Source organism: Vulpes lagopus, chromosome 5, assembly GCF_018345385.1.
Source record: "Vulpes lagopus strain Blue_001 chromosome 5, ASM1834538v1, whole genome shotgun sequence".
In the NCBI taxonomy this organism is placed as follows: domain Eukaryota; kingdom Metazoa; phylum Chordata; class Mammalia; order Carnivora; family Canidae; genus Vulpes; species Vulpes lagopus.
This window is the reverse complement of record NC_054828.1, coordinates 81,420,767-81,666,294: the sequence shown is the minus strand read 5'-3', so window position 1 is coordinate 81,666,294 and position 245,528 is coordinate 81,420,767. Positions and strand designations below refer to the sequence as shown.

The 245,528-nt window shown below is 39.3% G+C and overlaps 7 protein-coding genes, 1 long non-coding RNA gene and 1 pseudogene across 17 annotated transcripts in view; 2 read left to right on the top strand and 7 right to left on the bottom strand.

Annotated features, from left to right (window-relative positions):
- Positions 1 to 38,829: 38,829 nt before the first annotated feature.
- LOC121492209 lies at positions 38,830 to 39,898 on the top strand (annotated as a pseudogene).
- A 4,310-nt stretch (positions 39,899 to 44,208) lies between these two features.
- BCAS2 (BCAS2 pre-mRNA processing factor) lies at positions 44,209 to 58,121 on the bottom strand. Its single transcript, XM_041755385.1, has 7 exons — positions 57,889 to 58,121; positions 57,691 to 57,783; positions 54,856 to 54,926; positions 52,003 to 52,164; positions 46,998 to 47,048; positions 46,063 to 46,143; positions 44,209 to 44,508 (listed from the first exon to the last, which is right to left on the bottom strand). Exons 1-7 carry the CDS (start codon positions 57,979 to 57,981, stop codon positions 44,382 to 44,384), a joined length of 678 nt encoding a protein of 225 aa, XP_041611319.1. The 5' UTR covers positions 57,982 to 58,121; the 3' UTR covers positions 44,209 to 44,381.
- Positions 58,122 to 58,933: 812 nt separating this feature from the next.
- DENND2C (DENN domain containing 2C) lies at positions 58,934 to 144,747 on the bottom strand. Of its 6 annotated transcripts, XM_041755379.1 has the most exons (21): positions 144,655 to 144,747; positions 126,700 to 126,817; positions 125,493 to 125,541; positions 98,425 to 99,447; positions 97,546 to 97,682; positions 97,040 to 97,152; positions 96,141 to 96,311; positions 91,484 to 91,580; positions 85,853 to 85,897; positions 83,589 to 83,776; positions 80,348 to 80,457; positions 78,255 to 78,324; positions 77,682 to 77,759; positions 77,007 to 77,147; positions 76,095 to 76,243; positions 75,211 to 75,388; positions 69,854 to 69,895; positions 68,823 to 68,928; positions 62,701 to 62,940; positions 62,362 to 62,448; positions 58,934 to 60,799 (listed from the first exon to the last, which is right to left on the bottom strand). In XM_041755379.1, the coding sequence occupies exons 4-21, from the start codon at positions 99,252 to 99,254 to the stop codon at positions 60,768 to 60,770; spliced, it is 2,814 nt and encodes a 937-aa protein (XP_041611313.1). In that variant the 5' UTR covers positions 99,255 to 99,447; positions 125,493 to 125,541; positions 126,700 to 126,817; positions 144,655 to 144,747; the 3' UTR covers positions 58,934 to 60,767. The 6 variants fall into 6 exon arrangements, with proteins under 6 accessions (XP_041611313.1, XP_041611312.1, XP_041611316.1 ...); XM_041755378.1 differs by lacking the exon at positions 125,493 to 125,541; XM_041755382.1 differs by lacking the exon at positions 125,493 to 125,541 and having other exon boundaries at positions 62,701 to 62,937.
- Positions 132,122 to 133,298, bottom strand: LOC121491036 (cyclin-dependent kinase 2-associated protein 1-like). Its single transcript, XM_041755386.1, has one exon. It carries the CDS (start codon positions 133,192 to 133,194, stop codon positions 132,847 to 132,849), a length of 348 nt encoding a protein of 115 aa, XP_041611320.1. The 5' UTR covers positions 133,195 to 133,298; the 3' UTR covers positions 132,122 to 132,846.
- Positions 144,748 to 144,881: 134 nt separating the features above from the next.
- LOC121491322 lies at positions 144,882 to 180,278 on the top strand. The gene is made up of 4 exons (XR_005987934.1): positions 144,882 to 145,286; positions 173,028 to 173,264; positions 174,008 to 174,101; positions 180,147 to 180,278. It is a non-coding gene; the product is annotated as an uncharacterized LOC121491322 (long non-coding RNA).
- Positions 147,281 to 168,461, bottom strand: AMPD1 (adenosine monophosphate deaminase 1). Of its 3 annotated transcripts, none has more exons than XM_041756115.1 (16): positions 168,310 to 168,434; positions 167,013 to 167,024; positions 163,306 to 163,486; positions 162,054 to 162,219; positions 159,106 to 159,271; positions 155,417 to 155,636; positions 154,615 to 154,744; positions 153,399 to 153,593; positions 152,983 to 153,114; positions 152,149 to 152,312; positions 150,308 to 150,434; positions 149,998 to 150,161; positions 149,215 to 149,335; positions 148,120 to 148,293; positions 147,799 to 147,909; positions 147,281 to 147,453 (listed from the first exon to the last, which is right to left on the bottom strand). In XM_041756115.1, the coding sequence occupies exons 1-16, from the start codon at positions 168,329 to 168,331 to the stop codon at positions 147,295 to 147,297; spliced, it is 2,244 nt and encodes a 747-aa protein (XP_041612049.1). In that variant the 5' UTR covers positions 168,332 to 168,434; the 3' UTR covers positions 147,281 to 147,294. The 3 variants fall into 3 exon arrangements, with proteins under 3 accessions (XP_041612049.1, XP_041612051.1, XP_041612050.1); XM_041756117.1 differs by having other exon boundaries at positions 167,009 to 167,024; positions 168,310 to 168,425; XM_041756116.1 differs by lacking the exon at positions 167,013 to 167,024 and having other exon boundaries at positions 168,310 to 168,461.
- NRAS (NRAS proto-oncogene, GTPase) lies at positions 178,018 to 188,088 on the bottom strand. The gene is made up of 7 exons (XM_041756119.1): positions 187,957 to 188,088; positions 187,326 to 187,453; positions 184,997 to 185,175; positions 182,658 to 182,817; positions 181,985 to 182,108; positions 181,602 to 181,643; positions 178,018 to 181,496 (listed from the first exon to the last, which is right to left on the bottom strand). The coding sequence occupies exons 2-5, from the start codon at positions 187,434 to 187,436 to the stop codon at positions 181,989 to 181,991; spliced, it is 570 nt and encodes a 189-aa protein (XP_041612053.1). The 5' UTR covers positions 187,437 to 187,453; positions 187,957 to 188,088; the 3' UTR covers positions 178,018 to 181,496; positions 181,602 to 181,643; positions 181,985 to 181,988.
- Positions 188,089 to 188,214: 126 nt separating this feature from the next.
- Positions 188,215 to 228,630, bottom strand: CSDE1 (cold shock domain containing E1). 3 transcript variants are annotated; one of them, XM_041756111.1, is made up of 21 exons: positions 228,498 to 228,630; positions 220,217 to 220,605; positions 213,823 to 213,969; positions 211,978 to 212,176; positions 210,802 to 210,911; positions 210,309 to 210,401; positions 209,592 to 209,689; positions 206,570 to 206,651; positions 205,719 to 205,847; positions 205,487 to 205,612; positions 204,633 to 204,845; positions 202,871 to 203,011; positions 202,622 to 202,786; positions 198,262 to 198,369; positions 197,286 to 197,461; positions 196,647 to 196,759; positions 194,856 to 194,975; positions 191,573 to 191,751; positions 190,758 to 190,921; positions 189,885 to 190,017; positions 188,215 to 189,527 (listed from the first exon to the last, which is right to left on the bottom strand). In XM_041756111.1, the coding sequence occupies exons 3-21, from the start codon at positions 213,958 to 213,960 to the stop codon at positions 189,480 to 189,482; spliced, it is 2,535 nt and encodes an 844-aa protein (XP_041612045.1). In that variant the 5' UTR covers positions 213,961 to 213,969; positions 220,217 to 220,605; positions 228,498 to 228,630; the 3' UTR covers positions 188,215 to 189,479. The 3 variants fall into 3 exon arrangements, with proteins under 3 accessions (XP_041612045.1, XP_041612046.1, XP_041612047.1); XM_041756112.1 differs by lacking the exon at positions 210,309 to 210,401; XM_041756113.1 differs by lacking the exon at positions 213,823 to 213,969.
- A 9,130-nt stretch (positions 228,631 to 237,760) lies between these two features.
- The window catches only part of SIKE1 (suppressor of IKBKE 1), an 8,714-nt gene continuing 946 nt past the window's right edge, over positions 237,761 to 245,528 (bottom strand). The window contains exons 3-5 of the mRNA XM_041756118.1: positions 244,866 to 245,008; positions 243,551 to 243,664; positions 237,761 to 241,312 (exon numbers count right to left, since the gene is read on the bottom strand). Of these exons, the coding sequence (XP_041612052.1) occupies positions 241,211 to 241,312; positions 243,551 to 243,664; positions 244,866 to 245,008 (359 nt within the window). The 3' untranslated portion in view covers positions 237,761 to 241,210. The remainder of the gene's footprint in view (positions 241,313 to 243,550; positions 243,665 to 244,865; positions 245,009 to 245,528) is intronic.

The following is a 245,528-nucleotide window of genomic DNA, read 5'->3' as shown; positions in this document are numbered from 1 at the left end:
ATATGACTGGTATTGGTATTTTTGTCACGTCATTAGATGGATTAAAGTAGAGGATATAACCATCAGCACAGATCTGTTAATTATGTACTCAGAAGGCTTAATATAATGAAAATCATAGATAATGAAAAAATGAAGTTCACCATCAGCATTTTATGATGTTGTTCAAAGTACACTTCAAATTCCAGGTTCTATGTTGTCTGAGTTGAGAAGTACTAGTACCAACTAAAAGGAAATGATGGCAGAGTTGAGCCTAATTGCTAACTCTTTGTTTTTTCTGTATTTCTAAGGCCTTCCAGGAGCACATTAGTAATCTTAGTAATAAACATGACATTGAAACAGGAGTTTACAATTTACAAAGTACTTTCATGTACATTATCTCTTTTTTTTTTTTTTTGAGATTTTATGAATTTATTCATGAGAGACACACACAGAGGCAGAGACATAGGCTGAGGGAGAAGCAGACTCCTCACAGGAAGCCTGATGTGGGACTCAATCCCAGGACTCCAGGATCATACCCTAAGCCAAAAGCAGATGCTCAACTCCTGAGCCACCCAGGTGTCCCACATTATCTCTAATTCTTTCATCCAGTAAGATACATCCCAAATTAGACAATAAAGAGACATCACTTGAGTTTACCATAATGTATTAGCTGTTGTTACACAATAAGGTTTTCATTTTTCTATTTTAACAATACTGTGATAAACATTATGATGAATAAATCTTTGCATGTCTATAATTATTTCTCTTGAATATACCTAAAAATAGAATCACTGATTCAACAAGTATACCCACTATAAAAGTTTTTTTTTTAACATTTTATTTATTCATGAGAGACACACACAGAGAGAGAGGCAGAGACATAGGCAGAGGCTGTGCAGAGACACAGGCAGGCTCCATGCAGGGATCCCGATGTGGGACTCGATCCCGAGTCTCCAGGATCACGCCCTGGGCCAAAGGTGGCGCTAAACCACTGAGCCACCTGGGCTGCCCCATAAAAGTTTTTAGTAAATAAATTTGAAGGCTTCCTTTTAGGTTATCAGATAACTAGATTGTTTTTAAATGTATTTTGCTACTATAAATAAGGTGGAATTAACATGCATTCTTTTCTTCAAATTTCAATTTGTTTCTCCAAAAATCTCTTCTTACAGAGCACTCATCCCTCAGTCCACCGTGGCCTGGCTTCCACTATCACAACCAAAACACCTCTTGGTAAAGTCATCAGTGACCTCCATGTTTTGAAATCCAGCAGACATAGTTTAGTGCCTAAGCTTATTCATCTTCCGTGGGGTTTAACACTGTTGGCCATTCACCATCTGGAATCACTTAACTTCCTTGGGTTTCATGACACTCCACTCTCTTGGTTTTCCTACTACCTCTTAGACTGCTGTTTCTCTTTCTTTTTTTTAAAGATTTTATTTATTCATGAAAGACACAGAGAGAGAGGGGCAGAGACACAGGTAGAGGGAGAAGCAGGCTCCATGCAGGGAGCCTGATATGGGACTCGATCTTGGGTCTCCAGGATCACGCCCTGGGCTGAAGGTGGCGCTAAACTGCTGAGCCACCCGGGCTCCCCTGCTGTTTCTCTTTTTGCAGACCTTGTCAGGGGTTCCCAAGACCAGACAAGAAGAATTCACAGGACTCAGAAAAGCTATTATACTCATGGTTATGGTTTATTACAGTGAAATGATACAGATTAAAATCACCAGAGGGAAAAGGTACATGGAGTAAAGTCCAGGAGGCAAAAGACATAGGGTTCTAGGTATCCCCTCCCAGTGGAATTACACAGGCATTAATTCTCCCAGCAGTGACGTGTGACAACACACAGGTTGCCAAACGGGGAAACTCACCCAAGCCTTGGTGTACAGGGTTTTTATTGGGAAGCTGCCATGTAAGCATGGAGCACCTGCCTAACTGATCCCAGCTACTTGGTCTCCAGCCTATAGAGGGGAAACTGGTACAACATGGCTTGGGCCTCAGGCATACAAAACACTCTCATTACACAGAGTATTCCAAGGACTCAGATACTATCTCCTAGGAGTCAGTGAAGCACCAGTTTGATTAAAGACAGGCATTTCTTTGGAATGTGTGGGGTTTAAGCCATCCAGGCCTACTAAGCTAGCCCTTTCCTGAACCCCTCACTCTTATTTAATGTTAGATTTTCTCAAATACTGACTCTAGACCCCCTTATCTTCTCAATCCATTTTCTTTGCCCCTAGGCAAACTCATCCGTGTTACAGCTTTACTTGCCATGAATGCAGTGATAGTTTCTAAGTGTGTAGTTTCAGCCCAGGTCTAACCTTTGAAGTCTAGATCCATCTTGACAACTGCCTATTTAATATCTCCATATGAATGTCTCAAAGGCACCTCAAATTGAGCATGCCCAAGACTCAATAATCTTCTCCCTCAACCTCTTCATCTTCTTCCACAGTCCCTACCTCAGTGAATGCTGTCACTGGGGTGTCTGGGTGGCTCAGTCAGTTGAGTATCTGACTCCTGGTTTTTGGCTCAGATCATGATCTCACAGTGATGAGATTGAACCCTGGGTCAGGCTCTGCGCTTTGCCCAGAGTCTGCTTCATATTCTCTCTCCCTTTTCCTCTCCCTCCTGCTCACACTCTCTCTCTCAAATAAATGAAAATTTTCAAAAAAATGCTATTATTCACTTAGTTGCACTAGAAAGAAAAACATTTAGGAGATAAGTTAACTGATTTTACTAATAGATTGGTTATAGGAAGGGGTCAACCTTAAAACCTACAACTTCTTGCCCCTCATATCCAACCTATTACCCAGTCCTGTCAATTTGACCCCTTTTTTTTTTAATATTTTAGTCATTTATTCATGAGAGACATACAGAGAGAGGCAGAGACATAGGCAGAGGGAGAAGCAGGATCCCCATGGGGAATCTGATATGGGACTAGATCCCAGGACTCAGGATCATGACCTGAGCCAAAGGCAGATGCTCAACCACTGAGCCACCCAGGTGCCCCTCAATTTGACTTTTTTTTTTTTTTTTTTTTTTTATGATAGTCACACAGAGAGAGAGGCAGAGAGACACAGGCAGAGGGAGAAGCAGGCTCCATGCACCGGGAGCCTGATGTGGGATTCGATCCCGGGTCTCCAGGATCACGCCCTGGGCCAAAGGCAGGCGCCAAACCGCTGCGCCACCCAGGGATCCCCTCAATTTGACTTTCTAACATTTCTTCAAATCCCTCCATTTGACTCTATTTCCATTGTCACATGGTAAATCAACTCACCACCCTCAAGATACCACCACCTTCACCTCCACATGCACTTGTGACTACTTTGCAATTCATTGTCTAAAGTACAGTAAGAGTAATTTTTTCAAAGGGAAACTGATCCCTGGTTTCTGAGCCCTCCTCTCCATGACTTTCTCTTGCTTTAGGGATGAAAAACAAAATCCTTAAGGGCCTAAAAGACCCTTTCATTTGGGCCTGGGCTACATTTTTAGCCACATAATACCCCACTTTCCCCATGATTCTTACAATGTAGCTACACTGGTCTTTCAGTTTCTTCACTGTGCCGTGTTCCATCTTGCCTCAGAGACTTTGCACATGATATCCTCAGGCTTGAATGATCATTTCTCCTATTACCACCATCCACTCTCCAGAGTTAATTCCTACTTAAACTTTCGGGTCTATGCTTAAGAAATACTTCCTCAGGCAGCCCCGGTGGTGCAGCGGTTTAGCGCCGCCTGCAGCTCAGGGCGTGATCCTGGAGACCCTGGATCGAGTCCCATGTCGGGCTCTCTGCGTGGAGCTTGCTTCTCCCTTTGCCTGTGTCTCTGCCTCTCTCTCTCTCTCTGCATCTCTATGAATAAATAAATAAAAAATCTTTAAAAAAAAAAAAGAAAGAAATACTTCCTCAGAAAGCTTCTGTCTAAATCAGTTTTCTTTATGGGGCCCCTGGCTGGCTCAGCTAAAAGAGAGTGTGGCTCTTGATCTTGGGTTGTGGGTTCGAGCCCAATGTTGGATGTAGAGATTACTTTAAAATAAATAAATAAATAAACATTAAATCAGTTTTTGTTCTTAGATGTTCTCACAGACACCTGTTTCTTTTCTTCAGAACTACTGTGAGAAGCACCTTAGTATAATGGTTAGAGACAGGAACCACACTATCTGAGTTTGAATTCCAGCTCTACTTATTAGCTGTGTGACCTTAAACAAGTTACTTAACCTGTCTCTGCCTAAATTTCATTATGTACAAATGGGTAAAATAGTGATGGACAAAATAAAACTATATACATATTATATTGCATATAATAAGTAATTTTATGTGATTAAATTAATACATAGAGTTTGGAATACAGACCAACAAATATAAAGTACACAACATTTCCTTTTATCATTAAGTTCTCAATTTGCAATAATGCATTCATTAGCATGATTATCTGATTGATATGTGTCTCTTTTGTTTAAATGTCTCTTTTTAAGATCTTTCTTTTTTTTTTTTTTAAGATTTTATTTATTCATGAGAGAGAGAGAGGCAGAGACACAGACAGAGGAAGAAGCAGGCTCCACACAGGGAACCTGATGTGGGACTCAATCCAGGTACTCCAGAATCACGCCCCGGGCCAAAGGCAGGTGCTCAACCGCAGCCAAGCCACCCAGGGATCTCTCTTCCTTTTCTTTCAGTTAAGCTCCACACCCAACATGGGGCTTGGACTCAGAACCCTGAGATCAAGAGCTGCATGCTTTAGTGATTGAGCCCAGGTACCCTGATATTTGTTTCTCTAAATAAGCTCCATGAAAACAGAGATTATATCTACTTCTGTTTATGATTTTATTAATATTGCCTGGCACATGGGTGCTCATAAATATTTAATAAATTAATAAGTGATTCTTAGAATTATTGGATCAAAAATTTTGCATGTGTTACATATTTTTTGATACTCATCATCCACATGCCCACAGGAGGGTTTATTTTGTTTCTAAGAAGGGAAAACTTGACCATGTTTCTGCTTAAAAGAAAGAACTAATGATAATCCAGAGTTGAAAATAAAAGAAAGACAAGAAGCTTCCAGCTCTCTTTCAAAGAATCTGGGAGAAAACAGGCTGTAGAACACAGATGGGTCATCAGCCTAGGATAAGAGAAAGGATATCACTACCTCAAAATTATAGGAAAGAAATTTGAGTACTATGAGAATGTGGATGAGGAAGGCATCTCTGTAGGAGGAAGGCCCAGTGTAAGGCATTGGATCCTAAGCAGGTTAAGGAAGACACTCAATGACAGGACAGCCTTGCATGTTTAGGGGTTAGGCCAGCACAGCATAGCTCAAGAAGGTTAAGAAGCATCAGTATAGGAATGGGACTGTCATAAAATGTCAGAGCCCCAGTAAGGTGAGAAGAAGAGCCTCTTCATTTACGAATATGGAAGGAAAAAACTAAAATAAACTCTGCAGTGCTGGGTTAGAATTGTGATATCTATTGGTCCTTGTGGGTGTCAATACACAGAGATAGTATGAAAATAAATATAGACAGGAGCACCTGGCTAGCTCAGTGGGAGAGATGTGACTGGATCTCAGGGTCATGAGTTCCAGCCCCATGTTAGGGGTAGTGATTACTCAAGAAAGAAAAGAAAGAGAGATGGGACTCCTGGGTGGCTTGGTGGTTAAGCGTCTCCCTTTGGCTTGGCATGATCCTGGGATCCAGAATCAAGTCCCACATCGGGCTCCCTGCAAGAAGCCCGCTTCTCCCTCTGCCTGTGTCTCTGCTTCTCTCTATGTCTCTCATGAATAAATAAATAAAATATTTAAAAAAAAGAGAGAGAGAGAGAGAAAGGGATAAAGAGAGGGGGAAAGGGAGAAAGAGGAAGGAAGGAAAGACAGAGAGACCTGTGTATTTGCATGCGCATGTATATGAAAGGGAGGCAAAAATGTTACCTCTTCACATCTCTGGCTGAGCCTGAGAATTAAATGGATTTAAGATAGATTAGCAGGAGAAAAGCAAAAAATTTATTTAATATAAGTTTTACATAACATGGGAGCCTTTAGCAGTAAATGAAGACCCAAAGAAGTAACAAAAATCTAAGTGCTTATATATTAATTTGAACAAAGAGAGGCAATTGTGGAAAAGAAACAAAAATATACAGGGAGCTTAAAGGAAGATAGGAGTTACTTTATTTTTTATTTTTTTAAAAGATTTTGTTTATTTGAGAAAGAAAAAGTGAGTGAGAGAGAGAAAGAAAGCACAAGCAGGGGGAGCAGCAGGCAGAGGAAGAAGGAGAAGTAGACTCCCTACTGAGCAGGGAGCCTGATGCAAGCCTGGATACCAGGACCCTGGAGTCATGACCTTGGCTGAAGGCAGACGCCCAACCAAGCCACCCCAGCGCCTCTATTTATGTATTTTTTTTAAGATTTTATTTATTTATTCATAGAGACACAGCTAGAGAGAGAGGCAGAGACACAGGCAGAGGGAGAAGCAGGCACCATGCAGGGAGCCTGATGTGGGACTGGATCCAGGGTCTCCAGGATCACGCCCTGGGCTGCAGGCGGTGCTAAACCACTGCGCCACCGGGGCTGCCCTATTTATGTGTTTTTTAAAGCTTATTTATTTATTTTTGGAATCTCTACATCCAACATGGGGTTCAAATTCACAACCCCCAGATCAAGAGTCATACCTTCCTCCCTCCTTCCTCCCACTCCACAGGTGCCCTGATAAGAATTATTTTATTTTAGCAAGGTCTGTTTTTTGTTTCTGTTTTTTACAATGAACTATGGCAACCTTTATTAATGGTAAGTTACCATATATGCCCTTTCCCACCTCCCACCTTCACTCTCCCCAGCCCTCCCAAATTAACAAGAAAAAGAGCAAATATTTGGTGACATACTGACAGCAGTTTCATTCTCTTCAACAATCTCATACACAAGTCATTTTAAAGGGCCACAAAACATCCAGATTTTGCTGACAAGTATTTCGGGATTGCATGATAAGTCTTTCCACTATTTGTAGGACCTGAATGGAATATTATCTTCCACTGTATGGCTCTGACTTCCAAGTACCAGTTAGGTGGTATTCTTACTTTTTTTTTAAGATTTTATTTATTTATCTGAGAGGGAGAGAGAGCACCAGAGCAGCAGAGGGCGAGGGAGAAGCAGGCTCCCCGCTGAGCAGAGACCTGACTTGGGGCTTGATCCCAGGACCCTGGGATCATGATCTGAGCTGAAGGCAGATACTCAATCAACTGAGCCACCCAGATGCCCGGATGGTATTCTTAGGTCACTTCTCTGGTCTCCAGAAAAATGGAAATGAACCATCCACAATGACGTACACTGAAGCAAATATCATTTTGCAAATGTCCACATCCAGGGAATGAGACTGCATGATATAATTTCTAAAGTTTATGAAAGCTTGGTGGAGGAGAGGAGCATTGAGTCCATAATCAGCACCTAGTTTCCGAATTTCTTTCCTCTTATAATACTTGTCTAAGATCTTCATTCATGTCCAGAGGGTAGGTTAGCTTGGCCCCTACGTCATCATCCCCACTGGGGCCCTGAGGTTCAATCAGCTGTAGGAACAAGGATCTGTTAGGACTTTGGTGCCTGAGAGAGAGGAGGAGGTGGAGGCAATGTCAGACACACACCCTAGTGCCCCAGAAAGGGGTTCAGTGTGGGCATGAAGGGTAAGCTGCTGCCTGGTCGCCAGCCAGGTGCCCCATTAGGAGCCAAGCCCACAACAGGGCACACAGGAGTTTAACAAGGCCCAAAGTCAGGCTCCCTGCTCAGCGAGGGAGTCTGCTTCTCCTCTTTTCATCCCTCCCCCCACTAATACTCCTGTGCACTCTTTCTCTCTGTCTCACAAATAAATAAAATCTTTTTTAAAAAAGCAAGGTGTGTTTGTATAGAATTCTCAAAGCCCTAGCTCCCCATCTCTGGTGATAAGAATGTTCCTTTTCTCCTGGTAGGGAGGGCACGTTTATGTTTCACATGGGAGTTTCATCTCCTGCTTTCAGGAAGAAAAGGAAGGTGGTGGTCACAACACCCTTTCTGCACCTGCCTTCGGCCCAGGGCCTGATCCTGGAGCCCCGGGATTGAGTCCCATGTCGGGCTCCCTGCATGGAGCCTGCTTCTCCCTCTGCCTGTGTCTCTCTCTGCCTGTGTCTCTCTCTCTGTGTCTCTCATGAATAAATAAATAAAATCTTAAAAAAAAAAAAAAAAAGGAATCCTTCTACCAAAGCATTGTATTTGGGGGTGGCAATTCAGCCAACTTTAATATATATATATGCATACGTATATGTATGTGATATAAATACATATATTCCTTAGGCCTACCCAAGAGAGGCTTGGGAACAACCATACTCCAAGAGCAAAAAATACCCCAAGTGCCTAAATCTTGGCTTTTAAATGCTCTTCTATTTTATTTTTAAAATTAAAAGAATTTATTTACCTATTTGAGAGAGGGAGAAAAAGAGAGAGCATAATCAGGGATAAGGGACAGAGGGACAGGGAGAAGCAGACTCCCCACCGATCAGGAAGCCCAAAGTGGGTCTCAATTCCAGGACCTTGAGATCATGACCTGAACCATAGGCAGATAGATGCCCAACTGACTGAGCCACCCAGGTGCCCCTAAATGCCCTTCCTCTTTTAAAAAGAACTAATGTCCCCTTGGTGAAGTTGCTGATTCTAAGGCTCAAGCAGAGAAAATACAAGATGAGCCTGAAATATCTTGTTGGTGTAGGAAGTAAGGAAGTCCTCACAGAATGAGGACAATACATTAAAAGATCAAAGAAAACAGCTTAAATGAACTTCCAGTTGCCAAATTTGGAATAATCTGAGTACCAAAATAAATTAATGTAGCAGATTATAACTTATAACTCACTGAATAAAATAGAAAACCATGAATCCAAACTAATGAAAATAAGGAAATAAATTGAAAGTTTGTTAAGGAAATTTTATTAACATACCCCATAGTTTACTACTTGCATAATTTCATATGGCACTTACATACTTACATAGTGTCAAAATATTACTCACAAAATATTTGTTAATATTTATTAGTAAATACATCTGAAACTAATATAACACTATATGAAAAAAAAGAAAGAAAAAATAAATTAAAAAACACTATATGCTAACTATATTAGAATTTTTTTAATATATATTAGAATTAAGATAAAAATTATAAAGTGAAAAAGAGTAACTTTATAGTGGAGAAGGCTAGCAGACACTGCCTTAATCAAGGAATTGAATTTAAGTCACCAATAATGAAACAAATGAAAATCATGTTAGGAAAGCATGAGAATACAGAATCATTTCTTTTACACTCCTGCTAAAATTCTATAATCTGCATCTAATCATGAGGAAACATCACAGAAACCCAAACCAAGTGATATTCTACAAAATAGCATATCTCTAATCTTCGTAAGTTTCACCGTCGTTTGGAGACCACATAAGAAGGTGACAAAGACAGGATGCCTGAGTGGCTCAGAGGTTGAGCATCTGCCTTTGGCTCAGGGTGTGATCCCAGGGTCTGGGATCAAGTCTTGCATCAGGCTCCTTGTGGGAAGCTTGCTTTTCCCTCTGCCTGTGTCTCTGCCTCTCTCTGTGTGTCTCTCATGAATAAATAAATACAAATCTTAAAAAAAAAAAAAAAAAGAAGAAGATGATGACAGAGACACAAGATGGAAGAAGCCTGGACTCTTGAATCACTACCTAGGTCCTACCTAGTAGGAACACTGGTTTTGGAATTTATGGGAGTGATAAGTAAACTTCTGTTTCAGCCACCATTCATTTGGGGGAAAAACAACAATAAAAATCATCAAGGTCATGAAAGTCAAGCGAGACTGGGGAATTATTCCAGATTGAAAGAGATTAAAAAGACATGACAAAATGCAAATGCAAACCACAATGAAAAACAAAAACAAAACTAAAAAACCATAAAGAGATACTGCTTCATACCTATTAGGATGGCTATTATAAAAAATATATATATAAACACAACAAGGGCGCCTGGGTCAGTCAGTTAAGCATCAGACTCTTGATTTCAGCTCAGGTCATGATCTCAGGGTAGTGAGATTGAGCCGTGTGAAGGGTCCATGCTCAGTGCAGAGTCTGCTTGGGATTCTCTCTCTCTTTCTTCCTCTGCGTCTTCCTCTGGCTCTCAATCTGCTTATGTGCACACTCACACTCTCTCTCTCAAAAAAGAAAACATCTTTTAAAAAAGATGTTATTGGGACGCCTGGGTAGCTCAGCGGTTTGAACGTCTGCCTTCGGCTCAGGTCATGATCCTGGGATCTGGGATCGAGTCCCACATGGGGCTCCCTGCATGGAGCCTGCTTCTCTCTCTCTGCCTGTGTCTCTGCCTCTCTCTGTGTGTCTCTCATGAATAAATAAATAAAATATTTTTTAAAAATAAAAATAAATAAAATAAAAAAGATGTTATTTATGTTATTTATTTACTTGACAGAGAGCAGGTACAAACAGGGGGAGTAGCAGCTAGAGGCAGAGGGAGAAGCAGACTCTCTGCTAAGCAGGGAGCATGATGTGGGGCTCAATCCTCCCAGGACCCTGGGATCATGACCTCAGCCAAAAACCTGAGCTTAACCAACTGAGCCACCGGGCGTCCCTAAATAAATAAAATCTTAAAGAAAAGAAACAGAAAGGAACAAGTGGTGGTTATGATGTAGAGAAATTGGGAAAAAAAGAGAGAGAGAAATTGGAACCTCTGTGTATTGCTGGTGGGAATGTAAAATGGTATAGGTACTCTTGAAAACATTCTGGCAGTTCCTCAAAAAATTAAACAGAATTATAATGTGATCCAACAATACTACTTCTGAGTATACACCCAAAGAATTGAAAGCAGGAACTTGAACAGATATTTGTACACGAGTGTTCATAGCAGCATTATTAACAATACTGAAACTGTGGGAAAAACTTAAGTGTTCGTTGATGGATGAATGTATAAACAAAATGTAGTAATACATTCAATAGAATAGTATTGAGCTTTAAGAAGAAAGGAAATCCTGACACATGCCACAACATGAATGAACATTGAAGACAGTATGCTAAGTGAAATAAGCCAGACACAAAAGGACAAACATTGTATGATCCTATTTATATGAGGCACCTAGTGTGGCCACATTTCTAAAGTCAAAAAGTAGAATGGTGGTTGCCAGGGGCCAGGGAAAGGAGAAACTGGAGAGTTATTGTTTAATGGGTATGGAGTTTTATTTGGAAAGATGAAAAAGTCAGGATAGTTGATGGTGATAGTTGCACAACAATATGAATATATTAATTCAATTGAACTAACTGTACATTTAAAAATGGTTAAGATGGTTGGGATGCCTGGGTGACTCAGCGGTTAAGCGGCTGCCTTTGGCTCAGGGTGTGATCCTGGAGTCCCTGGATCGAGTCCCACATTGGGCTTCCTGCCTGGAGCCTGCTTCTCCCTCTACCTGTGTCTCTGCCTCTCTCTCTCTGTCTCTCTCATGAGTAAATGAATAAAATCTTAAAAAAAAAAAAAAGTTTAAGATGGTAAATTTGTTTTTACACAAAGGACATTTCTGGAACAAGTAGTAAAACCTGAATGAAATCTGAAGTAATAGTAATGTATGGGTATTAATTTCCTGATTTTGATGGTTGTGCTATACCTATTTAGAATATTCTTGCTGGGCAGCCCTGGTGGTGCAGCGGTTTAGCGCCGCGGCAGCCTAGGGCGTGATCCTGGAGACCTTGAATCGAGTCCCACGACGGGCTCCCTGCATGGTGCCTGCTTCTCCCTCTGCCTATGTCTCTGCCTCTGTGTGTGTGTGTGTCTCTACGAATAAATAAATTTAAAAATCTTAAAAAAAATATTCTTGCTGGTGGGAAATACATGGAAGTGTTTGGGAATGACAAAGCATCATATATGCTGTTTGCTCTCAAGTGATCCAGGGGAAAAAAGTTTTTGTGCTGTACTTATACCTTTTCTGTATGCTTTAGATTATTTCCAAAAATTTTAAAGGTAAAATAAAAAATGAAAAATAGCAGTTATCAAACAGTTGAGAAAAATGAGTCCTGGGCTAGTGTTAGCATCAGAATTTGAGCACAGGTCTCCTGGAGCACTTTCCCATAAGGTCTATGCAATGTTACTATAACATACACTCCACTGGTAGTATGTATTTTGGATATATGAAGTTTTCTTTGTGAAAGATTGGATTTTTCTACCTACCTAGCACATTATTGTGTTATGAGTCACCATCCTCATGAGATACCATAAATTATTATTACGAGAGAGGATGGAGGGGATCCCTGGGTGGCTCATCGGTTTAGGGCCTGCCTTCGGCCTGCGGTGTGATCCTAGAGTCCCAGGATTGCGTCCCACATAGGCTCCCTGCATGGAGCCTGCTTCTGCCTCTGCCTCTCTCTTTGTGTCTCTCATGAATGAATAAATAAAATCTTTAAAAAAAGAAAGAGAGAGAGAGAGAGGATGGAAATAGAAGTCTGATGAACAAAAATTTTATCTGTATTCTGAAACTATAAATAATTTAAATATTTTTTGTATTATATTTGTCACAGAAATGTGTGGATTTACCAGAGGATGTGCTTTATAACTTCCTGTAGTTGTAAATATGCTGTGGCCAAACAGGATTTGCTGCCTACATATTTAAATTACTTTTATATTTTCTTTGACTTTACAAAGCTTCTTTTATTATGTAAATATACAAATTAATCATTGAAAAAAGGAGTTTAGAAAGCTGCTTTGGGATTGGAATAGAATTGCTAATTAGATTTATGGCTAATGTCACTGAAGAGTCCAGAAGAATTGAGTTCAGGAACTGACCTTGAGGGGGGTAGGAGGGACTCTCATAAAGCAGTTCTTCATTTAAAGACAGAGAGAAGATGTCAAAGGTCAGAGCCAAATCCATTTTTGCATGACCTTAAGAAGGAAAAAAAAATTTTTTTTTAAGATTTATTTATTTACTCAGAGAAAGAGAGAGGGAAAGGCAGAGACCCAGGCAGAGGGAGAAGCAGGCTCCATGCAGGAAGCCCGATGTGGGACTCGATTCCGGGTCTCCAAGATCACACCCCAGGCTGCAGGAGCCAAACCGCTGCGCCACTGGGGCTGCTTGGAAAAATGGTTTTAATGAATGAATATTTGCAATTGTTTTGAGTCCCAATTAAGAAAATGTTATTATTTTAAAAAAAATTTTTAATTAAAAAATTCCCTTCCTCTCATGGGCAGAAATACATATATAAATATACCTACGGGGACACCTGGGTGTCTCAGTGGTTGAGTGGTTACCTTTGGCTCAGGTCCTGATCCCAGGGTCCTGGCATCAAGTCCCTTATCAGGCTCCCCACAGGGAGAGTGCTTCTCCTTCTGCCTATGTCTCTGCCTTTCTCTGTCTCTCATGAATAAATAAATAAAATTTAAAAATATATATATATACCTACATATAAAAATATATGTTATAATATATGTAGGTATATTTTAAAGTCTATAAATACCTACATAATATCTTCGATTTCACCCTTGGCCTTCAAAATCTAAAATATTTACTGATAAACTTTAAAAAAAAATTTTAAAAACTGGGTGCCTGGCTGGCACAGTCAGAAGAGTGTATGACTCTCCATCTTGGGGTTGTGAGTCTGAGCCCCACGTTGGGTGTAGAGATTACTTAAATAAATAAATAAACTTAAAAAAATATTTACTCTCCCTTTACAGAAAATATTTACAGACCCTTGTTCTAAAAATAAACGATGGTCTGTGTTCACATGAAGAGTGGAGTTGTGGTAAAGTTGAAGGGGTTTTTGACAGACTTAATTATTTGCAAAAAGTTGTCTGCTGAGATTGTGAGAAAAGTGGCTGATTTAGGCTAAAACAGTCATCAAGTTTTGAAATAATTGCTGTGGGAACTTCCTGTATATGATAAAAGGACAATTCAAATCATGAGGAAGTATTAGATTCTTTTTTTTTTTTTTTAAGATTTTATTTATTTATTCATGAGAGACAGAGAAAGAGAGGCAGAGACACAGGCAGAGGGAGAAGCAGGCTCCATGCAGGGAGTCTGATGTGGGACTTGATCCCGGGTCTCCAGGATCAGGCCCTGGGCTGAAGACAGGCGCTAAACTGCTGAGCCACTGGGGCTGCCCACTTATAACTTTAAATGTGAGAAAATTAGACATTAAAGTACCAACAGAAAGTTTGGATAAGTATCTATCATAAATTTGGGATGAGAAAGGTCTTTTGAAACTTGAAGAATTAAGAAACAAATGTTGAGCCTGAATGGTTATTTTGCTTTTTTTTAAGTAGGCTCCACACCCAATGCAGAACCCAATGCAGGGCTTGAGGGCTTGAACTCTCGACCCTAAGATCAAGTGCCAGATGCTTAATGGACTGAGCCACCCAGGATTTTATGTTTGACTACATACAAAATTTAAAACAGATATAATCTCCTCCATTAAAAACAAGCAAAACAAACAAGGCTAAAAAGCACCCCACAGATGGAAACACATACATGTATGTATATATAGACACAACACACATACTAAAGGGTTAGGGTTGTATCTCTTAACAACATTTTTTATATTTTTACATTTTTTATCAGATGAAGTTGATATTCTTTGTTCTGTGAAGAGTCAATTGAAAGGACTGTCTCAGTTATGCAAATACAATTGGTAAAGGCACCAGTGACCTTAAGAAGGTTCTAACAAAACTTTTTGGTGTGTGTGTGTGTGTGTGTGTGTGTGTGTGTGTGTGTGTTTTCCTTTCCTAATTGGCACAAGCTCTCACCCTTTGTTTTGCTTAACCACTGGAAAGAGGTGGATCAGTTTGTCATAGGAATCCAGTATCTTTTGGAAAGAGGGGACCAATACCCAGTTTCTGCTCACCAAGTTCTGAATTTAAGGAGACTTATGTACATGTACAAAAAGACCCAGTGACTGGCCAGAAAGACTGAGTAGACACCGGTTTTAGCTCTCTTTGTATTTGGCATTTAGAAGAGAATTTGGGGGGGGCACCTGGGTGGCTCTAGGTGTTTAAGTGTCTGCCTTCAACTCAGGTCAAGTTCCCAGGGTTCTGAGATTCAGCCCTGCCTTGGGCCCTGGCTCCCTGTTCAGCAGGGAGCATGCTTCTCCCTTTCCCTCTACCCCTTCCCTGCTTGTGCACTTATGCGTGCCTGCTCTCTTTCTCTCTCTCTCTCAAATAAGTAGATAAAATCTAAATATAGGTATAGATATATATGAGAATTCTTTCAATCTTGGGCTAAGTAAACCCCCCTCTCAAAATTCTTGGACAATCAGTGGAGAGCAGGGGACACCACAATGGGAAAAACTGGACTTTCTTCTAATAGGGCATGGGAAAGGTCTTAACTATGATAGAGAAAATTAACCTATGTAAGTGACCACATTTGTACCTTGAATTTGTAGAACAGATCATACTGTTCTACTGTTACACTAGTATAGAAAAACTCTTTTTTAAACCAAGAGGAAAAAGACATTCAATAAAAAATAGACAAAAAGCATGACTAACCAATTTTGGAAGGATAAAAATAACAATTGGCTATTGAATGGATGAAAAATGTTTAATGTATACTGGTAATCAAAAAACCAAAGAAATAAAAAGTGGTAGTTGTCACAGATTAGATGGTCAAAGAAAATATTATTCAGTATTGTAGAAAATGTGAGAAAAATATATACTTCCATATACTATAAGAGGTACACCAGGTTGTCATTATATATTAAAATTTGAATATGTATATTTGTTTAATTTCTAAAAATAAATAGAAATGAGAATTTTCTTTTTTTTTAGAAGTGGGATTTCTAAGGAAATAATTGGGCAAGTGCCCAAAGGTGTAAAAATATTTATTATAGGATTTTTTTTAAGATGTGTTCATTTATTTGAAAGAGAGAGAGTGTGTGTATACTCAGAGGGAGAGAAATAGCCTCCCCACTGAGCATGGAGCCTGACTCAGGGCTTGATCCCAGGACCCTGAGATCATAACCTAAGCTGAAACCAAGAGTCAGACACTCACCAACTGAGCCACCCAGGTGCCCCTTGTTATAATATGCTAAGTAATATATATGATTCATGAGTACAGTGGATTTATCATGCTTTGGAGTGAGTCCAATAAAAGAGGTTTGTGCAACACCTTCCAAACTTATGAGTGTCCTAAGATTTCCCTTCTGTTTTAAAGTCTATATTATAGGAAGCTTAGTCACTGCCCTCCGTCACCAACTCCCATCCCCAACTATGCCTAAATTGCTGCAAATTCTCTCAGGTATTTTTTTTTAAAGTAAGCTCTAGGTCCAATGTGGGGATTGAACTCAAGACCCTGAAATCAAGAGTGGCATGTTCTACCCTGACCATGTCAGCCATTCTTATTCAGAACAAAGGAAACCATTGTATCAAAGTTGTATGAGAAGAAGGGGAAAAAAGGGGAGAAATTGGTATTTCCCAGTCTACAGGAATTTTGGCTTTTTTAATGGCTATATGGAATGCCCCAAACTGAAGGATGCCTCTGGATCTTCTATATTAGCACAAGGGAAATCCTGGTGGGATTCAAATAAAATGTAAATGTAATTTACTCATTTCCAGAAAGTAAATGCTTTCCTGACCCCTTCCAGGTCATTGCTAACAGTTCACTTGCACTTGTTCTTTAGATATAAGGGAAATCATATAATTTATCATCTAAACCAAAACACTTGAGAATGAAAGGGCATGCTATTAATAATTACTCTGTGATTGTCCTCGGAAAACCAAAGCATACAGTTACTCTATCTGCCATATGATTTTGCCATACTTGAGAAGAATAGATCTAATTGACTTCACATATTAGTATATATAAATTTAAGTACAAATCAGATAGTTACCTAGCTAGAGATATAGATATTGATTTGTGTAAGATGTAGACACACATGGCACAATTTTAATAGATGCCCATTTTATTTATATTTTATTTAAGTAAACTCCATACCCAACGTATGAACTCACAACCCCGCAGATCAAGAGTTGCACACTCTACCCACTGAGCCACCTGGGTGCCCCAATAGGTACCCATTTTATTTTATTTTATTTTTAAAGATTTTATTTATTTATTCGTGAGAAACAGAGAGAGAGAGGCAGAGACACAGGCAGAGGGAGAAGCAGGCTCCATTCAGGGAGCCCGACATGGGACTCGATCCCAGGTCTCCAGGATCATGCCCTGGACTGAAGGTGGCGCTAAACCGCTGAGACACCCCAGCTCAGCTGCCTAGTACCTATTTTATAGTATAATATAATCCACTAAATTTTCTCTTCATCTGCTTCAGCCTTACAGATTTTATTACAGCTACTTTAACAGCTTGGAAAATTCAATTGTTAGCTCTTTAGGTTCTTGTTTGTTTACTTATGTTAAAATCTAAAAAGGAAGTAATAGATACAGTAGGTTGGCTCACTCAGCCTTCATTCCAACATATTTTGCTTGCTTATTCTAATAAAAACCTATGCTCCCAGGCCATCTTGTTGCTAATTGTGATCATGTGACTCGATTCCGGTTAATGATATTTAAGTAGAAGTCTGCTGCTACTTCTTCCTTTTCCTCCTTCCTGCTTAGAATGTATAAAATATTTGTTGCTGAGCAACCATTAGCAAGAAAGCAGAATAGGAAGACAGAAGAAGACTGGTTCTTTGATGACATCTTTAAATTTCCAATACCAGCCCTGGTACTACCTACAAATAGACATGTAAAGCAAATCTTTTTCTTGTTTAAGAAAGCTCTCTGGTTGGGGGGGCCTCAGTGGCTCAGTAGTTGAGCTTCAGACTCTCGGTCTTGGCTCAGGTCAGGATCTCATGGATTGTGGGATCCCACGTGGGGCTCCACGTTCAGCAGGGAATCTGTCTGAAGATTCTCTCCCTCTGCCCTTCCCCCAACTTGCACATGTGCTTTCTCTCTCTCAAATAAATAAATAAATCTTTTTTAATAAAATGAAAGCTTTCTGGTAATGCTCAGCTAACTGTAGTTTTTTTTTCTTTCAAGTTTTTATTTAAATTTCAGTCTTATTTAAATTTCAGTTAGTTAGCAGTGTAGTATTAGTTTAAGGTGTAGAATTTAGTGATTAAAATGTACATAGAACACCTGGTGCTCATCACTCTCCTTAATGCCCATAACTGTACTTTTTAAAAAAGATTTTATTTATTTACTCATGAGAGACACAGAGAAAGGGGTAGAGACATAGGCAGAGGGAGAAGCAGGCTTCCTGCAGGGAGCCTGATGTGGGACTCGATCTCAGAACCCTGGGATCATGACCTGAGCCAAAGGCAGACATTCAACCACTGAGCCACCAAAGTGTCCTCCATAACTGTAGTTTTAACTAATGTAAAAATCATATGTCAAAGTTATATACACATATAGGTACAGATACGTATGTACATGTAGTATACTTTAAAAGATTTTTTTTTATTTTAAAATAATTTAACAAAATATTAGAATATACACTAGAGTAGGCTAACTGTTATAACAATCCCCAAAATTCCAGTAGCTCAACTCAAGAAAAATGTTTTCTCTTTCATATCTCAGTACAATGCAGGAGTAGGCAAGTAGGAGATGGGGTTACATTCAGGCTGATTTCTATTGGAGTGACCAACAGATGGTCTTTAAGACCACTGACAAGGGAGAGACAGATGAGTGGGCTTGTGCATGGAGGCCCAAATATCACCCCTGCCTGATTTCCATGGGGGCAGAACTGGTCACATCGCCCCATTTAACTGAAAGATCAACTGGGACCTGTAGCTTTTCTGTGTTCTCAAGAGGAAAATGAACTGATCTAGTAAATACATTGAATTGTCTTTGCTATGGGAAATTTTGGGGAGAAGAATGGAGAAGTCAGAACATCAAACCTAGGACACCCAAATCTAAACATAACGAAATAAAAATTAAGGAAGTGATTTTTTTTTAACATACAACTACACTTTCATTCTTAAATAGAATTCAGCAGAAATTTAATTTATTAGAGGGCTTGGGAAGGATGGTATTTTGGTAACTGAATTTTCTTAATAAGTTAGGAATAACCCCAAAATTCTTACTGTTTTGTGTTTAAGATCTTTTTTTTTTTCAAGATTTTATTTTTAAGTAATCTCTACATCCAATGTGGGGCTCAAACTCATAACACTGAGATCAAGATCGCATGCTCCAAGTGGGCCAGCCAGGCACCCCTATGTTTAAAAACCTTTTAAAATCTTAGTGTGATTTATATCTCAGTTAATATGGTATATAAATATTTACTACTTCCAGGAAATGCCTGTAACAGTTTCCAACTACTGTTGTGACAACCACAGACTTAGTGACTTAACACAGATGTGTTCTCTTACAATTGGGGAGGTGAGAAGTCTGAAATGGGTCTCCCTTGGCTACAGTCAAGGTATGAGCAGGGCTTTTTTTCTCTTGTAGCTCCTAAATGTTTTGTATAACATCAGAGGGGATATATCAGAGGGCAATGTCAGGTTGTCTAACTATGGGGGTGCTAAGTGTGATCACTGGTGCTGGGAACTGAATGGTATCTGACCAAAATTCGTAAGTTGAAGCCCTAATCTGCAATGTGATGGTATTTGGAAGTGGGGCTTTTGGGAGCTAATTAGGTTTAGATAAGTTCATGAAGTTGAAGTCATCATTGTGGGATTAGTGCCCTTCTAAAAAGAGATATCAGAAAGCTTGCTTCCTCTCTCTCTGTGCCAAGAGAGAACACAGCAAGAAGGTGGCCCTCTGTAAGCCAAGAGGAGAGCTCTCACCAGGAACTCAATTGGGTGGGATCTTGATCTTGACACCCTAGCCTCCAAAACTGTGAAAATAAATTCCCATCAAGCCACTCAGTCTATGGTATTACATTATAGCAGTGAGGGCTGACGTGCAAAGATATTTGCACCTCCATGTCAACTGCAGCACTATTTATATATATTTTTAAAGATTTTATTTATTTATTCATGAGAGATACACAGAGGAAGAGGCAGAGACATAGGCAGAGGGAGAAGCAGGCTGCCTGCAGGGAGCCTGATGTGGGACTTGATCCCAGGACTCCAGGATCATGCCCTGGGCTGAAGGCAGGGGCCAAACTGTTGAACCACCCAGGAATCCCCTGCAGCACTACTTATAATAGTCAAGATATGGAAACAACCTAAGTATCTGTCAGTGGGATGAAAGAATCGACAAAGAAAAGGTGGTAGATATGTAAAATGGAGTATTACTCAGCTATAAAAAAGAATGAAAGCTTGACATTTGCAAGAATGGACCTCAAGCACATTATGCTAAGTGAAATAAATCAGGGAAAGACAAATAATACATGATCTCACTTATATGTGCAATAAAAAATAGTCTAAGCTCACATATACAAAAGAAAAAATAGATCGTCCATTGCTGGATGCAGGAGTTTGGGCAAATGAGTGAAGGGAATCAAAAGGTACAAACTTCCAGTTATAAAATAAATAAGACATAGGGATATAATATAGAGCATAACAAGCTTGTGTTTTTAAAGTTTATTTATTTTTTTAGTAAACTCTTTGCCCAACATGGGGATTGAGTCCCACATTGGGTTTGGAAATTACCTCAAAATAAAATTTTTTTTTTAAGATTTTATTTATTTATTCATGAGAAACACAGAGAGGAGAGAGAGAGAGAGGCAGAGACACAGGCAGAGGGAGGAGCAGGCTCCATGCAGGGAGCCTGACATGGAACTCAATCCTTGATCTCCAGGATCACATCCTGGGCTGAAGGCAGCGCTAAACCCCTGAGCCACCCATGCTGTCCTCAAAATAAAATCTTTAAAGGGCACTTGGGTGGCTCAGTGGTTGAGCATCTGCCTTTGGCTCAGAGCCTGATCCTGGAGACCTGGGATCCAGTCCCATGTCGGGCTCCCTGCATGGAGCCTGCTTCTCCCTCTACCTGTGTCTCTGCCTCTCTCTCTCTCTCTCTCTCTCTCTCTCTCTCACATGAATAAATAAATTAAAAATCTAAAAAAAAAAAAAAAAAAGACACACTGGAGCACCTGGCTGACTCAGTAGGTAGAGCATGTGACTCTTGATCTTGGAGTCACAAGTTTGAGCTCCACTTGGGTGTGAAGGTCACTTAAGAAAAAACATTTTTTAAAATGCTCTGTTTTATTTTTCTCATGATTATAATTACACCTTTATATGATATTTTTTCCTTCTTTGTGTAAGCAATATCTATTACCTCCCTGCCTTGCACAACATGAGCTTGTATTCTCTTCCTCCTGTCTCACTTTTTTCTCTCTCGATCCAATTTCTTTTCTTTTTTTTTTTTTTTTTATTAGATTGTATTCATTTACTTGACAAAGAGAATGAAAGAGCACAAGCACAGGAGCAGCAGAGGGAGAGGAAGCAGCAGGCTTTCCACTGAGCAGGGAACCTGATGAAGGCTCCCTGCTCAGTGGGGAGTATGCTTCTCCATCTCCTTCTGACCCGTACTCCCACTTGTTCTCTCTCTCTCTCTCTCTCTGTCTTAAATAAATAAAATCTTTTAAAAAAAGAATTTAGAAAATACAGCTTATCACAATGATAAAAGAATCATCGGGATCCCTGGGTGGCGCAGCGGTTTGGCGCCTGCCTTTGGCCCAGGGCGCGATCCTGGAGACCCAGGATCGAGTCCCACATCGGGCTCCCGGTGCATGGAGCCTGCTTCTCCCTCTGCCTGTGTCTCTGCCTCTCTCTCTCTGTGTGACTATCATAAATAAATAAAAATTAAAAAAAATGTTTTAAAAAAAAAGAATCATCACATTCCCTTAAATTGTACAGAGACCCATATTTTTTTAATGTTGGTAAATGGTGCTGAAAGACATAGCTCATTAAAAACCATAGCACTTGTGGATTACAAATATTTAAGTTATAGTTTTATGTTCATATTAACATGAACATAATGTGTTCATATTAACATATATGTATTTTCTTATGTTTTTTTTAAGATTTTATTTATTCATTCATGAGAGATACACAGAGAGAGAGACAGAGAGAGAGAGAGAGAGAGAGAGGCAGAGACACAGGCAGAGGGAGAAGCAGGCTCCATGCAGGGAGCCCAACACGGGACTCGATCCCAGGTCTCCAGGATCAGGCCCCGGGCTGAAGGCGGCACTAAACCGCTGAGCCACCCAGGCTGCCCTGTATTTTCTTATGTATTTGTAACTAATTCCCAGGCATTTTTGGGAAATCTCTTCCCTAGAGATTTTTATCCTCTTATGAAACAAATACTTTATAGTAGAGAATACTAGTGGACACCAAGTGATCATGGTAAACATCACCAGTAAGATACAGTAAAATCATACTGTATCCCAGACGTGATACATTGAGAAGGGCACATTACCTTGTGGTATTCTTCCCAAAAATGCAGAATCTCAGTAATCATAAAACACATCAGACAGGGACGCCTGGGTGGCTTAGCAGTTGAGCGTCTGCCTTTGGCTCAGGGCATGATCCCAGAGTCCTGGGATCGAGTCCCACATCGGGCTCCCTACAAGGAGCCTGCCTCTCCCTCTGCCTATGTCTCTGCATCTCTGTGTGTGTGTCTTTCATGAATAAATAAATTAAATCTTAAAAAAAAATCAGACAACTGCGGGCTGATTGTCCCAACTGCAGGACAGTCTATAAAATAACTTTTCATTGTTCTTCAAATGTGTCAAAGGACTACTTTGTAGTTACTAAATATTTTGTGTGTTCATTATTTTTTAACAGTTGTATTTCACAGTATGGATGTTCTATAGTTTATTTAACCAGTTCTCCATTAACACTCATTTAGGATGTTGCCAGTTTTTCACTGTTACAAACAATACTATGAACATCAATGCACATGTATCATTGGGTTTTTGTGCAAATAAATCTATGGAGTCCACTCTTGGATCAAAGAGTATGGGAATTCAAAAAATGGTTATAGGTATTATCAAATTGCCTTCTTGGGGGTCTTTGGCTGGCTCAGTTGATAGAGGACACAACTCTCGATCTCAGGGTTGTGCTTTCGAGCCCCTGGTATGTAGAGATCATATTTAAAAAAAGAAATTAAAAAAATTGCTTTGTCAAAAGGCTGTAGCCACTTATAGCACCCTTTTTTCTCTATTCTTACCCTCAATATTCTGAAAGTTCCTTTTCCCCCCAATTTTCCGCAACACTGAGCATTATCAATTACTTTTGTATTGATCAATCTGATTGAATGAAAGTGATGCATTAGAAGGAGGTTTCTGGGAAGATGGCAGAGTACAAAGCACCAGGAATCTGTCCCTACGTCGACTGCACATGATCCTCCTTGACAGCCTCATTTAACCATTTCTTCTCTTTCTGAGAAAGAGGCAGGCAAAATCTGTCTGGTGTAGCTATTTTGGAACTCTGGAGTCTATCTCAAGCCTTGCAACTTCCAGGGGAAGTCTTGGAAGTAGATTGTGGTTAACTTTGGTCAATTTAAGCTTCAAGCTAAGCAGCAGCTCCCTATGCCCTACATCCCAGCCCCATTACAGGCAAGTGTACATACATTCCAGGAGCAGCTTGTATGCAGCCTGTGGAAACCAGGGGAGGCAATAGAGACCATGTCCCCTAATAATCTGTGGGGGATCTGTGCTCTGATCAATGATTATTGGTTCTAATCATCAAGGTGCAGGCACAGATTTAGGCAGACTTTACTGTACCCTCCCCACCGCAGTTATATGCTTTTCTAGCTCTAGCTGAAGGGACTTCCAAGGATCCCTAGGTGACTCAGTGGTTTAGTGCTTGCCTTTGGCCCAGGGCATATTCTTGGAGTCCTGGGATCAAGTACCACATTGGGCTCCCTGCATGGGGCCTGCTTCTCCCTCTGCCTGTGTCTCTGCCTCTGTGTGTCTCTCATGAATAAAAAATAAAATCTTAAAAAAAAAAAAAAGAAGAAGAAGAAGGGACTTCCAGAGGATTTAAAGGGCTGATGCCTTTTTCTTTCTTTTTAAACTCTATTTTTCCCCCTCTTTTAGGAGCCACACTAGGACACTTGAGGACATTTAAGGACTAGGACGTTCCAAAGCAAATACATACATGAGGGAATTTATAAAGTCATTATGAATGCCCAGGGAAAGGTACAGGACCAGAAAAGACTGGAGAAGACTCAGGGCACCTGGCTGGCTCAGTTGATAGGGGGTGATGAGTTTGAGCATCATGTTGGGTGTAGAGTTTACTTAAAAAAAAAAAATCTTAAAAAAAAAAAAATCTTAAGGAGATCCCTGGGTGGCTCAGCGGTTTGGCGCCTGCCTTTGGCCCAGGGCGCGATCCTGGAGTCCCAGGATCGAGTCCCACATCGGGCTTCCGGTATGGAGCCTGCTTCTCCCTCCTCCTGTGTCTCTGCCTCTCTCTCTCTCTCTCATAAATAAATAAATAAATCTTTAAAAAAAATCTTAAAGCCTGGAGAAGACTCCAGGTATAACCTTAGGTTTACCCCCAGACAGATACGGTTTACACAATCAAAGAGAAACATGGAAAGAAAAACAAAAAAATAACAAACCCTAGAGAAGAAGGAAAATCTGATTTCCAGAGTTACCACATTATTAAATTCAAGAGTCCAGTTTTCAACAAAAAATCCCAAAGCATATTAAAAAATGAAAGTATGGTCCATTGAAAGGAAATAAATCAACAAAGTGTCTCTGCAAAAGTCCAGATGGAGGACCTACCAGACAAAGACTATTTCTTTTAAATTTTTTTTCAAAGACTTTAAAATTACTATCTTAAAGATGATCAAAGAAGTAAAGAAAGAGGGCAACCCAGGTGGCTTATCGTTTTAGCTATGCCTTCAGCCCAGGGCCAGATCCTGGAGACCCGGGATTGAGTTCCATGTCAGGTTCCCTCCATGGAGCCTGCTTCTCCCTCTGCCTGTGTCTCTGTGCCTCTGTCTCTCTCTGTGTCTCTCATGAATAAATAAATAAAATCTTTAAAAAAAAGAAGTAAAGAAGACATGAATATAGGCAAGAAAATAATGTATAAACAAAATGAAAATATTAATAAAAATATAGAAAACATGAAATGAAAAAGAAATTCTAAAGGTGAAAATTAAAATAAATGAAATGGAAAATTCACTAGAAGAATTCAATAGCAGATTTGACTAGGCAGAGAAAAGTATCAGTGAACTTGAAGATAGGACAATGGAAATTATTATATCTGAGGAAAAGAAAAAAAGAAGAAGAAGAAGAAGAAAACAACAAAATCTAAAAGACCTGTAGAAGACCATAAAATGGACCACTATAAACTTTGTGGGAATCCCAGAATATGAAGAGAGAGAAAAGGGGGCAAAGATATTATTTGAAGAAAGAATGGTCCCAAACCTAATAATGGTCCCAAATTTGGAAGAGAGAAATATAAACATCCAAGAAGCTCAATGAATTCCAAGGAAAATTAACTCAAAGAGATCCATAGTGAAGTGCCTGGGTGGCTCAGTTGGTTAAGCATCTGCCTTCAGCTCAGACCATGATCTGGGGGTCCTGGGATGGAGCCCTGCATTGAGCTCCCTGCTCAGTGGGAGGTCTATTTTTCCCTTGCCCTCTGCTCCTCTCTCCCCACTTCCTCCACTGATGCACTCTCTCTCATTCTCAAATAAATAAATAAATAAATATTTAAACAAACAAACAAAAAAACAGAGAGACCCATATCAAGACATTATAATCAAACTATCAAAGATAAAGACAAAGGAAGAATGTTGAAAGCTGCAAGAGAGAAGTGATTTGTCACATACAAGAAAGCTCTACAATGCTAACAGGGGTGGCACCTGGCTCAGTTGGTAGAGTGTGAAACTCTTTTTTTTTTTTTTTTGAGTATGAAACTCTTGATCTCATGATCTCTTGTGAATTCAAGCCACATGTTGGGGGTAAAGATTACTTAAAATAAAAATAAAGAGGGGATCCCTGGGTGGCTCAGCAGTTTAGCACCTGCCTTCAGCCCAGGGCGTGTTCCTAGAGTCTCGGATGGAGTCCCACATTGGGCTTCCTGTGTGGAGCCTGCTTCTCCCTCTGCCTGTGTCTCTGCCTCCCTCTCTCTCTGTGTCTCTCATGAATAGATAAATAAAATCTTAAAAAAATAAAAATAAAGAAAATGTATGGTTATACAGGAACAAATAAAAGATTGAGGAATATATACTTTTTGCAAAATGGCTTTACAGTTTTCCCAACATCATTTTTTTGTTCTTTTTTTTTTTTTTTTTTTTTAAGTAAGCCCGACACCCAATGTGGGGCTTGTGTCAGCCAGGTGCCCCACCAACATCCCTGTTTTGAGAATCCATCTTTCCCCATTGATATGAAGAAGATTTTTAAATGCATACTAAATATTATGTATATTTAGCTCTGTTTTTCTACTTTAAGTTTTTTCCTTTGATCTGATTTTAGTCCATTTCTGCTCTAGGGCTGCTATGTGTGAATTACCATAGTTTTTTTTTTTTTTTTTAGATCTTTTAATTTTTTATTCATGAGAGATACAGAGAGAGAGGCAGAGACATAGACAGGGAAAAGCAGGCTCCCTGTGGGGAGCCTGATGCAGGATTCGATCCCAGGACCCCGGATTATACCCTGAGCCAAAGGCAGATGTTCAACCACTGAGCTACCCAGGTGCCCTACTATAGCTTTATAGTAAGATTTGTTATCTTGTTATTTGGAATGGTAAGCCACCTATTCCTATTACTCATCTTTGTTAGATGTTACCTGACTCTTCTCAAACATTTACTCTTCTAGATAAACAATAAAATAATTTCATGAAAATCCAACCAAATAAGCAAACAAACACAAGCTATGTTAAAATTATAGATTCATTTTGGGAAAAATTGTTATATTTAAAATCTATCTTAGTCTTCCCAGCCAAAAATGGTTTAAAACTTCATTCAATTCTTTTTTCTTTTCTTTTTTTTTTCTTCTTTTTTCTTTTTTTAAGATTTTTTAAAAGTAATCCCTACAGGGGAGCCCAGGTGGCTCAGTGGTTTAGCGCTGCCTTCAACCCGGGGCCTGATCCTGGAGACTCGGGATCGAGTCCCATGTTAGGCTCCCTGCATGGAGCCTGCTTCTCCCTCTGCGTCTCTGCCTCTCTCTCTCTCTCTCTGTGTGTGTGTGTGTGCGTGTCTCCCATGAAGAAATAAATAAAATCTTTAAAAAAAAAAATAGTTCACTTTATTTTTTATTTTTTTAACTTTTTTTTTTAAAGATTTTATTTATTTATTCATGAGAGACAGAGAGAGAGAGAGAGAGAAGCAGAGACACAGACAGAGGGAGAAGTAGGCTCCATGCAGGGAGCCCGACATGGGACTCCATCCTGGGTCTCAATCCTAGGTCTCCAGGATCACGTTCTAGGCTGCAGGAGACGCCAGACCGCTGAGCCACCCAGGCTGCCCCATAGTTCACTTTAATAAACAGTTCTTGAGTGCCCAATATATATTAGGAGCTGTACAAGGCATCAGTGACACAAAAATTAAGACATGGCCTCTGGAAACTCATATCCTGGTTCAGAGGACTAACAAAAAAGTAGCATTAATATAATATAATGTGTGATAAGTAAACATAAAAGTATGTTTACAACTTAGAGAACATTGATAAAGAAGACTATAAGTGCCTCACGGATAAGGGTAGCAAGGAAGACTATAAGGAGGCTATGACCCTTACCTGTTTCTTGAAGGACGAGCACTAAATTCATTAGGAGCAAAGTTGGGAAACTATTTTGAGGAAAAAGTATATAAAAAGGGATAAAATAATGAAAAGGAATGTCATAGTAGGTTTAAGTATGAAAATTTACTATGGCTTGAGAATTGGGTTCAAATAATGAACTGCCAGATAAGACTGAAAAGATACCTTGTCTTAGATTTAGAAATAATAGCAGAATTTAATACACACCCGGCACTGTTCTATGCACTTAATATTATCAATTTATGCATTCCTTACAACAATCTTATCAGATACTGCATATTTTTCACATGGGACATAGAGAGAAAGAATATGTAAACTTGCCTGAGGTCCCATAGCTCTAAGTCATAATCAAAATTTACTCCTGGATGTTTGCTCACTGCCTTTCTTTGAAAAGCTTTGTATGCTATGGTAAGAAGTTTAGCTTTTGGGCAGCCCCAGTGGCGCTGCAGTTTGGCGCCACCTGCAGCCTGGGATGTGATCCTGGAGACCCAGGATCGAGTCCCACATCGGGCTCCCTGTGTGGAGCCTGCTTCTCCCTCTGTCTGTGTCTCTGCCCCCTCTCTCTCTGTGTCTATGAATAAATAAATAAAATCTTTTTTTAAAAAAAATAAGTTTAGCTTTTAATTATAGGTTACAAAGAGCCAATGAACATTTTATTTTAGGGTGGGTATTGACAGAGGGAGAGGGAGAGAGAATCCCAAGCAGGCTCCAAAGCCCAGCACATAGCCCAATGTAGGGCTCCATCTTACCACCCTGAGATCATGACCTGAGCTGGTATCAAGAGTCAGAATCTTAACTGAATGAGCCACCCAGGCACCCCACCAATTAAGATTTTTAAAGGAAAATTTAAAGAAGATTTAGAAAGGAGTTACATATTAGGTCAAGTTTGGAGGGAGGATTACTTTGGTAGCAGCTTTGAGGGTGAAGTAGTAGGAAAAGAATGGTTATACAGAGAACAGGGAAAGGGATGCTCCTAGTATTCAGAGTTAAGGAAGACCTGAATTCATGACATGTGGCAGTGAATGCAGAGGGGGTTGGGATTTGTGTGACATTTCCAAAGTAAATGAATAGAATTTGGTGGTTAGTCGGATACAAGGATCAGGGAGGTACAGACGACAAGTTGGGTATGAGAATCTTGTAGAGCATCCAGTGGAGTTTTCTTTTCTTTTTTTTTTTTTTTTCCCAGTGGAGTTTTCTAAGGCTTACTGGGGTAGAGTCACACAGCTAAAGATTACGGATTAGTGAATCATTCAATTTATTGGTGGTAATTGATGCCTATGGGAATGGATGGCTCAGGTAAAAGAGCCCAACAGAGCCTTAGGGAACACCAGCATGTAAGTAAGGCAGGGAGAAAAAGCTCATAAAAATATAGATAAAGACTGGTAGAACAGGTAAGAAGATAATTAATGTAAAAAAATAGAAAGCAATAAATACCATTACAAAATACAAAGTAATGTGGGAGTTCAGAGGAGGATTGCAACTTAATCTTTCTGAGCTTCTGTTAAACCATCTGTAAAATTAGGCTGGACTAAGTGGTCCCTGAAGCCTCTTTCTTCTCTAACCTCTGAATCTATTCAATGTCTAATCATAGGCCTACTAACCTGGTAGATGATATGGGAAGATAACAAGGCACAAACCTTGCTGTGGAGAATCTTTCAATCTACTGTGGATCCTATGCCCGCCCCCACCTCCCCTCAACACACACCAAAAACTACTGGAGATAGAGATTATTTATTATTAAGGGGGGAAATTTGTGGCATAGGCTGTGGGCTGCAAACCCAGAGAGGGAAGAGACTACCATAATATGTATATGGAGGCTTACTGAATTTAGATAGGGGAGAGAAGAGTATGGGCAGAAACAAAGAAGTGAGTCCACTGACTTCACTGCACTTGAAGATCTCAGCTGGGAACACATGAGGAGTAGAAGTTTGGATAGTTAGGGTAAGGCGGATTGTGGTGGTTCTTATAAACCAGAGAATGGGGTTTAGAACTGAATGGAGGCGGTAGGGAGCTATCGTAGATTCTTGGGCAGGGTACAGGATGTAGGTAATTTGATCTCAGCTATTTTTACTACACAAAATGTCTGCCACTATTACACTTCTTCCCATCACCAATCTCACACTGTAGTGGATGCTGCGGTGTGCTGCCCAGATCACCCCCCTGTAGGTCTGAATCACTCCAGCCTCTGGGACAGTAGACAACTAGCAAGCAACTCTCAGCTAAGTTCCTCTCTGAAACTTGCCCTTGGCTGAGGAGAGTTACCTTCTCCAATGGCATGCCACTTCACCAGAAGCAGCCCACGTTCAATGAGATTTACAAAGGCCCATCTACCTCACCCCGGTGCAGAAAGACTCAAAAGTGTTATCTGAGCTCCAGAGCTTCCAGTAGGGATTAACTGAGGCTTTTGTTGCCACATCACAGTTCAACTCTTGCCTAATCCTCCTTCTTTCTTTCTTTCTCCTGCAGGTGCTGATGCCAAGAACACTTCCGGCTAAACTTTCTGCATGCTAATTTCCATCTCAGATTTTTTTTTCCTGGGGAACTGAACTGCAACACACAGGATAGGATAATTATATTTTCACACTTTTCATCTGTGCTGCTTAACAATTTAAGTGTAAAAAAATTATAAACCAGATTTTGGTTTGAGCAGTTTTCCTCAATAACTTTGACGTTTACAGTTACTACACTAAGATCTACCTTTTATAAAACTTGCAATATCTAAGATCACATACCTCTTTGGCAATATATGTCAGTGCAGTTTGTGAGGAGAGTACAGCCACAAACAGCTAAGCATAAATAATGAATACCAATCAAAATGAAATGAGTTAGTGGTAACCATGTCTTGGCAGGATATACTCTTGGCTAATGGAGCACATTGCAGGGTGCCTTGTATAGCAATACACCTGGAGGTCACAGGTGTTGTGCAGAAGTGGTCAGTCCATAGCTGGAAATTTTTAAAAGTGCTTTTTCAGGTCACAAAGAAATTGTGACACCATTTGATTTTTTATTGTTGCAATGTTCCAAAATATCTTGTGCTTAGCACCACTTTCTAAAAACTTACCAACCATTATACTACCAGATGTCTCTCAGCTGAGTGCATTACTCTCCCTGAGTTTAAAAGCACCATGAACAAAGTTCAGAAATTCAAAAGTTGGAATATGAATGGGCAACAAAACATGGTCATTCTATTTTTTTTAAAAGATTTTATTTATTTATTCATGAGAGATACAGAGAGAGGCAGAGACCCAGGCAGAAGGAGAAGCAGGCTCCCTGCAGGAGAGCCTGATGTGGGATTCGGATCCTGGGACTCCAGGATCAGGCCCTGGGCCGAAGGCGGCGCTTAACCGCTGAGCCACCAGGGCTGCCCCCTTTCTTATTTATTTATTTATTTATTTATTTAATCCCCCCCCCCTTTTTTCCCCTTTCTTTTTTTTAAGGTTTTAAGTACTATCTATACTCAAGAGGGGGCTCAAACTCACAGCCCTGAGATCAAGAGTTTCATGCTCCACAGACTGAGCCAGTCAGGCACCCTAGATTTCTTTTTATATTTGATTAAATTCAGCACATTTAGAAGAATACCAGGAATTTGTATTGTTGCCCATGATAAAAGTTTCTTTTAGTTATCCTACAATTTTCATCATTTTATGCTACTAGTTTCTAATTTTCTAATGTTTTTCCTGTGCTATTGTAATACTGCCACTGCATTTTTTGCATCTTTTTATAGAACAAAATAATGCAAAATCACTGTAATAAATGTAGTACATCAATATCTTCTATTATTTTTTGTTAGAAATTGAGATTAATGGTGGCAAAGTAATTGCTAATTTAGATTCAGTAGCACTGTTTCTTTGTTGATCTCCAGGGTGAATCTGACAGTCTAGGAGATCAAGTTGATCATTTTTTATTTTTCTGGTGAGTTGAGTATCCTTTATATTTTGAACAATGAAAGCAAAGTCTATGTGAAATTAAATTTAACCTCTGGGAAAAAACAGGATTTTCAGTATTTAAAACATCAGAGTAAATTATCTCCATTTTCTCACATCATGAAGTAGAGAGCCGACAGGTACTATGAATTGCTCCATGAGCAATTTATTTAACTTTTTAATGACTTTGTGCCCTCTATGGTCAAACAAGAATACTACAAGAAATTGGCAGTTTCCTTTTCAAAATTAGGAGGGACGCCTGGGTGGCTCAGTGGTTGAGTCTCTGCCTTTAGCTCAGGGTGTGATCCTGGGATCCTGGGATCAAGTCCCACATCAGGCTCCCTGCAGGGAGTCTGCTTCTCCCTCTGTCTGTGTCTCTGCCTCTCTCTGTGTTTCTCATGAATAAATAAATAAAATCTTAAAACAACAACAACAACAAAATTAGGAGAGAATACCAAAATCTGGATTGAAGGGAGAATCTTCAAACTTAGTGAAAAGCACAAGACATAAAATAAGGAAAAAGACATTTAAGTGTGGCCAAGTAGATGTTCTTAGGGCCATTTTAGTGAGTGGTTAAAATTTAATTATAATTATCAGCAAAAGCCTAACATACACGGTCATTAACAGAATTCAGTTTAAGAAAGCTATTTTCCAGGCTGGACAGACATCTTTCCTTTTTGCAAGAATTTGATTGTACAGTAGGAGTAGGGAACACTGAAGTATGGTGAAGCTGAGCTTTTAAGTGTCCTGATTCTGTAAGCTTAAACTCCATACTCACATTACTTGGCCAAAAATTTTCACAATCTGGAGAAAGAAAATTATAGTAGGATGTTAAAACCTCTCCTCCTCCTATTATATTTAAACATTTCACTTATTGACATACAATGGGACATTTGGGGTCCCTTCTAAGATCCGTTCTAAGTCACCTTAGAACTGAAATAAGATTATGTATTCACAGGAACAAAATTTCATTGTAACAAGATGTTAATATCCATTGTACTTTTTTTTTTTTTAATTTTTAAAGTAGGCGCCAAGCTCAATGTGGAGCCCAGTGCAGGGCTTGAACTCACAATCCTGAGATCAAGATCCAAGCTAAGATCAAGGGTCAGACGCTTGGGATCCCTGGGTGGCGCAGCGGTTTGGCGCCTGCCTTTGGCCCAGCGCGCGATCCTGGAGACCCGGGATCGAATCCCACGTCGGGCTCCCGGTGCATGGAGCCTGCTTCTCCCTCTGCCTGTGTCTCTGCCCCTCTCTCTCTCTCTCTGTGACTATCATAAATTAAAAAAAAAAAAAGGAGTCAGACTCTTTTTTTTTTTTTTTTTTTTATTTATGATAGTCACAGAGAGAGAGAGAGAGGCAGAGACACAGGCGGAGGGAGAAGCAGGCTCCATGCACCGGGAGCCTGATGTGGGATTCGATCCCGGGTCTCCAGGATCACGCCCCGGGCCAAAGGCAGGCGCCAAACCGCTGCGCCACCCAGGGATCCCAGGAGTCAGACTCTTAACCAAGAGTGGAATTCTTAACCAAGTGAGCCACCCAGGTGTCCCTGTTAATATCCATTTTAAGGGCATTTCTAATTGTAGCAAATTGTATATAAACTAGTATTACTAGTGTACTTTGTTCTATTCTCAATTGATTCGACATTCTCTTGTAATTAATATTTTTGTGATGGTGCAGAATCAGCGTTGTGAAACCAAAGTGTTTTTGTGTGTGTGTGTGTGTGTGTGTGTGTGTGTGTGTGTGTGTGTGTGTGTGTGTGAAACCAAAGTTTAACTGAAGTCAAAATGTTGCAATCGATATTAATGGTCTTTAATGTACAGTAAAATTTCATTGGAATGAATATAAAATGCTGTGTTATATCCAAATCTCATTAAAATGGAAATTTATAGCCACTGAACATAGGCTATTTAATCATTACATAAAATAAATACAAAGCATATGGTTCATATCGTTATCAGCCTAGTAACCTCCTTTTCCCTTTTCTATCTGCCACCCTTTCTTCCAATGTTGGCTTGACAGTAATTGATGTTGTGATGTTAGATAAGTCATCACTGTCCAGGTGTAAGGTTCCTGGTTGGTGAATGTGGAAATTAAGGGCACGATTTGCAAGTTGCATATATCACAACTGTCCCTATCTCACTGAACACAACCTAGTCACGTGGAGGTATGCACATGATTTGATGGGAAATGGGGAGATGAGTCTTTGGCTAAGCAGCTATGTGCCCAGCTAAAACTTCCATTATCATAGAAAGGGACAACATATGTTTGAGGGACAAGTAGTAGTTCCTGCTACAATGAGTCACTGAAACAGTATGCTCTGAGTTAATCCCCTTTTCCTTTCAGAAAACCTATGGGAATCCATCCAAGTAAGACAGACATTAGAGGAATAATCTTGAATCTGTAGAATATATTTATTTTTTAAATTTTTATTTTTTTAAAGATTTTATTTATTTATTCATGAGAGACACACAGAGAGAAGCAGAGACATAGGCAGAGGGAGAAGCAGACTGCTCGCAGGGAGCCTGATGCGAGACTCGATCCCCAGACCCGGGATCAGGACCTGAGCTGAAGACAAATGCTCAACCACTGAGCCACCCAGGAGCCCCATGTAGAATATATTTAAAAATCTCTAACATATATAGGAAATTTCAGATCTTGACCTACTGTTAATAACAAATTACTTATCTCTCATCTCTCAACTTTTATGGCTATTTCCCAGCCTAAACTATATAATAGATCTGTAAAAACATCCCCATTCTCCACTACTAAAATTATAGCATAATAAATATTACATGTCTATTATACTTTTCTCTATAAAGAAAACATGGGGAGTAGGTGGGTAGGTGGGTGAACTGTTTACCATACTGGGCCAGCTGAATCAAAGGGGTTATCTTTTAACCTAGGGAAGATCTAAAGTATAATAGATAACATTTTTATCTGCCTAACTTCTTTCTCTCTTTCTGCTGGTGGAAGAACCATCCCCATCCTGCTTTGGGAAAACTATCACTCCAGTTGGATCAACTGCCAACTACAGTATCTACCACCAAGACCACAGTCAGGTACACGCCCCAGGCCTGGCTAATCACATGACCCCAACCCCTGGCCATACCTCTGAGTCCAAGGACTGAACATGAAATCCCGACCAGATCAACCAAAACCCTTCTCTGGAATTGTATATACTGATACACTTGTTTCCTCCGAGATACTAAAGTGGGCTGATGTTAAGTCTGGAGCTGCCTTGGCCTTGGCTCCTGTTGTACAGAGGAAGGCTCTCCATAGCAGGAGAGAATAAGGCCAGAAAAGGAAAAAGAGAGATGAAAAACCATTAGGATGACCCAGGATCCCTGGATTTAGTTGACCCTGCACCCAGCTATACTCTGTCCTTACCAGTTAAATGAACCAATAAATACCCTTTTATTGCTTAAGATATTTTTAGTTAGCTTTCTGTCACTTGGAAATAGAATTCCAATATGCAACAATATATTCTAAAGATAGAAGAAGCACAGAGGATCTAATATAATAAACGTTAATCCTCACGGTAGGAAGCATGGTAAAATAGTTAAACATCCATTCATAAATAAGTTTATAGTGCCCCCGTAGTCTTTTTTTTTTTTTTTTTAAGATTTTATTTATTCATGAGAGACACACAGAGAGAGGCAGAGACAGAGGCAGAGGGAGAAGCAGGCTCCCTGCAGGGAGCTTGATGCGAGACCTGATCCCCAGACCCGGGATCACGACCTGAGTCAAAGGCAGATGCTCAACTGCTGAGCCACCCAGGCATCCCTATCTTTTTTCTTATTTTTTATCCCATTGGTATGCAACAAATTTGTATTGAAATTGAATAAAATGTTGAGTTTTTCTCTGTGACTTTATACTCCACTGGTATTAAAAACAGTACGCGGGATCCCTGGGTGGCACAGCGGTTTGGCGCCTGCCTTTGGCCCAGGGCGCGATCCTGTAGACCCGGGATCGAATCCCACATCGGGCTCCCGGTGCATGGAGCCTGCTTCTCCCTCTGCCTGTGTCTCTGCCTCTCTCTCACTCTCTCTGTGACTATCATAAGTAAATAAAAATTAAAAATATATATATATTAAAAAAAAAAAACAGTACACTCAGGATGCCTGGGTGGCTCAATTGGGTTAAGCCTATGCCTTTGGCTGAGGTCATGATCCCAGGGTCCTGGGATCGAGTCCCACATTGCCTCCCTGCTTCTCCCTCTCCTTCTTTTTTTTTTTTAATTTTTAATTTATTTATGATAGTCACACACACACACAGAGAGAGAGAGAGAGAGAGAGAGAGAGAGAGGCAGAGGGAGAAGCAGGCTCCATGCACCGGGAGCCCGACATGGGACTCAATCCCGGGTCTCCAGGATCACGCCCTGGGCCAAAGGCAGGCGCTAAACCGCTGCGCCACCCAGGGATCCCCTCTCCCTCTCCTTCTGCCTGATGCTCCCTCTGTTTGTGCTCTCTCTCTGTAAAATATAAAATTAAATGAAATGAAATAAAATATAATACAATGAAATAAAATATAATATCAAAGGGTATAGAAAGGCTATCCTGATGATGAGCTTCTGAATATTTTTTTTCTTCTTTTTTGCTGTATTTTCTAAATTGCCTACAATAAACACATTTTTAACCATATTAATCAAACAGTTATTATAATGTATTGTTATATTAGTTTTCTATTGGTGGTGTGGCAAATTAGCACAAACTTAGTGGCTTAAAGAAAAACAAATTTATATTTTATAGTTTTGGAGGTCAGAAGCCTAAAATGGGATTTATAAGGCTGAGTTTCTTCAGAACATTCTGGGAATGATTTGTTTCCTTGTCTTTTCCAGTTTCAGAAAGCTACCCATTCCTTGGCTCATGGTCTCCTTCCCTCATCTTCAGAGCCAGCCATTTAGCATTTTCTCCCCTCTCTAACGTCTAACTTCCCTCCTGTAAGGACTCTTGTGATTACATTGGGACCTAGATTAATCCAGGATAATTTCTCCTATCTTGTGAAATTTAATTAAAAAAAATTTTTTTTTTTTTAATTTTTATTTATTGAGGTGCCTGGGTGCCTCAGTCAGTTGGAAGTCTGCCTTCTGCTCAGGTCATGATCCCAGGGTCCTGAGATGGAGCTCTGCATCAGGCTCCTTGCTCAGTGGGGAGCCTGCTTCTCCCCCTGCCTCTGCCTGTTGCTCTCCCTGCTTGTGTTCTCTCAAATAATTAGCAATTAACTAATTAAGGCAATTAATATAAAAACTAAGAAACAAGCACAACCTAGCTATGTTCAGTGGAGGTGCCTTAGACTCCTCAGGTTACTATAACAAAAATACCAGTCTGGTTAGATTAAACAACAAATACTGATTCCTCAATGTTCTAGAGTTCTGGAGGCTGGCAATCCAAGACAATGGCATCAGCAGATTTGGTGTATAGTGAGAGCCCACTTCCCGGCTCATAGACAGCAGTCCTCTCACTGTGTCATATATGCAGAAGAGGGGAGGAAACTCTCTGGGGTCTCTTTCATAGGGGCACTAATCCTACTCCTGGGTGCTCCGCCCTCATGACCTAATCACCTCCCAAAGGTCTCACATCCAAAAACCATCACATTGGGGATTAGATTTCATTAAAAAATTTATTTATTTATTTATTTATTTATTTATTTATTTATTTATTTATTTATTTATTTAGAGAGAGGGAGAGAGAGAGAGAGAGAGGCAGAGGGAGAAGCAGGCTCCATGCAGGAAGCCCGACACCGGACTCGATTCCGGGTCTCCAGGATCACATCCCCGGCTGCAGGCTGCAGGCGGTGCTAAACTGCTGAGCCCCCTGGGCTGCAGGGGGATTAGATTTCAACATACAAATTTGCAGGGGGGCAGGGAGAGGACACCAATATTCAGTCTATAGCAGAAGGCAATATTTCAATGCTTGGACAAAGACCCATATGAGAAAATAAACAATCTCTGGGTCATGTTCTGGTTACAGCTTTCCTGACAGCTACAAAAGTCTATTCTGGGGAAATTAGGGGGAAAGGTTATAAACTAATCCTGGGAAACAAAGGGTTTGGCATTGTTGGGGTTTCTGATAAGGCTGGGATGCAGGCTACGTACAGCACATTTGGGAGGAATATGTTCAGATGAACTCATATGAAGTTTCTATTTCTAAACTCTCTGGGGGTAAGACAGAGCAGAACACTTCCAGCAGATCAAGGAGGGGAGACCAGGACCCTCATGAGGACACAGGGCAAGCCAACTGTAGGATAGAAACATGGGCCAGGCTCACCTGGGCATTCTGCTCCTGAGCATAAAAACATTGTACCATGATGGGGATCATCTTTGTGATGGGAGCTCTTAAAATGTTTGTTTCTGGAGTCACGCTGTTCTAATCTGGGACTGGTTGCTCTCCATTGAGTGTACAAATATGATCCTGGGATTCTCTTTCATTAATCTCGAAGTTTGCCAATACCTCTTCCCTTTGTTGGATCAGAAGAGCACATTCTCCAGCAGCTCCTTAAGATACTCAGGTAATAACTGTTTTAGAGATCTCACTTGACTGAAAATGTCTTTACTCCATCCTCAACTTAATAATTTGACTATACATAGAGTCCTAGGTTGGAAATTTTCATAAGAATTCCAAAGGCATGGGGATCCCTGGGTGGCTCAGTGGTTTAGTGCCTGCCTTTGGCCCAGGGTGTGATCCTGGAATCCTGGGATCAAGTCCCACATCGGGCTGCCTGCATGGAGCCTGCTTCTTCCTCTGCCTGTCTCTGCCTCTCTCTCTGTCTCATGAATAAATAAAATCTTTGAAAAAAAAAAAAAAAAAAGAATTCCGAAGGCACTGCTTGTCTTTCTAGCTTCCAGAGTTAATTTTGAGAATCCTTTAGATACATTGATTCTAGATTTTTTTTTCAAAGTTGTTTCTGTATTCTCTTCTTCTATAGGAAATGTCTTCACATTTTTTTTTTTTAAGATTTTATTCATGAGAGACAGAGAGAGAGAGAGAGAGAGAGAGGCAGGCAGAGGCACAGGCAGAGGGAGAAGCAGTCTCCACGCAGGGAGCCCGTTGTGGGACTCGATCCCAGGACTCCAGGATCACACCCTGGCCTAAAGGCAGGTGCCAAACCGCTGAGGCACCCAGGGATCCCCACATTCTTTGTTTATATAAACATTATTGAGAATAGGCCACTGGCATCATCTTGAGGATTTGAATTAAGATTATTACTGCTACAGTTGGCCACACTGATGCCTATACCCTGAGTGGGGCTGATCCTGAAGGGAGTTTTCCAGTGATCTTGGGACACGAAGGTGCTAGAATCATGGAAAGTATTGGCAAAGGACCAATACTATGCTATGCTGAAGCCAGTTGATACTGTCATCCCGTTTTACATCCCCCAGTGTGGAGAACATAAGTTTTATCTAAACCCTAAAACAAATCCTTGCCAGAAAATAAGAGTTACTCAGGAGAAAGGATTAATGCCAGATGGTACTAGCAGATTTACTTGCAAAGGAAAGACAACTCTACATTACATGGGAACCAGCACATTTTCTGAATATCCAGTCATGGCTGATATCTCTGTTGCTAAAATTGATCCTTTAGCACCTTTGGATAAAATTTTTTTTTAAATTTTATTTATTTATGATAGTCATACAGAGAGAGAGAGAGAGGCAGAGACACAGGCAGAGGGAGAAGCAGGCTCCATGCACCGGGAGCCTGATGTGGGACTCGATCCCGGGTCTCCAGGATCGCGCCCTGGGCCAAAGGCAGGCGCCAAACCGCTGCGCCACCCAGGGATCCCCAGCACCTTTGGATAAAGTCTGCCTTCTGGGTTGTGGCATTTCGACTGGTTACGGTGCTGGTGTGACTGCCAGGGCAGAGCCTGGCTTACCTCGTGCCACCTTTAGCCTAGGTGGAGTTGGGTTGGCAGCTATCATGGGCTGTAAGGTGGCTGGTGCATCCCAGATCATGGGTCTGGACACTGATAAATTCTCAAGGGTTAAGAAGTTTGGAGTCTCTGAATGTATTAACCCCAGGACTTCAGTAAACCCATAGAGGAAGTGCTCACTGGACGAGGAAGTAGACTAGTCCTCTGAGCGTACTGGTAACCAGATGGTCATGAGAGCAGCACCAGTGGCCTGCCACAAAGGCTGGGGCATCAGCGTGGTAGTTGGTGTAGCTGCTTCAGGTGAAGAAATCGCCACTCGCCCGTTTCAGCTGGTAAAACGCCACAGGCAGAAAGGCACTGCCTTTGGAGAATGCAAGAGTGTGGAAAGTGTCCAAAAGTTGGTGTCCAAATACATGTCCAAAAAGATTCAAGTTGATGAATTTGTGCCTCACAATCTGCCTTCTCATGTCCTCTCAAATGAAGCCTTTGAACTGATGCATGCAGGAAAGTGCAAGCAAACCATTTTAAAACTTTAAATTCAACAGAGAAAACATGTCCGTCCTTGTCCCTAAGTCTTGTGGTCCAACTGGACAGCCGGATAAGCAGGGATAAGCTCTCCCAAGTCCACAGCCTCTTAGACCTCATCTACTACCACTTCTAGAGTAACCTACTCTAGGGAATATTTTGTAGAAAATTAATAAATCTCCAAAGACATGGCTTATACAGTCATAAATCTGCTTTCTGAACTTCATGTGAATAATTGAGAGGTCATTAAGGAATACTTTAATGTAATAAAAATAATTTCTGCAAAAAAAAAGTGGGGAAATAAAACACGGATTAGAAGCTCTGTGTGCTGGAGTGCGAGGGTTTGGGGTCGTTGAGCCTCACTGCTAAGTGAGTTGGCTGGTCATTTGTTGAAAAACTGTCAATTTCAACAACCTCTATTTTTTTTTTCTCTTGGGGTCCAAAGACTTTCCAACTTCCAAAGTTTCTCCAAAGACTCCCTAATTTCCTGCTGAGAAAGGGCAGAGAGCAAGGGATGGAAGGATGGAGAACAGGCTCAATGTATAGCCATTCACATAATCCTTTTCAGAACTGTGGCTCTCAACTTTGTCATGATGTATCTGTTTTAGTTTCTTAGGGCTGCTCTAGCAACCTACATACCACACACAGCATGGTTTAAAACAACAGAAATTTCCTGTCTCCCAGTTCTGGAGCCTGAAGTCTGAAGTCAAGGCGTCAGCATGGCCATGTTCTTTCTGAAGGTTTTAGGAAGAATCCATTCCATGCTTCCCTCCCAGCTTCTCGTGGTTGCCAGCAATCCTTGGCATTCCTTGGCATGTAGACTTCTCATACAATCTGTCTTTATGTGGTCTTCTCTTGGTGTCTTCACAATGCCTTCCATGTGTGTATGTGTGTGTCTCTTCCTCTAAGGACAGCAGCCAGAATGGATTTAGGGCCCATCTTCTATGTGGATGCTTATTTTGTTCAGCCTCATCTAATGACTTTAGGGGTGAATCACTGGAAAGGGAGTGGGAGGGATATTAAAACCTAAGTTTATAAAAACCAAGTATGTCCACAAATTCTTAAACACTATCCCCAACTGACGTGGAATCTAATTCCTCTCCCTTGAATATGGGCTGGCCTCATGGACTGACTTGCTTCTAACAAATACAGGACATCAGAAGTTAAGTGTGACTTTTGGGGCCAAGTCATAGAAGGTAATACAGCTTATGCTGGACTCCCTGATACAGGCTTTTGGAGTCCTGGGCTGTCATGGAAGAAGTCTGGTTACCCTGAAGTCTCTATGCCAGAGAAACAACAGTAGAAAGAGGTAACCCAGAGATTTCCGGAGTTCTGGGTTTCTGATCATACACTCTACCTGAGCCAGGTAAATCCCAAGAACCGTGAAAGAGAACATAAATGCTTGTTATTGTTTTATACCCCTAAGTTTGGGGTGGCATCATACTGGATTGGAATAGAATAGTAAAAATGGAGAAGAGGGTGGAGGGGTAAAGGAAGAAAGTACGGGTTTTTTACAAAAATTTAAAACAATTTTTAAGACTAAAGGGTAATGAGATTAAAATATACCTTCTCAACATTTTATTTTTATTTTAAAAGATTTGGGGACACCTGGGTGGCTCAGTGGCTGAGTGTGTGCCTTTGGCTCAGATCATGATCCTGGGGTCCTAGGATCAAGTCCTCCATCAGGCTCCCTATGAAGGGCCTGCTTCTCAATCTGCCTGTGTCTCTGGCTCTGTGTCTCCCATGAATAAATTAATTAAATCTTAAAAATAAATAAATAAATGACTTATTTGACAGAGAGCAAGAGAGAGCACAAGCAGGGGGGACCTGCAGACAGAGGGAGAGGGAGAAGCAGAATTCCTACTGAGCAGAGCCTGAAATGGGGTTGGATCCCAGGACCCTGGAATCAGGACTCAAGCCGAAGGTAGGCGCCTTACTGAGCCACCCAGGCATCCCTAAAGATTTTATTTTTTTAAGTTCTCTCTACACCTAACATTGGGCACAATTGCAGAACCTTGAGATCAAGAGTCCCATGCCCTACTGACTAAGCCAGCCAGACACCCTGGAGATTAAAATATTTAAGAGAACTTACAAACACGCCAGTGAACTTGATGGTAGCTGAAAGATTTCTTTCATATGGGCTAGAAAGCTCAATTTCTCTTAAATTTGATAGAGAAGGGTAACTATTTCATGCTATCTCTGTTCAATATTTTCCCTTATAGGCTCACAACAGGAGACCGCAATCTACATTGTATGCTATGAGATAAACATTGCAAAAATCAGGTGTTTTGCTGCATATGTTATATATTTTCAGGAATAAAATACCTGGTTATTTATCTTGAGGGCCGTAAGTTAGGATGGTTTATGATGTGACAGAAAATCCAACTGAAATTGACTTGCAAAATAGGCAGTCTTGGCTCACAGGTCAACCTAGTGCTGGGGCTAGTTAGGTTGCTGCAGTTTATCCAATGTCCTGCAGACTTGTTTTCTTAGCTTTGTTGGCATCATCCTCAAGCTCTACATAGTTATTTATGAACAAGATAGGAATCTCAACTAATGGGACAAATTTTACGAGTACGATCAGTCTAAAGAATGAGCGCTCTCAATCTTAATTTAGTGATTTGCCATTGACGAGAGCTGCTGCTTTCTGTGGAGTAATGCACTCTGAACCAGGCACTCCAAGTTCACCTTGGCCAAGGACACATGCAAGCCCCGCAGCCTGGTCACTACACTAGACTGGGATTTACTAACAAAATGGCAAAAGGCGGAGGAGGATTTGAGGGAGTATCACTGGGAAGAGTAGTGTGGCAAGGCACAGCGATTACCTGAAGTCTCCTCTCTCAGGCAAGCAGGGAACAACAGAAGATACAATTTCTAGAGGCTGAGTAGAAGGTACAGCAAATTGATTAGGCAATAGTGGAATGAATGCTCCCATGGGGCAATACTACTATAAAAAAAAAGTTAAGGGACGCCTGGGTGGCTCAGCAGTTGAACATCTGCCTTTAGCCCAGGGCATGTTCCTGGGGTCCTGGGATCAAGTCCCACATCGGGCTCCCTGTAGGGAGCCTGCTTCTTCCTCTGCCTAGGTCTCTGCCTCTTTGTCTCATGAATAAATAAAATCTTTACCAAAAAAGAAAAGTTAAAAGATTGCAGGGGTGCCTGGCTGGCTCAGTGAGAAGAGCATGCGATTCTTGATCTTGGGGTTGTGAGTCTGAGCCTCATGTTGGATGTAGTTTACTTACATAAAATAAAGAATAAAAGACTGCAATATTTAGTGCTCACAGCAAGTTATGACTTTAAACCAGCAACCCTGTGCTCCCAAGGGGGTACTCTCCTCCATTAAGAAAAACTTGGAGTAACACTGTTTTAACACTCCATCTTCCTCCCTCCTACAATAATGGGCTTTACTGTTGTTTTTTATTTCATAATCATAAACTTAACTCTGCATGACAGCTAGACTTGGGATAAGGAAAACTTGGAACCCAAAGAACAGTGAGAGCACAAAGATTACAGGAGGCTGAAAATATTTTTTCTGAATCGGGCAGTAATCTTTTATCCTTGTTAATTCCTTATAGGCAGAGGGTTAAAACACAACTCTGGCGCTACACAACTAAACACCTGGATGACTTTCTAGCTATACAACTCCCAACAAGTTACTTCATCGGCACCCACTACAAGCCTGTGTATGGGAACAACAGGACCTACCTTCTTTTTGGGAGGATCAAATTATTTTTTTATTCCTAGTAGTTCATCCACCTAAAGTGTTTAGAAGAGAGCTCAGCACATAACAAGCAGCTCTTTCAAACTGTTACCTACAATGATGATGATGATGATGTCGATGATGATGATGGTGGAGCCATCATATTGTGGAAGACTTGCTTGGTAATCAAAATTTTGTTTAGAACTACCTCTTTATTTGAAAATATAAAAACCAAAAGTTTTTAACTTCTTTTACATGTTAAAAAGTTTCAATAAAGATCTCTTAGATACAAAATATGTTCCAGTGGTTCAAAATAAATTCTATGATATAATATTATTCTATCATACTTATTTTGAAAGCCTAGGTGTTTTATTTTATTTTATTTTATTTTTTAAAGATTTTATTTATTTATTCAGACACAGAGAGAGAGAGGCAGAGACACAGGCAGAGGGAGAAGGTGAAGCAGGCTCCATGCAGGGAGCCCGATATGGGACTCGATCGCCGGTCTCCAGGATCACACCCCAGGCCGCAGGCGGCGCCAAACCGCTGCGCCACCAGGGCTGCCCGCCTAGGTGTTTTTAAAACGGAAAAAAAAAACCCACACACACAAAACCCAACCCACCAAGCTTAAAGTTTTTATTTTGCTAAAATGCACAAATCTAACAGTCCACACTCTACAATAAACATTTAACCATAATGGTTCCCCTAAGATGCTGTTTTCCCTTACAGTTGAGATGCCTAATCTGTGAAAGCCCAGCTTGCCTTCCTTGCTTCCCACCGAATTCATCTGTCTGTTAGAAGTCTTGCCGGATGTTTTCCTTGTTTGCCTCGCCATGTTGCTGCTTCATTTGAAATATTTCATTTTCTAATTGCACAATAGTCCTTTCAATCTCATAATTCTTACTGACCAGGGATACCCAACTAGAAAAGTAAAAAAAAAAAAAAAGGAAAAATTACTCAATATAAAATTTCTTTTAGAAGATTTTACCATATATATGTTTTCACTCAGGGTCATAATGTGAAACTTCACTTCTAACTTTCCGTTTAAAGAAAAACAGGCAAAATTGGGGGAAAGTGGGTAAAGGGTACATAATATTTAAGCTGTACGGGGATGCCTGGGTGGCTCAATCAGTTAAGAGTCTGGTTTTGAGTCAGGTCATGATCTTGGGGTCATGAGATCGAGCCCCATGCCAGACCTCATGCTGAGTCAGCTTGAGATTCTCTCCCTTCCCCTCTGACCTTCTCCCCACTTGGACTTTCTCTCTCTAAAATAAATAAAATCTTTTTTTTTTTTTAAAGAAAAAAAATTATTTATTTATTATTATTATTTTTACTTTGTTACTTCCCTTCCTCTACCCCATGATTTTCCTTGTTCCACCTTCACCTCCATGATTCCATGTTATCATGGAATTTATTTATTATTTATTCATGATAGACATAGAGAGAGAGAGAGAGAGAGAGAGAGAGAGAGAGAGGCAGAGGCAGGCAGAAGGAGAAGCAGGCTCCATGCAGGGAGCCCGACGTGGGACTCAATCCCGGGACTCCAGGATTGCGCCCTGGGCCAAAGGCAGGTGCCAAACCGCTGAGCCACCCAGGGATCCCCTAAAATAAATAAAATCTTAAAAAAAATTCTAACTATATTATCTCTTACAACTGTGAATCTACAATTATTTCAAAACAACAAAAAAATCCTTTAAAAACCAAATTAGAAATAGTTGGATAGGACAAGGTGATAGAAGATATTTAATGGGATTAACACAAAAGGAGAAAAAATAGGGCAGAGTCAGTAGTTAAAAATGGTAGAGAAATTTCTAGAACAAGAGAAAATTCTACAGATCAAACAGCCTTCCCCTTCCCCAGAAAAAACCTTTAGTAGGACAAATGTAAAGAAACACACATGTATATTTGGGAGATTATAGTAGCTTGAAGAAAAATGTGAAAAGATGAATAGATTGATAACATGGAATCATGGAGGTGAAGGTGGAACAAGGAAAATCATGGGGTAGAGGAAGGGAAGTAACAAAGTAAAAAAGAGAAATGATATAAAATTCATGATTATAAGGATTTATATTAACTTATTTATGTATATGAAGAATATTTTAAAAGTAAAGATATATAAATAGGAAAAAACCTCAGAGACAAATTATCAAAGTATGAAATCTCCCTCCCTCATGAATTAAAAAAAAATAGATTAATTTTTTTTCCTTTTAAAAGGAGAGTATAAGTAGAATCCTATTCAGAGCAGAAATACTGAACTGAAACACTGAGACCAGAATCAAGGAACAGTGGTTCTGTCCCTCTCATTGCCTTCCAAGCCCACACATCAGAAATAGGCAGAGGCAGTAAAGAGCAGAATTCATAAAAGAGCATTTCTTTCACACTGGTGGCATCCCATTTGAATACTGTTGAATCATAGTTAAATCCTGATCTTAAAATGTGCTAAATGATTTAAAAGATGGATGTAAAGATACTCACGTGGACTCCATTTCCCTTAATTTAGATCCAGCTGTGAGCTGCATGTTCTTTCGCTGCCAGTTTAAATCTTGAATATGTTTCCTGTAAAACATTATTCATACAACCCCACCTACATTTTAACCTAAGACTAAAATCAACAGAAAAACCTATAATCAACGAAACACATCTTTAATCCCCTGAGAACAGATGTATACAGTAATGGATTATTAATTCCAGGAATTAACTTTTTTCTATTTTCAATTACAAATTTCATAAAACATGCTCACCATGAAAAATTAAACACACATAACATGCACACAGAGATTAAAAAGCAGAAGTCCCTCCTCCCATGTGCTTTTCCTTCTTACTATTCAGTTTTTGGTGGGTGTGTCCCCAAATTCTTTCCTTTATGTATATGTACAAGTAGATGTTAAATTTTTTTTAAGTAATCTCTACGCCCTGTGTAGGGCTCAAGCTCACAACCCGAGATCACGAGTTATGCTCTACTGAATGAATGAGTCAGTCAGGCAACTTAAGATGAAATTTTTTTTTAAACCTAAATCAGATTATACATGTTGTTCTGCAACATTTTCTCCTAAAAGTGGCTTTTCAATGCCTGCCGATTTGTAAATTGCAAATGACCTGCTAGAGATGCTTTCAGATGTTAAGTCTAGTTCTCTGCCATTCCAGTTTGGCAAACCCAAGAGCAGATAGATACTAGACACAGCGGATCATCAAGTATTACTCTCATATTACTACAGTTCTTTGGTTCCTTTTTCTCCTCATTCTGTTTATTGAGGGTTCACCTAAACTTTACTCTAAAATAAGAGGAATATAGGGGCACCTGGCTGGCTCAGTCAGAAGAACACATGACTCTTAATCTCAGGGTTGTGAGTTTGAGCCTGACACTGGGTGTATCAAATACTTAAAAAATAAGAGGAAAAAAACCAACTTACCTTAACTTCTGGAGCTCTTTCTGTGCATGTTCAATCATGTGAACTAGATTTCTAAGGAAGGAAAAGAAAATAAGATTAATATACATTAAAATTTAATAATACCAACTAGAAGCGAACCATCTAGTCGATTCAAGTTCAAGTTCTTCTGCTATTGAGCTCTGTGCCAAACACCATGTTGGACACTCTATAAATATTATCTAATTTAATTCTCCTAAGAATTCTTTGAGTAAGTATGATTATCCCTATTTCACATGTGAGGACATTACAAGCTTAGAAAGATTTAAGTAACTTGGTCAAGGTAACCTAGGTGAATGTCAGAACTGAATTCCAGTTTAGTTTTTTTTTTTTTTTTTTAAAGATTTATTTATTTATTTACTGAGAGAGAGAGAGAGAGAGAGAGAGAGAGAGGCAGAGACATGGGCAGGCAGCCCGATGCGGGACTCGATCCCGAGACTCCAGGATCACACCCGGGGCTGCAGGCAGTGCTAAACTGCTGCGCCACCAGGGCTGCCCCCCAGTTTAGCTCTTTTAACCTCTCGAGTCCAACCAGTTTACAGACACTGATTTCCTATACTTAGGTTACTTCTTAAATTGTCATTACTTCTTTTCATGGAGAACATGGAAAATAACTCATGAGTGTATTCATTCGAACCCTTATTTTCTCCATATTTCTGTACTTCCATTTATCCTGCCATTCTCCCCTGTCTATTGCTAACTAGAGAGAGAAGAGAAAAATGGAAGGGGAAATCGTGATTCCAGTACAAGTTGGCTCTTGCTGGCACAGGGGAAAAGCTGAGCAATACAGAGTGTCGTGTGATTACTGTCATGCAATTCAAGGGTAGAGGTCACCTCCCCTCCCTTAAATAACAGCTTTACTGAGATGTAATTCACACAACTATATCAATTTCCTCTTACGGCAGTACAGAATTGCCTTTAGGGTCCATTTCAACCACATAGACCCTATTATTCTCTTGCTCTAGATCCAATATTGTTTCCTGGCTTTTGTGACTCAAATATCCTGCTTTTCTCCTAAATTATTTGCCTGATTTTTTTCTAACTGCAATTCTCTCAAGATTCAGTCTTCAAACACCTGTGCTCTCCAGGCTTATCTATAGCTCATTCCCCTTTCCTTGATCTCAATGATCACTCTGTGCTCCTGAGGACAATTCAAGCTTGGCACTCTAAGTCCTGACCTCTGACCTTTAACAGAAAGCTTCCCCTTGAATGATCTCTTCCTGAAAGCTCAGTGTATTTGTTGTCTTCTCCTTTCTTTCATCCTCCATAAGTACAAGCATACCTCAGAGATATTGCAGGTTTAGTTCCAGACCACTGCAATAAAGTATAGCAATAAACCAAACTAAATGAATTTGTTCCCCTATGCATATAAAAGTTGTTTTAGTCTATTAAATGTGTAATAGCATTATGTGTAAAAAAGAAAAAAAATATATATATACTTGCCTTTTTTTTTTTTTTTTAAGATTTTATTTATTTATTCGTGAGAGACACAGAGAGAGAGAGACACGCAGAGACACAGGCAGAGGGAGAAAGAAGCAAGTTCCGTGCAGGGAGTCTGATGTGGGACTCGATCCTGGGACTCCAGGATCATGCCCTGGGCCGAAGGCAGGGACTAAACCACTAAGCCACCCAGGAATCCCCGTACTTGCCCTTATTAAAAAATACTTTATTACTAGAAATTGCTAACCACTATTCTGAGTTTTCAGTGAGTCGTAATCACCAACCACAGCTCAACTCAAGAAATATAATGGAGGTGATCCATGGGTCACCTTTTTTAACCTAAATCAGATTATACATGTTGTTCTGCATGGAACCTGCTTCTCCCTCTGCCTGTGTCTCTGCGTGTGTCTCTCTCTCTCATGAATAAACAAAATCTTTAAAAATATATATATAATGGAAAAGTTTGAAATACTGAGAGAATTACTAAACTGTGATACCAAGATAGGAAGTGGCCAAATGCTACTGGAAAACTGTGCCACAGACTTGCTGAGGCTTGAAGGTTGTCAGAAACTTTCAATTTGTAAAAAATGCAATACAGCAAAGTGTAATGAAATGAAGTATGCCCCATATACATATCTCTCCTCAAGTACTCTGAAATATTTCTGTTAAAACTTATGGCACTGTATCACAAGTCACAATGACTTGGGTTCTAGTCCCAGCCCTGTCCTTGAATGAGTCACTTGACATCAATGAGGCTAACCCTGCTGACTTCAAAGTTTTCCCTTTAATTTCAAGTACAGGGATCCCTGGGTGGCGCAGCGGTTTGGCGCCTGCCTTTGGCCCAGGGCGCGATCCTGGAGACCCGGGATCGAATCCCACGTCGGGCTCCCGGTGCATGGAGCCTGCTTCTCCCTCTGCCTGTGTCTCTGCCTCTCTCTCTCTCTCACACTGTGTGCCTATCATAAATAAATAAAAATTAAAAAAAGAAAATAATTTCAAGTACATAATTATCTCCTTGTTAATGAAATTTTTCTTTTTTAGCAGTCACGACCCAAGACCTACTTAGAGCTAAAAGCTTTCTGCCCAGCATGGTCTGTGCCTTAGAATCCTTTCATAAAGAAAGAAAACTTACTTTAATAGGATGGGAAAACAAAAAAGTGGATTGAGAGCCTTGAATAAACTGAATTTGGGTAGACCAGGTAAAGGCATTCCAGGAGGAAGTGAGACGAGTAAAGGCCCAGAGGCAAAGTTATGATAATTACGAGAGAGAGGATTCCTTTGGCTGGAGTGAAAATCTATCATTGAGATACACCCTTCTGACTTGAACAACATGTTAAATAGTCTGGACTGTACCTTGCAACAAATAGGAAATTATTAAAGGTTTCTAGGCAAGTTGAAAGCATGTTTTCTTCAATGCAATATTTTTTTTCCCTGCACCTATGTTCTCCTCCCTTCTTGCATTGTTCTCTTCTAAATGTCCAAATCTTATCATTTAAAAAAAATTATTTGAGAAAGAGAGAGAGAGAGAGAATGTACATGGGGGTGGGGGAGAAGGGCAGAGGAAGAGGGAGAGAAAGAATCTGAAGTAGACTCCCTGATGAGCAAGGAACCTGACAAAGGACTAGATTTCACAGCCCTGAGATCACGACCTGAGCTGAAATTAAGAGCTGGACATTTAACCAACTGAGCCACTCAGGCGCCTCCAAATCTCACCATTTTTAAGTGACCTTAACTCTTAATGTTTCTTCTGTGCATTTCTGTAATTTATAGAGCACAGTACACAATATACCTTGTACTTCCATACTGCTAAAAATGGACTACTGGTTATCTGGCATAGAATATCTTTTCTCTACTAGATAACGCTTCTTGAGGACAAAGATCACATTTTTCCTCTTTGTGAAATATACGCTTTTTTTTTTTTTTGATTGACCTGTTTCTTAATCATCCCAATCCCATTTTTCCTATATCTCCCCTGCAACATATTCACAAAAAAACAGAACTATTTGTTCTATAGGTTCCCAAATTCTGGATTTTGCCCACTGAATCCTTATATGGCCACAGAAATTTAAAACATAATTCTGAAAAATTGAGAAAAGGTACTTATCACTTTGTGATTTTGCTTTATTATTCCAGGAAACATACTCTAGCAAATAGTTTGATGCAGTATCATGAGGTTCAACGGCTTTTTCTCCTTAAATTGTTAAACTCCTTAAACTATTAAGTGTTAATAGAGACTCAGGGGATTTTAGGACTCAAAAGCATCACAGAGATCATCTAACCATCAAATTTTCCAAATAAGAAAATCGAGCCCTAGGTAGATAACAAAACCTAAAGCTAAAGCTAGTTACGTGGAGTAGAAAGAGCTCAGTGGCTTGTGTGGGCACTTTGCTTCCCATGTTAATTTTCTATTTATAGCTGATTCTCATTATTTGCAGATTCTGTACTTGTGAACTTACTTCCTTACTCAAATTTATTTGTAACCGCAGAATCAATACTCGGTGTTTTGGGATCATTAACAGCATGCTAAGAGCAGCACAAAATTTGAGTTGCTGGACGTGTAGATTCTCAACTGAAGTGGAGCAAGGAGGCACTCTGACTTACTGTTTCAGCTCCCATACAGAGATGACCAAAGGATGGAGTTTAATTTCCAACGTTGCCAAATTACTTAACACTTCTAAACTTTGCTTTATTTTTTATGAAAGAAAACAGAATCTGCCCGAATGAGTTGTTTTTAGGATTTAAGGCTGAAGTCTATATGAGATGTATATATATACACGCACATATATTATTTCTCCCAGGAAAAATGGTACAGTATTGGCTAATTCAGTATTCAAGGCTACTATAAAGTGGCCATAACATGTAATTAATGAGAATCGAATGTATGAGCAATCCCCCACGTTAAGGATTACATTACTCCATGTAGTAATTTGTCACTCAGACCTCAGAACTCATTTAATTACAATGTCATACAATAAATATAGCTAGGTTTAAGTCCCCTCCATACTCTTGGCAGTGGGTCTCAAAGCAATGGCTTTTCATATGGTTTTTTTTTTTAAATATATATATATTTTTAATTTTTATTTATTTATGATAGTCACACACAGAGAGAGAGAGAGGCAGAGACATAGGCAGAGGGAGAAGCAGGCTCCATGCACCGGGAGCCCGACTTGGGATTCAATCCCGGATCTCCAGGATCGCGCCCTGGGCCAAAGGCAGGTGCCAAACCACTGCGCCACCCAGGGTTCCCTCATATGGGTTTTAATAGTTCTAGGACATGATCCCACATTAAAGTTCACTATACTATTTTTATTCCACTTTCCGTTTTTTAAAAAAGATTTATTAATTTGGGAGAGAGAGTGAGCAGGGGGAGGGGCAGAGGGAAAGAGAGAGAATCTTTAAGCAGATACTCTGCTGAGCATGGAGCCTGACATGGAGTTTGATCCCATGACTCTGAGATCGTGACCTGAGCTGAAACCAAGAGTCAGACACTCAACTGACTGAGCCACCCAAGCCCCATTCCTGTACTTAAAAAAAGACCAAAGCTTCTTACTCATTATATACTTTCCAGGCATTGCATCCATGCTGTGACATTAGTTCCAGATTCTCAATTCGAACTGCCTGATGCTCTAACTGGGCCATAGAATTGTTTACACATTCTTGCCATGCAGTAATGTCATTTTTCTGACCCGAGGAAGGGGCTGGAAGTTCATATCTGAAATTAAACAAAAATAAAATGAAACCATATATTCCCCTAAATCTTTCCTTCCTTCCAACAGAAGGTCTCACAGGTCTATGCACAATGTAAAATCCATGGAAGATTAAAGATCAGATTGTGCAATAATAAGTACCTATTTATCCTCCTAAGAAACAACTCATTACAGGTAAGATTTTTTTTTTTTAAGATTTTATTTATTTATTCATGAGAGAGACACACACATACACACACACACAGAGAGAGAGAGAGAGAGAGAGAGAGAGAGGCAGAGACACAGGCAGAGGAAGAAGCAGGCTCCATGCAAGGAGCCCGATGTGGGACTCGATTCCGGGTCTCCAGGATCACACCCCGGGCTGCAGGCGGCACCAAACCGCTGCGCCACCAGGGCTGCCCTACAGGTAAGATTTAACGTCATTCTACACAGTACCAAAAAACTGTTTATTTCAATGTGAACACAATCAACTGGAGTATATTATAGGATACAAAAAAACCTATGCTATCATTTTTGTAAAACACACCTATATTCAGCCAGCTTCCCATCCATACACCCAGGCCACTCTAGACAAAACAACAGTAAGGAATATAGTAATTCTTTGCATTTGGACATCATTCTACTCTCTCTCTTCACACTACACAGTCCTTCAACAGCCAGTAAGTACACTCTTCATAAATCTCAGCTCATTACTGATGAGTTACTACAAACTTAGTTTTAATTTCCATTTTAATATTTTGACTAGTTAATTGTGAAAACTCCAAGTTATTCCTATGAAAAACTGAGGGGTATGCAACTGGGATCAAGAAGTGATAAACGGGGGTGCCTGGTGGCTCAGCTGGTTGAGTATCTGCATACAGCTCAGGTCATGATCCCAGGGTCCTGGGGTAGAGCCCCACACTGGGGTCCCTGCTCAGCTGGGAGCCTGCTTCTCCCTCTCCTACTGCTTGTGCTCTCTCACTCTGTCAAATATGAAAATAAAATCTTAAAAAAAAAAAAAGTGATAAACCAGGGGCACTTGGGTAGCTCAGTGGGTTAATTAAGCATTCTAACTCTTGATTTGTGCTCAAGTCAGTGTTGTGAGATCAATTCCTTGACCCCCTGTATCAGCTTCCATCCTGAGCATGGAGCCTACTTAAATTCTCTTGCCCCTTCTTTCTCTCAAAAAATAGAAGTGACAAACCATTTTGTTAAAAAAACAAAAAACTTTACACATATGCAATAAATGTGGCAGTTTTCAAACTTCTGATTATAACCCACAGTAAGAAATATTTGTGATCCAGTACACAAAATACATATACTTCAACAAAAGTTTCACAAAACAGTACTCACCTTTACATGCAGTATATTCTGGTATTTTCTATTCTATTTCCTTAGAAAAGTGCTGTGACAACCTGCTAAGTTTCCTTCATAATCCATTGCTTAGTGAGTCATTACTTCTGCTTTGAGACACAGTGCCATAAAGGAGGTACTGTCATGATTATCTATAGAGCAGAAGCGCCCAGAAATGGAAGAACTGAGGAATCCTGGATCTTCTCCTGCTTTTATTACTTAGGCTAGACAGGAAAAGGAGCCCAAGAGAAGAAATATGGTACTCTGGTTCTACAAACTCAAATCCCTCTTCTAACCATCTCATTTGCTGAGAGGACAGACCTGCTGTGCATGTGGCCCTCTCTCAAAGGACTCTGCTCTGACAGATTACTTAGTGCTTCTCATAATTCCACAGTTATCTTGAAATTGAAAGGATCTCAGTCATAAAGCAATCCAATTCTCCATTTTAGAGAAAATAAAGGATATTTGCATATTTGTTCCTCAGAGAGAAGCAGTTTTGTAGTAAAGTGGCACAGGACAGAAGACAGTGGAACCAACGTCAGACTATGAGAGCACTCCGTGTTCACTAATGTTGCTTTGGCAAGAGTGAAGCAGGGATCATTATAAACCATAACGTGGTTTCACCCAGACATGTGATCAGTGAAGAACTAGACATCTAATCAGGAACATTTCCTTAAAAATGTCTTTTTTTTTTTCTTTTTTAAAGATTTATTTTAGAGAGAGGGAGCAAGCAAGCACAGGTGGAGGGGTAGAGGGGTAGAGAATCCCAAGGCGACTCCATGCTGAGTGTGGAGTCCATTGCGGGACTTGATCTCATGACCTGAGCCAAAACCAAGATCTGGATGCTCACCAACTGTGCTACCCAGGCACTCCTCCTTGAAAATTCTTAAGAACATGCACTTCAACACAATTTACCATCCCTCTGTTGTTGGATTTTACATTTTGCGTTTTTTTTTTTTCTTAAGAAAGAGAGCACACCCACGTGCATGGGTTCATGAGAGTGGAGGTAGAGGGGCAGAGGGAGAATCTTAAGTAGGCTCCACACCCAGTGTGGAGTCCTACACAGGGAACTGATCTCACTGCCCCAAGATTATGACCTGAGCCAAAATCAAGAGTGGGATACTTAACCAACTGAGCCATCCAGGCACCCCTATTTTGCCTTTTTAAATGATGGTGCAAAGAATACATTTGAACATTAACAAAGGATTATAGGAACCACTATTACATGAAGAAACATAAACATAAAGCCAGACAAGATTTTTTTCTTTTCAACATTTTAAGAGCAATATAGCTGTGGCAGTTTTACTAGTAACTTAAAATTAAACAATGATTTGGGTCCAGGGGAAACCAGAAATACAACTTACCGTTTCATACTGAGTAATTCTATTGGTTGTCGAGCAGCCAGTCTTTCAAATTCATTTCTCATTATGTCAGTCTAATTTGGAGAAAGAATTATTTCCAAAATCATATCAACAAATTGCAACTGATACCCACCAAATAACAAATCTAACTTGCTTAAATATTTCTTTATGCTATCCATTAAAATGGATCATTTTCAAAAAATTCAAAAATAAAATAAAATAAATCATTTCCCTTCCCACCAAGTCTTCTCTGGGTTCAATGCTCCCAAGGATCAGAATACACATACTTCATATGTAAGGGGACCCACAGAGAAAAGGATTAATTCTAGATCAGTGGTTCTCAGTCCTAGCAGCAAATAAAAATCAGCTAGAAGCTTTGAGAACAATTTCAATCCTGACCACATCTTAACCCTCTCCCTCATTCCCATTTAATTGTTCTGAGGTGGAGACTGGACATGATCATAACTTGTTTTTTTTTTTTTTTTTTTTTTTTTTAAATTTTTATTTATTTATGATAGTCAGAGAGAGAGAGAGAGAGAGAGAGAGAGAGAGAGGCAGAGACACAGGCAGAGACACAGGCAGAGGGAGAAGCAGGCTCCATGCACCGGGAGCCCGACGTGGGATTCGATCCCGGGTCTCCAGGATCGCGCCCTGGGCCAAAGGCAGGCGCCAAACCACTGCGCCACCCAGGGATCCCCGATCATAACTTGTTTTTAACTCATCAGTTAACTGCAGAGTGAAGCCAGTGTTGAGGACCACGGATCCAACTATTCACTGGGGGTGGGGGGAAGGGAGGAGAGGATTTGGACATAAAGTAATTTGCTTTAGGGCTGTGGGCCTAAACCTATACTTTCTTTATGGTCCTGGCCGCTGTTTTCACACTTCACTCTGCAAAGAATGAGAAATGGGGAAGGGGTAAAAGAAACCAGTTCTTCTATCTACTCTAACAATTTTACGATTAAAAAAAATACATGGTGAACAAGATAAAAATTTAAAAATATACGGTAGCGCTCTACTTCTTGAGGTCCAATGTTTTGGTCAATATCCTATTCCATTTCTGTTTTGCACATTTCCTAGCCTGAGTACAAAGCACTGTTTAAGTATTCATCAGTTATTAGTATTTCAGTTATCCTGTGTAATTTCAATTTTTAATGAAGACATTAACAATTAGACTAAAAAGTTCAGATAGTCCCCCAATTTCTGGCTAGAACAGACCTTCATAAATAGTTGTTAAATGAATTAATGGAAGAGCTATTTCAGAAGCAATTTGAGGAGTGGTTAAGGTCTTGGGCAAAACAGCTTCTCTAAGCTGCAGTTTTCCCATTTAAAATATTAGGATAATAAATATGTAGTTATGTACTTCACAAGGCTATTTTCAGGACTGAGATGGTGAGCCCAATATACTATTAATGCCTATTATGAAAAAGTTAAATGATCAGCATACTAATTATAAAGATAGGAGGCATATGCTGTATTTAAAAGAGCTAAAAAGAAAACTAGTTTAAATATTTAAATGTTTGTGATTGAACGCAGTTATCTGAAATGTTTGGAAGCCGATCTAGTAAGAAAGCATTACTATACTTACTTCTTAACGTGGTACCATCTATAACAACAGGGTAACATTTAGAACATTTAGAAAACCAGGGAAAAACGACGTATCATTTCTTTTTTAATTTTGATGAGTGATTGGTGTTTTATGAAAAAGGGTTGTCCGATTTACAAAGTATTAGGTAGTGTATTTCCTTTTGCTTATGACTTTATTGAAGTGGCCTCATGATATCTTCCTGAGCACGGCTACAAATGCAAAGTGAAATATTTGCCAAATTCTTTAGACCTCTTCATTTGTTAATACTCGGCTACTATAGTGCTCAGGTTTTTGAGAAACATGCCACGTTCAAATCTGAATACGTTCTTCACGCTCTCAATGGAGCTTTCATCTAGTGAAAGAAAGAAGAAAGAAGAAAGAATTTCTTCTTTCATCTAGAAGAAATTTTTGAACTGTGGGAACGTAGCTGATTATGGCCCTGAATTCCTGTAGCAGAGGGAAGCCTTGCGAGGACACTGGGTTTGCACTCTTCAGCCATTAAGGACGACTTCAAGGAGCTGTGTATCTACCCAGCTCAGCCCATTGCCCATAAGAAAATCTTTCCCATGATCTCTTAGTGCCTATTTAAAACTTAACCGACTTTTCATGTTACTTCAATATAAATACTGTATTTTAATAACAGAATTCTTTCATTAGATATATAGTTACCTATAACTGGGGGGAAAAAATCCCAAACACGTTTATACTAAAAGCCCAACAGAATCTATTAACTCAGAGATGATATTTCACATTTCTTTAGCTGATTACACACCAAGTATCATCTTGGGTGCACTTCCAGGCTAAATATTTAAATAGCATCGTACCTGTCACTCCCGTCATTCACATACATTCGCTAAGTGTGTAGGCTGTGACACAAAGGCCGCCCTACAGTGGTTCTCAGGAACCTCGGCTTATATATATTAAAAATTCCTTATCACTTGTTTTAGAGTAGATCTTAGTAGAGGCGATGCCTCTGAGAATTAACGCAAGGAGCCTACCTCTGAAAAGCGTGCACACTCCTGTTTGCATTGTTAGTTCGCGAAGCCCCAGGGGCTTCCAGTGCGACCCAGAGTAAGAACGCCGGAGAAGGCTTACCCAGCTGTTTTCAATGCACCGATAACACAAATCTAGGGGAGTAACTATAAGCAAGCAATAGTTAAAGCCAGAACTTAAAATGCACTTTTACGTGGCTACGACTCTCAAAAGTTCGCAGGATCCTGGCTCACACGGTGGCCTCAAGACGCCACACTTACTTCGAAAGCTGAGTAATCCGGGGCTGTCAAGTAGCTCAGGTAGTTCTTAGTGGGTCGGTATCTGCGGGTTTCCTCCTCCACCAGCGCTGCAGCCTAGAAACGAGAACAGGGGCCGGGGTCGGGGCAGCGACTCGTTAAGTGCTTCTTCCAGCACTAAGGGCCCGAGAGCGCTGAGTCCGCTACACGGCCCGAACTCACCGCTTCCCGCACACCCGGCGCTTCATAACCTTGGTCAAAATACGGCAGCGCATCTACCACCACCTCTCCGGCGACTAAACCCGTGCCCGCCATTCTCAGCCTCGCCTGAGTTTTCTGTATCCGCGCAGACTCGGGCCCATTTCATTACGCTTGCGCCGCGCTGGCCACTGAGGTTCTGCACGTCGCCTGCGCAGCGCTCTGGCGCATGCTCAACTGTCACTTCCGAAGGCGCGCCCGCCCAACGGCTTCGCAGTGCCCGGCCATTTTGTTTTGGTCGGACGTGACGTCACGTCGCGAGTTCCCGGAATCAGCAGACCGTCTCTATTTCCTTTCCCTCCAGTGTGCTCCCACTTTTTGCCTCCGACTGGGAGCAATTTGGAGGGGAAGTGGGATTTTTCGTTCCCCGCAGGAGGCTGGTATCTGGGAGTGGAAAAGCTTTAAAAAACTTTTGGAGGAAACTGGCTGCAGGGACTTGGCGGGGAGAGGATGCTGGTTTCCCACTCCCCTGACCTACGACCTACAACCCTTATCTTTTCTGTTCGTGGCGGTTTTTCTCTTCTCCTTGCGCTACTTGCTGTCCCCTCCCCCCTAGTTGTCGGCTCCGCGGGAACCCTAGCTTTGGGCAAATGCAGTTACTTGACGGATTCTGCAAGTCGGCGCCAGTCGCCCGTTAAAACCGCGAAGCTTTAGGGTCTGCGCGCAACAGGAGCCTGTCTTTTCCTCTACGGTGAGCTGCCCACCGACTCAGCTCCGACAAACCGCGGCCCCTTCGCCGTCGGGGCGTACCAAGAGCCAGTCATTGCCTCCCGGCCTACCCCCCCCCCCCCCCCCCCGCCGCTGCGGCCCGAGACCAAGCCGGGGACCCGGGCTGCACACCCCGCCCGCAGAGCGGTCTACACCCGGCCGACGGCCTGGAAGCGCTGCCCACGGTTGGAGTCGGCTTAGTCTACCACTGAAACCGCTCATGGGACAAACGTGCTGTCGGTTTAAGCGAAGTATAAGACCTTTACATCTTAAGTAACTTTATTTAAAATTATCCAAGAGACCCATGGAATTTTTGCGTTTATTCATTAAAAGATCTGTAAACGACACTTTATACAAATCTTGAGCAACTCTTTTACAAGTATGTCCAGAACTCAATACTTTACAAAAAATAAAACAGACCTAAGAAAAGGAAGCAGCTTCAGGTCACGGGGATAAAATAAGACTCCCATCGCTGAAGCAAAGGTCTCCACAGAGGGGCGGTCAGGAATCGCCGCGGTAATACCTCCCACCCGCGTTGTATGAACAAGGCCCAGTTACTAATTCTTCCCTCAGGGTTGGAGTGGCACATGGAGAGAGATGTCTGGTAAGAGCCCTACTGGGGTAAGATGCTTAATAAACTTTTTTTTTTTTTTTTTTTTTTAAATAAGACATAGGCTCAGTTCCATTTTCTAGAGTCGTAAGAACTACATAGCACCGGTCTTAAATGGGGTATGCTTCAGATTCATTCATGCACACCTGAATGGGTGGTAATGAAAATACTGTACAAGTCAATAAACTGTATCATAATACAACTTGTAAGGTTTTAAGTCTAAATAAATATTTTTATGCCAGTTAAAACCATCAGCAGGAATTGAAGAGAACAAACTGACATCTGCTATAACATTTATCAGTGAAAATTATACCATCACTGATAAGTTCCTCCTTCTAGTCACTAGTATTTTAGATATTAAGGGTTGGGGTGATTATGTGGTGAGTGCCCAGGAATGTTCATAGTCTGCGTCCCATTTAATTAGGGCAAAAAGACCAACAATTCTAGGGGAACCAAAAAGAGTCTCACGTGGGCACCTATAGTTTGAAGTCCTTATCATCAGAGCTGAAAATTGGCTCTGGTACACTTCAGCTTAAAAGAAAACCTTTTCAATAGTTATAATCCCACAGCTCAAATTTCCATCTGCAGAACTACCCAATTTCCTCTGCGTTTTTGAATGAATAATCCTGGCTTCAGTTTCTGGCTCTGTTGTAGAACTTTGGGCAAGTTACTTAACCTCTTTGGAGTCCAGTCGCCTCATTCGTAAAACAGAGGTGCAAGTATTTCAGGTTGACTTAAAGACTGAATAATGAGACATACATGTACCCCATGTTTGGCACCTTGGGGACATTAAGAAAAGGGGGGGGGGTAGTTCTCATGCCCTTGAAAGGATATCTTCCTGCTAGCCATAATCCCACAAAGTTAATGTTGACAAGCTACTCAAGTGCCACATAATGTGGAGGAGGAGCTGCAAGGTGTCTACTTGTTTAAGATACTCAATAACTGTTAACAAATAAGGGCTTCCACATAAGTGAGATTCCCCCAGACAGAACATTAGACTAAAAAATAAAAACTGGAGATACATGATGTGTATATTCCTTAGCTCAGCTCAAAGAGCCTATAGGTTTAAAACTGCCATGGTATTTCGGTGATGAGAATTATGTGTGCAGGGCCTACTCTGCACTTCTATCATGCTTCCCCAGTACGTTTCTCTCATCGTGCTCATCTTTGAGCTGTTTTTTTTAAAAAATGGAACAACAAATCTTTCCCTAGTAAAAGACAAGTGCCTTCACAGACTAATAGGCACATAACACAAAAAATGAGCCCAAGAATCAAATAGAAAAGGCCACTGAAAAAAAAACTGGAGGCAGAGTAACGAGAACATTGGTTCTAGACTACTCGCAACAATCCTCTAGTGATTACTACAGCAGTAACAGGAGAATTCTCCTCCAAGAACCTGGCCCACTTTGTAACCATTTCAGCTTTCCAGGATTTTGTAGGCTACTTTAGGGCATCCTGACTCTTGGAAAAGTATTTCTTTGGCACTTTCTGTTCTATTTAGGATGGAGACAGTCAATCAAAGGTTTCATTTCTTCTGCAGGAATTTCATTTTACTTCCTAAAGGGAGAAAGAAGTAAAGTGAACTCTCATTAGTTTATTTTTTATTTATTGTACATTATTTGAGGCAAGGGATTAACAACTTAGTCATTCAGAATGGCCCAGGAGTAAGCTGCCATCTCAAGCTGGCATGTGATTTAACTACCAAACAAACAAACGCCAAGTGTCTAATTGTAGAGGTAGAAGAGAACTCAGACATCACCTAATCCAGTGGTTTTCAACCTTGACTATAGTTAAAAATTGCTTGCCCTGATCCCTAGAGATTTCTTGAGCCTGGGGTGGGGAAAATTTTCATTTACATTCCCAGATTAAATATTGTAGTCAGAGTTCAGCACCACTGATTTGATCTAACCTCATGGTATAAAGATGAAATAACAGCCCAAGGCATAATTTGTCCATGGTCTCTCAGCTAGCTAAGGACAAGGCCTAATTTTAATTAGTGGCATATTTTTCCTTTTGTATTGAAGTATAATTGGCAGACAATGTCCTATTAGATTCAGGTGTACATCATAGTGGTTTGGTATCTTTATACATTACAAAATGACCCTATGATAAGTCTGGTCACCAGGGGGTACATATTTTAATGACCAATATAAACACCATGGAATATAGGTCCTTCATTGTTTTGGCCTATCACATCACTGTTCTCCAATATCACAAAGGATAATAAAAAGTTAATAATAATCGAAAAATCATAAACATCTGTTTTGTTTTTTTTTAATTTTTTAAAAATATTTATTCATTTATTTATGATAGACATAGAAAGAGAGAGAGAGAGGCAGAGACAGGAGGAGGAAGAAGCAGGCTCCATGCAGGGAGCCCGATGTGGGACTCGATCCCGGGACTCCAGGATTGCGCCCTGGGCCAAAGGCAGGCGCCAAACTGCCGAGCCACCCAGGGATCCCCTGTGTTTCTTTCTGAAGTGTAAAATTAGTCTTGTAGGATATCCTCTTTTGCCTCAGATGCCCTCTAAATTAGGTGTTGTTTTTAAGATTTTATTTATTTATTTGACAGAGCTCACTTGCACAAGGAGGGGGAGCAGCAAGCAGAGGAAGAGGGAGAAACAGGGAGCCGGATGCAGAGCTTGATCCCAGGACCCTGGGATCATGACCTGAGGCGAAGGCAAATACTTAACCAGCTGAGGCACCCAGGTGCCCCCTAAACCAGGTGTTTTTAATCTGGAGTCCTTGGATGGGCTCAGGAGAGTCCCTGAATACTCTATAATTATGTGCAAAATTTGCATGTTCTAAGCATACTTTTCTGGGAAAAAAGTTTTTATGAGATTTTCCCTGTGATGTGACCTAGAAAAGATTAAAAATTATGATAAGCAAATTCTCATGTCATCCGAGGAAAACAGACCCAAGGACAACTCTGATGGAGAATCCTGACCTCTGAAAAATACTTTTTTTTTCTCCAAAACACTTTGGAACTACAGTCATGGTGTTTGGTCAGTCTGTCTGAGGTTACATTATTGATTTGATTACAAAGGTTTTGTGATGAGGCACACTTTTTGCAAAAGGCTTTTTAGTCACATTATCTATCAAGAAAATACAACAACTCACCAAGACTCCGCAAAATTCTATTCACCCCGCTGGGCTCAGACTCTGGAATTGTTTCCAAATACTGGAGGGCCCGGACCTCAAACAAACCTACAAGGAAAACTCATGTTGGTGAAATTGTCCAATACTTAACTAAAAATCACTTAAGTAAAACTCTGCTTAATGCCAATGTGCTTCCATAGCTAAAACAAAATTACAGAAAGAAGTATTTTCCATCATAAAACAACTCAGATTTTGAGCCCATGAAGCTTCATAACATTTCATACTGAAATCAGTATACCACTGATTTCAAACCTTCCAAGTGCTCACTAAATACTGAGGAAGACCTGATGATAAACTGACCTTTCACCCCAGTTTTCCGAAGCTCTCGGTCCTGGATGAAGCCTGCAAACATCTGCGTTTCCATGAAGAGATCCAGGAAGTGGCGTACACTTCGGGAGGTGTGGGATTTACGGAATGGTTCCCTTTGGAATACACGTTCCCCATGCTCAGTGACAGTCATGCTCAAGGAATAATGTCCCACCAGCTCCACAAAAAACCTCACAAATGTCTCAGATACCAGCGAGTTGAGTGTCACATCTGCTGCAAAATGAAAGAAAAATAAGGAAGAAAGAAAAGAAAAAACCCCAAGCTTTGTGTTTATGGGAAATTGTTATGAAAGTGATGCATAGGAAATGGATTGAAGGACTGAGACTCCTCATTCTTAGCTTCCTTGCACCATCCACAAAAAGCCAATGGCTAGTATCTTTATTTTCTTCCTACACATACTCGTGTTACATCTTTCAGCCTGACTTGCACATCCACTCTTTCAAAGGCCACCAGTGAGAGCCAGCCAAATTTATTTATTTTTTAAAAATATTTTATTTATTCATGAGACACACACACACACACAGAGGCAGAGACACAAGCAGAGGGAGAAGCAGGCTCCCTGAGGGAAGCCTGATACAGGACTCGATCCCAGGACCCTGGGATCATGACCTGAGCCAAAGGCAGATGCTCAACCACTGAGCCACCCAGGTGCCTGAGAGCCAGCCAAATTTAATCCACTTTTCTATTTGTCTCTCCTTTAAACTCTGTGCTGCATTTGTGCTAACCTACTCCTCATTCCTCTTCTCCCATAATTTTAGACTTTCCTGATTTCTGGATTCCTCTCCTGGTTTTATGACCAAACACATTTGTTCTTCTCTTGCCTCTTCTTCCTCTCCCTAAGGATGGTCCTCAGACCACTTTTCAGCATTCCCATCCTTAAATAGTTAACCAGCAGAGAGATAGAGCTGGCTTTCCATGTTGATAATATGCAACTCTATCTCTCCAGACCTGATGTCACCGGAACTGACCTTCGACATTTTTAGGCTACCTACAGGTAATCATCATTTGCTTGTCCTATCACTGCTTAAATGCTGTCTGTCTAAAAGTCAACTCAGGTCCTTAGGAAATGAGTAAAATATAAATCAAATACATAAAAAATATACATATGAAACCAAATTCATTCTATTTCTCCACCAAATCCGTTCTCTCTCAACTTTCTCATTTCATACTGCAACCATTATTCCATAATAATTTACTAAATGTTTAAGACAGGTCAGGCACTGTATTTAGAGCTTTTAAAAATATAATAATCCAGTGAAGTCAGTATTATTTCTTTTTTACAGCTGAGGAAACAGGCTCAAAACAAAGACATTCTCCAGGGTCAGCTCATCTGGTACAGGGTACAGAAGCTGCCAGACTCCCAAGTCAGTTGATTCTTAACCATTATGATATGAAATACTTTGCCTTTCAGGTTCTAGGATCAAACCTCAGAATCAACTTAGACTCCTCCTTTTTCTTCCACACCTAATAGCTTTTCTTTCCCTCTTCAAATTGTCGCTTGCTCTTTCTATAGGCTCCATACTGGACTGGGAATCAGGGACCTAGGTTTAGTCAGAGTTCTACCATGAAGCAACAGCATAATGGTGGGCAATTCGCTTTACCCCTTGTGACTTCTCTTCCCGTATCTGTATAATGAGGGGGCTGATTAGATGATCTCTAAGGCCTCTTCTGGCATTCCATTTGATATAAACTAGATTTTTGTTATATTTTGCTCAACAGATGTCCTTCTCATCACTTTCCTTCTGTAGCTGAGAATCCACGGTCCATCACTGCTTTTACGGTCAACACTTTTTCCCCAGCCTCCCAGTTACTGTCCCATTTCTCTCCCACTTTACAGCAAAATTTCTTTTTCTTTCTTTCTTTTTTTAAAGATTTTATTTATTCACACACACACACACACACACACACACAAAAAAAAAAAAAAAAAAACCCAGAGAGAGAGAGAGAGAGAGGCAGAGAAAGAAGTAGGCTCCCCACAGGGAGCCCAATGTGGGACTCGATCCCAGGAATCCAAGATCATGCCCTGAGCTGAAGGCTGATGCTCAACCACTGAGTCATCCAAATGTCCCTAGAGCAAAACTTCTTGGAAGAGTTGTTTATACCTGTTGTACCCTTTCTTAATCTAACTCCTTTTGTTTTTAAAATAATGCTTCTCTAGAACTTATCTTCAATTACTTGGTTCTGTTTTAACATATATGCCTTATGTACTCTTTTACATGTATAAATATTTCATAAGGTCATCAGTGAAATGAACACACCAGTACTCAACCCTCAAAGCTTGAAACACAGTATCAAGGTTATCTCCAAACCTCTCTGAGGTGTTCTTCTCCTACTCTCCAATAGAGGGCGACCACTATCAGCAATACTGTGTTTATCATTCCCTAGTTTTATTTATTTATTTTTTCATTCTCTAGTTTTAGGTTACACTTTCACTATATACATAGGCAACCCCAATAACATACTACTAGGTCTTGTACATCTTTCAACATTATGTAACACATATTCTTCTGTAATTTGTTTTCTTCAATGTATGTTTTACGATGCTTTTTTTAATGTTCTGTCAGTGTACGGTTAGGTTTTTAATTTTTGCTATCACATACACTGCTGCTACTTTGAAAACTATTTGCTTATTTCCTAATTATCATGTGGAAGAGTTTCTCTAGGGTATATATCCAAAAGTTGAATTGTCAGGCTGTAGGATATATACACCTTTAAGTTTACTAGATGATGCCTAATTGTTTTTCCAAAGCAGTTGAAGTAATTTGCACATTCTCACCAATGCCTGACCTTGTTAGACTTTTTAAGTTTTGCTAATATGGTGGGTATAAGATGGTGTCTCACTGTGGTTTAAATTTACATTTCCCAGATTCTGATGAGGTTGTACACCTCTTCATATATTTATTGGCCTTTCACTTTTCCTCTTCTGTGAAATGATTGTTCACATCTTTTCCTCATTTTTCTATTGGGTTGTTCATCTTTTTGTTATTCAATTGTATTGTAGGAATTTTTGAAAATAAATTCTGGATACTATTACTTTTTTTAAAAGTATTTTTAAAAAGATTATTTATTTTATTCATGAGAGACACAGAAAGAGAGAGGCAGAGACATAGGCAGAGGGAAAAACAAGCTCCATGCAGGTAGCCTGATGTGGGACTCAATCCTGGGACTCCAGGATCACACCCTGGGCCAAAGGCAGGCACTCAACCACTGAGCCACCCAGGCATCCCTCTGGATACTATTCCTTTGTTGGTTATATTTGTTGAAAGTATCTTCACCTAGTTTATAGCTTATCTTTTGTTTCTTTTCCATGGTGTCCCTTAATGATCAGAAATTTAAAAAATTTCACAGTGTCAGGGGCGCCTGGGTGGCTCAGTCAGTTAAGCATCTGCTTTCCGCTCAGATCATGATCCCAGAGTCCTGGGATCCAGCCCTGCATAGGGCTCGCTGCTTGACAGGGAGTCTGCTTCCACCCCCTTCATGGCTTGCACTCTCACATGCATTCTCTCTCTCTCTCAAATAAAGTCTTAAAAAAATTTAAAGTGTCAAATTAGTCTTTTTAAAAATTTCGTGCTGTTTGTGCCACATTTAAGAAATCCATTACTGTCCAAAACATGATATTCTCCTCTATTCTTCTCTAAACTTTTAATGTTTAACTTTAAAGTTTATTTATTTATTTATTTATTTTAAAGTAACCTCTACACCCAGGGTGGGGCTCAGAGTCATAACTCCCAGATCAAGAGTCGCCCACTACCCACTCTACCAACTGAGCAGACTGAGCAGGCCTGAGAGCCCCTACTTTTAGCATATATATCTTTAATTCATCAGAATTAGTTTTGTGATAGGGTGAGGTATAGATCCTGTTCATTTCTTTTCATATGGAAAACCAATTGCCCTCCTCTTGTTTACTGAATGGTTCATTCTTTTCCTGCTGATATGCAATGCTGGTACTGACACAAATTAGGTTTCCTTATGCTTGTGCACTCTCTATTCTTCCCTTTGCTCTATTCATTTTGGGACCAAAACCAAACAGTCTTAATTACTATGATTTTATGATTAATTGATATTTTTTAGGGCAGCCCCTTCAATGTTGTTCTTTTACAGAAGTGTCTTAACTATTTTTGTAATTCCATAAAAATTTTATAAAAAGCTGAGTGACATTCCAATTCTTTTTTTCCCTGTTTATTTATTTTTTATTTAAATCCAATTAACATATAATGTATTATTGGTTTCTGAAGTAGAGGTCAGTTATTCATCAGTTTCATATAACACCCAGTACTCATTATATCATGTGCCCTCAACTCCCCACCACCCAGTTACCCCATCCCTCCACCACCCTCCCTTCCAGCACCCCTCTTAGTTTCCTATGATTAAGTCTGTTATGATCTGTCTCCCTCTCCAATTTTCTCTTGAACCTTCCCCAATCTCACTTTCTTCCCATCATCTCACTGAATTTGCTTTTACCAAGGGCTTAGAAGCCCTTCTCATTGTCAAATCCACGAGTCAATCCTTGGTCTTCATCTCACTTGACCTCTTCATACATTAGACATAATAACTATTTACTTTCCTGGGTGAAATAAGCTCTTCTTTCAACTTCTCTAATATTACTCCTCTGTTTTTTTCTTCTCCTTCACTAGCTACTTTTGTAGTCACCTTTTGCTGGATCCTCTTCCTCCTCCCTACTACTGCCAAACATTGGAAATCTGACCCCACCATTACCAGCCAACCCAGGGGTCAACCCTTAAATCTATTATTTTCTATCTATATTCATTCTGTAGGGTTATCTCATCTGGTCCCACAGCTTTAAAACAGCAACTTCTTCTTCTCCTTTTTTTTTTTTTTTTAAGATTTTATTTATTTATTTGACAGAGAGAGAGAGAGCGCGCACAAGCAAGGGGAGAAGCAGGCTTCTAGGCCAAGCAGAGAGCCTGACTCAGGGCTCCATTCCTGGACTCTGGGATCATGACCTGAGCAGAAGGCAGATGCCTAACAGACTGAGCCTCCCAGGCACCCCAAAACAGCAACTTCTAAATGTATGTCTTTAGTTCAACTCTTTCCCCTGAATCCTAAATTCATGTATATAAATGCCTACTTGTTATCTTTAGTTGAATGTCTGCTACACGTTGAATGTCCAATAGGTATCTCAATATTCAAAATGAATCTTTTCATTATTTCTCTAAACCTGCTCCTCTCTTAATGGTCCCTATCAGTAAATAGCTTTAGTTTTCTCATCTGTAAAATGGAGATTAAATAAAGATACCTGCTTCATAAAGATACTACAAGAATGAAGGAGGATGTATGCTAAGTGCTGAGCACAATGCCTAGTACAGAGTAAGCTGGTCAGTAAATATTTTTCATCCTTCTTCAACAAATACTTATGGAGTACCTACTTATTTCCTGTTGTTTAAAGTACTGGAGATAAAGAAAAACAAATTGTTGCTGCTCTCATGGACCTTACATTTCTAACACATGTGATGAAAAAAGCCCTGGAGAAAAAAAACTAAGGTAGGGGAATAGGGTAGAGAGCACTAAGGGAATGGGTACAATTTTAAAGAGGATGGTCAGAAGGGCGCCTGGGTGGCTCAGTCGGTTAAGCATCTAACTTGGGCTCAGATCATGATCTCGGGGTCCTGGGATTGAGCCCTGCATATGTGTGTGTGTGTGGGGGCGGGGGGGTCCCTGTTTAGTAGAAAGCCTGCTTCTCCCTCTTTCCTTGCTCCTCCCCCTTGCTCGTGCCTTCTCAAATAAATAAATAAAATCTTAAAAATAAAATAAAATAAAAAGGACCATCAGGAAAGGCCTCACTGAGAAGGTGACATGTGTATGGACCTTTAGGAAAAAAAGAGCACGAGGCATGTTGGACGTCTCGGACGTCTCGGACGTCTAGGGGAATGGCATTCCATAAATAGAACCCAGCAAGTGTAAAAGTCCTGAAATAGAAGGGGACCAGGACATCTGAGGGTTGGCCAGGAAGCTGATTATAGGCTTTCCACATCATAGGTAATCTCATACTTCTGTACATCCTTTAGCTGGGTGCTGGGCATTCAGTCAATTATTTACTGCCTTGATTTTGAGTTCTCAGACCATTTATCTCATACCTTGTGAAAAATTCTGCTCCTGAGCCAAGATTTCATTTCGTTCTTCCAAAATCTGTATCAGGGCAGCCTGGAGTTTAGGAGGCAGAATTTCGTCCTCATCAGATACCTTAAGAGAAGAAATTGAGGTATTTCATGACCTGTGAGAGAAACAATCTCAAACACACTAATAAAAGTCCCCAACATTCTACAGGCGATTTTGTATAGATTATGGCTAAACATCTAATCTGAACCTTCCTTCCCTACACTGAGCAAAATTCATTATGTTTATGGTACACATATCTTAATTACATAAAAAATAATAATGTTTTATGACATTTTCTCATACCTTTCCACCAAATATCTCTCACCTACAAGTCTTACACTATATTACAAGGATCATCCACAAATAAGCAGTGTTTCAAATGTTATGAGCTAATTTATTATGACAAAGTCTTGGGAAACATTCTTTTCTCCCTGTGTTCAGTGCTCACCAACTTTATATACAGGTTCCATACAGGGCGCTTGTTCTAAAAAGGCTTTGCTAACTCTTCCTTCCACTTTCAATGCCCACAATAAATGACCACTTTTTTTTTTTTTTGCCTCTATTGTACCCTGTAGAAATTTCTATTATACCATTTCCAAAACCTTACAGATATGTCTGCTGTCCCTTCCCATTGTTAGATTATAAGGTCTGAGGGCTCAAACTGTGTCATACGCATTTTTAGATTCTGACTAACAGAGTATCTAGAAATAATCAATGCTGAATGCTTGTTAAATTTAATTAAATTAGAGGCTTATACATCAACCTATCTGGACATCAAAGGAGGGTTACCTTTCTTGAAAATGACATTTAATCTCTTTCCTCCTTCCTTCTTTGGGAGAGACAGCTATAAACCTAACCCAATTTTCAAGTCAATCTTGTATGATTGGCCACAATGTCAAGTATGTGTAGGAACTAAAAGTCTTGCCTGAGTCATCTTCTCTAAGAACTTTCACATATTTTCTGTCCAATTATCCCCAAACATTATGTAATCACCTCATTTGTTACTTACCTCCTGTAAGAACTTGTCTGCACAGAGATCAACTATCAGCACCTAGGGGATAAAGGAGCCAGCTAAGTCAAACCAGAGACATTCACAGAGACATACATTAGGCACTGCTAGTTTAGGAAGAGGGTGTTGATTCTTTCAAGCAATGGAAATAGTTTTAAACAAAATTAAGTTCAGGGATGCCTGGGCGGCTCAGTTGGTTAAGTGTCTGCCTTCAGCTCGGGTCATGATCTTAGGGTATTGGGATCAAGCCCCACATTGGCCTCCCTGATCAGTGGGGAGTCTGCTTCTCCCTCTGACCCTTCGCCTGCTCGTGCTCTCTCTCATATAAATAAATAAAATCTTAAAAAAATTAAGTTCAAGTTACAGCCCATTTAAAAGTTAACTCTTCAACACATCAAGAAGTCAATTGCAAGTAAAAAAAAAAAAAAGATAACATCTATACATTAAAATTTACAAAGAGACCATGCCAACCAAATGCAATGTGTGCACTTTATTTGGAATTTGATTCAAACAAACCATTAAACATTTACAAAATGGAGGTTTGAACACTGGGTTGTGCTAATATTAAAGGAATTGTTATTAAATTTTTTAGGTGTGGGCACCTGGGTGGCTCAGTGGTTGAGCATCTGCCTTTGGCTCAGTCATGATCCGGATCGAGTCCTGTATCAGGCTCCCCACAGGAAGCCTGCTTCTTCTCTGCCTATTTCTCTGCCTCTCTCTTTGTGTGTCTCATGAATAAATAAATGTTTAAAAAGTCTTAAATTTTTTAGGTGTGATAATGGTATTGTGATTTTGTTAAAAATGCCTTTATGTTACAGAGATTTATAGTGTAATATTTAACAATGAAATTTCATCAGGATATGCTTCAAAATATGGGAGAGAGGAATGGGTAAGGGTAAAGATGGGCCATGAGTTGGTAAGTACTGAATGAAGTAGGGTAATTGGAGTTATTTTAACCTTTTGTTTACTTTATATATATATATTTGAAATTTTCCATAATAAAAAGTTTTAAAAAAGCTTAATACAAAAATCAGCTGTGTGCCTATACACTAATAATGAACTATCTGAAAAAGAAATTAAAAAAACAATCCCATTTTCAACTGCATTGAAACGAATAAAATACCTAGGAATAAATTTAACCAAGGAAGTGAAAGATTTGTACATTGAAAACAGTAAACATTGATAAAAGAAACTGAAGAATGCAAGTAAGTGGTAAGATATTCTGAGCTCAAAGATGAGAAAAACTGATATAGTTAAAATTTTCATACTACTCAAAGTAATTTACAGAGTCAACGTAATCCCTATCAAAACCATCAATAAAGTCATAAGGAAACCTACAAAATGGGAGAAAATACTTGCAAATTATATATCTGATAAAGGGCTAATATCTAAAATACATAAAGAATTCATAGGACAGCAAAAAAAAAAAAAACCCGCTAAATAATCCTATTAAAAAATGAACACAGGAGGGGCACGCCTAGCTGGCTCAGTTGGTACAGCATGTGACTCTTGATCTTGGGTGGGATCTTGAGCTCAAGCCCCACATTAGAAGTGAGATCACTTAAAAAAATGAGCAGAGGAACTGAATAGACATTTTTCCAAATACATACAAATTAGCCAAGGGCACATGAAAAGATGCTCAATGTCACTGATCATCATGGAAATACAAATCAAAACCACAATGAGATATCACCTCAGTCTGTCAGAATGGCTATTATCAAAAAGACAAGAAATAACAAGTGTTGGTGAGAATATGGAGGAAAAAGGAAGCTTTGTGTATTGTTTGTGGGAATGTAAACTGGTGCAACTACTATGGACAACAGTATGGAGGTCCTCAAGAAATCAAAAATAGAACTAACATGTGGATGTGATCCAGCAATCCCACTTCTGGGCATATATCCAAAAAAAAAAAAAAAAAGGAAGAAGAAGAAGAAAGAAGAAGAAAGAAGAAAGAAGAAATAAGAAAGAAGAAGAAGAAGAAGAAGAAGAAGAAAGAAACATTATCTTGAAAAGAGATGTGCACCCCCACGTTCAGTACAGCATTATTTACAAAAGCTAAGACATGGACATAACCTAAGTGTCCACTGGTAGATGAACAGATAAAGAAAATGTAACACAAACACACACTGGAATATTATTCAGCCATAAAACAGAAAAATCCTGCCATTTGTGACAACACTGATGGACCTAGAGGGCATTATGCTAAGTGAAGTAAGTCAGGCAGAGGGGTGCCTGGGTGGTTCGGTGGGTTCAGCAACTGTCTTTGACTCAGGTCATGATCCTGGGGTTCCTGGGATTGAGTCCCATTTCAGGTTCTCTGCTCAGCGGGGAGGCTGCTTCTCCCTCTCCCTCTGCCTGTCACTCCTCCTGCTTGTGCTCTCTGTCAAATAAATAAAATAAAATCTTTTTTTTTTTTAAAGAAATAAGGCAGAGAAAAAGAACGAACGTATGTGGAATCTAAAAACTGAATGCATAGATACAAAGAACAGATTGGTGGTTGTCAGAGGTGGGGGTGGATGATGGGTGAAATGAGTGAAGGTGGCCAAAAGCAAACTTTCAGTTATAAGATAAATAAGACCTGGGGTTGTAATGTATAACCTGGTGACTATAGTTAACAATACTGTATTGTATATCTGAAAGTTGCTAAGAGAACAGAGCTTAAAAGTTCTCAACAGGGACGCCTGGATGGCTCAGCGGTTAAGCCTCTGCCTTTGGCTCAGGGTGTGATCCTAGAGTCCCCAGATCGGGTCCCACGTGGGGCTCCCTGCATGGAGCCTGCTTCTCCCTCTGTCTGTGTCTCTGCCTCTCTCTCATGAATAAATAAATAAAATCTTAAAAAAAAAAGTTCTCAACACAAGAACAAAAAATTGTTAATTGCGTGAGTTGTAGTTTATTGTGGTAATCATTTCACAACATTTACACATATAAATTATTATGTTGTATACCTTAACCTTAATACAATGTTATATTTCAATTATAGCTCAATATAAAAAAGGTGAGGAAAAAGGTGGGTTAACATAACAGAGTATTGGGGAAGAACAATCTTTCCAATAAATGGTAGTAGGATAGTTGGCTATCCATATTTTAAAAAATGACCCCTACCTCCTATCATATACAAAAAAATCAAGTCCCAGGATTCAGAACCAAAAATTAAAGTCACTATAATAAAGCTACCAAAATTTCCAGGAGATGAAATAGGAGGATATCTCCATGAAGTTAATATAAAGAAAAACATAAACAGTTCACAAAAATAAAATAAAATAAAACCTCACACTAACCACAAAGGAAAAGAATGATAATTATACTATGTTAAAATGAAGAACTTCTGTACATTAAAAAACATCATTTTGGAGAATAAAAAGGTATGTCACAAAGAAGCTGATATCCAGAATATAAAAATACTTCTTACAAGTCAATGAGGGTAAATAATCCAGTAGAAATAGACAATGAATTTTTAACAAATGATATTCAAATGGCCAATAAACACAGAAAGATGCTCACCCCCAAAAGTAAACAGGAACAACAGGAACCCTGTGCTTTGGTGGTGGGGATTTAACTTGGCAGAAGTACTTTGGAAAAAGTTTTACTGTATTTCTGAAGTTGAAGATACACTTAACCTATAATCCAGGAATTCCAAGTATATACCCTAGAACTGCATGCACATATGTACCAAGGGACATACACAAGAATATTTAGAGCAGCATAATTTGTAATAATCCTAAACTGGAAACAACTCAAATGCCTATCAACTGCAGATTGGATAAAAAGTTATGGTACATTCACACAACAGAACACTATCCACAATTAAAATGATCGAATGACTATTACACTCACCAACATGGATGAATCTTAGAGACATAATGTTAAAGGAAGCCATACAAAATATATGTGAATCCATTTCTAACAAGCATAAAACCAGGCAAAGCTGAACTACACTGTTTAGTAATAAATGCCAAGGATGTAAAATTATAAAGAAAAACAAGTAAATGATCCCTATAAAGGTCAAGACAGTGGTCACCTTTCATGGGGTGTGGGGAAGGGAACAGTGATAGAAGGTGGCATGATGGAGACTTCTCAAGGTGCTAGCACTACTTCCAGGGCTGTGATGTTTTCCTTCTTTTCCAACATGAGTTACATAAGCATTCACTTTATGAATTCACCGAGCTATACATTTTGTTTTGACCACTAAATTGTGGGGGGTAAAGGAAGAGGGAGAGAGAGAATCTTAAGAGGCTCCATATCCAGCACGGAGCTCGACTCAGGACTCCATCTCACAACCCTCAGGATCATGATCTGAGCTTAAATCAAGAGTCACTTAACTGACTAAGCCACCCAGGCAACCCTGAAACAATTTTTTAAGTTAACCCAAAGTAGTTCTTGTGTTTGACTTAAACAAAAAGACCTACTTTCAGAACAACACAAGAATTAGCCCATGGCACACTATTGTAAACAAGATCCAACTTTGGATTCCTGTGTACTACAGAATTTTTCTCACTTTATTTTTTATTATTTTTTTATTTTTTTTTTAATTTTTTAAAAATTTATTTATGATAGTCACACAGAGAGAGAGAGAGAGAGAGGCAGAGACATAGGCAGAGGGAGAAGCAGGCTCCATGCACCGGGAGCCTGACGTGAGATTCGATCCCGGGTCTCCAGGATCGTGCCCAGGGCCAAAGGCAGGCACTAAACCGCTACGCCACCCAGGGATCCCTTTTTCTCACTTAAATAAAAAGATACAAAAATATGATAGCATAGTATATTAGTGATTATGCATTAATATTAATAATGACTATGTATTAATATTAATGACAGCTCCATCATTCTTTTTAAGGTTTTATTTATTTATTCCTGAGAGACAGAGAGAGAGAGAAAGAGGCACAGACACAGGCAGAGGGAGAAGCAGGCTCCATGAGGGAGCCCACTGTGGGACTTGATCCCAGGTCTCCAGGATCACGCCCTGGGCTGAAGGCGGCGCTAAACCGCTGAGCCACCAGGGCTGCCCCAGCTCCATCATTCTTTTTTTTTTTTTTTTTTAAATGCTTTTTCCAGTTGTTCAAGTCAAGAGTGTTTTATTTTATTTATTTTTTTAAATTTTTATTTATTTATTTATTTATGATAGTCACACAGAGAGACAGAGAGAGAGGCAGAGACACAGGCAGAGGGAGAAGCAGGCTCCATGCACCGGGAGCCCGACGTGGGATTCGATCCCGGGTCTCCAGGATCGCGCCCTGGGCCAAAGGCAGGCGCTAAACCGCTGCGCCACCCAGGGATCCCCCAGCTCCATCATTCTTAAAGGCGATTTGCTTTCATTTATCAGTGCCTTGTCTTTTCCATAGGTACTATTTCTCCCATCTCACCTCTTCAATGGGTAGGTCCTGGAGTTGCGGTAAGGAGCAAGACAGGATTCCAATAAGGAATGGAGTAGGTGAGCACACAATGTCAATCATAGATGCTGGTAGGACTGGAATGTAGGTATGCTGCCAGGTGAATGGATATAGTGTGGCAACTACAGCATGGCCACATTTTGACAGGGTGCTAGCCAGAGAAGAAAGCAAATGGTGTCACTTACTGAGCAACACAAGGAGAATGGTTCAGATATTATGTTACAGAATTACAAACTGACACTGCTTAATGATCAGTGATGACAGATTAATGATTCTGTGATTACCCATTAATTTTTAACATTTTATTTAAATTTTTAACTTAATTCACTGAAAAATTTTTGTCTTAACCAGCTTTTTCCCATAATTTATGTTGCTAAAAAGTAGTGTGTACTTAGAAAAGTAATACCAATTTTTTAAAAAATCTGAGTATAGTTGATGTACAATGTTACGTTATTTTCAGGTGTAAATGTAGTGATTCAAAGTCTCTATACATTCTGCTATGCTCACAAGTGTAGTTACCATCTGTCACCTTATAATGTCACACTATCACTGACTATATTTCCTATGCTGTACCTTTTATTCCCATGACTTCTTCATTCCAGCAATATGAATTTTTTTCACTAACATGAATTTTTAACAACAGTTTAAGTAAAACACATTTAGAAAGATATATAAACTGTAATCCCAAAGTCACTGCTATAGCCTAATGCAAATAGCTTTTGGATTATTTACCATTTGGAATTATCCATGTCATTAGGTAACTGAGATCTACAGTTTTTTTTAATATGCCCAAATCTTAAAATAGTGAGAACGAGTAAAATACCAGTAGGAAGTGACATATTTTACATATTTATCACCTTAGGCTGTTGGCAACAAAGATTACCCTCCGTTCCAACAGGAGGGAGGCACAGACCCGGATGAGATGGCACACACTCAAGCACTTAAAGAGACATTCAAAGTCAACATGTTCCAATCGGGAATCCAGCGGTCGGCAGAGTTCAATTGACTAAAATGAAAGCATCTGAATCAGGGGAGTTCAGATCGGAAAACAATCTCTAACAATATCATCAATGGATCCTGTCATTCTCTTACAGGTTAAATTCTAGACAGAGATTTTGCCACAGAGTTTGTGAAGCTGCGTATACTAATCCCAAGAGCCAACACCTTATTATTAATATGATTTTTAAAAGACTTTTTTTTTTTTAAGTAATCTCTACACCCAACATGGGGCCTGAACTCATAACCTCAAGATGGAGCAAAATTTATTTTGCCCTATAAATTTCTGCTAAAATCTTTAATCCCACCTGATAATGGCATATATAATCTTCATTTATCACAATGAAATTATTACGAAGGGGCTCAATCTATGAAAGACAGAAAAACTGTGGCTCCTGGGTCTGGAGGGTCAACTATCTCACAGATCACCCGGACATTTCTCCAGTGTTCTGTAAGACTAAAACATTCTGCACAGTTAGTTAATGGAAAAGAGAAAACTATGCCATGAGGCTTCTGGAAACTGTCTATTAGTGTTAGCCCTGCTATTTGGTGGCTATCAAATCTTTTGGGGATGCCTGGGTGGCTCAAGGGTTGAGTGTCTGCCTTTGGCTCAGTGTGTGATCCCAGGATCCAGAACGGAATCCCACATTGGGCTCCTTGCAAGAAGCCTGCTTCTTCCTCTGCCTGTATCTCTGCCTCTCTGTGTGTGTGTCTCTCATGAATAAATAAATAAAAATCCTAAAAAAAAATCTTTTCAAAGTGAGCTAACTTACCCCATCACCAGCCCCAGGGAGGTAACTCTTAACTGTGATGGTGCGTCCAGGAGCCGGGAAAGGAGCTTCCATGACACTTCGCATGAATGGGTAAACCAGGGCTGGAGACATTTCTCTTCTCTTCTCTACCTCATCCAAAATCTGCACATGCAACATAGGTTATTTTTTTAGGGATTTGAAAATGCAAGGAACTGCCAAACATGATGCACAAACTTGAAAATCACACCAAAAGATTTTAAGGCAAATTTCTCCACAAATAAATGTCAATTAAAGGCATCATCTCTCTTGGGGGTATCTTTACATCCACAAGAAAAATTACTCAAATAAATCAACTCATTTTTAGAAGAGAAGCCCCTTTCATCTCACTAAGGTAAGGGCAGAGAAAATAATCTTGCTGGGTGGGGTCTGGGAAAGACAGGAGACAAAATAAGCCTCAGGCCATGTTCTCCTTGAAGTTGGGAGGTTTGGCAAGCCAAAACGAGGATGACATGACAAGAGTATCTGGATTAGAGGCCTGAGAGTCTCTAGACTCGCAGCTCTACTCTCCTACTGAGAACCCTTTCTAGAGTAGTATGTTAGAGTCTCTGTCACTAAACATTGCCTAGTGACATCATCAGAAACAAAAACTTACTGAGAAAAGCACAGCACCTTCCCTAGGGTTCATGCTGCTCTCACCTTGGAAAAAAGGTTGAAGCAGCCGAGGCGACTAACCATGCAGTACACCTCAGGTAGTCGCTTCCCTTTGCCTTCTGGCTAAAAGAAAAAAACAAAGCAAATATGAAGCACATCTGTTCATTCTAACTATTAATGCTCTCTTAGTAACAGAGTAGTAACCAAGGCTCTCATCCCCACTGATGAATGGGGAAATGCTAAAATATGTTAGCATGATTTATTCCAGGTTTAGTGGAGGCATCTAAGCAAGAAGAAAGTAACTCAGGGCTCCCATGATTGGCTCATGGAGGTCCATCCCTTGAATAGACCCAGACTGATAATCAGCCACTCTGTCATGGTTTCTTCGTCTATTACAAACAAATAAAAAACAGGCAAACCAATAAATAAAATAAGTCCTACCCCTCTTATTCTGGAATACTGCAGCTAACTCCAAACTTGCTCTTACTATTTAAAGCTAACATAGTTTCTTTAATACATGGATCATTAAGCAGCCCTCAAAGTCACCTAGAAATCAGGTTTCTGAAGTTCTTAGTCTGACTTGACCAACCCTGCCTGTAGCACAAATCTGGTACTTACCAAGAGCTTCTTACAGTAACCAAACCAACGGCTCCCATCTTCACCAGTTAAGACAAAGGAGAATGTTTCACTGAAAAAAATAGTCAATAGTATGAGATCTACACACGGCTTATACCATTCTTCATGGAACAGATAACTGAAAATTAATGTCCAATAGCAGTCATTTTGTGATGTGAGAGGAGCCATTAATATTACATTTATTACAAGTCACCTTCCTCCTGAGAGGAAATGTCCAAGCCTAAGAACATCTTGCCTTGCACTGAAGTGAGAGCATATTTACAGGAGGAACTGCTGATGCCACTGTCTGCTTTTACTTTCTTATTCATCCAGTGTAGCTATTAATCAAGTCTACTTTCCTTTTGTAAATATCCAATTTAGTCTAACATTTAGATAAGCTGTGAAGGACTTGGATAAGTTATTTTTCCCTTCCGAATTCTTCTACTTAGTTCTGAGAGGTCCCTATGGAACAGTGATAGGCAAAGGATTATATTCTTTTTTTTTAAAAAAGATTTTATTTATTAATTAATTCATGAGAGACACAGAGAGAGGTGCAGAGACACAGGCAGAAGGAGAAGCAGGCTCCATGCAGGGAGCCTGACATGGGACTCCATCTCCAAACTGGGATCACGCCCTGGGCCCGAAGGCAGGCAATCAACCGCTGAGCCACCCAGGGATCCCAGGATTATATTCTTTTTTTTTTTTTTTAAGATTTTATTTATTTATTCGAGAAACAGAGAGAGAGAGAGGCAGAGACACAGGCAGAGGGAGAAACAGGCAGAGGGAGAAGCAGGCTCCATGCAGGGAGCCCGATGCAGGACTCGATCCAGGGTCTCCAGGATCATACCCTGAGCTGAAGGCGGTGCTAAACCGCTGAGCCACCCGGGCTGCCTCCCAGGATTATATTCTTGATGTAAAAAAGTTAATAGGAAAATTATCAACTCCTCACTGGAAACACAGGCAAAAGATCTACATAGGTAATTTTCAAAAAGAAGACCAAGAAAGAAATTCACTAATAATCAAAAAAGTCCAAATCTGAACAGCCAATATATATATGCCTATATATGGCCAAAAATAAAGATGGAAAATAAATATGTCAAAATATTTAATTATCATCTCTGAGTACCAGAATACCAGTGACTTGTAATTTCTGCTTTTTATTTACTCTTCTGTATTTTCCAAATGTTCCAGGAAAAAATCCCATAAAACTTGTTGGGTGGCAGAAGTGGGCACAGTTATAGAGCAGCCAGGTCAGTGTGAAAGAAGCTGTCTGTGCCGTGAGCAGTACACCTGTCACCCTGAGAGTGTCAGGACTGATGGCTCAGAAAGGAGAGTGGCCATCAGGCCAAACTGGTTAGGAGACACAGCAGCTCAGATGGGAGGCAATGTAGGTGGAAGGGCAAAGCAGCTACTCAGGCAATGGGTGAGATTGTCCGCCAGCAGGGTATCTACACGTGACATGGTTCCCAGAGTTATGTTTTTCAGCCTTAAGAGCATGGTCAGTAATTACGGTTCTGAACAAAGCAGTATGTACTAACAAGCAGGATTCAGAGATGCTGACTGTTTATTAATTGAACATGGTTCCCTTGAGATACCAGGAAGAAATTCTTTATCTTTCCTTCTCAATATACTCACACCTCCCAACCTGGAGCCTCCATTTGTACAAGACCCACAGCGGGAGGTACACCATGGGCTGTGGCTTCTGTCCACTTGAAAGACAAACAAGGTACAGACGCTGTTCTGTTTCATCTCCTTCTAAGGAGGGTTCCAAAGCTCAAGTCTTTTTTCCTTTTGTTCACTTGCTGGCATTTCTGAGTGTATGTAAAACGGAACTTTTTCCCCCTCCTGTAGAACTGGCACACTACAGAGATTCTCAAACTTGTTTTCCCTTTGACACTGAAACCATTCCATGTTTTTCTTTTTGTATGCACATAGGAAATGTTCTAATTCCGTTTGTTCCTGTTCTCCCACAGCATCCTTGACCTGCCACGGTGTCCACACAGCTGTATAACTGCTGGCTTTACCCTTTTCTCAAACATTCTGATTCTACTTTTGCAGTTCTAACAAACAGAAATCAGGTAAAGGAGCCTATTTACCTCTTGAGTTCTGAGGTTGGCACCCAGTCCTTTGAGTCGGGAAAACAAAATTTGGGGATGACTTTGAGCCTCTCTTCTGTGTCTTTGGACTGCTTAAAGCCATGATCACCCTGAAAAAGATAATGTGATAGGTGGCTAATAGTCTATGTAAGTGGAGACTAGAAATACAAAACGGCCTCGTCTCAGGAAAAGAGGTCTCTGATAAGCCTCAGTAGTCATCTCAGCATGGTTTTGTGTTGTTTAATACAACAGGAAGGCCAAGACCAATAATCACTGAAGACGCAACTGAGAACAGAGTTACTAAGAATAAAAAATCCTATTTTTACATAGAAATGGTTACTTGTGGAAATCCTATAATCTGATGTTGGAGAGGTGCCTGGAAATAGTTTCTAGTCTAGAAGTAGAATCTTATTTTAGGATTCACATACTAGAGGAAACACAACAAATAAAAATCAATTCTATAATATACTGATAGCAAAAACCCAGTTAGCACCAGATAGTCTGATCAATAATTAAAGATGTTTTGAAAAAGCAAATGAATGTTATTTAGAAAAGATATTACTTTTAGAGTCTATCCCATATATAATCATTTCCCTTAGCATATAATCTTTTCTAACTAATTATGGGTTTGCAACTTCCTGTAAAATTTTAGCATAGAAGACCTTTCCATGCAAGTCTGGTATTGTATGCCAAAGAACAATCTAAAATTAGTTAAACCAATAGATATTTAAAAATTAGTATAAAACAAGCAGATAATAAGTCTACTAACCATATTACCATCTTGTAACTAATACAATATATCCTTTAATTTAATTTCTAAACAGACCATGCAGCCATTCTGAGTCACTTGAATATTAAGCTCTTCAGAAACAGAAAAGCATTATAACAAAATTTTAGTTGTCTCATACTCTGTTATTTTAATATTATTAAATGACTCACAATCATCTTCATCTAAGGTTTTCCACAACACAATCAAGAGACTTGATCAGCTCTTTCCCACCTTAACTTTTAAGGAGCCTAAAGCACAAAGATGCTAAGTAACTTGTTTAGAAACATTTCTGGATCACTGCCAGAGTCAACTGCATCCTTATCTGGTTCTGAGTCCCTTAATTCAGGCTTTGTTGAAAACAGGTTCAACCTCAAGCTTGCTTTCTGCAAATGTAAGACTAATTGAAAATAGGGAAAAAATTAAGCTCCTCTTTATGGGAAATTTGATTCCTCAAGACTATCTGGATTGCATTATTTTATTTATTTATTTATTTATTTTTAAGATTTTATTTATTTATTCATGAAAGATACACAGAGAAAGAGAGAGAGAGGCAGAGACACAGGCAGAGGGAGAAGCAGGCTCCATGAGGGGAGCCCGATGTGGGACTCGATCCCGGGTCTCCAGGATCACGCCATGGGCCGAAGGCAGGCGCCAAAGCACTGAGCCACCCAGGGATCCCTGGATTGCATTATTTTAGACTTCTATGGCTCAGTGTTGTGACACTGTGCTCTCTCAGGCTACATTGAAGAATTTTATTTTTATTTTATTTTTTTTTAAGATTTATTTATTTATGATAGACACAGATAAGAGAGAGAGGCAGAGAGAGAAGCAGGCTCCATGCCGGGAGCCCGATGCGGGACTCGATCCCAGGACTCCAGGATCGCGCCCTGGGCCAAAGGCAGGCACCGAACCGCTGAGCCACCCAGGGATCCCCGTACATTGAAGAATTTTATAAGAAATTAACCACTGATTTATTTACAGTGGGAATGTTGTTGAGCACTTTTTTTTTAAATGAAAGGTTATACAGGAAATGTCTCTTATATTTCATTCCAGTACAGTCGTGGTGTACACTGACTTTTTTGGTGAAACATGTAACTCAGGGTTTAAACCCCAAATCCATGGGATCCCTGGGTGGCGCAGCGGTTTGGCGCCTGCCTTTGGCCCAGGGCGCGATCCCGGAGACCCGGGATCGAATCCCACATCAGGCTCCCGGTGCATGGAGCCTGCTTCTCCCTCTGCCTGTGTCTCTGCCTCTCTCCCTCTCTCTCTGTGTGACTCTCATAAATAAAGAAAAATTAAAAAAATAAAAATAAAAAATAAACCCCAAATCCTAAAGCAACTGAGCATATTAACTTAAACGAGAGAAGTGGTCCACACAGGAAGATGGAGTGTGAGTAAATGTCCCTATGTAAAGGGATCACTCCTTACCAAGGCCAGCTACATAATCTGCAGAGCATAGTGCGAGATCAAACTGTGGACCCCGTGTTCAAACAGCAGGAAAAAAGGGGCTGCCTGAGTGGCTCAGTCAGTTGAGCATCTGCCTTTGGCTCAGGCCCTGATCCAGGGTTCCAGGATCAAGCCCTGCATTGGGATCGCTGTTCAGTGGGGAGCCTGCTTCTCCCTCTCCTGCTCCCTCTGCTTGTGTTTTCTCTGTGTGTGTGTGTGTGTGTGTGTGTGTGTGTCAAATAATAAAATCTTTTTTAAAAAGCAGGAAAAATTAAATAGACAATAAAATATAAAACTTTGTCTTCTCTTCAAGGTGTCCCAACCTACAGTGGGATTTCTATTTGCTATTTAATATTATGCTCCCTCAGGCATAAGGTAGGAAAAAACCAAATAATATTATTAGTAACAGTACCACTTATCAAGTGCTTACAATATGCCAGGAATTGCATTAAGCACTTTACATATATTATCTCATTAAACCCTTACTAATAATGGGTAACATTCTATAGTGCTGACTATATGCTAGACACTATCCTAAGTGCCTTACATAGCTCATTTAATCCTCACTACAACTCAGTGGGATAGACACTATTATGATTACCTCTATTTTACAAATAAAGAAACCAAAGCACAGAGCAGTTAAATAACTGCTCAAAGTTAAGAGCTAGTAAGTGGCAGATGCAAGAGTTGGCTTAGAGTTCATGCTCTAAACTGCTACCCTTAGTGTACCGTATTTATCATTCTCCTCATTAAGAATGAGAAAACTGAGGCTTTGCAACTTGCTAAGGGGCACTTAGTAAACAGCAGAGCAAAAAATAAAAAAAACAACTTGGATAATGAGTTCTTTTTTTGCCCTTGTTTGAAGCTCAGGCCTGACAGGAGATGTCATCAGAACCATCTACCAGATCCTACAAGAGGTACAGTAGTAGCAAAAGCTGCTTGAAATCACAATAAAAAGAAGACAGGAAATAAAATACACACAGAGGCATTACATTCCCAAATGCCTCTTGGTCTCCTTGCACCTACCTTGCTAGGGAACTGCTGTATGACCTGGGGAATGTAGCTTATTTCTGATGGTTTCTTCTGTAGAGACACCACCACAAAAAGTTCAAAGAGCTGCTGCTCCTGTAACTCAATGAGATCCCTCTCCAAGGTCTGGTAGTGAGGGTTCCTCTTGGAAGACTGCTGCAATTGTGCTAAGCGTTTGTGGCGATCTGCAATGAAAGCAGGGAGCCTTGTCATTCCTTAGTCTTCCCTCCAGCACCCAGAGGTCATGAACCATAAGGACTAATTTCCACTCAGTCACTGATGACTGAGTACTGACTAACTAGTACCGGCCACACAGACCTGGGAGGGCTGTGACGTACTCAAGGAACAAGTGCGGATTCTCACGAGCACCTAGGGGCCCAGCGGTGAGATTCCATGTCCCAACCTATACTCTATGTATGTCCCAACACGTATTTCTACACTGTCCCATCTTTTATGGCATAACACATGGAAAAGGTCAGGTAAAGGCACTGGCCCAAAAAGAGACACCATTGTTGGGACCCTGAATTATCTCTCTCTCTCTCTCTCTCTCTCTCTCTCTCTCTCTCTCACACACACACACACACACACACACAAAACCCCCCACACACATGTGTATGTGTTTTGGGGGGGTGGGATTTGATAAAAGAACTGAGTCCTACAGAGGCTAAGTACATAAAGGGATAAGTCTTATAAAATTAAAACAATAACTATCCTCCCATTAAGGGAACTGTTCTTTTCCCTTCTCTCCTTGGCATATATTACTAATAATGGGCATTTGCTTATATATCAGTATATGGTGCTAAATGAAGAGGGAAAAAAATGAAGCAACAGAAGACATCTATCAACAGACTATTTCTCCAAAGAATGAAATTATGGAAGCATACTAAATATTTAAACAGAATGAGCAGTTTCATTCAAAACTGGATAGCATTTAGCCTTTATTCTCACTTATTTCTAAGTTGTGAATGATTTGGGGGCACCTGGGTAGTTCAGTGGTTGAATGTGTGTCTTTGGCTCAGGTGTGATCCTGGGGTCCTGGGATGGAGTCTAAGGGAGCCTGCTTCTCCCTCTTTGCCCCTCTCTCTCTGTCTCTCATAAATAAATAAATAAAATTTTTAAAAAAAATTCATCTTGCAATGGCTCCCTGGAATTATCCAGTACATTTAGTGCTCTAGGCAAAGCTTCACACTCCAAAGGGCCCAGTTCAAGTCAAGAAAGTTTTAGGTCCTGTTTCTCAGTAGCAACACTGTAAAATTCGTCATCTTTACATATCCAGGCTGAACCTGATGATGATTTAAGTTCACCTTCAGTCATGATGGCTACAGAATCAAACACCTGAAGCAATTCAGGCCAATGGAGAGAGCACATGACTATTAATCATAAGAGCAGGGCAGCCCCAGTGGCTCAGCGGTTTGGTGCCTACTTTCGGCCCAAGGCATGATCCTGGAGACCTGGGATCGAGTCCCACGTCGGGTTCCCTGCATGGAGCCTGCTTCTCCCTCTGCCTGTGTCTCTGCCTCTCTTTCTCTCTGTGTGTCTCATGAATAAATAAATAAAATCTTTTAAAAAAATCATAAGAGCAGAATATTGGACTTGGAAATGCCTGGTACTCAGCTTTGGTAATTCACATCTCTGACTTTTCTCATGCCTCAATATGTCAGTGAGTTCAATAGGAACTGTGTAATTTGCTGCAAAAATCCATTAGATGAAGGATACAGAGCACGAGAAAGGGCTTGAACAAATAGCCAAAAGTACGTGGCAGATTCTATATCCTAACAGAAAGTAAATGGCACAATAATTTGAAATATAAATAAATGCCTACGAATAAGAAATAGATCAATGTTTCCTGTCTCAGTGTTAAGAGATATCAAAGGTACTTAAATAAGTACACATGAGCGACTGTGAAAGATCAGATATTTAATGGTATGTACTTGTCTCAGAAGATGATTCACATACTATTTTGGCTGCTGGGAAACTAGTGCACATATGTCTGAACATGCACCCCTCCGCTCCCCTAAAAACATTCCATCTAAAGAACCAGACTGTTTGCCTTATGTCAACATGGGAGATTTTTAATGCTGTCAAACATCTGACGGCGTCCTGTTTAGTTCCCCAGATCTCAACAGGTCCTTATAACGAAGAAATCGCCTACAAAATAAAGTTTAATGTGGGAAAAACACGCTCAGTCACAAAGGAAGGTACCACTCCACCCATAACCAGGATCATCATGAGAAAGGGAGCAGCCCCATTGACTCACTCACTCTTTGGCAGATACTCGGCATCACTTTCGTTCCCACTGGTTTCGCCTGAAAAGAAAGAGAGAGAGAGAGTTCCTATTTGTATTGTCCAACAGTAGGAAGTCCCTGGGACTGGGAACGGTGGAAAGCCTCTATTGACCTGGAGACTTGGGAGTCAGGAGTATTAAGGAGGCTGAGCCTTTCTGCAGACCACTTACAACAGGGTAAGGAAGTCATGAAAGGGAACAGATAGCTCAGAGAAGCAACTAATCCACTCTAGATGCTTCCCACACCCTATTTCCCTCCCTCCTCAGCTCCCAGCTCATCCCTAATTCTCTGAAGTCTGGCTCAGAGTAGATTTTATTTCTACATTCATTGCCTTGTCTTTATTCCCAAATAAGATACCAAAGGTAGACACCAGCCTGGCTGAATAAAAATCTCAACAGAGAACCAACAATGAATTTAGAGTAATAGGAAAGTGTGGGGCTCAGAGGGATAACCACATAAATTTATAAAGAAACACCAACCTCTTTTACAATGCTTCTGAGCTACTGCTAGGCCAAACTCAGTGTTCCTTTACTCTGAATTCTTACAGTACTAAGACTGCTTTGAACTGCTCTGACTCCCCAATCGGATTTTAAGTACCTTGGTAATAAAGAGCTATGCTTTTACAAGGGAGTGTTTTGTACCACAATGCTAGGCACATGGCTAATTTACTTATACACACACACACACACACACACACACACACACACAGCTTTCTGAACAAGTAAATGAAAAATTTCTAGGTCTGAAAAGTTAAAGCAAAATTTAAAAACGTACAGAAGGGAAAATCTTTCTGTAACTTTCCTCCCTTTCCCCTTTCTTTTCTTTCTTTCCAGACACTTCCATAGTTTCCTAAGAAATGCCTGATGCTAAGGACACAAACAGGACTTCCTGTATCAAGAAAAACAAGGCTAGGAGTCATAAATGAAAAATGCATATAAGTTTAATTATATAAAGTATGAAATTTCTATCTAATAAAAAATTACTAAATTTGAAAAGGAAACAAACTGGGAAGATATTTGTAATATACATTGTAGACACAAGAATAAATTTCTTCATATTCAAATGACTGTTATGAATGAATACGAAAAATTACAGCACAATAGAAAAATGAATACAGGGCAGGAATAGGCAATCCATAGAAAAAGACATAACTATTGATAAGTGTGATAACTGTCCAAATGTATAATTAAAGAAATGTAAATTAAAATAATAAATAAGCTACAATATTAAACCATGCTATTGGCAAAAATAAAAAGCTTTATATAACAAAGTGTTAGTGAAAACAATGAGAAAAAAGTCATTTTTGAATGCTGTTCACAGAAATATAAGCAGTCACAGTCACAATCTGTGGGACAATTTGGCAAAAGTTAAAAAATTTTAAATGTTCATGTTCTTTGGTTAAGTCCACTGCTAGGAACTTATTCTACAGATGTATTCTTATCAATATAGAAAGACATATACAAAAAAGATGTAATGATGCAGCATTGTTTGAAGAGAAAAAACATATATAAATCCATAGGTTAAATAAAATGTGAAACGATTTTAATCTCTACCAGCTTAAATAAAATCCTCCTGCATCCATACAATGCACTACATACAGTACAGCTATGTGGATCTCTATGTGTTGATACTGAAAGAACTATGAAATAATTACTTTTTTTTTAAGCTTAAATGTTCATGTTCTTTGGTTAAGTCCACTGCTAGGAACTTATTCTACAGATGTATTCTTATCAATATAGAAAGACATATACAAAAAAGATGTAATGATGCAGCATTGTTTGAAGAGAAAAAACATATATAAATCCATAGGTTAAATAAAATGTGAAACGATTTTAATCTCTACCAGCTTAAATAAAATCCTCCTGCATCCATACAATGCACTACATACAGTACAGCTATGTGGATCTCTATGTGTTGATACTGAAAGAACTATGAAATAATTACTTTTTTTTTTAAGCAAGACATATAAAGTCTGTATAGTGTAAAAAATTATTTAGGTAGGGATGCCTGGGTGGCTCAGTGGTTGCATCTGCCTCTGGCTCAGGGTGTGACCCTGGAACCCATATCGGGCTCCCCACAGGGAGCCTACTTTTCCCTCTGCCTGTGTCTCTGCCCTCCCCCTCTATGTCTCTCATCTTATTCTATATTATTGTAATTTCTTGCTTCACTTATTTAAATTTAATGATAAAGAGTAAGAGAACATTAAAAAACGCTGCTTCTTCATAAGAGATGTAACAGAAAAAGTAGCTATTTAAATACTGTATACTGTATAGGTTTGAGTGGGGGGGGGGGTGTAGATTTTTTTTCTTTAAGTAGGCTCCATGCCCAAACATGGGGCGTGAACCCATAACCCTGAGATCAAGAGTTGATGCTCTACCGACTGAGCAAGCCAGGCGTCACTTTTTTTTTAATTAAAAAAAAATCTTTAATTTGTTTGTTTAGAGCAAGCTCCACACCCAACGTGGGGCTTGAACTCATGACCTGGAGATCAAGGATCACATACTCTACTGAGTGAGCCAGCCAGGCGCCCCCAATTTTTTTAAAATTTGGGTATAGTTGATGCACAATGTTACATTAGTTTCATGTACAATACAGTGATTTGACAAGTGCTCTGCTCACTGCAAGTGGTCACTATCATCTTATAGGCTTTATAACTTCAAATTAAGTACCCTGATAGAAAACATACTGGAGCTAGGAACTCAGTATGAAGGAACAAACACTGAACTCCTGCGTCCTGTTTGTGTCCTTAGGATCAGGTACTTCTTAGGGGCCTATTAAGCATCTGGAAAGAAAGGAAAGACAGGGAAAAGGAAGGGAAAGTAATACAACTGAAAAAAAAAAACCCCTATGGAAGCTCACTTAGGTAGCTTTAATATATTCACATCTGTAGATTTTGATGATCTCCATTCCAAGACACTGAATGAAGGTTAAGGGGTTGATAAGGCAATAGGAAAATCTGCTGACAATCTGTAGGGATCAGAAAAGAAACAGATTGTCCCTATTTTATATGTGATTTCAACACACTAAATTATAGTGACACAATTGAAGAAGGGCAAAGAATCATTTTGTAACAGCTGATAACTAAAAGTTAAGAAATGTTTATATTGGAACAGATTTAGTAAAACCTAGCATGTACTGACAGGGTAGGTAAATAGAATTACCTGGTTCTACTAGTCATTGTTGATCTATAGACAAAAAGCTTAAGGAAGAAAACAAAAATCTGAGAATGTGACCATCGCGCCAGAAATTCCTCAGGCAGGACAGAAATTCCTGGTGCCCACTAGAGGAGTTGGTGACAGAGACTGGATAATTGTATATTCTCTTTGAGCCATGCAAAAGAAAAACACAGTTGTGGGGAAGGGTTACAATTTAGGGACTGTTCTTTTCTTTGTTTTTTTTTTCCTTCGTTTTTGTTGTTAGAAGTTCACAGTCCATGCTGTTGAATTTTTTTTTCCAATAATGACACAGTGGGAAAAAAGGGCTTGGCTCTCCAAAAACTTATTTTAGAGCCAAATTTACTAAAATGTTGCTAATCCATTAGGCATAAATAAGGCATACAAATAAAATAAGAGATCAGTAAGAGCCTATTTCACAGCAGACCTTGACAGTGTAGTTGTCAGCAGATTGCTATTAATCTGGGAAAATGATAAAGTTTTGTAAGTATTTGTCCTGGCCCCAGGATCTTGAAATCTTACCTAATTTGCAATTCATAATGTATTTCCTTATCTAGAAACAGTGACAGGGATCCCTGGGTGGCGCAGCGGTTTGGCGCCTGCCTTTGGCCCAGGGCATGATCCTGGAGACCCGGGATCGAGTCCCACATCGGGCTCCCGGTGCATGGAGCCTACTTCTCCCTCTGCCTGTGTCTCTGCCTCTCTCTCTCTGTGACTATCATAAATAAATAAAAATTAAAAAAAAATTAAAAAAAAAAAAAGAAACAGTGACAATGTTGGCCACATAGGGTATCGAGAAAATGAAAGATATGAGTCTATAAGGGTCCAGCATATTTGACAACAGCTTTCATCTTCTGTATCTTGTTCTGAATTATACCAATAAAAGGCTTTTGACAATACCCTTGTTGAGGATAAGAAATACACATGGAGAAGAAATAAACTGCTAGGGGTGCCTGGGTGTCTCAGTCCGTTAAGGGTCTGCCTTCAGCTCAGGTCGTGATACCAAGGTCTTGGGAACAAGCCCCTCATTGGGCTCCCAGCTCAGCGGGAGTCCGCTTCTCCTTCTGTCCCTCACCCCTGCTCACACTCCGCTCTCATGCTCTATCTGAAATAAATAAAATCTTTTAAAAAATAAACTTAAAATCAAAGGTTATGAGAAATATTGAGAGTAAGTGATGATAGAAAGGATAAAATTTCCTGGTACTGACACTTCCTCCTCTATAAAATTAGGATAGTCTCTGCCTCTTAGTGCTATCGTATGTTGTCCATGGGATAAAGTACATACAAAAACGAATACTTCATTTGGTAAATGGTACCTGTTAGTAACATAACCAAAATGATTTCTTCTGCAGAAGTTTTCTTTTTCTTCTGCAGAAGATTATAACATGTTTTGATAACTGCTTCTGAAAATATGAAAATTTGAAAAAAATATGAAAACTTGTATCTAAAATGGTGACTAGTTGCTTTTAGAGTAAGGAAAGAGAGTCTTAAAAAAAAGGAAAGAGAGTCTTAAATTGTAGCACTGGAGAATTTTATTTTCAAATAGTAATTGTTGGAATGCAGAACAGATTTTCAAGGGAAATTAAGAAATTGCTGTTTTTGGACGTCTGTACAAATAGGAAACATTCTTCTCTGGTATGACTTGGCTGTTGTTTCCCACTTGACAAAGACTGCTAAATTCTACATATTCTTTGCCAGACAACCGAGTCAAGGATCTTGCATGAGTCTACATGAAATTCTAATAATGCACTATGGATGCTGAAAGTTTCTGTATTAAGACAATATAAGTTTTGGGGTGCCTGAGTGGCTCAGTTGGTTAAGTGTCCAAGTCTTTGTTTCAGCTCAGGTTGTGATCTCAGGGTTGTAAGATCAAGCTCCCCCCGCCCCCATCGCTGTCAGGCTCAGCACTCAGCTTGGAGTCTGCTTAGATTCTCCCTCCCTCTACCTCTGCCTCTCCCACACATGCTCTCTGAAAAAAAAAAAAAACAACAAACTTAAAAAGACAACATATGCTTTATCTAGACATCTGAAGGATAAAACTATTGAACTGAGTAGATGATTACCAGTTTAGCACCACATACGTGTGGTCTACGTATATATAATATGCTCATTTCTCCACTAAAAAAGTCTATACTGATGAATGACTATAAATCAAAGTATGATTATAAAATAATGATGCAATCTGCCTATGAAAATTAGTCTTATTGGTTTCTAATTATTTTTTAACTTATTTATTTTTTAACTTTGTTTTTACTTGGTGCCAAAATAAATAAAAGGGATTTGAGGAAGAATAAGAAATAATCTCTTATCCTAAAGAAGTTACATTTAAATGGAATAGGAAAGTAAACCCAAAATTGTAATTCACATAAACATTAAGTTATATGATTCCCTCCTCAAATGCTGATAGTCAATGGACAGCTGGAACAATTCTTACCTTTTGAAGGAGGTACTTCTTTTCCAGTATATGGGTGTAACTTTACCCTCTTTTTCCCTCTCTTAGATTCAAATATGTCAGCAATTTTCAATACAAGCTGAAAAAAGACCAACAAAGTACAAGTTAATATCAACACCAACTTGGTTTTTTTAAAGACTATTTTTATTTTTGTTATTATTTATTTTTATTTATTTACTTTTAAAAGATTTTATTTATTTATTCATGAGAGACACAGAGAGAGAGAGGCAGAGACACAGGCAGAGGGAGAAGCAGGTTCTATGCAGGGAGCCTGACGCAGGACTCAATCCCAGGTCTCCAGGATCAGGCCCTGGGCTGAAGGCAGTGCTAAACCGCTAAGCCAGCTGGGCTGCCCTAAAGACTATTTTTTAATCTCTATACCCACCTCGGGGTTCCAACTCACAACCCCTAGATCAAGAGTCGCACACTCTACTGCCTGTACTAGCCAGGTGCCCCTCACTTTTTTTTTTAAAGATTAAATACCAAGTTTTGATGGTATTAATTTATTAGTGATTCTCATTAGAGAAAGATCCACTTGATAAATAAAAGCCTTTACATTTTTTCATTTTGAATCTAAAATGAAATTTTATATTAAGATAAAATGTTGTTTCAATACAAAGTCCATACATCATGAGTAAGAAGAGGAGAAAAGGGTATCTCCTTTCCAGAAAAACCAAGCACAGGCTCTTAGGTTCCTTGTCACTCTACGTCACAACATGCAAGAAATCTGCCTACTGAGCTCTATTTGTTGACCAAACCTTTCCTGTTGCCCAGAGTAGGAAGAGGAATACTCATTCCACTTGGAAGGCAGGATAAGGCTCAGTTATTTCTGTTCCCAGGAATTCTCTGCAAAAAGAAAATAATCATGCTGACAAAGTTTTTGTCGAAGCAAAAAACTCTTTGCTGTCAGGAGCACTAATATCGTAATTTATTTTAGAAATGTCATAAAAATAGGAGCCTCTCAAATACGCTTCAGTATAAAAACCAGGCTTCAGGGAACCTGGGTGGCACAGTCAGTTCAGCATCTGCCTTCAGCTAGGGTCATGATCTCAGGGTCCTGGGATCAAGTCCTGCTTCGGGCTCCCTGCTCCAAGGGGAGCCTGCTTCTCCTTCATCCTCTGCCTCTTCCCTGGCTTGTGCATGTATGCACTCTACAGATAAATAATTAAAATCTTAAAGAACAAAAACAAAAACAAAAAAAACTAGGCTTCACTTAATAAGCGTGACTCAGAATGTTTTTCTTCGCTGCTGGGAGGTGTGCATGAAAGACACACACACACACACACACACACACACACAGAGAGTAGGGTTAAAAAAGAGGAAAGATGTGTCAACAAAACTCAAAAAGTCTTTTAAAAAGAGGAAAAAATAGGGACACCTGGGTGGCTTAGTGGTTGAGCATCTGCCTTTGGCTCAGGGTGTGATCCCTCAGGCCTGGGATCGAGTCCCACATCAGGCTCCCTGAATGGAGCATGCTTCTCCCTCTGCTCTGTCTCTGCCTGCCTCTCTCTCTGTGTGTCTCTCATGAATAAATAAATAAAATCTTAAAAAAAAAAGAGGAAAAAAATCAAGCTGATGAACAGCCATTTTTAAAAGGACGAATTTTAAAAGGACTGGTCAGCTCAGTCGCCAGAACATGCAGTTCTTGATCTTGCAGTTGTGAGTTTGAGCCCCACGGTGGGTGTAGAGACTGCTTAAATAAATAAACTTAAAAAATAAATAAAAGGAGGAATTCATTAGTTTTTCACACATATTTATCGTTTTTCTTAAAATTCCAAGCTTTGCATTAATCATTAATCCTGATTTAACATATTTAATACCAGAATTACAACTGTTAGGAACATAAGAACCAACAGTTGCTTGAGAAAAATGTTCCTCTTTTCTCTTTTGTCCTTGTTTCTCTAGCAATCTTGGCAATCCATAGGCAGCAAATCAGTCCAGACCAAGAAAAAATAACATGTGAGAAACATGTGCTTCCAATATGCAGATTATTCCCACATTTTTGGATGAGTTTATTCTTTTAAAGATTTGGTAGCTTCCATTCAAGTGAAAAATTACCAATATTCTTAAGTATTACCATTATGAAAAAAACCAAGAGAATCCAAAATAAAAAGGTATTGTTAGGGGCTATAGGAAAGACATAGAGAGTAAACATGTATTTTGAGACATAATGACCAAAAATAGTGTAATTATTATTTTGCCTTTAAGATTTATTTATTTATTTTAGAGAAAGAGAGTGTGAGCTCAAGGGGTGGTAGGGGCAGAGGGAGAGGGAGAGAGAATCTTAAGTAGACATGACGCTGAGTGCAGAGCCTTACATGGGGCTCGGTCTGATCACCCTGAGAGCATGACTGGAGCTGAAACCAAGAATTGTATGCTTAACTTAGCACCACCTGGGTGCCCTTAAAATTGTGTAATTATTAATGAGCATTTGAAAATTATACTCAAAAAGAGACTCAAATATTTTAAAGGAAAGGGAATTATCTGTTGTAGAAATAGAAGATAAAGTAATAAAATTGAAATTTTGCTTATGAGTCAGGAAGAGGAGCTTACATTTACCATCTGGTAAATACTGTAGGATACAGAAGGAAATACTGTACAGTATTCTTCCTAAGAAATTATAGAAACCATATTGCTATACACAGTTGCAACGAACAATGTGAGACATTAGGAAATCTACTCTTGCAAACAATCCCACACAGGCTCTCACAGTAGGGAAAGAAAAGAAGGGTGGGGAGAGGCATATGGACTACATCAGTGATCTTCAAACTATGAAACTAGTTTTCCTTCCAGGGATAGTTCTAGTCATCAAAGGGGAAGTAAAAGAAAACTGCTTTCCTCATGGAATGCTGTTGCTGAAGATACTCAACAGTCAAAATTTGTACTGTAAATAGACATCCTAATAGGATTTAATCCAAAGAGGGTCACTAACAGTTTATTCCTGCATGATCATCAAGAGTTCATCACCAGATTTTCCCACCTCACTTCTCAAAAGACCTTTGAAGCAATACTAGAAGAAGAAAAGTTGGATCATATCACCTATGGTTAGAAAGAGAACAAGCTTTGAGTACTTGGGGGATCCACAGTACCTAAAACACAGAAGCAGAAATTAAAAGGACAGCAAATTTCCTTGGGTCTCATTAAAATCTACAATTCATTATTCCCAAATATTGGTTAATGTCATTCCAAGAACGTCTTAAATGCAATCCCTTATGTGTTTGTACTTTCAACCCCTGTGAACACATGATCTGTCATCTCTGGGTCATGTAAGGAGGCTGCTTTGTTGTGTCAGCATGACTTACCAGAGGAGAGAACTACGTAGAATGCCTAGCAATTCTCTAAATATCTGATTCTTACATATTCCTCACCATACGCAGGACAGTAAACAGCTAAAGAGTTGTGTGTTTTGTTTTTATTTTTTCACTGAGAGATGTGTTTAGTGCTTTTTTAAAACCATGTGTCTTTAACTCTTCACATATTAAAGAGGGAGGGGCAGGAAACAGATCAGAAGAATTAAAGTATTGTGGAACAGAATATTTCCCAAGGAACCAATTAGCAGTTACTAAACCAAAAAACAGCTGGGACTTTCGTTTAATGTTAAAATCAGGCACAAAAATAGTGTGCCAAATGAATACATTAACTAATTCAGATGGGATTAAGGGAAGGAATACTACTTAAATGATTTGATTTTTTTTTTCATTTATGCAGAAAAAATACTATTTAAATTATTTTTTCATTTCTGAAAACATTCTAAATCAGAAGAATGGGATCCCTGGGTGGCGCAGCGGTTTGGCACCTGCCTTTGGCCCAGGGCGCGATCCTGGAGACCCTGGATCGAATCCCACATCAGGCTCCCGGTGCATGGAGCCTGCTTCTCCCTCTGCCTGTGTCTCTGCCTCTCTCTCTTTCTCTCTGTATGACTATCATAAATAAAAAATAAAAATAAATAAATAAATAAATAAATAAATAAATAAATCAGAAGAATGAAGTAACAAAGAATTTTAAAATATTTTCATGCAACTTAAGTGTCTCTCCTTAAAAAAATATATCTGTTTACAAATAATCTCATTTTGGTTCTAATAGTTCTGGTGGAGATGATTTAGATTTACTGCCTTTTCTCCCGTGAGAGAGAAATCATTTATTTAATGTAATTGCTGATAATTTCTATTTCCAAGTAAGAGTCAAATTTATTTTTTCTGCCAAATGGAAATTTTTGCCCCAAATTAAAGGCATATACTTTGTTATTACTGAAAATCTGTAAACTCAGGCACAAAACCTGTTTACTTTGGCATTTAAATAAATGAGTGAAAATAACACAGAAGCCAGTTTAATAGAATGTCCTCTTACATGAGAGTCTAGTGCTTCCTTCAAACAGGCAGCTGATTTTAATGAGAACTAAGATAACCAAAGTGAAACCTTCCATCTAAAATCAATTTTTCAAATCCATAAAGAAGCCCTGGCAAAAGCCACTCAGCATTTTTCGTGTATGAGCAAAAACCTAAAACTTAAGGTGGCCTTCCAAATCTTCTCATTCCAGTAGATCAGTTCTAACCTATTATTCATTTCGGTCTAAAGTTTATTTATTCTCATTTATGGAAATGAAGTAAGAGTCAAAGAATGAAAGTACTAGAGTCCTTACCCTTGGAAGATTTTTCTTTTTCCTGTTTGCAACTTCTCCAGCTCGGAAAAGCTTCCACTCAGTTAAAGTGACAGGCAAAGTGGTATCCTTTGTAAGCTTTGACCGTAAATAAGCTTGGGAGGTTTTCAGTTCCATAGTCTTCCGGTGGAGGAACTGAGGTTTGGGAGGAAGCTACAATAGGAGGAGATGAATTGGTAATGCAGATGTCTAGGTAACGCAGATGGCTCAAGATCAAGTTGTCTTAGAAAAAGATTTATCTTGTCTTTAAGTTTATGCTTGCATATCTTGTCTTGACAATTTATATTGTCTTTAAAGTCACCTCAATCAAGGACACCAGAATTTCCTTTTTACTATTTGTAAAGTCGTTTCTAAGGTTTCTAATCGAAGGGTCTACTACATTCATCGTACTTCATCATCACATTTCCAGAAAACAACAGCTCGGAATCCTCATTAATTCAAGGCAGCCTTTGCTTGCCGGGGTGACAAATGCTTTCAGGGGCAGTAATTTAGGCCACAGACTGTAATGGGACCAATAGGGAGCTGTGCTAACTACAGTGACATGAAAAGCTCATGGCTTGTCTAAAGGTGTTCATATTCTCATTTTTTTGTTGAAGTGTTAGTAAATGAACAAACAAAAAACCCCAAACCAAAGAAACAAAAAACTGTTGTGCTGCCCAAACCAACCCTCCCACTGCCAAAGAACACAAAAACCACCACAACCAACAAAACCCGTATTTCAGTGCCTCTTAATCTAGGTCCTAGTTAAATAAACCATATTAGCAAAAAAAAATAAAAAAATAAAAAATAAAATAAACCATATTAGCCTTCTTGTGGAGATCATAAACAAAATTATTGCTAATTATATATCATGTTTTCTTATATTAATTCTTTGGTTATACCTTTGGTGCTCTGAAAGCACTTTTGGGGGGTGGTAGCTTCCATGCCGAAGGGGATCTCCACATGGGCAAAGGCTGCACTGGAATATCTTCATATGGATTTTCTTTGGTGGGATCTTCAAAAATAATGGAAAAACAAAAGTTTAGAGAAATGTAGTTAAATGGAAACAAAGTGACTACAGCTAGGAAAAGAAATAAAGAACTATGTTCAGCTTCCTATTCTATAATACTGACACTTTAAGCTTGTAAACCACTCAGGTGTCCAACCAAGCTAAGAAAATTCTCAAAATACTATACTATAAACATCTACTTCTGAACTCAGCAGTCCACTAAACTAGCTATAAAAACCATTCAAGAATAAAAGAATTTATATGACAAAAGTTTCCCTGTTTAAAAGAAATATCCACAGCAAAAGATGCTTGATTATAAAAGAAAATGCCATCCTGTAGCAAAGGGCCCCATCAACTATATACTCATTAAATTTAATTGCAAAGTTTGCAGACACGCACATATGATGTCCTCATAGATATTGTCCTCCGACTGTGTGTAATAAAGTGCTGAGCCAGAATTTCTTCCAAGTTCTTCATGAATCTTCTGTGAGTTCCGATTTCGAAAGTGCTGAATATCCTCAAACTCAAAGGATTTCCTTAAGAAAGGAGATATGTTTTAAAGTTATATGTTTTAAAACTCTAGTCTTCTTTAAATTGGTATGATAAAGAGAAATCATTAAGTAAAGGACTTGTGGGGCACCTGGGTGGCTCAGTCAGTTAAGTATCTGCCTTTGGTTCAGGTCATGATCTCAGGGTCCTGGGATCGAGTCTTTCATCAGGCTTCTTGTTCAGCTGGAAGCCTGCTTCTGCCCCTCCCCACCACCACCCTGTTGGTGCTCTCTGTCAAATAAACAAATAAAACTTTTTTTTTTTTTTAAAGTAAAGGACTTGTATGCAAAATTACAGAGTTTTTTTCCTTTATCAGATACCTAATAATAACAGACTAGGCTGGTACCTTATACACACCAGGAGAAAATTGGAGACTTCTCTGGGCCAATGATATTCATGTTCTTTATTATGTACCTTTATTAAATTCCCTCTCTAATGAAAAGTGAAGCCAAGACCAGCATGCCCTAAATGAAGCAGAAGAATGTACGCCCTATACATTCTTACAGATTAAAAAACACAAGTTTTTCTGATGTTCTGATGTCAACAGATTGTCTTAGAAATTATCTCCTTTTGTAGGTACTTCTCCCTTGGGTTCATCAACATCTGTAAAATCAAACTAGGCCTGTAACCCAGACAGGGAAATGAAAATGGCTTTGAAAAGAAAAAAGCAGCTCAGTAGTTCTGGAAGGACAATACATAGAAATCATTACAAAGCAAATAAAAACATACCTTTTAGATCTCCCTCTGATTTTTCTGCCATATTTGTTTGGTTCAGGTTCCTGAGAAGAGGCCAAAGAAGACTCTGCACAAGAATTATTTTCACAGTATTTTCTGTCACAGTTTCTTTCTTTACATGGCATATCACCGGATTCAGACAAATATCTGAATGTCCTACGAGGTTTGGGCAAAGGATTTATAGAAGGTCCACATTCTTGTCCCTCGGGTTCAGAGTAAACATTTTCTAAGCTCTTGGTTATTCCATATGAGCCATCCAAAACTCTGAAATCCAGTTCTTTTTCTGAAGAATCACAATGTTCTAAAGACAAAGTGAAGACTTTATCTGGGGGGAGTGCTTCTATTTTCTTCCACAGTATCTGTGAGGTATAGAAATTTCCAGGAGGTAAGGAAGTCTCTGGATCCAAAGCAACTTCTTTCCCGTTTTCAATCTGTTTGACCCGAGAACATACCCAACTGGATTCCGATTCCTTTCTAAAGGGGTGAGCATCATCATCATTGCCATGTTTCTCGCTTTCATCCTCAGCTTGATAGTGCCTTGTAGCATCTTTGTTAGTATCCAGGCCAACATTATGAGAGTTGGTTACATCCAACTTTATGCTCTTTCCTTCAGCAACAGGAGTTTTCTTAAGAAGAATCTCTTGATGACAGTTATTGTATCTCACTCCAAAGTCCTTAGGCTGCCACTTCTCTGCATGAGATATACCATTAGTTCTTCCTTCCCACTGAGAAATTTTTTGTTTGATGTTTTTGCAGTGGCTTCTTGACAGTGTCTGAACAGCAGAACGAGAAAAACCAGCATCCATGTTCCCAGTTGGGTGCATGACAAAGCATGAATTTCACTGAGGCTCCATTACAAGGAACTGTGAAATACTGTATTCTTTTTATCCTGTCAGTTTGAATCCAAACAATTCCAGTATTTACCTTTCATCTTTAACTTGGAAATCTCTTTTTAAAAAGAAAAATCTTGATCATGGGCCCTTGCTGAAAATGGCTGTGATTTTATCTTGAATATTCCTATTAAAAAGGGACAATCCTGTGTTAACACAGTTTTATAATCTCCCAATTTAAAGTCCACTAAAACACTGCCTATCTATCCCGAAATAATCCATTTACATTGCCTAGGTAAAAATGTACCTGTCACCCATTAAGTAATTCAGCTCCACAGAGGCATTCCTAAGATGGTGATGTAACACAGAGAAAATATTACTTGTGATATTTTTCAGATTGTCAGCATCAATGTTCTGCCATATGTAATTTCCTAAAGTTACAGAGAATGAGGTTTTATAAGAGATTACACATAGTAGTATACAATATTACAACATTAATTCTTTATGAAATCTTCTCAGTGAAACAGACCAGCAAAGTATCATCTCAAATAACTAAAAAGTACATATATGCATCCAGAGCAAGAGCCCGTTAGTCTGGAAACACATCAATACCTAATATCTTCCTTCTACCCTATGTTGGGAGACAAATATTAGCTTTCATTTTAACATACCCTTATTTCAACTTTACTATTAGCAGCACAGGATTCCATAGGCGCAATGCTAATGACAATCCAATGTGTCATTATTTAACAGTTACTTTAAAATATTGTCATTGGGGCACCTGGGTGGCTCAGTGGTTGAGCATCTGCCTTTGACTCAGGGTGTGATCCTGGGGTCCCAGATCGAGTCCCACATCGGGCTTCTCGTGGGGGAAGCTGCTTCTCCCTCTGCCTGTGTCTCTGCCTCTCTCTCTGTGTCTCTCATGAATAAATAAAATCTTAAAAAAATAAAAATAAAAATAAATAAAATATCATCACTGACTGAATTTTGCACATCTCTGCCACCACACCTTGGACCCAAATCAGCAAAAATACTTACAGCCACTGTCACATTCCTTCCCTTCCCATACAGGCTTCACTCATTTAGGCTCATAAATGTTTCCTCAAATGTAAAACTTGGCATAGAACTATTCTTGTTAGCTGAGTAAAGACCTGATCTCACATTCTACTGTATACTGGTTATAAATAGCAACTGATTCAAAACTTCCTGAGGCAGGGGTCATCCTTCCTTGAGCTTTGTCTGTGGGACCCTGATTAACAGGCAGGAAAATATCTTGGCCGGGTTCTGTCAGAGCAGCTGACCAAAACTGCTACACAGTTCACACTCAAAATTTATTCTAGGCAGGGCAACTGCTAACCAGGACTTCTACCAACTTCTTTCTTTTTTTTTTATAATAAATTTATTTTTTATTGGTGTTCAATTTACCAACATACAGAATAACACCCAGTGCTCATTCCGTCAAGTGCCCCCCTCAGTGCCCATCACCCATTCACCCCCACCCCCCCCTCCTCCCCTTCCACCACCCCTGTTCCTTTCCCAGAGTTATACCAACTTTCTTTTAAACCATTCCTACAAGTCGGTAGGAAAACCAGCTTTGCTGGCAAATAAACTTCGATGAGGATCTAAGGCAAAAAAAAAAAAAACATAATAAAAACAAAAAACCATTCTAAATAATCATAAGAAATTAAACTAATGTGGGTGGAAAAAAAACCCAAGGCCCTGAAATATGAAAACTGTTGTTGCAGAACCCTGGTTTTTGTTTTTGTTTTTTGGCTGCTGCCACCATCACCACAGCTCCCAGCCCCTGCTCTGCATGACCTGCCTGCACTATCTGGCACCCAGGCCCAGAACTCTCAATAAAAGATTTTTTGTGGATTATCTATCTATCTATCAATCATCTATCATCTATTTATTCATGAGAATATGCAGAGACACAGGCAGAGGAGAAGTAGGCTTCCTGCGGGGAGCCCAATGTGGCACTTGATACCAGGACCCCGGGATCATGACCTCAGCCAAATGCAGACACTCAACCACTGGGCCACCCAGTGCCTTCGATAAAAGATTAATGCATACAGGGATCCCTGGGTGGCGCAGTGGTTTAGCGCCTGCCTTTGGCCCAGGGCGTGATCCTGGAGACCCGGGATTGAATCCCACATCGGGCTCCCGGTGCATGGAGCCTGCTTCTCCCTCTGCCTGTGTCTCTGCCTCTCTCTCTCTCTGTGTGTGACTATCATAAATAAATAAAAATTTTAAAAAATTAAAAAAAAGATTAATGCATACAGTTTGAAGGTACAATCAGCTACTGCTCATTATTAAAACTTTAAATCATTTTGTTGCTTCTGATGTTTATAGAGGATTCCTAAGGATTTTAGGCTGTCCTTGAGACTCACATTTTCCTCACTACAGACTACATGGGAGTACAGTTGACTCTTGAACAAGGCCAGGGTGAGCGGTGCTGACCTCCTTCCACAGTTGAAAATTTGTGTATAACTTTTGACTCCTTCAAATTTTAATTACCAACAGCCTATAGATGGTAGGAAGCCTCAGCAATAACATTAAAGGCTGATTAACACATATTTTGTATGTTTTATGTATTATATACTGTGTTTCTTAAAAATATACTGTATTCTCACATCAAACTAGAGAAAAGAAAATATTAAGAAATATCCTAAAGATGAGAAAATATATTTAGTGCTGTACTGTACTTATCGCAAAATATCCACCTATAAGTGAACCCAAACAATTCAAACCTGTGCCATTCAAGAGTCAACTGTATTTCTCTCTCTCCTAGGAGCCTAGTAGAGGTTTCTAGCCATCATTGTTAATGCTTTCTTTACTTTTCCTTTGTTAAAAGGAAAAATTAATATGTGAATGTAAGGTATGAACGTGTTGAACTGGGAAAAAAGATAAAATTTGCTAGGGCTAAAGAAATTTTTAACTTGAGGGCAGCCCCGGTGGCCCAGCGGTTCAGCGCCTCCTGCATGCAGCCCAGGGCGTGATCCTGGAGACCCGGGATCGAGTTCCATGTCTGGTTCCTTACATGGAGCCTGCTTCTCCCTCTGCCTGCGTCTCTGCCTCTCTGTGTGTGTCTCTCATGAATAAATAAATAAAATATTTTTAAAAAAATTTTTAACTTGAAAATCACTAGCCACAAATGCTAAATTTATGGACTTCACACACAAAGATGAATGATGTGTATTGATGGTGTTTCAGGGGCAATGGAGTAGCATAGCAACATAAGACACTCCTAACATAAGCAGGCATTATAAACAGAAATGCTACTTGCTCCTAAATGTATGTATTAATATACTGTAGCTTTCAAAACATGGACAAAGGATTCAGAAACAGGAAAGTTTTAATGCATCTAACTAGATAGATTACCTACATAGGTAGTACAGAGAATTTACCTTTTATCTGATTGCACAATTCCAATTTTTGACAGATTAAACTCTTCATAATGTGGCTTGCTTATTCTTATATACAAACCCTGATTCTGTTCCATCTAAAAAATCAGAATCACTCACCAAACCAAGATTTGCATCCATTGTTTTCTTATAGGTATCTCATGTCCGACTAGGGAGGTACCTTGCTCCCCAACACCACCTCCACAGGGCTCTCCTGGTCTGTGAGATAGTTTATATCCCACTTCCCACCTCCCCAGTTTCTTGGGTTGACCTCCACTACTAAGTTCTAAGTTGAACATGAACATTCTAAGCCCTAAGTTCTGGCCCAGTTTTCAAGTCCTAGCTCTCTCCTCAGCTGCATCTTTTGAAAACTCCTAAAGCCAACTCATACATTTGTTCCTAGAGACTGATTCAAGTTTGCTGCAACAGTTCAAACAAAAACATAGACTGAGAAAATATGACAACTTCAATAATTTTTAGAATTTTTTTCTCTAACTTAATACCACAAAATGAGTCAGACTTCCCTACCCATTAAAGATGACTAAGGCAGGCAGGACTCACAATTTAAAGGGGAAGGAGAGCACTCAATAACCACACTGGACATCTCAACAGACGAAATAACAGCAACAGTCATTCAGGTCCTTAAGTGAACAAAAGATGAACAAATTTGAAAAATCAAGCATGCTTTTAAAAGTATAATAAAACAGCATGACTGGAATAAAGAGCACTAACCAAACTTTTTTTTTCTATTCTTTGTTCCCAAAGAGGTGATCCTTCATCATGTATCCTGGTTTTTAATAATTTTTTTTCTTTCTTTATTTATGAGCGACACAGAGAGAGCATGACAGAGAGAGACACACACACACACACATAGACACAGGCCGAGGAAGAAGCAGGCTCTATGCAGGGAGCCCAACACAGGACTTGATTCTGGGTCTCCAGGATCACGCCCTGGGCTGAAGGCGGCGCTAAACCACTGAGCCACCTGGGCTGCCCTGTCTCCTGGTTTTTATTTTCTGAGTATTTACTTTCATCCAAGAAACACATCAGTGGGAGTTTTATCAGCTTAAAATATAATGCATCATATCATTTTTTTTTTCCTGCACTCCCTGCAATCTAGCCTCAACCCCATGGTCCTCTCACACCGGGGTTCTCCTCAGGTGGATGTGAAGGTGCCCCGACGTTCCTCAGGAGCACAGGTCTAAACTACCTGACAGCGCTTTCCATGTCGCATGACTCAGCTGCAGAAATCAGCAAGTCGTCAATTTTCACATGCCTGTTCTCTCAGAACAGCAAAAACCTCACCGAGACTACAAATGCCCCAGCCCCACACTGCAAACCCTGTTCCCTCCCCCTACCAAAGAGCCACCTGCAAATCTGCAGGGAGTCCTAAGACAGTCAGAAATCTGGTCCCCTCTGAAGCTCTCTTTCAACTGTTCACCGTGTAAGGGAGGGATCTCGGTAACGCAGCGTGGATCATAATCACGTAACGTATAATAAGGATTAATCACGTATATATAGGATTCTGTGTTTTTAGCATATGAAAAGAAATCAGTTTGAGTCCATCTGGGTAGGTGAAATTCTCTTTGGAAAAGAGAATGCTGATGCTCTATTTCACTAACTCAAGCCTTACATGGAAAGCTTCTCACTCCAAATCCTTTAAATATTTTATTTGATCAAACATTAAATATCTGACAAAACAGGAAGAATGTGTAATATTCTAAAAGTTGATTTAAAAACCGATGAAAGGATATGCTTTTAAAGATATATTTATTTGGGGGGGGGCATGCGTGAGAAATGGGGGGGGGAGAATCTTCAAGCAGACTCCTTACTGAGGAGAGACTAGACTCTCAGACTAGACTGAGGAGAGACTAGACTAGACTCCTTACTGAGTGTGGAGCCCAGACAGAGGGTCGGAGGGTGTGGGCTCAACTCACAACCCATGAGATCAAGACCTGAGCTGAAACCAAGTTGGACACTCAACTGACTGAGTCACCCCAGCGTCCCAAGGATATGCTATTAAATGATTAATATTTTTTTTAAATGATTAATATTTTTAATGTGAATTTTATACCTCAATTAGAATACTGATGAAAGGGATGAGGAAGACTCACTACTGGCTACAATAGAGTCACTGAACTAGACTTGTCTTCCCAATATAACTATAAAACTGTACTTATATAGTAAATAAAACAAATGCTTTCAGATATTGGATAACAGGTAATACAGGACTGTGATCTCTGAATAAAGGAAAACAAATGAGGCTGGCACTACGCTGGCTCAGTTTTCACGCTGGAGGCTCTTTCCAGAAAACAGCCCAAAACAAGATAACTTTGCTGAATTACAGATAAAGAGATCGGAGTTTGAAGAGGTTAGGAAAGATGGAATTTTCAGGGCAGCATATCATAAAGGAGGGAGCAACAGGGAAAAAACTCTAGAAATCTACATAGCCTTGAGTCTTGTTTGAATACTAAGTTTTTAATACTGCACAGGGTAATACTTCACAAGGGTAGAAACAAATTACTGGGAAAAGAACAACTTCCAGGGGGATCCCTGGGTGGCTCAGCGGTTTGGCGCCTGCCTTCGGCCCAGGGCATGGTCCCAGAGTCCTGGGATGGGGTCCCACATCGGGCTCCTTGCATGGGGCCTGCTTTTCCCACTGCCTGTGTCTCTTCCTCTCTCTCTCTGTGTCTCTCATGAATAAATAAATAAAATCTTAAAAAATGTAAAAAAAACAACTTCCAGGGACCTATAAGATGACTAATATCCAGAGTTGACAAATGCTTAGGAAATATTTAACTTCCAATGATCTACACAGAGGAGCAGACTTGCTGAATATCTAGGCAATTCAGTAGAGACTTTAGGAGGTCATGGCTTGTTAGTAGGACTAAACTAGCCCTAGAACGAAAACTACTTTAGAACCACCCTAACAAAGCCTTTAAAAAATGCCTTAAAAGCGGGCGCCCGGGTGGCTCAGTCAGTTAAGCGTCTGCCTTCGGCTCAGGTCATGATCTCAGACTCTTGGAATCGAACTCTGCATTGGGTGATCTGCTCAGCAGAGTCTGCTTCTCCCTCTCCCTCTGCCCCTCTCCTGCCTGTTCATGCTTGTTTGCTCACACTCTCTTTCAAATAAATAAAAATTTTTAAAAGTCTTAAAACAATCAAGCTGATTCACAAGGAACTAAAGTACCCACCAAAATAAAACTCAGTAGTTTTTACAAAAAACTAATCTAGACACTCAGCAATGTAACATTCACAATGTGCAGCATCCATTCAAAATTACAAAACATGTAAAGAAGACTAAAAGTGAGAAAAATCAGGAGAAAAATCAGTCAAGAGAAACAGAACCAAAAATGACAGACACTATAGAGTTGGCAGACAAAAATCTCAGGTCAGATACTTTAAATACATTCATCAACTTAAAGACAGGCAGAGGGAGAAGCAAGCTCCACGCAGGGAGCCCGATGTGGGACTCAATCCTGGGACCTCAGGATCACGCTCTGAGCCGAAGGCAGAGGCTTAACCGCTGAGCCACCCAGGCATCCCAGATTTTATTTATTTATTCATGAGAGACACACAGAGAGAGGCAGAGACACAGGCAGAGGGAGAAACAGATTCCTTGAGGGAAGCCTGATGTGGGACTCGATCCCAGGACCCAGGGATCACGCCCTGAGCCAAAGGCAGACGCTCAACCACTGAACCACCCAGGTGCCTTGAATAGCAGATTTTAGATACTGAAGAAGGATGATCAATGAAGTAAAATAAGGACCAATAGAAATTGTTAAAAACAAAAGTGAAGCACAGAGAGAAGAAAAGCTAATGCTAAAACAAAACCCCAAACCAGATTCTTCCTAAAACAGTATCAAGCAGTTTACCTTACATACATTTGGAATCCCACCCATGAAGGGGGAAGGGAGACAGAACAATATTTCAAAAAATAATAGCTGGGCAGCCCAGGTGGCTCAGCAGTTTAGCACCACTTTCAGCCCAGGGCATGATCCTGGAGACCAGGGATCGAGTCCCACATCGGGCTCCCTGAATGGAGTCTGCTTCTCCCTCTGCCTATGTCTCTGCCTCTCTCTCTCTCTCTCTGTCTCTCATGAATAAATAAATAAAAATCTTTAAAAAAAATAATAGCTGAAATTTTTCTAAATCTCATGAAAATTCTAAATCTGTAGATTTAAGAGAGTCAACATATCTCAAACAAGATAAACACAAAGAAAGCCTTTTCAAGTTAAACCATAATCAAGCTGCTGAGAATCAGTGACAAAGAGAAAATTCTTAAATGGCTAGAACAACAACAACAAAATTACATATCACATATAGAGAAAAGAGTAAACAGGATACAACAGAAAATATTTAAAGTGTTTACAGGGGAGGTGGACAGGTCTGTGAATATAGAATTCTAGACTTATCCTTCAAAATGAGGGTTGAAATAAACACATTTTCAATTGACAAAAGCTGTGAAAATTTGTGAGCAGCAGACCTGCAGACAGGGCCAGTGACATAATTCGTGGGTCCCAGTGCAAACTGAAAATGTGGGGCCCCTTGTTCAAAATGCAGGAAAAGTGCTTTAAAGGTAGATATGAAGTTTTTTTTTCTTTTTTTCCTGCAGTCTCTTTGAATTCATCCAGTGTTCTTTAATTTACTAAAGTTCTAAGTTTAAAAATTTAAATTAGCATGACTTTCCCATTCATGTGTGCAATGCCATTTTAAATATCAGAGCATTTAACTTATATGCAGAATCACTGAAAATAAAACAATTCCTATTTTTGGCTTGTCCTGAAGGGTGCTTCAAGGCTGGCTGGAAGAGAGAAATAGCCAGATTCAGAAGATTGGAAGGAACAAGGGAGGGTTCGCTCAGGCCTGGAACCAGCCAAGAAGACGCTGTCAGATCTAGGGATATTTGTGGAATGAGCACAGATTCTCCCAGGAACCTGGAAGCCTAGCTGCAGTGTGGGGCATGCCCAGGCTTCCTTGGGCCTAATGGCTGCCAGAATGCCCCTCCTGCCAGCTACCACACAACATGCCAGGCGCCAGCTGAGGCAGGGTCTGGGGAAGTACAGCCAGATATCTCTCCCTCTTTCTCTCTTTCTCTCTTAAATGCATAAACAAATAAATCTTTAAAAAAAAAAGAAACTATGCAAACTACAAGCCAAAAAATAACGACCTTAGACTAAAGAAAATACTATCAATCTAGAACTCTATGTCCAGCAAAAATAACTTCTAAAACTGAAGATGAAATAAAATTATTTTAGATTAATAAAAGGAGAAAATTTCTTGACCATAGATCTGCACTACAAGGAATGTTAAAGGAAGTACACAGAAAGCAATGATTAATCAGAATTTTCAGATGAGAAAACTGAAACCCAGAAAGGTAAAATGACATCCGACAGGCACACCTCCCCAACTTGTGCCAGACAGGTAACCCCCAAGGATCTATAAACCTCTGCTCAGAACACACTTGATAATCGGGATCGGGTGGGTGATAGGCTCACCTCTCTAAAACCAAGGCCTCCCCTTGGCTGTTCACCAGATATACCATGGTGCTGACAATGTGGAGTGGGGTAGCCATTGTCATGCCCTGTTTCAAGACCCCATGAGTGTACATGCGCAACTTCAACCCTGACAGGCCAGGCTTTTGCTAAGAACAGAGTGACAGTGGTCACAGGCTGTAGGTAGGGAAGGGCCACACAGGGCTAGCTAGAGAGAGGGCAGCTGAGGGCAGCCGGGGTGGCTCAGCAGTTTAGCACCGCCTTCAGCCCAGGGTGTGATCCTGGAGACCTGGGATTGAGTCCCGCATCAGCTCCCTGCATGGAGCCTGCTTCTCCCTCTGCCTGTGTCTCTGCCTCTCTCTCTGTTTCTCATGAAAAAATAAATAAAATCTTAAAAAAAAAAAAGAAAAAAAAGAGAGAGGGCAGCTGAGAATCCAACTTCAGGAGGTGGCAGGAGGCAGGGCCCCGTGTGAACTGAGACTTCAAATCTTGGTACACACTGTACTGTCCAATCAGACTTCACATACGAAACACAAAATCAAGGGTGCCTGGCTGGTTCAGTTGGTAGAGCATGCAACTCTTCATCTTAGGGTTGTGGGTTTAAGTCCCACAGTGGGTACAGAGATTACTTAAAAATAAAATCTTTAGGGACCCTGGGTGGCTCAGTCATTTAAGTGTCTGCCTTCAGCTCAGGTCATGCTCTTGGGGCCCTGCCATTGAGTTCTGCATTGGGCTCCCTGCTCAGCAGGGTGTCTGCTTCTCCTTATCCCTCTGCCCCTCCCCCTACCTCATGTGCATATGCACGCACTGTCTCTCAAATAAATAAAATCTTTAAAAAAACTCTCACAAATTCAAAGATTAAGTTATCAGAATTTCAAGATGGCTACCACAGAGCATAAAACCTCACAGGGCCCTTCTGAGTGCAGGATCCTATACACTGATTGTCTGCTCATCAAGTTGGCCCTATATACACTATACAAAATGTTATAGAAAGTTATTCAAATTGAAGAAAAATGACACCAGATGGAAATCTAGATATGAACAAAGAAATGATGAGAACCAAAAATGGTACACATGGGTAAATTAAAAAACATACTTTTTTCATTATGAATTTCTTTAAAAAGATGATTGGGGCAGCCCAGTGGCTCAGCGGTTTAGTGCTGCCTTCAGCCCAGGCTGTGATCCTGGAGACCCAGGACTGAGTCCCACGTCAGGGTCCCTGCATGGAGCCTGCTTCTGCCTCTGCTTGTGTCTCTGTCTCTCTGTGTCTCTCATGAATAAATAAATCTTTAAAAGAAAAAGATGATTGTAAACTAAACATAATAATATACTGTGGAATTTATAACAATGTGGTAATGAGATGTAAGAAGAGCACAAAGGAGGGAAAGAAAAATGGAAATATAGTACCATAAATTTATATATGAAGTATTACATTATTTTTTTTTAAGATTTTTAAGTAATCTCTACACCTAACACAGGGCTTGAACTCACAACCCCAAGATTAAGAGTTGCATGTTCCTCTGACTGAGCTAGCCAGGAGTCCCGTGTAGTACATTATTTGAAGGGGAAAGACTAAAGTTGTATGTTGTGAACCCTAAAGCAATCACTAAAAGAATGGAATTCTTAAAAATACTCAGTGTAGAAAAAAGTGGGGTTGGGGGAGAGGAGGAAGAACCACAAGAACAACCACCACCACCACCATAAAACCAACAGAAACAGAAAATGAATAGCAAGGCTGTACGCTTAAATCTGACCATACCAATAATTATGTTAAATGTAAATGAAGTTAAACTCTAAATAAAAGGCAAAGATGATCATACTTGATAAAAAATGCAAGATCTAACTCTGCACTTCTTTAAAATCTATGCCTTGAATTTAAAGATACAGATCTGTCTCTGCCTCTCTCTCTCTGTGTGTGACTATCATAAAAAAAAAAAAGCTTTTGCAGGTCCATGTAGCTTCACTGGTTAATTTTATTAAACATCCAAAGAAATAATATTAATCTTACACAAACTCTTTCAGAAAACAGAAGACGAAACATTTTCCAATTCATTTGCTGAGACCAACTTTACCTTGTTAGAAAACCAAAGACACTATAAGAGAAGAAAAATATAGAATAGAACTCATGAACATAAATGTGAATGTCCTTTAGAAATATTAGCAAATAAAATTCATAGATAAATATAAAAGGTACTAAGTCATGACTAAGTAGTTTATAAGAAAATGCAAAGTAGCTTTAACATTAAAAATCATCATATTTATCAGATAATAAAAAAACCACTTGTAATTACCTAAGTAGATGCAAAAAAGCATTTGAAAAAAATTTCCTGGGCAGCCCGGGTGGCTCAGTGGTTTAGCCTGCCTTCAGTCCAGGACGTAATCCTGGAGACCCGTGATGGAGTCCCATGTCAGGCTCCCTATGTGGAGCCTGCTTCTCCCTCTGCCTGTGTCTCTGCCTCTCTTTCTCTCTCTCTCCCTCTCTGTGTCTCTCATGAGTAAATAAATAAAATCTTCAAAAAAAATTTACTCATTATTGGGGAAAAAAAACCCTCTAGCAAATGGGAAATTGAATTTCCACAATTTGATAAATGGCAACTATGAAAAAACTACTGCAAAATCGCACTAAGTGGTAAAAGATTTAACACCTCTCCCTTAAGACTGGGAAAAAGGCAAGGATATTTTCTTTCACTGTTTTTATTCAACAACACTGTATGAGAAGTCATAATCAATGCAATAGGGCATGACAAATTAAATAAAAGGTATTTAGATTGGCAAAGTGCCCTTTCAGCTTGTTAACACTGAGAAATAAGGTCATGAAAAAAGGAGGGCTTGGTGTGGTGCTGCCATTTCTAATGTCTTGGGGCTCTGCACCTTTTGCAGAACTTCCAACAGCACTATGTTGGGACAGAGCATCCAGAGGTTCACAATGTATGTGGTCTGTAAGAGCCAGCATGAGGAGGGCCTAGGGAAGAATTTGTCATTTTCAATGGAAAACAAGTGGCGTTACTAATTTTGATGACTGTGTACTTTGGATCTGGATTTGCTGCACCTTCTTTTTTATAGTAAGACCCAGCTGCTTAAGAAATAAGGATATTTTAATTAATCCATTAAATAGATGTGAAAAGGAGCATTTAAGAGGTGCAATCTCTTTGAAAAAATGAATCAAATTTTTGAGTTTGACATACTCAATGTCTGTAAATAAGTTTATGGCATAAAAAAAGGGAAAAAAGTAAAACAATAACATCATTGTATATGTAGAAAATCCTAAGAAATCTATAATAACAAGCTACTAAAATTCATCAGAGAATTTAGCAAGGTCTCAGGATACATGGTCAATATATGAGATAATTTGTACTTATACATATAGGGAATAAACAATTGGAAAATGAAATGTAAAATAGTATTTAAAAAGTCACACAAAAATCATGAAATACATAGGGGTACAAAATTTGTACGCTGAAAACTACAAGACACTGCTAAGAAAAAAAATTAAAGAACTACTAAATAAACAAAGAGATCCATCACATTAATGAACTAGAAGATTCAATTTTGTTAAGACATCAAATTCTCTCAAAATTGATCTATAGATTCAACACAGTTCTAATAAAAAACACGGCAGGCTTTGTTGCAGAAATTGACAAGCTGATTCTCAAATTTATCTGGAAATGCAAGGGAATTCAAGTACCCTAATTTTTTTTTCAATAATAAGAAAGTTGAACATACACTACTGATTTCAAGACACTATAAAGCTATAGTAAGCAAGACAATGCATATTAAAGTAGAGACAAATGGATCAATGGAACAGTACAAAGTCTAGAAACTGACCCACACTTATAGTATCAATTGATTTCCACAAAATGGAAAAATATCCCATTTTGGGGGGGAAACGGGAGAAAATAATCTTTTCAGTAGATGGCTTTGGAACAAATGGATATCTATATGGAAAAAATTAACCTCGACCTTCACCCACATCATTTACAAAAATTAACTTGAAATATATCATAAACCTAATAGATAAAACTACAAACCTCCTAGAAGAAAAAAATAGACAAAAATATCTGTAGAGGAAGAAAAGATTTACTAGGACATGAAAAATAACTAATCTATAGAGACAAACTGACAAATTGGACTTCAAAGTTAAGATCTTGTGCTTTTCTTAAGATGTTTTAAAAATGAAACAGACAGGGAGAGAATATTCAAAATACATATATCTGACAAGCACTTAATTCCATAATATAAGGAACTATTAGAAATCAATGGTATGGTAAACAATACAATGAAAATATGCATCATATGTGAACAGACATTTTACAAAAGATGTTATAGGTAGCCAATAAGTACCATTAAGCACCTGAAAAGAGTACACTATCATTAGTCATTAAAAACCTGCAAATTAAAACACAAGATACCACTACATACCCATTAGAATGGCTAAAATTTAAAAGAATAATACTAAGTATTGGAGAACCTAGAACTCTCAAACACTGCTGCTATAATATGGTACAACCACTTTGGAAAACAGTTTGGCAGTTTCCTATAAAATTCAACATACAATTGCCATTTGAAGTAGCAATTTCACTTGCAGGTATTTAATATGAAAGAAAAATGTTATGTTTACACACATACTTCTACATGAATATATTCACAGCATCTTTATTCAGAATAGCCCAAACTAGAAACCAAAAGGCCATCAACATTGAATGCATAAACAAAGTGTAATATATTCATACAATCAGATATTTCTCAGTAATAAAAAGAAACAAAACCAACAATACGCACAATGCAGACATCTCCCCAAAACATGAAGAAACAAAAAAGTACATACAGTATGATCCCACTTATATGAAATTCAAGAACAGCCAAAATTAATCTAATTAATTAATCTAATCTAAAAGAAATAAAGCTGATCTGTGGTTGTCTAGGGCCAGGAGGGTGAAAACTAATCACAAAAGAGTATAAGGGAACTTTTAGGGGTGATGAAAATATTACATATTGGGATGGTAGTTCCAAGTGTATAGATTTGTCAAAAGTAATTGACCATACACTTAAAATGGTTGCATTTTATTGTATGAAATTATATCCTGGGGCAACTGGGTAGCTCAGTCAAAAGAGCATCCAACTCTTTACCTTGGGCTTTTGAATTCAAGTCCCATGTGGGGTGCAGAGATTACTTTAAAAAATAAAAATAAATAAAAAAATAAAGATAAATTATATCTCAATAAATTATTTAAAGCAAAAAAAAATGATGAAAGGTAAAATACCTAGTACACTCTGAAAATTCTATGCATTTTTGCTCTTAATACGAATGAGAAAATCAACCTGACTTTTAAAAAAAGGTTTAAGGGGGATCCCTGAGTGGCTCAACAGTCTGGCACCTGCCTTGGCCCAGGGTGCGATCCTGGAGCCCCGGGATTGAGTCCCGTGTTGGGCTCCTTGCATGGAGCCTGCTTCTCCCTCTGCCTGTGTCTCTGCCTCTCTCTCTCTCTCTCTATGTGTATCATGAATAAATAAATAAATAAATAAATAAATCTTTAAAAAAATAAATAAAATAAATTTTAAAAAGGTTTAAAATGGGCACCTGGGTGGCTCAGTGGTTGAGTATCTGCCTTCAGTCCAGGGCATGATCCTGGGGTCCTTGGATGGAGTCCTGCATCAGGCTCCCTGCAGGGAGCCTGCTTCTCCCTCTGCCAGTGTCTCTGCCTCTCTCTGTGTCTCTCATGAAAAAATAGAATATTTTTTTTAAAAAGGTTTAAAATATGTAATTTTGGCATTGATTTGTATATTTTCAATTACAAAGCAATTTCAGTTAATCCATCTCTTCTCTTTTTCATAACAACCTTGATACATATTATTGTGTCCGTTTTTAAAGGTGAGGCTACTTAAGCTCAGAGAAGATAAATGAATGGCCTAGGATACAAAGCCCAAAGTTTTCTTCTATATCACAGCTACTTTAAAAATTTTTACAATAATTTCAAATTTTTCCTCTGCCAGAGCCAGAGCCAAGGAGTATTCTAATTGTTTCCCATGCAATAAAGAAAAAAAACAAAAAACAAAAGGCAACAGGATGTAATTTCCTGAATCTGAACCTTTAAGGGAAAACAATGCTAAAAGCAAATTTAAAAACAAAGGGCGAGGGCACCCGGGTGGCTCAGTTGGTTAACCATCTGACTTCAGCTCAGATCATGATCCCAGGGTCCTGGGATTGAGCCCTCCATTGGTTTCCCTGCTCAATGGAGATTCTACTTCTCCCTCTCCTCCTCACTTGTGCTCTCTCTCTCAAATAAATAAAATCTTAAAAAAACAACAACAACAAATGGTTTCCTTGGTTGAAGCCGGGGCCCCCTCAAAGTAGGTGCTACTGGTCTTCTGTATCCTTAATAACAAGTGACAACCATTTAATTAAATAGCATTAATAAATTTGTTACTAAATAAACAAAATCCAAAAGTGAATTTCACTTTGGGGACAATTCAACTATCTTTCAGCAAAAACAATGCTCTATTTAATTTTCAAGTAAGATTAAATGCTTGGGGACAAAGGACTTCACAAGGGTCCATATGTGTATGAATTCCAGAACTTTTGGGAACAGTGAATATAGGCTGAATAAAATACGTTAATTTTTTTTTTTTAATCAAGAGTCAGACATTCAGCCAACTGAGCCACCCAGGCATCTCTTCCTCTTTCATCTTAGATACATTATATCACGTAGTGAAATTGAGAGAAATCTTTTTTTTTTAAGATTTTATTTATTTATTCATGAGAGACACAGATAGAGAGGCAGAGACATAGGCAGAGGGAGAAGCAGGCTTCCTATGGGGAGCCTGATGTGGGACTTGATCCCAGGACTCCAGGATCACGCCCTGAGCCAAAGGCAGATGCTCAACCACTGAGCCACCCAGATGTCCCTATGTTATATTTTAAACAAAAATCACTTTTTGTATTCTAGTCTACATTCTGTAGAACCAGTATCACCTTTCTCTGAACAACAGATTTTGATCAGGAAATCTAAAACAAGTTATCATACCACCATATTCTTAACCAGATAAATAATCTGAGATTTCTTCCTCAATGAATTTAACCCCCAAGAATATTACACTATCCACTGCAGATTTACTTTGAGCTCTTAGCTGTTCTTTTGTGAAGAGCTGCATAGATGCCTATGTTTAAAATGCAAGTTTTAGGGGCATCTGGGTGGTTCAGTGGTTAAGCATCTGCCTCCGGCCGGGATCATAATCCTGGCTGGGTCCTAGGATTGAGTCCTGAATCAGGCTCCCTGCAGGGTGCCTGCCTCTCCCTCTGCCTATGTCTCTGCCTCTCTCTGTGTCTCTCATGAATAAATAAAATCTTTAAAAAATAAGTAAATAAAATAAAATAATGCAAATTTCAGGGGGTACCTGGGTGATTCAGTCAGTTGGGCATCTGACTCTTGATTTCATCTCAGGTCATGATCTTAAGCCCTGTGTAGGGCTCCTCTGAGCTCGGCTCAGAGCCTGCTTAGGATTCTCCAGCCCTCCTCTCTGCCCCTCCCCCCACTTGAGCATGTTTTCTCTCTCTCATATAAATAAAAATATTAATAAAATAAAATGCAAGTTTCAGGTTTAGTGCCTGTTTACCCGAAAAAAAATGGGTGCCAAAAGGACTCAAACTACTAAGCTACTAGAAGGAACACAACCAAATGGAATCAGAATCACTATATGTGTCATAAGGGTGACTTAATTCAGGAAAGATACAGACAAAAGATAAAATCTCTAGGAAAGATAACCACCTCCATCCTCCCTTCCCCAAAAAACTGCTACTGATTAAAAAAAAAAAAAAAAAGGTAGCATTACTGAGAAGGGAAGATAATTCTCATTTATTTTATGCCTACAATGTGCAAGGTACTTTAACAAACACTATACTTTTCTTCTCAACTATATCGTGTATATATTAATCTCTCTGTATCATATTCTCCATCTGAAAAATGGGGAGGAGTGACTTCCCTGTTAGTCCAAGGTCCTAACAGCCAGTGGAGATGAGATTCAGACTTAAATATGACTGCTCCAAAGTCATTTGCTTTTCCTACTCACTATGCTATACTGTCCCCCAAACAAAGTACACTGGACTAGAAATCAGAAGAAACGGAGTTAAGTCCTAACCCTGCAATTTACTAGCTGTGTGATCATAAGAAAGTCATTTTACCTTTCTGGGTTTCAGTTTTCTCATCTGAAAATTCTGATTAATCATTGCTTTCTGTGTACTTCCTTTAACATTCCTTGTAGTGCAGATCTGTGGTCAAGAAATTTTCTCCTTTTATTAATCTAAAATAATTTTATTTCATCTTCAGTTTTAGAAGTTATTTTTGCTGGACATAGAATTCTAGATTGATAGTATTTTCTTTAGTCTAAGGTCGTTATTTTTTGGCTTGTAGTTTGCATAGCTTCTTTAAAAAGATTTATTTATGCATTTAAGAGAGAAAGAGAGAGAGCACACATGCTCAGGTGATGGGGTGAGAAAGAGAAAGAGAATCTCAAGCAGACTCCCCACTGAGTGTTGGAGCCTGGTGCGGAACTCGATCTCATGACCCTGAGACAATGACCTAAGCAGAAATCAGGAGTTGGAGACTCAAACAACTCTACAACCCAAGCAACCCCTGCATTGTTTCTAATGAGAAGTTTGCAGTCATTCTATGTTTAGTTCCCCTGTACGTTATGTAGCTTCTTTTCTCTAACTGCTTTTAAGATTTACTCTTTATCTTTACTTTTCAGCAATTTGACTATGCTAATTCTAACTGTGGTCTTCTCTGTATTTATCCTGCTTGAGGTTTGTAGAGCTTCTTAGATGTGAGCTGATGTTTTTCCATCGAATCCATTTTTACCTCTGCCTGATTCTTTCTCTTCTCCTTTTGAGATTCTAATTACACATATGTTAGATGATTTAATATTATTCCGCAAGTTACTTGTGCTCTATTCATTTATTTTTTTACCTTTTACTTCTTTCTCTGCTTCAGTTTAGATAAATTCTTTTGACTTGTTTTCAAGTTCACTAAACATTCTACAGAGCAAAGTCCAATCTGATTTTAAGCCCATCTAATAATTCTTATTTCAGATACTGTATTTTTCAGCTTCAAATTTTCTATCTGGTTCTTCTAAAATTTCCATTCATCTTCTGAAATACCTCATCCCTTCACCCATTATATTTTCTTATTGTATATAATCTAATATATTTACAATAATCTTTTAAAAAATATTTTATTTATTTATTCATGAGAGACACACACACACAGAGAGAGGCAGAGACATAGGCAGAGGGAGAAGCAGTCTCCATGCAGGAAGCCAGATATGGGACTCGATCCCAGGACTCCCAGATCACTCCCTGAGCCAAAGGTAGGCACTCAACTGCTGAGCCACCCAGGCGTCCCTATTTACAATAATCTTAAAGTCCTTGTTGGGTAATGCTAACCACTGGGTTATCTTTAGGTTTCCTTTTATTGACTCTTTTTCTCTTCATTATGGTTCACAGTTTCTATTTATTCTAGAGCCTTGTAATTTTAGTTTATGCATGTATATATGTATTTAAGCAATCTCTACCCCCAAAGTAAGGCTAGAACTCATAACCCCAAGATGAAGAGTTGTACACTCTTCCACTGAGCCAGCCAAGCACCCCTAGTCCCTTGTAACTTAAAAAAAAATATTTAATTGATCCATTTGAGAGGGAGAGAGAGATAGTGAGAGAAAGCAGGAAGGCAGGGAGAGGGCAGGCTCCCTCCCGCTGAGCAGGGAGTCCAATGTGGGGCTCAATCTCAGGAGCCCAGGATCATGACCTAAGCCAAAGGCAGACACCTAACCAACTGAACCCTCCAGGCATCCTATTGTGCCTTATAATTTTTAATCATAATCTTGACACTACCTATAAAAGAACAGTATAGGAAAAGATAATATACTTTGTATTTATTTTGCTTTATATTATTTCTGAGACTATAAACATTCCTCTCTCTAGTAATTAGAGTGAGGGGCTGATCATTCAGATTCCTCCTAGAGTCAAGTTGAGCTGAGGCTGGGTAGTAGGTCTTATTACATGGAATTCACCTGGGATTAGTTCAACCTCTAACCCCCCAAGCTGCTGCTACCTTTTATATATTGTCAATATTTGAGCTGGAAAAAGCATGGCTACAGTTTCAATTATTTTTGGTTCAACTCTGGATTCAACCCTGGCAGCATATCACTGCACAAATATGTGGGATTATAAAACTTCTTTGTGCCTCCCATACCCCCTGCAATGCTGCTGTCTTAGTAAAAACTGGAACAGCAGATAATTATTGGGCCAAGCAGTTTGTTTATGCATTTGAGATTCTTCCAGATTCCAATCCACACTCCCAATTCCAATTTTAGTACATGTGCTGCCGAAGCAAGCACCACACTCCAATTCCAACAGTGCATACAGATAACTAAGACTTGGCAGATTTTTCCTTCCCTCTGTAAAGCCTCATCATCTCTGCCAGGGCTACTTGTATCCAGACTATATGCTTGTCCTCAGGTATGAAAGCTGTTATGGCTCTTTGCTCACTTATAAAGGAATTCACTTTGGAATTCAGTTCATCAAAATTTCCTTGCATCCACTATTCACTAGCCCCAGAGAAATACATGACTTTTATTTTGTCCAGGATTTTCTTGTTACTATGGGAACAAATGTTTTTCAAGTCCTACACCCTAACTGGAAGGGGAAGTCTTAAAATGTTTTTGGTGAAATAGAACAGTGAGCAATAGTACAAATCAGAATACACTGCATGAAGGTAAGGGCAGGTATTGCTTCAGACTGTTTCAGGTGTGTGTGTGTGTGTGTATGTATGTGTAATGGATTGTAAATGTATTTATTATGGTGAGGTGTGGTAAAAAAATTTTGGAAAGTCTGTCTAGAGACACTGAAGTCCACTTCAGTGCAGGCAAGGAGTTTAGAGAAAGGCTATCAGGATACTAATCTTTAAAGAGAATTGTTTACTGCTAGCTGAATTTCAGGCATGAAACAGTTCAGAAACATACAGGCTTTTACATATCAACACAGAACAAAGTAAGTCCCTGTAGAAGTACACAAAGCATATATTATCACAGTAGGCAACTGCTGTTAGAAGAGAATAAAATACATCCAGATATTTTAATAACAAAAACATTCTTTCATTTTTATTAAAGCCAGTTCCCTGGGCCTATGTGCTATAATTCAATGTGCTGCTTACTGATTGTTATTATTAGATTAAGACTGCAAAGAAAGATTCTGGAGAGAAAAATGTCTCCTTTTATATCTGGCTTCTTTAACAAAAGTATTTTTATTTTATTTATTTATTTATTTATTTATTTAATTTTTTTTTTACAAAAGTATTTTTAAAATTTCTTTTTTTTGGAGTTGGGGTAAGAGATGAGAAGATTCTCTAAATGTAAGAAAGCTTTCCTAGGTGAATAGAACAAATCACCTTTTACTCAGCATAAATGAAACAAACCATTGAAAAGGCATGTTATAAAACATAGGTAGAGACCATAGTATTTATAAGGAAGGCATCATGGTACAGGATACAAAGAGTGCAGGTTCTGGAGCCAGACACCTGGATTCTAATCTTCTGCAACTTACTTAGCGGTGGGCCTTGTACTCTTAACCAATCCAAACCTTACTCCAAAACAAGGGAATAACACACACCAGTAGTTATTATTAGAAGGATCAAGTGAAATAATATATAAAGTCTCTTGTATAAGTGCCCAAGAATAGTTATGACATTACTGTCACAACCTATTTAAATATTATATGCATATAACTGTCAGTATGCATCCTCACCAATCTAACCTCCTGAATGTCTCTCTTTATTTCTATCCTTATTACAACAACCTCACCTTATGTACTTACCATTATTTTCCTAGAATTACCATAAAATATAGGCTCCTATATAGCCTCTCTGCCTCTAATATCAACTCCCTTCCAATACCGTTGCCAAAATGATATTTCTAAAATTTAGTTATGATCAAATCACAAACCAGTGAAAACCTTTGCTGGTTTCTGGTGCTTCATACTCTGCCAAAGTGGCTACCAAAACATACTCCCAAGGAACAATGGACTTCCAAGAACTGAATGAAGATCTGATATAAAAATTGAATAATACCCTCCACACACTAGTTTTCAGAAAGAAGTTAAATTTGTGGATAAAATTTACTTGATACTAAGTTTTTTTCCTCCACAAACATACCTTAAGCATTTCACCCTTGCTACTGTTTGTGGTACTGGTCAATTCTAACAAAATGGCAAAACAAACACATGGCCAACAAAAATTAGCAAAAAAAAAACTGGGATAAGCCAATCATGAAGAGTTTTAAAGCTTTTTAAAAATGTCATACGTACATATGTGTGTGCTTTTATAGTGCATACACAAAATATGGTCATAAGTTTGCTACTCAAATAGTTTTTGGTTTAAATGATAAAAGCAAAGAAGTACGTATTTCATGGTGTCCAGAGACAAGCAAGATCAAGTCCATACCTCTTAACATGATATATAAGGTCTTTCGCCCTCTGATTCCACTTGATTCCTGTGATTTGCCTTGCTTGCATGCTACATTTCACGAACATCAAATAATTTGCATCTATCAGTGGTTCAGAACTAGAATACTGGAGTTACAGTGTTCAAATACCACCAGACTTGGTTCCTGGCTGTGCAATCTCAGTCAAATTACTTAATCCTTCTAAACCTGCTTCCTGAGCTATAGGATGAATCATAATATTATAGATAACACTTATCAAGCACTTACTATGAGTCAGGGATAATTCTAATCATTTTACCAATATGAACTCATCTCATTTTTTTTAAACAACCCATAAGGTATGTATATACTGTCATTATCCTTGTTTTGCAGATGAAGAGGCACAAAGAGGTTAAGTATAACTGATACGGCTCTTGCTACTCTCTGCCACAAAGGACACAGGTATCCATCCTATAAGGTTGTTGTAACAATTAAATATGAAATGATGTAAAAAAAAAAGATGCTTGAGACAATTGCTGGCATCTAGTAATTGCTCAATAAATTATAGCTATTGGTGCACCTGGATGGCTCAATCAGTTAAGCGTCCGACTCTTGATCTTAGCTCAGGGTCATGAGTTCAAGTCCCACTGACCTGGGCTCCATGCTCAGTGTGGAGTTTACTTTAAAAAAAAAAGACAGCTATTAATTATTTCCTGAACACACAATGTACTTTCAAGACCCATTCAAAGTTTTTCATTGAAACCTTCCTTAGACTTTGACCCTGAGTTAATTACTCCTGGGTGCTCCCATTACACCTGTTAATATTCTGTAATCCTTTTCCAGTGTTAAATTCCTCTTACAACAAATACTTCTGCATGCATTTTTCATGGCCTCAAGAATCTCAGTGCTCTAGAGTCATTCTTGCTGGGAATACTTAGAAAAAGAGGAACCTTAAGGGTGAAAATGAAGAGAGGTAACATTGATAGCCAGAGAGGAATAAATGCTTCTGCAATGCTCTCTTGAAAGCCCTAAAGTAAACCTAAATCTCAGAATGTAACTCCTCTATTTGTTATTGCAGAAGATGCTAAGACGTGTGTTACAGAAATATTGGATGTAGGGGCACCTGGTGGCTCAGTCAGTTAAGCATTTGCCTCTGGCTCGGGTCATGATCTCAGGTTCCTGGGACTAAGCCCTGCATGGTTCCCTGCTCATGGGGAGTCTGCCTCTTCCTCTCCCTCCCCCACCAATGCTGCTCATAGGCTCTCTCTCTCTCTCTCTCTCTTTCTCTCTCTCAAATAAGTAAATAAAATCTTAAAAAGAGAGAAGAGAGAGAGAAACATGGAATATAATAAAATCTGCTCAGGAAGAAGGGTAGGAATTTGAACTGCTCACATTATTTGCTTTTTGGAATTTCCTAGTAGGTATATTTAATTAAAATACTAACGTGGGGATCCCTGGGTGGCGCAGTGGTTTGGTGCCTGCCTTTGGCCCAGGGCACGATCCTGGAGACCCGGGATCGAATCCCACGTCGGGCTCCCGGTGCATGGAGCCTGCTTCTCCCTCTGCCTGTGTCTCTGCCTCTGTGTGTGTGTGTGTGTGACTATCATAAATAAATAAAATGATTTAAAAAATACTAACATAGTATTTAATTTGTAAACCTCTGGATAATTTTTTGAAAACATTTATCTGTTTATTTTAGAGAGAGAAGGAATCTCAAGTAGACTCCCCGCTGAGTATGGAAAAGCCCAACACATAACCCTGAGATCATGACCTGAGCCCAAACTAAGAGTCAGCCACTCAACCGCCTTAGCCACCAGGTGCCTTGCCTCTGGATAAATTTTTAATAAAGGCCATAGAAATAAATCCTGCATAAAATTCTTCACTGAATTTGCTTAAAAAATTTTAAAGCAAAAGAGAAAAATGTCGAACTGGTTTCTACCTTTCAAACTTTTATCATCTTGTTAACTGTTCCTTGAATAACAAATCTTCAAAGCAAGCACATACAGGATATCAGCCTTTTATCTCAGTCCTATCAGAGGAAACAGCCTTATAGGTAACTAAAAATGATTCCCAAAATAGCACAGAAACTTAAAAAAACCCACACACCCTAATATTACTAATAATAGACAACATAAACTGCTCAGCAGTTATTGCGCCTAACTGCAAAGCAAGCACTAGGATTCTTTAAAAAATATATTTAATTCTTTACCAGGTCTGTCAACTCTCTTAAGACATCTGTCATGGAAACTTTCTGAGGTTTTTTTTCTTTAATGAAAGAATGAAATACAATATATTCAGGGTTTTGATGCACAAGCCAAAGAACTGGAATAACACTAATTTCATAATTGTGTTACATGGTTGGTTACCCACATTATTTTATTTTATTTATTATTAAAAAGATTTTATTTATTTATTCATATGAGAGAGAGAGAGAGAGAGAGAGAGAGAGGCAGAGGGAGAAGCAGGCTCCATGCAGGGAGTCTGATGTGGAATTCGATCCCGGGACCCCAGGATCATGCCGAAGGTAGGCGCTAAATCGCTGACACCCCCCCTCCAGGATCCCCTATTTTAAAAACTTCCAAATGACAATTCTTTGCTGTTCACTGATTCTAATGGGTGCTGGAGATTTTATTTAACAAAGCTGCATGACCCTTGGAGCTATCCTCACAACTAACCCGATGTTATGGGCTGAATGCTCACATGCCGTCCCCCTCCATTTCTATGTTGAAGGCACAATCCTCGGTGCAATGGTATTGGAGGCGAGGCCTTTGGGAGGTCATAAGGATGGAGGACTCATGAACAGGATTAGTCCCCTTATCAGAAAAGACATAAGAGAGATGAGCTCTCTTTCCACAAGAAGATACAACAACAAGATGGCCATCAGCAAACCAGGAAAAGGGCTCTCACCAGGAACCAAACTGGATGGCACCTTGGTCTTGGACTTTCCAGCCAATTTATGAGAAATAAATTTTTGTTAAGCTACCCAGTCTATGCTAGCTTTGTTATAGCAGCATGAACTGACTAGACAAATGGTAGTTCCACCTTCAAAACATATGTCTAACTTCAACCACTTACCATCTTCACTGCTACCACACTAATCAACACCACCGCATCATTTCTCCCTCTCTCATTTTTTAATTTCTATTCAATATTCACCTTTCCTGTCCATCTTACCTAAAATAAGGCTTCTTGGGGTGCCTGGGTGGCTCAGTTGCTTAAGCATCTGACTCTTCATTTCAGCTCAGGTCATGATCTCAGGGTCATGGGATTGAGCCCCAAATCAGGCTCCATACTGAGCACAGAACCTACTTCAGATTCTCTCTCTCCCATTCCCTTTACCCCTCCTCCTGGTCACACACACTCCCACTCTCTCTAAAAATAAAATCTTTAAAAAAATAAAAATAAAAATAAATAAGGCTTCTTTCCCTACATATGCCTTCACTCCGCTATATTTTCTCCACAGAGCTTATTATTTACCTGAAATTCCATTATTTGTTTACTTATTATAAATATATGAATGGGTGGGGGGACACAATTTGGCTCATAACACCCTTAGAACTGAGCATGAAATAAAGTTATCCATATAACTGACATATAACATTGTATAAATTTAAGAAGCACAATGTGACCTGAGAAGTATATATATTATGAAATGATTACCACAATAAAGTTAGTTAACACATTCATCACTTTACTACTACTATTTTATTTTGTAGTGAGAATATTTAAGATCCACTCTCTTAGCAACAACATTGTTAACTAATTATCAAGAACTATTTTTTTTAAAGATTTTATTTATTTATTTGACAGAGAGTGAGCACAAGCAGGGGGAGCACAAGAAGGAGAAGCAGGCTCCCCGCTGAGCAGGGAGCCTGATGCAGGGCTTGATCCCAGGACCTTGAGATCATGACCTGAGCTGAAGACAGACTGCTTCACTGACTGAGGCACAGGTGCTCCCACCAAGAACTATTTTTTATTTTTATTTTTTTATTATTTTATTTTATTTTTAAGAACTATTTTTTAAAAGGCTGGAAATACTTATGCTTTACAGAGGTCATTTATATCCGGACAGCCCTTAGGCTTTCTTGAATGACTGGGAAACACAAAAGAAGCCTAGGAGAAGCCGGGGAGATATGCACTAGAGGCAGGAGGAAAGAAGAATGGTACTTAGGAAAAGTGTTCCTCAGACTAAACAAGGAGGCTGACAAAACCATTAGTAGCTGTGCTTCTGTTGCAGCTAGACTTTAATCTAGTGCTCCAGCTAATAATCTAGTTAAAAGCAAGCTGGGTATGGTTAACTGTACATTGGACTATATCCAGAAATGTTCCAGTCCTAAGAGGCTAGATGGGCTCCTGGTAAAACAGGCCTTACAAAAACTAGAACTAACTTCCCAAACTAGCATCTTATACTGCAAAGTTAGCCAAGTTTATATTAGGACTTACGGAAGAATCCCAAGTCCCTAGGAGTATAGAAGCAGTCTCTTCAGCTAACCAAACCTCTTAAAACTTAGGAGACAATTCTGATTTCCAAAGAGTTACTCTGGAGCACAGATTCCAATATGGGTTGGAAATTCAATTCACAGGAGCCAAGAGTGCTGTGTACACTAAAAATCCTTCTCTGATTTCTGTATCAGGAGTCCAGGAGCCAAGTTCTCAGCAGTTCTTACCTTTTCCTTTTTAAAGATTTTATTTATTTATTCATGAGAGACAGAGAGAGAGAGAGAGAGAGAGAGAGAGAGGCAGAGGGAGAAGCAGGCTCCATGCAGGGAGCCCAACGTGGGACTTGATCCCAGGGCTCCAGGATTAGACCCTGGGCTGAAGGCAGGTGCTAAACCGCTGAGCCACCCGGGCTGCCCAGTTCTTACCTTTTCCTAAATGTCTCCTTTATAAACCTTGAACTCTCCTTGGGATGCTCTTCAAATTTTGATGTGAAAAGTGTAAAAATGTTTCATTCATGGATGAAACGCATATGGAGCAAAACAGAGATGTTGATGTTAGAGGTAGCAAAACAGAGACATAAAATATTGTTCAGGCCAAAGAGGATGAGGACAATTTAATTTGTACAGTGAGGACTCTTAACAGTCAAAACCAGTTGACGACTGTCTAGTTGACCCACAATATAACAACGCCCTGTTCAAATCTCTAATATTCGCTCAACTTTGTCGAGTCATTTCATTGGTTTCTACATCAGCTCTTCCTGCTAGTAGGTGATGTTTGTGAAAAGAATGAAAACTAATTTTCTTAATGTAGTGCCCCTGTTATACATGTTAATTAGCACACTATTGAAACCATATTCTAGGACTGAAACATAATAATGAAAGAGTGGTATAATGCAGTTAGCCTATAAAGTAATGTTTTACCAAATTCATTTTATTTTTTTAAGATTTTATTTATTCATAGACACACACACACACACACACACACACAGAGAGAGAGAGAGAGAGAGGCAGAGACACAGGCAGAGGGAGAAGCAGGCTCCATGCAGGGAGCCCGATGTAGGACTCAATCCTGGGTCTCCAGGATCACACTCCAGGCTGCAGGCGGCGCTAAACCGCTGTGCCACTGGGGCTGCCCACCAAATATATTTTAAAGACATTCAACTAGATTTACTCAAGAAAAATAAATTTCAAAAGATACTTTGAAAAAAACCCAACATAATACAACCCCTAAGTTTTACAAGATATCTTCCAAATAAGCTAATGATATGGTTCGTTATCCATACCACCGTCCTTGTCCCATAAAGACAGCTATAAGTTAACAGGAGAGTATTTAATGTCATGTAATAGCATGACTAAGGTCACATCAGTCCTCTCTGACTTAAGTCAGTTCTTCTATTTCTCATCAGCAGTAGAACCTAATTCCCATGACCCAAGTTCAGACAAAAAAAAAAAAAAAAAAAAGGTAAAGAGGAAAAAAGTCCAGGTGGCACAGAAGAGGTCTGTTTGCATACTCATGGAATATCTTAAATGACAATCATCATCATTTCTTAAGTGCTCCAGATGCCAAGCATTGTGCTTAGTCCCTACATTCATTATTACATTTAATTCTCAACAGCTCTGACGGTATTATTACCTTCTTTTTGCAGATGAGGAAGCTGAGAATGAACTGGTTCGGTAAGTTACCCAGGTAACACAAGCTTAGTTCCTCTTTACTCCAAAGCTTCTGCATTTAACCAGTATGCATTACTTGTCTGTGGGTAGACATAACAATAATATCAACCAATATAACAGGATGTCAAATGCAACTTTTCCTGTCCTCTCAGGGTTTCAGCAGGGGCCTCATAGGCCAAGATCAAAACAATAGGAGTCAAATACTTCCATATTCTATAGAGAACTCCAAGGCTTATAAAGTGGGGCAGCCAAAAATAGGCTCTGCTAACATCAGTTCATTACCCTTATCACAACAGTATAAAAAGAATCATAATTAGTTCATTCATTATAAGGATTATACAGGACAATATAGACAACTTCTTTTAAAAAATTAGGCGGTGTGTATTTCCTTGCCTCCCAAGGGAAAAGGAGGAGGTACTTCCTGCCTATCTCAAGCCCAGGGACTAGAAGCTCAGAATAATCACTCCAAGTGCTTAAGTTATACCCAGAACAGGAGAGACACAGGGACTGGGAACCACTCCCATCCAGGGGGAGAAAAGGTGCTGCTGAATTTTAAAGACTGCTTAGGTAAACAGTCAAATTAAATGTTTCAGCAGAAGAGGAAGCTTTATGAAACTCTAGAATGTGGAAAATGACATATAAAAGTAACTTTAATCACACGGAACTTCACAATTTCATTAAATTAATGCAGTGTTAGTCCATATAATCACATGAAGTGTATCTTAACTTTTTGATCTAATTATCCTTTTTAAAACCTCTTCTATAATAAGAAATAACTGTCCCAAATTAGAACTTTTAAACTTTACAAAATAGCTTCAAAATAACTCTATAGTAACATAGTTTTAATTTAATCTTATTTTTAAAAGATTTTATTTATTTATTCGAGATAGAGCCAGCATGAGGGTGGGCATTGGGAGAGGGAGAAGCAGGCTCAGGACCTAGGCATCATGACCTGAGCAGAAGGCAGATGCTTCATTGTCTGAGCCACCCAGGTGTTCCAGTAACATAGTTTTTAAACCACAAACTCATGCTTGGCTAAGTTCTTCTTAGTAGCAAAATTCTTACTTCTTATAGTGTGCAAAGGTTGGAAAAAAATTCCAGAAAGTAAAAAGAAAAAAAATTGTTTTTAAGTTTTAAATACTATAAACTACTACTACTTTTTAGAAATTTTGAAAATAGAGAAAATGAGGGGAAAACACCTCTAAGTCTACCACCTCCAGCACAATCACTGGTGTATTTTGGTCTATTTCCTCCCTGTCTTTTTTCATAAGTATATTTTTATATAGTAGCAATTACAGTATATATGTATTCACATTCTGCCTTTTTTTAGTGTTAAGTAAAAAAAAAATGCACTTTTCAGGGGTTTAAAAGTATAGACATAACAAGCTCTCCTAAAAACATACATCTGCATCCACTGAATAATGTAACTTCCAATCTAACTCTAAAGCCAAATAGCCAGAAGACCCATTTCTCAAGTTTTCAAATCATCCCCAAATTATACATTCAACTGTTATTTTATCTCCTTTGATGATATAAAAGCAGCAGAAAGTAAAACTACTTTCACATAGTTATTAAAAATGTCTCTTATTCCTCAAATTGCCATTTAAAACACATGAAGTATTAGGTCTGTAATATATTAACCTTCAGGCCCAACAATGATCACTTAGAAGCAACAAAGTTACTTCCTTTCCCCTCTTCTTCCCTGGACAATTCAGCCCTAAAGCCCTTTGGTGGAACAGAGTAAGGCAGGCACCCATGCTTGATGCTCAGGAGCCGAGAGAGACCAGAGCAGGGGATCAGAGGCACCAGAGCTTGAGAAGCCAGGGCAGCATCCGTGTAGGAGTGTGGTTGGTGTGGCCAGCAGGGGCCTGAATGAGGTCAAGAGGGCAGGCCCTGCAGAAGCACAGCCCAGCACAGGATGTTAGCGCCTGAGCAAAGTGAAGGGGTAGCCAGGCTGACGGGTGGCCTGGTGGGTCATCAGAGCTGGGCACGCCGGCACAGGGTATTGACAAGTGAACCTCAGGCTGGACTTCAGCCCATTAGCTGGGTGCCAACATGTAACAGACAAGCTACTCAAACAGAACACCTTGACTGAATCCAGGCTTCCCCCCAGCTGAAAGTAGAGCGTTTTTTTTTTTTTAAAGATTTTATTTATTTATTCATGAGAGACACAGAGAGAGAGGAAGAGGCACAGGCAGAGAGAGAAGCAGGCTCTTCACAGGAAGCCCAATGTGGAACTTGGTCCCAGGACCCCAGGATCACACACTGAGCAGAAGGCAGATGCTCAACCACTGAGCCACTCAGGTGTCCCAAGCAGAGTGGGAAACCTTTCTGTGAAGCCTTTCATAACCCAGATTGGTGTCAAGTGAAGACTCACTTATCATTAATGTACATGGAAAATTGAGCTTTCCCAGACCCCCCAAAAATAACCTGTTAGGCTTTTCTGATACCTTAGGACACATCTTGCTAACAGATGCACAAAATAAACTGAGCTAAAGCTCACAGATGCAGTGCAAAGCCATGGTGGCTGGATGCTGAGATGCTGAGTGTAGCTCCTGGGGAAGGAGCTCCGCAGAGACACTAGCTGCCTGGTGAGGTGGGCAGAACTGCATCTATAATAGCTCAGTTCCATGCAAAACAAACACTGAATACTATTTTCACTTTTTGCCTTTTTTTTTTCTTTTTAAGATTTTATTTATTCATGAGAAACAGAGAGAGAGAGAGAGAGAGAGAGGCAGAGACACAGGCAGAGGGAGAAGCAGGCTCCATGCAGGGAGCCTGACGTGGGACTCGATCCCAGGTCTCCAGGATCATGTCCTGGGCTGAAGGCAGCACTAAACCGCTGAGCTATCAAGGCCGCCCCACTTTTTGCCTTTCTTTGTAAAAGAGAGTGTCCCCTTCAGATTTCTTTCAGTTAGCAAAAACAGGTGCTAACGTAGATTCCCCATAAAAGCGAAGTAGCCTAATGTGAACTTTTAAAAAATGGGGGGGAGGTACTTGAACCATGCAAATATTAAAATGGATGACGTAGAGATCTATATGCAGATATGAAAAATGTGCAAAATATAAGCAGGAGAAACAATTTCTCTTGTATGACTTAAAAGAGCACTTAAAAGAGAGTAGTCAGCCTAAGGAGCCCCCATGTCCTCAGGCTCTATTGTTTCCGCTATGGCATACTCAACGCCTAGCTTCTATCTTCATTATCACTTCATGGTTCAAACTAGTTGTTGGTGCTCCAGCTATTCCATCCACATCCCAGGAAATAGGAAAAAAGGCAAGTTTTTAAAGCAACATTCCTGGAAGTCCCATATAATGTTTGTTTATTGCTCACTGACCAGGACTTCAGTCACATGTCCTTCAATGTGGCCAGCTAAAAAACTGAGTTCTGTTGTTTTGGAGCATGAATATTAGAGTAGGTAAAAAAAAAATCTCTGTCATACGCAAGTTACTTTTGTCCTGATTTGCAGACAGAAAACAGAGGTGCAAGTCACATGGTTAAGTGGTAGAGACTGCCACCAGTCGATGTACCTTTCACCCCATATTATGTCCCATTAGAAAATCAATACATGAAAATAAAATACAAACACACTCACAGGAAATTTATATATAATTATAGGCAGTTTATTATTAAATTGGCTTTGATAGATGAGAAAGCATCTACCAAAAGAACAGAACTAAAAGGTAGTCCTGACAAATAGAACAACAGTCACAATGATTTCTCTTGTTTTTAAGTAACCTCTTTGACCAGTGTGGGGATTGAACTCACAACCCTGAGATCAAAGGTTCCTATGCTCTACTGACTGAGCCACCCAGGGACCCCAACAAATATTTCGAAAGCACTTATTATATGCCAAGAGTTTTCTAAGATCTGGAATTTTTTTTAGTGTAACATACATAAAGCACATAAAGTCCACTAATCCTAAGTGTACAGCTCAAAGAACTTTCACAGATGAGTATTTTTGTGACACCACTAATCATCCTCCAGAGGGAATCACCAATCTGACTTTGCTATCCATGGATTAGTTTTACCCTTTCTTGAATTTCATTTAAACGTCAACCATACAGAGTATTACTCTGTATGTGGTTTCTTTCATGCAAAGTAACGTATGTATGATTTACTCATGTTGTGTATATCAGCAGCTTTCCCCCCCTTTCATTGCTGAGTATTATTCCATCCAATGGAAACACCAGCATTTAAGAACCCATTTTCCTTTCAAGTGACATGTACATTTGTTCCAGGTTTTGACTATTATGAGGAAAATTCTTATAACATTCTTCTATGTATCTTCAATATACATAATCACTTATTCCTCTTAGGTATTCTCTAGGAGTAGAATTGCTGGGTTATAGGTTAGACATATGCTTCACTTTAATAGACATTGCCAAAGACTTTTCACTATACTCATTTACACTCTCTCTAGCAGTCCACAAATTCTAGTCACTCCACAATCTCACCCCAGCACATAACACTGTTAGTCTTCTCCATTTTGGCCATTCTGTTATGCAGTGGCATCTCGTTGTGGTTTCCATGTAAACTTTACAAACTCATTTATCTCTTACCATGCCATGTCACACATCCTCTATCACCATAGAATCATACTCTGTCTTTTAAAAAAAATTTTTAGAATATTTTATTTATTTACTTGACACAGAGAGAGAGCAAGAGAGCACAGGCAGGAGGAGCAGCAGGCAGAGGCAAAGGGAGAAGCAGGTTCCCTGCTGAGCAGGGAGCCTAATGCAGGGCTCAATCCCAGGACCCTGGGATTATGACCTGAGCCAAAGGCAGACACTCAACTGACTGAGCCACCCAGGTGCTGCCCCATGCTTTATTTTTTTTTTTCCATGCTTTATTTTTTAAAGTGACTTTTACAGATCATCATGCTCTCTTGGAATTAAGCATAATAAATTCCAAAAACATTACTATCCAAAACAGGTCAGTTGGAGAACATTCTAGGTCAGTCCTCTTCCACTATAGATGGCAATTTCAGTCATAAATATAAATAAAAGATGACAGAAAAGCCAGGAGTGTGTGGAATCATAGAAGCCAAAGGAAGAGAATCCTTCAAACAGAAAAGAATGGTTAATAGTTACAGATACACCATTAAAAGGTCCAATAAGATAGAAATACCTGAGTGCCTCAGTTGTTGAGCAACTGACTCGCAGTTTTGGCTCAGGTTTTGACCTCAGGGTCCTGGGATTCAGCTCTGTGTCAGACTTCCCACTCAGCAGGGAGTCTGCTTAAGGATTCTCTCTCCCCTTGTCCCTCCTCACCCTGCTTGCGTTTGTGAGTGTGCATTCTCTTAGATAGATAGATGATAGATAGATAGATAGATAGATAGATAGATAGATAAGACAGTTTTTTTTTTTTTAAGGAAAATAAGCTTTATTACATCAAGTAATAAACACATACAAAGATGCAAACAGTTTTAGTCATTTTCTTCCAGATGTTTGGATCAACTTACAGGAAAAGCAGAACTGAAATCCACAGTCTTAGTAGGAAAATTTTGGTGGGGGAGGGGGAGTTCTTGTTAGGTTAGGTTTGGTAGGTTGCTCTTTCTTCTGTATTTATAACTTGTGCATTTTTTAAATTGACCTCAAAGCACTAATAGTCATGCAAGCAAATGCTTAATTAAGCTCAAAAGAAGTTACATAAAGCAGAATCCACACCATGTGGCAAACGTATGCACTCAAAACAAAACCCTCAGAGTTGTATTAGCTTATGGAAGATAATGTAAAACAATCTGAGTAACTTAAGTGTACTCCAAAAAGAGGATGAAAGGAGCTGGGATATCTGCTGTGAGATAGGGATCTTTTATGTGCATCTTTTAAATCAATGCTTAAAAAAAAAAGAAAAAAAAAAAAGAAAGAAAAATGCTTAAAAAATAAAAATAAAAACAAAAAACCCTGGGTAATTCCTATTTAAAATGTAAATCCTAGTCAACTGCAAAGTATTTCTCAATCTCAGAGCCTCATGAACCATGGGAGGGACACGGGAAGGAGAAACCAAACTGTTACCGTTTTGAAAACAAGAGTTTCATCTGAACATGGGAGATGAGCTGTAACTTCTGGTCTTGGAAGAAGATGGAAAACTTTCCACGCTGATAGGCAGCTAGGACCTGGCATTCGGTTCCGTCTCAGCCAAGCACTCTAGAACCAGTCCTCTGGCGGGAATGATGCCTCGTTTTAGTCTCTCCATGGCGCTCTTGCTCCCTGCATAGGTGGGTCTAATCTCTTTCCCCAACTCTTCAACGATGGCCAGCAGCTCAGCATATTTGCTTTGGGGTACCTGGCTGTTCCCAGTTCCCTGGGTATAACCTAGAGATGGTGGCCCATAGTCACTCAGCAGCTGGCGGTACTGGGAGGATGTGGCCATACTGGTGGAGGGTGGGTGGACACTCCCAGCGGCGCTGAGGGAGGCGGTGGGCATGTGCGCGGCCAAGTTCAGTTTGTAAGACATCCATAAGACAGGTTTTTAAGAATCATTTTATAAAAGGAGTACCTTGGTGGCTCAGTGGTTGAATGTCTGCCTTTGGCTCATGTCATGATCCCGGGGGTCCTGGGATCAACTCCCTGCAGGGAGCCTGCTTCTCCCTCTGCCTGTGTCTCTGCCTCTCTCTCTCTCTCTCTCTGTGCCTCTCATGAATAAATAAATAAAATCTTTAAAAAAAAATTTTTTTAAAAAGGTAAAGACTTGAGTGTCTATTGGTCATTAGGATCTGGGCAAGAGCAGGGTCAATGGCATGAGGAACTAAGAAGTGGATGGGGAAAAAAAAGAATGGGAACAGCAACTGGATACAATCCTTTCAAGGAGTTTATCCATGTTAGGCAAGTAGACAACAGAGTGGGGTTCAGCTAACCAGGAACACAGGGTTCAGGAAAGCTTTTTGGGGTGGGAATAGAAAAGAATTAAGCTTGTTTAAACACCAGTAGAAAGGAGTCAGTAGAGAAGAGAAAAACAAAGGTCTGAGAGCTAAGCCAAAAAAGGAGAGAGGGTGCAGCACCCTATTGGAGCTGCAGGGATTAGCATGTGACAGGAAGAGGGACAGCTCTTCCACTGGAACAGAAGGGAATGAGGAAAGAAAGGTAAGGATGTGCATTTGAAGGTGGAAGGGCTGTACACTGATGAATGTCCCCTTTGATGACTGCTCTCCTGCCTTTGAAATTACAGGTGAGATTACCTGCTGACAGTAACATGAGAGGGGAAAAAACAGAGGTAGAGAAAGTTTAAGATAGGCATGGTGTAGAAAAAAGAAGCAAGAATCTCCAGGTTCCCTAAGCAGAGAGTTCTTAAAAAGAAGAGTTAGGAACTAAACCTTTGAGAACATGAAACTTTCTTTTTTTTTTTTTTTTTTTTTTTGAAGATTTTACTCATTTATCCATGAGTGACACAGTGAGAGAGAGGCAGATACACAGGCAGAGGGAGAAGCAGACTCCCTGTGGGGAGCCCAATGCAGGACTCGATCACAGGACCCCAGGATCATGACCTGAGCCAAGGCAGACACTCAACCACTGAGCCACCCAGGCATCCTGAAACATGAAACTAGATGGGAAACTGTAAATGAGCAGAAAGGACAAAACCAGGTAATGACTGGGCAAAAGACTAGGGAGAGCTAACAGGATCAGGATAATGTGGACCACAGATACCATGGAAGGAAAATGTCCTAAAAAGAAAAGGACGAGGCACAATCAGTGTCTTCTAAGTAAGAAGACTAAAGACTGAGAAAGGTCAGCAAGGACAGATAACGGGTAGCTAAAGCTTAGGAAGATAATCAGTGAGCAAATGGAGCAACGACTGATACAACATCTACTGTAAAGTCAGTGAGAAGATTAAAGACAAAAGGACTAAGTAACTTCAAACACAATGTTTTAAAGTTGGGGGAAGAAACCTATACATTTTTAAAAAGTGCAGCCAAAAAAAAAGAAGGATAAATACATGGAAGAGGGCTTGGGGAAAGTTCAGTGAAGCTTCTTCATGGAAGAAAGAGGCTTAGGAGTCCGAGAAGGATGGCGGCTCTAATGGAAGTGGAAGAAAGACAAGAGGTTGTGTGTAGCATAATGAAGACTCAGACCAAGTCAGGCAAACTCTCATACCAAGTCAGAGAAGCTTGCTCATGGGGTACTAGGCCTTAATCTATGAAAATAAAATAGCCTGGCTATTTTAGAGAAAAAAGCCTGGCTACTTGAGGATAAAGTCTTTAAGAGCTGTTTAATGGTTGGACATTGGACTGAAGTTATAGCATGATCCATGGCCTATGTGATTCTTCATCTCCCTCCTAAAGCTGGACATGAGAGTGAACAAAATAAGCTGGGGCCAAAGACAGGAAAACCAGGATTATTCTCCATTCAGGGGAAAGCCTCGCTTCTTGGTGTGCATAATGGAAGATCAGTGGAGCCAAGCAATCTGGTGATATGACGAGGGCAAAACTGAAGTCTCAGATACCAGGTGAAGGAGAGGCATGTTTGTGGGGGAGAGGCATGTTTGTTGGAGAGAAACTGGGCTTAAGGGAATCAACAAACACAAGGAAAGTAGGAACACATAATATTAACAGGGGAAGAGATAGGGCGAATGATCATAAATTTTGGGGGTCGGGGGAATCAAAGAGGGATCATTTAAGGGCAGGAACAGCAGAAGCATATGTTGACCTGGCTTCACAGACTAGGCACACACCATGCCCAAGATTCTGGAGCCTGCTTAGTGAGAGAGGACTGCCTATTGAATTGAGTCCTTCCTCCTGCACTATAGGTCAATGTTTAATGAACTGTCCTAACCAAACCCAGGGCAAGAAATACATTTGTTGTCACCACACGCATGCACGCGCACACACACACACACACACACATACACCTCGGAAACAGAAGTTGCACAAAACAATTACCCTTACTACAATACGATAAAGTAAAACAAAGTTAACATAAAATATTATGTTACCATGATACAAATACATCTAAAATTCCAAAATAAGTAATATAAAAATTAAAATTAGAAAAGATTCAATGTAATGCAACAAGTGACCTTTCCTGTTCATAAATTAATTACAGTCTGAAAAACACAAAAACAGTACATACTTATCAGGTTCACTACAGAGTCTTTTATTCTTTTGCTTTAAATTGGGTCAGGCTTGAAAATCCTAGTTGAAACAATAAGTTGATGTGAATGGCAAAAATAGTACTACATTCTTTCTACTTTGCAATCGAAATTCTTTGGTCTTAATAGAAAATGATGATAAGCAATGTCATATAATCATTCTTCACAGTAGTTGAAGATCTAAGCCACAAAAATTCATTTTCTTGACAAACTAAAAGCCCAGTGCAACTTAGAATATCTGTGATCCCACCACTTTGGACTGTGATATCTGTACCAGACTACAGCCACCTTATCAGCATTGATGAAACATCCCATAATGGTACAGAATGGAGGTATATCATCGCTAAGAGGTGAAATCTTAGTGTTCAGTTGATTTATCATCAAAAGTAATAAACAAAACATCCATGCATTCTAGATGAATATTTTTTTCCAACAGGTATGTAGCCATTTTTCTCTTATGCCACTGATAGGCAACTAAATAAAACAATAATGAATCTTTCCCAGGAATGGTCCTGGGAAAAGAAAACTGAGAAAATTTTACTTTTTTTCTTTGAAAATACTTGAAAAGGCTTACTGAAAAGTCTAGTATCTTTTTAATTTTACGATCTTGCTACATTTTGCTTGACCTTGAATTATGCTAGTCTAAATGAACTGTGCAATGAGAACCACTGCATTATGATCATGTGCAAATGGACCATCCCTTTAATTCACATAATGTTCCTCTTTTGTTCCATGTTACCCCTTACAGTTGAAGTAGGGACCAGAGAAAATGGAGTTTCAATAAACACTGTTGCAGAGCAGGCTGTGGCATTTCCTCTCAGCAGGTCATCTTATCATTGGCCTTAACAGACCCTTATATAATCAGAGTATTAAAGAATACAGATAAATATTTCAAAATAAAATTATACTTCACATTGCTAAGTAACCAATTCAGACATATCCTAGATAACCAAAGTTTTTTGTTTTTCCACTCTGGTGGAAAAAAAGAAAGAGAAGAAAAAGCACATCTAAGTAGCTGCAAGAATCATACACACATAACCCAATCTGTTCTAAATTTTAACATCCACAAAGCAAAAAATCCAGACATATGCCATTTCTATGAATTTAAACTTCAAAGGAAAATTGATAATTTTCCTCTATATCTGTTGTAAAAACGTTTATCACTGTTATAAAAACCTCAAAATATAATTAAAAAAAATAGAGCATGGGGTGCCTGGGTGGCTCAGTCAGTTCAATGTCTGCCTTTGGCTCAGGTCAGGGTCTCGAGGTCCTGGGCACAGGGTTGGGCTCCCTGCTTTGCAGGGGAGTCTGTTTCTCTCTCTCCTCTACCCTCCCCTCTGCTGTGTTCTTTTGCTTTCTCTCTCAAATAAATAAATAAAATCTTTTTTAAAAAAAAATAGAGCATAGGGATCCCTGAGTGGCGCAGTGGTTTGGCGCCTGCCTTTGGCCCAGGGCGCGATCCTGGAGACTCAGGATCGAATCCCACGTCGGGCTCCCGGTGCATGGAGCCTGCTTCTCCCTCTGCCTGTGTCTCTGCCTCTCTCTCTCTCTCTGTGACTATCATAAATAAATAAAGAAAAAAAAAAACTTAAAAAAAATAGAGCATAAATGATAACCTTTAACTAATATAAGTGGCTTTATGCTGCCTGAACTGAATGCCAAAAAGTCTATTTTCAGGCTGCTATCCAGGAATCTTTTTTTTTTTTTTTTTAATTTTTTTATTTATTTTATGATAGTCGCACAGAGAGAGAGAGAGAGGCAGAGACACAGGCAGAGGGAGAAGCAGGCTCCATGCACCGGGAGCCTGACGTGGGATTCGATCCCGGGTCTCCAGGATCGCGCCCTGGGCCAAAGGCAGGCGCCAAACCACTGCGCCACCCAGGGATCCCTATCCAGGAATCTAATAAGGAAAAAAATACTGAATTTCTTCCTCAAAAATAGAGAATGCAAGAGAAACATCTGGGATAGCTAGATGTTTATACATCTAGCTTACAAAGTAAGTCCTTTGTATTTCCTTCTTCTATCTCACCATGATTTACTACTTAATCCTCCAATCTTACAATCTGCTATAATGCCTGAGAAGTGAAGAGGAAAACTTCATGTTTTCCTTAGGATAAAAATTACTCATTTAAGTCAGAGAGGAAAAAGACAAAAAAGATTCCATCCTGTCTAACCTCTGGGTCCCAGTGCAGGACACTCCTTCAAGTTTTGGTTTTTTATTCCACGCAGTGTTCAATATTCCCCACTTTAATTGAGGCAAACAGATCACTATTTTACTGGTTTAATGAGGAGCACTGAATACTGAAATATATTTTCAAACATATTTTTGGTCCTGACATTGTACAACTTAGTCTATTTCTCTGTATCTCAGGTCCCAAAACAATAAAGGGAATACATTCCACCTACTCTATGTGACATATGGAGGGATGAATTTAAATTTTTCATGTTGCCTGCAGGAGGTGCAAAGTTGAAGAACTTTTTAAAAATCTTTTAACTCAAATTACAAATCTAAACACTTAAAAAGAACACCTCTTATGAGAGGATCAGCCAAATGTGGCCCACCACTTGTATTTGTATGTCTCTGAGAAAAGACTGGTTTTTATGATTTTTAAATGGCTGAAAAAAAAATTTAAAAAGCGTAATATTCTGTGACACATGAAAATTATATGAAATTCAAATTTCAGTGTCCGTAAATAAATTTTTATTGGAACACAGCCCATGCTCATTCATTGAAGTATTGTCTATGGCTCTTTTCAGCAGAATTGAGTACTTAGAGAGATGTATGGCCCACAGAGTCTAAAATATTTACTATCTAGCCCTTTACAGAAAAAGTTTGCCATTCCCTGCCTTAAGAGACCATACATTTATTTGAATGATACTACAAATTAGGAAAATATTTTTGAGTCTGTTTTTGAAAATGCTTTCAAAGCCATAACACATTCTTTTGAGTCTCTTCAGTCATGGCAAATCTTCATTCTTTGAAAGTGAGTATGAATTTTGGAGATGGGTAAGCCACTTGGAGCCAAAGTTGAATAAGATTGGTTATCAAGATGAATCAACCAACAAACATTTATTAATAATCTATATTTGGGGGCAGCCCGGGTGGCTCAGCAGTTTAGCGCCGCCATAAGCCCAGGGTGTGATCCTGGAGACCTGGGATTGAGTCCCACGTCCGGCTCCCTGCAAGGAGCCTGCTTCTCCCTCTGCCTGTGTCTCTGCCTCCTCTCTCTCCTTCTATGTCTCTCGTGGATAAATAAAATCTTTAATAAAAAAATCTATATTTGGGATGCCTGGGTGGCTCAGCAGTTGAGTGTGTCTGCCTTCAGCTCAGGATGTGATCCCAGAGGCCCTGGATCAAGTCCCAGATGGAGCTCCCTACAAGAAGCCTGCTTCTTCCTCTGCCTGTATGTGTTTTGTTTTTGTTTTTTGTTTTTTGTTTTTAAGATTTTATTTATTTATTCATGAGAGACACAGAGAGAGAGAGGCTGAGACACAGGCAGAGGGAGAAGCAGGCTCCATGCAGGGAGCCCCATGTGGGACTTGATCCCGGGTCTGCAGGATCACGCCCTGGACTGAAGGCGGCGCTTAAACCGCTGAGCCACCAGGGCTGCCCTCTGCCTGTGCTTTTGTGTCTCTCATGAATAAATAAATGAAATCTTAAAATATATATATATATTTATGGGAAGTGAAGATCTCTTCTGAAAAAAAAAAAAGCACTATCTCTGACTTCCAATCACGTGAAGGTATAGTCATGTTTTCATAGCTTTGACTAAAGGTATATAAGCTATATAGGCATGGAAATAGAAAGCACAGAGGAAGGGGAGCACCTGGGTGGCTCAGTCAGTTATGCATCAGATTTCTGATCCTCACTCAGGTCTTGATCTCAGGGTCGTGAGTCAGAAAGAAAGAAAGAAAGAAAGAAAGGAAGAAAGGAAGGAAGAAAGAACAGAGGAGGAAAAGTAATTCTGTAATAAAACTAGAAGATCTACTTTCCTGTGTGGCTGTGAATATGCTGTAAAGTTGTGTTATTTTTACAAAGAGGAACTCTGATAATACTTCAGGCAATACGCTTTTGGAATTAATGAGTGACTCCCAAATAAAATTTTATTTTATGTAGTTTATTTTTTATTTACTTTTATATTTTATTTTGAAGTAATCTCTATACCCAACATGGGGCCTGAACTCACAATCCCAAACCAGCCAGGCATGACCCCCAAATAAAATTTTAAAAGAACAGGATTCATTGGGTTGTAAAAATTGCTGCTTAATCCTTCAATTAAAACCCATATTATTGATTTATAATCACAATTTAGAAGACAAAATTAGCATCAATAAATCAATCAATAATCCTTTTCACTCATACAAAGCAAACCATTTATCCCTGGCCCTCTTCATTTCTAATTCCATATGCTTTCCCTGAGCAATTTCACCTGCTCTTAAGGTTTCAATGACCACTTACTGGCTAACTCTGAAATTTGCATCACTAATCTCAGCCTCCTCCTAGGCTCTTGATCCCCCCTGACATTTCTACCTTAAATGTCCAGAGGCACTTCAAACTCAGCATGTTCAAAACTGAAACAGTTCTCTTCCTCCCACAAGAAAAAAAATAAAACAAGTTCCTCTATCCAGTTTCCCAAGCCAAGAAATGAAGTCATTTACTTTTCTGTTCACCTCCAAAGCCAATCACTTTTTAAGCAGTCAATTCTGTATCTTGATCATCCTGTCCTCTCCTCTTCACCTCTATGAGGATTTTTCTGCGCCAGGCCCTTATTTATCCTCTCTTATCTGGACCATTTCAATACCATTAGCCTCCTAACTTATCTCTCTACCTTTTGCTTGTCTCCATCCAGTCCAGCCTCCATCCATACCCCACCATGTTATCTGTCTTCATTACCTCAAATCCTTCACTGGCTCTCTATTGTCTTTAGAATCAAGTCCAAAGTTCCCAGCATGAAACACAAGCTTTTTACTCTGTGGCACCAGCAGACTTTTCTCTCTCTCTCTCTCTTTTTTTAAAGATTTTATTTATTTATTCATGAGAGACAGAGAGGGGGTGGGGGGGAGACACAGGCAGAGGCTCCCTGTATGGAGCCTGACATGGGACTCAATCCCAGGTCTCCAGGATCAGGCCCTGGGCTGAAGGCGGCGCTAAACCGCTGAGCCACCCAGGCTGCCCCTATTTTAAAGTTTTAAAACCACCTTTAACACATTCTATAGTGAGAGATTTTGCCAAACTGGACAAATCTTAATTATTCCAAATGAGAGGCACCAAAACCCCAATGCTTACCTCATTTCTAGCAATTTCAGTGATCCTAACCCGGTTAGCAATCAAGCTCAGCATATTTCTTTTTCTAGTTTATTTCCAGGCACCATCCCCTCCTAGCCCAGCTTCTCACCTCCATAAACTCTGACCTTTAGTCAATAAACTACAACATATTCCTCACAAATGCCATATACTTTCACATCCATATCTTCTGCTCCCTTCCCTGACTCAGTTAATTCTTATTCACCCTTCAAAGCCAAATTCAATTATGGTATCTTCTCTCTAATCTTCCTCCTTATCATATATAGAATTATTTTCCCTCATCATTGTTCCCACTAAATTCTATCTCTATATAACTCAGCACACTGAAATTGCAGGGACTCATTTACATGTCTGGTTGGTTATAAGCTTCTTGAAGGCAGGGAAGCGTCTTTTCTTGAATCTAACATTTAACCTATGGTCTGAGAACAGACATTTTAAACTTCTTGTTGAAAAATAATCACTTTTTCTATTGTTAAGATAATGTCATAATTGTAGTATGAGTGACTGAGGTTTTTGTTTTGTTTTGTTTTTGTTTTTGTTTTTTTTAAGATTTTATTTGAGAGAGAGACACAGAGATAGAGCACAAGAAGAGGAAAAGGAGAAACAGGTTCCCCACAAAGCAGGGAACCTGATAGGGGACTTGATCCCAGGACCCTGGGATCATGACCTGGGCCAAAGGGCAGACACTTAACCATCAAGCCACCCAGGAGCCCTGTGACTGCAAGTTTAGAAACAGAAAGAATCCCAAGTCATTCATGGGTGATGGGGGTGGGGGGGGAATAGTCTTCTATACAAAGTATAATTAAATTGTAGCTTGGACAAACCTCCAACCACATCTTGTAACACCAGTTTCTTTCTTTTTTTTTCTTTTTAAGATTCTATTTATTTATTCATGAGAGACAGAGAGAAAGAGAGGCAGAGACGCAGGCAGAGAGAAAAAGCAGGCTCCATGCAGGGAGCCTGACCTGGGACTCCATCCTGGGACTCAATCCTGGGACTTGATCCTGGGACTCCAGGATCATGCCCTGGGCCAAAGGCAGGCGCTAAACTGCTGAGCCACCCAGGGATCCCCAACACCAGTTTCTTTCTATGTCTCTTTCTCTCCTTTGTGAAGAAGTTATTTCTAGAACTCTCTTTTAAATACACATTGGATTTTATTAGTATTTCACTCACAGAACTTGAAATTCAGTATAATGCAAAAGTTTGGATTAGGACTTCTGGAGTCTAACTGGTCTGAATACTAGCTCTGCTGCCTAGGCTGTTTGATAGGGGTGTTACTCAACCTCATGTCTCTCAATGAGGACACCAAAATAATGACACCTCTCATGGTGCTGTTGTAAGGATTAAATAAACTAATCCATGTAGAGAATTTAGAATACTGCCTGGCTCAGAGTAGGTCCCAATAAATACTGACTAGTGTTATCATCAGTATTAAAAACAGTTTTCTTGCTACTTATTTTAGCCCACTTGGTGGTGTTAATGTCCTAGAAGGAAGGAATTGTATTCTGCTCATACAGGAATACTAGGGAAGTGCTAAAACTATGCCTTCGAATATAACAGATGCTCAATAAACAACGTGACCATAAAGGCTTCAGACCTCCAAGAGTGGCAAATTTAAATTACAGCAAAATTTATATATGGAGTACATATTTAAAATGATGTTTTAAGTAGTTTCAAAACACTCATCTTCCACTGAACTGCTGAAACGTAAAGCTTTTAAGACAACACAAAAATTATATTCACTAGGAACTTTCCCTCTACACCATCTGATTTGCTCTTAACCAATGGTATCCAATGGTCTAAAATTCTTGTCTAGAAGACATGTTATAGATCATTTAAAATACAATTCCCAGGTTTAGAAAATTCTATTATTGTCACATCAAAAACACTAACACTCTTCCTTTAGATCTGCATCTTAAGAAATCTATTGCCACCGTCAACATAAAAACGCTAATGAAAGGCCACCACCAGACACAATTACTACATTTCCTGGTTTCTGCCTGGGAAACTACTTCAGAACACACCTACAAGTATCTCCAGTAAATGCCTGCTGGTTACAAACTGCTATTCCCTTTTTTATTTCCACTTTCTCCCTAAAACCCCTCACTCCTTCACATACCCAAGGAAAAGAAAGCAAATATCTATAATAAAGATTGTACAAAAAAAAAAAAAAGAGCTACACATTAATTTTGTTTTGAAGGACTAAAATCTTATTAAAGTCTTGATTTGAAGCAATACTCCCAGCTTACTTTACTAGGTAACAAAGTATAATTACTTAAAGCAAAAAAAGATTATTTGAGGGGATTCCTGGGTGGCTCAGCGGTTTAGCGCTGCCTTCAGCCCAGGGCCTGATCCTGGAGACCCGGGACTGAGTCCCCTGTCGGGCTCCCTGCTGGAGCCTGCTTCTCCCTCTGTGTCTCTGTCTCTCTCTCTCTCTGTGTCTCTCTCATGAATAAATAAATAAATAATCTTAATAAAAAAAAAAGATTATTTGATTGGTATCGAACTTCACGATAAATAATTCAGTAACAGTGCGTGGATAATATGTGCCATTCTAGAAAAGTTCATTGATCAGTTAAAAATGGGCCACACTCCAAACAATGGTGATGGGGGGGGGGGTAAACAATTTATTTACTCAGTAACAGAGATTTTGGGCTTTATCTAAAACACCGGAGGTGAAACACTAGCTTTGGGATAAAGGTTTACGGAGGGCCTACCGTGCGCCTGGCATTTAGTAGCTGCTTTACAGAATATGCCCGCGGCCGGTGCACAGATGACAAAACCTCACATTTATTTACAGATTGCTCTCATTTATCTCCTTTGACCCTCAGAATACCCCTGGGCGTGAGCATCCCAGATTTCCAGCTGAGGAAAAGAGGCCCAGAAGAGCCGACGTGACCGAGGTATCGCCTCTGTTCTGTGGGTCCTGGCCGCCACTCCAGCCCCTGACTCATCTAATCATCATCTGCGATCCGAGTTACTCAAAAGTTCTTGGAGTTTCCATTGTCCGATTTTAAAATCAAAATTCTACCGACTTTCCATGCTGTGCTCGTCAGATTCTGCTAAGAATCAAAACTCACAAAAAAGCAAGAAATGCGTAAAAGTCACCGCCTCAGCCCGCGGACGCTCAGGCTCCCAGCCCGCGGTTCCTCGCGGAGGGCGCCCCCGCCCTGCAGCGCACTCCCGGCCCCCGAGGTGAGCGGCGCCGAGACGCCCCGCGGGCTCCGCCACAGCCGCCGCGGCCCACCCGCAGGGCTCCCGGGGCCCGTCGTCGTGGTCCCTCGGGGCCAGGGGAGCCCAGACCCCGGCGCCGACACCTCCGCGCGCCCGGCGCCCGGCGCCCAGCGAGTGACACCCACCGCCGCGAGGGAGCGAGGCCCCCGGCCGCAGCAGAGCCCGCCCCGCGCCGCCCCGCGCCGCCCCGCGCCGCCCCGCGCCTACCTGCCCCCGGCGTCCACGCCGCCCCGCGCCGCCCCGCGCCTACCTGCCCCCGGCGTCCACGCCGCCCCGCGCCGCCCCGCGCCTACCTGCCCCCGGCGTCCACGCCGCCCCGCGGCCGCGCTGCGCAGCTCTCGTCCCTCCGCGGAGGCGCCAGGTCCCCGCGCTGGCACTCGGGGTCGGCTCCGTCCCGCCCCCGCAGGCCCCGCGAAGGCCCCGCCCCCGCCCGGCCAACCCCGGCTCTTATTGGCTCCTCCCTGCACCCCTCGCGCCTCGGCCCGCCCCGGCACCGCCCGGGAACCGTCGAGAGGGGGACCTCCCCGTGCGAGCCCGCCGCGGAACCAGAACCGTGCCCCGGACCCCGGACGCCCCGCCGCCCCGCCGCGGCCTCAAGCCAAAGCCCCACTGAGTCGCCGTGCCTGCGGTCCTGCTAGCCCCACGGCGAAGGACCTGAACTTTACAGGAAAGCTGACTCCACAGCCACCTGGGTGATCGAGGAATCCAAATGGCACCTCGTTCAAGGAAACCATAAAACTATCTCTTGCCACTGCAGTTGCAGTCCAGTGCCAACTTGGAAAGTAGATGCAAATAACGCTCCGAACGCCTGAGGTCTGAAGTCCCAGCAGGGTGCCTTTGATACTCCCAGTGCCCGAGGTCGGCCCCCACGCCCTGTTGCGATACACACGCCTAGGCACTACGCCTCCAACACGCTCTCGCTCAGGTATGTGCATGGCGCGGTGCCCACCGCGAGCGGCAGCCCAGTTTCACTAAGGCTGCGAGTCCGGATGCGTTGAGCCTGTTTCCCAGGCACTCGGTAACCACCCCACCCCACCTCGTCCCGCCCCATTCCACCTCACCCCACCCCACCCCACCGCACCCCACCAGAGTCGCTAGGGTCTCATGACCAAAATCTTCCTACATCTGTTCGCAGAGAGGTACCAAAATAGAAGACTGCCTGCCAGGAAGAGAGGTGTTTAGTTACACATCACAGATGACTGTTGCAAGCCAACTTAGCCAAAGCAGTAAAAGCTGCATGCCCCACACCATTGTGAAACTATGAGCTGTGGACAGTGAAACAGGAATTGCCTTCTATGATGGGAGGGAAAAAAAAAAAAAGTATTGACAAGACATTTTAAAAATAGTCTCTTGATGAGGAAATGAATGTCAATATTGTTTGTAGTAAATTCTGAACAATGATCTTCATGGACTACCCCCCTCAGCCTCCCCAAATCTTTCTATATTTAGAAAACTTCCCAAACAGTTGTTCAAGATGAACTTTTAAACTAGAATGGTGTGATTTTAAAACTTATTTCAAAATTCAAATTGATTTCAGAGTTCAAACTTTGCATTCAGGAAAATTATTTGGCAAAATGAGGCCAATTGAATTCCAAGTACCCAAATATAAAATCAAATCTGGCCTAGGTTCTACGGCTGTAATCAAAGAATTAAGATGTATGTATTATACTGCCCCCTCATGGGTAAGATGGAGTTATAACTGACAGTAGTTAATGCCTTTTAAGTCTGAAAATGCCTTTTAAGTCTGAGAATAGAATGCCTTTTAAGTCTTAGCAATCTGTATTACTTTGATGACATAAAGGACAAGGTAAAATCAAATCAGGTTCTCTAAGGGACTTAACAAATACTCAGTAAACAGAGTTCAACTTCAGAAACCAGAGAGAGGATTCTTACACTAGGACTAGTATAAACACGCAGTCAGGATCACACCCATGCTTAGGGTTACTTGCATAGAATGTGGAAACAAGCAGGAATTTGCCTTTAATTTTTTTTTCCATTTGAAAAGTCTTTACCCACTGAGATGTTTTAAAATATTCTTTTTCACATTTGTTTCCACCCATCCTACCACTTCACACTGTGAACAACTTGAGAGTAGAAATGAAATCTTATTCTTTATACCTTTGTTGTGTAAATTGTACCCGATACTTGAGCTGTTCGATCAGTAATTCTTTAATAATTACTATCAGCCCAGCCACTAGATGGCAACACAGTTGTATGTGTAGAAGTATAGTCTAGCTAATTGGAATTCTACCTGGCCTTGAGTAAACAGGCAGGTTTCTAAAAAGTTACGTGTACGTCTTATTTTGGTAAGTGAAGTTATTTAGAACCTACAAGAACAGCTGACTATAACTTTATTGCCAATTATATCCTTACAACTAAGAATCCTTTTTGTAAGATAAATTCTCCCTAAGTACAGATTTTTCTATATTGAGCAACACCTGTGTTTGTCTAAGAATGCCTGTCTCCTGTTGCATCCTATCAGAAGGACTTTTCAATGGCCTAAGTGCCTTAAGCACATTTCATTCTATAAACCAAAAGCCTACATTCTCCCAATCAAAGTCACTTGCTCAATTTTTTGCCCCACCTCAATAGTTATTTACAGTTTTTAAGATGAGGCAAAAATACCAGCAAATGTTTTGCCTGAAAGTCATGGAGACTCTGGAGGCAACCAAACCCATGTCTCCATTGCTGTCACTCAATGGATGTGTCCTTGTGCAGGTTATTAACTTCATTAACCTCAGTTTACTCATCTTCCCCCAAATGAGGATAATATTATCTACTTCATAAAGTGAAAATGATTAAATGAAATAATGTCAGTGGAATAATATCTAGTACAATCATTGGTTTATAGTAAGGATTCAATAACTGGTAACTGTTATTATTCATAGTCTCCAAAGAAAATCTCACCCACATTATTACTTGGTTTATTTATTTTATTCTCCCGATTTAAGGCCTTCAGCAATTAAATTAAGTTCATAACACCAGGTTTCATAGCGATAGGCCATGCGGATTTGGGCAACATTTGTCTTCCGGATATCATTTCCCATAGGGCCTTCCTCAAGGTAATTGTTACCCAGAAACTTTGCTTTCTCCTGTAAGAGAAAAAAGGAAGCAGAATGATTGTTGTCCCTTTATCCTGATACAGACTATAATTACATCTTCTTCCTCCCCTATACTGCTTGCTGACAAAAGGAAAAAATAAAACATTAAGAGCACTCATCCAGTGCCTCAATGTGCATGGTCTGCTGAGAAGTCAAGTGTATTTTCTTTGCCTTGACAAAGGCACAGCCAGAGCAATAGAAGAATTCTTTCCAGTGTATCCATAGTAATGGCATATGATTTGTGGAATAATTTTTCTACATGTTCAGTACTGTCTTTTCAGTACTCAGTTACCAGATCCTGTATACAGAAGGGCAACCAGTCAAGGACAGGTCTACCTCATGAGAAATTCCACATTGCAGAACACTGTTTCTTGCCACTTCACACATATCACAGGTACTCAGCTTGAACACTTGTGCAGCAATGGCATATTCCTCCATTAGGGGCTCCTTGGATTGATATTTAAATGAGGCAAAAAAAAAAAAAAAGAAAGAAAAAGAATGAATGAATGAATGAAAGAACAAACATATATATTTTTAAATAGCATGCATCCGGCAGAAAAACTATAATGAAATCCCTGGATTTGACTTTAAAATTCTGGATGGGCAACAACAATCCCACCAAATATGCTTGTATTACTCAAGATTCCATATGTTTACCTTGGTGAAGTGGAATTGCATTGGGTCATCTGTCGACAGCGAGATCATTAATCCCTTCTGGAGGAAATCTAGAAAAGGATTTTTGGCATATTCTAGAAATAAGCTGTTGTTACTTAATGGCGACATAGCGATGGGAATCTGGGCTAAGAAAAACAAGTACTGTAACACAGGACTCTGAAAAGGAAAAGTGAAAAACAATATTTAAGGGTGTTGAAAAAGGGATACAAACTAGAAATGTTATTCCCTCAAGTTTTAGCTTTGAACGGAATGATCACATGTTCTTTAAATCCCTTAGTAAAGAAGAATAATAGTTTTTTAAAAATATAAACACTAGTTAGAATAAATTTATTTGGGATCATCAGCTTTCAGAAGCATTGGGTCAAACCAAATGTTTTTTTTACTTGCCTAAGTTAGATGGTCTGTCTCAGGGAAAAGACTTCACCTTGAAACGTTTTTTTCTTTTCTTTTTTTTTTTTTTAACTCAGAGCTTATTCAACCTTTATTTTTTATTTTTTTAATTTATTTTTTAAAGATTTTATTTATTTATTCATGAGAGACATAGAGAGAGAGAGGAAGAGACACAGGCAGAGGGAGAAGCAAGTTCCATGCAGGGAGCCCGATGTGGGACGCAATCCCGGGTCTCCAGGATCACGTCCTGGGGTGAAGGCGGCGCTAAATCCCTGAGACACCTGGGATGCCCTCAATCATTTTTTGCTTTTTGTTTTTTTTCTCTATAAGAAAGTTCTGACTCTCAAAAGAGGCGTTTGAAAACATGCTATAACAAGAAATCTGGCAAAAACCAGTTTAAGGTAAGCCAAGTGCCTCTGAATTATCCCTTGTCAGAGTTCTAAAATGAAAATCCAAAGACCTGCATTAATTCATCTCTACCATTAACTCGTTAGGTAGTCTTGAGCAGCTCCTTTGACTTCTCTGGCCTCTCTGTAAAATGAACTGTACTTCATAACCTCAAAAATCTCTTTTGCTCTGCTTTGATTCTGGTGTTGATAATGACTTGTGACAAAATGATAAGGAAAAAAAATTACTCCTCTAGCTCCAATATGAAAGTTAATATTCGGAAGAGAGTCTCCAACTCACCTTTTTTAAATTCAGGCCATGAGAGATATTATCTGCTGTCATGAATGCTGTCATGAGATGGGTGATAGCCCCAGCTTCCCCACAGTGAGGTCGGAACAGGAATGTGTTCATGCCTCGTTCCCTAGGGAAAGGGAATTGGCATAGTAATCACAGGTGGCTGACTAGGACCTGGTAGCAATTCTGGGCATGGAGTGATTTACAAGAAAATCTGGTTGAAAAAAATTAACATTCTAAAAGGAAGTGGGGGTCTCTAAAGGATTCAGTAAAATGGACAATTCCAAATCATAATCTTAACTCTTCCTGAACACAGACTTATGAAAAAAGAGGCAGCGAAGGATATGAGGGTATGGAGGAAAGTCAAGATCTGATTACCTTACGTTTCAGCAGGAAATTTACCAATATTACCATGTTCTCATTTCTCCTATTCACACTTTTGAGGGGGAAATGTTTCCAGAAAACCCCGTTATAACAGTCTTCTATTCCTTACCCAAGTTTATCAAGAAGGGTAATGTGTGGAGTTTTATAATTGTACGGTGATTAGTATTAGTTCCCAAATTTCCAAAGAAAAGGGACTGTGAAAGTTACTGACAGCTCCAAAATGTCCATTCCTGCTACTAAATAAAGAAACTGAACAAAAAAGACAAGGGAAAGAAGTGTCTGATTTGGGCCAGTCGGAAGCATCCCATCAGGACAGTGGGATGACCACCCAGGGCACCAATGTCTGAGCAAAGAGATGTGTCAAATAGAATCCTCTCCTTCCAGCTCCAGTTCTCGTCTACTTACTTTCTCAGGCTGTTGAGCACCACGATGTTCGCATACATGTAGTAGGCATAGTAGGTGTAAGATGGATTCTTTTCCATTGTCCACTCCTGTGGCTTGGGGCTCTTGGAGGAAAACATGTGGCCACTGTGTTTGGATTCATCATCCACACTGTCAAATCCAGTAATCTGTCCAGAAAAGTGAGCCATGTAATGGGGTCAATCCAACTCCTCAAACAAGCTTTCAGCTCCCAAAGGCAGCAAAAATGAATCACAGCTAGGTGGGAGTATGGGTTCATGCACAGCAATCGGAAGGCCTAATGGGTCATGCTTACATGCTTGAGGAAGACACTGAGGTTTGGATGAGCCTGGGGGTTGATGGTGGCCTCAAACACCGGCATGAAAACATTCTCCAGCATCTTTCCAAAGTGTGGAAGGAAATTCTTAGATCGAAACACATCACTAGAGGCAAGAATAAAGAGAATTTAAGAGAAAAATATTTTTCGTATTGATAGCCCCTGGATGAGGGAATCACAAGGCCAAATGCCATGTTCAGGAAAAGACTGTGTCCATTCTAGGTACACACTTCTTGGTTAGCCATAGGAGTGATTCAGTTTAGAATAGGCATAGAGATACAAATTTCTTGCTGTACCAGTTGTCCCCCTCTCTTCTAGAGACTCTCTGTGGTAAAAAATATTAACCTTCCCAGCTAAGTCCAGATAAAAAACGAAGAGTATAGGAACTATGTCACAGAAGATTCAGTGATTTATTTGTGGTGTGTAAGATGGTGAGCATGAACTAGTTATTAAGAACACTTCTGATGTGCTGAAGTCAGGGGCAATCTAAGAAACTAATACAACACTCAAATATATGCCATGCACTCTTTTAAGTGGCCAGAAATATTGGTGAATTAAATCTTCATAACAACTCAATACGTTAGGTACCATTATGACTTGATATGACCTCCACCCACACAAAGAATAGGCAGCAGCACCTGTAGACACAAACAAGCTTTGTTAAAGTGATTTAAAGCTTTGTTAAAGCCAGATGTGAGACTTGAATTCACCATCTAGAGATCAAGGGGCACTTGCTCTACTGATTGAGCCAGTCAGGCACCCCCATTTTAAAGATGATGAAACAAAGGCAGAGAGAGCTCATGAAACTTGCCTAAGGTCACACAGCTAATAAGTAGTAGAACCAGGATTCGGATACAGCCAGCCTAGGTTCAGAGTCCATGCTCCTCACTACCACAACTACTCCCTCTCTGCTTTAATGATACTAGACAGGAAGTTCTACTCCAGTTAAAAAGTTACTTTTTTTGCCTAAAGAAACAGGAAAAAAATTCTTGCATTGCCAAGAAACATAGAACACAGAGGCAGGCGACCAGAAAATATATAAACCCTTAAGTTGGATAAAAGATCAATGACACTGAGCATCCCTGAGCCCCATGAGTAATTAGCAGGTGGTTATACCATTGATAAATACTCATTGGTTATGGGGATCTTGAACACTTGGGCATGAGACAATCAGCAGATGATAGTAGAGGTTCTGATACAAGAAGGCTACATCCCAGTCCAGAGAAGCATGGGAAAGAATGAACGGGATACCAAGAGGAAGACCAAGAGAAAGAAAAAATATAATAAAATGTACATAGTTCTTATCCTAGCTAAGTTTTAAATATTCTCACTAAGTTATTCTGTGCTCTGCCTAAGTCCTGTGTTTTATTTATTTTAAAATATTTTAAAAGACTTTAGTTATTTGAGAGCGAGAGAGAACCCAAACAGGGTGGAGGCAGAGGGAGAAGCAGACACCTTGCTGAGCAGGGAGCCTGATGTGGGGCTCGATCCTAGGACCCTGGATCATGACTTGAGCCAAAGATGGGGGCTTAACCGACTGAGCCACCCAGATGCCCAAGTCCTGTGTTTCAAAACCACAAAACCCAAAAACTTTCTGGTTAGAAAACTGAACTGAAATGATCTTCCTAACTCCTGTCTCTGGTCAAGAGTGCTGAACCCAGAGTGGACAAAAGCAGGCACCCAGGGCCCGGCAGCGAGTGCCGCTTTAACAAAGCTTGTTTGTGTCTACAGGTGCTGCTGCCTATTCTTTGTGTGGGTGGAGGAGGTGAGACAGGTGGGATGAAGTCAGGCTTTAGGGGCTCCAATGGGAAGGTACATACTAGATCCTGGGGACCTGGATCATCCATGTCATGTTGTGGCAGTAGATGCGGTTATGGACGAACCAAGTGGACAGTTTGTCCCACTCATCAGGACTGCGGCCGTAGATTGACAGGCGGGGCTCTGCGTGCTGGTACTTGGCCTCCAATAGGTCTGCACCTACTTCCTGCAAAGCCAAGAGAAGAGTCCAAAGCCAGGAATTCACACAAGTCCCTCAGGGATCTCAACCTGTGGGGTCTGGGGAGAGGAGGTAGATAATAAGGAGATCAGAGGATGTGTGAAAGGAAGTCAGAGGGAAACTATTCCACGTTAAGATCTAAGGAAATTGAGAGATGAAGGGAATCTAATCAGTGAGGGATTGATCAGATGTAATGGAGTCCAGAAAGTAAAAACGTCAGACAAAGGATGCTGAGGTATCCTATCCATGGCACTTGCAAAAGATGTTCAGTTGTTCTTATGCCTTCTATTTTCCGAAGCACACATCTCCCAAGCCCACCATGTCATTTCTGTGTCCTAGTGCTCGGGCTTTGAAGATGAGAGTGAATTCCCATCCCACCTCTTTCCAGGCTTACAACTCCCAGAGCCCAGAAGAGTCCTTAATCAGCCCAAGTCCACACCCTCAGCTTCTCTAGCCTAGGAACAGAAGTCTTTTAAAAATCATTACAGTGGGCATTTCCATTCTTATATTCATTTCTGTGATGCTTGGCCTCAGGGATAGCACACCTCCCCCTTCCTTTGTCTCCTACCTTTCCTTCCTTCCTTCTCTCCCTCCCTCCCTTCCTCCCCCTCCTCAAGAACCAGGCCAAGTACCAGAGATCTGGTTGGTTCCTCCTCACCTTGATGATAGTGGCAAAATATTCTCCATCAATATAATTGTCTGTCTTTAGATAGAGGTCTCTTAGCTCACTTGCTCCTACAGGATTATATTTGTCATTGAACTTATCAAAACGCTGGAAGGTCTGGCGTCCCTGGATCGGAAAGCAAGTGTATCATTATCAGAGCTGCTAGGACATAGAGAGCTGGGGAATGGCCACAAGCAGCAGGGGCCTGGGAACAGGGCAAGGGGTTGGGCTCCAAGAATGGAGTCTGGGACATTTGACAATGAGTGAAGCTCAAAATTGTCTGTGGGTGCTTTCAGCCAGCATGGTCAGCCAACATGGTTAAGGAGGCTCTGAGAAAGGGGTAGTTTTTAGGAGAAAGGCATGTGGGGTATGGATATGAGCATGAAACTGGCATGATCTTTTCAACCTACAGCATGAACATCCAGAGAATCAACAGTCAGGTCATAGGGATGCATTTTTAATTTGGCAAAAAGTTCCTTCAGGGTCAGATTTTTCTCCTTCGTGCTGTGGACCACTCTGTCAGCATCAATGTGGTAAGATTTCTTAATAAAGCGCAGCAGATGTTTCTGGTTCATGCAAGCAGCTGCATGGATATGGGTGTCTACCTGCATGTACATTCAGAGAAAGAAAACCAGCAATCAGCCTTAGTTACCCTGCTCTGTTAGAGGCTATGGCGCCTACAAAGCCCACTAAGGCAGGAGAAAGGAATAAATAGTGGGGTGTGACCTGTCAGCTGGTGAAGGTGTCCCAGCAGATAAGAACCCATAGCACCTTTTTTTATGGTTGAGAGAATGTGACCGGTTAGGTGGATGTAATAGTAATACCCATTTCTCTTGGATATATCTGTACGTCCAATTTACTCCCCACATTTGATCCACAGAAAATTCTTGAGGACGATTCTCCACCCGCAAAATGAAATAACTACCACAGCTGTCAGCCCCAAAGGGAGAAAGGATCGAAATGATGAAGCCATGGCCCGGTGGTGGCATTTAGGAGTTGAATATATTTATGATTGCAATTTTATAAGCTGGACAGTTGATAGATTACACAAGGTTATGCAGGTGGCTGAGCCATGATTTGGTCCCAAATATCTGCTTGTGTATGGTCTGTCCTCACTTGCAGTGACTTACATGCCCAGAACACATCTCGCAAGTATTTCTAAGTTGATTAGTTTTCCATATCCTTAGCGCATTTGATTCTCATAGTCCTCGTGAGCTAGACTGAGCAGATATATTTCCCAACTTTACAAATGAGGAAACTGAAACTCAGAAATATTTCATCACTTCCCCCAATATCTTAGAGTCAGGAAGTAGAAGGAAAAGGACAAGAATAAAGATCTTCCAAATCCTAAAACAGCAGTTTTTGAGATTTCATTTGTTTTGTTATTTTTGTTGTTCACCATCATTGTAACTTTTTATGGCAAGAATGTAGCACACCTGTCTGTGTGGAAAACAGCAGAACTGGCATTTTAACCTTTTAGAGTAATTCATCTGCTTTTGCTAAATCCACTGGACCTCTGGGAATCTTACAATTATTACAGAGAAACTATCTTTCTCGTCCCACTCAAGAACTAATTGGGTTCGTGTTTTTGCCCAGCAGGGACCTCTGAGCAGTGACAGTGTTTACCTTCCTGCAGTTATAAAAATCTCGGTGGGGGTTGTTCTTTAGCTCCTTTAACTCATCCATCTCGTTGAGCATCTGATGGACCTGGAACTTAGAGGAGAGGAACTTCAGGCGCCGGTGGGTGTAGGTCTTACTGTGAAAAATTAAATCATGTAACTCTGAAACATTCAGACACCGAATGGAGATAGACACAATTTCAAACCATCACGACCCTTATGACCTACAGGAAATAATTATGGGGACAAACATTTCAGCTTGCAGCTAATCTCATTTGAAGAGTATTGAGCTCCTGGGGCTCAATCTTTTCATCAAAATTGGACAAAATAATGAGGGGGGGGTTGGGAAGGCATTGAAAAGCCAGGGGAGAAGGGTGCCTGGCTGGCTCAGTCAGAAGAACACGCAACTCTTGATCTCAGGGTCGTGAGTTTGAGCCCCACATTGAGTGTAGGGATTACTTAAATAATCATCATCATAATAAAAGGCCAGGCAAAAGAAAATGTTGCTCAGGGCAGAGGGCCCTGGCTTTGGAGGTGGAGGATTTGGGCTTGAATCCTGGCTCAGCCAGCTGTGTAACTTTGGGCACATCACTTAATTCATCAAAGTTTCAGCTTATAAAACTCCAATTATAAAAATACCCGCCTCATAGAATCATGGTGAGGAGGGAGGAAATAATGTGCACGAACGCTTTAACATAGTGTTTGAACATAGTATATACTCATTCTTACTAGGAGTTGTAGTAGTGCTAGTGGTGGGGATGGGGGTAGTAGTGGTAGGAGGAGTAGTTCAGGCATCATTAAACACTTACACAGGTCCTTGGGCAATTAAAGCAAGTAAAAAATTCATGTCATCTAAGAAGGTGTCCAAATTTAGATAAGGAAGTGGCTTGGGCTCATCTTTGCTGGCTGCTGCTTCATTAGGATAGACATACACTATACCATCCTTCATTTTGAGATGATAACCGAGGTTTTCCGGGAGGTCATCTGTTCGGAAGGGGTCTTCTCCATTCTTCGTAGGAGGGGTAAAGACTTTTTCAATAGAACACAGAGTAATATATCAAGAAATATGATAAATGGCCACATAAAAAGAACCAAAATATGAAATGCTGTAAGAGCTCATTCGTTTGGAATCCTGTATGTCATAAGTTATAATTATCCAGTGCTAAGCTAGAGTTTATTTTTATATTATTTTCAAAGGTGACTAAATTAGTAGTGTAAAATAACTATAAGATTTTATGTAGTGTAAGAATGATTTTCCAGTTTTTTAGAAGTACTGTTCACATAATTCATATACAAATAATTCACTCACAAATAATTTTATTTATTAAAATAGGTTATCAAAGACTTCTTGTTTAGAACATTTTATTAGCTTATAATAATTGCATAGAAGTAAAATTCAAACTACAATTAAAAAGTAGAATTAAAAAGAATTTTAATTAAGCCAACCTTCTCTGCAAGTCTTAATTTAGAGTGGTTATTTTTAATAGACTTTGTTTTTTAGAGCATTGTAGATTCATAGCAAAATTGAGCACCAAGTACACAGTCCTAACCACCCCCACCCCAGGCACTGCCTTCCCCACTATCCATACCCTCCACCAGAGTGGTACATTTGTTACACACACTGACAGGTTCTAATTACCCAAAATCCATAGTTGACCTTAGAGTTCACTCTTGGGGTTGTATATGCTATGGGTTTTGACAAATGTATGACACGTATCTACTCTTTTTTTTTATGATTGTATTTATTTATTCATAAGATACACAGAGAGAGAGGCAGAGACACAGGCAGAGGAAGAAGCAGGCTGCCTACGGGGACCCCGGGATCATGCACTGAGTCAAAAGGCAGATGCTCAACCACTGAGCCACCCAGGTGCCCCTGTATCCACTCTAATAGTATCATACAGAATAGTCTCACTATTCTCAATAGTCTCACTATTTTGTGCTCCACCTAGAGTGGTTTAAATGGAAATATAAAATAAATTCTTACCATAAGAATCATAGTTCTTATTATAACTATAACATGTTGCCCACCTTTTAAAGCACATACAATTTCTACCAAAGGAATGGAGATGGGATTTTGTGTAAATATCCCCTTCTTTCCAGTGCTAACAATTTCAGCCTAAGAAAGTCAAGAACAAATTTTATGTTGTCATGGCCTGTAATGCACTTAGCCTTTACTTTCAACAAGTATGTGCTCAAGGCATCGGAAAGTCTCCAGTTTGCAAGGGATAACTAACGGCCAGAATGGGAAAAATAGTATAGAAAGAAAAAGCCATGTATTTTCTTTTTTTTTTTTTTTAATTTTTTATTTATTTATGATAGTCACAGAGAGAGAGAGAGAGGCAGAGACACAGGCGGAGGGAGAAGCAGACTCCATGCACCGGGAGCCTGATGTGGGATTCGATCCCGGGTCTCCAGGATCGCGCCCTGGGCCAAAGGCAGGCGCCAAACCACTGCGCCACCCAGGGATCCCAAGCCATGTATTTTCTATTCAAAACTGGGAGCTAAGGTACATGAAAGAAGTGAAACAATATGTTGCTCCGTCAAATCTTAATTTTCAAAACTTTACACTTAAACTTCCTAGAGAAGTAAAGCATAATTTATTAGAAACAGAGGCAAAACAGATATCCTACGTGTTGATATTATAGAAAATAGGGAAACTGGTTATACACGTTACCAAATTGGGTACATGTTTAATATGATTTTAATATTAAAAGGAATTATAGAGAAGAAGTTACAGAACTGGAAATCTTTAATGATAGAACAATCTGAAGGTCAGAAATACTTTAATATTTGCCTCCCTTGAAATTTCAATCCTAGAAGTATAATCTGAAAGATGTAAAGCAACTGCACAAAGATGTTTATACAAAGCTGTTTATTGTAGTCTTATTGGAAGTAAATTTTTAAAAGTTAGGAATCTAAATGCCTTAAAATGAGAATTGGTTAAACAAATTATAATACAGTGATACAATAGAAATCTGTGTAATTATTAAAACCTGATTATATAAGGTTTTATAATGTAAGCAGGAAGTAAAAAGTGAGGTTGTAAATAAAGTACTATGGAAAGTAAAAACATATAGTTTAGATTTATTCAGAGGTAAGAGGAAAGCAGGAAATGATAGGATCTGGGCTGTACATTGAAAGATGATGTTGTATCTGAATATTTGGACATATGGTGAAAAAACGCACTATTCCCCTTTTCGCGCATGGGGAATGCCATGACAACAGTCCAGGGGTGGGAAAGTTCTGAGCCAAATGGAGAACAGGAAATACTTCCAACCAGAACAGAGGTGGAGGAAGTAAGGTCAGTTTATAAATAGGTTTAGGGTGCAAGTCCAAAAATCAATAAATAAAATGGAGTTCGGAGGGCAGCTGATGGGAGGCCTTGACTGCCAGGGTAAAGACTGGACTTATTTTTGTGGGTAATGGGCAGCAATTAAGGTTTTTGTTAGGAGAAGGATACGTTCAGATCTGTGTTTTAATAACTGGCACTAAAGTGAAAATGAATCAAAAGGGAGTGAGATAAAATTTAACAGAGTAGGTCAGAAACGATGGAAATAATCTGGACAAGGTGAAATAGAGGCCTAAATCAGAGTTTGGGGAATAGCCAAGAGGGCACATTTTGAGAGAATTTATATGGAATTAATCATGTGATTATGCATGTGGGCAAGAGAGGCAATGGAGCCAAAGACTATTTTTAGACTTGATTATTTATGCAATAATCCCTCTTTATCCATAGGATATATGTTCCAAGACCCCTCGTGGATGACTGAAACTGTGGATAGTACTGAACCCTGTATATACTATGCCTTTTCCTACATACACATATACCTATTAATGGGCTCCTGGTCTATCAACTTACTCATTTTTGTATAGATTAGGTACAGTAAGAGATTAACACCACCACCAAATAATAAAATAGAACTATTAGAACAATTTACTATAATACAAGTTAAGAGAATATGGTCTCAAAATATATATTTTTAAGATTTTGTTTCTTTTGAGAGATAGAGGGAGAGAGTGTGAGTGCAGGGAGGGACAGAGGGAGAAGGAGAGAGAGAATCTCAAGCAAACTCCCTGCTGAACGTGGAGCCCGACATGGGACTCAATTTCATGACTCCTGAGATCATGACTTGAGCTAAAATCAAGAGTCAGATGATTAATCAGCTGAGCCACCCAGGTGCCTCTCTCAAAATGTCTTATTGCCCCATACTCACCCTTCCTCTTATGACGATGCTAGGTGGTAAAATGCCTACATGAGATGAAGTGAGGTGCATGACATAGGCATTGTGAAGTGTTAGACCACTACTACTGACCTGACAATAAATCAGGAGGACCATCTGCTTATGGACCTTAGTTGACCTTGGGTAACTGAAACTGCAGAAAGCCAAACCATGGGTAAGGGGGAGGGGGCACTACCACAATCTAGGGGCATATTTGACATTTAGTAGTTAAATCTAAAGATCTATTTCATACACCTCATAAGAAAATTACTTACCTGGATAGAAGCTCTCATTTGTTACCCAAGCCTCACCCTCAATGTTCCGTAAGTACTTGGAAGGGGTTTTAGGGAACCTTTGAAATGACTTCTGCATATACTTCTCCCGTATACACAATGCCCTATATAGACCTTTGCAAACCACTTCAAAGTCTTCAACTGTCACCTGCCAAGAAAATGTCAGAGTATCAGAGTTGTTCCTGTGAAAATCCAAGAAGTGAGTGCAGTTTGTCTTTGGTAGGTCCTCACTCTCCTGGCTGTCGCTGCCCATGCCGAGCGTTGCCTGCCTACCCGGCTGCTTCCTACTTGACTTGGGCCCTGGGTCCTCCAGGAGCAGGTCTTGAAGTTTGTCCAATTCTTCCATTTCCACTAAAACTCACCTGTTCTACAATTCTTTACAACAACTTGTCTTATTTGGGGCTTTTGCCAGAAACCAATGATTATCTAGCAAATGTGATGAAAAGATCCCATTCTAACATAGAGAGTACTTTCTTCCTTCTAGGTAGTATCTGGATGTTTTACGTATGGGCTTCTGAAGACAATATTTCAACTGAAAGATGATGATATGACTCTAATTTGAGAATTCAAACTACTTTTTGGGCAATGAGGGCAATATTCAGGGATGAATAAAGTATCACACATCCCTCCAACCCTGTCATGCCCTGCCTTCTGTAGCTATTGATGGATCAGAGCACCATCTATTCTTTTGGATGGTTTTAAACTTTTTTAAAAATATTTATTTATTTATTTATTTATTTAGGAGAGAGTGGGGAGGGGCAGAGGGAAAGGAAGAGAGAATCTTTAAGCAGATTCCCCGCTGAGCACAGAAGCTGACATGGGGCTTGCTCCCAGGACACTGATATCAGGACCTGAGCCAAAACCAAGAGTCAGACGCTTAACCAACTTCACTACTCAGCCACCCCTCTTCCAGATGGTTTAATTTTTTTAATTTTTTAAAAAAATTTATTTATTTATGATAGAGAGAGAGGCAGAGACACAGGAGGAGGGAGAAGCAGGTTCCATGCCGGGAGCCTGACGCGGGACTCGATCCCGGGACTCCAGGATCGTGCCCTAGGCCAAAGGCAGGCACTAAACTGCTGAGCCACCCAGGAATCCCCTCCAGATGGTTTTAAGGAGATTTTTATAAGCAGCTAAAAATAGCAAGATTCTAGAGTAACATTTTCTTAGAATTGCTGTAAATTTCCTAAACTGGCATCTCCCATGCCTCATCCCCAACTCCTGGCTGGGCCTGGCATGCCCAAGGAATCCTAACTTGAAATCATTGAATGCTCATCATCAGAGCCCAAAGACCTTCTGGGACCAATATAAGCGTGTTCCCAGTGTTTGAGGTCCAGATATTTATCCTAATCAGTTGAACTCTTTAAAGGCCTGCTGACCTTGGCCAAGAGAGTCTGGCACAGGTGCTAGAGTTAGAGTTCTGCTTTCAATGTGGCATGCATTTTCCTTTGCCATGTAATGGACCACCAATCTATCTTTTCCAGAATAAGAGCTGGATCTTATTCACCTAGGTGTCTTCGGCACTTAGCACACAATGCCTAGCGCAGGGTAGGTGCTCGATAAGACCTGGTTAAATGGAATCATTTGATTATCAGGGATTAATGGCTTTGGAAACTTAGTTCTGATCCCTCTGCCTCTCTGTTCAATTACAAGGGAGAAGACCTACGCAGCACAGGCTATAGTGTGGTAGAGTGTTGCTCATCAGTTCAGTCACATTCAGCCAACAGGTATAGCAACACATCGGTTCTTCAAAGACTCCAGGCCAGGTTTCAGGTGCCCTCCAGCTTTCAGAGGAGAAGCAGCTACTCCCTGATTTCTGTAAACCTTGTCCTTCCAACCTTCTTCTTTCTTTTCATTTTTTTTTCTATCAAGCACAGAGGTACCTGTTTGTCTCTTCATCTTTATGTTATTTTTTTTAAACTCCAGAGTTCTCCAAACTTTGTTTTCCCTGTCTCTTTATTAAACATCTCCTTTCAGTTATTTACCATAGAAAACACCTGTCATATACAGAGCACCCATGTTATCATACAGAAAGTGAACAAACAAGAATCATGTTCATTTCCCTGCTCCGTCACTTTTCAGTATCTTGGGACTGACCCAAAGTGGGTCAGTTACATGAGAAGGGGGCTTAGGACTGGTCATTAAAACTATATTTGGAGCAGAGACTGATAGCTAACCATCAGTTTCACCAATATGATGCTGATTCTGCAAGTCCATGTGGCAGAGATTTATTAATTGCCAACTGTTCTGGATAGGACAGGCAGGTCAAGTTATTTGTGACATGAGTTTACTATCCCTGTGGCATAACTCAAGTCTATTCCAGGCAATCATCTACTGTGTAAGCATATGCAATGAAATCGGAGATGACCATTGGTCAAAACAAAAACAAAACAAAAAACAAAACAATAGCCCAGTTAGAGTATTCTAGATTCTCTCTCATCTTCCTTCTTTTCTCGGAGCTCTCCACTCTTCTTGTCTCATCTCCCTGTCTTTCTTCCAATCTGTTTTCATTGATTGGTTTATGCTACCAGCAGCCCTTCTCTTTATACTAGGGCCCATCTTTTCCCAAGAGCCCTCTGTGCCTCCCAAGGCTCACTCTCTGTCTTTGTGATATCTTCAGTGAGACTAGTCCACCAGTTGTTCACATTGCCTCCTGTGCCAGAATTTGTCTAGTGTATTATGTAACACACACTGCATTTTACCACATATTCTCCATGTGGTTGGTAAATGAGCAAATGAGATAAGGAGGGTAAATTATGTAAAACAAATATCAGTTATAGCTTATTGGTATTGAGAGGCAATTAGGAAGTATAACTAAGGACAAGTTAGTTCTCGCCTTCCTCAGTAGGAAGGGGAGAAAGGGAAGGAAGCTGAAACAATCCAGCTGTGTCTTCCCAGCAGCTGTATCTGAGAGGCAAGGATCAACTCACCCCCGAGGCATAATCACCAGTGATCTGCACTCTCTGGAAATCAGGCACAGTCTGGTAGGTTGGAGATGAAGAAATGTATTCATCGATGTGGAACAGTTTGGTGGAAGACGCTTCACTTTGTGGAATGGACAAATTAACGGTCTTTCGTCCTTTGAAACGCCTTTTTCTGGGTTTGAAATGCAAAAACAAGAGGATTTAACTTTGTCCTCCTTGGGAGTTTCATTGTAATAGATTGATGTTTCACTTTCCAATTTCATTTTGGGGACAAAATGTGAAAATTAAAATGTCAGTGGGGTGTCAGAAACAGGATCCAGCCATATGGGAAGAGGTATCTATATGACTATTCCCTTCTTCCTGGTACCCCTTGGAACAGTGGGCCTTCGGGAACATGCTAGAAGGCTTTCAGGATGATCTTGTTCTTCACAGGCAATCTGCTCTTAGCAGATGGGCAGACTGGGCACCACCATTAGGATAGGCTATGTCAGTTACCACCTGTGTCATTCTGTGTTTATTCCTAAATTCTGTGAGCCTCAGTTGCCTCGTTTGAAAAAATAGTGTAATAATGCCTACCTTATAAGAACTTGGTGAGATTTAGTGTGTGGAACTTATAAGTTGTTTAATTAGTATTACTTCCTCAGATCAACAAGTATTTATTGAGTTTCTGCTTTGACCCAAGACTTTAGTTAGGTCATATGGGGCATGCCCAAGAAGATGGATTGTTGTTCTTTCCTTAAAGACATAAAAGCAAAGGATGGCCAGGGTAGGAGGGCAGAAATGAGGGTTCTATCGCCTGGAGGGTGTCAGACTGGTTGGAGGGCAATATTCATATCCGACAGCACAATGCTAAGTTTGGCTCAAACCGAACTCTGAAGATGAGGCTCTTGAGTTCTGTTTTCTATACCTGTTGTGTGTAAACTGAGTGTCTGCCCAGCCGCCATCGGCACATTGTGGTTTGGAACAATTGCATAAGAGCTCATGTCCTCTTGCTTAGGTAGAGAGGGAGGTTTCAACGAAAGGAAGATGGATGATGAGCACAAAAGGTCTACTGTCTTCTTTGTAGTCATTGTTAACCTTGTCATAGCTTATACAGGGCTGGGGGTGTGGGTGGGTATTGGGGAGAGTGAGGAGGAGTTTTTAGCTCTAGCAGAGGTTCTCCTCCATATTGAATCGTCATTCAGACAGACTGAACCCTCTGCCCTGACATTTCCCCTTCCGGTGTCTCAATGTCCCAACAAGCCCCTCTACTGCTTACCTCCTGCCTTCTACAGATGTGGACATGGCCTCCAGGTGGAATATGTGTTCTCGCATCTCATGATGAGAAATTGGGCAGACTTCATCCACATCAAAGGGGGAAATCTCATGCCGGCCTCCCTCATCTTTGACTTCAGAGGCAAACACTTTTTCAGCAAAGCTGCGTAATGTGTCATCAATTTCTAAAAGAAGTTTTCACGGATTAGCATGTAAGCCCTTTGTCAGAAATCGTCAGAAAGCTCCTGCTGTGTGTAAGGCACAGTGTTAACGACCGCCCTGGGAGTGTGGGTCTCCTATATTGTAACTAGTGTCTCAGAAACATGTTGGAGCTCAATGCCTGCTCTCTCTTTAGAGGTTTCTGGGCGTATAGCTTGGAAATCCATTCTCAGAGACACAGGGCAGATTCTTATAGCACATCTCAAGAGGTCCTAAAGATGGGATTGGCTTCTTGTGGGACTAGCACTTAATATAAGATCACCTGCCTCTGGCAGGGCTAAATCTGACTTCATAGTAACCACGCAACATAGTCCTTCTCATCAGATTGGCAGAGTCTGATGGTTGTGAAGATGTGAATAGGATTGTCAGTCCTTGGAGTTTTTCTTCATAAATAGAATCAGGGAAGTAGGTAGTTCTGAGAAATAAATGTGTCCTTTGGGTCTTTCTTCCCCATAGAACACATACTGTGTTTCTCTCACACATAATTTCAAATCCTGACAACTTGATGATATGCTGGTATGTGCGGAAATGGAGGCTCAGAAATTTACTACTCAGATCCATTTCTTGTGGACACATAGCCCTTAGAAAGCCAATTTTACTTTTATATGCCTTAGTTTTCCATCCCTTTTAAAAAAATTATTCATTTATTTTAAGTAATCTCTACACTCAACTGTGGGACTCGACCTCACAACCCTGAGATCAAGAGTTGCAAGCTCTTCCAACTGAGGTGCCATTCTTAGAATGGGTGGAGGAGTGACCTTTAGTGTGGCAATGACTAGCCCCAAGACTCTCAAGATGTACTAGTTTCAGTACTTAGGGTCATGATGGCCATCAAGTATCTGCTCTTCTGTTAGGTTCCACTGCATTTTTCACATACCCAGTTGTTTTCATCTGAATAGTCATTACCTCTAATACTTAAAAATCTCTTGACATTTTCAGAAAAGAGCCAGTAGCAAATAATGAGGATGGCAAACAGCTATCTATTTGAAACAACAGAGGATGGAACATTCTTCATAAGATGACAAAGCAAACTGCATGCAAAAAGAAAGATCCCTTCACTTCCGCCCCATTAATATCTATACAGATTTCCAAAGTGCCACATTTTCAATTTTAACCAAGTGTGATATGCTCAAGTCCCTGTTCTGCACTTACCAACACCTTTGTCTTCCTCTGTCTTAGTTTCCTTATCTGTTAAGTGGTAATACTAATACCTACAAAACCTCACTCATAGGCTGTTGCAATGTACATGAAAATGCTTTACAGAGAAAAAAAGCACCAGCTCAAACTGAATAGTGCGATTTGATAGCATTGGTCAGACAGATATTTGGGATTAGCTTTGGGCCATTAAGGAAAGGATAAATGATATGATTTAGTGTAGGCTGAAGCATACATTGGAAATGATAGCAATTGATTCATAACTTCACCAACACTGTCGAATCAGACTGCTTTCAAAACCTGACTTGTCACAGGAGAATAACAGAAATCCACTATACTGGCTGAACTTCATGCATCTATTTGCCTCATTAAACTCAAGCACTGCCTGAAGCTGAAAATCATCTTTGGATGCTATGGAGTGGTTCTTTGATAAGTACCACAATCCACAAAGGACCAAATAGAACCCCACGTAGATACATTTGATAGCCTGAGAATGCCTCCCAATCCCACTACTAACTGATCCCCAGAAATTAATATCACTTGTCCATGAGAATCACAAGCAAGCACATGCACCTCAAGGATGAATGGCAAGCAGAAGTCAGAGGAGGCTTCATGCACCATGAAACGCAAATAAAATTAGGCTAGTTGGTTATGATGATGATGAGGAGGATGAGGATGAGGATGAGGATGAGGATGAGGATGAGAACACAACTGGCTTGTCATAGTGGGTCTGTGGTAATGCTGTTGGAAGTCTCAGGGTCAGTAGGGAAATGGATGCCCAGAAACCAAATCCTACTTGCTTGAGATCTGGCTCTTCTGGAACAAGAAGTAATTACCTAAGACTGCACATATTCATTTGTTTCATATTTTTAAACATTACTATTTTTACTAAGGTTGCATCTCCCTAGGCCACTATAGACAGTTGAAAACTAGAAACTCTTCTCTCAAGAAGTGGTTTACATGATGCCCCCAAATTATATGGTTGACGTTTCCTTCCACTGAATCAACCAGTTGTTTGGACTTCGTGAAACCACAGCTGAAATTTGACTCCTAATTCATGAATTCTGCCTTTCAGAAATATTTCAGGGAGTGGTGATGACTGTGGGAAGGAAAGAGTGAAACTGGTATTTCCAAGATGAGTAGATAAGATCTGATGACAATCTGAATTCATGGGATAATAAAGGAGAGATGACTCCCTTGGGTCTGTATAGATAGATAATTGTTGAATTCTTTTTTGAACATATTGCATTTGAGAGAATGGAACATCTAAGCGGAAATGTCTTGAGGATAGGACATCTAGATTTACATATGGAAAGATAGAGCCAGAACACTAAACGAGGAGTGAGAAAACGTGCCTGTGGTGGCTGTGTGATCTTGGGCAAACCACATAATCACAGGGTGCCTTGATGTTCATCATCATAACAGGAGAATGCTAATAATAATAATGTCAACTTCAGAGAACTGTTATAAAAATTAAACAAGAAATACTGTAAAAACGACACAGTACTATTAAGAAGTTGGGAATTATTACCAACATGGGAAGTGCAAGTTTCTTGAGAAAAGAAGTATCATGCTTGCCTCTTCACTCAGCAAATCCAGAAAAGCATGCTTATTTCCCAGCAGTGCTTTAGGGGTGTGGGAAAGACAGGTAGTAGGTGTTTTGTCTGCTACATCTCATCTCAGAGAGGAATTCCAAGGCAGACCTACTTATCCGTTAGCTAAAGGATGGAGGGGAACATAGAGTTATGATTTTATCTAAAGCAAGATTTTATCTGGTCACAAAAATTGACCATGAAATGTTTTGCCTTGGAGCTGAGGATTTCCTAAGGCAATATCCAATGGACCCCCTTGGCTAATCTATATCTAAAGAAGAACATCATTTTATTTTAAAACATCAAACGAATACCCCATGAAGTTCTCTTTAAAAAATGGTTTTTTTTTGGGGGGGGGGGGAGTCCAGAAAATCTGTGAGTTCATTTGCTATTCTATGTAATATCTATGGTCACTATTAATCTTTTTCTTTTTAAATGATTTTATTTATTTGAGAGAGAGAGAGAGCATAAGCAGGGGGAGGGGCAGAGGGAGAAGCAGACTCCCCGCTGAGCAGGGAGCCTTATGCCCAGGGCTCTATCCCAGGATCATGACCTGAGTCCAAGGCAGATGCTTAACCGACTGAGCCACCCAGGCACCCCAGTCATTATTAATCTTTGTTGGCTTTCAATGGTATCATTTAATAAACACTGCTGAAAAATACTCATGTTTCTGAATTAATGAATAGTATCATTTTTTAAATAGATACTTTGGCAAATAGCAGGAAAAATAGTCCAACATACTCACGTTTTTCTTCAGCTGTATAAAGTAAAATAAAACAAGGTAAAAAAATATAAACAACCTTCAGAAATCATAGTGGCTGTTAATCAGTGCTTTGGAATAGAAACATATAGACTGGTACAAGAAAAGGGTGTGATGGAGTGTGTTATCATAGCTCATTTTTCCACTCACCTACAGTTTGCTGCCATAAAATAATCTTAGGAGTATGGCCATAACACTCCCTTTCACTTCTTTCCCTTTCTATGTGGTTTTTTAAATTTATGTTTATAATCTTAAAGAGGTACTCTTTGTAATATGTGATTTTAAAGAAATCTGATCTAGAGAAATGGACACTCTTACAATGCTGGTTGCAGGTAAACTAAAATAGCCCATTTGGTAAACAACTTAGTAACACCTACTAAACAGCCATTACTGAGAATCTATCCTACTGCTTTTCATCATTAAAAAAGGAAAAAGCTTTAGGTGCAAATATTGTTCTCAAAGTATAATTATACTTACCCAAACTGTAAAGGACCTAAGGGATTAGTTAAGAAAACTAGATTATTACACAGCCATTCACAATGGTGTTTAGGAAGAGTTTAAAATACCATGGTAAAATATTAAGTCATAATGGTAAGCCAAAAAACAAAAGGCAAGATATAAAGTGACATATATAGTATAATCACAACAATGTTTTTAAACATACATTAAGTTTGCATAGAAAATAGATTGACATGTGAAAAGTGGTATCTTTGGATGATGGGACTGTAATTGTTTTTTTCTTACTACTACTTTCCTAGATTTCCCACTTTCTCTACATGAGTGTTATTATTACTTTTATTTTCAGTGTAATTTCTCTTTCGTATTTCACAGGAGACATGTATTTCTTTCATAATGAAAAAGACATTATTAGTCTAAAAAATTACTATGCGTACAAACCTGGATCATGATTGGGTTAATATTTCCACTATGCTCATGGTTGTCAACTAATCCTATAGCTACAGATGTTGTACGGGACCCTTCGCAGAACAGTGACTGGCACAGGCTTTGTTTAGACGAGCAGAATAGATTTTAAATATCTTCCACAGTTTTCAAACTGGGATCATCAAAAAATGCTACCACATGACACAGTTTTAGGAAATTGCCTCCCTTCCAGAACTAAAAAGAAAAAAAAAATCCTTGAAAATCATGTCATGCTTCCTCCTGAAAAGTATTATCAAAGCTACTCTGATCCTAAATAAAGGATAGTCAAGGCTGTCAAGATACTTAAAGGAATGGTTGCATTTAAAAGAATTGAGCTCTCCAAACACTTTTGCACACCTACCTGGAAGTTTCAACAGAGGCATTGTTGCCGGGGTCCTTGATTCTAGGATAGCACAGTAGGAAGGAGGAGAGAGGAGGCTGTGGGGATGACTGCCTGACTATAAAATACCCTGACAGTCATTTTATGATTTTGCTTTGCACCTGTAATCTGACCCTTCTCTGCTAAAAAGAGAGAGATGAGTTTCAGTCCTATTTATAGCTTTAGGCAATCGACAGTGAAAAACAGGTGAAGCCTCCAGTCTTTACTCAGGGATTTCAGAGAAGATACGTGCTCGGTCAGGAACTGCTCTTCATTACTTTCTAAATCTTCCTACAGACTGGATTCTCCTCAAGTGTAGTTTTCTTGCATGATCTCACCACTGATGATTATTTTTCACCACCCCCCGCCTCCCGCCCCATGAAATACAGTGAAGTCTTCCAGGCTCTGAATGTCAAAGCCCTCAAAATTTCAGTCATGAGAAAAGCTTTCTGTGGTTGATGAATATGCTAGTGTATTCATTGAGTTCTCAGCTCACACACATACACACGTACACACACACACATACGCACGCATGCACACACTTTCATTAGAGATACCCTATATTTAACAAAAATTCACCCAACAGAATTTATTCAATAAATTAGGTAGTAAACTTACTTCAAATCTTAAAGAAAAGTCAACTGCAATCTGGAGTGCAGTTACTTCTACTCTGTATATTGTTACAAAAGGACTAATTTCTTTCTTTTAAGGATGCATTTTATAGTACATAGAGTATTTTCCAGACATAATCTATTTGATCTTAATGACAATCTTGGAAGTACTTTGTCCCTGCTTCCCAAAATGAGAAAACTGAGGCTCAGAGAAGTGAAGTGACCTTCCCAGAACCATTCTGCTCATAAATGGCAAAGCTGATGCTCTCTGGACCAAAATATCATAATCTTTCCACAATAATATATAGTCTTTGCTATGGCTAATTATAGCAAAGTGATAATTACTGCCAGGTAAAAAGATGTATTTATTTATTTGAGGGGGAGGGGCAGAGGGAGAGAGCAACCCAAGCTGACTCCCCGCTGAGCACAGAGCAGTGGAGATGGATCTCAGGACCCTGAGATCATGACCTGAGCCAAAACCAAGAGTTGGATGCCCAACCAACTGCACCACCCCCCCCCTACAGGCACCTCTGTAACAGTTTTTATTAAAGACAGTAGTAAAGGGGATCCCTGGGTGGCTCAGCGGTTTGGCACCTGCCTTCGGCCCAGGGCGTGATCCTGGAGTCCCAGGATCCAGTCCCGCATCAGGCTTCCAGCATGGAGCTTCTCCTCTGTCTGTGTCTCTGTCTCTCTCTCTCTCTCTCTCTCTCTCTCTCTCTCTGTGTGTCTCTCATGAATAAATAAAATCTTAAAAAAAAAAAAAAAGACAGTAGCAAAGATTGGAACTTCAGATTTGAAATAGACTGAATGGACATAGACTGGGTGATTTTTCTACTAGTATTTCCTATTAAAAATTGGGACAAGCCTCTCTGTTGGCAAAACTGAATTGTTGCCCACCTTTATGGTAATCATCTCCTTTTAACTGACGACATCAGAACATATTACAATGCTGTTACTGAACCAAAACATTTTTTCATCCTTTTCCAATTTTGGGGGCGATATTTCCACCTGGATTTCCCAGTGGTATTTACTAATTGATATATCCAAACCAAACATTTCCTTCCCCAATCTCATGTCTCCTTAGTGATTTTTATCTTTATATGTTACCCTCCAATTTTCCCATTTCCTTTCTGGTTGTCTATGCAAAAGTCATTTTCCCTTTTTTTTCTTATTGATAAAACCTTCTTTGGTTTGGACACTAAGGTACTCAGCAAAACTGTATTTGCTAAACTTCCATGCAACTAGAGGTGGCCACATAGCACAGTCTGGCCAATGGGATATAAACAGAATTGCTGCGTGGCATGTCTAAAAACGCTCTTTTAAAAGAGGTCAGCTTAGCTGGCATATGTTCTGCCTTTTGTCCTTTTGCTTCTTCTTCCTGTCTGAAATTTTAAAAATTGGTGTGGGTGCAAATCAATCATTGTTGTAGTACAAATGACAAACAGGACAAAGGCCAGATGTAAAGAATGCCTGAGCATAAAGAAAGAGCCAGAGTCCCTGATGACACCCGGAAGTCACCATATTAACTCCGGACAACACACCTGCAGACTTCCTAATACAGTTAATCCTCAGACAGTGCTGGAGTCAGGGGTACTGATAGCCTTCTTCGCACCCCCTTGCGTGGTCGAAAATCCACATGAACTTTTGACTTCCCCAAAACTTTACTAATTGTCTACTGCTGACCAGAAGCTTTACCGATGACATAAAGAGTTGATAACACATATTTTGTGTGTTATATGTAATATAATACATACATATATAATTATATATACATATATACAATTATATGTGCTATAATTACATTATATTGCATATATATGTTATATGTAATATATACTCTATATAATATAAAGAGTAAGCTCAAGAAGAGAAAAATCTTAAAGAAAAGGAAATCCATCTACAGTACAGTATCTATAAAAAAATCTGTGTATAAGTGGATGTGGGCAGTTCAAATTCATGTTGCTCAAGAGTTAACTGTATATAAGAAAAATAAATTTGTTTTTGGCACTGATTAGTCAGGTTTTTGGCTACTGGCAGCCAATGTAATTCTGAGAAGTCATTAGTCACCTCAAATTCAGATGACTGGAATAGATTCTTAATTATTTTCCAAACCATATTGTAGTACCGGATTATATCTTTATAAAACACTACTTTGATCCTTATATTCACCATTTAATACTACCGGACTATATCTTTATAAAACACTACTTTGATCCTTATATTCACCATTTAAAAACATTCATTGAGGTGGCTCTGTTGGTTGAGCGTCTGACTTTTGGTTTCGGCTCAGGTCGTGATCTCAGAGTAATGGGATCGAGCCCCATGTTGGGCTCAGTGCCAAGTCTGCTTGAGATTTTCTCTCTCTCACTCAAATAAATAAATAATTCTTTTAAAAAAGTCCATTCAAAAAAAAAAAAAAGTCCATTCATTGACTCTTCATTTATTGGATCAATAAGTATTTCTTGGATACTCAAGGACACTCAAGTTTAGTGGGTAAGGTCAGAGAGACCTCGGTTCTAGACATATCTCAATTCTTACTAGTTGTGTGGCCTCAATTTTTGAAAACCTAACCAGATATTGTCCTGGGCAATGGCATATGTATAGTGAACAAGAAAGACAAGGCCTCTTTCTATATTCTAATGGGCAATGTAATTTCAGGTAGTAATGGGTGCTATGAAGAAAACAAAATGACATGATTTCTAATGATGGGAGATGGTTTTCAAGCAATTCTGTAACTGAGAACAGAGGACAGAAGTAGATCTCTTCTCAGAACTGTTTAGATTTCGGTAGATATTTAGATACCTCATACAAGTCTCTAGTGGGTCACCAAGACCTCTTTCCACATAAATATTATAATGCACTTATAGAAAATTGCCCACTCCCCCCTCAAAAAGATAATTTAAGAACTTCTTGAGTAAATTTCCATGACTGTGGAATGCTATAGAGAAAACAAATTTCCTCAAATTTATGGGATTGCCCTAGTTACTTCATGCTCTTATCCTATCAGCATTCCCCATCACCCAACTTCAAAGGCTTATATACCAATCTGTTGCAGGGCCCAGACCCTTTTTAGAAAATGCACTATTTTCAAGAATTCATAACTCATTTGTGGAATTGCAATAGGTTCAGTATGGTTGTGATGGAAGGATAGAGTTTGAGAAGATTCCTGCCAAGATACAGGGAGAAAACTGAGGCAAAATTGTACTATGTTTTTTTTTTTTTCTTAAAGATTTAATTATTTATTTGAGAGAGAAAGAGAGAGCACAAGCAGAGGTAGGGGTAGAGGGAGAAGCAGACTCCTTGCTGAGCAGGGAGCCTGATATGGGACTCAATCCCAGGACCCTGAGATCATGACCTGAGCTGAAGGCAGATGCTTAACCAACTGAGCCACGGAGGTGCCCCATGCTAAGGATTTTGAATGTAATCATTATAGCCCTGGGGAACCACTGAAAAGTTTTCAGGAACAATATGAAGTAATAACAGGGGCATCTGGGTGGCTCAGTTAAGTGTCTGACTCTTGATCTCAGCTCAGGGTTGTGAGTTTGAGCCTCATGTTGGACTCCACGCTGGGTGTGAGCTTATTAAAAAAAAATAATAACAATGAATAAAAAATGAATTAAAATATATTTTGACCATATAACTTTCCCCAATTAACCTATGTTTATTATCTCATTTAATCTTCACAACGTTTCTATGTGGTAGCTATTATTATTAATCTTCATTTTTTCTTTTTTTTTTAAATAAAGATTTTATCTATCCATTCATGAGAGACACAGAGAGAGAGGGGCAGAAACACAGGCAGAGGGAGAAGCAGGCTCCCTGCAGGGAGCCAATTCAGGACTTGATCCCAAGACCCCGGGATCACAACCTGAGCCAAAGGCAGACACTCAATCACTGAGCCACCCAGGCATCCCTAATCTTCATTTTTCAAATGAAGTAACTGAGGCTTAGAAATATTAAGTGATTGTCCATAGTTATGCAATCAAGAGAGGCAGAGTCAGGGATTGAACTTAGATTCATTCTAAGCCAAAGCCTTCGTGTGTTGCTTCTGTATTGTATTGTCTCTTGTATGACCTATTTGCATTGCAGGAAATTGAATTTCAGGAGATCCCTTTGGTGACAGTATGGTTGGGAAGGGAGAAAAGCTGGAGGAAGGAAAACCATTAAAAGGTCATTTTTGGAAATCTTGGTTGAAGATGAGAAAGGCTTAAACTGAGACAATCACTGTAGAACTGCAGTGGAAGTGACAGATGTGACCTATTTTGAGGACAAGACCATCAAACCACAAATTGGATATGGATGGTGATGGAAGAGGAGCTGTCGAGAGTAAGTCTCAAGTTTTCTTGTGATTGTAGGAAGATAATACAACAGGATGGTTAGGATTAAGGCCAAAACCAATAATATCTGGCTTAACTCATCAAAGTGGAAATGTCCAGTCAGCAGTTGGGTATTTGGCTTTGGAGCTCAGGGGGGAATCCTGAACTGGAGATAGAAGTGAGACATACAAGAAATTTATTGGGGTAATGCCTGTGAAAGATAAAAAAGGAGGGAGCAGTAGTCAGCAGGGAAAGTCTTCAGACCATAGTGCGATGCGATCTGACAGGTATAAGAGGAGAGAGGGAAAGGAGGAGGATAAATAGAAAGAGCCTCATATTTTAGTCTGGGAAAGTTTTGGCCAGGCCCATGGGGAGTTCCTCACAAGGACTGCCCATTCAAGGAGTCCTGTAGGGAGCAGAATTGGCCCAACTCTAGTACCCTATGTTCAGTCACTGTCAGATAGGGAGGATGGGTACTCACCATGGCTTCAGGGTTGTAGACAAAAAGGCATGGCAGCTGGAAGCTGTGATCTATACAGAGCCCTTCTGCTTTAGCAGGTCTCCCTTCCTGCTGTGGAACCCGCTGGGAGCTAGCTCCCACCCCTTTCCAGCCTGCCTTTCACCCCACCCTTCTCCGTGTCCCCCATTACTCATCGGCTCAGAGATGCCAAAGTTGCCAATGGGGCTGGAGGGGGGGGGCCCTAAGTGTGCTCTCAGGATCAACTAACTGCACCTTCTGTTCCATCGCCTCAGTGGGAGCAGTTCTGAGTTCATTACAAGTTCTGGTTTGGGAACACAACCCTTTTGCCAGCAGCATCTATGGACTGTTTTTGTCACCCTGTTAGAGGTATGTAAGAGTTACTTAATATCTAAGTAATCAGTTTTCGTTTGGAGTATAATAAAACCTGTGGAATTCTACTGGATTCAGCCTCATTTTCCTGTCCGTAATAATTTCCCATACATGCCTAAAAATAAAGAAGTCAAATTTATAAGACTCATCCTTTTCCATGAGACAAACTTTGTTTTCTGTCTCTTGAATAGAACTAAATTTAGCAATTTGCTTTTAACATAACAATCTAAACCTAACAGTGTAGAGTGTTCTGTTGGAAGTGAGAGGGAGGCATCCTTTGGGGTTCCTGCGATGAGAATTGCACTGAGGGCTGTTCCAAGCTTTTTTTTTCCTTAAACATGTATTAACTAATCTAATTTTCATAATAGTCTTTTTTTTTTTTTTTTTTGAGAGAGAGAGAGGGAGGGAGATTGAGAGAGGGAGAGAGCGAGTGCATGTGCACGTGTGCCTGGAGGAGGGTGGGCACAGAGAATCTTAAGCAGGCTTCATGCCCAGCATGGAGCCCCCTGTGGGCTTGATTTCACAACTCTGTGATCATGACCTGAGCTGAAATCGAGTCAGACACTTAACCAACTGAGCCACCTAGGTGAGGAACTATTATTACCTCTGTTTTACAGTGGAAGAAATTTAGATATAGAGAGGTTGACTTGCCCAAAAGCTTACAGTTACTGGTAAGCAGTAGTTCAGGTATTCTGGCTTGAGTGGGGGCTCTGAACCAGGTGTTATATCCTGCCTCACTATTGCTTAGTTGTGCAATGACCATGACTGTGCCTAGAGGGTACTGTGTTCTGGACTGGATATGAGAATGTGACCTAGTGATTCCCCACTGAGAGATGTTTGTAGAAGTAGATTGGTGAAGTGGTGTTTGAACTTTTTCTTATGAAATCTTCAAACTAAATCTTGAATGAAAGCCCAAAATGAAAAACGGATGAAAGTGGACTGCTTTGGTTGAATTAGGGGGACAAAGGAGGAAGAGCATTCACTCAGGCTCCATTCACTCAGGCTTCCTCAGAAGTCTTCTTTATGAGACTTCAAGGGCTTTGAGAAGCATGGTTTCAACATTAAGTGAACCGAAAAGAGCACAGGACCTGAAATCAGGAGACCTGGGCTCAAATCTAAATAAATCCATCCATTTTTAGGAGATTTGGTTTTCCCAGCAGTGAAAGAGAGACCATTCCTGTATCACCTTGCTGTTGAGGAGTATGTGAGAGGAGGTTCGTAAGAGCACTTTGAAGTCGTGTAGCTATATAGTTTGTTTCTACAGAACCCTGATTTGAAACGGAGAGGCCCAAATGGCAATTAGGCATGAAATAGTTTCTGTGTGTCTTGGGTAGCCTTCAGCATTCTGAGAAAGACTGGGAAGGAGTCAGGAAAACTGGGTAGAGTCTTTGAAATGACCACCAAATTCCAACTAAGAAGTTTTGTTTTAGTGATCTCTCAATAGAACATAACAGATGAATAAGGAACCAATGTCTATCTGGTTCGCTACTGTGCGTCCAAGCACATAATAGGTATTCAATAAAAACTTGCTAAAGGAATTAGGAAGGAAAGTTATAGGGAAAATTTAGTGAGCCACTGAGCCAAATATATTTTGCTAGGGCATGTGGCTCTGCCGTACAGTGGGGATCCAAATGTGGTTCTCTGAGAGGAAGTGTCACACCAGGTACAGTGGGGTGGCACAGGCACAGGTGTTGGTAACTTTAGTTCATATACTAGAGTTTCATTTTGGACTTTATTAAATGTCAAACTCCTCAAATTCACAGGCAAAACAAGCATACATTTATGAGAGTTCTTGATCTAACTTTGAAGGTGTCTTTAAATTTCATTCCATTGATTAAAAAAAAATCAGGGCTATCAGGTCTCAGCTATAAATGTAGAGAATCAACTTGTACTAAGATGTTTTAAAATGATGTGCAAGTTTTCTTTGGGACTTAGATGTAACTCACACATCTGTAGTGTCTAGAGAAAGGGTCAATAGTGCCAAATTGTATCCCTTTCACAGCAGCCATTCTAGAGTTCTTTTCCTAAGTTGGATAGTATTTCAGGCTCCTGTGCTTAAAGGCTCTAGGAGGCAAGTGCTAGGCCCCAACCTAATCCTCCCTTGGTAGGCAGTCAGGTTGGTAGCCACCTCTATCTTTAGAAACATTTGAGAAACATTTAATATCACTTTAACTCCCAACAGGGGGTGAGTGCTACTTCTTGTTCTCTTTCTACACTCCCACAAATTGGTGGTACACTGTATTTATACTGGAGTATTTATACTACTTTAAGAAGGGACTAAGTTCATTCTTTTAAGTTGAAAAATTACACGTGGTGGGTTAATAAACTGTTTTGGCACAAGTGTGAAGTAAATCACGAATACAGAATCTCTAGGTAAGAATGATCCATTTGGGAGGTTTACTTCCAGTTCATGAAGCCGAACCTTTTTAGTGCTCCTTTTGGCACTGCAAAAGGGATTTGTTTCCTGTACTTCCTATGTTCCTAGAGTTCCAGTTTGTTCTTACCACATTTCAGTGCTCGGTTATTTTTAAAGCAATACAAGGCATATTTGCCCACTTGGATACTATGGACACCGATCTTGTGCTCTTAAGTCATGGAGTTAGACACTCTGAAATGTCTCTTTAGCAGTTTTGCAAAATGCTCAGTCACTAGCATGGCCTCTTGGCCCTTTTATCCATACTTATGGATATCAACTAGCTCATCTAACTATGTTAGCCTTTTAATGACCTTGGGTTTTGCTTTTCTAAGAACAGAAATCTTTTTTTTTTTTTTTTTAAAGATTTTATTTATTTATTCATGATAGTCAGAGAGAGAGAGAGAGAGAGAGAGAGGCAGAGACACAGGCAGAGGGAGAAGCAGGCTCCATGCACCGGGAGCCTGACGTGGGATTCGATCCCGGGTCTCCAGGATCGCGCCCTGGGCCAAAGGCAGGCGCCAAACCGCTGCGCCACCCAGGGATCCCTAAGAACAGAAATCTTAACAACACAGAAGATGCATGGAAGGTCTCTACATATTACAAATAAACAAGCTTCCTAAGCTACCTTTTCATCATGTCTCTTTGTAGCTTCATTTTGACAAACAGAATAGCAGCCATCAGCAGAAGCCAGAAAACATCCTTTTCTTTCTTCTTTCTCTACTAAGGGATCAAATATTAGCAGAAAATAAATGATAGTAGGTACAGGTGATTGATTTAAGGGGGAAATATTTTAGAAATACAAAGCCCATATTCTGTGTTTCACTTACATTTTATAATCTAAAATGTTTGTAGTTCCTACTAGTCCTATCTAGAAACAGTATTTTGTTAATTACATTTATTTTTGTGCTTAATTCAGCCAAATATTAATGATATCCTCCTTCCTTGTCCTTGTCTTTTAAAGAAAAAGTGAAAGTAAAAATGTTTTTGGTAGAATAAACCAAAATCCTCGTAATCACAGTAGTCCAGTATTAGGTGGAAAATACTAGGTATGAAGTTTTTTGTTTTTTTAAGTAATTACATCTCCTTAATTAGGGCTGGAACTAATTCAACTTTACTATTCCGCAAATGAGGAAACTATGGGCCAGAGTAGTAAAATTATAGTTGGAACCCACGTTCTTTGACTCCTATACCAACATTCTTCTAATGATACTAAGGTTGGCAGATTGTACAGTAATGCAAAAATAGAACAAAAGATTTCCAAAGATAGTTAGTTTCAAGCACTTCATATTAGTACATATAGCTATGGATCATGGCTACATATAGCTATGGATCATGGCATGAATCACCCCCAAGGTAATAGTTTAAAAGCAGGCTTTGATATATTTTACAAACGTGGGTCTTCCAAACATTGTCCAAATGTCACATCCCAAAGTCTAAAACTGATATTAGCTTTCAATACAGGCACTTCAGTCAAAAAAAGAATTATGACTAAGCAAAGAACTTCCAGTTTTTATTTTTAAACATTTAACAAGAAAAACATTCAATTTTTAAAAATTAGGATGGATTAATTTACAATAAAATAGTCAACTTAAAATATCAGCCCCTTTTATTTAGGGCCAAGGAGGCCAATAGTTTCTGTTTAAACAGCAGAATTGCACAATTGGTATTTTTTACCTATATTCGATGGCACAGAAATGTAAAAGTCAAACAATTTCCATTAACATCCTCTCTTCCCTCCAGAGTAGAATTCATATAATTGCTTCTTAGGTCAGTACTCAGGCCTTTAAAAATCACCAGTTATATTTTGAAACATATCTACAACTACTCATAATGAGAACTCCTTTAAAACAATCCTTACAGGAAACACCTTAAAAAATAATTTTGTGGCACATTAGACTGCTTAAAGAAACAGCAAAGATGAAAAATAATGTACAAGAATTATAGTCCCTTGCTTATAGAAACCACCTAAGTAACATATTTTCCCTAATTAATTATCCTTGCTTCTCATAATTTATTAGCAGAGATGAATTACAAGAAGCAGGATGCACCATTTTTTGGTTCTTGGTTGTAGCTGCCAGCTTGAGAGTTTATGACTGTAAATGTAAAGCAAAATATGACTATGCTCACAAATTCTGGAATGGGAAAAAACCAAAATCTCTCTTTAAAGTGTTTCTCTATCCTTGCTTTCAAGTCAAGACAAAAAATTCACAGCAGTTTAAAGGATGATGAAAGACTAAATATGGGCCCACTAAAATACATACTGGGAATAATTTTATCTATTACACCAAAGTGAAAACTGTAATAAGTATGATATTATATTAGCAAGTAACATTCTAGAGTATGCTGCTGGAGCAAATACAGCACTTAACAGTTTCATTTACAGATTAGGCATGGTAGCCTTTAGACAGAGCATCTTATTTTCACACTCTTGAAGGTGCAACCTTTAAAACACAAACACACACAAAGTAGTATGTAATTCATAACAGCTGGCCAGGCACTTAACTTGGGGAAAGAGACTCTTCAGATTTTGAGGTAAACTGCAATTGTTTTCAGCAATTACAAACATATTCTAAAAACAACACTTTATTTCACACCAACTGAAGTCATTCAGCATTTAACTGTAAGTCTGTCACTCTATTGCGCCAAAATTCACACCTACACCTAACTTCTTAAGAAGCTATTAAAAGAACATTTTGAAGTCTGAATCTTGGCCCCATTTATATACTTCTGTGCTTAGAACATACTTGAAAAAAACCGTAAAGTACATCCTTATTAGGGCTAAAATGAGTATCTTTTCCCCTAAATTTGATATTTAAAAAAAGAATCCTACTGTCAGTCACACAGAGCAGAGGAGGAAGAGGTGGAAGACAATGACAAGGACAGAGGTGATAAGCCTCAATCTAGGTTCCACGAGAAGCGGAAACAGAGCAGCCAGAGTTTCTGTCTACAGGTGTTGACTACATGTGAAAGCTCTCAAAATTACTGAGGAACACAACTCTCTGGATTTATTCCACTCTGGGCACAGTTGATGTTTCTTCCCCTCTGCAGAATTCATTTCAAGGCAATGTGGAGTTTACTTATAGGAAAATTCATTTTAGAAGATGGAGGACCTCACTAAATATTTATATATCAGAAGACCAGAACAGAAAGTAGCCATTTTAGAACTAGTCTTTTATACCAAAAGTTTTCCAAGTCTATTTTTCATTAGAATTGCCATGAAATTATCTGCAAACAGAAAAAGCTCTACCTCCAAATCCTCATAACTAGCAATTAATTCTATTTTCCATTGCCTTCTCAAACAGCAATTTCAATAGAAAGGCTATCCTTGTTTTGAACAAACTCATCAGCTTATTATCTGGTATGCACAGACTAATTCATCAACATCCTGTTTTGAACCCTTCAAAGAATATTATGAATAGAGATAATTAAAAAATTTTTGATCTGAGGCATCCTCATTTTCAAAGTAACGAAAAAAGAATTGGTTTAATTCAGAGTTTCCACATGGCTGAAAAAAGTCTAAATACTTTATATATAAAAACCTCTAGGTTGACCCTCCTCAAGATGGCAAGTTTTCCAGTCATGCATGGTAAAGAATTTGTGCTAACTGACCTCTTCCTTCCTTACAGGACTAACATTATGCATCTGGCAAAACTACTAGCTGGAGTTATTGGTGCAATAAGCAAACATGGAAGGATTTCTCTCTCTGTGATGCTAATTGGCTTGCTCAAGTTTTGAAACTGTGACCCTGGGCTCTTAGCACCATGCTTTACTCAACTGAAACACCAAGCCGCCACTGTGGTGGGGTGGGGGACAGGGTGGGGTGAGAAAGGGAATGAGGGCAATTATATACATAATTAAAATACCATGATATGCTGTGAAAATTTGTGTTAATACATCTGAGGCTTGAAAATCATTAATCATAGCTATTAAATAAAACTGCATTAAAGTGTTACAATTTTGAACACCTGCAGCAAATGCAGAGCTTTCATATATGACCTAAATTTAAATATGAATGGAAGTTCATTATCAGTAAGCTAGAAGAAACAAATTGCATATATTTTGTAAGTGGTAACCTACCCCCTGCCCTCCCCTAAAGTAGAGATTAAGTAAAAATTAAGTGAAATTATTCATAATTGTTTCCAGTTTCACCTTTCTCTTGGAAGAGACCCAAATCAGGTCTCTGGAAATCCAACTTCATACACATAAGAAATGGCATCTGCTATCACATCGGTATGTCTTTCCCTCAAAGGTAGACAGGTTATAGATGTGTCTCAGACATTCATGTATTATGGTTTTTGAGACATCTATTCCACTGAAGTATTATAAAGCAAGTCTACAAACCACTTCTAAGAAAAAGGCACTTTGCTGCAAGAGTTAGATTTAATTATGTGAAAGTCAAGAACACTAGGATAGACTCATAAGTCAGAATTCACTCGTGTATTTATGAATGCAGAGCAGATGCCAATTTATAGAAAATAGCTAATGATATTACAAACAAACCAAATGTCAACTTAACTATATTCTCAGCAAAACAGTAACTTATGACATTTCTCCAAAAACCAACATAGTTCCAAGTTCAACAGTAAAAGGTGGGGGGGGGGGGGGGGGGGGGGGTCACCAGCAGTTGCTACTTTTGAGCTCAAGACCTTGTTTTCTACAGAATTTCATGTCTACAGTTTTGTTCTCTGTTTCAGAGCATGAATTATTTTTCAGATGAAAAACCTGGGATGGCAGAGGTTTGTTTATGTGTGTTGGGGGAGAACTCAGGATGGGAAAACAGCGGGAAGGAACAAGAGGTTCATTTCTCTGGTCAGACAACCAAGTGAGGAGGTAGTTGTTCGGAGAACTTCTCAAATAGAGAACATTGTACTGATCTACTGAGAGTTGGGGAAGTAGCAGGAGCTTCTTTGTGAGACTGAAGATAGCAACAGGAATACTTCTCCTCCAGGAAAGTCAGGACCAGGGTGTCAGTGCAGCTAAAATGAAGACAGGATTTGTGTAAGTAGCATAGAGAATATAAGAAAAACAAGGCTAAGAAATCAACAGGAATGATAATATATTCATTTCCAAACCTGTCCTACCTTGACAGTGGCTCTTTTCTGATGCTAGAACTTTAAAAGTGTCTATAAGAAAAGAACACATACCACGTCATTATAATAGGGATTTGATGTAGTGATTCTTCCAACTCCTAATCTGTGCCAAGAATGTGGTAAGGTAGCATACTTTTCATAACACCGTCTAGTGTCCAATATTATTTAATAATGTCTATAGAACACTTCAATGCTTTAAAAAGTTTAGACTTCAGTTCTCTCAGAAAGCATGCCATAAGGGAAATATTTTACAACTATAAATGAGCAGACACTCTTGGTTAAATAGCAATATAGAAAATATAACAGCAAATCCTCCGAATTGCCCGATGCTAAATCATAAAATTCATAATTGTGTCAGGAGACCACATGCTCACCTTGTTACATCACCACACATGGTAACCCCATACAACCTTGAGTCCCATCATCACTGCTGTTGAGTTTCTTCATTCGGTACTGACGTATTTCTCTTACCAGTGTGTAAAAGGCATCCTCGACACCCTATAAAAGAACATAATAATGACGGCTTAATAGACACAATCCAAGTTGTAAGCTCTTTCTTTTGTACTTCATGTGGATTTAAAATTCCAATTAGCTGATGAAAATAGGGTGATTTAAGAAGAGGACACCAAATTTAGCATTCTTATTGAATCACATTAAAAGACTAATATATGAATGGCCTATTTTGCAAAAATAACATTCAAGTACAGGGAGATGGGTAACATGGGTCATGCTGAACTATCAGATCTAAATAATCGATTCAGGAGAGCAAAAGCCCTAAACACTGGCTGGTGCTGATGGAGAAATGTCTAATATTTCTAAGTATCTTTAATCAAGAGTCTTCATCTTAGTAATATTTAGTAGTATTAGCATGTTAATGAGTAAAATACCACACCAGAATATTTATCAGTTCATTTTGCATTTAAACAGAAGATTAAAAACAGAATATTGAAAATCCGTAAGAACAAAGACTATGGATCCTATCTCTGTATTAACACTTTTTCTGCATTAAACAAAAACCCACACCAGATGCTCAAAGCTCTGCTGTACCTGTCTGGTCTTGGCTGAGGTTTCAATGAATGGAATCCCATAACTCTTGGCCAGTTCATGGGCTTGTTTTGTGTCAACTGTCCTTGTTGGCAAATCACACTTGTTTCCTACTAGCACCATAGGTACATCATCTGAATCTTTTACACGCTTAATCTGTTCCCTTAAAAAAAAAAAAAGGATTATGTTATCATAACGCAAGAGTAGGTTTTTAGGAAAGCATGAGCAGGTAAAAAAAAAAGATTCTAATGAATTTTATTTAGCCCTATTATTGTCTAGTATGGAGTTTCACTTTTTTTCCTCGCTAATTATAAGGGACCATGCATACTAGGTATACTGGTTTAGATTTGATGCAGCAGCCATAGGGAAGCCAAGTTCTGGTTCACCTTCTAGTGGAAATGGATGGCTGTTCTTTTTTTTTTTTTTTTTTTAAGATTTTATTTAAGTGAGAGAGAGCGAGCACAAATGGGGAGGAGGGGCAGAGGGAACAGCAGACCCTTGGCTGAGCAGGGAGCCTGATGTAGGGCTCAATTCCAGGTCCTGGGATCGTGACTTGAGCTGAAGGCAGACGCTTAATCATCTGAGTCATCCAGGCACCCCTACTCTATTCTTTTTTGACACACACCCTTGTTAGGCTCCTTGATTCTCCAAAGAGCTTGGCTCTGGATTTAACTGGCAATTTGAAATCACACTCTAGATTAAGATCTGAAGTATTAAAAGTAAAGCTTACTGCCTCAAAATAACTTTTTGAGGTTTTCTTGAGAATGACCATATTTAATCAAAGACAGTCTATCCACTTCTCTAGGTAGGTGGTATCCAAACATTTTCTTCAAACAGTATTATAGCTGGAAGTCCAAGATACCAAATAGAAAACACCAGAACTGTTATTAAAGGGTAACTAAAGGATTTGGAACTCCCAATTTACAGCACTCCCTTCAATGACATATAAGACATACCATACAGCAGTTTGGAAACTTTGCTCTAGATCCTCTTGACCAATACTGTCCAATAGAACTTTTCACGATGATGGAAAGGTTCTATCTGCACTGTCCAACTATATCCACTAGTCATATGTAGCTGCTGGACACTTGAGAAGTCAGTTGCTATATGGTCAAGGAACTGATTTTTCAATTTTATTTAACTTTAATTAATTGAAATAATCACATAAGGTTGTGGCTACCATACCGCACAGTACTGTTCCAGACTCTACCCTTGGATTACAAAGTCATGTGCTGAACCTGCGTTACAATGGCTGTCTGCAGAACTGACCTTTGGTGTAATGGCAGTGGCCTACTGTAAAGCATAATTTAAGACCGCCTAAGAGGGAAAAAGACTTCTAGAAATTCAACAAATATTAGATGTTTGACAAGTGTTGGACACTTGACAAGTGTTGGGACATTTTCTTACATATTGTTTATTATTTCCAGAGAGCAAATGAAGAATAGAGCAGGTTTAGGCAGAAAAAAACCTCACTGAAGTAAGTTTTGGACTAGCTTGTTTCCGTGAGCAGACATCATCATACCATACCAACGGAGCACAAGCCAGGACTGCAGGCTGTCAGGAAAACACTTGCATAGCATTTACTATGTGCTAGGCACTTTTCTGGGTGATTAACATGTTTATTAACTTGTAATTTTTACAACTCTTGGCAGGTACTATTCTCTCCATATTATAGATGACACTGAGGCACATACATTTGAGAGTTTGTCCCAAAGTCCCATGGGCAACAGATGATGGGGCCAAGTTTCAACCCGTTATATTACTCTGCTCAAGGAACATAGAGCTAAGAAAATGGAGCCCTGGGTTTTTGGTCCTGGCTCTGCTACTAGTAACAACTATGACTTTGAAAACCTAACAAACCACTTCCTGCAACTCTATCAGAATCTGAACAAGGATGTTGTACTAGAATTTTTTATGGTCTGAGTGAGCTTTGAAACTTTATGGTTCTATTGAGAAAGACCATCTTTCCTCTTTATCTACTCCCATCCATTTCTTCCTATCATTTTCTCTTTTCTATGACTGACAACTATTTTTCAGACATGTTTTCCTCTCTGAAATTCCTTTGTGACCTCTCATACCACCACCTTTAGTTCTGAATTATCTCATTAATAAGCTTAATTTAAGTATTATCACACATTCTAGCCATAGTGTATTATATAAAATAAATTCCAATATTAACTTTCAGTGATAACCCCAGATCCTCAATGTTAAACAATCTGAATCCAACTCTTCTCATGATTAAAAACGCTATATTCCCTAATGCGGTATCCTCATTTCCTGTTCCCCCACAAAGCTTCAGAATACACTTATAGATCATTCTTTCAGAAAAATGTTCCTAGTACCTGTAGAGGTTAATGTCTGCAAATGATTTGCTATTATTGATGGCAAATACACAGAGGAAGCCTTCGCCTGTCCTCATGTATTGGTCTCTCATGGCACTGTACTCTTCTTGACCAGCTGTATCCAGTATATCCAACAGACAGGTTTCACCGTCTATAACCACCTGTTTTCGGTAAGAATCCTGGGGGTGTGGAGGGTAGGAGATGGCAAGGAGAGAGGAAAATTTCATTTTTATTAGAAACCATAGGGAATGCAATGCTATTGCCAAGGTTAGATAAGCTCCTAGCTAAGTTCTTTCCATCTCTATTAGGAATTTGTCCCTCAAACTCCTAATATATAATCACAAGAGAATGTACTTAATGTCACCCTAGGAAAAAAATCCCCAAATCCTATATGCCTGCAGAAAGGAAAATGTGGCCATTCTGTTCCTGGAAAGAGAAAAAATGTGGTAATTCAGACAGCTCTATTAAAGTTAGACTCGGGATTAGGTTTCACAATGTATTTTACTAAGGTATGAACTGGACTTTTCTTATTTATTATACATTTAAAATTCTAAACATACCTCCACCAATTATACCTGGCCCTGGGCACAGTGTCATTTACATTTATGACTAAATATACAAATACCTTTTATTTTGAACAAGATTATACCACAAAAATCTTTTTCTAATCATGGTGGATTTTTACCTTTGGGAAATATTCCTGAATCAAATTCCTAAAGGTTTCAAATAAGGTATATAATTATAATTCTTCAGGAAGAAAAACATGCATAGATCATACATATTTATGTTTCAAAGGTGTTTTTTTTTTTTAAAAAAGATTTTATTTATTCATGAGAGACAGAGAGAGAGAGAGGGAGGGAGGGAGAGGCAGAGACACAGGCAAAGGGAGAAGCAGGCTCCATGTAGGGACCCCGATGTGGGACTCTATCCTGGGTCTCCAGGATCGCGCCCTGGGTCAAGACAGATGCCAAACTGTTGAGCCACCCAGGGATCCCATGTTTCAAAAGTTTTCAATTTGGCCCTAAGACAAAATTTTTACTTGTATTTTAATAGTTATGTTTTGGGAATTCAATTCAAAGAAAACCCATCACACGTAGTAAAGATCTGGCTCCAGAAACAGAATGGGACTTGGTTTCCCAGTTTACTGATTGGTGTCTGTAACTCAACTTCACTGTTGGACTGTAATACACTTTCAAATTAACATAGAACTCACATTGCCAAAACTGGAAGCACAAAATATGATAAAGTGTATGAGTGTTCCAAGAAAACGAGCAAAATTAAAATGATATAGGTGGGTGTTAGTCAAACTAATGTACAATAACAGAAGTCAGAGAAGTGGTTATTTCCTGGCAAGGTGGGACTGGAAAGTGGCATGGGAGAACTCTCTGGGGCACTGGAAATGGTCTATATTTCTGAGTTGTGGACTTAAAAATTTTGGTTCTTGAGCTATAGCTATGCCATTTGTGTATTTTACTGTATGTATATTACCCTTCAATAAACACAACTCAGGAGAATATTAAAAGGTCCTAACTATTAATGCTAAAGCTGCTAGGCTTAAAATGAAATTTCTGCCAAGGACTAATGATTAATTTTTAATAACTGCCATGATAGCTTCTATTAAACACTCAGTGGCAAGGCAGTAGAAAGACCACAGTGTGGATTAAAATAAATCTCTAGTCAGACATTTCTAAGCTAAATAAATCTTTTATTTAAAGGACCTAAGATGCCATTTATTCAAGCCAATATATAACATGAACGCACACAAAAACTTATACTGATTTTTCCTCAACATTCTTGTGTGTGTGATAGGCAGGACATGTTTATGGTACTTTAAAAGATGAGGAAAATGAGGCTCAGAGTTTAAGTGATTTGCTCAATATAACAAAATGAAATAAACTACAAACAGGGACTGAAAGAAATCTAGGCAGTGACTCAAAATCTCATGTTCTTTCCACTTCAGCCCAGTCTCAGCTGCTTCAACCAGCTAATTAAAATTGAAGAACACCTAGATTTTTGAATCCTTTATCTACATCCTATTACTCAGTCACTCTTACTATGTATGGCCTATTTCTTTTCAATAGAACTGTCATGAGTTCAACAATGAATATGCAACAGTTTACTAAACTGCCGATTTTTAAGAAAATCTTTACCAATTAATAAAAATGAGCTCTTCTCCACAAACATGGAAAGCTTCGTTATTGTACTCCTGAATGCAGCACCCCAAATAACTTCTACTTTCTCTCTTGATGATTCCTTTGGCCAAAGGATACGTGTAGGGGGGGAACCAAAAGCCAGAGGGTAGGGTCAGCACACTACCACCCGGCCTCACCTCTATAGTGGGATCATATTCATCTACAAAGTGGTTCTGGATTAGCTGGATTGTCAGTGCGCTTTTCCCAACACCACCTGCTCCAACCACCACCAGTTTGTACTCAGTCATTTCACACCAGCAAGAACCTGTGGGAAAGCAGCAATTAGGTTTAATGGGCGAGCCACATCTAGAGAACTTCAAAAGCTTTCTATAATCAATAGTAACTAAAACGTTGAGTTTGAAATGTATCGGCTCCATACACGTGAACTTCCACTCGGCTCTCAAGGTGATTCCGGAGCGCAAAAACCCTCGCAGGTTACTGCGGGCCTCAGAATTGTGGTTAGTCGCCTGGCTACCCCCACCCTGCTCTATTTTTCAACAGTCCGTGGGCCCCGCCTTCAGCCTAAGGTAAAGGAACCCCCCCCCCCTCCACCTCCCGCAAGTCTTCTCAGGTCCGGTGGGGAAGCCTCCAGTCTGGCCCCTCGTTTTCCACCCCCACCAGTCTTCAAAAATCTCCCCCATAGGGCTTAAAACGAAGGACCCCCGCCCAAGGGCCTTTGTCTCCGGTCTGCAGACTCCGTTCGATTCCGGGCAACAAGGAGGCGCCCGTATGCTCCAAAGACGAACGCTACACACCACAGAACCTTACCTCAAGCTTCGCCGCCTCCGCTTCCGACGTATTTAGGACCACAACTAGGAGAAAGGTTGGAGACCCCGGAACCGCCATGAACAGCCCCCACTAGGGAGCGGCACTTCCGGCCCCGCCCGCTACGTAATCAGTCGGCGCCCCGGGCGCCCGAGTCCCCGCCCCGGCCACGTGGGCCCCCGACCCAGGAGTCACGCGGCGGGCCGCACCCATTCCCGCCCCTCCCACACAGGACGCCTCAAAAATGAAAGCGCTAGGTGCTAGAGTCTCAAAAATCAGTAAAACTTTATTCGCTTCCATTCTTTCGCCATTAACAGAAAACTGGAGAAAGCAAAAATGTTTTGTGTTTACAAAGATAAACGGCCTCTTAACCCAGAGAAGATCAAAACCTCAAATGACAACGGGGAAGATAAAAGCGCCCTCCCCCACATCCCCTGAGCTGCCCTTGTCATCTTAGACAAAGCCTTCAGTCCACTGGCCAGGGGCCCTGGATGTGGCCAATTCAAGATGAGGGCCAAGAAATCAGACCAATCCGTTCCCGTGATATAAAGTCGAACAGAGACTACACCAAGGGTCAAGTGCCTGTATTTCACAGGACACAGGAACCAGGCGGCTACTTATAAAAAAAACAAGATTCATTTCAGGCACAACTTTTTTATTTTTTTTGTTTTGTTTTGTTTTTAAATCAGTAAAAGAAACTGGGTCCTAGAAGCTGCAGTGATCTAAGCAGCAGCAAGTTTGTGCATTCTTTTTTTGTTGTTTAAATACGATTAAATTACCACACTGCTGGCACACCTCATTTGCATGAAATTCTGCACCATACATACTAATTGTAGTAAAGTTACCCCCCCTCCCCAATCCCAGGAAAAAAGAAACTACTCTGGAAGATAATTTTCACTGAAATCTAACCAAACTTCGTTAAGTGGACTGTGACAAGATTATAAATGATATGAAAAATAACATTTTAACATTTGGCCATCAACTTAAGGAAATGGTTTGCCTATACAAATTTTTATAATTTTTGTTAATTTTTAATATATTCTACCTTCATATGGTCCTCAGAATTAAAGCATAATGAACAGGAAAGAAAAGGAAAAGAATGCAACTGAGTGCTAAGGCAGAACATCGTGCCAGATAGTAATGAAGGTAGAGTATATGCTAAATACCAAGTGCAGAATTTCATAGGGCCAACAAGATAACAGTCTATATTTTCACTTACACAGGCGAAGTGGATTTTGCAATTACCAGTTGCGTTAAATGCACCAAATAAAGCTCCTAAAATTGATACTATAAGGCGCCACCTTAAGTTTTCCAGGCTGCAACTGTGCATAATTTTTAAAATGGTTTTCTTAAATTTATTTATTTTTTTAAACATAACACGAGGAAGGTGTTAAAACTGGTGTAATAGCTCAATAGAATAAGTATTCCAGATTTTGGGAGGGATGAAGAGGGAGATATTCAGAACCCTTCACCAGAATCCCCCCAACTTGATCATAGTGGATTAATGATGTGCTTTGTGGTTGTGGTTAGTCAATGACACCAGCTTGACGGATCTTTCTTTCTGCACCAAATCCCTGTGAAGAAGTAAAACTGTAGTTAATGGCTATACAAGCGTTACTTTTAATCATCGTAACTACGACCGTTTCTTTCCCAGATGAGGAAATCCACAGTAAGCCCTCCTGATCTATTACATAAAATCTGATTATCAGGAAGACCATGAAATGTGCTTTTCACTGTGAACAATTATTGTTAGGGTCTGAACCAATGTGTAGGATGTTTTAACTAGTTTTAAGCATACTGAATACTGAAAAAGAATCTTTAAGTTCCCTGCTTCATTGAATGCTGAGCTATGCCAAAAGAGGACCCTGAGTAGCATAATGGTCTATCAGCTGCCCCAACCTATCCCAGCACCTTGTATATGTCCCTCATACCATTGAGTTATCTGGTCCCCTTGGCTGACGAAGAACCATTAGGCGAGGAGCACTGGCATCATCCAGGGTGATGTTCTTCAAGCGATTGACCAACCTATCAGGTCGTGGGGCTGCAACAGCCTTGGGGCCCTCGCTATAATGAAATCAAGAGGCAAGAACAACTCTTGGTGGGAAAAAAGCAAGTACTTGCAGAGGTGTTTTCTCTACCGAAATGACTCAGTTTTAATGAGGGGACTCTTGCCTCATCAAGCCAGCTAGCTAGCAAGACAGGACAGACAAGTTTTGTTTATGTTTTTATTACTAACTCAAGGCTTATTACTATGGAGGAACTGGAAGGATCATTTGGGTGAGGGTCATTCCTGAACTGGTCCACAACTAGAAAAACCAGTTTCACAGACTTTATAAAATGAGGTAGTAGATGTGAAAAACCTTAGAGAACAAAAATATGTAGAAATATTTTCAAGAGACTCCCAGCTCCTCTTAGGGTAACATTATGGATTTAAAAAATTTTAAAACAGAAAGTATTGCTAGACTATATAGTTAGAATTTTAAGCAGCATATAAATGGTTTAATGGAAGAAAAAGCTACACAGAGTCCTTTAAGAACAAGGACTACATAATCTTACTATATTTAAGTTCTAATACATACAATGTACCCAATTAATGTTTCATTGGGCCACATTTAGAAGACTAAAATTTAGACAATGGAGACTAGAGGTAAAAAAAAAAAAAAAAAAGATACAGGAAAGATCAAGAAATAACCACAAAGTGGCAGGATAATAAAAGCAGTCATGAAAAATGAAGAAGTGTGATAAACCAGAGTTTACAGAAGTTTAAAGACAGTCAGTCCAGGGAGTTTACCAACCCAACTTACCAGACTCGCCAAACATTACAAGCACTGCACTTGCCAGTGCGCTGATTGAGAATCACTGAAAATTCCACTTCATCTCCAGCCTGTAGCTCAATGCCATCTTGAACTTCTTTCACATGGAAAAAGAGCTTCTTGCTATCTCCTACTTCATAATTAATGAAGCCAAACTGGGGGGAAGAGGAGGAAAAAAAAAAAAAAAAAAAACTACAGCTAAAAACAGGGACATATCACAAGGCGGAAAAGTACTCCACTCTGAATGAAGCACAATGCCTGACCCTAACTAGAAGTGGATTTATAAAACATGGTGTTAATGCCGATGATGCTCCAGTTTAGCTGCTTGTGCTAGAATGCAATAGCATTCTGAAAAACTTGCAAGGGAAGAAATCTTTGAAATCACTGCAAAAGAAACTCTGAGCTAAAGTAATACACAACATCTTTGTCTTTCTATTCTGAAAAATCTCACTCCCAATTTACTTTCCCTATCATGTAATGTTATCAATAGTACTTGTAACTTTCCTTTTAGCTCATATTGCCACTGTCTTTTCATTTTTTTTTAATAAATTAATTTTTATTGGTCAATTTACCAACATACAGAAAAACACCCAGTGCTCATCCCGTCAAGTGCCACTGTCTTTTCAGATGGTTTTCTTCACATTTTTACAAGCTACCTCAAATCACTGAAAAGGGGTGGAATAGAAAATAAAAACCAAGTGAATATTGACAGTTCTCCTTTGGATGAAAAAATTTTTAAGTTTTGGGTAACATCTATACCAACTCCTAAAAGAATCAAGTTCAGGTCCAGAGATACTACCACTTACCTGGTCCTTCACACACTCCACTGTGGCTCTACGCAGGGGTGTGATGTTGTAGGCCATAGTCTGTGCATTCTGGCCCAGGACACACAACTGGAACTTGACACTCTCTCCTTTCTGTAGGCAATCCCCTTTGTTGGCCATTCCAACTATGCCAAATGGATAGACCTCACCTTTCATATCCCCTGTAAGGAGAAACAGGCACAAAGTCTAATATTTTACAACAGTTCTAATGCTGATGGTCCTAAGAAATTTATAAAGCTTCAATGAAATACTATCATTAAAACAAGTGAGAACTTGTAATACTACACTTGCTAATGAACAGTTTTAAAATTTATTTTTTTAGTAATCTGTATACCCAACATGGGGCTCAAATTCATGACCCTGAGAGATTAAGAGTTGCATGCTCTTCTGACTGAACTAGTAGCCAGGGACCCCTAATAAACAGTTTTAAGCCACAGTTATGAAATTAAAAATAATAGCACTCACAATCTTATTATCTAAATATTTGGACATTTTAAGCAGAACAGGTTGCTAACATGACCCACTGGATTATCTTCTTCTCCAGTTCACAATATGAGCCAACCAGTCCAAAATATTTTGACCCACACCTAACTGGGCACTAAACAAGTCAGGCATGGGCAAAATCAACGTAGGTGAATTTCTTTGGCATTCTACCTCTTTTCTTTGTCTGTGGCTCCCCCAAACCAACAGGTACTTTTCTCCTAGTTCAGAGCTCAGCACACTTTTTCTTAAAAAAACAGTGAACACTTTAGGTTTGTAGGTCATCCTATTTCTGTCACAACTACTCAACTTTGCTGTCGTAGTGAGAAAGCAACCAAAGATAATATATAAAAGAATGGCTATGGCTGTTTCTAGAAAACTTTATTTATAGAAACAAGCCACCGTATTTTTTGTAGCACTCTTCCCTAGGGGCACCTGGGTGGCTCAGTCAGTTAAGTGTCGAACTCTTAATCTCAGCTCAAGTCTGGATCTCAGGGTCTTGAAGTTCAAGTCCTGATTGGGCTCCATGCTGGGTGTGGAGCCTACTTAAAAAAATAGATGAATAATGAAAATTTTAAAATTAAAAATAGAAAGTTGGCTGGAAGTCAGCACAGGCTATGAATAAAAACTATGCCAAAGGTTCAGTGGCTTCTCAGTTCACCTGGATGGTGAAGCCACTGAATCAAAAAAAATTAAGAGGAAAGAACAGGTGGAAGTGGAAGCTTCAGAACTGAAAATGCTTTTAACAATTCTCTTCAGGATTATAGGGTAAGTGAAGGTTTTCTTGCCAAACATACAAGAACCACAAACTTTTAAGGAGATACTTCCAACAGATAGAGTCATGCAGGATTAGAAACACCTGGTCTGATGCAGTGTTAATACTAACTACCATTTATTAAAACTTTACAGATTCATATTTAATCGTTCCAGAATCTTCTTAGATTGAAGATATTATCCTCATTTCAAAAGATGAAGAAACTGAGCTAGGAGAGGTTTAAGTAATCTAAGATTATATAGCTAGGAAGTGGAAAAGCTGGTGTTCAGGTCTAGGCCTACCCTACTTCAAAGACCATGGTCTTATATGGAGCTGTTGTATTCTTGAATAACAGCTGTTCTCACCAAAGTGGGAAAGTGTGACCTGTCTAGTCTCAAAAACCAAAGTGGGAGAGTGTGACCTGTCTAGTCTCAAAAACCTCTAGGCTTATATAGATTTAGATTATATAGATTATATAGGCTTATATAGATATAGATTTAGATATAGATATAGATTTCAGAAAAGTTTCCTTTTCCATAAGACCCTTGCTTTGGGCTGTATCCTAGAGCCAGTATTAAAGAATAAGTGGATTGGGGATTGGAACACAAACAGAAGTGGCGTGTTACAGAGAAGGAAGAAGGGCAGTTCAGTATTGTAGGAGTTAGTTGCCCAGCTTCCATGGCCCTTTCAGGAGTATGGTGTAATCATGGCATTGATCTAGAATATTAGGTTTGAAAAAGGCCAGGTTTGTACTGAGTGAATTTCTTTTTAACCACTGTGTGTTTAACCACCAGTGTTCGCAAAAGATGGAAAAGCAGAAAAAGTTCATTTTAAATTAATATGAATTAGATCTGAATTACCAAAAGGGGTGATTAAAGGACTCATCTGCTGTAACATCTATTTCTCTTGGGAGGAGTGTGGGGGGCTAGGGAAGGGTGAGATGGAGTACCATGTAAAATAAACTCTTAAGAACATCATGTGGTAAAAGGAACATGTGAACAAGGTTTATTTCTTTCTTTCAAATGATCTGTTCTTCCTTACTTCATGCTCTTTGAGTCCTAAAGGACACAAGATTTATTCTCTTTATGAACCAAACTATTATCTTTGGTTGGAAATTCAAAACCTCTCATCAACCCCATCAGTATGATATAGTTCAACTATACTAATCACCCAGTGGTTCCTACTAGCATTCCTAATGCAAACTTATCTTATGTACAAAGTAGTCTTTTTTTTTTTTTTTTTTTAAGATTTATTTATTTGAGAGAGAGAGAGAGAGAGAGAGAGCACACGCACGCACACTAAAAGCCAGAAGGGGAAAAAGGGAGAGAGAAGCTCAAGCTTACTCCACACAGGGTTCAATTTCACGATCCTGAGATCATGACCAGAGCTGAAATAATGAGTGGGATGCTCAATCAACTGTGCCACCCGGGCACCCCAAAGTCGTCTTTTTGGTGCTAATTGGTGGTGGTGGTGGTGGGGTTAGGAGTGGTACCAGAACTCAGGGAATTATTGAAGATGGGGAGAAAAAGGCAGAAAATGAAAAACAGAGAGAGCTCTGGCCCAGAGACAAGTAGCAGGATCCACATGGAACCCTAGCTATTAAGGAATAAATAAAGTACTTTTACAGAAAGGAAAAATGTTTATAGAAGTGAAAGCTGCTAGGAAAATTTGTTAATACTGATGTAAATAACCAGAGAATACAGGAAAACTATAAAGTTGTACGAAACACAGCCAATATGAGTATCTGCTTATCACACACTAGATGCCTATTAAGAGTGAGACTGTGTTTTCAGTGTATTTCAATATCATTCAGTTGCTCACCTTTCAGTCATCTGTTCACAACATAAACCCAGGCTATTCTAATTTCCAAAGCATATAAAAATAAAAGCCAGGGGATGGGAGGGTGAGGAAGAGCCACTTTTCCTTAATTTCAGTTTTTAACTGCAACAAACACCAACATGCTTAAAAATGTTCAAAGTACTCATATGAAGGTACAAACAAATTTCCAAAATCTAACAGGGATGCTCTTACCTTCTTCCACAATCTCAATCATTCCTTGGTACTCAGTCTGTGTTGGATCAACACTCCTCAAGGGGCGAATGACTTTACCAGAGTAGATGGTGGGATCAGCTTCCTCAGTAATGCCATTCACTACCAAAAAACCCCACAAAAAACAAAAAACAAAAAAACATAAACCTCTTACTCAATAATTTTTAACTACTCCAGAGGAAAAAAAGCAAAGATCATCACAAGAAATGTTAATAGAGGGCTGACTGCTTGTCTGCTATTTGTGAAATTTTTCTAAACTACCATTAAAATAAATTATTCCTTAATTTGTTTAAGGAATTAGCAAGTATTTGTATTTGAAACACGTCTTGCTCTCTTCACGTTTTCCAGGTGACTAAATATTACTTTTAGCAGGGGCCTTCCTTGGTCTCTAAAACGGCAACCTCAACTCTTATATATACTTCCCTATATTTTAATCTTAATAATATATATATATTTTTTAATTTTTTATTTATTTATGATAGTCACAGAGAGAGAGAGAGAGGCAGAGACACAGGCGGAGGGAGAAGCAGGCTCCATGCACCGGGAGCCCGATGTGGGATTCGATCCCGGGTCTCCAGGATCGCGCCCTGGGCCCAAGGCAGGCGCCAAACCGCTGCGCCACCCAGGGATCCCTTAATAATATATTTTACTATCTTTCTAAACATACAATCATCTTACTTGCCTGTGAATGAGACAAACTAAAAAATAAACTTGACAAAGGCAGGATCTAATTTCTTAACTGCTGTATCCCCAGTACCTAAAACACAGCATGCACTTAGATATTTACTGAACTGAAATGAATATTCTTGGCTGTCCTGTCTCTAGGTCTCACCAAGAGAAAGTATTATTTGGGGAGTTGAAGTGAAAGCCAAAGTTGCAGGTTTTATAAAAGTTAGAGATCATAAATAGCAATAATTTTCTGAAGTTCCCATTTTTTTTAAGATTTTATTTATTTATTCATGAGAGAGAGAGAGAGAGATGCAAAGGCATAGGTAGAGGGAGAAGCAGGCTCCACTCAAGGAAGCCCAATTTGGGACCTGATCCCCGGACCCAGGATCCTGCCCTCAGCCAAAGGCAGATGCTCAACTGCTGAGCCAGCCAGGCATCCCAAGTTCCCGATGCTTTTCATTCTTTTCCAAAATAGTCTCCTAGAGGAATGGATCTCTCTCCATCCCCATGGATATTACATCTTAGAGTTACTCTTATTATTTTTTAAATATCTTATTTATTTACTCATGAGAGACATACACAGAGAGAGGCAGAGAGACATAGGCAGAGGGAGAAGCAGGCTCCATACAGGGAGCCTGATGTGGGACTCGATCCTGGGACTCCAGGATCATGCCTTGGGCCAAAGGCAGGCGGTAAACCGCTGAGCCACCCAGGGATCCCACATCTTAGAGTTATTTTTTAAGAAAGAGGTATCAGGGACACCTGGGTGGCTCAGCAGTTGAGTATCTACCTTTGACTCAGGGTGTGATCCCGGATATTAAATTGAAAATAAGCATAAAACAAATGACCTAAACCATCTATCTAGTTCTACTTCTCACACTTGAGTGTACATCATAATTATCTAAAGGACTTGTTAAGACAGATAGCCCATTCTGAGTTTAGGTCTGGGGTGGGATCAGAGAACTTGTGGCCAGCTGATGCTGCTGGATCATACCTGGGGGATCTCCTAATACAGAACAATTTGGTTTTCACTTCCTCTTGCATCCTACCCCGTATTTTCCACCAAAAGCAAAGACTGATTAAGTAAAAATCACAATTCATTACCTGAGTGTGTTTTATTCACTTTTTCTGCACTGACTTTGTTGCCTTTGCCTTTGGACAAGCTATACTCGACCATGTCCCCCAGTTCCAAGCTATCAACATCACCAGAGAACTCACTGGGAAGAAAGGAAACATTTGAATAAGAAATCACTACAGATAATAGTAGCAAATAAATTTTATTTCTTCTATAGTAACATTCATGGAGTGCTTACTTATGCTGGATACTGTTTTAAACACATTATAGGCACTGACTTATTTCATCCTCAGAAACTATTCGTTTGGAGGTATGATTATCCCCAGCTTCAAGACAATGGAGCTAAGATACCAAGAGTTAGGTGGCAGAGACTGGATTTAAACGTGAATCACCTAAGAGCCTACACTCAACACCAAATCAATTGTACAACACTCTGTTGTATTCTTTCACTGAAACAGCAAAGTTCTTGTCCAATGTTCAAAGCAGGTACAGGCCGTTATCTTTTGGACACATGTTCTCTATAGAAGTTTTGTTTACATATTGCCATAATTTTACTAACATGAGATGTGGATCAAAAAAATATGTTGATCACCTCATACTAAATGTTTTGGACTCCCAAACCAAACAACGAATGTTAAGGTATTAAGTTCCTACAAGGCATTCCTTACCTGTAATGGAAAAAGATTTCCTTATCATGATTGGCTGTTTCAATAAATCCAAAATTATCCTTCAGAGTTGCCACATAACCCAAGAGCCTCTTGGAATTGGAATTACGACCTAAAAGTCGCACACAAGTTGCAACCTGCTGGCCAGGCCTCTGTTTGTCACTAATACTAAATTCAACCTGTGAAATATAAGGATGCTCATTAATACCATGTCTTTTCCACACCAAGTGCCTTACCTCAGGACCTACAACTTCCCCAGACCATGCTTTGTACTCCAAATATCCTTTGTATTAAATATTCTGATGGAGTAGATTTTTTTTTTAAATTTTTATTTATTTATGATAGTCACACAGAAAGAGAGAGAGGGGCAGAGACACAGGCAGAGGGAGAAGCAGGCTCCATGCACCGGGAGCCTGACGTGGGACTCGATCCCAGGTCTCCAGGATCGCGCCCTGGGCCAAAGGCAGGCGCCAAACCGCTGCGCCACCCAGGGATCCCGATGGAGTAGATTTTCATCAAAACTAACACTTCTAGGCCTCAACCCATTTTTCATAGGGGATTCAAGATTTGTTCTCCAGTGTGTATTTATTCCAAAATCTCAATTTCTCTAAAGCAGGGCTATCAGAAAACCAGACATAATAAGCATGAGAAAAATGCACATTATAAAATTTTTGGTGTGATTTTACTCTGATAATGTTTCAGCGGTTGTTTTAGTTTGTAATACTTTTACCTAAGTTAATTGATTTAGGCATATCTTAGTGTTTAAATACTAACTCCTTAAAAAAGCTTTAATAAAGGATTTCCTAGACCCTGTTCTAATTCAATGAGCTGTTTTCAAATGGGAAGATGCTCCTGTATTAAACTCATAAGCACAAAATAATTTTAGCAAAACTTGGGTAAAATTAAAAACCACTGTGTAAAACTTATGATTAAGATGACAACCTTTAACCCTCCTCTCAAATAAGCAGAATTATCTTGCCTTATCTCCTATTTGAGGAGAAGCAGATCCTTCCACATCCTTGGCTTGAAAAGCAATAGTCAATTTCACCCCACAATCATCATACGCAATAACACCATCCTCAGCCTCCTAAAAAAAGAATACAATGAAAAGAATCAAGAACAAAAAGGCAATTAACAGCTACAATTTTTATAGACCCCTGAGCTAAGAACTGGCACAGCTATACAAATATCCTATTCTGGGTGGCTCAGTGGTTGAGTGTCTGCCTTCAGCTCAGGGTGTGATCCCAGTGTTCTGGGATCGAGTCCTGCATCGGGCTCCCCATGGGGAGCCTGCTTCTCCCTCTCCCTATGTCTCTGCCTCTCTATGTCTCTCACAAATAAATAAATAAGGTCTTATAAAAAAAGAAACCCTATTCTAGGGTTCCCTAACGGTAACAGATTTTTCATATGAATAAAAGGTGGTCTTACCTCTATCTACTGTTAATTTGGTCTTGTAGTCTCAAGAACCTAATCTTTTTGTTGAGGAGGGTAAGCTTATTGAAAATTTACCACACACTTACTCTATACTTTTCATAGCCAGTCAGAAACTAAACTGAGCATGTATTTTTAACAAAGTGGAAATTCTACAGGGCAAGAAGCTTTTATATCACCTATTTTGAATCTCCCATTGTGCTGTGCAGTGTTTTGTGTGAAACATATTTAACTAATAAATGAGAATTTACTTATTTTGCAAAAAAAAAAAAAAACCCCACCAAAACTAATTTTTAAATTTATTTATACATGAGAGACAGAGAGGCAGACGGGCAGAGGGAGAAGCAGGCTCCCTTTAGGGAGCCTGATATGAGATTTGATCCCAGGATCACTGACCTGAGCTAAAGGCAGATGCTCAAATCACTGAGCCACCCAGGCACCCCCAATGAAGGAGAACTTAATTTTGATAGGATCTAGCACAGTTCAGAGAATGTGATATTCAAATAGGAGATTAAATTATGATACACCAAATGTTTCCATAGTAACACTTTAAAACATTTCTGAATACCAGAAAGATTAGCTCTTCAAAAGTCTAAGAAATTTCGGATATGCCACACAGGATCATAAACAGTGACACTGTACAGCAACTACATAAATCATACTGCCCCTATGGTTTTAAGTATCATTCCTCCCTCCCTCCCTTTCTTTTCTTTCTTTCTTTTCTCTCTCTCTTTCTCTTTCCTTCCTTCCTTCCTTCCTTTCTTTCTTCCTTTCGATTTTATTCACTTATTCATGAGAGACACACAGAGAGAGGAAGAGACACAGGCAGAGGGAGAAGCAGGCTCCATGCAAGGAGCCTGATGTGGGACTCGATCCTAGGACTCCAGGATTACGCCCTGGGCCGAAGGCAGGAGCCAAACTGCTGAGCCACCCAGGGATCCCTTACATATCATTCCTATGGGAATTACTGCCCACATCCCTAATCTAGCTAACTCCTTTTCTAAGCTCCAGAACACATTACCAATTATTAATATTCAAAACCCGATTAATTTCTCTTACTATTCATATTCCTTGTACAACTGCTATGCAATCATACTGAACATTAAAACTATCAGATATTATTTTATATTATCAAATTTAATGTTATGATAAAATAATCTCCAAAGTTACTCCTATCCCTATTAGGAAAGTCTTAGGAAGCTAAAATAAATTTGACCAAGGTTATATAGTCAGTACAAAATGCTAAGGATCTGACTTTGGTAAATGAAGAAGGAAGTCAGTGATTTCAGGTCTGACTCTACTGACACTCTTTGGCAAGTCAACCACACTCAAAATCTCAGCATTCAAATTTGCTCTCAACTCAGCCATTAACCTCAATATTCAGTCAACATCTGACAATGTACTACACACCAAGTATAGGAAATAGAGATAAGGCAATACCTGCTTATGAAGAGCCCAGCTTAGCAAAAACAGATTCATTAACAAGTGTAACACATTGTTATAAGTAAGCAATGACAGAAGGACTTACTAGAGTCCAGTGTTGGTGAAGAAAAGAACAATAGAAGGACAGGAAAAATCTTACACAAAGGCTGTCTTGATCAAGTCAATTTTGCCACAGCCATTTGGAAAGCAGGGCATTCTAAGAGCTAAAAACCATTAAAAATAAGTCCCATTGGTTTTCTTCTGTTTATAATAATTGTCAACAGCAACACTTGTGAAATTCCTACTATGGGCCAGGCCCTGTGAGAGCTTTTTCAAAGAAATAGGAGACTATGATTTTTTCTTTTTTTCTTTTTTAGAGATTTTATTTGTTTCTTCATGAGAGAGACACAGAGAGAGGCAGAGACATAAGCAGAGAGAAGCAGGCTCTCTTCAGGGAACCTGATGTGGAACTCGATCCCAGGACCCCAGGATTATGACCTGAGCCAAAGGCAGACATTCAAGAACTGAGCCACCCAGGTGTCTATGATTTTTTTGTTTAAAAACTTAGGCTTGGAGGTGATTTCCTAGGCTACAAAATAAATGGTAAACAAGAATATTCCACTCTTATCGGCTCCTAAATAGTTATTTCTAAAATTACCTTCTCTCTCATGCACCTTTCTCTTGTCTACATCCATGATCTGTTCCCCAGTTCAAGGACTACCTAAATTTCCTATCAGGCCTCTTCATCTTTTGTCTTTCTCCACCCCCATCTAGGGTTCATCTATTGCCATTTCTTCCTAAAGTGCATACCAAATGCCACTTTCTAAAAGAAATCTGAGTACAGAATAATGTCTAAATTCTTTAGAAAAGTGGGACACCTGAGTGGCTCAGGGGTTGAGCATCTGCCTTCGGCTCAAGGTGGGATCCTGGGGACCCATGATGGAGTCCTCCATCAGGCTCCCTGCATGGAGCCTGCTTCTCTCCCTCTGCTTGTGTCTGTCTCTCATGAATGAATATTTAAAATCTTTAAAAAAATAAATTTTTTAAAAATAAATTCTTCAGAGTAGCAATCAAACTTTCTCAATCTAGCTGTATCCTGATTTTTCATCCTTGTTTCCCCTACTCAACCCTACCAAAGAAAACCCTATCTTCCTATTTAACTACTTAGTGCTTTCTAAAGAAACCCTGAATTTTTCTCATCTGTACATCTATTCTGTGAGGAATGTCCTTTCCTCATTTATCTCTTTATTTTTAAAGATTTTATTTATTCGAGAGAGAGAGAGAGACAGAGAGAGAGGCAGAGACACAGGCAGAGGGAGAAGCAGGATCCATGCAGGGAGTCCAATAGGAGACTTGATCTCGAGTTTCCAGGATCACACCCGGGGCTGAAGGCGGTGCTAAACCTCTGAGCCACCTGGGCTGCCCTATCTCTAACTATTTAAATGTCAGTGCCTTAGTGAAACCATCCCAGATCCCAACAGTCTAGAATTCATTTTCACCATAGCACTTTCACTGACCTTTCATGGAGACATTTTGTATTTTGTATGAATTACCTGCTTCTACGCAACTCTCAGTTTATTATTTACTTTTTTTTTTTTTTAAGATTCTATTTATTCATGAGAGACACTGAAAGAGGCAGAGACACAGGCAGAGGGAGAAGCAGAAGCAGGCTCCCCGTAGGAAGCCTGATGCGGGACTCAATCCTGGGTCTCCAGAATCATACCCCAGGTGGAAGGCGGCGCTAAACCACTGAGCCACCGGGACTGCCCTCAGTTTATTATTTACTTGAGAGCAAAAACCATGTTAGACTAGCCAGCTTTGTATTTCTATTCAGTGAACTATTCAATAAATGGAGTTAAAATGTGTGAATGGAATCTACTCAAATATGAAACTATTAAACTGCTTGGGAAGACAAGTACTACCATTTTAGATGAGCGGCTCTCAACTAGGGGTGATTTGGGAATGCCTGGCAGTATAGGGTAACACTTTTAGCTGTCACAGAGGGGGAGATGACACATATTGGTCTCTAGTGGGTAAAGACTAGGGATGCTACCAAACATTCAACAATGCACAGAATGGCCACCACCTCCACACAAAAGTCAATAATGCTGGGGTTAAAAATCCTTTTAGTTTAGTTCACCACTGTTAATATTACAGAGAATTTCAAGAGAGACATTACTCAACTCCATTATTGTGTGGACAGTAGCTTCCTTGAAGCAGAAGACAAAGAGCTACATATATCAGGGGCGCCTGGGTGGCTCATTTGGGTAAGTGTCCAACTCTTGATTTCAGCTCAGGCCATGATCTCAGGGTCTTGAGGTTGAGCCCCCATCAGGTTCCATGCTCAACACAGAGTCTGCTTCTCTCTCCTTCCCTCTCCCCCTCAGCCCCTCCCCCTGTTCATGTGTGCATCTCTTTCTAAAATAAATAAATCTTAAAAAAAAAAAAAAAACCTACGTAAATCATTTTGATCATGTAAAACTTACCTTTTCTTTGCCTTTATTTGGGCTAGTGGTTTTAGGATTGGAGAAAGTGGCTTCTTTTTCAACAGTGCCCAGAAAACGATGATCTGAATGGGAGTGAAATGAAACCGTGCCCTTGGGAAGTTTTTTAATCCTAATAGCATGATTTCTTTGGGCAGAGAGCATATCCTACAAATGATAAACAAAAGTAACTTTAAACTGAAAAAGGAAGTACCAAGAAACCATCCCATTCTTTTCTCAAAAAGTACTCACAGGAACCACAGTAAACTCTACTTCATCTGCAATATGGAGCTGGTTCCCATCCAGAATTTCACTGAAGTGGAAGAACATACGAGCATCGCGATCCACACACTTGATGAAACCAAAACCATCTCTCATGGCAGCAATTACACCCTGAAATCCAGATAATATTTTCACTGACTGTGAAGTTTGCCAAGAAAACAACACTCAACTATGGAAGCATCAAGTTGAATTCACTAGGAATTCTGTTTAATGACCCAAATTCTGTATCTACATTTTAATTTGTCCATTTAAATACAAACTCATGCTTTCAGTCTTTCAGTAAGTCAACCTCTGAGCAATTGTGTGAGATGCTGCTTCTTGGCCAGGATGCACAAAAAAATTTATCTCACATGAATGTAAACACATGCATACAATGTATTCCTTTTAATTAAAAAATCTGTGAATTTGGTATTATCCTGTTTTACAAAATGAGGAAATCAAGGCTGAGAGAGGTTAAGCAGTTTGTCCAAAGCACACAGTTTAATTAAGTGGTAGAATGATTCCAAATAAGGCCTAAGCTTTATCACAACATCCAGAAATTTTAAAAATCTATACACATACTTCACATACTTCCAAAGTCAACTAAAGGCAACTTTATAGTCTCTTACCTCAAAATTTTTTTGTGAGTTTAGGCACAAGAAAGGCTTAATTTAAGATTTAGGTCTCAAGAATAAAATATAGGAAATCCTTTCCTAATTTTTTTCTCCCTTCAACTAATTATCAGCTTTGTGAGGGCATTATATACAGAGTTAATTGGCACATCGCAGGTACTCAAATGTTTACTGAAATAATTATTATCAACCTACCAATGACTTATATATATTGCATATTTATTTACATTATCAATGATAACTATGCCATAACCAGTTTTGAACACAGTATAAATATTTTGACCTTTAATCCTTGCTAAATCTTAACGGCAGCCAAGCAACTCAACAATGTAGTGCATACCGTCAAGCAAAATAGATCCTACCTGAGAAGTTTTAAAAAACAATCATTCATTTGATTCTCAAGATTTTTAAAGTAGAAGTGTCAAACAAAAGCGAAGTCGCAAGAAACTTAAAATTTTCATTAAAAAAAAAAAAAATTTTTTTTCATTAAAATGTACAGTTCCACTGCCAGCACTGAGATACATCACACGTTATAATTCCCAGCAGAATTAACTATAAATTATAAATTACACCTAAGAAAGTTAATTTATGAAAACCAAGCTTGTAAAACATGTTTGGGAAATATTCTGGTATATGTCATTCCTGGACTTATATCCACTAAAAACGATTTGCAAAGTCCTGCTGTAAAAACAAAAAAAAAAAACCCCAAAAACAAAAAACAAAAGTACTCAAAAAGTAAAACCTATTTGTTTTATCTAGTGTTTATTAAACATCTTATGGAACAGTTTGGGAAAATCTACTTACTATAATGAGACATTTGAATTTTCTGTCTCCCTATTTAAGATCCAGAGAATCACTGACTCTCCAAGATCTTAGAACTCATCCTGTACACATTTTCTTTTCTAAAAATTTTTCACATCTATTCCCAGCTGATTGCCAGAGTCAGATATCAAACCCAGACTGACTCAAAGATCTGTGTTCTTAATCACTTAACAGGGTAATTGCCCAATGTCATTTGGGCAATTACCTTAAAGACTTCTCAGTAGAACATTACAAATTTGATTATAACACTCACCCCAAACTGAATACAAGGTAAGTATCTAATCAGATCCAACACTCACCATCTCTCTGGCTTCATTAGTGAACTGAAATGTGTTTGACAGAACTTCTATGTTGGTTGCTCGTTCTAATTTGTCACGTCGGTCTGTTGAAATATTAAACCTAACATGGTCGCCTTCCAGCAGGGTAACCTTGGATTTTGTATCTTTGTCTCCAAAGGGAAGTTCTTTAGGAATCACAAAATCAACTTTGATGCGTCCTGGCAATGGGTCATTCTGATGAGAAGGAAAAACTATTTTAGCTGGAGATTTCTCATCCTTCCTAGTTCTAAGTCAAACAAGAAGAACACACAGCAAACCCATGTTATTTATAATAAACAGTTCCCTACAGGGAAAAAAAGATGTTGATAACATAAGTCCAATTTGAAAGCTTTGTGTTCTATGGTCATAGGATACAACCATAAAATCACAATACTGCAGTAAAGATCCTGCACTCTGACAGAGATATTTTATTTAAGGAAAAGAACTTCAAGTCTTTTTTATGTTTCACATTTCTTTAGCAATGAGATACATTAGTCTCCTCTCCTCACCTTACTTCCGACACAAATGAAATAAATGAGGGTGGGGGATGGTGGAGGCGGGGGGGGGGGGGTAGGAGAACCCCAATAACACACACCCAAACTTGTTTGCCCCCAATTTTAGCCAGGATTTTTGTTCCTTTCTCCTTATCACCCAGTAAAAAAGAAAACATATTCATGGATACATTAATCATTGGTTTCTCATTTAGTTTAATTACATATATCAAGAAATATTCAATTGTTCCACCACTGTAAGATTACACTAATTAAGTAAAATTTCTGTATACCAAATTATTCTACTACTGATGAGACAAATTTCTCCTGAAAAAGACTACTTACCTGGTTTTTACTGGGTACTTTTGGGATTACTTTGGTTACAGTTCCTTCAAAATGTTCAATGCTGATATCTTCAAAAATGACTGTTCCTTGAGGCAACAGTCTCACATCTGTTGCAACTTCTTTCCCCTAAATCAGAAGGGGGAGGAATTATGTAATTTTAAGTGTTTCCGAAAAATGTAATTCATTTTGATCTTAAAAGAAGGCCAAAAATCAAATTAGTCAACCATCTTACATTTCTGTCCTTGATTGTGAATTCCACGTCATCTCCAGGCTGTAAGGTTTCTAAGTCACCCTTAAATTCACTATAGTGAAAGAATATCTCTTTTACAATATCACCTCTTTCAATAAAGCCAAATGCCTCCTAAAGAAAAATAAGCAAAACCCAAAAAAATAATAGGAACATTAGGTACTTATTCAGTGTACATGTTTATGATCACAATTTGCAATCAATTAAAAGTCTTTTCATAAAATTATAGTGTACCAGAAACAATATATTTGATTAGCTCTAATACTAACAGTATAAATTACATGGCCCATTTTAAAGGACATAATGAATTAGTAACCAAGGTATTTTAAGAAATTACTTTTGATGTTAACAGTGAAATATATGTATTTTTTAATTTATTCATGAGAGACACACAGAGAAGAGCAGAAACACAAGCAGAGGGAGCAGCAGGCTCCATGCAGGGAGCCTGATGCGGGACTTGATCCCGGGTCTCCAGGATCAGGCCCTGGGCCAAAGGCGGCGCCAAACCGCTAGGCCACCAGGGCTGCCCTGTTTGTTTGTTTGTTTTAATAAAGATTTATTTGTGAGAGACACATAGAGAGGGGGCAGACACACAGGTTTCCCTGCGGGGAGCCTGATGTGGGACTCGACCCCAGAACTCCAGGATCAAAACCCAAGCCAAAGGCAGACACTCAACCACTGCCACCCAGGCATCCCAACAGTGAAATATTTTTAAAGGGAAGACAATGATTAAAAAACAAACAAACAAACAAACAAACACCACGATTGGGTATGAAGTATAGACTAAAAGTAGTCAAAGCAAAAACCTCAAGTTTCTCGTATTTGAGGACACTTACCTTCATGGCACAAACTACTCCCTGACAGCGAGCTTGTTTCTTTTTCAACAGCATAATGTTACGAGCACTTACAGCACCAGTACTAGAAAGGAATAATTGGGTAGGGAAGGGAGGGAGGGGATTCAAAGAGGGGTGAAAAATGCATTGGTTTGGTTAGATATGATGAATCTAGAGAAACAATAACTAGTTTTCTGAGGCCTGAAGAATTTTACGTCAACATGAAGAGCAAATGTAGTTTATGGCACATGATCCGTTTCTTATGGCTTCATATGCATAGCCTTCTAAACTGGGTGCACACACATCATTTTTCTCTTATACTCTTAAAGGAGTATCATGGACACTCTAAGCTTTTTCTATTCCAACAGAAGAAATAAAGTCACAAGCTGAATGCAACCAAAGATGGGGAATCTCAAGTTTCAGGAAGGTCATTTCTTGGGTAAACATTTGAGTAGGTATTATATGCTGCAAAACCCCCCAAAAAAACCAACCAAACAAAAAACCCTGGGGATACAGAGATGGTCCCTGTTTTCTTTTTTTTTTTGGGGTCCCTGTTTTCAATGAGTGCTATATTTAGTAGCTATCCCATCAATTATTCTCGACTAAACAGACATAAAAGAAAGTTGAGTAAATGCAGTGATTAAAGGAGAAATTTGCTACACGTTATAAAATGACATTCACCTTCACTGAAAACCAGGTAGGCACTATATGTCATCCTATCCTCATCTGTGAGAAGCAATGTAAATCTGACTTCATTTTATATATTTATTTTTAAAAAAGATTTATTTATTATTGAGAGAGAGAGAGAGAGAGAGAGAGAGAGAGAGAGAGGCAGAGACACAGGCAGAGGGAGAAGCAGGCTCCATGCAGAGCCTGACGCAGGACTCGATCCCGGGTCTCCAGGATCACGCCCTGGGCTGAAGGCAGCGCTAAACTTGAGCCACTAGGGCTGCCCTGACTTCATTTTAAAGATGGTGCAGACTGTTGGTGTAATTGTTTTAAGAAAAACTGCAGACTAAGCAATTACTTCCCTTAATTTTTCATGGACAAACTGTAGCCCAATTGTGCTTTTTACTTCAAAAATTTAGGAGAATTATGAAGATGCTGGAAAAATTCTACTTGCCTTCGTAACCTACTATAGTGAAAGACTTTAGAGACAGAATGGGGCTCAAATGTCTGCTACTTCAAGGATGCGTAACTTTAGGCAACTCACTTTATGAGAACATACGTTAATTTTACAAACTAAAAGATGTCAGGTAAAGCTGTTCTCAGGATTAACAACTATACATAAAGTATTTAATGCAACTGCTTGGCACACACAGGAACTAAATAAAGGTCAAATAAAGCACTTTCACTGGCTCCACTTTTATTATTTAAAGATTTTATTTATTTATTCATGAGAGACACACACACAGAGAGAGGCAGAGACTCAGGTAGAGGAAGAAGCAGGCTCCATGCAGGGAACCAGATGTGGGACTCGATCCAGAACTCCAGGATCATGCCCTGGGCCGAAGGCAGGGACTCATCCCAGGGACTCCAGGATCACGCCCCTGGCTCCACTTTTAAATTCAAGCCCTATCTGCTCATTTCTTGAGATCAGATTGAGGCCTTTAGACTAGAACTATTAGTATATCCGCCAACTCAATCCAATTCCTTTCATTTTTTTAGATATTTATTTATTTTAGAAAGAGAATAAGAGCAAGAGAGAGAGCCTGTGGGGTAGAGGAAGAGGGAGAGGAGCCGGTTCCCCGATGAGCACACAGGCTGACATGGAGACTGATGTGACGCCCCCAAAACTCTGAGATCACGACCTGAGATGAAATCAAGAGTCTGACACTTAACCGATTGAGCCACACAGGTGCCTCTCAATCGGATTCCTTAAAATGAAGACTATAAAGTCTTACAAGAGGTAAGGTTCAGGGCTAATAATTCTGCACATGCTCTTGGGACTCTGCTTTCTCTGCTGTCAAAGGTGCATTCCTAGCATTTTTCCAACTTCCTACTATTAACTTCCTTCTGTACTTGTATAAAAATAATTATCCCTAGGTTTTCTTAACTATACTTTCCTTAAACTGCTTATGCTGATGAATTTGACAGCTGTACATCCTATTACTAGCTTGTTTCAGACTTATACATACAACTACATGTTTAGTATCTTCATCTAGACATACCCAGACACCTCAAATTCAAAATGCCAAAGTAAAGAGAATCATTTTTCCACACTTAATACTTTCTTAATATTAAGAATATCTTCTTAATCTGGTTAATAGTATCACCATCTGCCCAGTAGCCAGAGAAGTAGCATTTGGGACTCCCCTGTTATTAATTCCAACATACACCTCTACCTAATCAATCACAAAACTTGGTATTATCTTTTCAGTGTAGCTTGACTTCTCCACCTGAACAGCCCTGGCCTAACCACATTAGCATATTAGACCCTCATCTTGCATATTAACTCTCATGTCACTGCCTCTAGAGTACCCCCTCTCCAAAAGTCTACCATCTCCACCACTTCCAGTGATCTACACCGATCACACCTCCAACCCTGCTCCTATCTCCCATTTAAAATCTTTCAGAGTCCTTAGGGACTAGGGGATAAAGTTCAAACTTCATCTTCCTATGATCCAGTCAATTCAATCAATTCAAACTTATAGCCATTTCCTCAAAATGATACTTCTACTTAGAATGCTTCCAACCACTCAGTCTCCCCAGTGACTTTAAATACCTTCTCTCTAGCACTGCTGCTTTTACAAAACCTTTACTGACTTCTAGAACAGCTCCTTGAAAGCTCTGACCATATTTTAATTATATTCCTATTTTTGATATCCATACAGTGCCCAGCATAGAATAGACCCTCAAATGCTTAGCTAATGAAGTTTAAAAGATCATGAAAATATCATGAAAATTATCCAGATTCACAGGTTTTGTTTTTTTTTTTTTTTTTAATTCACTTCAAATTTCTTACTGGAGGGGGTGGACAAAAGAAACCAAACCCTCCCATCTTAGGTGGAAAAAGAGAACTTACTGTTTATTGTTATCAATTACAAAGTTTATTTTATCTCCAGTTTCCAGCTGAACATTCCCTTCGACATCTTCGGGGGTATAAGTCAGATAAAACACTTCCTGTGAATTAATAAGTTGTTATTACTATATTGGCAGGATGCATGTTCTCTGTATACTGTGATTTACTTCATTAAATACCTCTTAAACTGGCATTTTAAGCCAAATTTCTTAAAAATGCCTTATTAACAAATACATCATTTTATTCATATAAACACACACTTCCCCTCCATGATGCTGATGACTTCTGCGAGTCCACAGCTGAGCAGCAATCCAACTTCAAAAAGCTTACACACGTGGAAGCATTTGCCCAGAGACTGTAGTTACATTTCAAAAAAACCAATTTTTATGTAAGGCATTCCAAACAAAAAAGATGGAGTTAGTGCTTAAAAAGAACCAGAAAAAAGATCCCCTCCCACACCCCCAAAAAAAGTGAGTAAAAAGAACATTTTACCTTAATGTTCTAACTAAGGTCACACTTGGGCAAGCTAAGACACTTGGAAGTTCTAAGGATTTTTTCTTTTTAAAGTTTTTGATTATGCTGCACTCAAAGCCTCTTAGAAACCAAATTTAAAACTGAATTTATTAACTGCAGCTTACGTTTTCGATTTTGAATTTTAAAGTACGCTTATAGATCACATGGTGGATCAGGCAAAGGTTTAAGAAAAATACACAAGTTTACCCCATTACGTTCGTAGCATACACTCCCTGTTGGACTCTGACCCGGGGCAGCTGGAGATTTACTCTCTAAGTTGTGAGGAACAGCGCACACAACCTACCAGTCAAAAAAAAAAAAATTTCCATTGCTAATCATTTCAGGAGCAGCACTGTGCAATATTAACTGAATTTTAATATCCTCTATACTATACATAGGGATGCATTTTAATATGATCCACAAGAGGATGTCATGCTGCCAAGTTTCAAACTTACAGTACATAAATCGACTGTAAGTACAGACTTAGGGTTATATGTAAAAACCCAAATTGAGTCTTGACCATATTTTATTTCAGGTCAAGAAATGCCAGTGCTTCTGATAAAATCTTAAAATAATAATCTTTATATACTACAACTCTCTTGCGTGCAAACTGAGGAGATGGGGAGAATCTTCCTTTTCTAATGTGAAAGATATGCAAATGCAGGGCCCTAAGAAAACACAAAGCATCAAAGCCACTAACTTGTCCATTCATTCGTTCTTCAGGGAGGATTTCTGGTTTTATCTTCACCAGTTTAACAGCAATGGGTTTCCCAGTCCGCCGGTCAGATGATACTTCGAATTCAACATCATCTAAAATAAAGTATTGTATTTGTTGGACTAGTTTTGACAAAATGGTATCTCACTTTCAAGCCAAACAATGTAGTATTTGAATTGCTTTAGACCAGTGATTTCTCAAAGTGTGGTTCTTCGACCAGCAGCGGCGGCAGCGGCAGCAGCAACAGCAGCATCACCCGGGAGCTTAGCAGAAATGCAAATTCCTGGGCCCCACTCCAGAACCTATTCAAAGACAAACTCTAGGTACCAGGTACAGCACTTTGTTTAAACAAGCCTTCCAGGTTATTCTGATACATACTAATGCTTCAGAACCACTGCTTTAGAGTGAGATAGGAATATCTTAGTCTTAACTTTCATAGCATTTACATATACTGCAAATGAAGCAATATAATGATCATGACTTCTGGCAAGTTTTCTTTTATCTTAAAAAGCTTAAAAATCTTCTCTGTATCTCAGTTTCCTCATGCACAAAATAAGGACTAACCAAAATGCTCTTGTGGGATTTAGAGTATTTCGTATGCCAAATACTCATGTTAAATATTGTTCTGACTTTTCCCCCAAAGATATTCTAAAAAACAAACACTGAGAGCTTATAATTTCAGTCTTCTACTAAGCCACACATTTTCACATGCAAAAATGATTTTGATGGTGTCTGCCAAGATGAATAGTCCATCTGGTGATATTCAAAGTTTTCTTTTTTTTTTTTTTTTTTTAAGGTACTAACCAAAAATGCTACCCGGTAAAATAGTCAAAGCTAACATTATCAAAGTTTAATATTTTCATTGGCTTAAAATCAAATATATAACTAAAGTCATGAATATAGGGGAAAATAATTAGATCTTACAAGTATCTATTTAAAAAGTATTTTTAAAAATATTCAAATTATCTTTAAGTCAATGAGTCTTTCACCAACCAAGAAGACCCCACCACAATAGAAACAGGATTCTGCTAATTTATGGAAACACACTTCTGTAATTGGGACAATCTAAAGACCAAAATTATGACACTGTCATGAGCAAGTTGATACAGAAGAGAAATGTGTCATTAATTACTTTAAAAAGGATAATCAATTACAGATTACCTCCTACTTTTAAGTCCTGCAGGTTGCCATTATACTGTGAACAGTGGAAGAAAAGTCTAGCTTGACGTTCTGAACACTGAATAAATCCGTAAGAGGTTAGCAGTTTTTCAATAACCCCAGTTTCACGCAGTGCTGCTGAAGTACCATTAGGGTACCCATTGTGTCCATTGTTATGGAGAAGGTTTGGATCAAAGCTCATCTGTTTTAAAAAGAAAAAGAACTTAATAGATGTTCAGATCTGTACATCTCCATAGCATACTAAATCTGCTGAACAAATCACTAAAGTTTTAATGTAAAAGGGCAAAACAACAAAACAACTCAAAAAAGTAAAGAAGTTTATGGGCTTTTATTACTGAAATATTAATTTAGCTAATAAAACATTTCAGAAGACATAATAATTCCATTTATTTTAGGGAACTGCCCCAATTTATGATAGAATTTTCACTTACCAGCAAATAGGATTTCTGGAATTTAGTGTTAAGGTAAAGCAACCCCATAAGCAAAAACTGCTTTTATGTTAACTTTAAATTGCTAAAACAATAATTTTAGAACAAAGGTAACTGATATTCAAGGGATGGCAACCCAAACTACTAGAATACTTAAGAAACTAAGATTTATGACTTTGAAACTTAAATAGAAACCTTAATATTATCTGGTAAGCCATGCATCCTAAGCCAATTATTTAAATTAGTAGAAGAACAAAAGAAACTTTGTATGCAACACTTATTTCAAACTAGAAAATATCAGAGTAATGTATACTTAGATTCTTCAATGAAAGACAACAAAAGTGAGCTGTAAAACAGGATTTTTCTAAGACAAAATTCCAAGACAAAAGCTCTTCAAATCTAAAAATTTTTAATCATTTCACAAGTATATTGAAAGAAATCTTTTCATCTATTTCAGATGCTGATGAAATCTCTAAATACTGCCATTTGCTTCTATGATCATATAAAGCAAAAGAAAACAACCTTTAGTGAAAAGAACTATTTAAACACAATGCAGTGGAGCCTGTTTATATCATCAAATACTGTCTATCACATTGGATATTTCATTTTGCCTTATTTGAGTAAAATTATAAAAACAAATTATTAACGTAAGTGATGAATACAAAAGGAAAAATCCCTAGCAAAGTTTAGGTGTGCAACTGATTTATTATGACAGCAACATATCCGCATCTCTATCAGTTTTAGACCCTTTCATTAAAAATTTGACGTATTAAACATTTTAAGTGTGATGTTGGACGTTAATATAAATATTTTCATCAGGGAAAAAAAAAACGAATGACTAAAATTCTGGAACTATAAACTCAAGTATGAGTAAACAGTGTATGGGATGGCCAAATCATGCAAATCAAAGCCATCGTTCTGAACACTGAATATACTTACATAGTATACTTACAAAGCCCATGAGAAAGTAATATTATCCTCATTTTACCCATGAGGTAACAGACACAAAGGTTAAATGACTTGCTAAAGTCAAATGGTAGAGGATTCAAACTAGGAAGGCCTATCTACAATCTGAGCTCTAAACTAGGGCTTCTCAAACTTCAACTACCTGGCAATCTGGTTAAAATACGAAATACTGATGTTAGTAGGGGCAGGAGTTTGAGATTCCCCACTTCTAACAAGCTCCCAAGGGGATACCAATGCTTTAGGTTCTCAGACACACTTTGAGTAGCAAGACCCTAAACGATTAAACTTATCTTTCCTGACTGAAGGTGAAGGAAATGGCAAGGGACGTTAGAAAGTGAGTTTGCAGGTTATTTCAACCAAAATGAGTGGTCCTCCTAAATCATGCTCTTAACACAAAGCAAAATAAGCTGGGATGACTGTTTTCCTGACTTACAGATCTCTGATACGTAGGGGTCCTCTTTTGTTTTTTAGTCCCAGATGAGGTAGAAGATGAAGATAAAGGTAAAGAAAGTGAAGGAGGGGCTGCAGGAGGGGGATGAGGATCTGATGATACAGTAAAAACGTTCTCCATCTCAAACAGCTGTGATAACATAGCACAATGTTTATAACTATGATCAAGAACAATTTAGCACACACTTGACAATCAACTTTATCTTTTCGGATTTACCAGGTTACTTTAACAAAAATATAATTCATTCAATCAGATTTCTATTGATGAAAGAAATTATTGTGTTAACATTAAAAGGTCAAGATGAAATACATTTTTTAAAAATCTTTTCACAATTCCTAATCCACAACATTGACAATTTTTTAAATGCCATAAAAATTCTCTGGTGGTTGCTACAGTGACACAATTCAGCCCAATTTCTTCTCAACATCTCACAATTTAACAAAGAATCCAATATTCTCAATTACCTGTCTTCCTAGAGTATACCCAAGGTAATCCAATGGGGGTGTGAGAAGAAAATATTACAACTGTATTCATTTTGCCCAGAGATAAAAAAATTTACCTTTTATAAATATTACCAGGCACTTCCAAGAGAGTACTCACTGAATTGGTGAGATCATATCACATATCACACACGCTACTTGGGTGTTGTGAGGAAGGGTGAAGAACTCCACAAGAGGCTGACAAGTGAAAGCCTCATTTACTTTCAGCATATTACAACTGGTATTTGCCCAATTAAGTGGACATACAGATTTAGCTAGTTTAGCTAAATTGCCCTAACAAACAGGCAAATGACTGAAGAATCTGAGATAGAAAATAATGCTAATAAGGCAAGCACATGCAAAGAAAATGAATGGACCAGACACTTCTAATCCTAGTACTAGTTCTTTGACCTCCAATGTTAACATAAAACGACCATTTAGTAAGATCTCAACAAGTCTGCCAAAATGTTAATATCAAGACTATGATACAGACTGACACTAGGAAAAATAAAACACACTACATGTGTATATACTGTTCCTCAGACAATAATTCATGATGGCATAAAGTTTTTAAGCACTTAAAAACTAAGCATTTAGGAACACCTGGTTCCCACCTGGGTGACTCAGCGGTTTGGCACCTACCTTCGGCCCAGGGTGCATGATCCTGGAGTCCCAGGACTGAGTCCCACATCAGGCTCCCTGCACTGAGCCTGCTTCTCCCTCTGCCTATGTCTCTGCCTCTCTCTGTGTCTCTCTCATAAATAAGTAAAATCTTTTAAAAAACAAAAACAAAAAACTAAGCATTTAGATATAGTATTTTTAAGTGAAAGTGGAAAGTTTCTGCACTGCTAACAGGTAAACTTTTATAATATTGCTTGTATAATATTGCTTATTTCATCTTTATTTGTATCACTAGATTTTACAACACAAATAAGTATAATCCCGATTTCCAAGTACATACACATGTACACATTGTACATGCTGTTAGATTTACTAACAATTTGATCAAATTAATTTGAATACTATTCTAGGTCTAAGATGTATCTTGGATCATGACTTTCAAGCTGGGCTTCTCTCTTATTTGGATGACAGTTCTAATTACCATATAGGTAAGAACACAATACTGTGATTTATAACAGGCCATGAAGTCACACAGAATCTCAAGTCTCCAAGTCCTACCATACATTCCTGCAGGCACAAGGAAAGACTCTTGTTTTTCTAAGGGAAAATGAGACAGAATTACAAGGAATTAGAGCTATCCTTTCCTTCTAAGATTAAATGGTTTCCCAACAAAGGTTCTGGAACTTAGGTTGTATTGCTCTCTAGTCTCACTTCACCTCTAACTGAACATCAAAACACAACTGAAAAAGGGCATTTCCTTTCTCCTAGCATCTTTGCTGATTGATGTTTCTTTCTCTAGCCTTTATCCATTTGGGGTTCTTCTTTTCTTTAAGGAAAAACCTATTACTCAAGCAATTTCAGATAAAACAATAGGTTAACAACCTTCCCTTCAAAGAATTCCTCACAATTCAGGCTAGACTACATTTCTATGGTACTGTAAAATTTTCTTAACCAGTACCACTAAAACTTTAAAGAAGCACCACTAAACAAATGAAAGTTCATTTAAAAAGCACCATCAGAAAAAAAAAATAAAAAGCACCATCAGGGCAGCCCCAGTGGCCCAGCGGTTTGGCGCTGCCTTTGGCCTGGGGTGTGATCCTAGAGACCCAGGATCGAGTCCTATGTCAGGCTCCCTGCATGGAGCCTGCTTCGACCGCTGCCTGTCTCTCTCTCTCAATCTCTGTCATGAATAAATAAATGAAATCTATAAATAAATAAATAGCACCATCAATTACATAAAAGTGTAACTCCACTGGAAAAAGTAGAAGGCTCAACAGACGCTTCTTTATAAAAAAATTAAGATGCACATATACACACAAAAAAGGGTGGAAGGGAAAGGATTAGTATATAAACATTATTTGGCTTTTTTTTTAATAGGGGAAAAAAATCCATTTATTTGCTCACCTTAGCATACAAATATATATTCAAGATAGAGTTAAATACTCCAACAAATAACAAATAAAAATCTATTAATAAAATTTTTGGAAGACTTTCTAAATTTGAAATAAAAAAACTGCAAAGGATCAGTATTTGATTATATGAAAAGTACAAGCTTTTATATTCAAACTTAAGGAAAACTAATACAAATACCTCAGTGTATTATTAAAGAAATTTAAGTAAATCAGTAAGAACTCCTTAATGGTTGCCCCTTTCCATATTTTGCGTTCTGCAATTTGTTATCCCCTTCCCCCCAACAGCAGTCTGGAAACAGGTGATTCCTCCTGACATATCCTCAGAAGGCCAACAGCAGCCTCACACTACATCACTATTTGTATGTCATTCATTCTTTCATCTCATCATGTAGGCACCTTACTTTCTTACAAGAGCAAGTACAGTACAATATGACATTCTGAGACACAGTCACATAACTTTTGTTATTGCTCTATATTAATCTTACTGTAACTAATTTATTTTAAACTTTTCACATGTATGAAGGTATAGGAAAAAATACAGTCTATACAGGGTTTGATACTATTCACAGTTTTGGGCATCCACTGGAGGTCTTAGAACATAGACCCTGTGTATGAGGGGGTCTGAACTGTACTAGAATAGAAGCTCCATGCAGGCAAGGACTTTTTGTTCAAAGCTAAATCCCTAAAGTCTACTAGACAAACACTTAGTGGCACATATTAGGCACTCATTTGTTTAATACTCAAAGTATTAAGACAAATTAGTCTTACAAGAAAAACTTCAAGTTCTGGCAATAAAAAAATTTTGATAAAGCAAATCATTCATCAAACCACCAAAAATCAAAGATTTTTTTAAAAAAGATTTTATGAGAGAGAGAGAGAGAGAGAGAGAGAGGGGGGGGGGGGGTTGCAGAGACACAGGCAGAGGGAGAAGCAGGCTCCGGGCTGGGAGCCTGATGTAGGACTCAATCCTGGGTCTCCAGGATCAGGCCCTGGGCTGAAGGTGGTGCTAAACCGCTGAGTCACCTGGGCTGCCCAAAAATTAAAGATTTAAAAATAGTGAGAAAGTAGGTTAAGAATATGCTCAAATATTTTTATGGTGGTAAAATGGTGCAACCTTTCTGAAAATGCAGTTTAGCAACATTTATTAAAATGTGGTGGTGTTTTCCTTAATAATCCCAATGCAGAAAACCTATCCTGGAGCAATCCTAGACAACACTTCATGCACAAATGTATTCACAGAAAAGTACCTGAAAACAACCTAAAGTTGGTTCAAGAAATCACACTAATTTATATAAATGCTTTGCAGTCATTAGAAAGGATGTATGCTTATGCTACAATATGAAATGACAAAAGAGATATCTATGCAGTATGATTTTAAATGTATTAGAAAAAAAAAAAAAAAAGACCAGAAAAATCTGGTTTAATGCTCACAGATTTAAGAAAACACTTGGAAGGTATATTAAAATGGTAATTGGGGACAGAATCCAGTACTCACTTCATGGCTCACAGTCTTTTTTTCCAAGACTTATTTCAATGAGAGTGAGAGAGAGAGAGAGAGAGAGAGAGAGAGAGAGAGAGAGAAAGTGCGTGCGTGCACCTGTGTGAGCGTGTGGGGTTGGGGGTGGTTGCATGGACAAGCAGACTCCACGAAGAGATGATTAGGCTAAAAAAAAAAAAAAAAAAAAAAAGCACTTCTACTTTAAATCCATTTCTACAATTCATTTCAACGAAATGAAATGGAAGCTTTAGTTCCAGTCTTTTTTTATCCATTTGAACAGTCAAGATAAAACTGTACAGTTTTCACCTGGGTAGCACAGTCAGTTAGGCATCTGCTTTTGGTTCAGGTCTGATCCCGGGTCCTGAGAGCAGGGCACCCTGCTCTGTGGGAAGTCTGCTTCTCCCTCTCCCTCTGACCCTCCCAGCCATACCTGTGCTCTCTCTCAAATAAATAAACCTTAAAAAAAATAAACAAAAAAACCTGTACAGTTTCAAACTGCATTATCTCATCTAACCCAGCACAATTAGAGACAGGCTAAAATTATTTTTAAAAATCAGATGAGGTAAGAAGAAACAAACAGAAAAAGCAAACAATGAAACAGCCTTAAAACTGAGTATATGACTGTTTACAGAACAGAGATCATTTAAATAAATTGGTATTATTGGTAGTTTTCAGCTAAGGAGTAATTTTGGTCCACAGTAAGGTCATTACCATAGTAGGCTCATCAACCTTTAAATAAATTGCAGATTAAAGGCCCAAGTGCTTCCTGAAATGGTGATAAGGCTTTTATAAGACAACAACCTAGGAGTGACCTACTATTTTCATTCCTCATTCTATTTGATTGCTACAGCATTTTAAAAAAGGTTTACCACCAAATTCTCCTTGAAATTATCTTCCTTGGTATTCCTTCCTGGCCACCTCTATTTCTTTCAACATTCTCTGGCACTTCATTTATAACCTATAAAGTGAGGACTCCTTTCTGAATTTCAAGCCTTTATTTCTATCCAATTTAGAAAATCAAAACTAAAGATTAAAAAGGAAAATTAGGGATCCCTGGGTGGCGCAGAGGTTTGGCGCCTGCCTTTGGCCCAGGGCGCGATCCTGGAGACCCGGGATCGAGTCCCACGTCAGGCTCCCAGTGCATGGAGCCTGCTTCTCCCTCTGCCTGTGTCTCTGCCTCTCTCTCTCTGTATGGCTATCAAAAATAAATAATAAAAAAAAACATTTAAAAAGGAAAATTACCTTTCTTAATCCTCCCTCCCCAAATAACCAGTTTAGCATTCCCTGCTAGCACATTTTCTCAACTTCAGATTACTAACTAACCAATGCAATAGATTTCCACAATATATTTAAGCTTTCAGCAAGGCCCTATTAAATTTCCCTATTCCTATGAACAGAGGCTTCGAGCTTGTACAACTGGATAGACTAGATCAATTCCCTCCAGGCTCATCTTCACATTCAATTACTTGGTTACCAAGTCCTATTACTTCTACGACCAAAATATCTATTGCTTCTTTCTCTGCCTATACCCTAGCCTTTATCCTCCTTATATTCTATCCACTGCTCTCAACAGGCCTTCCTGTCTTTAGCGTATCCATTTAAAAGTTGCACCATGTTTTTAAAGATACACTTCTGAATATCTAACTTTAAGTGTATCTTTAAAATCTGAAGCAACTAAATGATATCAGTTTTGAAATTCAAAAAAAAAACCAATTAAGCCCTTGCTTATAAATATAAACATCTGATGACTTCTCCACAAAGTCAAATACAGTTGGGCCTTCAGAGCCTGCCTCCAGTAAACTTTCCTTTCTAATTACTCTCTCTACCCACAAAACTGTATTTCCTACTTTGTTTATAATGGAATACTCACTATATACTACATGCTTTCAGATCTTCCTGAATCTGGTCATTCTGTTGCTGCTACCAGAGGAGACTTCTCCCTCTTAAATGTCCCTTCTCTCTAAGCTTTCTCTATCCCTTTAGAGAGACCTCTGAACACAGACTGTGAAGGGCATCCATAACTGAAACCCTAACTTTGAAACAGTACAGATTTGAGTTTTTCTTTCTGAGACCAATAAATTAAGAGAGATACACACACATTAACAAATGTAATCCTGTGTGAAAAATCCCATAGTTTGGCCATAAATATTGTTCTAGTTTAATAAAGAGACAATAAGTTAAATAATCCAGTCTTGATATTTTCAGACTAGTTGAGAATATAAACTGTTAGAATACCGTCAGAAGAGAACAGATTAAAAAGATTTTATATTTGACCAAAACAATTAGGAATTAAAAGTTTATAAACTAAAAAAAAAAAAAAAAGTTTATAAACTGATTCTTGCTGGAAAAAAAAACTAAAAACCTACCTCGCAGTGATAATCAAATATTGCACTTTCAGTAGTATTTGCTGATTCTTCTTTTTCAGCACACGTTTCAAAGGATGAAAGTTGCTAGTATTAAAAAAAAAAAAAGAGCGAGAGAAAATGATCTATCAAGCTAATAAAGAATACAACTGCTGCTGCACCGGGCAATCTCACAGTACAGCACTGAAGAAAACAAAGACTACTAGCAGCGTTGGGAAGTGCTCTTTCAAAGCTGTTGAGTAGGCACAAACTTCTTGTTTCAGATCAAGTGTTGTGTCTTCAACTTAAGTGTACTCTTCTTTGGTCTTGTTGTTTCGAGGTTTGTTCCTTGTCTGATCTGAACTTGAAGCAGCAAGTTTCAGGTGGTAAAGTCTGTTCTGTTACACTTCATACTAGAGATACAAAATGAAGACATTAAGTATAATTTACATAAAAAACCAGGACAGAGGGTGGGTACAGGGATAAGCTCACTTCATAAACTTAGTATCATTGGTTAAACAAGTAATACAGGAAACCTGGAGGCACATTCATTTGATGTTATTTGAAAATACTTTCAAGTGCTAATGGATACCACCTCCTTTAGTATCACACACTCAGAATGGGAAATTATTTCACACTCCTTGGTGACACCACCACACCATAATTCTAAGTTATACAGCCTAATATTCAGCTTAACGCAAATGTTTTATAAGCATCTAGCACTGTGGTAGGTGTGCTACCACACAGAAAAAATAAAAGAAGTTCCTGTCATCGCATAATTTACGCTCTTGTTGAAAAGACAAGAGTTACAGGTGGAGAAAAACCAGAATATAAAATACAGAAAATGCCAAAAATTCATTTTCTCAATATCTAAGTACTTTGTCATATACCATTTCCTAGCACTACTAATTATTCACCACTGTATGTACATTGAAGCAACATGGTGAGCACAGAGAAGACTTTTAATCAGAAGTGGAGGCTTAATCTGGAGAAACAGGTAAATTTTTAAGAGAATTAAAACAGCTGAGTATTCTAGGCATGTCACATAAGCCAAACACAGGTATGCCACTAAATTCTAAGGTTCTTGAAAGCAAGGACCATGTATATGATTTTTTTTAAGGATTTGCTTATTTATTCATGAGACACAGAGAGCGAGGGAGAGAAGGAGGGAGAGGGAGAGACATAGACAGAGGGAGAAGTAGGCTTCCCGCAGGGAGCCCACACAGGACTCGATCCTGGATCTGGTGAGTGGAAGGCAGACGTTCAACCCATGAACCACTCAGGCGTCCCATGATTTTCTATGCCTGACATCAAGGGAGGTTTATTATGTGAAAGACTGTGACAACAAGTGTGGCTTGTTGTTTCAGAGGAATCAATAGGCTAGTCTGGCCAGAACAGAGGGCTGTTGGCTCTAAGTGAAATGGGATATGCGGTGTGACAGGTGTAGTGGAGCCAGATTATGAAGTATTTCAACTTGATATAACAGGATATAGAGTCTTAGCTCTTGATGAAAGGGTATTAAGTCTTGAAATCCTATGGGAGATAATTTAGTGAAGGAAACAAATCTCGTTTGAGCTGTTGCCAGAAATAGATGAGAAATATCTATAAAAAAGAAACAAGATGAGAAAAGACAGGGAAGTGAAATACATAAGCCACAGAACTGTGTTTTATATGACCATAAAAACGATTCTTTTGCACTGATTCAAGTATTAACTAAACCAGTGCCATTAGCTAAATGATTTACACAGGGAGGGAAAAAAGGATAGACTTAGTTTCAGAAATGAAAAAAAAATGAATAGTGTTATTTATTTTAAAATCAGAAATAGGGGGATCCCTGGGTGGTGCAGCGGTTTGGCGCCTGCCTTTGGCCCAGGGCCCGATCCTGGAGACCCGGGATCGAATCCCACATCGGGCTCCCAGTTCATGGAGCCTGCTTCTCCCTCTGCCTGTGTCTCTGCCCCTCTCTCTCTCTCTCTCTGTGACTATCATAAATAAATAAAAATTAAAAAAATAAAATAAAATCAGAAATAAAAATGACTATATGGTGAGAGGCTAGAGCTTGTGAAATAGTCTATACCAGGGGAGCTCAAGTCCATTCACTGAAACATCCTAGTAAAATGCCACGAACAAGTCACTTCATCTCTCAAAATTTCAATTTCACATTATGTAAAATGAAAACTTATCAACAGTAGATAGGTGGCTGGGTTTTATTTTCTTATGGCTATACCTAACATTCCCTGACTTTATATTACTTCAAATATCAAATACTACATTTGCCCATCTTTCAAATTTTATTTGGATCATTCCATTTCCCAGACTAAAGACTTCTTAGAGCAATGGTTGCCAATTATATGGGAAGCTTTAAAAAATACTTATGCCCAGTCCCCACTTAAAGAATAATTTAACTGGATGAAGTAGGGCCACTTCTGTTATCTTTAATTCTTCCCACTCCATCTCCACCCCCAATGTTTCAAGTCTTATCAGTATTTCCTTCAAGAGATCTTATGTCCTAAATGATGCCATGTTTTAGTCCAAGTATCTAACGCATCTAACTTCCACTGTCAATCCTTTCCATTTTCTTTCACATAACACTGCCCGACTGATCGATATAAAATCCCAATTTCACCTCATTTTTTTGTCTAAAATCTTTGGTCGTTTTTCCAGCATTCTAGATAGGAAGTTCTTAATCCTGGCTGCATGTCCTACCCAACCACCTGGATTACTTTAAGTGAAAAAAACAAAACAAAACACAAAAACAAAACCAAAGCCTGGAGATCTATTTTAATTTCACTAGGGTTAGGTCCCAGGAGTTGGTTTGTTATTATCCTCCCTCCAACTCGGGCCCCTGTGTTTCTGACTTGCAGCCAGGATTTAAGAACCATTATTTAAGATGTTCTCTATTCTACCTTTTCTTCTTTTACTTTTTTGACTGCTCTCCAGTTCTCCTAGATAGGTGCGTTTTCCTGCTAATCCTTAAACATAACCCTTGCGAGATTCCTGAATTCTAGTCTTCTTCATGCATATGAGTCTTCCCAAAAGATAATTTTACCATCTTCCAAGTGACAAAAAAGTCTTGACCCTTCCATTATTATTAATTTCCACTGTGTAAGTAAGGCAGTACCTCCCATTCATTATTCTGATACCAAGTCATTTCTGCCCTTTGCTGACTTCATATTTCTATGTATCTTGTTCCTCCAATTATGAAACAAACTCAAGTTTATTTATCACAGGCCCCTTCAGCACCGCCAAACTTAACCGTAACAAAAACTACAAAAGCAAAAAGGTAGTTAATCCATAATAGGAAAAAGATACCACAATTTAAGTGCAGACAGTTCTATCAACTTCTGAAATTCTTGTTTTGGTTAACTGTATAAAGTCTTACTTATCCCATCAAGAAGTAACCTCTTCTTTTAAAAATACAGATTCGATACACTGGTTTAATTTTACTATCTTACACCCATATATGAACGAAAGACCTCAAAACTGCTATCTAATAAAACAGGCAAAAAATTTTATCAAACTGCTAAGGACAATACTGAATATATATCATCAGGGGAAAAAATCAAGAAAAACCACCTATCTTGAAAAACTTGAATTGGATGAACCCAGTCCAGGGTGCTGTATTAAGAACTGTATTGTCACTTAGTAACACAGAAATGAGACTTCCAGAATCTAAATCTGGAGTACTGCAGAGCCAGTCTTGGGCACTAATGAAGCCTATTAGGATCTATTAAAGCTCAAACAAACCCATCAACTATCATGAAAAACTGAAAGTGGCAGAATTTCACTTCATTAGTACCTTCACAGTTATGAGATTTCTGTGGTTAACTAAACACTTTTCATTCAAATTAACGCTTAATGAAACACTTAAAAAGTACCCACCGGGCATTTTAATAAAATTGGCTATGCACTCATGCCAAGATTATTAACATTCATAGTGGTGCTGACAACTCTTCTGCCTTAACCCTCTAAACACAGTGCATTCCCTGTAACCCTTAAAGGCTAGACACAAGTCACATGAAATAGAGTACCAATCAAAATACTAAGGCAATTTAAATGTTGATCTGAGAGTCTCTGATTGCTAAGTAATCTACTCCCTTTCCCTTTGCTCAGTTTGCAACCAGTAGCATCCCTAGTAAATAATCAACTATTATGTCAATGTTTTAGTTAGGAGTTAAAGCTAATTCCTTTACTTACACTGATAACCCAAATAGTTATTCCTTATTTCACCTGTCTCAAAATTATCCTCACCTGTTTTGTTATTTACAGTCTCCCCTCAGTTTGCTGCTTTACCTCAAAAGGACTAGTAGAAACCAAGCATATATTAGGCGCTAAATATATGTTAAACTAAAACTTATGTGGCCAGCAATCCATCTAAAATGTATCACAACCCAGTTTGTCATTTTGACAAATTATTTTCAGAGTTTGTGTAACACTTAGTTGGGGAGAAGGGTAATGAAAGGCTAAACCAATCTATAGTCTCCCCACCTAACCCACTTTCTTCAGAAAGTACTTTTTTTTTTTTTTTTGAGAAGAGCAAAGATCCAATTAAGCAGCATAGGTCTCTATTGCTGCTGTATATGAATTATTACCTAACTTCCCCATTCCTATTTCTTGATGCTTTAACTCAAGACAAGTATGTCATATTTTGCTATAACTTGTATACCGAAGTGCTTAATCGGCTTTAATTCACTTTTACTTTAGAATCTACAAAAATGTTAAAGTTTAGATAATTAATTAAAATCAGCAACATGTCAGGCAGAAATTAAAAATTGTTGCAACTATCTTTTTGTATGTTTAGTAATAGCTATTATGATGGGCTGAGTTACCTGAACAGCTACTAAGATATTTAAAGTTCTATATCCATCTATTATTTAACTGTTTTTTACAATATACTAATACTTTGAAATGGGACAGATGCCAGTGTAGGAAGAAGCTGAATGCTCCAAACACAAGAAAATAGTGTAGACCAGCACTGTCCAACAGAAATATAGTGCATGCCATATATATAATTAAAATGTTTCTGGTAATCAAAGTAACATTGAAAGAAACAGGTGAAACTGACTTTAAGTCTCCTATTTAACCAAATATATCCAAAATGTTATTTTCCGTATGTAATCAATCTTTTAAAAAGTTTTCTTCGAAATCCAATGTTTAATTTACAGTTACAGACATTTCACTTCAGAATGTTCACAGTATAAATGCACAACAGCCATACATGGCTAACTAATGTCTACTGTATTGGTCACAGCAAGTATAGGCTCAGGAAGGCAAAAGGCACTGGCATGCCCAATAAATAGTAAACAAAAGGCTCTTGGGCAGACACCTCACAGATGAAAGGAGCAGTATCCAGCAAACCTGACCACAGCAGGAGCTTAAACTCACATTTGAGAAGCAGAAATAAAAATAAGAAACTTGTTATCTTCTGGCTATAGCCTTTTGATACAGCAATGGACAGCCTACATGGTAACTGTGAAGAAACTGCTAATCAGTTTATTTTCAACTACACAGTTTTACCTCAACATTAAAGGACATAATATAAAAACACCCCCAAAATAAAATTATCATTCAATACTTCTGAACAGAATGCTGCCTACAGAACATCATATTCGAGCTTAATAACCCTAATGAAAAATGTAGCACAATTCCTCAGGCATGGCAGGATTAACTGAAAAAAAGTTTTGCATGGTTTTTAACTACATCAAAGTGGAAACATTCCAATTTGTAGACAAAGGAATTTTTAAAATCCTGACTTGGCAAAAAAGAATTGAACATCGAGAAATGATGGAAAACAAGAAAACAAATCATTCCTACCAAAGCAATTTCACCCTGGAGACATTCTAGCCATTAAGTCTTTCAAAAGTATTAATTTTTGTGGCCGTAATTCTCTATTGTGAAAAATCTAAGTTTTACAGCTCTCCATAAGATAGTTCGAGTCAAAGATCTCAAAGTAGGTTCCCTTTTGCTTTAAAAAACAAAAACAAAAACAAAAAAACAAAACAGGGATGCCTGGGTGGCTCAGTGGTTTAGAGCCTGCCTTCGGCCCAGGGTCCTGGGATCAAGTCCCACATCGGGCTTCCTGCAGGGAGCCTGCTTCTCCCTCTGTCTGTGTCTCTGCCTCTCTCTTATGAAAAATAAATAAAATCTTTAATAAATAAAAATTAAAAAAAAAAAACAAAGCTAAGAAGACACATCAATTCTTTTGGTGTTTATTTAACAAAATAAAAATACTATATTTTGTAATACAGTCTTAAAATTCAGCTCCTTAAAAAGTCTGTCAAAACAGCATTTCCATGTTTCAACTACCTTGTCAAAAGTATGGTCCTTACAACATGAATGAACTTAGTAACTCTGAACCATACACTTAAAAAAAAAAAAGTTAAAATGGTAAATGTTATGTATATTTTACCACAATTTAAAATAAAGTAATTTTTAAAATTGATGGATGCCCCCACACAGTGTGTCTTTAGATAGGTGGAGGGGAAAGCAGGAATGGAATAAAGCAGAACTATATGCCAGCTTTCATGCTCTCATTTTTGATTCGCAGGAATTTACTAGATCCACACTCTAAAGGTCATACTTGGGAAGTCAGAACTTATTTACAAAAAAAGAAAACCTATCTTCTGCGCCTCAAATACTTTACTTTTCAACTCAGCTGCTATAAATACTCATCTCAATGGTAAACATCCAGAGCAGCTGCAAAATCACTCAAACCACTACCATCTCTTTTATTTCAGGCCTAAGGCTAAAAGGAAACAAATAGAAACAAGGTTGAATATTTATCTAGATATTATGACTCAGGCATATGCCCATTCAGACATATAAACCCTCTCCTTATCCACACCAAGAACATCTATTATTCACTAGTACCCAAAAAAGCACCAAGCTATTATACCGCCCCTCAATGTAGTATTGAGAATGCTTATCTTCTAGAAACTCGAAAATTACTCAGCATTTTGATATAGAATAACTTATGAGCTATAGCTCAGTACCTACGTTTTATAGACCTCTGGCCAAGAGCTGCCAGTTCATATAGCATCCTTATAAAAAACTAAGTCTATCAAAGGAAATATTTTTTACAGTGCCTTTGGGCGTCCTCCCTCCATCTCCAGCCCTGTCTCCAAACTCTTTTAAAAAGGCCCACATTCTTTCACTCATTTGAGGTGCAAAATAATTTCATCCTACAATGTTCAGATTTTTGTGTTTGCAGACTGAAGGCTGTTTTAGGGAGCGTTCCCTGCCTCACTTTTGAGTCAAGCAAGAAAGGAGCAGTCTGGGTGTTTCTAAAGGAAAATCTTAAAGCAAAAGAACCGTGACTCTAAAATTTTATACTGATAAAATATCGGTTAAAAACCTCAAGTGTCTCCAACCGGGGCTCTAAAAAACTACACAGAATGACGAAGCTAAGTCGTTCATTGCTCAATGTAGGCCAGGCTCCTGCACCAAAGAACCAGAGACGGTGTTAAGGACGACTCCACTGAGCTCTAACAGCACGCCCTAATCCCAGGATAGGAGAGAGGGAGCCACGTGCCTAAGATTAGAGATTGGTTCCCTTTCTCAAGAAGCCTCAGGGGAAGCAAGAAGGGAAGGCTGGGTGCTGAGACTCAAGACAGACAGCTCCAGGTGAGCCTAAGTAAAGATGACACTTCGAGTGTGCTACTGTGCCAGACGTGGCCAGGGGAAAGTCTCTGAGCATTTAGATGGAGCAGGGTCTCGGTCCACACACGAAGGAGGCGCCAGTACCGCACTGCGCTCTGATACTCGTAGTCAGATCCTCGAGCAGGTGACAAGACAGTAAACTATACGGTCCACAGTGAGAGTAGGCCCCTCACCCTCTGCCTCGGGCTCCTCCAGTCTCACACAAAGGACCGCGCCACCACCCCCTCGCCCCGCCCGCCGGGACTTGTAGTTCCCGTTTCCCCCGCCAAGCCGCAGAGGAGGAAGTGGCTAGACTACAATTCCCAGCAGCCTCCGCGCCCGAGCCCCGCACCCCTGCCTCCATCTTGGCTGCGGTCGGAGCCTCCATTTTCGCTCCCTCCCCCCACTGTAGACACCACCACTACCACGCGCGGCTGCCTGGCCTAGGTTCTTCGTTTCTGCTCTGAGGCCTGACGTGAAGCTTAGACAATTAAACGGGGGCCAGGTGGAAAAGCCCAGGGTAGAGACTCAGGGTGAAATCTTCTCTGCCCGGAGCTCTAGGAGTGCCCACCTTGACTCAGAAGTCTCTCCCGTTAGTCTTGGTCTTCTCATCTGTCCCTAGACTGGCTTCTTGCTACCCCCAACTGGACCCCGAGGTCGTACTCACCCCAACAGCTCAGCGCCCCCTCTCCAGCGCCGCCATAAGCAGCACGGCCCGGTACGTAGGAATAAATCTCGCTTCTCTCGCGAGAGTTGCGGGCTCCGAGCGCGTGCACGGGAAGCGGGGCGGGGTGTTGGGGGGGGGGAGGTACTCCTAATACGCCTGCGCATGAGGGTTGAGTGACGCCAACCAGTGCGCTGCGCCTAACCACAACCAAGATGGTGCCACTGTTAACCCTACGTTCCCTCCCCTGGGAGCTGCGGGAAGCAATTTCGGTGTTTACTGACTCCGCTGGGACGCCAGGGGCGGGGGGGCGGGTAACTTTGGGCGTCTCTGCTCTTTGCAAACCTGAATATGCCTAAAGCAGCGAGGCCAGGGTAAACTTTAAGGGCGAACAATTTGGAGGACTTATCAAGGAATGTCATATAAAGGATTTCGCTTTTCTCAGCGATAATCCGGAAGCCCCAGACCCAGATTCTCCTCACAGTGCAAGCTTTTTTTTTCTGTCTGCTGTAATACACTGGAGTTTTCATTAGTATAGAGTAGGTTTTCAGTAAGGTAATTCGGAACTTTTACACGAGACCTTTGTCTGCCAGAAACTATATTGGTTGCAACAGATGGACAAGAGTGAGCAAGGCGGCATAATCATTAGAAAACAAAACAAAAAACCCCACAACTCCTTCAACTGACCTTTGTAGTCACCAGAAGATATTCGTGTTGTATCCTGTAATCAAAGAGGCTGAATCAGTAACCAAAAGGTTGAAATCAGGGCAAATGGATGATTAATCCAACGAGGTAAGAGGAAGGAGGAAAATAGTTCATTGTGTCCACAGAAAAGTTCAATGAATTATCCCTTGTCAAACAATGGAGCAGTACCTTCTGGTGAGAGGAATGCTTTCCCCAGATTCTATGGCTCTCTCTCTCTTGACAGTATTGGGTAAACAATGACCGGTCATGCTCTTGAGAACTCTGCTACCCACTTTATTTTCGCTTTCAACACATTTATCCTGCATCTCTTATATGTCATCGTTGGGGTGTGTACAGTTCTCAAAATAAATGGATAAGTTTCTGTCCTCAAGGAACTTTCAGTCTAGCATCATTCAGTAATGGCAAAAACAAGTTTAAACGTGTACAGCAAAGTAAATATAGTGTTAAGAGAGCAAATACCCTCCAATTCTCAGCAAATTATCTTGAATTCTAAGAGGAGGCAGTATCCTATTTAGGATGTTGAAAGATTTTTTCTCTTACCTCTGTTGGTATTGGTCCAATTCCATTCCACCTCCAAGCTGCCTCTTTGTTCTCTTTAATGACTTCCCGTTTTCCTAGGCACAAGATATTTGCTTCATATTTGCTTTCAATGCTTTCCTAGCTCGCTGAACTGTAATTATTAGTTTATACTCGGTAGTGATACTTTTAGGACAGGGCCTGTGACATTCATCTTTGTATCCTTGGTCCTGGCGGTGCTTGGCATAGACAACTCTCAAAAGTTTGTAGAATGAATAGCACTGAACAACAGTGTAGGAAGTTGTTAGAAATTGGAATGTTCTGTTGGGGGCAGTACAAATCGTTTGATATATCAAACCAGCTGTTTTGTTTCCTTTGTCCATTTCCTAAATTGAGATCTCTTCTTCTCAGCAATAGATCTAGTCTGGATATTCCAATCTAATGTTACAGAGAAACTGCCCAGGGCTCTTGCACTAGAAACAAGGTCATGTGAAGCTGGGCTAAAAGTAGAATTAGGTCTAAGAGTGCACATTCTCAAATATCACAGTAATGGGAAATGTAAAAAGATAATAGTCTCACTAAATTCTCTCTATACAATTGCAATTAATTCAGAAGAATGGGTCTTGATTTCTACCGTTACACATAGTTTCTAAATACTTTCTTAAATCATATAATCATTTCATCCTCATCATTCTGTTTTTGTCTCAATTGCCTTTAAATTCCTCCCAGGGGACGCCTGGATGGCTCAGCAGTTGAGTGTCTGCCTTTAGCCCAGGGTGTGATCTCAGGGTCCAGGACTGAGCCCCAAATCTGGCTCCTTGTGGGGAGGCTGCTTCTCGCTCTGCCTCTGCCTCTTTCTCTCTCTCTCTCTCTCTCTGTCTCTCATGAATAAATAAAACTTAAAAAAAATAAATTCCTCCTCAGTCCATAATTACTATCAGTTTACACTTAATACAAAATACAAATATGCATACATCCTGAGGCATACATTTTAGCTTTCAATGCATTCAAGAAAGCAAAAGATGGAATTATTTTATTTAAATCACTAGTTTAAGTGATTTGTTCTTTCTACAAGTACTACTCATAACTAGAAGTTGGTTTCATTTTTAGAAGATCACTATATTTTAAGGCAATAATTTTTTCAGATTAATTTTGAAGTCAAATTTAAAAGCTATAAAAATAGGGATCCCTGGGTGGCGCAGCGGTTTGGCGCCTGCCTTTGGCCCAGGGCGTGATCCTGGAGACCCGGGATCGAATCCCACATCGGGCTCCCGGTGCATGGAGCCTGCTTCTCCCTCTACCTGTGTCTCTGCCTCTCTCTCTCTCTGTGACTATCATAAATAAATAAAAATTTAAAAAAATATTAAAAAAAATAAAAGCTATAAAAATATACTTATGAAAAAATATACTTATGGTGTTATGTTTATTATTTTAAACAGAAGTTAAAGCAGAAACTGGTGAAGTCATTTGGGAAACCTTCTCCTATACCATGGGGTAATCTTGGATTTTGAGGAGATACTTAGTCTATTAAGGAATAACCTGAGGGGCTTCTGGGTGGCTCAGTCGGTTAAGGGTCTGCTTTTGGCTCAGGTCCTAGGATTGAGCCCTGTGTTGGGCTCCCTGCTCAGCAGGGAGTCAGCCTCTCTGTCTCTCTCTCTCTCTTTCTCCCTCTGACCCTCCCCCTGCTTGTGCCTGCTTGCTTGTTCGCTCGCTCTCTGTCAAATAATATCTTTTTTTTAAAAAAGGAATAACCTGAAACAAAAAAATGCATACCTTATTTTTTGGTATTTATCATACTAATTTTTCTTCTCTGAGAAACTTAAAGAGACAATGAAATTAATTATGATTGTGGGGCTTTTTTTCTCTCTACAATTATCAATAAGCACATATCTCTGGGATATATCTGAGATTGAAAGTAAGCATCTTACACATTCGTCAGATTTTCTTGGGCAGTGATGGATGACAACTGTATAGGATGAGATTTTTGTAAGTTCTCATTTAAATGTGAAAAATTAGGTCAATGTGGAAATTTTTTAAAAATGAGGCTAAATTTATTCAAAATTTTAAGGACTGTTTTTACTCTGACATTATGTTCTTCCTATTTAGGGGAAGTAAAGGGAACTTCTTTTGTAAAATTCTGGTAATAGTGGATGGTAAAGGGATCCACATTCAAGATTTCAGAACAGGAAAACATTTAGAGCAGAAACTTTCATAAAGAATAATCATTTCTTATTATTAAGAAATAATTAAGATTTAGTCCTAGAACCATGCATTCCAAAACTTTGTATTCATTAATAAGCCCCCAACAGTTAAGATGCATTGTGTAAATAAGAATGATATAATAGCAATATGTAATAAAAATGTTAGAATTTAAATAAGAATAATGCAAAAACTATAATGCTTCCCTTTAAAGTGTCAACATTGCATGTAAGGCAAGAATTATGTGGACATGCTAAGCTGCTGCACTATAAAGGTAGTCACTTTAACACTTTAGCTCTGGGAATCAGCCATAGGGAAGGATAGAGCAAAATAATATTGTCAATTAAACTTAAATTAAATCCTAATGAAAACCAATTGCACTTAAGATAAAATCCAAAGTCTTTTACCATGGCCTACAAGGCCCTAAGTGACTTAGTTCCCACTTAGTTCACCATGATTTAATTCCATTGCTATTTTGGTTCTTCCAACATTGTAAATTTGTTCCTACTCAGAAGTCTTACATTTACTTTTGCCTCCATCTGGAATGCTCTTTCCCTAAAATCATCACCTTTTTTTTTTTTTATAGATTTATTTTATTCATTTTAGAGAGTGCACCCTGGGTGGGTGAGGGTGGGGGAGACAGAGGAACAGAGATAGAATCCTGAAGGTGACTCCCTGCTGACTGTGGAGGCCAACCTGGGGCTCAATTCCAGGCCCGTGAAGTCATGACCTGAGCAGAAGCCAAGAGCCAGCCAGGTGCCCTGCACGCACCCCCACCCCATCATCACTTTTTGGGACTTTCTCATCATTCAGTTTTTAGCTCAAATGTTACAGTCTCACAAAAGTCTTCTCTAAAGTAAAAGCCATTATTGCCATCATTCTCTATAATATTAGCTGGCTTTATTGTCTTCATAACATGTATTGCCATCCAAAATTAACACATTTATGGGTTTGTTAATTCCTCTTCTTCCTAAACAATAGCCCAAGCTTCAGTTCTCTGGTTCATCATTGCATCTCCTAAGCCTAGGACAGGGACTAATATAACACTAAGTACTTAATAAATATTCATGAATTAATGAATTATACATTTTATTAAATCTAAAACAGTATAGATTGTACATCATTATTTGTGCACCAGCAAAAAGAAAATATGTTGCCATTTTCACTCTGACATAATACTGTTATTACTTAGAATTTTTGTATTTATGAATGGAGCTCTTTAAAACTTATTTAGATATAGGTTAGGTCTAATTAGATAAAAGTTTTAAAATGTTTTTATCATGTGTCACTCATGTGTATATAGCAAAAAGTAAAAAGTAAAAGTAAAAAAAAGTAAATTGGTGAAGGTATTCCTAAAACTTCTTCACAAAACTTAACTTTTCTGAATCTCTTTCTTTGTAGTAATAAATTTGACTATATTTTAATATAGTCATTGATCAACAGACAGCATTAAAAATTAAAAATCAACAAACTAGGAGAATTATGTTTGTAACATGTTTAAAACTGACAATGTAATAGTATCATGATTATATACTAAATCAATACATATGAATAAGAAAAAGTCAAGGAAAATAAGTGAGAGAACAACTTGAATGTATACATTAAAAAAAACAAACAAACAACCGTGTAGCGGTGCCTAGGTGGCTCAGTTAAGCATCTGCCGTTGGCTCATCTGCCTTCGGCTCAGCCCACCTAGGGCTCCCTCCTCAGTGTAGAACCTGCTTCTCCCTCTCCCTCAGCTACTCCCCCTTGCTCGTGCTCTCTCTCAAATAATTTTTTTTAAGTTTTAAAAATTAAAAAAATAAAATTTTATAGGCAAATAAACTTTTGAAATTATGCCTCAGTAAGCAAGGGAATGTGTATTTGTTGACATAATTTAATTTTAGACTTACAAAAGAATTAGAAAAATTGTATAGAAAGTTCTTATAAACCCTTCACCCAGTCCCCCCCCCTTTTTTTTTTTAAAGATTTAGTTATTCTTGAAAGACATAGAGAGACACAGAGACATGGGCAGAGGGAGAAGCAGGCTCCCCATGGGGAGCCTGACGCAGAAGTCCATCCCAGGACCCTGGGATCACAACGTGAGCCAGAGGCAGATGCTCAGCCACTGAGCCACCCAGGTGTCCCTTCCCCTTATGTTAAGCTTACCTAACCATAGAACAATATTTAAAACTAGGAAATTAACCTTGACACAATGTTAACTAAATTACAAAATTAATTCAGGTTTCCCCCTAATATCCATTTTATTTTCCAGAATCAAATCTGGGTCCCACCATGGATTGGTCCACCGTTGTTAGGTCTCCTTACTCTCCTCCATTTTGTGGCTGTTCCTTATCTTTCATGACCTGGACACTCTGGAACAACATTGGTCAGTTATTTTGTAAACATCCCTGAACTTGTTTTTATCTGATGTTTCTCTTGCTTAGTTTGAGGTTATGCATTATTTTGAAGAATGTTACAGTGGTGATGTACCCTTCTCACTGCAAAATACCAGGGTGCATAAGATGTTGAAATGTATTAGTGATGTTTACCTTAATCAATTGGTTAAAGTGCAGTCGGCCAGGATTATTCATAGTAAAATTGTTATTTTTCCTTTACAATTACTGATGTTTGGAGGGAGATACTTTGGGACTATACTTAGTTGAATTGTCCTCTCAAAATTCATGTTTACTCAGAAGCTTAGAATGTGGCCTTGTTTGGAAATAGGGTCTTTGCAGATGTAATCAAATTAAGATGAAGTCATAACTGGATTATGGTAAACACTAATCCAATGACTGATTTTCTTAGAAGAGGGGAATTTGGACACAGACACAGACATAGAGGGAGAATATCACGTGAAGACTGAGGCAGAAATTGCAGTAATAGATCTAGAAGCCAATGAATGCCAAGAATTGCCAGAAGCTAGAAAAGGGAATGGAAAGCATTCTCCCTTCAAGCCTCCAGAAGGAATCAACCTTGACAACACCTTAATTTCAGACTTCTAGCCACCAGAACTGTGAGAGAATAAAGGTCTGTTGTTTTAAGCTATCTGGTTTGTAGTAATTTGTTACGGTATCTCTAGGAAACTAACAGAGACTAGGCAAATCTTTTTCTGCTTGAACTTTAGTTTTAGCCTACATTAATAGATCTTGCTGAATCTCTTTTTGACTCATCGCTGTGCAGGTTTTTCCTCACAGAATTATTCTTGGGCCACCAAGAATACTGGTAATGCAGGATTTCCTAAGAGTGCTTCATTGTTTTATCTAGGATTTTATTCTTGCTAAGAGCCATGTGGCTGGCAAAATTATAAGATGGCTACCAAGAATCCCACCAGCTGGTGTACATGCTGTGTATAATCCCCTGTTCTTGAGCATAGGCTGGACCTGTGGGTATTAGAGGTTACCTCATACCTTCTTTATGATAAAGAGATTATTGCAGTTCTACTTAAGATCTCAAATCAGTTGGGTTAATCAACAGGGAGACTCTTCTGGTTAGGCCTAACCTAAGCAGGTGAGCTTTTATTTATTTTTAAGATTTTATTTATCTTTAGAGAAAGAGGAGGGGAAAGAGAAAGGGTTTGAGCGAAGGGAGGGGTGGGGGGGGGAGAGAATCTCAAGCAGACTCCCTGCTGAGTGTGGAGCCTGATGCAGGATTCAATCTCAGGACCCTGAGGTCACTACCTGAGCTGAAACCAAAGTTGGTCACTTAACATTGAGCCACCCAGGCGCCCCTCAGGTGAGCTTTTAAAAGGGAGCCTAGAGGTGGGAGACAAGGGAGGTCAGAGAGATGATCTCCTATTGGCCCTGAAGTCCTAGGAGTTTTACACCTGCACAGAAATGAATTTTACCAACAACCATGTGAACTTGAGAGAGGGCCCAGAGCCCCAGAGGAGATGCTAACCTATGTTGACACCTTGATTTCAGCCTTGTGAGATCATTAGATGGGAGCCTAGTTAAACTCTGCATTGACTTCTGACCTACAGAACTGTAAGAGAATATATGGGCATTGCTTTGAAGTGTTAAATGTGTGGTAATGTTACACAGCAGTAGAGAATGAATATAGCCATACTCCCAAGTGCTTATACTGACACTCTTTTGATCTTACAAGAAGGTTCACATGAATGGAAAGTTCAGACAACAGCTAAACCTCAATTCCCTTCTCAAGTAGTGCTTAAAAGTTTCTTGACCAAAACACCAAGAGCTTACCTTTGTCCAGTCATGCCATCAGGAACATAGCCAATTTTGCATATGCTTAGAATCAACCACACCACAAACCTGTACATGTGTAAGACTTATGTGTAAGATATGTTAAAATATGAAATAAATGAATCTTAGGATATCATGCAGAAGTCCACTTCCATCCATTCCTCATGTATTTTTAGTAGGCTAGATGAAATGTTGAATGAATTGTAGTTCATTTAGAAGCTCTGAAGGTTCTGCCTCTTTAGTTGAGCGATAAAAGAAAAAGCATTATCTGCTTTCCATTGTATTAGCAGATAATAGTCCTTAATTCCCTCTGAAAGTTGCTGAGACAACTGCAAATAACTGAAAAATGTGCAATGACTGCTTATTGTGAAATATATCTAATCTAAATGAGTTAGATGGAGAATTAAAAATTAAGAAGTCCAATATCAGCAAGGGTTTTAAAAATGCATTAATTGTACTTTATGTATCATAATCTATTATATAGTCACAAGGAAGTATTATGGATCAGTGGAAATAAATAATAGCTATGTATAACAAAAGGATCTTAGAAACATAATGTTGAGTGAAAAAAATCATATCCCTATAGACTATGTAAAATATGATACCATTTTTATACAGCTCAAAAAGGAACAAATCTAGAACATGTCACTTTAGGGATTCATACATATTTTAGGTCTTTTTTGCATGTGGTAAACTATCAAAAAGGGAGAAGGGAGGTGGGGAGAGACAGGAGAGGAGCTCAAATTGATAAATACAAAAAGTACAGGTAATGTTCTAATTCTTAAGTGAGGTGACAAATGATTGATAATCTATTTGTATGTTACACATCCTTTTATATGTGTTAAATATTAAAATACAACACTATGTTTAAAGGGTTGGCAAAATCTGTATTTGCATGGTTGCTTTTGGTTTTGCTTTTAACTAGGCTCCATGCCCAGCATGAAGCCCAACATGGGGCTTGAACTCACTCACAACTCTAAGATCAAGACCTGAGCTGAGATCAAGAGTTGGGCACTTAACTGACTGAGCCACAGCACATGCTGCATGGTTGTTTTCAAAACTGTACTTATTTTACCAGTCAGTGTTCTTAATTATAGGCAATTCAGGTTAACTTTAACAAAAAAGGGATTTTTTAAAAAGGCTAATCAGCATCCTCAGGATGTCTGACAGCCAGAAAAACCAGAATTAGAGGCTACAGAGCCTCTGATCACTTCAGATAATTGCTTCAGTGAAGATCCCACTGTGTGGCAGAGACACCGGCAGCTTATACCAGCGACCCTGCTGACACTGGATACTGAGTGTCACTAAAGCCACTTTTGCTGCTTCTAGTGGAACTGCATAGAGGAGCCAGTGTTGTAGGCCTTTACGCAGAGAATACTGCATAGTTTCTTGCTTCTTTGCCTAAATTTTAAAGTTGAAGGTGGTTGCAATTTCCTTAGCTGAAAAGAGGCTGGGAAAACGTATCTGACACTTTCAAATTTCTTAGGAGGGAGGCAGGCTCTGCCTCATTAGGTGAGGGATTCCCTAAACAGGATAGGAACAAGGATATTGCGCTTGGCTACCCAACACCTTCAGCTAATGCCTTCACTTGTTAAAACTTTTCAACACAAAAGGACTTGTCAGACATTGTTAATTGCTTTCTCAATACTCTTTCCTCCTTGCTAACGGAATACTGATTTTATTTGAGGCAACTATGTACCCAGCTTTTGCAGATAGAAGTACGCATTTAAAGAGGCAAGCAAGACAGGGAAATATGTCTGGAATTTCTGGGAAAGCTTTGCTTTTCTTCGTAAAAGAGGGTACACACAGTTGGCACAGGACATTTCCCTTTTTCTTCCTGCCTTCAATATGGCCAAGACATCTGGTACAGCACCAACCTTCTTGTAACCACAAGAAAAGAACATTAAGGATGAGAAACGGCAGATTTGAAAGACAGAACTGCATTCTTCTGTACATAGGTAAGACCACTGATTAAATATTGTCCATGTCAGTTACATGCTCTCAGCTACATCATTCTAGAAAAGAGATGACAAATACGTCTCATTAGTTAAGACTCCATTTATTGAATTCATATTTTCTAATAAATGGGCTGTGGTGTTTCTTTTGCACTATTAGTAAAAATAGATTTTGCTAATCAAGAACCACTTGAACTCTGACCAGTATTTGGCATTTAAAGGCATCTTAATGTAGTGGTTAAGAGTATGTTTAAGAGTCTCTCTGGATTGGAGTCTTAGTTCCAGTTTAGACATACAGCATAACCTCCTTGTGCTGAAGAATGCATAAAATGAGGTACAGTTGAAATGGAGATTATATGGTAAATGGAAAGCACCAAGCTTTCTCCTCCATATAGCCCCTCCTCTGTATCATATTCATCCTCATATTGGATGTATCACTGCACTGTAATTATATGTATACTTATCTCCTCTACCAAATTTTTCTTCAGAAAGTATCAAGGCCTTTCCCCCACCTTTTTTCTATTCATAACTCCAAATGAAGTGCCTGGTACATAGATTAGACGAATTCTCAAGCTAGTACCTTAGACATTATCTGGGATGATTATTAAAGTACAAATTCCTGGATCCCACTCCCAAATTTCTATTTTAGTAGTCTGCAAGCCATTTTGGGGAACACTGAAGTAGTCCTCCAACATCTGAATCAAATTGTGCATAATGTATTAATATAAGTCAAGGTAAAAGGTAAGGTATTATTAAGGTAAAAATCGATAATAAAACATTTTTCAAGGTACTCACAAACTCAGTCTTAATTTTATAATTTGATCTGTAATTGTATAATTTTGGATTTCTAATCATGAGACTACCATTTTAGAAACAACTATTTTTAGTTATGCTGCTGACTACATTATGCTAATTACAAGATACTTATGAAAAGCCCTGTCTACCTGACAGGTTGATATGTATATGAAAAATAAACCTTTGAATTTCCTAATAATTAAGACTCATTACTGAGTAAAATTAACTGTTATTCTCAAAGTGAGGTTTTTTATTAGAAATGATGTATTTGTATTAACACTAGCCAGAATTTACATTATGTAGGGCAATGAGAGCTCTTTAAACTCAAACTCCAAGCTTTTGATTTGCCAAGGGGAAAAGTTAACATATAGGTTTATCCTCATATCCAAGACATAAATAACTTTATGCACTTTAAAGGAACAGAAGGTAGATAAGGACACCATGTCATACTTTAATGGGCCATTTGATGACTTTATCATTTTTACTGAAAACTGGCTATGGCAGCTGACATATTGTACAAGGGTACCTGCGTTCTAAGTGGAACCGTGGGACACACAGAGGCACTTAGGGCATATACTTCAAGCTAAATGGCTGGACTAAAGTTTTACTTACTCTTGGGAAACAAGATAAAAATGCCTGCACTGAGGGTGGAAGTGTTTTTCAGATTCTATGCAGGACTTTTTTTTTTTTTTAATTATTTATTTATGATAGTCACACACACAGAGAGAGAGAGGCAGAGACACAGGCAGAGGGAGAAGCAGGCTCCATGCACCGGGAGCCCGACGTGGGATTCGATCCCGGGTCTCCAGGATCGTGCCCCGGGCCAAAGGCAGGCGCCAAACCGCTGCGCTACCCAGGGATCCCTCTATGCAGGACTTTGAATAGAAATTCGAGTTTCTAAAATGACATATACTTAATCACTAAAGATCACCATTAAAGAACTTTGGCAAAGTTCTTTCAATATTACTAGGATCAGATGTTTTTAGGATATCTTAGTGAGGTTCTATTGTTTTAACTGGAGTTATTTCTTTATGGCAGTATTAAAGAAATTTTACATCACACAAAGCATTAACAAAAAACTTTTTTTAATACTGTGTCTCTCCCATGCAGTATGGTGCTTAGTGCTACTGGAAAATATGGATAGGTTTAAGATTCATCATTTCAGTTATTTTTGGGCAAACCCAAACTGATTAATTACATGGAGTAATTTGTAAATTTGTCATGTGTGACTAAACTGAGATGGGCAAATGGGTTGAAAAATGAGCCTAAGTTGACCACTCAGTATTTGAATCTCAACATTGCTTTGTTGTCTACACAGCACAATGAATGTAATAACTCTCATTAGGTGATAAAACTTTGCTGCCTTGTGAGAAATGGACCTAAAAATAAAGCCAACTATCCACACTAATAATGAAAGACATCTAAGTAAGTGATGGTCCTTAACTATAAGACAGAAGTTATATATAAATTAAATAGAATGTAGTACCTAAAAACTATGATGTGAATAAACCCATTGTATGCTCTTCCACTGAATAAACCACCCAAGTTGAAGATTTCCTAGGACAATATTGAAAAGTTGACTACTAATATCTAATAGAATAAATAACAGCTACTTTCAGCAGTTGAACTAAGGGTACAAATCTATGTGCACACACACAGGACAAACTTCTCAGGATTCTTTGAACAATATGCTGACTCTAATATCACTAGAAGAAAAGGGTGATCTATTTTCAAGTATGTTTCTTGGGCACTAGCAATAGGTTCTCTCAAATTAAGAGTAAAGACACCATGTCATAAAGTGCCAACTCTTAGCACCAGAGAGACCTAAAACTTCATAGTAGGTGAATGACATTACAAATCAGAGAATCTGCCAATCTAGTTCTGTGGAATTGTATTCCTTTTCTCAAATGGGAAAAAAAAATCTAGGCTATGCCAAATAGATTTAAAAAGCTAATATCTTTAAAAAAATTTTTAGACTTTTTTTTTTTTTTTTAGACTTGTAACTTACAATCCTATATAAATAAAAATTGCTGGCTTATAATAAAGGATCTAAGTTTGAGAGATGTGAAGAAACAAAAAGGATCTGATACCACAGTTTATATAAATTGAGGTCCCAGAACTGAAAATTAAAAATAGTCTCTTAGAGGAAGGAATGGTGAAACTCAGTGTGTATTTTCACAAACACACCCAAAAACTGTTTTGTGGACAGCCAATTTGACTGCAAATTCTAAACTGCCACCTGATACCTTTAATCCACACTAAATCAAGTCTGAGGCAAGACACTAAATGGACAATACTCGAACAGAAAGATAATAACTTCCTTCCTTGATAAACAATCTCCAGCTGTCATTTGTAAGTTGAGTTATTTGATGGCTTGGGAAGCAGTGTCCATTGAGTTTTCCTTCCTGACCTGTAGAGATTCACTGCTGATGGACAATAATTCTCGAAGTTCTTTATTTTCAAGCTGGAAAAAAAAAAAAAGGTCCATTTATTTTAGGTATTTTGACCATTAAACTGCATCAGAATAATTGTTTTGGGCCAGGAACAGAAGGCGTGTTATTTTAATTTTAAATATTTTACGGAAACAAAATAAGAATTTCCTAAAACACTAATTGTTAATCATTTAACATACATTCATTACTAAGTAATTTCTATATGCCATGTGTTAGGACAACAAGGAAAAATAGGAAACCTCTCTCCACCTGAGGAATTCACTACTTGTCATACGTTTTGTGATTCCCGCAAGTTGTACTATTCCTTCTACCTTTTAAATTCCTAATAATATTTTCACTTTGCTCAGTCTTCTCTCCTGGATGTCCTTCGGTTTTGGAGAAAGGAAGAAAAGGGGAAGAAACTACTCACTAGGGACATAGCTAGGTACCACTGTGTGTCTTACATTTGTCATTTCAAAACAATCTGTAGGGCAGGTATCACTGCCCACATCCATGTTCTTTTTAAGATGAAGACACTGGCTCACAAAAGTCCAAAGACTTGTCCAAACTCAGGCAACTTGGATGTGGTATTGCTGGGGTTTCAATCTGATGCCTGTGTTCTTTCCACTTAAAATATACATATATTTTAAAGATTTTATTTATTTATTCATGATAGAGAACGAGAGAGGCAGAGACATAGGCAGAGGGAGAAGCAGGCTCTCTGCAGGGAGCCCGATGCAGGACTCGATCCCAGGACCCTAGGATCATGACCTGAGCCAAAGGCAGACACTCAACCACTGAGCGACCCAGGCATCCCTCCACTTAAAATATTAAGGAAAATTTGTCCCACATTTCCTAAGGGCTTGTTTTCTTATCTGAGTAAATCAGGGAGAGTGTAGATAAGGTCATTTATCATTTTAACTAACTCCTACTTGGGACCTTGTCACTCCCTTTGATTTCCAGGTAGGGCAGCTTGCATTCTCCATCCTTATTCTCTCTGCAGGAAATTCTGGTAAAACCACAGCATCTGTAGGCTTCACCTATAGTTTGGGCCCATAGTCATTAAACTGTCTACCACATAAACCACTTCTCTTAGTACTTTGCATCTCTCCTGGTATGTATAAACCATTTCATATCATATAAGTATTAGACTTACTCCTTTCACTAGACTCTGAGCAGGGATATTCTTTTTCTCTGTGGTATTTCTCAAAGGGCCCAAGTTAGCATCTTATAATAAGCGACATTCAAACCATCTATTGTTTTGTGTTTCCTTAATAATTTTTGGGCATAATAATACCACCAGGCCTTTTTTGGGTAAATTTTTGCTGCTATAATCAAAATATTACACGAAATCACTTAAAAAAAATAAAGACTATAAGGTTTATAAAATAAACGGCAGGCCCTTGGTTTTGTTCCCCAAAGGCAACCACTTTTAACACTTTTACTTATTTCTTTTTTCTTTTTTTTTTTTAAGATTTTATTTATTCATGAGAGACAGAGAGAGAGAGAGAGAGAGAGAGAGAGAGAGAGAGAGGCAGAGACACAGGCAAAGGGAGAAGCAGGCTCCATGCGGGGAGCCTGACGTGGAACTTGATCCCAGGTCTCCAGGATCAGGCCCTGGGCTGAAGGTGGCGCTAAACCGCTGAGCCAGCCGGGCTGCCCACTTTTACCTATTTATTTTGGTACTTACTTACATAATTAATAGAGGAATAATAATTATTAAAATGCCTATACTACTATTTCTTATCAATTTCTTACATTACCTATTTGATTTCCTTTTATGACAGAGGGATTTTAACTCACATGTAATTTGTCTCTTCTACTCTTTCTACCCTCTTGATATGACAATATCTCAATTTCTAGCCAATACATAGTTGAAATTTTCATTGTTGCTGATTACATTTACTTTCCTGAAAAGGGTATGGAGGAGTTGGTTTTTCTTTAAGACTTATTTTTTAGACAGAGAATGAGAAGGAGGGAGTGACTGAGTATGAGAGTAAGGGAAGGGGCAGAGGAAGAGTGAATCTTAAGGAGAGAGAGGCTGAGTGTGGAGCCCAACGTGGGGCTCAATCTCACAACCCTGAGATCATGATGAGCCGAAATCAAGAGCTGGACAATCAACCAACTGAGCCACCCAGATGCCCCTGGAGGGGGAGTTTTAATTTTAAATCATGAATACACAGAAAACATCAATATACTGCCTAGGATAGTGATGGCATACCTTCCAGACTCTGAGAAAACTCTCTGAGTATTATGAGCAACAATCTTACCTCTAATTGGGCTAGTTTTTCCTGAATCTTACAAAATTGGTCATCATCCACCTGAACTGCTTTCCTCATCACTTCTCCCATTTCACAGATTCTGTCAATCTGACTCTCAATTTCCTGTGAAGATATTAAGAAAAAAGGTGAAAAAGTTATCTTTTGGGCAGATATGAAGTTCATGAGAACATGTGCATGATGATGTTAGAAAGTTCATTTAATCTATGCTACAGAAATTACACGGGCATTTCACTGTAATCCGAGTCCTTAGAGGCAAAGCTATAATAAAGTTATTTTGTAGTATTTACAATTTGTTTTCAAGATTGATTCTAGTCTAACCACCCAATGGACAATGGGCAATATCTCTATGTGGCTGTTTAACTTAAATTGAATACTTTTATTGTCAGGAAGCTTACCACAGCTTACCAAAGCTTCCAAGGTACTTTATTCTTTTTTTGGATATATCTCTTCCCAAGTTTTTCACATGAGCTAAACTGTCTCTTTTAATCTTAAAGTTTTTTCCTCCAGATTACAGAAAAATAGTTTTTTTCTTCCAGATGAGAAATGTTTGAGAGCTGTTCACATTTTGAAAGTATTCCTGTTCCCTAAGACTTTTGTTAAGTCAGCAAAATGCTTTCAAAGGATTCTAAGATGAAGTTTATGTTTCATAAATTCCATGGAACAAATAGTGAGGTGCCAATTCATTAATCCAGGTTTAAATTATATAGTACATGTAAATGTACAGTGCCATCCATGAAGCACTCTAGAAACATAAGCACAATAACTGGGTCTCCCAAATTAAAGCATAAGCAATCAAAGTGTAGAAAGTATGCCATGTATTTTTTTTTAAAACCATACTTCTAACATAATATGATGCTACGTAGTTCAGTTTAATAAAGGTTTCTGTCTGCTACATGCCAGGTACTGTGTTAGGTATAAAAGAAGAATCCATGCTCCCTATAATCAAGAAGCTTATAGTTTAGTGAAAGTACAATAATAACCAACCAAGTATTTACTGAGTACCTTCAGCACTACCTTGCATTATGTTTGGTGGAAAAACTAGGCATCCATTAATCTTGCAAAGACATCTTGGGGCAGGTGGGGTGAGGAACCTACCTTAGTCCCAATCAAAGAAAAAAAAGCTCCTGAGCAGCCCCTTACCCCCTGCTTTCTAATCATATCCTTACAAGATACAGCAAAATCAACAGCAAATGTGAGAAATCTGAAAGACAAGCTTAGTTTTCTTCAAAAACAAGTGAACAATTTAAAATAATTAGAGATTTCAATCTCATTCATTCAGAATTTATTCACTAAAGTTTCTTACTGCAGAGTGAGACTGGTGAGCTTTCAGGACAGGCTCAGCATCCACAGCCTTTTTGGCAACCATTAATTGTAACATCTGTTTCCGGTACTTGCTCATGATGAGTTCCAAAGCATCCTGGTGTTCCTCCAAGGAAACCCACAGCTCTACCAAAAAAAAAATAAAATCACTTGGCAGTGATGTCTGAGAGATAGCTCCCAAAGCCAAAACTCTTTTAACAGAATTTTATGACATGCCATGAAATATCATGAATGCAAAATTATAAATCAGTGTTTAAGTCCACAAAACTCAACAGTTAGGTCTATGTAAAAAATAACTTTCTAGGCAGAGGCAGCTTCATCTGGTATAAACAACATGAGATGGAGAATCAGGAGACAAGGGTTTCAGTTCAGTTCTGTGAGTTACTAGCTTACTACTACTCTTATGCAAATCATTACCCTCTCTGAGCCTATTTCTTAACTGCACTGTAATATTAAGTACCAGCTTATCTACCTCAAAATGAAGATATGATAATACAATGGGATAATATAAATGAAAGCGCACTGTAAACTACTATACAAATAACTTCATACTGCTATTATTAATAATGTACACATCAAGCCTGAGAATATATACCCCGAGGCTAAAATTCAGTTCTTCCACCCTGCACAAGAACATTAAAAAAAA

Excerpts from the sequence above, each read along its gene's own strand:
- BCAS2 (XM_041755385.1), bottom strand. The coding sequence starts at position 57,981 with ATGGCGGGCACGGGTTTAGTCGCCGGAGAGGTGGTGGTAGATGCGCTG. Across the intron at positions 57,784-57,888 it reads CGCCGGGTGTGCGGGAAGCG|GCTGCAGCGCTGGTGGAGGA; the intron begins GTGAGTTCGGGC and ends TCTCGTTTCTAG. Across the intron at positions 47,049-52,002 it reads GCCTGGAAAGTATATAATGA|AAATCTAGTTCACATGATTG; the intron begins GTAAGAAGCTTT and ends TTCCTTCCTTAG.
- DENND2C (XM_041755379.1), bottom strand. The coding sequence starts at position 99,254 with ATGCACCCAACTGGGAACATGGATGCTGGTTTTTCTCGTTCTGCTGTT. Across the intron at positions 76,244-77,006 it reads TCCCTGGGGCTGGTGATGGG|TCAATTGAACTCTGCCGACC; the intron begins GTAAGTTAGCTC and ends CTTTCATTTTAG. Across the intron at positions 75,389-76,094 it reads TTTGTTGCCAACAGCCTAAG|CACCCTGTCAAAATGTGGCC; the intron begins GTGATAAATATG and ends TTCTCTGGCTAG.
- LOC121491036 (XM_041755386.1), bottom strand. The coding sequence starts at position 133,194 with ATGTCTTACAAACTGAACTTGGCCGCGCACATGCCCACCGCCTCCCTC.
- AMPD1 (XM_041756115.1), bottom strand. The coding sequence starts at position 168,331 with ATGCCTCTGTTGAAACTTCCAG. Across the intron at positions 152,313-152,982 it reads ATTTTGCCACTATCATCAAG|GAAGTAGGTGCAGACCTATT; the intron begins GTGAGGAGGAAC and ends TTGGCTTTGCAG. Across the intron at positions 148,294-149,214 it reads ATGGCCTGAATTTAAAAAAG|AGTCCTGTGTTACAGTACTT; the intron begins GTGAGTTGGAGA and ends TTTCCTTTTCAG.
- NRAS (XM_041756119.1), bottom strand. The coding sequence starts at position 187,436 with ATGACTGAGTACAAACTGGTGGTGGTTGGAGCAGGTGGTGTTGGGAAA. Across the intron at positions 185,176-187,325 it reads AATATGATCCCACTATAGAG|GATTCTTACCGAAAACAGGT; the intron begins GTGAGGCCGGGT and ends CCACACCCCCAG. Across the intron at positions 182,109-182,657 it reads CCTCAGCCAAGACCAGACAG|GGTGTCGAGGATGCCTTTTA; the intron begins GTACAGCAGAGC and ends GTTCTTTTATAG.
- CSDE1 (XM_041756111.1), bottom strand. The coding sequence starts at position 213,960 with ATGGAGAACGTTTTTACTGTATCATCAGATCCTCATCCCCCTCCTGCA. Across the intron at positions 206,652-209,591 it reads GTAATTGATAACAATAAACA|TACTGGTGCTGTAAGTGCTC; the intron begins GTAAGTTCTCTT and ends ATTCCTTTCTAG. Across the intron at positions 205,848-206,569 it reads GAGTAGTTTGTGCCATGAAG|GAGGCATTTGGCTTTATTGA; the intron begins GTAAGTGTCCTC and ends ATTTTTCTTTAG.